The 220,371-nt window shown below is 37.8% G+C and overlaps 1 protein-coding gene across 3 annotated transcripts; it reads left to right on the top strand.

The window, feature by feature from the left end:
- The first annotated feature begins 33,768 nt into the window (after window positions 1-33,768).
- On the top strand, window positions 33,769-204,367 carry ASXL2 (ASXL transcriptional regulator 2). Of its 3 annotated transcripts, none has more exons than XM_043982493.1 (13): window positions 33,769-34,122; window positions 101,767-101,849; window positions 104,233-104,235; window positions 131,318-131,426; window positions 135,695-135,845; window positions 168,992-169,107; window positions 176,258-176,408; window positions 177,559-177,699; window positions 178,520-178,692; window positions 194,932-195,028; window positions 196,606-196,711; window positions 198,154-198,871; window positions 199,266-204,367. In XM_043982493.1, exons 1-13 carry the CDS (start codon window positions 34,066-34,068, stop codon window positions 201,723-201,725), a joined length of 4,365 nt encoding a protein of 1,454 aa, XP_043838428.1. In that variant the 5' UTR covers window positions 33,769-34,065; the 3' UTR covers window positions 201,726-204,367. The 3 variants fall into 3 exon arrangements, with proteins under 3 accessions (XP_043838428.1, XP_043838429.1, XP_043838427.1); XM_043982494.1 differs by having other exon boundaries at window positions 177,556-177,699; window positions 178,520-178,683; XM_043982492.1 differs by having other exon boundaries at window positions 177,556-177,699.
- Window positions 204,368-220,371: the final 16,004 nt, after the last annotated feature.

The raw sequence follows: 220,371 nt of genomic DNA, 5'->3' as shown, positions 1-220,371 counted from the left end.
CACAAAATTTAGTAGAAGGGTTGGAATAGGGGGCAGCTAGTTGGCGCAGTAGATAAAGCACTGGCCCTGGATTCACGAGGACCTGAGTTCAAAGCCAGCCTCAGACACTTGACACTAGCTGTGTGACCATGGGCAAGTCACTTAACCCTCATTGCCCCACCAAAAAAAAAAGGTTTGGAATAAGATATTTACAAAGCAAAGGGTATAGGATTACATCCAAGATTAACCCATTCAGCAAAACGGAATATAATTCTAGAGGTTAAAATATATATATATATATTTGGGGCAGCTAGGTGGCATAGTGGATAGAGCATCGGTCCTGGATTCAGGAGGACCTGAGTTCAAATTTGGCCTCAGACACTTGACACTTAATAGCTGTGTGACCCTGGGCAAATCATTTAACCCCAATTGTCCCACAGAAAGAAAGAAAGAAAGAAAGAAAGAAAGAAAGAAAGAAAGAAAGAAAGAAAGAAAGGAAGGAAGGAAGGAAGGAAGGAAGGAAGGAAGGAAGGAAGGAAGGAAGGAAGGAAGGAAGGAAGGAAGGAAGGAAGGAAGAAAGAAAGAAAGGAAGGAAGAAAGAAAGGAAGGAAGGAAGGAAGGAAGGAAGAAAGAAAGAAAGAAAGAAAGAAAGAAAGAAAGAAAGAAAGAAAGAAAGAAAGAAAGAAAGAAAGTAAGAAAGAAAGAAAGAAAGAAAGAAAGAAAGAAATGTATATTTAAAGACATAGAAGACTTTCAAACATTCCTAAAGAAAATATCAGAGCTACATTTTAAAAATTGACATTCAAGCACAAAACTCAAATAAGGCATAAAAAAGTAAATGAGGGACGCAGCTAGGTGGCACAGTAGATAAAGCACCAGCCCTGGATTCAGAATGACCTGAGTTCAAATCTGGCTTCAGACACTTGACACTTACTAGCTGTGTGACCCTGGGCAAGTCACTTCACCCTCACTGCCCCGCAAAAAAACCCCAACAAAACAAACAAAAAAAAACTTAAAAAAAAAACATAAATGAGGGAGAAATCAAAAGGTTAGTTACTCTATTTATATTCTTATATGGGGAAAGTATACATATAACCCCTAAGAACTTTATCATTACTAAGTCTCTTAGAGAAAATCTAATTAGAGAGAGAGCCTGGCTGTGATTCTATTTTGTTGAGATGATCACAAAAGAAGAATGACAGAATAGGAAAGAAAAATGAACAGGGAGATGGGAGAAGGGAGAGGAAGAATGGTACATATTACATCACATAAATGGAGCACACAAGAAGGGGTTTATACAATGGAGTGGGTAATAGGGAGGAGTGGGCACCACAAGAACCACACTTTCATCTGAGCTGGTTCAAGGAAGAAAGAATATACATCTACACAGTTGGGTAAAGAAATTCATCTTACTCAACAAGAAAGTATTAAGGGAAGCAGTTAAGAGAAAGGGGGTGTGGGGGCATGGATAAGAAGGAGGATAGGTTAAGGGAGGGTCAGAAGCAAAACAGAACTCCTTGAGAAGGACGCAAGGTAAGAAAGAACATAAGTATAAGAAAACAGGATGGAAGTAAATATACAGCAACCATAACTATGAATATAAATGGGAAGAACTCATCCCCAAAATGGAAAAGAATATTAAAATGGATTAAAAAGTAGAATTTGATAATATGTTGTTTACAAGAAACATACATACAGAATAATACATATGGAGTTAAAATAAGGAGCTGTACTAGAATTTATTTTGCTTCAGTTGAAGTAGATATAGAAAGGACCAAATAGTACTATAAAAGAATGAAATTTACTCCATTTTAAAGGACAAGAACAGACTTGTTACTATGGGAGAGTTATTCTTGAGTATGTGCTAAATCAAACAATCACTTTTAATATCAGGAGGAGGAGGAGATATGGTATACAATTGAAAAAAATCTAGTCCTGAATTATTTAAAGCTATTGAAAATTAAAATGGAAATTGACAATAGAAATTACATCAATATCAACTGTAACAATTTCATCCTGAAGTTTAACCAATGTAAATGAGCTTGCAACTCAGCCACTGCAGGGCTGGATTCCTGAAAATCACTACCAAAAGTCTTTCCTTTCTCCTTAGGGCTTCAATGTTACATTGACTAATTTGCAAAGCTTGGACTCTGGAATGATGGTATACCAAGGGAGTTTCCACCCTCATCATACTTTGGAGTATCAATGCTGTTTTGACTGTAAACCCAAATTCTGGAATGGCAAGATGCCAAGGAACTCTCTGGACCTTTTGAACTCACAAGATCGTAGGCTCCATTTCCTTCACTGGTTGCTAACTAAGCTCTTTATAGAGGAGGCTGAAACTGATAGGCCTTTTTGAATGATTTTGTAGCTAATCAAAGAGCCTCCTCTTTATCACATGGTAGCAACTGTACCTAGCTGCAGAATGTCCATATGTGTTCTAGCCTTTTCAAGGCACTATCCTTACATGTCATCATGATTCTCCTGAAGGTAGTTCCTTAATGTCACCCACATGGAGAAATGCCATCTCAGGTAGCCTGGCCATGTGCCTGACCCCACTTCCCCCAAACACTCGATAAGCCATAAAAGAGGAAAATGTATGTTTGACCAAGCTATTTGCCACTGTGATGAAGGAGATGCAGCTTGAATTCTTGTTGAGGAGGATTTCTCTGTGGATAGTGATTTTTCCTAAATGTTCCTATTCATGGATGGCATTGTACGGATTTTATCAAGCATAGAACATTATTAGACTCTCCTAAAAGAGATCTGTAATTGCTTAAATTAGTTGGACCTATTCATCTACAACAGAAAGACCAAGAGGATGAAGAATGTCTGCTGCCTAAGTTTCAGAATGCATAGGATCCACCTTCTGGGTCTTGTCCAGCAGTCTGGATATCAAGGACAGACAGTACAGAGAGGCAGTGACCTGGGACCAGAGTTGGAAGAATGAAGAAGGCTGGATTGCCTTATGGAAATTGTGAAGCTCTTTTGTTGATTTGGACCTTCCCATAAAGCAAAGGTCCATCTTTGCAATTTTACTAATATTGGTATATGGCAGTGAAATATGGAACACCACTGCTTCCAAAGAGCTAAAAATTAGTAGCACAGACAGCGGAATGAAGAGATGTGTGGTGCATGTTTGTATGTTGTAAGAAATAACTACCAAAGAACTCTGAAGAATGTTATGAAATGGTTGGATAGGAAGAAGTAAGCAGATGATGTGATTAGAACAAGGGATGAAAGGTGGATCACTATACTCACAACATCAGGAGAAAGCAATGAAGATCTCCAGAACATTGTGTGGACACTTTGTGGTGAATGTTGGGGAAAATGTAAACATTAGTTGCTCAAGATAAGCAAACACATACGACTTTAGAGCTGATAATGAGATCACAGATGCATTTGTGTATTTGCTTTAAGAAGACACTGCATATGGCGGCAACAACTTGAGTTTGACTTATTCAAACAAACTGTTGATACTGAAAAATTGATAATGGAAAGAGATAAAGATATTGCTCTTGATTATCAACATTTCCTATAAATGTTTAATCAATGTAAAGCAGGTATTACAATTAAGAGCTAAGAGTCCTAAGCCTACATTAGCCAGCAATCTCCTCACCAAAGAAAGAGACATTGATGTCAAAGACAGCAGCAGTTAAGAATGTAAATTCATCTGTAAAACACTACAGAGGAGGAGATGGATGGATGATCATGAATGTTATTGCCTCATAAGACAGCAAAGAACAGTGAAAGTGAAAACAAACTACAAAAAGCTTGGAATGAGATCCAACTGACCCACATCATCCAAATAGCATGCATAGATTAAACTGGCAAAAGAGCAACAAATAGAAAATGGAACAGAAGTGAAAACTTTTCCATAATGATTTCTTTTCAAAATCAGTAACAGGGGCAGCTAGGTGGTGCAGTGGATAAAGCACTGGCCCTGGATTTAGGAGGACCTGAGTTCAAATACGGCCTCTGACACTTAACACTTACTAGCTGTATGACCCTGGGCAAGTCACTTAACCCCCATTGCCCTGCAAAAACAAAACAAAACAAAGCAAAAACAACAAACAAAATCAGTAACAATTAAATCATCACATTAAGACCCTCAAGATTCCATTTCTGATGTGTTTTATGAGGAAGTAGAAATTACTCTAAGAGGAAAACTGTATTGAAGCTTATACAGTCTGAAAGCATTAAGGGATCATATTATGATATTGAAAGAAGCTGAAGATACCAAAAGGATAGGAAAATTTTAAAATTATACCACTGCTCAAGACAACAGACATTTTTAATCTACTGACTTTTTATGTGGGTTATTAGAGGAATCTGAGTATTAATGGATCTCACTGAAGAGATCCTATAATGATCTGGGGTTGATGGAATCAAAACAATGTCATTCTCAAAGAGGAATATGTGGGAAATATCACCATCTATAAGGATTCTCTTTACTATTTAGACACTTAGCAATGATATCTTCCATGGTACTTGTGAGCATCTTTGGCAAGTATAAGTCTTCCTGTTTTATTATGCCTCACTTGATGAAAGTAATCAAAGGGTCTTTGAAGTGAGTTAACTGTATGGTTCCATTTAGCAAGGGATCTTATATGATCTTAATATGTACATGAGAAGTTGTGTTTTGTTCTGTAGCATCAAATGCTTATTTGTATCAACAACCTATACACAGTGGTATCTTTTGTTTATTTTTATACTTTTCAGTCAGTTACATGCCTGTTAAGATTTGGTCTGCTGTGGAGAATCAAATTTGTGAAAACCATCCTATTTCATTCTCATACTGTCATCAAGAATAACCTTAATATGCATGTAGAACATTCATATAAATATTTAATAAAGATGAGAAAGTAGGCATGTAAGTACTCACTACACCAAAATATTTACAACAGCACTTTTGTGGTAGCCAAGAATTAGAAACAAAGTAAATACCCATCAATTCAGGAATGACTAAACTGTGTACACAGATGGAATATTACTGTACTATTACAAATGACAAATATGATAAATACAGAGAAGCATTGAAAGACATACATGAAGTGATGCATGGTGAAGCAAGGAGAGCCAAGAAAACAATATAAACAATGATTATAACAATTTAAAAGGAAAGAACACCTACCACAAAACAATTGAAAATGAGTGTCAAGGGCAGCTAGGTGGCACAGCCCGGGATTCAGGAGGACCTGAGTTCAAATCCAGCCTCAGATACTTGACACTAGCTGAGTGACCCTGGGCAAGTCACTTAACCCTCATTCCTTCCTCCCCCAAAAATAAAATTAATGTCCCAGAATTCCAAAAAACAAGCATTACCCAGAGAAGTTATAAAATCAATCAGTAAAATGTTTATTGATATCTTTTGTTTTCACATTTTCTAAATTATTCCTAGTATTCTTCTCCCTTCCTCCTTCCTGGGAGTCATCCCATATAACAAAAATATTTTTTAAAAGACAGAGAAAGCCAGGAAGAGGTAGGAAAAAAATCAGCAAAAACAATCAATATATCGAAAAAGTCTGAAAACATATAATGTTCCAAACCCATGGATCTCTCACCTGTACAAAGGAGTGGAAGGAAGTGTCTTTTGACCTATCTCCTTGGCTTCCTTTATATCTCAACTAAAATCTCATCTTTTATTGGAAGCCTGCCCCAGAAAATCTGAATTCTAGAGTTTTCCCTCTGTTAATTATTTTCTATTATCTTGTTTGTATATATTTGTTGTCTCCCTCATTATAAAAACTCCTTGAGGGAAAGGATTTTCTTTTGCCTCTTTTTATATCCTCAGTCCTTAGCTCAGTGACTGGCACATAGTAGGCACTTAATAAATGTTTATTGGTTGATTACTAATTGATTTTATAACTTGTCTGGGTAATGCTGGTTCTTTGGAATTCTGATTCCCAAATTATTGTTTTACCAGTTTGAAGAGAATGTTTAATAGCATACTATGAAAATAAAAAGGAAATTCCCTAAGAAATTATTTTTAAAATGCTTACATATACTTGTCCTGCTTGGATCACATTTGGAAAAATGCAGAATATTTTTTCCAATCCTAAACTGCATCCCATGATAGCACAAAATCTTCTTTTAATTTTTTTGTATTATGAACTTAATAAACATTAGAGTGAGAATTCTCATGTACATACAGAGTATTTATATGTGAAACTGCAAATCTTTATTATGTACTTGTTTTTCGTTTGAGATATATGTGTATGTGTGTATAAAATTCAACAAGTAACTTTCAAAATTGTCCTGTGATTCTTTATGACCTTCAGTCTATTCTCTATGATGCATTTTAAAATACTTTAATGATCCTTCCTTCCTTCTTTCCTTCCTTTTTTCCTTTCTTTGTTCCTTCCTTCCTACCTTCTCTATTTTTTCTTTCTTTTTGCTATCCTACCCTTATCACCTCTCTCCCATCACCTCAAATTTCAAAGAAAAGCAAAACTCCTGTAATATATATGCATAGTCAAGAAAAACAAGTGATCACATTGGTATCTGAAAATGTCTTATTTTACATTGTTAGTCCATTGCCTCTCTCTCAGAAAGTTAAGTAGAATCCTTTGTCATTGGTCCTCTGGAATTATGATTGGTCATTGCATTGATCAGACTAAAACTCCCTTTTAATGCAAACATTCTCTACATAATACTGTATGACTGTAGATCTTGGAATACCAGTCTCCAAAGAATCAATGTCACAGGTCTCCCAAAGCAAATGGGATTAGAGAAATCATAGTGCGCGGAAATAGGAGACAGTATATTTCTAATCATGAACTATGGGTTTAAAACACATTTTTTTATTCCAACAACCCATGTATCTTTGGACAAGACCTCATGTGTAAAATTAGAATTAGGTTAGATCAGGGCTTCTTAAACTTTTTCCACTTATGACTCCTTTTCACCTAAGAAATGTTTGCAGGACCCCAGGGTATATAGGTATATATAAAATTACTGTTGCCAAATTTTTTGTAACCTCCACATTCAGTTGTGACCCACAGTTTAGGAAGCTTTAGATTAGATGGCCTGGGAAGACCCCTTTCAACCCTAGATCTATGATTGCACAATTCTACAAAGTGGCATCATAAAAAAAAAATATGATCAGAAAAGGAGTTGGGCCAGTCATATGGCAAGAGAGATGAATACTGAATGGATAGTATGAATGCCACATAGCTCACAGTGTAAAAAGATTGAGAGGGGGTTCTCTATTGAATTGGTATATGGTAGCTTCTCTCCCTCTCACAAAGTCTTTCAACTTGGCACCTATTACTTTAAGTTGGGTTCCTAGAGGTACAACTGCTACTATTATCCAGGTTCTAGAAATAACAATGTGGATGGCACAAATTTAAAATATCATGGTAGTGAGGCACCATGTAGGAAATGTTGTGGCCAAGGAAACAATTCTCTTTCTCTTCTTTGGGGATTGTCCTCACAAAGTTCAGTGAAGGACATGTTGTTAGTGTTGGGTAGGTGGTTCCACAAAGTTCTTTCAAAAAGGGCAGAGACCCTTAGCCTGGAATTTGCAGAAATTTCTACAATTTTATTTCCTTGGCTTAGCCCTAAGAGGATTTCACTTCCCAGGAAGCCAGTCCTGGGATGTATCACTTCTCTTTTGCTAACTATGTGTGTCAGGCAGCAGAGAAAGTTAGTGTTTCCTTCCTTTCCACTGGGCTCTGAGACCTTTTCTTTAGCCTACTTTCCTTGTTTAAGGGCTAGGTTCCTCTAGTGAAAAACTTCACTCTAATTTATTATGATCAAGCAGTACATTTACCAAATCTTTATCTCTCTAGGCTATCCCATAACCAAGCAACAGACATTTGCCTAATAATCACAAAACAGGTTTCTTTGTGTTTTTTATTGGGGGGGAGGCAATCAGAGTTCCCTAGTTTTTTTTTTACATTTATTTATTTTTGCCCCTTTTCCCCTTAACATAAATAAAATAAGAAAAGTATGGCCCTTAAAACAAATAAACATAGTGTGATATTAAAATTGGATATTAGATCATAAATCTACCCTACTTAACCTTTCTCTTAATTTATCTCCCAGACTAGTAAATGGAAGAAGCTTCTGGTTTTCTAGGTAGAGCTTTTATTGTATGGTAGTCACAAGGTGATGTTGATTAGAAGGATAGGAAAGTAGAAATACAATACAAATCGTCTTAAGTCTAGGCTTAGTCTATATTCCGTATAAAACTCACCAAAAGCCGATGGCCACCTTTGGGGCGAGAGACCGAGTCAAGCGCGTGCTGTTAACCGAGAGCCGGGCCGTGTCAAACTCCAGTCCGCGTCTGTCTGTGCAGCACAGCCACGAGACCAGTGGAGCAGGAAAAAAGGCCCCACTTCCGTTCTCTCCTTGCCTTTTAAGCTCACACCCCGGAAGTCGAGTGCTCAGCAGGCAATCTGGCCCACCGCAGGCGGACTGGTGTGCAGGCGGACTGGTGTGCGTAGCTCATGCTGTTGGTCTCCTCCCCAAAAGGGTGGTCCTAAAAAAAACTGGTGTCTCTCCATTATCTAACCGACTGTTAAAACTTTTTACAATAGCCAAGCCAAAAAAAAAATAATTCATGCATTTTCCATGTCTGAAAAAGAGTCTCATTCTGCATATTGTGTTCCTCGCCTTTGTCAGGAGGTGAGTATTGTGTTTTATCATCAGTTCTTTGAAATCATGGTTGGTCATTGCAATATTCAGAGTTCACAAGTCTTTAAAAGTTGCTTTTCTTCATAATGTGGCTGCTGTGTAAATTTTTCTCCTGGTTCACCTCACTTCACTTAACATAAGCTCAGACTAATCTTCCTAAGTTTCTTTGAAACTTTCCCTTTTGTCATTTCTTATTTTTAAAAAATATCCTGCTACTTTGATGGTTATTGTTTCAATTATTTTTTTAGTTAACTCTCTAGGGTTCTCTATAGAGACTATCATATCATTGGTAAAAAGCAATACATTTATTTCTTCTTTGCCTATGCTAATCATCTTGATTTCTTTTTCTTGTCCTATTGCTAACATTTCTAATGCTATGTTATATAGTAATGGGGATAATGGATATCTTTGCTTTGCCCCTCATTTTATTGGAAAGGCCTCTAACATTTCCCCTGTTAAGGGCTAAAATTCTAGCTAAACTGTCTAAAATATCTAATGAGTGGTCGCCAATAAATTATAAGCTTTAGCAAGAGTTAGACTTTTAAGCATTTATTAAGGAGAATAAGAATCTGGTAAAGAGAGAGAGAAAGGCCTAGATTCCTATCTATTAAAGGGAGAGCACATTTCTAGCTCCCTTCTCCACCAGAGTCCAGAGGAAAGACCGTCAGACTGAGCACCAGGCTCTTCCTTCCTCCTCCCACTAGCCCGCGTCACTTCCTGACGCCAAAGAAAAGACTCCTGGTCTTGCCCTCAAAGACCTTCGCTTCATGGGTGGAACTCTTCTACAGTAAGTCTCCAGCAGGTGGCATCATTCCAATCGTTACAGTTCCCTGCTTTGTTTCCTCAAGGAAACGGTACGTTTCCTTGATGAAACAGTCAAAAATAACAGAATATAATAACCTATGCTAACTAACAATATAGAAAAGGGAAAGAGGAAAGTTTTGTCCAGAGGGGTGATTTTTTTTGTCCTCATGAATCGACGCTTTGACATTGGTCTTGCAAAGGGAGGACCTCTGCAGAGAGTACATGTTACAGATGGTGTATATTATAACAGAAAGAGAAAAGAAAAAAACAAAAAACAAAAAACAACAAAAACAAAACAAAACTGTTCATTTAAAGTCTCTGAAAGTCTTTTCTCAGATGTCCTCTAGGTGTAATTGTGGAATGGAAGTCTTTTCAGGGGTTGATGTGTGGATGCTGGTAATCAGCCAGGAAAATTTCCTATAAAATTGAGCTTAACACAACTTTAAAATAGCTTTGTCAATAATCAAATCAAACAATGAAAGTTCTCAAAAACATGTCTAAGGGAATTCAGAATCTTGGTTGTTACACATGAAACATATAATAAAACAAAAATTGAAACATTCTTTAAAATTATAATATTACTATAGTCCCCCCTTATGGAGGGTAATTGAGAAGACAATTGCTGCAATATTAATTTTTAAAAATAATTTTTATCTGTTTCATCACTTTTTTGCATCATCTGCCTAATTATCCTCATGCCATTATGAGAAATTAAAAAATCTAATATAATTGGTAACAGGTGTCAAGGCCAAATTCAACACTGTTATTTATCATGACACCTGAGATAATTATGGGGGTTATCATAAAACAACAGAGAAATGATGGGATATGAGCATTCCCACACTTGAGCAATATATACTGCCCATGCAGTATGCCAGGCTTAAAATAGGTGGATGGAATATATGTCCATGCCACCGAACATATTGGAGGAAACTGAGTCAGACTTAATCAGATGCATGGGATTGAGATGGTCCATGGCATCAGGCATATAGGAGGGAGCATAGAAGCCAAGTGTAGAAGTGAGATGGGTGGGATCAATACTTCCAGCCATCTGTACAATATATTGTGGGGAAAAATAAAATAAAATATTAAACCAAGAGAATCCAACCTCAACATTTGTCAAAAGCCGTTCCCTCGGCTGTACCTTGACTTCATGCATGTCTCCCCTCATGTGACAGTTCAATGTCTGCTCTTGCATGTATTCCTCTTGTGATTGGATGGCATCTTGGCCAACTGGCATCTGATAACTCAGAATAAAGGCAATTAATGTCTTAAATGATAAGTTCCCATAATTCCAAGTCTCATATGGATTTAAAAATTGAGGATAATAAATGATTGCAAAAAATGTGAATACATCTTGACTCAGAACACAATATATAATTACGCAACAATTTCAAATAATACCCCTGTTTTTTTACTTAGTATACAATTACTTTTGTGAAAAATCTGAACATATTTAAATACAAGTTAAAGCACAACAGAATCTCAAAGAAAACTTTTTTTTTTGAAAAAAGAAAACTTTTACAAATGTTCCCCTTTTTTTTTTTTTTTTGGAATATGCTTATCAAAAATAATACTTCTAGAATAAATTTACACTTGCCATGGCAACCAATTTGCCAGGGAAATGCTTTAAAGAGTTTGATCAAATAATCAGTTGAGAAAAAATAACAAAAACAAACAACTCAGAATATGGGAGCACAATACTCCTAGAATTAACATTGTATTATGAAATCAAAACCATCTTGCAATTTTTTCAAAATTAGATAAATGAATAGAAGAAAATACACATGGAACAATAAAAGACAGTGAAATTCAAACTAAGGAAATCTAAATGAACATGAACTTAATATTAATAAGAGTATTATAAAATATAAACTTGATCACATGACTAAAAAGCTTTTACAAATATTCTCCTTGTTTTAAAAACTAAGTATAAAATACAATCTCAAAAGCATGAAAATCTCTATAAAAATAAACCCATACCATTAATTTCAAAATGTAGATGTAATAGCATAGAAATCCTATGTAACCTCTGAACTGACATTAATAATCTGAGTGAATTTAGAACACTTTTGATTCCGATATCTAAAATCCCCAATACTCATATCAATACCTTGCTGCTTACTTCTACATTTCTGTAAAATATATACCCTTCCATGGCAAAAGAAGCAGAGTCTTGAACTATGTTGATGATTGTCATTCTTATTCAGCTTAAGTTTTTCTTCTTTAATCCCTCTATATTGTCTGTCAGTCTTTTCACCATACAAATGCTTTATAAGATTACTAATTAAAGACAAAAGCAGGTTAGCAAAATTATGAACAAAACGAGTATATCTGGAATTTAAAGGGTTTTCTAAGGTTGTCTCAGAAGCACAGCCAGGCTGGGGAAGGGCTGAGCCTGAAGCTGCAAATGTAGTTAGAGAAAGTTGAGCATGCGCATCAGATCTCTGGACTTCCCAGGCAGGGGAAGCTATGGGCTTGGCCATGGGAGGAGTAGAGGGTGGGGTCTGGAGAGGAGGGGAGGGACCAGCGCAATTTGAATCAGACTTGATTTTGAACTCAGGCCTGGATTCCTCTTCCCCCACTTTGCCTCCAGGTGCTAGGGGATTAAAAGCTTCTAGAGGGTGGGTCATTGCCTCCAGGCATGCAAAATTAGAGCAACAATTACTGTTAGAACTGGGAAAAGCTGCTGAAAAAGCATGGTTGGGAGAGGGAGAGATATTTCCTTGTGTGAGTAAGTTGCTGGCTCTTTTAACAAAAAGAAAAAGAAAAATAGAAAATCCACAAAAACAAAGCATTAACATGATCTTATCTCCCATTTGTCTGGTTAAACAGACTAAAATAAAAAATAAGGTAATTAGGGAGTTTAAAAGGTCCATTTGAAAAAATTTAAAGGGAAAACACAGCCAGTACTTAGCAATTTAAAGGGTAGGGGAAATTTCTTACCCAACCAGAAGATCAGAAGAAGACTGAGGTTTAGCTTTCCTCTTCGTGGTCAGCCATCTGTTAAGGGCTAAAATTCTAGCTAAACTGTCTAAAATATCTAATGAGTGGTCGCCAATAAATTATAAGCTTTAGCAAGAGTTAGACTTTTAAGCATTTATTAAGGAGAATAAGAATCTGGTAAAGAGAGAGAGAAAGGCCTAGATTCCTATCTATTAAAGGGAGAACACATTTCTAGCTCCCTTCTCCACCAGAGTCCAGAGGAAAGACCATCAGACTGAGCACCAGGCTCTTCCTTCCTCCTCCCACTAGCCCACGTCACTTCCTGACGCCAAAGAAAAGACTCCTGGTCTTGCCCTCAAAGACCTTCGCTTCATGGGTGGAACTCTTCTACAGTAAGTCTCCAGCAGGTGGCATCATTCCAATCGTTACACCCCATTATATACAATGTTTGTTCTTGGATTTAGATAAAGAATATTTAGTTTATTAAGGAAAGATCTATTTATTCCTATGATTTTTGGAATTTTTTTAAAAATTATTTATTAATTTTTTGGTGAAACAACTGGGGTTAAGTGACTTGCCTAGGTCACACAGATAGTAAGTGTTAAGTGTGTAAGTCCAGATTTGAACTCAGGTCCTCCTGACTCCAGGGTCAATGCTCTATCCACTGCACCACCTAGCTGCCCCTCTGATTTCTGGAATTTTTAACAGAAATGTGTTGTCAAAAGATTTTTCAGTGTCTAGTGACACAATCATATGGTTTTTATCATCTATTTTATTAATATGTTTTATTATATTTGTAGCCTCTCTTATGCTGAGCCAACCCTGTATTCCTGGTATAAATTTGACTTGGTCTTGTTTTATTGTCATTTTAACATGTTTGTAACCTACTCACTAATATCTTACTTATAATATTTATATCAATATTCATTGGGAATAATAGTCTATAGTTTTCTATCTCTACTTTGTTTCTCTCTACTTTAGGCATTAAGACCATATTTATATTATAGAAAGTGTAGGGGGTATAGGTTTTGCCCATGTAGGTTATATGTGTCCCCTTGAGGCATGAATAAATATCTGTAGAGTCTTCTCTGACTATCCCTCTCCAAGGAAGCTTTTTATTCCTGCCAGGGGGAAACTGGAGACTGAGACCACAAGGTTGGCCAGTTTTCTTAATTCAGAAAGGGAGTATAAGGCTAGAATTTTATCTATCTTCTTCCCTAAATACCATTAACCTAGGGGAAATAATTTTTAGTTTCAAGTTGCTCTCCTGATCATTATCTCTTTTTTAAAATACTTTTTAAAAATCTTATTTATTTTTACAATTACATGTAAAAACAATTTTCAACATTCAGTTAAAATATTCTTGATATGCAAATTCTTTCTTTCTCTCCCTCCCTTCCCCCATCCTTGAGAAGGAAAGTAATTTTATATTGATTATACATGTGTGATAATATAAAACATACTTCTGTGTAAGCCATGTTGCAAAAGAAAACAGCCCCCCCCAAATTTAAAAGTATGTTTCAATCTGTATTCAGACTCCATCAATTCTTTCTTGGGAGGTGGATAGAATTTTTTCATCATAAATTCTTTAGAACTATCTTAGATTATTGTATTGCTGAGAATAGCTAAGTCATTCAGAGTTGATCATCATGCAATATTGCTATTACTATGAACAGTGTTCTCTGGTTTTCACTTTTCATCAGTTCATATAAGTCTTCCCAAGTTTTTCTGAAAGCATCCTAATTGTCTTTTCTTATAGCACAATATACCATAGCTGGTTCAGCCATTCCCCAATTGATGGCATCCCCTTAATTTCCAATTCTTTGCCACGAGAAAAGAGCTGCTATAAATATTTTTGTGCATATAGATCTATTTGTCATTTTCTTCTTCTGTCACATGAGCCAATCTGCTGGGTGTGAGAGGGTACCCCAGAGATATTTTCATTTGCATTTTTCTAATCAGTAATGATTTAGAGCATTTTTTCATATGACTATAAATAGCTTTGATTTCTTCTTTTGAAAACTGCCTATTCAAATCCTTTGAACATTTATCAATTGGGGAATGACTCATATTCTTATAAATTTGACTCTGTTCTCTACATATATGAGAAATTAGGCCTATATCAGAGAAACTTGCTGGAAAATATTTTCTCCCAATTTTTGCTTTCCTTCTAATTCTAGCTGTACTGGTTTTGTTTGTGTTCCAAACCAAATCTAAAAGGCTTCATTTCCTTCCCATTAAATGACACTTACACAAAAGACCACAAATAATAAATAAACCCATTTTTCTACAACTCATAGAAACAGAAATCAGTGAAGTTATATAAATGAGAATATACCAGACAATACAGAGAGTGAATGACCTCTCCCATAGGGAGTGAAATATCTCAGCTCAATGAAGAGAGTCCTAGATCTCACACAAGGAGAAATTCTCCCTATGTCATTAGAGTACTAGGCTGGTTAAAATAGAATTACAGGTTACAGAGAATTGCCATCTTTTCTTATTTTTTTCAGACAGTTCACGTAATATTGGAATTGTTTTACTTATAAATCCAATTGATCCTAGGATTTTTTTCCTTTGGAAATTTATCACATATGTGGTTTCTTTTTCTGAGATTGGTTATCTAGATTCTCTATTTCTTGTTTTGTTTGGGCATTTTATATTTGTAGATAATCATCCATTTCATTTACATTGTCAATTTTGTTGGTATACAATTCAGCAAAAATATTTTCTAATGATTCCTTTATTTCATCTTTATTTTTTGTGATTTCTTTCCCCCTCCCTATTTTTGATATTGGCAATTTCCTTTTCCTCTCTCTTTTTTCATCAGACTAGCTAATTGTCACAGGAAAAAGGTGGTAGGAGTCCTTAGGCATTCCTCTGTAAAGAATTACACTCTTGCAGACAGTCCAGGTAGAATTAAAATGACTGAGGAGTAAGTCAAAGACTTTACCCCTGGGGAGGAGATGACTTAGAAACATCTTCCTCCCTAAACAGAAGAAAGGCAAAAACTTTTATAGAGGATAGATGGAGTGACCACCTGAAAATGTTAAGTTCCTTTTCAGGGTGGGGTGGGGAAAGATTCCTGAGAGTCAGGGGGATTTTTTTTTTTTTTTGAATGGTAGTCCTGACCTCTGGGGTTATCTTTGTCTCACACCTAATTGACTTTCCTATTATAGAATTGTATCTACCCTTCTTTTTTTTTTTTAGTGAGGCAATTGGGGTTAAGTGACTTGCCCAGGGTCACACAGCTAGTGTTAAGTGTCTGAGGTCGGATTTGAACTCAGGTACTCCTGACTCCAGGGCCAGTGCTCTATCCACTGCGCAACCTAGCTGCCCCTTACCCTTACTTCTTAAATATGTCCATCCTGATATCTAGTTGGCCAAGCTAAACTTTAATAGTCTCTTGATTCCTTGATATGTCTGTCCTGTTATCTGGTCATCCTAAGCCCCATGTCACTAATGTTGTATCCATTTTATTAATGTAAAAAAGTTTCTCATTTTCTTGATCAATATAAGGATATTTTGCATTCTTTTTCTTATCTTTTTGCTTTTCAGAATTTCTATTTTGGTGTTTAATTTTTTTTCTTCACTGACATGGGTCTTGGGAATTATTGCAGAATTAAGAGACTATTAAAGGGGCAGCTAGGTGGCACAGTGGATAGAGCACCGGCCCTGGATTCAGGAGGACCTGAGTTCAAATGTGGCCTCAGACACTTAACACTTACTAGCTGTGTGACCCTGGGCAAGTCACTTAACCCCAATTGCCTCACCAAAAAAAAAAAAGAGAGAGAGAGACTATTAAAGTTTAATAGACAACTAAAGTTTAATGGCCAACTAGATATCAGGACAGACACACCTAAGAAGTAAAGGGAAATTAAATTCTATAGCAGGAAAGTCAGCTACTATCTGAGATAGGAGACAGAGATAACTCCAGAGGTCAGGACTATTATTCCAAAAGGAAAATTCCCCTGACTCTCAGGAATCTTTCCTACTCCACCCCCCAAAAGAATTTTCCATTGTCTGGTGGTCACCCCATCTATCCTCTATAAAAGCTCTGGCCTTTCTTCTGTTCTTGGAAGAGAAAATGCCTTTAAGCCATCTCCTCCCCTTGAGGCTAAATCTTCAACTTCCCTCTAGGTCACTTTCTCTAGTGCCCAATAAAGGACCATTTTAATTCTAATTGGACTGTGTGGGAGAGTTGTAATTCTTTATAGAGGAATACCTAAGGACCCTCACCACCTATTTCACCTGTGACATTCACTGTTGGTTTTCTGGAAGTTTTCCATAGCTGCACACACAATTCATTGATCTGTTCTTTCTCTTTTTTTATTGATGAATGTGATTATGGGACATTTTTTTCCTTCATGACCAATTTGACTTCATCACCATATTTTTGTTATGTTGTCACCATTTTCTTTGATGAGCATATTTATTGCTTCTGTGATTTGTCCTCTGATCTACAATTTCATTAGGATCAAGTATTTAGTCTATAATCAATTTTAAGTGCTTCTTTAAAGACTCTTTATTAAATATAATTTTATTGTATTGTAGTCAGTAAAGGATGTATAAGATATTTCTGCATTTTGTGAGATTTTATTATATAAGTACATAAGAATTTTTTAAAGGATATGATATTTAGTGAAGAAATATGCATACATTTTCCTGTTCCTATTCAGTAATTGCCAGTGATCTAGCAAGTCTAACTTCCCCAATCTCCATTACAGGTTTTTACTTTTTCTTTCCTTCATTATAATCTTTCCTTCATTTTTTATCAACCAAAGTTGGAATTTGTTTTGCTTATAACTAATTTCTCTTCATTATGCCCTCCCCTTAAGAGTCCATTTCTCTCCCTCTCCCTACCTGTTCTATTGAGTTTGGTGTTTTTCTACACTAAATTCTATGTGTTCATTTTAGTATGTCTGTTTGACCCTCCTTGTCCAACTTAGGTAAAAGTGAGATTCATGTGATACCCACTTCCCCTATTCCTTCCTTCATATTTGTATGGTCTTTTTCTTGTGCATTCTATGCGCTAATAAGTTCCACCCTGTTTCTTCTCTAGTATAATCCTTTTTCTCTCCCTTTTTTTCCTTTAAGAAAATCAAAACAAAACCACACAGTATTTTATAAATTATTAGACTAGCTGTTTCTGGCTAAATTATTGGGAAACTAGGTTGGGGTTTAGGTAAAATATTGCTACTTATAAATTAATGGCCATTGCACCAGTTTTGGGCATTAAGCATTTATTTAATCACATTAAATGTAAGTAAAGAGTTGACCGCATGGCATTTAACTCAAGCCAAAACCCCCCCTCCCCCCAGTGCAGTATTGTCTCTACATTACCTATTTTGTACTAAGAGGAGAGTGTTCACCACATTTATTGTGTGAGCCCAGAATGGTATTGCTCCTGTGGTCTCAGTCCTTTTTCCTCTTCTGATAGAGGTGGCCCTTAATGTAAAAAAGTTTCTCATTTTCTTGATCAATATAAGGATATTTTGCATTCTTTTTCTTATCTTTTTGCTTTTCAGAATTTCTATTTTGGTGTTTAATTTTTTTTTTTTCACTGATATGGGTCTTGGGAATTATTGCAGAATTAAGAGACTATTAAAGGGGCAGCTAGGTGGCGAAGTGGATAGAGCACTGGCCCTGGAGTCAGGAGTACCTGAGTTCAAATGTGGCCTCAGACACTTAACACTTACTAGCTGTGTGACCCTGGGCAAGTCACTTAACCCCAATTGCCTCACTAAAAAAAAAAAAAGTTTAATGGCCAACTAGATATCAGGACAGACGCACCTAAGAAGTAAAGGAAAATTAATTACTGAATAGGAACAGGAAAATGTATGCATATTTCTTCACTAAATATCATATCCTTTAAAAAATTCTTATGTACTTATATAATAAAATCTCACAAAATGCAGAAATATCTTATACATCCTTTACTGACTACAATACAATAAAATTATATTTAATAAAGAGTCTTTAAAGAAGCACTTAAAATTGATTATAGACTAAATACTTGATCCTAATGAAATTGTAGATCAGAGGACAAATCACAGAAGCAATAAATATGCTCATCAAAGAAAATGGTGACAACATAACAAAAATATGGTGATGAAGTCAAATTGGTCATGAAGGAAAAAAATGTCCCATAATCACATTCATCAATAAAAAAAAAGAGAAAGAACAGATCAATGAATTGTGTGTGCTGCCATGGAAAACTTCCAGAAAACCAACAGTGAATGTCACAGGTGAAATAGGTGGTGAGGGTCCTTAGGTATTCCTCTATAAAGAATTACAACTCTCCCACACAGTCCAATTAGAATTAAAATGGTCCTTTATTGGGCACTAGAGAAAGTGACCTAGAGGGAAGTTGAAGATTTAGCCTCAAGGGGAGGAGATGGCTTAAAGGCATTTTCTCTTCCAAGAACAGAAGAAAGGCCAGAGCTTTTATAGAGGATAGATGGGGTGACCACCAGACAATGGAAAATTCTTTTGGGGGGTGGAGTAGGAAAGATTCCTGAGAGTCAGGGGAATTTTCCTTTTGGAATAATAGTCCTGACCTCTGGAGTTATCTCTGTCTCCTATCTCAGATAGTAGCTGACTTTCCTGCTATAGAATTTAATTTCAATTCAGTAAATTCAGTAATCAGTTCCATTGATTAATGTGATTTGAGTGTGGTCCTTATTTAAAATGCCCTCCAGCATGATGGTATCAAGGACTATAGGGAGAAGCCCTCTGAGGGCAATGGTGCAGTCAAATAGGTGTGGTTTTAATCTCCATTTCTATTGATCCACCCAATAGGCTCCTAGTCTGTTCCCAAAAGGGATTAGCTAAAGTTTCTAAGAACTACACTTTCTGAAGTTGGGGGTGAAAAGAAAGCTAAGACTGGGTCCCTGTGTCCCCCTAGAAATCCATTATTAATAATTATTTTCTCACAACACCTAGGTTCTGTTTGTCTTACTTAACTCCCTCAATGACCTTTGAAGACATTAGGATTCTGAAGGAACGCTTTTTTATTTTCCCCCTTTTAGAATGTAAGTACTTTTCATTGTATAGTCCTTTCCATGATCTCTTGCCACTGGTCCCAGATGGCTCTGGAAGAGTGATGCTGGTGACTTTGCACAGCCCTCCCTCACATAAATGTAATTCACTGTAAGTCACCTCCTAATGCCACTTTCCTTTTAGAGAAAGAAGGTAAGAGACTAAAATTCTAGCTATACTGTCTAAAATATCTAACAGGTGGTCGCCAATAAATTATAAACTTTAGCAAGAGTATTTAAGTATTTATTAAAGAGCATTAGGATCTAATGATCAGAGAGAAAAGTAAAAATCTAACTATTTCTAAGAGACCCCATCATCCAACCCGTCATGGCGAAGTCAGGAACCAAAAGGGCCCCACACCTCCTATGAAGCGGGGAGCATACCCCCCACACGCACACACAGCTCCAAACTAATTGGCTGGCAACTTTGATAGACAGCACCCACCAGCACTTCCTGACACCAAGGACCTGAGCGCATGACTTGCCCTTGATGCCTTCTCCTCATGGTGGAGCTTTACTACAGTAACTCCCCAGCAGGTGGTGTCATTCCAATCTTAAGAAGGACAAACAAGAACCTTTTTGGGGGGGTGGGGCAGGGCAATGAGGGTTAAGTGACTTGCCCAGGGTCACACAGCTAGTAAGTGTCAAGTGTCTGAGGCCAGATCTGAACTCAGGTCCTCCTGAATCTAGGGCAGGCACCTTAACCACTGTGCCACCTAGCTGCCCAGAACCTTTCTATATATTCTAATGAATTTAGCTTTCTAGGTTTCTCTCTACTCTTGTGTTTACATTTCAAAGGATCTATTTAGATCCATTCTTTCATCAGGAACAATCAGAATTTCTTGATTTCATTATAGGTATTTCCCCCCTTTTTATACTCATTTTTAAAGGTAAGCTATTCTTCGTTGTATGCCTGTTATAAGCTCTTCCTTCAATAATTGTGGCAGCTGCCAAGTCTTATGTGATCCTGACTGGTTCCCTGGTACTTGAACTTTCCTCTGACTTTTCCAGATTTTGGTTACAACATCCTCCTGGGAGTTTTCCTTTGGGCATTTCTTTCAGGAGGGAATTGGTGGATTAAAAAAATTTAATATTTTATCTTTGTCCTTTTGTTCTAATAATTTTTAGATGGTTTCATTTATGATTTGTTGTATCTGGGTTTTTGTTATCATTTTCAGGTAGTCAATTGATTCTATTTTTAAAATAACTTTTCATTTTTGTATTTTTTTTTCATCATCATATTTTTGCCATATCCTTCCCCTTTCCTTTTCCAAAGAAACATCCTATATTTATTGCCTTTCTTATAAAAAAAATACAGTTCATTAATCCTTTTCCTTTCTATTTTGTCTATATCTTTGTAGGGACATGATTTTCCCCCTGAGGAATGCATTTGTTTTATCCCAGCAATTTTAATATGTTGTTTCATCATTTTAATATTCTTTCATATAATTATTATTTCTATGATTTGTTTTTTGACTCTCATTATTTAGAAATTATTTAGCAAATCTCCATTTGGATCCATGTCTTTGTGCTCCCTAAGTTAACTATCTTTACTGCACTATAGTCTTTTTACTATTTATGCCTTTTAACATTTATTTATACTATCACTGTGCTTTTTTTTTTTTAGTGAGGCAATTGGGGTTAATTGACTTGCCCAGGGTCACACAGCTAGTAAGTATTAAGTGTCTGAGGCCGGATTTGAACTCAGGTACTCCTGACTCCAGGGCCGGTGCTCTATCCACTGCACCATCTAGCTGCCCCTCACTGTGCTTTAATGCATGGTAAATTTTTATCATTTTATAATTTTTATGTGGTACTGAGAAATATACATATTCATTAGGCACCCAATTTAGATACCCTGAGTCTTTTAATTCTCGCTTCTCCAGCAATTTATTCAATTTTGTATTTTCTCTTTTGTTCATCTCTTTGTTAGACAAGTCCAAAACTGAGAGAGGAACATTGAAATCTACTGTTACTAGACACTAATGCACTATTGCATTCATTTTTATCTTCTTTTAATTTGGTTAATTTTTCCTGTATGAATTTAGATGCTAAAGTATTTGGATCACATAGTTTAAGCTTAATATTGACACTGGTGTGCTGTCTATGTTTCTTTTCATCATAACGTATTTTCCTGGTTTATCTGTTTATATTATAAATGTTTGTTTTTGCTTTATCTGGTAGCATGATCTCAACTTCTACTCCCTGCCCCCCCCCCCAGATTCACTTCCAAATGCAAATTCCAGTCAATGAATTAGAATTTCAGCTACTACTGGGCTACTTTTGGCAGATCAGGGCCTCTGCTGCTGTTTTACCAATGCTTAGCCTCCTGCAATTGCTGGCATGGATTCTAGCTCTCAGACTTCTAGTGATTGGTATACCAACCTTCAAAAGCTCAGTAAGTCAAAGCCATCTCCAATATTCCTTCACTTCAAAGCAGGAAAGAATAGACACAACAGACAGAAGCAACATCAGGGCCATATGTTCACAAACTATTTAATGATGGCCTAGGTAGGGAAAGAAAAGTCTGAAGCTTCTGTCCTACAGGGGGTTTACATAAGTTCTTGCCTCCTCACTTGAACCAATAGAAAAAAAATGAGGGATTTTCTTTGGCTGATTAGAGCTTTTTAACTGAACATCATTTCTTTTTTTATTTAATATTTTACTTTTCCCACAATTACATGTAAAAACAATTTTAGCATGTTTTTTCAAAATTTTGATGAACCTTATTTCTGACTCAGCAGCCAATTAAAAGTCTATCTCTTCACCAAGTGGTTAACAGACCAGAACCAGTTACAGACTGTGTCTGCTCATGCTCCAAAGTCCATGTGGAGATTGCATCAGTGAGTGGTTCACTCTGTGCAAGCTCATTAGGTTTGCCCTTGGCTAGGCCCCTACTGCAGATAAAAAAATAACAATAATAAGGGGAAGTTTGGGGTTTCTTTGTTTTTGTTTTTTGTTAAAGACAGTCCCTGAGTCCTTCCCTATTCTCTTTCTTCTCTAACTATCCCGCTTCCTACAGTAACCACTGCTGCACAGTACATACATGAGAACATGTCCTTGTCACCATCTCCCTATTGATCTGAGGGACCTGAAACTTAGGGCAGCTACCATGAATGGGGAACAGAGTGTACATGACTCAAACAAGGAATGCCTTGGGATTGTATTAGCATTTCTACCCAGATGCAGGATACCATCAAACAATGTAGTTAAGCATTGAGTAGCAACAGTGTGGAACTGGTTGTTTCTTCTACACTTAGCCCTTATGGTGTGAGTATAAACAAAGAGAGAGAAGGATTGAGGCAGGATATGTTTTGTTTAACTGGTTTTTTTTTATTTTGTTTTGACATTTTTTGTTTTTGTCATCTACATTTCTTGATGTATTCATCTTCCTCTCTTTGTTATGTATTTCTTATAACAAAAAGAAAAAAAAAGTCAGTCAAAACTATGGAAAAAGTCTGCCATTATACAGTGTTCCACAGCTATAGTACCACACCTGTGCAAGGAAGGGAGTAAAAAGGTAGACCTTTTGATACAGAAAGAAAAGGGATCCATGGTGGTCTCTATTCAAGGGATGTCTTTTTGTTCCTGCTTTTCTTTGTGCTCTATTGTTATACCTCCATCTTTCTTACAAGCTTTTGTCCTGAACTAGCTACCTTCTAGATATCTCCTCCTAGATACCCCATCAGCGTTTCAAATGCAATATGTCCCAAATGAAATTCATTATCTTTTCCCCTAAAATCACCCCTTTTTCTAACTTCCTTATTTTTATTGAGAATATCACAATTCTTCTGGTCACCTAGATTTACAACTTTGGAGTTCATTCAAGACTTGTTCCTAGTTCCTCTCCCCAAATCCAATCAAGTTTTTCAATTCTTGTTGATTTTATTTCCAAAACATTTATTGCATCCATCCTATTCTCTCTACTTATATGGCCACCATCCTTATCAATTCTTTTCTGGACTATTGCTTTCTACTTGGTCTCCCTTCCTTCTATCACTTCTCTCTTCAATCTATCCATATAGCTAACAAACAAACTTTCCCTTTAGAATGTCAGCTCCTAGATGGCAGCAGGGATCATGTTTTTGCCTTTCTTTGTATCCTCTACTCTTAGCACAGAGTAGTAATGTAGCATGTAGTAAGCTCTTTGTATTAACTTAAACTCAACAAGTATTAAATAAATATCTACTTTGTGCCAGACACTGTGCCAGATGTTTGGAATACAAAGAAAGACAAAACTGTCCTTGTATTCTTAGAATTCTATGGGGGTGGGAAGGAACAGCTATACAGTGAAGTGAATACAAAATATATTCAAAACAAATACAAAGTAATTTTATACTGCAGGAGTGGGTACTAACAAATGGGGTGAATTAGGAAAGTCCTCTGGTTGGATGTGGCTCTTGATCCAAACCTTAAAGGGAGACAGGTATTTTAGATAGGTAGTAGGCAACAAGCATTTATTAAGAATTTACCACATGGCGGGGTAGCTAGGTGGTGCAGTAGATAAAGCACTGGCCCTGAATTCAGGAGGACCTGAGTTCAAATCTGGCCTCAGACACTTGACACTTACTAGCTGGGTAACCTTGGGCAAGTCACTTAACCCCCATTGCCCTGCATAAAAAAAAAAAAAGAACTTACCACATGCACATACTGTGCTAAGAGCAAAAAATACAAAGAAAATAAAAAACATGGTCCCTGTCTTCTGGGAGCTGATATTCTAATGAGAGAGGCAACATAGAAATAACAAAGAACATTTAAGGTATTGAGCAGAGCTTCTTAAACTTTTTCCACTTTGACCCCTTTTCACCAGAGAAATTTTTGTTTTGTTTTGTTTTGGTTTTTTGGTTTTTTTTAGTGAGGCAATTGGGGTTAAGTGACTTGCCCAGAGTCACACAGCTGGTAAGTGTTAAGTGTCTGAGGCCGGATTTGAACTCAGGTTCTCCTGACTCCAGGGCTGGTGCTCTATCCACTGCGTCACCGAGCTGCCCCTCACCAGAGAAATTTTTATGGGACCCTGGGTATATAGGTTTATAAAATACATTTACATAACCTTTTACTGTTGCCAAATTTTTCACAACCTCCACATTTAGTTATGTGACTCCATATGGGGTGGAGACCCATAATTTAAGAAGCTTTGATATAGAGAAGACAGTTTCAGAAAGTCACTTGCAGTTGGATTTGAGCAGAATATTGAAAGAAGTCAGGAAAACTAAGAAGTAAGTGGTAAGTGGTAAGTGGTAAGAAGGGAGATAATTCCAGGCATGGGAGTCAGTTGCTAAAGAGATAAGACAGAGTGTGAGGAATTGAGAGTAAACCAGTGTAGCTAGATCTTGAATCTATGGAGGGGAGTCAAATATAAGAAGTCTGAAAAAGTAGGAAGGAGCTGTTTCTTTAAATGCCAAATTGAGAGCTTCATTTTGATCCTGGAGGTAATAGGGATCCACTGGAGCCTATGGAAGGGTAATGGGGTATAGGGGTATGTGGATAACATAGTCAGGCCTATGCAAGTAACTAGGTGGTATAATGGATAGAGTGCTAGGGTCTGAGTCAGGAAGTCCTGAATTCAAATCCATAGGGACACTTACTAATTGCATGACCCTGGGCAAGTCACTTAACCTCTGCCTTCTATAGTTTCCTTAACTGTAAAATGGGGATAACGACGGCACCTAGCTGCCATGGTTGTTGTGAGGATCAAATGAGATAATATTTATAAAGCACTTAGCATGGTACCTAGAAAACAGTAAGCACTTAATAATGCATGTTTCTTTCCTTCCTACCTATGATTTAAGAAGATCACTTTGGCAACTAAGTAGGAGATGGAATAGAGTGGTAAAAGACTCAAGGCTGGGAGATCAATTAAGAAGCTATTTTGATAGTCCAGGTGAGACTGAACTAGGATAGTGGTTGTGTGAATGGAGAGAGTAGGGAATGTTTGGAGAGATGGTGTGAAGGTAGAAATTATAAGATTTGGCAATGGGTTGGAGATGTAGAATGAGTGGAAGTAAAGAGTTTAGGATGACACTAAGGCTGAAAACTTGAGTGACTAGAAAAATCATGGTATCTTCTACAGCAATAGGGAAGTTTAGAACAGGAGTGGGTTGTGGGAATAGGTAGAGTTTTGTTTGAGATGCCTACCTGACAACTAGTGTACGTACCTACTGGATACCCAGTATGAAGTATCTATTAAGACAGCTGGAACTCAAGAAAATGCCTGGTGTTAGATCTAAAGATCTGAGAGTCATCTTCATAGAGATTATAATTTAACCCATGGGATTTGATGAGATCATCGAGTGAAAGACTACAGAGATAAAAGAGGGCTTACTCAGTGCTGTGGGGGAATTATCCATGGTTAGTGGGCATGATGGATGAAAATCTGCGAAGGAGCTGTAAGTTAGGAATGAGAAGAGCTGGGGGCAGCTAGGTAGCACAGTGGTTAAAGCACCGGTCCTGGATTGGGGAGGACCTGAGTTCAAATCTGACCTCAGACACTTGACACTTACTAGCTGTGTGACCCTGGGCAAGTCACTTAACCCCCACTGCCTCACCAAACAGAAAAGAAAAAGAAAAAGGAATGAGAAGAGCTGAGTGAGCAATGTCAGGAAAACAGAGAGGAGAAAGTATCTGGGAGGAGAGGACAGTCAATTGTTATTTACAGCAGAAAGGTCAAGAAGGATATGGATTAAGAAAAGACCATTATAGTTGTCAATTAAGAAATCATTGGTAACTTTGGAAATAGAAATTGCAGTTGAATGATGAGGATGGAAGCCAGACTCCAGAGGGTTTAAGGGAATGAAAAGAGAAGCAGCAGAGATAGCTAGTGTAATTGTTTTTCTTAAGAAATTTTGCTAAGTGTGATGGAGGGGGCTAAAAGGGTTAACAGATAACCTATCAATTGTAGCTAAAAAGGGGTTAACAAATAAACTGAGGCTTAACAGAGAAACTAAGGTTTGTGTTCTTATAGCAACCAAGAGGGTTTGTCCCTATCAACCCTCACTATCAACAGTGTGAGGGAAAATCAATCCTCTTCTCAATAATTCTCAGGAACTCAGCAGCAATGTGACAAAAGATCTTTTATTTCCTTCTCCTGAGGAGGCATCCTAGCATGCAGCTAATGGGTGCAAAGAAAGGGGGCTCGAAGGCCCTGTTTTATATCCCAGTCCCTAATGCAAATGGATTGTAAAAAAATTAATTATTAGCTAATTAATCTAGTCTGAAAAAATTATATAATTGTGCTTATGAAAAATTATAAGTTTATGAACAATTATAGGTTTAGAAAAATTATAATTGGGCCATAAGTCCCATCTGGGTCGCCATTAAAATGTAGAAATATTTTAACTAACTTGCTGGGCCTAATTTGGGGGGACTAATCTATTGATGACTAATCTGGGAACTTTTGACTAACTGGCTATCTGACTGCTATTAATTTAATGTGGGCTGTTTATAAAGTTCCACCACACTGCTCCACTCCCAAAATGATAAGCAAAGGATTATGAAGCCTCTTAACTAAATAATCAAAGCAGAATTTATGAGATACTATTTAAAATTAAGAATACAGGGAAATAAAATGTATAACCTGACTGTATTCAGTTCTTCTCTTTCCACCTGCTGGGCCTGGAACTTTTTTAATACAATAAGGGCCTTAGCTGCCTCTTGCCTTAGGGTATGTTCCACTTTCACTACTCAGCTACTTTCTTCTAACTTTCCTCTTAATCTTCTGGCCTCCTTCCAGCATCTCTAGTCTCCATTCCCTCCTCTTAGCCCCTTTCTGTCTATTTCTCTCCAACCTTGTCAGTTCTCCCTCCTCCTAGTCCTTCAGCTTCCCTTCTTGCTCTGAGCTTTTTCTCCTTCCCCTGTCTCTTAGTGCTCCAGCCTTTCTGCTCTCTTAATCTCATCAGCCCCCTAATCTTGTCTGCAGGCCTCTCTCTTCTGTGTACCAATGGACCTTCTTCTAAGTGGAAAGCCCTTTCTCACTTTCTCTAGCGTCCTCGTAGCAGCCTCCCTGTCTGTCTTCTCCAACCTTTGCTGCCCCTCTAATCTTGTCAGCCCCCTTTCTGTCTAACTTCCAGGTCTATATATATCTTTCTTTTCTCCACTCAAATCTTGGGGCTTTTTGTGCGCCCCCACAGACCCCAAGCTAATCTGCCAGCCAGGGCTGTGGCTGGGGCTGGGGGGATGCTTGAGCATCATGTGCTTCAGCACAGGCTACGCCAGAGCCCGGCCTGCACAAGCCCAGGATTTCTGGGATAGATCTGCTCAGGTCGGAGGGAGCTGAGGGCTTTTTCCCCCCAGCTGTCTGACCTGGCGTCTCATACAGCCCTCGGGGCTTTTTGGCTCAGCTGAAGCAGAGGGGGAGGGGCACCAGCACCTCCCACACAGAAGAGACCCTGAGGGCCTAAGGCTTTCTAATCTCAGCCCAAAGGTAGGGTTCCTCAAATAAAAATAAATTTCCACAGGACCGTCCCCTTTTTCATCATTGGTTTGATTACTCAAGGGTTATAATCTATACGTGAAAACTAGCTAATCGGAACACAGTATTCCCATCCCTCTTCCTTATATGGGCATAACTCAGGAGTGGACCTTATTCTTCCTTATATGAATACAACTCCAGAGCAGACCTTATTGAGAACAGGGCTCCTTGAACCATGTGATTTTGTTAACCTGAGGGGGAGGAGGGTATCTGAGACCTTTGTCCTACAAACAGGTCAGGAGGAGTAGGATTGACTGTTATATCCTCATTGAGAGTAGGCAACTACCCATTTTCTCACATTAATGATTAGAGAGAGAGGAGATATAGTGGGGATAATATGCTGGAGAAAATAGGAAGGGATGAGATTAAGGGTACATTTCAAGAATCAACTGGGAGGAGGGAGAACATTCCAGGCATGAAGGACAACATTTGCAAAGGTGGGGATAAAATGTCACATCATTTGGTGCCCCATGTGACTTCAAGTCCTAGATTCAAATTCTTTTTCCTTTTTTGAAAGTAGTGGGGTAAGATCTTGTTAAGGTAAGTTTGAGGTCTGCCTTTAACTCCCACACCCAGGTTTTGGCTCATTTGGGAGTCCGGGCTGGCTCACCAAAGGGAGCAGGGGTATTTCTCATTGATCTGGGATGGAATTTGGGGTCAAATTGATCATGAGTCATCCCCAAAGAGTTATAAGACTCAGTGACTCAGTTTCCCAAGTTTTATTGCAATACTGTGGGTGACCACAGGGAGAGAACCAGAATAGTGGAAAGGTATCTCTCTCGAATAGTGAAAGAAAAGACAGTTATATTTATAGTATGGATAAATTGATTATCAGTCTCATTATAATATTCTCTACCTTTGGGAGGTACAGGGGAGGGCTTATCCTAATTTGGAGTTCCTGGGGTCCTAAGCCAACCCCCAAGGCAGGTACCTTTTTCAGTGGAGGTGTGTTTTGGGGGTTTACAGGTCATAACGTGAATCTGGGGACAAATTTGGCCTTTTCTGCGCATGTCTCTTTCTGATTCCCATGGCTACTTTCAAAACACCTTCATTTTTCTTTTATTTCTAGTCTGAATTTCTATGGGCTGTCAATTGCTTTATTGTTATTTGACCTGATCCTTTATGGTCCCCTTATGGGTACTGATTTCTGTGGGTAAGAGAACCTAGCATCTTGACTTGTAAGTTATTCATTAACTGGGGTCTGACTCCCTTTTTGAGCTAATATCTGAAAGCTTGGGTCTTAGGTTTTTCTATTAACCCCTTTTCCACCTCCTACATCAATGGGGATACGGGACAATTCTTCAATCCTTCCTTATATGGACATAGCTTAGAAGTGGACCTAATTGACACCAGCTCAGGGTTTATGTGAACCATGTGATTTTGTTTGCTGGAGGGGTAGGGGGGGAAAGGAGACCTCTTTCTTCAAACAGGTCCTGAGGGGTATAATTTGAATGGTGACCATTATATTCTTATTGAGAGGAGACCATTCCCCATTTCCTCACAACCCCCAGGCAAGCATTAACAGAACAAGATTCAGTAACTTCACATAACTATTGGTATGATCTGCTGGGGAAATGATACTTAAACTGCATCAGAATATAAAGATATTATGGGATTGCATTCATATTTCATATCTATTCTGTACAGTCACTCCACTCCAAAACTCAGCATTCTCTGAACTTCATTCTCAGCTGCTTCCATAGCTAATCACTCTTGCCTGCAATGGCCACAGTCACAATTAAATGCTCTGGTAGACACTATATAACCTGTTCTAGTGGATGCTGCCACTATCATGATCACAGACCTCTGCACTTTTGAACTCACAATGTTACCTCCTGGAGATATTCATGTCCAGGTTGCTGCTTGGTTATCTGCTCCTGGAAGGAAACACAAAAGAGGCAGAGGTGGTCCGGAGTCCAAACACCAGCTCCTCTAGTTGTACCCCCTAGCACAAGCTGATGTGTCTGCAAGGTTACCATGAGAGTGGGATAGACAACTGGTCTTCTTGTCTCTATTACTGCTAGACTCCATCTTTCATGCTATTTGCATTACATTATTTTTCTGTAATCTAATTAATTATCTTAATTATTATGGGCCTGGGGTATCTCAGAAGTTTTTTGGGGGAACTCAAGAAATCTCCTTGAGAAGCTAAAACAAAAGACAGACACACCTAAAGACCAGTCTCCACAACCCCTCAGGGAGATAATCCCATTAGGCATGGCTGCTAAATGGAAAAAACAGGAGAACAGGGAATGTATTAGAGCCCCCAGACTGTGACAGGGGCTCAGCTGTGAGGGGCACAAATGATGGGAGGGAAAAACTGTGGAGACAGATATTGGGTAGGAAAAATAGAAGAGTACTTTAATCTGATCGGAGTGTGGCAGGGGCTCGGCTGTGAGGGGGCACAGGAGATCAGTTCTGAGATCAGCTGGTGGATAGAGAGATCAGGGTATCAGACATAGAGTCGTATGACAAGGGGTTGACCCATGGGGAGGGAAGAATATAGTGGAGCAGGACGGGAAGAAGGGGTGAAGGGAGGGGAGGGAGGCTGAGGAGTGGGAGGGGATGAAGTCTCAGAAGAGGAGGGATTATCTCCCTGACGGGTGGGGGAGACCAGTCTTCTTTAGGTGTGTCTGTCCTTTGGTTTAGTTTCTCAAGGAGAAGGTTCCCCGAGTTCCCCCAGAAATCTTCTGACATACACTGGGCCCATAACACTAATACTCCAAATGTTTCAGTGGCACCTCCACTGTTTTTCAAATAAAATGTAAACATCTGATTGTGACAGTCAAACCCCTTGTTGTTGAGTTGCTTTAGTTGTGTCTGACTCTCCCAGACCCTGTTTGGGGTTTTCTTGGCAAAGATACTGGAATGGTTTGCCATTTCCTTTTCTAGCTCATTTACGGATGAGGAACTAAAGCAAATAGGATTAAGTGACTTGTCTAGGATCACATATCTATTAAGTGTCTGAGTCCAGATTTGAACTCAGCTCATCCTGACTCTAGGTAAGGCACTCTATCCAATGTACCACCTAGATGCCTGCCAAACTCCTTACCCCTACTCCACACCTTTTGCAATCTTCTTTTCCAGTTTTATTTCAGGCTGACAGTCTGTATTGCTACTATCCTTGACTACTTACCATTTTCTTTCTTTCTTTCTTTCTTTCTTTCTTTCTTTCTTTCTTTCTTTCTTTCTTTCTTTCTTTCTTTCTTTCTTTCTTTCTTTCTTTCTTTCTCTCTCTCTCTCTCTTTCTTTCTTTCAGTGAGGCAATTGGGGTTAAGTGACTTGCAGAGGGCCACACAGCTAGTAAATGTTAAGTGTCTGAGGCCGGATTTGAACTCAGGTACTCCTGACTCCAGGGCCGGTGCTCTATCTACTGAGCCACCTAGCTGCCCCTACTTACCATTTTCTGATATTGTTTTGCCCTCTCTTCAAGTATCTGAACAGGCCTCACACCTGAAACAGACTTCTCCTAGCTCTGTCTATTGAAATCCCTTTCTTCCTATGAGATTACAGGCCATAGGCACAGTTCCTACATAATGCCTTCTATGATCTCTCTATTCAGAAGTGATCCTGTCCTTCACTCTCCACTCTCTTATGTCATTCTTTTTTACCTTTCCTATGCACACAATCATTTACAGGTAGCCTGGTTTTCTAGTCACTAGTCCTGAACTCAAGTTTCAACTTTTTTATTTGTTAGTTTTGTGATTTTTAGGCAAATCACTAGACCTAACTGAGCCCTGATTTAGAAAACTGGAGTGATAATTGCACTCACTACCTGGTTGTTATGAGCCAAGTGCTTTGTACACCTTAAACAACTATATGACTATCAGTTTACTTTTATTTTCTGATGGTTCAGTGATCTCAAAATCCTTTTAAGCTCTAAATATATAATTCTATGATACTTTGCTTTGGATATATGTGAGAAACAGAGGCTAGAATGTAATCTCCCAACTCTTCAAGTCCTAACTAATGTCTTCTCACCAGTTCTGTATCAAAAAATTTGGTGTTATCAGTGAAGTCCCTTGATAGTGAATACTAACAGAATGTTCCAACACATATCTAGGGTGGTTAATGCTTTACTCCTAATTTCTTTTACTACTATTTTCTTTACAAAGAAATTACTCTGTATCTATTTTGTATTTATATTTAGTTGTCTGTACATATTGTTTTCTCCAATGGGCTATAAACTCCTTGAGGGCAGAGACTGTTTCATTTTTGACTTTGCACATCTAGGACTTTGTCACATAGTAGGTACTTAGTTATAGATAACATCCTGTGTGACTCTTATCCATGCTTTCCTGTAAATATCACAGGGAGAATTCTAAACTTTTTAGTGGGACTCCCTCTGTTTCCTTTATTATTGGGTAGTTACCAGTAGTACATGGAATTATATATTTATTGATGGAAGGGACTTTAGACATCTTTTAGTTTAACACCATCATTTTACAAATGAGGAAACTGAAGTTCATGGAGGTTAAGTGGCTTGCATATAGTTACACAGGTACTTAGTGACCAAAGAACAATTTTAATCCAGATCCTATGAATCCAAAGTCAGTGTTCTTGGCATTGTACTACATTGTTAATTCTTGCTCTCCCTAAAGTGAAAGGTCTTCTGTTTTTCTGGGCGTACATTTCTGAAATTTTCAACTTACAAAGCCGTAAATGAACATAGCTTTTCCGTACATGTATCTCTTTTCCCATTAAACTGCATGAAATTCCTTGTGGGCAAAAATGTATAATTATATTCCCAGTGCCTAGCACACAGCTGGCTTTTTATGTTTGTTGAACTGAATGGGGTAAAACTAGGAGACTGTATCTTAGTTTCAAAGAAATTATACTGGCCCTGAAATATAAAAGTTGAGCAAGTGAGAAGCTAGTCTAACTTAAGTGGAATTATTTATAGTGCTCTGTTAAGTCTGGTTTACCAATCAGGAACGGGTGGGTATCTTTTCAAGCCTGTGCTTTGGAAAGTGTGCTGGATTTACAGTCAGATGTTCTGGATTTGAATTCCACCACCACCATTACCCAGGTCAGAGGCCTGGAGTTTGGAATAGCTGAGTGCAAATCTGGACTCAGACATGCACTAGCTGTGTGACCCTGAGCAAGTCACTTGACCTATTTAGAAAACCCCATGGAGATTAGAGTCCACTGGGTCACAAAGAGTCTGACACGATTGAACAACAAACTAGGCAGGGTCAGAGATTTAAAGCAGAAAAGAACTCTTGTGGTCTAACCCTCTCATTTTACGTGGGAGAAAAGCAAAGGTCAGACAGATCAAACGGTCAATTCAGGGTCACACAGGGAGTCAAAGTCCGGAGGTGAACCTAGGTTTCGTAGGTTTAAATCCATTATCTTTTTTAACTGCTACCTCTGTGACCTTGGGCAAACGATTTCAGCTCTCCGGGCCTCAATTTCTTCATCTGTGTATTGAGGGTGTTGGATTAAATAATTTATTAGGTTCCTTGCTGCTCTAAATCTAGGGTTCTCTGAATGGGTCACTCTCCCGGGACAGGAGCCATTGCTATGAGATACTTTCTCACACTAGCTACCGCTCCTGCCTACCACAAGCTCGTCTACCCCTAAATATTTGCGGATTGACTAACTTCCGCAGACACATTTCCGGTTTCTGCGTGTGCGACGTAGGGTAGGACGCTACTGTCTGTAAGGCCGCGCTGCCAGGCGCATGCTCGAGAGCAGAGGTCGGGGGGTCGGCGAGAGGCGGGGACAGGAAAGGGGTGAGGTCGCTGCCGCCTTTTAGAGCTCTAAACGTGTAGCCCCCGCTCCCTTCCCTTCCCCGCCTCCCGCCTCGGCGCTGGAACCGCGCGTGCGCGTGGGGTCCTTACAGTAGGGGACGGGCCGCGCGGGAGTGGTCACATGACCGCGGCGGCCGTCTGTACAGTAAGAGTCCAATATGGCAGCGGCGGCGGCGGCGGCAGCAGCAGCAACAGCAGTGGCAACGACAGCCAGAGGACCGGCCGCCCCCTAGACCCCGGCGCGCGGCCCCTCTCGCTGCTCCTCCTCCTCTCTCGGCCTGGGCTCTCCTTCGGCTCCACTTCCCCCATTCTTCCTTCTTTCCCGGCACAGCGGGGAAAGCCGCGCAGGCGGGCGGGCGAGCGAGCGAGCTAGCGGTGAGAGGGCGGGCGGCCGGACCCCGGACACGGGAACCTCCCAGCCAATCTAAGCCCCGACATGAGGGAAAAGGGCCGTAGGAAGAAGGGCAGGACCTGGGCGGAGGCCGCCAAGACGGTGAGAGGCGGGGAAGGAAGGACGGGGGAGGCCGGGCGGAGCCCAAGAGGGAGGGACGGGCCGCGGGGGGAGGGCGGCCGCCGGCCAGAAGGACGCTCCGCACCGGCCAAGGGGCCTGGAAAACCGCGCGCGGCCGGGGGCGGCCGTTAGTGCGGGCGCCGGGCGCATCGCCGGGACCCAGGCCTAGGCTCGGGCAGCGAGGCCGGTACCCTCGGCGCGGGCAGACGCGACCCCCTCTTGGTCCTCTGAAGAAGTTGGCGGCCGGCGCCTCCCACTCCGCCCCTTCGCGGGGTGCGCGGCTGGGCATCCTGCGGGAAGCGGGCGGAGAAGCCTGGTGGCTTACGTCCGGCCCCGGGAAACCGGGATGCGGCTACCGGGCACCCGGTTGGGCCAGCGGCACCCAGCCCTGCCATGCCGCGCCTGGGCCCCGGCTTAATTTCTGCTCGAGAAGCCGGCCCCGAGTCGCGGCTCTTTGTTTTGGGCTGTTGTCTGAGCGGAAAGTGCGGGCGGTGTTTAGAAACGAAGTAACAGGTGGGACTTGGGGAGGATTTTTCTGTTTCCGTAGAGACCTGCCGTGATCTGGGCAGCGGTGCATGGTGGGACCTGTAGTTTACTCGGACTGCGCCTCTACTGAAAATGATGGGGGCCCAAAGGTCCGCTTCGGGGATTCCTGAAAGGAGCAGGAGTTGAGTCTGGTTCACATGACATTTAAAATCAAGGCTTTCTTCACCCTAGAGGTGAATTAAGAGTATTGTAAGTCTTATTAGGGAAATACGGATGATCGCCTCCCTCAGTTCAAATAAAAATTCAAGGCGTGTATATGTGGACATGAAACTTTAAGGGAAAGTGAAGTCCATTACATCACCATGGGTGTAACTGTAGATCAGCCCTCAGCATCATTTCAGAATTGGGAAGTGAGAAGGAGAGGTCAAATATACCTTAAATTATAAAAGTCAGCAAACATTGATTAAATAAGCGACTAGGGACATAGAAAATTGAAAAACGGAATCTTGGAAAGATAACACTGCAGCTTAGTTCAGTATCAGCCACCTAGTAGGAGGCTCAATAAATGTATATTAATTGATTAGACATACAAAGGTAACTGAAGAGACCTATGAATGTACTATTTGATGCTCCATTTACAAACTTTGTCTTGTTAAACATATTTCTAGAAGACTGGAAAAATACTTAATAAAAATGAAGACAGTGCTATCTTATAACATTTGTAAATTACTTCCTTTGAAGTTATGATTATGGTGGTACTTTTTCTCCTAAAAGATAGAAAACAAAATTTGTGCAGTTCTTCCACAGAAATGTAAGGTGTTTTCGGCATCTATTTTCTACATCTCTTAAACATTCCCTTAATAACTATACTTTAAAATTTTAAATGACCTTACTTTTACTATATACACACACACACAGTTGCTTGGGGGATTAAAAAAAGATTAATATATTTATATTACAATGACACCTCTTACAATGACACTCTTTAATGGGAAGCGACATTTTAATTTATAAGTTAAAGATGCCTCCTTTGCAATTCTTAGTAGAAATGCATTGTGACTTTGAGATGAAAATGTTAATTTAATTTCTAGGCATAAAGACTGTTGTATTTGAAACATTATTTTTAGACGAGGATGACAAAACAGCTCTGTGACAAAAGGGGAAAACCAAAAGAATAAAAATAGCATTCTCATTCTTAAATTTAAAAATATTTAATCTGGCCATTTAGAAGTACATTTCATACCTAGAGTTAAGCTGTGTACTAAGACTAGCATTATAGAGTGTAGGTCTGAGTCAGATTAGACTTTTAAGGATTTAGTGTTATTAACTCTTGGGACTGTTACCTTAATTTGAATCTTACACATACATAATACCTAACTGATTTAATTCATCAAACATTTGTTAAATACTGTCTCTATCTCCATTGCCTAGCACAGTACCTTGCATGTATTCCTGCTGCAATACTGGAGTGCATTCGGGGCCATATTCTAGGCATAAAGAATGCAAAGATGAAAAAGGCAGTCTCTGCCCTCAAGGAATTTATTTTGGGCAAGTGATTCCACATCTATGCATATAAGTATAATACAAGGCATTTGCTTCATTGATCATTTATCTTTCTCACTTTCAGTCCCTTCCTTATTATCTCCTTTAGACATGATTACTAGTCTTTTTTATTTTTGTTTTTTTTTTTGCTGGGCAGCAAGGGTTGGTTAAGTAACTTGCCCAGGGTCACACAGCTATTAAGTGTCAAGTGTCTGAGGCCAGATTTGAACTCAGGTCCTTCTGAATCCAGGGTGGGTGCTTTATCCACTGCACCACCTAGCTGCCCATGATTACTAGTCTTTTAAAAAAATCATCTCTTCAAAAGGAACTAGAGTTCTCTATCATTTATTCACTTTTAATTTTTTTTATTGGAACCCTTTATTCATAATGGGATTTCTGTATATTAGGTGCCAGAGTACATTATTAAAATCTTATATTGAATGGAACTGAATCATTAGAAGAAACATTAACAAAACCAAACTGGTGTGTAATAAAAACCCTTGGGAGTTCAAGCTGTACATCTAGCCAGGAAGCTTGTGAGAATTTCCTTCAGCTTTGAATCCACCCATTCTGAGTTCTTTCTGTCAATCCTGATGTTATCCACGAGGGCTTGTTTGTTGACTAATAACATGAGAAGAGAAAGCATTCCCCACTTGGCAATTTTGTTCCACTTGAGTTTCTCATGACTGTAGTCTTTTTACTAGTTGCCTCTATTTCCTCACCACCCATTCATTCCTTGGTCCCTTGTAGTTTGTCTTCCACTCCCACTACTCAACTGAAACTACCTTCTCAAAGTCACCACTGACCTCTTAATTCCCAATTCATTGACCTTTTCTCAGTCCTTATTTTGACCCTTCTGCAATATTGGACACTTATTATGCTTAGCCGCATCGATACTTTTCTCCTTTGGCTTCTTGGATACTGTTTTCTTTTGGTTCTTCTCTAGTTCATTGTCCTCTACTCACCCCCTAAGTGTGGGTGTGTTTCAAGTCTCTGTTCTGGTTCCTTTTCTCACTTTATTCTTTCCCCTTGGTGATTCCACCTGTTCAGTTGTCACTTTTCTGCAAGTGACAACTAACTCTCCATATTTTCTAATCTTCAATTTTTCCAGCCTCTATTAGACTGACTGCTGGACAGCTCTCTTCTCTCAGCCTACACCTTTAAATTCATTATGTCCAAACTGAATTCTAGTCTTTCCCTGCAAAAAACCTGCTGCTCACTCCTGATTTCTGTTATTGCTACCACTCTTTGTTGTTCAGGTTCAAAATCTTATCTTCATTCTGGCTTTTCTCATAATTCTGATATTCAGTCATTAGCCAAGTCATTGATTTTATCTTTCAATACATCTAGGATCAGTTTTTAGTCATCTCACTACCATTACTGCCACTACCTAGACAATAATAGTTTCCTAATTGGCCACCCTGTTTCCACTCATTCTCTCACCAATCCCATCCATCCTTCTGGCAGCTGCCAAAAATGATATTGCTGCCTATACTGGAGTAAAATCTTCCAGTGGCTTTTTAATGCCTTTGGGAGTATGGCATTTAAGGCCCTCTATAGGTATGACTCCTACTGTCTTTTCTAGCTTGATCTTATACAATTTCTTTTTATGTACTCCATTCAGCCGAACTAGACTACTAGCTGTTCCCTGAACTTGACATACCATCTCATGCTTCTGTGCATGGTCAGTCTTCTACCTCTGGGATAAATTCTCTGCCTGTTTTTAAAAAAAATCCTCTTCCTTCAAGGCTTAGCTCAAGTACCATCTGCTTAATGAGTCTTCCTTCATCCCTTTCCCATGTCATAGCTAAGTTTTTCCCTCTTTTCAGTTATTCCTAGAACACATCTCTTCTATCACATTCTACTTATATTCAGATTTTTAAGAAGTATGTTACATAGAGAGTGATATAACCTTAGGCCAAAATTTTCTTTTTCAGTACTGGGAGCTAAAAGCCAGAAATTATAGAAACAGAATTGGGAGATTAGGAGTGTTGTCACTCCTGCTTAAAAATATCCATGCGTCCCAATTGTCTACAGAACAAAGTTTAAACTTCATTATGTGGCATTAAAGGCTCTCCAGAATCCACTACTATTGATTTCCACCCTTTTCATATTTTTCCTTTAATAACTTGTAAAACTCTAATATTTTCCCTCCTTTTCTTCCCAAAAGGGTTTTTCTTACATCTCCTGGCCTTTGATCACACATGGCTGAAGTGTCCTCAGTCTTCAATTTTTGAATCCCTGCCCATACTTTATTGTGTTTTTTTGGTGGGCCAATGAGGGTTAAGTGACTTGCCCAGGGTCACACAGCTAGTGTCAAGTGTCAGAGGTTGAATTTGAACTCAGGTCCTCCTGAATCCAGGGCCGGTGCTTTATCCACTGTGCCACCTAGCTGCCCCTGCTTTCCTCTTTGTAATGAAATTTTCATGTCTTAGAATTACTTGTCTCTGAGAGCTGAGGTTGTAGCTTATGTGAACTTATCCTCCCTGGCTCTTAGTACAGTGCTCAGTATATAAGTACTAAATAAATGTGGAGGCAATCATGTAATAGTATGTTATAGAGAAAAGGTATTTCAAAGAAATACTTTGACCAATTTAGAAAGAACATATATAGAGAACTAAACGTTTGTTATTGGACTTTTGAAGGCTCAGGTTCTATGGGGCGGGTCTTTTCTTAGAAAAGACAGAACTTTGAAAAATGATTTGACAATTGAAGATAACTTAAACCATCTCTCTAAAATACAATCATACCCACCCTACCTCCCCAAACCCTAATTAACCGAAGTTTTGGAAATATTGAAACTAGGGATATAAGGATTAGAAGATTTAAGTATAGAGTTTGTGGGTATCCGCATCTTTAGAAGAAGAGAGGTTCAGTGTAAACTTGCTATCTCACACACATATATGCATGGGCATACAAAGTCTTATTATTCATTATCCTTTTCCTTTCTTCCGTGGCTGTTAGTGCTTTGCTGAAAATAGAACTCCAGTGAGAGCAAAGCCACTGCCCACAGAGGTGGTCTGGTCCACTTTTATGTAGCTCCTTCCATCAAATAATCAAATAAAGATTTTGTCTTTTTGTGGCTTCCATCCCTTCCTTCTAATTTTGCCCTTTCTTGCCAAATAGATTGTCTAAATCTTCTGTGTGATAACCGTTCAGATACTTGACACCTATCAATACTCCCGAGTCTTCTCTAGGTGAGAAATCTCCTATCTTCAGTTGATTCCTGTGTAATGTGAACTTAAGGCCCTTTACCATCTTGGTTGCCTTCATTCATATTCCAATTTATTAGTGTCCTTCCTAAAATTGGGATATGGGTCCTTCAGTCTTGTGGTGCCTAGTTTCTTTTTTCTTCCAAAGATCAGTCACTGACAGTGGATCAGCAGTCAACACCTGACAGTTCCTGTAGTACTCAAGGATGTCATTCATTCTGACTAGGTGACTTGTAATGGAACTATCATACTTCCTTAGTATCTCCTTTTTTGAATGGCAGGCCTCTCAGCTACATTTGTTTGGTACTTCCCAGTCCAGAGGGCAACACAAGATCTTGGTACTTTGCTGTATTCTGTCTCAGTTATCCTATCCACCTTGAAGATCTTTGATTTTCTTTTCCCCATTATAGCTTGGACCCCCTCCCTGCTTTTCTTGTCCTTAGATTTCCTTGCCAGCCTTAACATATTGATACGGTTGTTGTTGTTGTTTTTTTTGGGGGGGGGCAATTTATTGGTAGTTTTAATGTCCTTTTACTATTATAGCTCTAGATAGAACATGATTTTTTTGGTTTTTTGTTTTTGTTTTTGTTTTTGCAGGGCAATGAGGGTTAAGTGACTTGCCCAGGGTCACACAGCTAGTAAGTGTCAAGTGTTTGAGGCTGGATTCGAACTCAGATCCTCCTGAATCCAGGGCCGGTGCTTTCCACTGCGCCACCTAGCCGCCTGACCATGCATTTTTAAATTGATACCTTTAAAAATCTAGTTTAGTTGCCATCTTCTGTACATTTTTCTCTTAAAAAAATTAATGTACTTTGTTTTTAACATCCTCTTCATTTCCCAGTATATCTCTACTTCCTCCCTTAGCTATAGAATCATCCCTCATAATAAGGATTTTTTAAAAAAAGCAGTTCAGCAAAAGAAAGCAGTGTTTCAACTGACTCACAGTGTATGTGTAGTTTTCCAATATCTCTGCAAAGACAAGAGGGAGGCATTGTTAATCTCTTCAGGGCCCATTATATTTGTACAAGATTCAGTTTTCATTTTATCTTTTGGTCTTTTCATTTACATTGTCCCTGTGAGTATTGTTTTCCTTGTTCTACTTTCTTTACATTGCTTAATACATAATGTCTTTCTATGCATTCCTGCATGCTTTATATTGTTTATTATGGCACAGTAATTTTCCATTCATTACATGTACCATAGTTTGTTTAGTCAAGTCTAGTTAACAGGTGTCTACTTTGTTTTCAGTTCTTTACTACAAAAAGTGCTACTGTAAATATTTTGGTATGTATGGAACCTTTTAAAAAATCTTTGAATTCCTTGGCTCTACATGTCTTTAAAATCTAAGCTGAATAGTGAAGTTACTGGGCATTGATTGATCTCTTAATACAATTTCCGTTATTTTTCTTCCTTGGAATTATTTCTTTCTGTGCCTTTATAGTCAGTTATTTTTAGGAGCTTCCTATCCTTTCTAGGATGATGTGCCCTGTGGAATTTAGTTTTTAGTTCATAGGATTCTACCTTTCCTTCTAAACCAGTAGACACAAAGAGAATGGAGATTAATGAACAAGTAGGGATGAACGCAGTCTGAGCCTTCATTTTGGGAGCTACGTCTGAAGGAAGATCTTGATACCTTTTCAAGGAAAAAACTAGTTTAACTGGGTGTAGGGGTTAAGATATTTTTCTTATTGCATGTTGTTCAGTCATTTTTCAGTTGTGTCTGACTCTGTGAATCCATGCGAGGTTTTCTTGGCAAAGATAGTGGAAGGCTTGCCATTTTTTTCTCCAGCTCATTTTACAGATGAGGAAACTGAGGCAAACAGTTACATGACTTGCCCAGGGTCACATACCTAGATTTGAACTCAGGAAGGAGGCTTCCTGACTCCAAGTACAGTGCTCTATCCACTGAACCACCTAGCTGCCTTTCCTATTATATAGGTACTATTATTCCCATGTTATAGATGAGGAAACTGAGCCTGAGAGACCTAAGTTCACATGGCAAGCAAGTGTCTGAGGTAGCATTTGAACTCAGGTCTTTCTATTTCTGTCAAGTGCAGCATGCCTGCTAGCTAATGACATCCCTTTTTCTCTGACCTTCAGGACCATTAAAACATTATTTTAAATTTCTCAATATTTAATGCTTCAAGTATTCTCAAATTTTCATAAATATACTCTATTCATTGTTTATATGAAAAGGCCAGGTACACGTAGAGCATATAAAAAAAGTTGTCATAAATTTGACCCATCTAAAGGAAAATTGCTCAGTTATTTTGTTAATGCTTGAATGGATCTAGCACCACTGCAGATTACAATACATCCAGGTCTCATCTATTGATTGTTGCCCATGTCTTCTCATGTTTCTCATGGAGGATCCACTTGTTTTTGTCTTTGTACCTCAAGTACCTAGTCAGTTTCTTATTTCTTTGTATTCTTTACACATGCCCATTTTAATTGCTTTATAGGATTTACATTAATGAAACAAGATTTGAGTTTCTTCCCATTTCTTTGCAATTACACATAATGCAGCTATGAAAATCTTTTGATGGTAGCACTTTTAATATATTCCTATGCTACCATCAAAAGATTTTCATAGCTGCATTATGTGTAATTGCAAAGAAATGAGAAACTGACTAGTTTTTTGAGCATAGTTCTAAATTACTTTCCAAAATCAATTATTCATGAAATATTTATTAAGCGCCTACTATGTGCTAAAGTTCCAGAATGACTAGACTACTTCACAGCTGCATCAGCAATGCATTAATGTACCTGTTTTTCCATATCCTTTCTAGCATTTGTCATTTTCCTTTTTTGTGAAACTAGTGGATGTCAGGTATAACCTCAGAGTTGCTTTAATTTTACATTTTTCAAGTCATCTAGAATATTTTTTAAAATAGCTATTCACAGCTTGGATTTCTCCTAATAACTACTTTGTCCATATCGTTTGACCATTTATCAATGGGGCTTATATTTTCATAAATTTAAAACAATTCTCAATATATTTTAGAAATGAGATCTTTAATCAATTTGTTGTAAAGATTTTTGCCCCATTTACCTCCTCTTTTAATTTTAATTGCATTGGTTTTGTTTCTGTAAAAACTTTCAATGTTTATATAATTAAAATTGTTCAATTTACCTAGTTTTCTACTCACCCATTCTTTAGGGATTAAGTTATTTAGTCTCCAGTGAATTTTAATCTTTTTTTTTCTAGTAACCCGTTACAATTTTTATTACATTATCGTTTGTAAAAGATGCTTTTAGTATTTCTGCCTTTCTGCTCCAATATATGGTTGGTTTTCATGAAGTTGCCACGCAAGACTCTAAAATTCTGTTCAAGTGCTTCACTTTTTAATGTTTGGATTAAGTTTATCTAGGCCTAACAGATAAATTGAGGCCCCTCATTATAATTTTATAATCTGTTTTTTCCCTGTAACTCGTTTTGCCTTTTCTTTAAGTATTTAGATACTATACCATTTGGTGCATATATCTAGTATTGATAGTAATTTGGTCTATGATATCTTTCAGAAAAATGTAGTAGTTTCCCTGTTTATCTCTTAATTAAATCAGTTTTTGTCATATTTTTATCTTTGATCATGATTGTTATACCTGCCTTTTAAAGCTTCAGCTGAAGCATAATAAATTATACTTAAGCCCTTTGTGTGTATCTTTCTCTTCAAGTGTGTTTCTTGTAAACAGTATATTTTGGGGTCTAGTTTCTAATCCATTCTCATGTCCTCTTCTGTTTTATAGGTGAGTTCATCCCATTCACATTCATAGTTATGCTTAATTTCTTCCATCCTTTTCTCTTATAAATCAGTTCTGCTATACTGCTTGTTTTGAAAACATGTTTTTGTTCCAATGGGTTTAATATATTAGAGAATATTTTGAGCAAAATGTAAATTTTTAGTTTGCTTATCTGTAATTTCTTCTGCAAAAAATAGTGAGAGAACACAGAAAATTATATCACTACTGTCACACTAACTTGTAAGCTGCAACTTTTTTGGTATTCATTTTCACAAGTAAACTTCAGGTCTTTTTCAAAGTAAGGCACCACATCTGATGCTGTGGGTGGAGGAGGGCCAGTCCACCTGTTCCCTATACCCCTCCCTCCACCATGGTCAGAAGTTACTGTCCACTTAGTCACTGCCCTCTATTCTCCTGGGGCACAGGTCTAGCAGCCCAAGGTGGAGGACATTGCCACTATCTATTGTAGTATTTATGTTTTTTAAAACCATTTAACATGTATAAAAATGCAGTTTTTATTAGGTTCCTATTTTTATTAAAGCCACTGAAGTTTTTAGTGTGTTGTGCCCCTAACTCCATTTTTCACATAAGCCCTGTGGTTTTTATTACTTGATATCTTAGTGTTTTTTAGGAATGCATATGTTGTGGTATAACAGAACTGACTGTACTCTTCCTTCTCATTTTCTCTATAAAGAAGAGGGTGGTAAGAAAGGAGTGAGTTTAGCATCAGTATTCTTCTAGATTTTGTATAATTTTCTATTCTTCCCTTAATTTACCCTTTTGATTTTTCCCTCACCTAGAGCTAAATTTTAGCTTCTTGTACTTTTTTTTCCTCTTAAATCCATCTTCAAAAATCTGTCCATCTTATTTCCCTCTTTTCCCTTCTTTCCTTTCCTTCATGTTTCCCTGATGAGCTGAAATGTATTTCTGTACCAAACTTAATGTGTTTTCATGCATATATATTCATTTCTTCTTTGATCATTTCAGGTGAGACTGAGGCTTAAGAGTTATCCCCTTACCCCCAACCTTTTCTTCCTTGTTTGTATAGACAAAAAGTGCTACTTATTTCTTTGATTTTGGGGGAGGGGGAGGCTGAAAGTCTAGTAGTCATTTTGTTCCACCAACAGTGTATTAAGTAAGCCTTTCCTTTCACATCTCCTCCAACATTTGTTATTTCCCTTTTTGTTATCTTTGCCAATGCCAATCTGATGGATGTGAGGTTGGAGTTGCTTTTATTTGAATATCTCGTATTAGTAATTTGTTGGGGTTTTTTTCATATTGTTGATATCTTGGATTTCTCCTCTTAAGAAATACCCGTTTATTTGTTTTTACCATTTTTTGCAATTGTTCTTGTTAAATCTGTGGATCAATCCCCTATATATCTTGATACCAGACCGTTACCAGCTAAATTTGCTGTACCGCCTCCTTTGCTTTGTTTCTTTTTTTTTTTTTAATTTAACGAGTTCCTCATTATTTATTTATTTATTTATTCATTTATTTGCAGGGCAATGGGGGTTAAGTGACTTGCCCAGGGTCACACAGCTAGTAAGTGTCAAGTATCTGAGGCCGGATTTGGACTCAGGTACTCCTGAATCAAGGGTTGGTGCTTTATCCACTGCACCACCTAGCTTCCCCTGCTTTGTTTCTTCTAACTCCACTGACTCTGTTTTTGCAAACCTTTCACAATTTTAAGTCATCAAGATTGTCTTTTATCCTGTTAGGTCAAGAATAATTGTTAGGTCCAGAATAATTCGTCCTTACCTTCAGTTGTGAAAGGTATCCCCTTTTCTGCTTCTCTCATATGTTTATGATAAAACCTTTTAAATTAGGTCCATTTGTTTCCCCAAAAGAGAAAAAGACCTATTTGTACAAAAAATATTTATAGCAGCTCTTTTTGTGGTGGCTAAGAATTGGAAATCAAAGGGATGCCCATCTTGGGGAATGGCTAAACAAGTTGTGGTATATGATGGTGATGGAACATTATTGTGATATAAGAAATAACAAGCAGGATGGAAAGACTTGTATGAACTGATGTATAATCGAAGTGAGCAGAACCAAGACAACGTGCACAGAGACAGCTATTGTTTGATGCAGAACTGTGAATGACAACTATTCTCAACAATACAGTGATCCAAGACAATCCCAAAGGACTATTGATGAAATATATTATCCACCTCCAAAGAAAGAACTGATATTAATGGAACACAGACTGAAGCATGCTATTTTTCACTTTTTTTCATTTTTTCCCCTTTATTCAAGTTTTCTTGTACAAAATGACTCATATGGTAATGTTTTATACAATTGTACATGTATAATCCATATCTGATTGCTTATTGTCTCGGGGAGGGGGGAGGGGGTGGGAAGGAAGGAGGGATAAAAATTGGAACTCAAAACTATAAATAAAAATGTTTACTTTAAAAAAATAAATTAGGTTCATTTAGACTTTATTGTGATATATCATATAAGATGCAATATCTGTAAACCTTATTTTCTTTAAATTGTTTTCTATCTTTACCAACAGTTTTATCATATCCATATGGAATGATTAATTTTTCAGTATTTACTACTTACCAGAAGGATTCTACAAGTTTGTAATTGCAGCAGCAATGAATGAATGTTTCTGTTTTGCCACAGTCCTGTGACATTTTTTCATATTTTGGGGGTGATGTGGTATTTCAAAAAAAAGTTTAAACTTAAATCAATTTGATTAACATTTAAAAAAATGATTATTAGCAATTTGTTTTCTCTTTTGAAGACTGCATACATCCTTTGACCGTTTACTGTTTGGGGAGTGGGAATTAACATTGTGAAATTTTAATGGCCCCTTACATATTTTATTTTGCCTGGACCTGTGTGTGATTTTATCACAGTAGAGAGCTCTGAAATGACAGTGTTTCTTTTCCTAATGTAGATCAATCAGTAACCATTTGTGAAGTGCTCTGTTCCAGGAACTGTGCTAGGTGTTGAACATACAAGGGAATTGAAGCAGTTCCTGCCTTCTGTCTCAGGGGAGATAATTTATATACAAAATAAATAAAAGGTAAATTTGGAATGTGCCTGTATGCACATAAACTAGTAGGTGTGGGAATCAGGAAAGGCTCCCTATAGAACAGGAGCTCTTAATCTTTTTTTGTGTCATGGACCAAACTTTGGCAGTCTGGTGAAGTCTTGGGACCCATTTTCAGTTTGTTTTTAAATTCATAAAAATAAAATACATAAGATTGGTAATAATAGCTAGCATTTATATAATTCTTTAAAGTTTGCAGAGCACTTTATAGATATCTTATTTGATCCTGATAACAATCCTGGGAAGGAGATGCTATTTTTATCTTCCTTTTACAGATGAGAAAACTGAGTTAGAGGGTAAATTCCACTTATATTGTTCTCAAAGCCAGTTTTGGTGGCCCAGTGGATAGAATGCTGGGCCTGGACTCAGAAATTCCTGAGACACTTAGCAGTGTGACACTGGGCAGATCACTTAATTTCTGTCTTTGTTTCTGCTTTTATAAAATGGGAAATTATATATATCTAAATTCTTGGATCCCAGATTAAGAACCCCTGATGTAGGAGATATTGCTTGAGCAAAATTTTTAAGGAAACAAGGGATTTTAGTACTAGTAACAGTGTTACAACTTGTTCTCAGAGAACAGTTTGAGTCACTGAGCGGTAAAGAGGTACTTTGGTAGAGTCTGCACCCAGACAACTTGAATTGGGTTATCTTGACTTCGGCTCCATGTCTTTTTTCATTATTACCTCCTCCCTCCCCCATTGCTTCTCCTATATGTACTATAGAGACCATGTTTTTATTATTTATTTTTGCCACAGATATTTTTCCCAATCTTTTTCCCTTTCCTTTTTATTTCTTTTAAGTTGTACACTTAAAAAAAATTTATTCTAGTTCTGCACATCTCTCATCCACTGTAATACTTTCCATTTTTTGAATCGAAAGTTTCAATTGAGCTACACATTGAGCTAAATTGAACTAAATATTGCATTTCATTTTCTTCCAACCTTTCCAGGATTAAAAAGAAAATGTTTAAGCCCCTGAATCAGCAGGGGCTGTGGTGTAAATTGTGGGTCAGAGTTCCTTCTCTGTCACATTGACAACTAGTTTTCCCAAGTACAGTTGTGAAATAATAAGTCCTTTACCCAGTTTTTATTTTCAAGAGCTTTATCCAACACTAATACTTAAGCATACATTTGATTGGTCGGCTGGTATATCCATTCAGTTCCAGTGATTTGTTTCTCTAATTTTTGTTCAATAAAAGAGAATTTTGATGATGATGATTGGTAGTATGTTTCATGGAGTAGGAATTTGACACCCCCACCCCAGTTAACGTTTTTTCTTTCATTATGTCCTTTGTATTCTTGTGAACTCTGTCCCTGATTACAAATTCTTTCCCTAGTCATAGCTATTGAAAGCTACACTAGTATAATTAGTACCTTCTAAATTTTCTTATGCTGTTATCTTTTGAGTTTGCTATACATTTTAAACTTATTGTAGTATGTGGTGCAGGTTGTTGGTCCTGGCACCATTTTTACAGGATGATGCCATGCTTCTGTACCTTCCCTTGTTTCCATCTGTGTCTTTAAATAATTTTGTTTTGCTTCAAAATTGCCCTATTGCTTTATTAGTCTTTTTTTTTTTTTTTGATGTGGCAATTGGGGCTAAGTGACTTGCTCAGGGTCACACAGCCAGTAGGTGTCAAGTGTCTGAGGTTGGATTTGAACTCAGGTCCTCCTAACTCCAGGGCTAGTGCTCTATCCACTGTGCCACCTAGCTGCCTCTGCCCTATTGCTTGCTGGGGGATATTCTATCCCCCCATATCTTCCCAACCAATATTTGAGTTCCTTTGATTAAATTTCAAGCCTCAAAAATGTTTTGTGACCACATTAATTTGAGGAAGACCAAATACTTTACATCATTCCTGCAGTCATCTTATGTAATTGTACAAAAGTCTGCTAATGGAGAGTGATTTTAACTTTATATAATACATGTTTCATATTTGTAATATTTTCATACTCTATTGTAAACTTCCCAAACGACAAGACTTGTGTCATATGTATCTTTCTAAACCCTCACTATAACTTGCATAATATTGTTTACTAGATAAATGATTGTGGGTAAATGAATATAATAGTTCACATTTATAAAATCTTAATATTTACAAAGTGTACATTATAACATTTGACCTTTCAACAAATTTCTTTCTAATGTATGAATATTGGTAAGTGGGCTTGAGATAGTGCATACTGCTTACTCCGTTTCTTGAGAAATCTTTTTTTTTTTTTGCCATTTTGCTGATGAAATTCTTTCCTCTTTAGTTTTCCTTTTTTATATCTTGCTTTCCTTTGTTCTGCCTTGGCTGAAGGCACACATTCAATTCAAGGAAAATTAAACCCAGTCTAAACTTTAGTTAAATATGCTGTTGGTTCTTAAATATAGATATGGTATTGCTTCTTTTTTTAAAGTATATTTTTAAAAATTCAGCATGCATTTTCTTTCTTCACCCTTTGCATGAAAAACAAAAACATAATAATAGCTAGCATTGATATAGCACTTTAAAGTTTACGAAGTACTTTACAGATATTACCTTATCTTCTCCTCACCCACAGCTCTGGGAGGTAGGTGCTATTACTATTCTCATGTTACAGTTAAAGGTTAAGTGACTTGTCCAAGGTCACTCAAATAGTAAATGTTGGAGGTCAGATTTGAGCTCAGGTACTCTTGACTCCAGGTCCAGTGTTTAATAACTACTGTGCCACCTAGTAGCATAGAGTATGATAAATATGCACTGGCCCCATCCAAAAATCTGTTTCACTCTTTTCTTAAATTCATTACTTATTTTGTAGTGAATCACATAGTTCAGCATTTGTCCTTTGAACTCATGATTTCATTGATCAGAGGTTGTTTTTTTTTCCTGAACTTTTTTTTTTTTGGTGGGGCAGTGAGGGTTAAGTGACTTGCCCAAGGTCACACAGCTAGTAAGTGTCAAGTATCTGAGGCCATATTTGAACTCAGGTCCTCCTGAATCCAGGGTAGGTGTACCACCTACCTGCCCGATCAGAGGTTTTTTAAAAAAGTTTATTTTTACATTGATGTTATTGTACAAATTATTAAGTTCATACCCTTTCCAGGTTTCTCTGAATTTCTATTTTATAGTACAATAGATAAAGTGATTTGTTCAGTCATTTCCTAACTGATGTACACTCCCTTAGATTTCTATAAGCATTTTTGCACAGATGGGTCCTTTTTCTCTTTCTTTAATGTCATTCTTGTATGGACCTAGTAGTGGACTTGTTGGGTCATGCAAATTTAGTGACTTTTGGGGCATAATTCCAAATTGCTTATCAGGATGACTGTACCAATTCACAGTATCACCAACAGTGCATTGAAATGTCGGTTTTTCTGCAACCTCTCCAACACATCTCTTTCCTTTTTTGTCATCTTTTTCAATCTGATTGGTATAAGATACAATTTCATTTGCTTTAATTTGCATTATCTAATAGTGAATTGGACCATTTAAAAAATTTGGCTGTTGATTAGCTTGGATTCCTTTGATCATTTATCAACTGGGGAATGGCTTTTATTTATATACGTTTGAATAAAAATTCCTTCTATATCTTGTAAATGAAACTTTTTGTTTTGTTGTGGTTTTTTTGCAGGGCAATGAAGGTTAAGTGACTTGCCTGGGGTCACACAGCTAGTGTCAAGTGTCTGAGGTCAGATTTGAACTCAGGTACTCCTGAATCCAGGGCCTGTGCTTTATCCACTGCGCCACCTAGCTGCCCAAATGAAACTCTTAATAAAGAAATTCGCAAAGATTTTTTTCCAGGTTAACTGCTTCCCTGCTAATTTTAGCAGCATTCATTTTTTAAAAAAATAATTATTTTTATGTAATCAAAATTGTTCATTTTATCTTTTGCACTTCTTTTTAGATTTAAATTTATTTTCAATTAACAAAAATTTGTTTTCTCTCCCTCACTTTGCTTCCCTCATCACAACAAAAAAAGAAAAACAAAATCCTGTAATAAATATGCAAAGTCTAAACAAATTCCCTCATTGGCCATGTTCCAAAAAATGTGTCAGTATGCATTCTAACTCCATCATCTCTTTGTCAGGAGGTGAGTAGTAGCATGACTGCTCATGAGTCCTCTTGAAATCAGAGCTTTCAAGTCATTCAAAGTTTTATTTGTCTTTTCAGTGTTGTTTTTATTCTGTAAATTTTTTCACTTAACTCCTCATCAATCAATTCATACAAATCTCACCAGAGCTTTCTCTGGAAACCATCCATATCATCATTTCTTCCACCATAATTGTAATTCATTACATTTGTGTACCATAATTCATTCAGCTATTGCCCAGTTGGACACTCCCATAATTTCTACTTCTTTGCCACTGCAAAAACTGTTGCTATAAATATTTATGCACATATGGGTCATTTTCCTCTTTTGATGTCTTGGGATGTATAGACTTAGTGGTATTTTGAATTTTAAAAAATTTCTTTGAATTAAGTTTTATTGATGCCTTTTGTTTTTACATCACAGTTATTGCTGGAGATCTGTAGTGTTTTTTTGAGATAAATTAATTTTTATGAGAATCTTTCCCACATTCCATTGGTATCTCTTTTTTTGTTTTTATTATTACTTTGATTTTTGAGAACTGATACTGGGTTGTTTTTTTTTTTTTTTAGGCGTCCTCTGATACAATTGCATTGGCAAAGGACAAATTAATCAATTAATAGATATTTGTTGAGTGACTACATATGCTAGGCTCTGCTAAGCCCTGGGGATACAAAAAGAAACAAAAGATAGTGCCCACCTTCAGGGAGCTTACAAACTAATTGGGGAGACAACATGCAAACAAATATATACAAACAAGTTATACACAAGATAAATAGGAAAGTGTTAACAGGGAAGGCATGGAATTTAAAGGGTTTGAGGAAAGCTTCCTGTAGAAAGTAAAATCTTATTTGGGATTTAAGGGAAGCCAGTGGGGTCACTGGTAGCTAGAGAGAATTCCTGTAGTTAAGAGATAGTATCTGGTTTTGTGGGACAGCCAGGAGGCCAGTGTTAATGGTTCAAAGAGTGCATTTCTGAGGGTAAGATATAAAACTGGAGAGGCAGGAGGTAAATAATGAAAGACTATGAATGCCAAACATTTTGTATTTGTTCTTGGAGGTAATGGGAAGCCACTGGAGTTTATTGAGTAGGGAGTGCCACGATCAGACTTCTGTTTTAGGAAAATGACTAGTGACTGAATGTAGGATGGATTTGGAGTGGGGAGAGACTTGAGGCAGGCAGTCCCATTAGACATACATTTCTAGGCATCAGAAGACATACCATAAAGCATGTAATTATAGTGTCCATTAAAATCTTGATCTACCTTTATAGAAACAGCCTTTTCATTTAATTTGTTTTGTTTTGTTTTTGCGTGGGGCAATGAGGGTCAAGTGACTTGCCCAGGGTCACACAGCTAGTAAGTGTCATGTGTGTGAGGCTGGATTTGAACTCAGGTCCTCCTGAATCCAAGGCCAGGGCTTTATCCACTGCTCCACCTAGCTGTGCCCCCCTTTTCATTTAATTTGACTCCTGACATTTAACTCTTTAGAGTGAGCTGGCCTTAGAATTCATGGTGTGATATAATGGGGATAAGTTAGAAGTGTTCCCAGTAAGATCAGGGGTGAAACAAGGATGCCCATTATCACCACTATTTAATATTGTTCTAGAAATGTTAGCTTTTAAGAATTGGAAATGAAAAGAATGTCCATCAATTGGAATGGCTAAACAAGCTGTGGTATATAATTGTTATGGAATATTATTGTGCTATAAGGAATGACAAGCAGGACAATTTCAGAAAGGCCTTGGAAAGACTTATATGAACTGATAGTAAAGTAAGCTGAACCAGAAGAATGTTGTACACAGTGACAACAATATTGTTTGATGAACTGTGAAAGACTTAACTAATCTCATCTATACAATGATCCAAGACAATCCCAAAGGACTAATGATGAAGCATACTATCCAGCTCCAAAGAAAGAACTGATATTGATTGAACGCAAACTGAAACATTATTTTTCACTTTTATTTTCCCCCTTTTATTCAAGTTTTCTTATGCAAAATGACTAATGGTAATGTTTTACATAATTGTACATGTATAACCTGTATCTGATTGCTTACTGTCTCAGGGAGGGCAGGAAGGGATAGAATTTGGAACTTAAAACTTTAAATAAAAATGTTTATTATTTTAAAAAAATGTTGGGGCAGCTAGGCAGCTCAGTGAATAAAGCACTGGCCCTGGATTCAGGAGTACCTGAGTTCAAATCCAGCCTCAGACACTTGACACTTACTAGCTGTGTGTGACCTTGGGCAAGTCACTTAACCCCCATTGCCCCACAAAAACAAAACAAAACCAAAAAAAAAAAACCAACCCCAAAACATTAGCTTTAGCAATAAGAGAAGAAAAAGAAATTGAAGGAATTAGAATAGACAATAGGCAACAAAACTATCACTATTTGCAGATGATGGTATACTTGGAGAATCCTAGGAGAATCAACTAAAAACTACTTGAAACAATTAACAACTTTCATAAAGTTGCAGGATATAAAATAAACCCACATAAATCATCAGCATTTCTATAATCAACAAAGCCCAGCAGCAAAACATGGAAAAAGAATTTCCATTTAAGATAATTGTAGACAATATAAAATTTTGGGGAGTCTCTCTACCAAGACAAACTTAGGAACACAATTTAAAAACACTTTTCATATAAAGAAAGTCAGAATTAGGGCAGCTAGGTGGCACAGTGGATAAAGCACCAGCCCTGGATTCAGGAGGACCTGAGTTCAAATCCAGCCTCAGACACTTGACACTAGCTGTGTGACCCTGGGCAAGTCACTTAACCCTCATTGCCCTGGAGGGAGAAAAGTCACAACTAAATAATTGGAAAAATATCACTTACTCATTGATAAGTCAAGCTAATATAATAAAAATGACAGTTCTACCCAAATTAGTTCGGTGCCATGCCAATCAAAGTACCAAAAAATTTATTTTTTAGAGCTAGAAAAAATAACAAATTTCATCTGGAAGAACAGAAGGTCAAGAATATCAAGGGGATTAATGAAAAAAAGAGGAAAGTTGCCTAGCTGTACTAGATCTAAAACTATATTATAAAGCATCAGTCATCAAAATGATTTGGTACTAGCTAAGAAATAGAGTAGTGGATCAGTGGAATTAGTGAGGTACATAAGACACAGTAGTAAATGATTAATAGTAAACTGTTGTTGTTTGTCCTTTGTTCTTGAAGAGAACCATTACATCTGGGTGATGTCATGACTTGCACTGAATTGGATTTAAGTGAGGGAGGGCTGTGCAAGGTCACCAACCTGACTCTCTCCTCCAGAGCCATCTGGGTCCAGTGGCAAGATACACATCAGGATGACTGGAGATGACCCTGGATGTTTGAGGCAATTGGGGTTAAGTGACTTGCCCATGGTCACACAGTTAGTGTCCAGGATAAAAACTCATTGTTTGATTAAAAACTGCTGGGAAAACTGGAAAATGGTATGGCAGAAACTAGGCATAGGCTAATATCTCATACCTTACACTAAAAGTAAAAATGGGTACCTGATTTAGACATAAAGGGAAATTTTTTTTTTTTTTAGTGAGGCAATTGGGGTTAAGTGATTTGCCCAGGGTCACACAGCTAGTAAGTGTTACGTGTCTAAGGCCTGATTTGAACTCAGGTACTCCTGACTCCAGGGCTGGTGCTCTATCCACTGTGCCACCTAGCTGCCCCTAAGGGAAAAATTTATGACCAAACAAGAGGTAGAGAACATTATAAAATGCAAAATGGATCATTTTGATTATATTAAATTAAAAAGGTTTTGCACAAATAAAACCAACACAACCAGGATTAAAGGAAAGCAGAAAGCCGGGAAACATTTTTTACAGCTGGTGTTTCTGATAAAGGCCTCATTTCCCAAATACATAGAGAACTAAGTCAAATTTATAAGAATTCAAGTCATTCCCCAACTGATAAATGGACAAAGGATAAGGACAGGCAGTTTTCAGATGAAGAAATTAAAGCTAACTATAGTCACATGAAAAAATGCTCTGCATTACTATTGATTAAAGAAATGCAAATCAAAATAACCATGAGGTACCACTTCACACCTAGCAGATTGGCTGATATGACAGAAAAGGAAAACGGTGACTGTTGGAGGTGTGGGAAAATTGGAATACTAATGCATTGTTGGTAGAGTTGTGAACTGATCCAACCATTCTTGCTAACAGTTGGGAACTATGTCCAAAGGGCTATAAGACTCTGCCTACTCTTTGATCCAGCAATACCACTATTAGATCTGTATCCTAAAGAGATCATAAGGGAAAAGGACTCCTATGTACAAAAATATTTATAGAAGCTCTTTATGATGGCAAAGAATTGGGAATTGAGGGGATGCCCATCGATTGGTATATGAATGTAATGAAATTGGTATATGAATGTAATGAAATAGTATTGTGCTGTAAGAAATGTTGAGTAGGCAGATTTCACAAAACCCTGGAACAACTTACATGAACTGACACTAAGTGAAGTGAGCAGAACCAGGAGAACATTGTACACAGTAACAGCCACATTGTGTGATGATCAACTATGATAGACTTAGCTCTTAGTAATACAATGATGCAAGACAGTTCCAGAAGACTCATGATGGAAAATGCTCTTCACATCCAAAGAAAGTACTATAGAGTCTGAATGCAGGTAGAGGCATACTATTTTTGCTTTTGTTTTTTCTTTCTCTTTTCTTCTTTTGTCCTGATTTTTCTTTTACTAATGTAGAAATTTGTTTAACGTGATTGTTCATGTATAACGTATGTCAGATTGCTGTCTTGGTGGGGGGATTGATAAAAATGAATGTTGAAGGGGCAGCTAGGTAGCACAGTGGATAGAGCACTGGCCCTGAAGTCAGGAGTACCTGAGTTCAAATCCGGCCTCAGACACTTAACACTTACTAGCTGTGTGACCCTGGGCAAGTCACTTAACCCCAGTTGCCTCACTTAAAAAACAAACAAACAAAAAAAAATGAATGTTGAAAACCATCTTCACGTGTAATTGGAAAAATACTATTAATTTAAAATATTTCATAGTGTTGGTATGAGCCTTATGTGAAAATATTATAACAGAATACTTGCATGGATATTGCTAAGTAAAGCTATAACATAAAGACAGATATTCCATAAAGTGTTAATTTGTATATAGTAACACTCAATTGTATCTTCAATTCAACAAGTATTTATTAAGGGCCTACCATGCCCCAGTTGCTGGGGATAAAAATAGTCACTGACCTCAGTCAGAAAAGCATTTCTTGTGTCTCCTGTGTCCAGACCCTGTTCTAAGTGTGGGGGATATAAGGACAAAAATGAAATTGTTTCTTGTCCTCAAGGAGCTTCTTATGTTCACTCATGGGAGACGCAGTGTACCTGTGTATGTATACACAAGTGTATGTATCAACTTAATATGAGCCTTTAGGAGAGGGATCCAGATAGGCCTCCTCATGTTAAAGGTAAGAATTGAACTGAGTTGAATTCTTCTCTCATTTGCTTTGTCTCACTGAAAGGGGTGATAGAATATAGAGACAGAGAAGTAATACAAAGTACTGTTTAGAGGTGTTCACTAACAATGAGGGGATCAGAAAAAGTCTCTTGTAAGAGTTGGTATCTGAGCTGAGCCTCACAGGAAGCCAGGGACTCTAAAAATCAGAGGGGAAGAGGGAGTTCATTTTGAACCTGAGACACAGAGATGGGAAATGGAATGTTGGAGAATGGGGAACCGAAGTAGTACTGGAATGTAGTGACTGGAATGTAGACTGTATGAGGGGGAGTAAATATATGGATTGGTAGGTTGCAATCTGATGGTGAAAGCTTTAAATGCCATTCAGAGGGTTTTGAATTTTATCTTTGAATCAACAGGGAGTTTACTGGTATCATTGGACAGGGAGTGGCATGGTCAGAACTGTGCTTTAGGAATATCAGTTTCACTGGCAAAGGAAGGATGATTTTAGAGGAGGAGACTGGAGAAGCAGTGGGATAAATTAGGAGTCTATTTCAGTGATTCAAGTGAGAGGTAATGAGTGCCTGAACCTAGATGTTGGCTATGTGAATGGTGAGAAAGGGATTGAAATGCAATAGGTATTAAAAAGGGTAGAATTGACAAGACTTACAAGTTGATTGGATAATGGGAGGGAAGAGTTCAGATGACTTAGTTTATGAACCTAGGTGGCTAAAAGAATCATGACAATACCCTAAATAAAAATAGGTGGTGGTGGGGAATGTTGAGTTCTTTTTTTTTTTGAAAAAATTTTTAAGATTCTGGCAAGACATCTAGATCAAGTGGTAGAGGACCAGAGCTCAGAAAAGAGAAGAGCTGTTGGCACATGTGGGCTCAGTTTCTGACACATAGTAGATATTTAATAAATTCTTGATATATAGATTGTTCATTGTTAAAATAATTATCATGCTAATTGATTGTAGTGGATTTTTAAAAAATACTTTTAGAAATACACAATATTTTATTTATTGGTTTTCTATACATTTTTCATTTATGTTATACACTTCAAAATGTACATGTTGTCTTCCCCACTAGACTGTAAACTTTAGAGCAGGAACTGTGGGGGTTTTTTCTTCATAGCCTCAGTGTGCACATAGTAGGTACTTAATAAATCCTTGTTGATTGATTTTCTGTTTTTAGGTAGCAAATTTTGCAGAAGTATGGTATGCATTACCTTTTTCATTCATCCATTCATTCATTTATTTGTTTGTTTATTTGGGGGGGGGCTGGGCAGTGAGGGTTAAGTTACTTGCCCAAGGTCACACAGCTAGGAAGTGTCAAGTGTGGGAGGCTGGATTTGAATTTAGGTCCTCCTGAATCCAGGGCCGATGCTTTATCCACTGCACCACCTCACTGCCCCTGCATTTATTGTTTTAAAACTCAATGGATTGAATAAACTAACATTTATGAAAAATGTCTTTTTTAAAATAATGTGTATACTAGGGCCCTGCCAACAATTATGTAATTATTTTAGTGTTTTTTTTTTTTTTAAGTGAGGCAGTTGGGGTTAAGTGACTTGCCCAGGGTCACACAGCCAGTAAGTGTTAAGTGTCAGAGGCCGGATTTGAACTCAGGTACTCCTGATTCCAGGGCCGGTGCTCTATCCACTGCGACACCTAGCTGCCTCTATTTTAGTGTTTTTAAAAAGTAATAAACATTTATTAAGTGCCTACTGTGTGCCAGGCACTGGGCTAAATGATGGCTAAAAGAGAGGCTAAAGACAGTTACTTCACTTAGGGAGCTCACAATCTAATGGAGGAAGATAACAAGCACTAGCTTCTATACTGGATAAATAGGAAATAATTGAGAGAAGGAAGCCACTAGAATTAAGAAAGGTTAAGAAAGACTTCCGGGGGCAGCTAGATGGCGCAGTGGATAACCACCGGCCCTGCCTGGAGTCAGGAGTACCTGAGTTCAAATCCGGCCTCAGACACTTAACACTTACTGGCTGTGTGACCCTGGGCAAGTCACTTAACCCCAACTGCCTCACTAACAAAACAAAACAAAACAAAACAAAACCAAAAAGAAAGAGACTTCCTATAGAAGATAGAATTTTAGTTGGGACTTGAAGGGGGGGAGCCAAGGAAGGCTGTGGGTGGAGATGAGGAGGGAGAACATTCCAATCATGGGGCAATGAGAAAAAATGCCACAAGCTTTCAGTCTTGTTTGTGGAGTAGCCAGGAGGCCAGAGTCACTGGATCAAAGAGTACTTGTCCAGGAGTAAGGTGTAAGAAGAGGAGAATAATAGAAGGGGGCTAGGTTATAAAGGTCGTTGAATGCCAAACAGAATTTTGTATTTGATCTTGGAGAAAGATGGAGAAACATGGGAGCCCCTGGAGTTTATTGAGAGAGTACTGTTTTTGGTTTGTTTTTTGTTTTTTTTTTAGTGAGGCAGTTGGGGTTAAGTGACTTGCCCAGGGTCACACAGCTAGTAGGTGTTAAGTGTCTGAGGCCAGATTTGAACTCAGGTACTCCTGAATCCAGGGCCGGTACTCTATCCACTGCACCACCTTGCTGCCCCGAGAGTACTGTTTTCTTCACAGAATATTGTTTTAGCTTTGAGATACATTCTTTTTGCCCAACTTTTTTTCTTCTCTAAATGTCATTTTCATCTATATGCCTACCTATTCATTCTTATAAAATGTTTGAGAGTGATGAAGGTCTCAAGTGTGTTCTCAATGGGAGTAGTGAACTGGTTGGCTTTTGTAGAGTACTTTTTTTCTTTTTTTGGGGGGGGGGCAGTGAAGGTTAAGTGACTTGCCCAGGGTCACACAGCTAGTAAGTGTCAAGTGTCTGAGATCAGATTTGAGCTCAGGTCCTCCTGAATCTGGGACCACTGTTTGATTAATTTTTAAAAACATTTATATTGGTGGAGTAAAATGCAGCCTACCCTAACAAAAGTATCTCTACCAAATGTTAGAATCAAATGGAAATTCTTGATAGATATAGTGCAAGGGGCTAAAATTCTAGCTATACTCTCTAAAATATCTAATGAGTGGTCATCAATAAATTATAAGCTTTAGCAAGAGTTAGACTTTTAAGCACTTATTAAGAAGAATAAGAATTTGGTAAAGAGAAAAAGAAAGGCCTAGATTCATCTATCTATTAAAAGGAGAGAGCATTCCTAGCTCCACTCTCTGCCAGAGTCCATACGAAAGAGAGGGAGCCAGCGGGCCAGCCTACCCCCTCTTCCTCCCACAAGCAAACTTCACTTCCTGACGCCAAAGAAAAGACGCATGATCCTGCCCTCAGAGGTCCACTCCTCATGTTGGAGCTTTCCTACAGCAAGTCTCCAGCAGGTGGCGTCATTCCAATCGTTACAATAGCAAAAAATAACTTTGATCCTCCTGATGATCAATATCAAGTGATTTATAAAACAGGAAAGTAGGGTGTTAGTATTTGCTGCTGTCTTGGAGGATGTTCAGTGAAGTGTCTGAATGGAAGAGCAGAGTCTCTGTATATTTCATTTCAGGAAGTGCCTAGTATTTGCTGGGCTATGTTTTAGGTATCAGGGAAACAGAAAAAAAGCATTCCTTGCCCTCAAGGAGCTTGGGGGGGGGGGAGAGAAGATGATGACAGACAGACATGTTTACAGAGGTAACTAGATACAAAGTAATTTTGGTGAGGTGGATCCTTAACAACTGGGGAAATAAGCCTGGTTTTGGAGGAAAGAGATTGAGTGACCCTTTGGACATGTTGAGTTTGTGATCTCTATGGGACATCCACTAAAGTTGTCCAGCAGGCAGTTAATGTAGAGTTGGAGCTCAGCAAAGTGCAGAAAGCAGTTGGTTTAGAATTCTGTGTAGATGAATTCAAAGCGATAATGGTTGAACTCATAGGAGGTAATGATTCCATTGAGAAAACATGTAAGTAGAAAAGAAGACTCTGAAATGAGCGAGCCCTAGGTTATATCCATACACAGGTTGTGGGACACATCCCTGCAGAGGGAGAGAGATAGATGGATTGGGGACAGGTATAAGGATAACCAAGGGAGATATGTTTATGAAAATTCAAGGTGGGGTTTGGCCAGGGGTATCAGATACTGGAAAAAAGTTCTGTAGGGATAAAATGGAACAATGGCTAATTGGTTTTATTTTGTTGTTGTTTTTATTTTTTAATTTCTTATTCATTCATTTATTTATTTATTTATTTCTCTCTTCTGTTCTCTTCTCTTAATTGGTTTTAGCAGTGAACAGATTATTGGTGATGCTTGCACCAGCAGTTTTAGTTAAATGGTGGGGTCAAAAGGCCATTTGCATGGGCTTGAGGAGTGGGAGATGAGACAAAGCAACAAGTGTAAGCTTTTCTAGGCCTTGGCTGTGAAAAGGAGGCTATAGAATAATACTTGAGGACCTGGAAGGGATCAAGTGAAGTTATTATTATTATTTTAAAAAAAGAATTTTTGGAGATAGCATGAAAGGATCAAGTGCATAAGGAATTATTGAAAGTTAGGAAGAGAAGGGAACTTATAGGTGCAAACTTCTAAAAGAACTGTGTACCTTCTAAATCAGAATAATGGCTATATTTTAAACACTAAATGTTTTCACCTTAAAAGCTAGGACAGGTAATAGCAATATTCAGTGTTTATGGATCATCTTGTAATGTGGTTAAATAAAATTACCTTAATTGGCCAGATAACATTTAAGATAATGTATCATTGGATATGTCAGTCCAACATGTAGAATGACTTGGATTTTTCTGTAAAAGAGTTTCAAGTTACATTAACTTTTATTAGGTCATTTCCCCTAATAGTTGCAGCCTTAGGCCATTTCCCATTATTTATCCATGGCAGACAAATCTGAAGTAAGAGAATGCTATAACCAGCCAGAAGTAAAACAAACATGAAAAGCAGTAAGGCAGAGTATTCAGAATGCTATAAAACAAAACTGAATTTTACTAGAATCTCAAATATTGATTTGTTTTTTGCTCTAAGATTTAGGCCAAGAAGGAAAAACAATCATTATGGTAACTACCATCATCTGTTTTCTCCATAGGAAAAATCTGAATTTGTCATTTGACTTTTACAAAACTCTCAATTAAAAAACAACAACACTCCCAAGCCAAATCTCAGTTTAAAGTTGTGAATAACAACTCAGGTTATTATATTTTTAATTGCATTCCTTCTGGGACTAGATTCTGGCCTCAGTCAGTCAGATTTATTTCTGGGCCCTAGAAATTAGTCCCCAACATTATTTCCTAGAATTTTGGTTAGGTTTGTTTTCTTTATAGCTCCTGTTACATGGAGGGCCCCAACCGTGATGAGAAAAGGAACATAATAACGATGATGATGATGATGACTTTGTCTTTTGAAAGGCATTCTGCACATAGTGAATATTATTACCCTTTTAATGAAAAGTAGAGAAAAGGTTTTCAAAGGAACTCACATAGCCCTGTAAACAAAACCCTGAGGTTCTTTTCAAACTTAAGAATTTGTTTTAAATTTTTGTACAGCAGTTATTCAGAATACAACTGGCTCTCTGTTTGCTGCTTCAATGCCATTTTCATCATGTTCATATTTAAAATGGCTTTGTACATCCATGATGAAAATAGCTTTTAGGGAAGATTAGTTTGTGCAGCCAGCATGCAGGAGTGGGTTGGAGGAGGAGATAGTCCCAAAGGCAAGGCTGTTGGAATAATTTGGTCATGATGTGCTGAGGGACTAGATGATGGTTCCAGTAGCCACAGAATAGGAACAGGTAAGTAAAAGAGAATTACTAGTTTGTCATTTTTTGCTGGTCATTTGTGATTAAGAATTTAGGAGAAGGCTGGAATTAGTAAATTTTTTGTAACAGATATTCATAGCCAAGCACTACAATTTCCTGCATTGGCTTTGTTCAAAAATTTTTGTTGCTATTTTGAGACTTAGATTTTTAAGAATTTAAAATCATGTTATACATGGTTTTAAACTCATTGCTAAGGTATATTGCATTAATTTATTTACTTTCTTTTTTGCCTTATTATAGCATAAAATTATAGCATATTCCACATCACTGTAGTCATGGCATTGGGCAATCTGGCTTTATGCACCATTTACTGGAATTATGACTGTTATTTGTCTATAATGTTTGCTCTTGGTTTCAGATAAATATTCAGGTTTTAAGGGGAAAATTTTAAAATTTGATTTTTAGTGTTTTTAACAAATGAATTTTATATTTTATTAGATTTCTAAATCTGCTGACATAATTTTAACTTATTTTTTGTTTTTCACATGGTTTAATGCACATTTTCCCATTATTAAATCATTCTTGAATTTCTGTCAGAAATCCTTGATCATCATCTGCATTTTTTTTTTTAAGTGAGGCAATTGGGGTTAAGTGACTTACCCAGGGTCACACAGCTAGTAAGTGTTCAGTGTCTGAGGCCGGATTTTAACTCAGGTACTCCTGAATCCAGGGCTGGTGCTTTATCCACTACGCCACCTAGCCGCCCCTATCTGCATTTTTATTAGCTATGTTGCTGTACTTGTTATTTTTTGCTGTTGCTTTGGTATTAATTGGTGATATTGGATTATAGTTTTCTTTTTCTAGGTTATCTTTGTAATTTGGAGACTCAAATTCACATTTACCTTAGCATTATAGAAAACTTTTGATATTTTTAAAAATTTCATATCTTAGAGTTCATGTAAATTAGGAGAGATGCTGTGTTTGGAAGACTTTGTCTTTTTTAGAAGAAAGCATATGGATAAAAGAGAAAAAATAACAGTTTATTATTAAGAAAATACATTCTGAGGAAATCCAGGAACTACAGGGGAAACAGTGAAAAATATTTATATGAAGATTATGAGGGGTAGAGGCAGAAATAATATTTTTATTGAAACATACTGCAAATAATTTTGACAGAAAAAAAATGTTTAGGAAATAGATCATAAACAAAGTAGTAAAGAGAGATAATTTAGTACTGATGGAGGACTTCAGTCATTCAGATATTTGCTGGAGTGTTCTTTTCCCAAATCTCAGTATTTGATGATTTCTTGACTTGATGATAATTTCATCCATCGAAAGGTAGAGGAACCCAAAAGAGAAAGTTCTGTTCCGGACCTGACTTAACAACAAAGAAGAATTTTGTGTTGGAAACACAACAATTTAGGTTTTAAAAAGCTACATGGAAAATAAAAGGGACAGGGAACAAGGGATGAATATAAAACTTTCAGATTCCTTTAATAAAATTGTCCTGGGCAGCTAGGTGGCACAGTGAATAAAGCACTGGCCTTAGATTCAGGAGGACCTGAGTTCAAATCCTGCCTCAGACACTTGACACTTACTAGCTGTGTGACTCTGGGCAAGTCACTTAACCCCCATTGCCCTGCAAAAAAAGGAAAGAAAGCAAATTGTCCAGAGTGCTAATTGTCAGTATAAATTGAAGCTGCAACCCCCCCCTCCAAACAAAACAATACAAAACAAAAAAAACCCAACCAAACAAAAAACAAAGGATTTATAAAAAGCTCTAATAGGGGAAAAAAGGCTCAAAGAAGGTGGCTGTTGAACAGAGGCTTTCTATAACCACAGATGAGAGAAGGAAGAACTCTTCAACTTTTTTTTTTCTTTTGGTTTGTTTGTTTCCATTGCTAGGGAGAAGGAGGACCCTTTCACTGGCAAGCACTGAATAAAAATGGGTAATAAGAAGCTGAGATCCAAGATAAATGAGCATAAAATAAGAGTCTTTAAAAGAACTATCAGTTATTTATTACTGAACTAACTGTCCAGTTTTTTTGAAAAGCTTTGGATCGTAGAAGTGCAGACTAGAGAAGGACATATGTCCTGGTTTTCAAAAAGGAATGTAAGTACATGGAGCAGTTCTTTAATGTTCTTCTGGACTTTGTCTGAATTGGTCTCTATTTAGTCGTCAGGTCGACAAGAATTTATCTAGCAATGACTGTGTGCCAGGCATAGTACTAATGGGGGAGATGATATGCAAACAGTTACATACAAACAAGCTATATAAAGCATAAATTGGAGTTAACCTCGAAGGGAAGCCCAGATCAGAAAGCTGCCTTGTAGCCAGTGGGATTTTAGCTGAGACTTGAAGGAAACCAGGGAAACTAGAAGGTGGAATTGAGGAGAGAGAAAATTCCTGAAGGGCAGTTGGAGAAAATGCCTAGAGTAGGGAAATGGAGAATCTTGTTTGAGGCACAGCAAGGATGCTAATGTCATTGGACCTAAGAGCATGGGAAGGGATTAAGTCATAAGAAGACTAGAGAGGTGGAAGTAGCCAGGTTATGAAAGAATGAAAAGTCAAAACATAGAATTCTGTATTTGATCCTAGCCATGGTAGGAAGCCATTGGAGTTGATTTAATTGGAGAGGGACATAGTCAGATCTGCTTTTAAGGAAAATTGTTTGATAGCTGAAAGGAGAATGTACTGGACTGGGGAAAGATTTCAGGCAGGGAGAACAACCCAAAGGCTGTTGCAGTAGTTATGTTGTGAGGTGGTGAGGGCCCGCACCAGGATAGTGGCAGTGGCAGAGGATAGGAGGAGTCAAATATGGAGAGATGTTGTAAAGAGAGAGTTGACAGGATCTGGCACCTGATTTGGTATAGGGAGTGAAAGTGAGAAGGTAAGAATTATACCTAGTTTGTGAACTTGGGTGACTGGGAGAATGATAGGGCCAGTAATAGGGAATTTAGGAAGAGGGGAGGGTTTGGGGGAAAAGGTAAGGATTCAGTTTTGGACACGTTGAGTTTAAGGCATATAAATGATATCTATATCCAGTTTGAGATGCCCAGTAGGGTGCTGAGACTGGAGATAAGAGCACTTACAGCTAGATAAAGCCGAAGACAGGTTCTCTCCCCCCCCCCATGCCATTATTTAGTGTTTTTTTTGTTTTGTTTTGTTTTGTTTTGTTTTTTGGTGAGGCAAGTTAAGTGACTTGCCCAGGGTCACATAGCTAGTAAGTGTCAAGTGTATGAGGCTGGCTTTGAACTCAGGTCCTCCTGAATCCAGGGCCAGCGCTCCATCCACTGTTTTTAAAAATTGTTATATTTCTGTAAATTCTCTTACATTTTCAAATTTATTATCCTGCTTTGCTTTGTAATTATACTGTCCTCTATCCCATCCCCTTGAGATTATCCACTGCTATCAAGTATTTTACATTTAGTTAGCAATGAGTGGGTTGTTTTGTTGTTGTTTCTTTTTTGTTTTTTTAAAAGTAGGAATTGTTTTGAGTAATTTTTGTTTTTGTTTTTTTGTTAAGGGTCTTGAAATCCTGGCTAGGTGATGCATTGGATAGAGCACTATACCTGGAGTCAGGAAGACTCATCTTCCTTAGAATTTGGCCTCAGACTCTTACTAGCTGTGTGACTCTGGGCAAGTCATATCACCCTGTTTGCCTCAGTTTTCTCACCTGTAAAGTGAACTGGAGGAAGAAATGGCAAACAACTCCAGTATTTTTGCCAAGAAAACCTAAAATGGGGTCACGAAGAGTAAGACACAACTAATCAAACAATAACAATTTGAAGTCCTGGCGTGTTTGTGTGTGTGTGTGTGGTGTGTGTGGTGTGTGTGTGTGTGTGTGTGTGTGTGTGTGTGTGCTCACGCGAGTGTGCACAGTAAGGGTTAAGTGACTTGCCCAGGGTCACACAGCTAGTAAGTGTCAAGTGTCTGAGGTCCAATTTGAACTCAGGTTCTCTTGAATCCAGGGCCAGTGCTTTATCTACTGTGCCACCTAGCTGCTCCATGGCTTCTTTTAAAGTGTCTTTTTAAAAAAAATCTCTTTAAAAGACCATATGATTATCTTCAAATAGTATACTTAGTTTTGTTCTAGATAATTTATAACTCATGTTTTTATATTTTGATGTCAAATTTCAGTTTTTCTCATTTTTGATATTTCTGAAAAAAATTTATTGATACTTTATATCTCATGATGCCAATCTTTTTGCAGTTTTTAGGAGTCTTGTCATTGTAGCATATTGAAGTTTGATAGAAATGTGTCTAGAAGAGTTGAATTTTGAACTTCATTTAATTTGTTAGGGCCCAGTGGATTCTTTCTATGTAAACTTTTATTTTATTTTATTTTTTTACATATAAGGTATTTTATTTTTTCCGTTACATGTAAAGATAGTTCTCAACTTTTGTTTATACAAGCTTTACAATTTCAGATTTTTCTCCCTCCCATCCCTCCCTCCCCCCTCCCCTAGACAGCAGGTAATCTGATATAGGTTATATCTATATATCTATATACATATACATATGGATATATATCTATACACATAATAACATTAATCCTATTTCTGCATTAATCCTGTTATAAGAGAAGAAATCAGAGCAGTAATGCAAAACCTCAAAATAGAAAAAAAAAACAATAGCACCCAAAACAAAAGAAATAGTATGGTTCAATCAGCATCTATACTCCACAGTTCTTTTTTTTTCTTTTTTCTTGGATTTGGAGATCCTCTTCTATCATGTGTTCCCTGGAACTCTTCTGTACCATTGCATTGGTGAGAAGAATATAGTCCATCACAGTAGGTCAACACTCAATGTTGATGATACTGTGTACAATGTTCTTCTGGTTCTGCTCATCTCACTCATCATCAGCTCACCCAAGACCCTCCAGGTTTCTCTGAACTCCTCCTGCTCATCATTTCTTACAGCACAATAGTATTCCATTGTATTCATATACCACAGCTTGTCCAGCCATTCCCCAATTGATGGGCACCCCCTCAACTTCCAATTCCTTGCTACCACGTAAAGAGCAGCTATAAATATTTTTGTACATGTGGGTTCCTTTCCCCCTTCCATGATTTCTTTGGGGAAAAGACCTAAAAGTGGAATTGCTGGGTCAAAGGGTATGCACAGCTTTATCGCCCTTTTGGCATAATTCCAAATTGCTCTCCAGAATGGTTGGATCAGTTCACAGCTCCACCAACAATGAATTCGTGTTCCAATTTTCCCACAGCTTCTCCAACATTTATTATCTTCCTTTTTTGTCATTTTAGCCAATCTGATGGATGTCAGGTGGTACCTCAGAGTTGTTTTAATTTGCATCTCTAATCATTAGAGATTTAGAGCATTTTTTCATATGGGAATAGATAGCTTTGGTTTCTTCATCAGAAAACTGCCTGTTCATATCCTTTGACCATTTCTCAATTGGGGAATGACTTGGATTCTTATAAATTTGATTTAGTTCTCTATATATTTTAGAGATGAGGCCTTTATCAGAAGTACTGGCCTCAAAAATTATTTCCCAGCTTTCTGCCTCCCTTCTAATTTTGGATGCATTGCTTCTGTTTGTACAGAAATTTTTTAATTTAATATAACCAAAATCATCCATTTTGCATTTTATAATATACTCTATCTTTTGTTTGGTCAAAAACTGTTTTCCTTTCCAAAGATCTGATAGGTAGACTATTCCTTTCTCTCCTAATTTACCTATGGTATCACCTCTTATGTCTGAATCATGTATCCATTTTGACCTTATTTTAGTATAAGGTGTAAGATGTTGGTCTATGTCTAATTTCTGCCACACTATCTTCCAGTTTTCCCAGCAGTTTTTGTCAAATACTGAGTTCCTATCCCAGAAGCAGGAGTCTTTGGGTTTATCAAACACTACATTACTAGTGTCATTTACTACTGCATTTCCTGAACCTAGCCTATTCCATTGATCTACCACTCTATTTTTTAGCCAGTACCAGATAGTTTTGATGACTGCTGCTTTATAGTAGAGCTCCAGGTTTGGTACCACTAACCCACCTTCCTGTGAATTTTTTTTTCATTATTTCCCTGGATATTCTTGATTTTTTTTGTTTTTCCAGATGAATTTTGTTATTATTTTTTCTAGCTGTATAAAATAATTTTTAGGTAGTCTGATTGGTATGGCACTGAATAAGTAAATTAATTTAGGCAGTATTGTCATTTTCACTATATTAGCTCTGCCTATCCATGATCAATTGATATCTTTCCAATTATTTAGATCTGATTTGATTTGTGTGAAGAGTGTTTGGTAGTTGTGTTCGTAGAGTTTGTCTCAGCAAGTAGACTCCCAAGTATTTTATATTATCTACCGTAAATGGAATTTCTCTTTCTATCTCTTGCTGCTGGACTTTGTTGGTCATGTATAGAAATGCTGATGATTTATGTGGATTTATTTTATATCCTGCTACTTTGCTAAAGTTGTTAATTGTTTCAAGTAATTTTTGAGTTGATTCTCTGGGATTCTTTAAGTATACCATCATATCATCTGCAAAGAGTGATAGTTTTGTTTCCTCCTTGCCTATTCTAATTCCTTTAATTCTGTAAACTTTTATTTTTAATAATTCTGGAAAGCATTTTTGTGTGATTAGGTATAAAACTACCCTATTAGTCATTTTGTATAAGAAAACTTGGATAAAAGAAAAAAGAAAGTGAAAAATAGTATGTTTCAGTGTTCAATGAATATCAGTTCTTCCTTTTGAGATGGATAGTATGTTTCATCCTTTGGGATTGTCTTGAATCATTGTATTGTTCAGAAGTTATCATTCATAGTTCTTCATCAAACAATATTGCGTCTCTGTGCACAATGTTCTCTTGGTTCTGCTCACCTCACTATCCCATTCTTGAATGATTTGGGGGGGGGGAGTGGGGCAGTGAGGGTTAAGTGACTTGTTCAGGGTCACACAGCTAGTAAGTGTCAAGTGTCTGAGGTCAAATTTGAACTCAGGTCCTCCTGAATCCAGAGCCAGTGTTTTATCCACTGCACCACCTAACTGCCCTCTTGAATGATTTCTTAGAATATAATTAATTCTCAGATTTCTTCAATCTAAATTTTTTTTATATGAAACTGAAACTGCTACATTTAAATTTATCTCCTAATTCTATCACAAAAATGAGCATGGTTTTAACTGTTAAACCCCCCCCCTTGCCCCCCTTACTTTTCTACTCTTCCCTGTTGTTATAGTTTTCTTGTTTTAATTAAAATATATATATTTTTAAATCATAAAAGTATTTTATTATTTTCCAGTGACATGTAAAGATAGTTTTCAACATTTGTTATCATAAGATTTTTAGTTCCAAATTTTTCTCCCCCCTCCCCAAGAAAGAAAACAATCTGATACAGGTTAGATATATACAATCACATTAAACATATTTCTGCATTAGTCATGTTGTGAAAGAAAAACAAAAGGGAAAAATCTCAAAAAAGAAAAAAACAAAAGAAGAAAAACAGTGTGATTCAATCTGCATTCAGAATCCGCAGTTCTTTTTTCTGGATGTGGAGAACATTTTCCATCAGGAGTTCTTTGGAATTGTTTTGGATTCTTGTATTGCTGGGAAGAGCTAAGAATTAAGTATATTGCAGTTGATCATCACACAATGTTGCTGTTACTGTGTACAATGTTCTGTGGTTTGCTCTTTAGTTGTAATGTCTGATGTTTGCTTCTGTTGACATTTTCGAGTTACTATTTTCTGTATTATTTTCCCCCATTTTTCCTTTTGATCTTTTTTCCACTCTCTTTTCATTTTACCTTCAGGCCTACATGATTCTTGAAAACTATTACAAGGCTTCTGTTTTTTCATGCTTTTTATGCCAGTGTTAATTCTTTTTTAAATGTTAATTATCTAATTATCTTCCGGTATGTTATGTTGTTTTTTGTTTTGTTAGTTTTTCTTAATGCTTTTTTCTTTTTGACATTCTAGTCACTTGCCAGTGTTTTCTGTGCATGCACATGTATATACCCACAGTTAAACAAGACAAATCAATAGATTGACCATACCCAGAAATATTTCATAGCACTGATATCTTTCAGTGTTTCTTTACATTGTTGTGGTTACCATATGTATTGTTTTTATTATTCTGTTTATTTCACTCCACCAACGTTCATACAAGTCTTTCCAGGTTTCTTTGAATTCTAAATATTTGTCATTATGATTCAATAATATTTTATCATATTCATATGTCATATTTTTTTCATAAAATATTTTATTATTTTCCATTTTCCTGTAGAGATAGTTTTTGACATTTGTTATTATAAGATTTCTAATTTCAAAGTTTTCTCCCTCCCCCTTCCCCATGACAGCAAGCAATCTTATATAGGTTACATATGTACAATCATATTTAACATTTCTGCATTAGTCATGCTGTGTAAGAAGAATCAGAGCAAAAAAGGAAAAATCTCAAAAAAGAAAAACAAACAAAAAAAATAGAAATAGTATGGTTCAATCTGCATTTAGATTCCATAGTTCTTTTTTTCTGGATTTGGAAAGCATTTTCCATCATGCGTCCCCTGGAATTATCTTGGACCATTGTATTGCTGAGAAGAGTCAAGTCTATCACAGTTGCTCAACACACAATGTTGTTGATACTGTGTACAATGTTCTCCTGGTTCTGCTCTTCTCACTTAGCATCAGTTCATGTTAGTCCTTCCAGGTTTCTCTGAAATCCTCCTGCTCATCATTTCTTACAGCATAATAGTATTCCATACATTCATATACCACAACTTGTTCAGCCATTCCTTGCCACCACAAAAAGAGCAGCTATAAATATTTTTGTACATGTGGGCCCTTTTCCTTTTTTTATGATCTCTTTGGGAAAAATACCTAATAATGGTATTGTTAGGTTAAAGTGTATGCACAGCTTTATAGCCCTTTGGGCATATATGCCATAGTTCTAAAAGCTATTTTCATTTATTTACCCATTTTTCTTACAGTCCTTTGGTACTAGAAAGAAAGCTGTCATAAATATTTTCACACATGTGGGAATTTCCCCTCTGTCCTTGACCATCTTGGCCATCATTGCCTATGGAGTGGTATTGCTGCATTAAAAAGTTATGTACGGTTTATTGAACTTTAAAAGTATAATTTCATATTCTTTTCTAGAATAGTTGAATCACCACCTCTTCATCAATAGTATATTAGTTATACCTGTTTTTTCACAACTACTTCAATATTGGCTATTTCCACTTTTTTTTTGCTATTTATTTGCCTATCTTTTTTTTTTTTTTTTGGTGGGGCAATGAGGGTCAGGTGACTTGCCCAAAGGTCACACAGTTAGTAAGTGTCAAGTGTCTGAGGCTGGATTTGAACTCAGGACCTCATGAATCCAGGGCCGGTCCTTTATCCACTGCGCCACCTAGCTGCCCCCACCTATCTTTTATTATTAGTGATTTCAGGGCATTCTTGCATATAGCTGTTGATAAATTACATTTATTTGTTTTAAAACTTCCTGTTTATAGTTTTTGCAAAATCCTTTGGAAATAGGTTTTTTTCCCCCCCAAGTATATTTCTTCTGGTACTTAAAAGTACCATTAAACTGTTTCAGTTCTGTACTGTTCACTTCTTTAAAACTTAATTTTTTTTACTTTTGATAATTTAAGCATTGTTGAGTATATTTGTAAAAATCTTTGATATTTATTTTGTTTTTCAAGGAGATTGTATGGAGCTTGATTGGTTCTCTTGACTTTTTTTTTTTTTTGGCAAGGCAGTTGGGATTAAGTGACTTGCGCAGGGTCACACAGCTAGCAAGTGTTAAGTGTCTGAGGCTGGATTTGAACTCAGGCCCTCCTGACTCCAGGGCCGGTGCTCCATCCACTGCACCACCTAGCTGCCCCTATCTTGACACTTTTCACACCCAACTTTTCATTATTTTCTTTCTAGATTTTTTTCAAGTATGTCTTGCACCTAGTATTTCTCCAAGCAAATGGGTGTTCTAAAACTTGGCTTTTTCCCCTCCCAGGAATTGCTCAAAATGGTGGTTTTTTTTTTGTTTTGTTTTGTTTTGTTTTAAGTGAGGCAATTGGGGTTAAGTGACTTGCCCAGGGTCACACAGCTAGTAAGTGTTAAGTGTCTGAGGCCGGATTTGAACTCAGGTACTCCTGACTTCAGGGCCAGTGCTCTATCCACTGCGCCACCTAGCTGCCCCTGTTTTATATTTTTTAATATGACATTTCCCCCCCAGAAAGACAGTGTGACTGTGGTCTATGTTTAATTTATGGATCACAATGTAATGAACAGGCAGATTTCAGAGAAACCTGGAAGGACTTGCATGATCTGATGATGAGTGAGATGAGCAGAACCAGGAGAACATTGTACACAGTATCAACAAACAACATTGTGAGTTGATACACTGTGATAGACTTGATTCTTCTCAGCAATACAATGGTCCAAGATAGTTCCAAAGGACTTACGATGGAAAATGCTCTCCAAATCCAGAAACAAAACAAAACAAAACCAAAAAACTGTTGAATCTGGATGCAGATCAAACCATACTATTTCTATTGTTTTTGTTGTTGTTGTTTTTCCTTTTTGAGGTTAATGCCATTGTACATATATAACCTATTCAGATTACTTGCTGTCTTGGGGAGGGGGGAGGGGGGAGGGGAGGGAGGCAGAAAAATTTGAAACTAGAAATATTATAAAAATGATGTTGAAAACTATCTCTAAATGTAACTGGAAAATAATAAAATATTTATATGGAAAATTATGGATCACATTCCTGGCTTCTTCTGTTAGCGATGGTCATTATAAAGAAAACCCAAATTTTTGAGATTATAATTGATGTTTTTTGGATCAGTAATGTTTTGATTCCTGGACATTTGACAATTTTTTCTATTAGAATTTTGAAGTCTGGTAGTAATATTCTTGATTGAGTTGAATTTTGAGTTCTGTCTTGAGTTCTACTTATTCTCTTTGTCTGCAGTATATCACTTGTTTTCTTAATTATTTGTGAGAATCATTTCAATCTGAAAAACGGGAAATGGATCAGAGTAAAGACACTGATTATATATATTTTTTAATAAAGAATTTTTTTCCAGTTACATATAAAGATAGTTCTCAACTTTTGTTTATACCAACTTTCCAATTTCAGATTTTTTTTCCCTCCCTCCCCTCCCTCTTCCCTCCCCTAGACAGCAGGTAATCTGATATAGTTTATATATAACATTAAACATATTTCTGCATTAGTCATATTATAAGAGAGAAATCAGAGGAATGAAGAAAAACCTCAAAATAGAAAAACAACAGCACCACAAACAGAAGAAATAGTATGGTTCAATCAGCATCTATACTCCACAGTTCTTTTGTTTTTTTCCTGGATTTGGAGATCCTCTTCCATCATGAGTCCCCTAGAACTCTTCTGTACCATTGCATTGGTGAGAAGAATATAGTCCATCACAGTAGATCAACACACAATGTTGATGATACCGTGTACAGTGTTCTTCTGGTTCTGCTCATCTCACTCATCATCAGCCCATGCAAGACCCTCCAGGTTTCTCTGAACTCCTCCTGCTCATTGTTTCTTACAGCACAATAGAATTCCATTACATTCATATACCAAAACTTGTTCAGCCATTTCCCAATTGATGGGCATCCCCTCAGCTTCCAATTCCTTGCCACCACGTAAAAAGCAGCTATAAATATTTTTGTACATGTGGGTCCTTTTCCCTTTTCCATGATCTCTTTGGGAAAAAGACCCAAAAGTGGTATTGCTGGGTCAAAGGGTATGCACAGCTTAGCCCTTTGGGCATAATTCCAAATTGCTCTCCAGAATGGTTGGATCAGTTCACAGCTCCATCAACAATGCATCAGTGTTCCAATTTTTCCACAGCTTCTCCAACATTTATTATTTTCCTTTTTTGTCATTTTAGCCAATCTGATGGATGTCAGGTGGTACCTCAGAGTTTTAATTTGCATCTCTCTAATCATTAGTGATTTAGAGCATTTTTTCATATGGGAATATATAGCTTTGATTTCTTCATCAGAAAACTGCCTGTTCATATCCTTTGATCATTTCTCAATTGGGGAATGACTTGGATCCTTATAAATTTGATTTAGTTCCCTATATATTTTAGAGATGAGGCCTTTATCAGAAGTACTGGCCTCAAAAATTGTTTCCCAGCTTTCTGCCTCCCTTCTAATTTTGGATGCGTTGCTTCTGTTTGTATAAAAATTTTTAAATTTTATGTAATCAAAATCATCCATTTTGTATTTTATAACATTCTCTTGTTTGGTCATAAACTGTTCTCCTTTCCAAAGATCTGAAGGGTAGACTATTCCTTTCTTTCCTAGTTTACCTATGGTATCACCTCTTATATCTAAATCATGTATCCATTTTTGACCTTGTTTTAGTATAAGGTGTAAGATGTTGGTCTATGTCTAATTTCTGCCATACTATCTTCCAGTTTTCCCAGCAGTTTTTGTCAAATACTGAGTTCCTATCCCAGAAGCTGGAGTCTTTGGGTTTATCAAACACTACATTACCAGTGCCATTTTCTACTGTGTTTCCTGTGCCTAGCCTATTCCATTGATCCTCCATTCAATTTCTTAGCCAGTACCAGATAGTTTTGATGACTGCTGCTTTATTAGTAAAGCTTCAGGTTTGGTACAGCTAACCTACCTTCCTGTGCATTTTTTTTTTTCATTATTTCCCCGGATATTCTTGACTTTTTGTTTTTCCAGATGAATTTTGTTATTATTTTTTTCTAGCTCTATAAAATAATTTTTAGGTAGTCTGATTGGTATGGCACTGATTATATTTCTTAAAATCTTATTGATGCAAATGGTTAACACAATAAGGAGACTTAAAGAGCCCAAAAGCCACCTCATTCAGCTTAATATCCTTTCCAATTGGAATGACATGGCAGCCAAGAATAGTAATTTAGAGTTCAAATTCATTTATAAAATGTCTTGAACAAGTATGATACAGTAGAAAGAGTGCTGGATTTGGTTCCAAATCCTGGCTTTGTAATTTAACACCTTTGTGGGCTTGGACCAGTCATTTAACCTCTATGAGCCTTGTTTTTCTATGTAATGTAGAACTATTGCACCAGGTAACTTCAAAGGTCCTTTTCACCTCTGTATTGATTCTTTTGTAACTGCTCCATTCTAATTCTGTCTGATGACTCCTTAGACTGAAGAGTTGCTTGTTTTTCTTCTCTTCACACCCACTAAACTCCTTCCTCCCAAGGCTCTTCCTTTCTCTTTTTACTTTCTCACTGGGTGATCTTAGCAGTACCTAATAGGTTGTAGATGTCCAAGCCCTCCCTTTGTGCCAGACTTTGCTGTTATGTTGAGGGTGCTGCCATCTACACAAATTATCAACCGTAATGTTATTTTTAACTCTTCATAGTCAATCCCTTGTCAAATTTTGTCATGTCTACCTTCAAAACATCTCTTCTCCTTTCCACTTAATAGTCACAAACCTATTTCAGGCCTCTTGCCTACTCAGCTGCACTAATCTAAGTCGTCTCAAGTCTATTCCCCAATCCTCTTCATCCAGCTACCAAGGTGATTATTTTAAAGTATAGATCTGACCACGTCACCGTCCTTTCATTCATTGATCTTTAGTGGTTCTGTATTGCCTCCACGAACAAATAGAAGTTCTGCTTAGCCTTAATTAAGCTCTTACTAATTTGATCCCTTCCTACATTTATAGTCATTTTATATTTAACTCCTGTCCATGTATTCCACAAAATCCAGCTGTACTGGCCTCCTTGGTAGGTATTCCTCCTGTGCTACCCTCCTGTCTGGAATGCTGTACCTTCTAATCTGTGACTGTTTCTCTGACTTTTTTATTAATGACTCAGGTCAGAGCCCACCTTCATCAGAGGCCTTTCAGGGTCCTTCCTTCCTTTCCCTATCTGACTACCTTTCATCTACTTTGTATTTAACTTACTTATCCCTAGTTCTTTGGTATTGTTTCTCCATTAGAATGTTAGCACCTTGAAGGCAACGATCATTTTTTTTTCTTTGCATTTCTTTGTCTCCTTGTACTTGGCAGGATACGTTGCACAGGTAAATGCTTAATAAATATTTGCTGACTGACTTTAATACTCTGAATCCAGATCATTTTGAGAGCAGCATTTATAGATGAAAGTGGATGGAGAACAAATAGCTGAGAAATTGAACAGTTCTGGTGATGCTTCCACAATGATCTATTCTCATTTGTAATTATGATGGAACCACCACATTTGGACTCTTTAACATCTCAGTCCCTAATGTGTGGGGCAATGTAATGGCAATGGAGAGTGGAAGAGGTTATTTATTTATTTATTTATTTATTTTGGTAGTTTATTTCCAGTTACAAATTCTCTCCCTCTGTCCATTGAGAAAAAACAACACCACCAGAAGCCCACCACAGATATATGTAGTTATGCATATAACTTGCTTTAGTTATGTCCAAAAAAGGAAAAGAGGAAAAAATAGGCTTCAATTTGTACTCTTGGGTTTATTAGCTCTTTTTGGCAGTGGAAGAATAGTGGTAGGTCATTTTGCTTTGGAATACTGGTTGGTTATTCTGATCAGAGTTAAATCTCTTAAAGTTGGTTAACTTTATAATATTGCTATTTAAATTGTTCTCCTGCTTCTGCTCACTTCAGTTTGCATCAGTTTATATTAATGTTCCTTGGTTATTCTGAAATTATCCTTGACATTTCTTATAGCACAAATAGTATTCCATTACATTCATATATCATAATTAATTTAGCCATTGTCCAATTAATTGGGTATTCCTTCTGTTTTCATTTCTTTCCCATGAGAGAAAGAGCTGCTATAAATATTTGTACATTTGCATCCTTTTCCTTTTCCTTTGATTTCTTTGGGGTCATAGACCTAGTAGCTGTATTTCTTGGTTAAAGAGTATGCACATTTTAATAGCTTTTTGGGTATAGTTCAAATTTCTTTCAGAGTAGTTGGACTAGTTGTATATTAGTATCCCTCCCCCCCCTCCATGCCCATCAGCATTTATTTTTGATCCCAGTAATTTGATGTTCTTTTTCTTAAATAAATTAGCTAATGGTTTACCTATTTAAGTCTCAAAAAAAGCTTTATTCAATGGTTTTTCTTTCAGTTTGGTTAATCTCTTTGATTACCAGGTTTCTAATTTGTTGGTTTTCTAGTTCTTTTAGCTTTAATTTATTGATTTGTACTTTCTTTTCTTTTCTTTTCTTTTTTCTTTTTCTTTATTTGCCCAGGGTCACACAGCTAGTAAGTGTCAAGTGTCTGAGGCCGGATTCAGGTCCTCCTGAAACCAGGGCTGATGCTTTATCCACTGTGCCACCTAGCTGCTGGCCCGTCTCCCCCCCCCCCCCCTCTTTTCTTGATAAAAGTTTAGGGAAATACATTTCCCCCAACTACTGCATCCCACAGCTTTTGGTATGTTTTTATTGTTGTCTTTATCTTTAATGAAATTGATTGTTTCTGTCATGGGGGAAATAGGTATTGGGTGTCCTTAGGTATTTCTCTTTAAAGAATTATACCCTCTTGCACACAATCTAATTAGAATAAAATAGTCTTTCATTTGGGTGCTAGAGAGAGTGACCAAGAAGGAAGTCAAAGACTTCCCTGGAGGGGAGAAAATGGCTTAGAGACCACATGAATCTCTGAGGTGCATTTCTCTTGAAGAATGGCAAAAGCTTTTATAGAGGACCATGGGGCTAAGGATGGGGAGACCACATGACTGGAAAATTCCCTTTGGGGGAGGGAAAAGCTTGAATGAGAGGTGGTGGTCCTGACTTCTGGAGTTATCTCTGTCCCCTGGTGCTTTATCAGGCAGCAGCCATGCCTAATGGGTTTAGCTCCCTTCTTAAGGTGTGTCTGTCCTTTAGCTTCTCAGGGAGAGTTACCCCAGACTCATATCAGTTTCTGTAATTTATTCTTTGACCCACAGATTCATTATGATTAGGTTATTTAACTTCCAGTGTTTAATATTTGTTTCAAAGGTCCTTTATTGAATATCATTTTTAATTTTATTATGATGAGTAAAAACAGCATATAGCAGTTCTTTTCTGATTTGTCAATGCCCTAATAGGTGGTCAGTTTTCTTTTGAAGAGTCTGTGTCTATCTGGCTAATAGGTATACTCCTTTCTATTCTCATTTAGTATTTTCCAAATTTCCAAGTCTTTGTCAAAATTTTCTAAAATTCTATTTAGGTTCTTAACTTCTTTGCTGTTTATTTTTTGTCATTTTTTTATTTATCTGGGTCTTAGATGGGGTAAATGAGCTTCCCCCACTGTTGTGGTTTTACCATCTGTTTCTTCTTGTAACTCATTTAACCTTTCCTTTAAGAATTTAGATGCTGTGTGAGAGGAAAAGGATCCCTACTCCATAATTTTCCAGAACTCAGCAGCAAAGTGTCAGAAGCTCTTTTATTTCATTCTCGAGAGAAAGGGCACCATGAGCAGTGATTCAGTGTGCAGCAGGCTAGTGCAAAGAATGGGAGCTCCCCAGGTCCTTTTATCCTGTTCCCCTAACACATGTTAAGTCTCTCCCTAGTTCACCATTGGCTGGTTATTGGAGAGTTACAATCTGGTCCCGAAATCTAGCTAATCAAAAGACACATTTAGAAAACCTACTTTAATAATTATTCAGTGTCTTAATATCCAATCAATTTAGAGTATTTCTCAATCCATTGGTTTTGTATATGCTCCTTCCATCTAAGTCCTTCACTGGGATTGTCTCTTGTCACCGAGTCCTGATGTTATCTCTGGGAAGTTACACTACACTTTACCCAAGCTCCAGTCTCTAAACTTAAACCCCTTCCTTTTTTTTAAATTTTTTTGGTGAGGCAGTTGGGGTTAAATGACTTGCCCAGGGTCACACCTAGTAAGTGTCAAGGGTCTGAGGTCAGATTTAAACTCAGGTCCTCCTGAATTCAGGGCTGGTGCTCTATCCACTGTGCCACCTAGCTGCCCCCTAAACCCCTTCCTTTTTGAGAGGAGTCCAGAGCCTGTTCCTTTAGAGCAAAGCTTCTTAAACTTTGGGTCACAACCCCATATAGGGTTGAGGAACTGAATGTGGGGGTGGTGAAAAATTTGGCAACAGTAAAAGATTATATATAACCTCTATAGCCAGTGTCTCAAAAATTTCTCCAGTGAAAAGGGGTTGAGTTCCAGAGGCAAGACAGAGGTCAAGGACTGGTGATGACCTTGGCCTTTCTAAATTAAGGTCTTCCCATGTCTCAGTTTGTTTGAGGCTATGCTCATTCAGGGACTAAGGGCTAGGTAAAAATTGAGACAAAAGATTGCTTAGTTTGCCATCACAAAGTTACCAGTATGGGAGGGAAAGCACCTTACAATTTCTGATTGGAACAGAATCAATTGGTATTTATAGTCAAAGCCAACAAAACCTAAACAATGAGCCACAGAGGCTTGGGTTGGGGATATTATTGGCTATTCTATGAAAGCCAGAGTGATTTAGGTTTAAAGGGTAGTCAAGGGGGCAGCTAGGTGGTGTAGTGGATAAAGCACTGGCCCTGGATTCAGGAGAACCTGAACACACTTAGATCGGTGTAAATCGGATGGGAATTCCTGCTTAGCGAGGGGCTGTCATATATGGCTTCCTAAGTATCTTGCTGTTCTAATATTTTGTAATTCTGAAAGTTAAATGTAATATCTGTTTCAGTTCCCTTTTAGGCTTTAAGATTTTATAACTTTATTTGTATCCATTTTAAAATACCAGTTAGAAATAGTTGACCTAATACAACTTTCTTCTCCTCCTCCTCTGCAGGGCATTGGGGTTAAGTGACTTGCCCAGGGTCACACAGCCAGTAAGTGTTAAGCGTTTGAGGTCAGATTTGAACTCAGGTACTCCTGAATCCAGGGCCGGTGCTTTATCCACTGCACTACCTAGTTGATCCTAGTACTACTTTTTTAACAGATTAAGCAGCCAGTGCTTCTATTTCAAATCTAAGTGCATATTCAGGCCTACTTTTTTTTTTTTGTGAGGCAATTGGGGTTAAGTGACTTGCCCAGGGTCACACAGCTAGTAAGTGTCAAGTGTCTGAGGCTGGATTTGAACTCAGGTATTCCTGAATCCAGGGCCGGTGCTTTATCCACTGAGCCACCTAGCTGCCCCTCAGGCCTACTTTTGAGAAGCTTGAAACCCCTTGTAAAAAACCTGTTTTTAACACTCTAACAGAAGCAAAATACTGGGCCTGGAGTCAAGAAGACCTGAGTTCAGATCCAGCCTCAGACATATACTAGCTGTGTGACCCTGAGCAAGTCACTTCACCCTATTTGCCGTAGTTTCCTTATCTGTCAAATGAGTTGGAGAAGGAATTGGCCACTTACTCCAGTATCTTTGTCAGGAAAACTCCCAATAATTCTATTGTGCTGTAAGAAACGATGAGCGGGCAGATTTCGGAGAAACCTGGAAGGACTTGCACGAACTGATGCTGAGTGAGATGAGCAGAACCAGGAGAACATTGTACACAGCATCATCAACATTATGTGTTGTTCAACCGTTATAGACTTGATTCTTCCCAGCAATACAATGGTCCAAGATAGTTCCAAAGGACTCATGGAAAATGCTCTCCAAATCCAGAACAAAAACAACTGTGGAATATGGATGCACATTGAACCTTACTAGTTCTTTTGTTTTTGGTGCTGTTTTTTTTTTGAGGTTTTTCCTTTTTGGTCTGATTCTTCTCTTATAACATGACTAATGCAGAAATATGTTTAATGCGATTGTACATATATAACCTATATCAGATTACTTGCTGTCTTGGGGGGGAGGGGAGAGAGGGAGAAAAATTTGAAACTAGAAATTCTATAAAAACAAATGTTGAAAACTATCTCTACATGTAACTGGAAAATAATAAAATACTTCTACAGTTTAAAAAAAGAAAGAAAACTCCAAATAGACTCATGAAAGACTTAGACACAACTGAAATGACCAAGCAACAACAGAAGCAGTTATTTTCAGTTTTATTATTTAAAAAAGGTTAGGGCTAATCCCAGGGAATTAAATATATTTTTTAAATTTAATGATCCAAGGATATTCTGTGCTTCTGAAACATCTAAATCCGGGTCCATATTAAATACATTTGAAAGAATAAAAGGATTAAAACCATTTATATAATTTAAGGGAAAATTAATTTGGATGTAAATATCTTTTTAGGAAAATCATCAATTTTCCCAAGATTTCTGAAAATGGGACACATTTATAGAATAGAAAATTAGAACAAATGTATCTAAACTTCAGTGGAAGTTTCCTGAAATTTTCTAAAACCTCAAGATCGCACTTAGAAGAAAGGATTCCCATCCCCAAACACCTTTTTTTTTTTTTTTTTTTTTTTTGCTGGGCAATGAGGGTTAAGTGACTTGCCCAGGATCGCACAGCTAGCAAGTGTCAAGTGTCTGAAGTCGGATTTGAACTCAGGTCCTCCTGAATCCAGGGCCGGTGCTTTATCCACTGCACCACCTAGCTGCCCACACACATACCCTTAATTAGGATTTTATATTTATTATCATTGTTTAGATTCCCAATTCTGTTTGGAACCAAGGAGTAATGACCTATAAGAGCATTTGTACAATATGAAACAAGAAAAAGTATATGTGTTTTGTAAAAATTCAGTAAAAATTGTATTTAGAGCTACTGTATGCAAATACGTCTCTAAAGTGCTGGGTATTGGGTAAGGACTCTTTGAGGGCAGGTTGGCTGCTTGCATTCAATTGCATAAAATTCCATAAGGATATATTTTTGGTTTTTGAGTTGTTTTTTCCCCTTCTCTCTATCATGCACAGTCTGGCAAAGTAAAAGTACAAAAGTACAAAAGCTTGGGGAAAGGGCAGAAATAGGTGGGCAAGGGCAGAAATTTATGGGGAAGGTATGTTTCAGTTTGTTAAGGGGAATTAGGGATATTTTGGAATAAATCTCTAATCTTCTTTTGGGGTGTCTGTAGTTTCTTTTATTTATTTTGAAATAAGTTTTATTTATGTCTTTTGCTTTTACATGTCATTTCCGGATTCCCTCTGTCAACATCAAACCTTTCCTTGTAACCTAGGTAGTTAATCTAGTGCAGCTTCCTCTAACAAAGTTTGTAATGTTTGTCTTAGTCTTCTACCCTTGTAAAGAGAAGAGTAGGCCTATTTCTTTACTATCCAGGATCGAGAGTAAAATTTGCAATTCTTTGTTTTAGTGTGCCTTAAAAAAAAGCCTCATTCTAATCATTGTTTGATTGTATGAGTTTGTTTGCATGTTATTGCCCCTCTAGACAGTCAGCTCCTTGAGAGTAGATTATCTTTGTATCCCCAGTGTTTAACACAGTGCTTGACATAGAGTGGGCGCTTAATAAATATTTATTCACTGTCTTGTAATTCAAGACTTATTAAATAGCTAATTCAGGGGTTCTTATTTTGGATTTCATGGACCTTTAAGGATTCTGTGGGTATATTTTTTTAGGGGGCTTGTCAACTCAGATGAAGAAAAATCACATCTTTATTTCAGTGTAATTGGTTTCCTCTCAATTTCGTTATGCTTTTAAAAACATTCTGAAGATCATCATAGATCTATGATGCAAAAAAGTTTTAAATGGTCTCCCTGCTTCAAGATCCTTCCCACTCCAATCCAGCCTTCATTTAGCTGCCAAAGTGATATTCCTAAAGCACAGGGCTGTCATATGACCCATTTAGTCATTAACCTCTCAAGCACTCTCATCTTCCAGAGTCAAATATAAAATCCTTTGCTTGATATTCAAAACATTTGACAACCTGGCTCCTTCCTACCTTTTCCTTCTTTTTACACTTAACTTTCCTCCACACACTCTGTAATTCAGCTGACTGTTCCTGGTACATGGCACTTTAGGTCTTTCCATTTGCTATCCTTCACAGGCTAGGAGGTTGTCCCTCCTCCCCTCTACTTTTTAGCCTCTCTGGCTTCCTTCAAGACTTTGCTCAAAACTCCCATTCTGAAGAGGCAAGAGGCCTTTTCAGGTTCCTGATCTTCCTTTCCCCCCACACTCAGAAATTACCTGCTTTGTATCCTGTAGCTCTTTTATGAACCTAATGATTTATGATGATATTATATTCATATATCACACTTTGGACGTTCTCTCTGTAATCAGTTCTTTGATACTATCCTTTAAGATGATATGTGCGAAGCAGTTAATTTGTTCAGTCATGTCTGACTCTTCATGCTCCCATTTGGGGTTTTCTTGGCAAAAATACTGGAGTGGTTTTCCATTTCCTTCTCCAGCTTATTTGACAGATGAGGAAACTGAGGCCAACAAGATTACTTGCTCGGTCACACAGCTGGTAAGTGTCTGAAGCCAGATTTGAGCTCAGGAAGATAAGTCTTCTTGACTCCAGGCCTGGTACTATATCCATTGCACCAGCTAGCTACCCCCTAAGGCCGTTCCACAAATCATGTTCCTCTGAAATTCTCAGAAGCAGTCAATCACTAATAAATCATGAAGTTGACTAGGGAGAAGTTTGACTATTAACAATATTTTTATTTATTTGAGCCCAGCTGTTAAGGTAAATTTAATTTCTGAATGGATTTTCAAGTGCAGAAATTCATATATTTATTCCATTCTCTCCATGTGGAATAAAAATTTATTAATTTGTTAGATTTCCATATTATAATAATATAAGAAATGGAATATTTGACTGTGGCAGTGGGTGGGGATATAGAACCAAGGAAAGCTAGAAGTGTTCATATAATTAGACTTAATACTGACAGCTGAAGCTAGGAATTCAGAAATGTGAGCTGTATTTGCAAGCAACCACTTTTTGGGGGGTGGGGTGATTGGACTGAAATTTGGTTTACTTAGTCATGATTTAAATTTCTAGTTTGGAATACTCAGCTTAGTAAAATTATTTTCTTATGAAAGTATTTAAAATGAAAACTTAATATGTTTCATAGCTTGTTTGGTTTCATGGTTTCCTATGGCCAGAAGTTTATTTAGTGTACTGGTTTGAGCTTTTTACTTCGACTATTAGTTCTCAGTAAATAGCTTGTTATCCATCTGATACTCTGTACTTTTCCCATTTGGTAAATTGCCCAAATCTGTCCCTTTGCTGGTACAGCCTTTAAGAACCCAGGGTTTTCTGTATCCCAAGATGGCCTATTGGAATAAGACCTTAGTGGAAGGCCCAAACATGATATTACTTTTTTTTTTTTTCGGTAGGGCAATGAGGGTTAAGTAACGTGGCCCAGGGTCACACAGCTAGTAAGTGTCAAGTGTCCGAGGCCGGATTTGAACTCAGGGCCTCCTGAATCCAGGGCTGGTGCCTTATCCACTGTGCCACCCAGCTGGCTGACGTAGCCCATTAACAAGGGTAACTGTACAAAAAGGACACCATCTGAAATGTATAATTAGGAAAGAAGATGGGCTGGTCACTTTTCCAGGACTAAGAGGAAACAGAAGTAAAAGCCAAAGCCTCTTTTGTCCTGACCCATGCAAGTTTAGATGATGGCCTCTGGTACATCCTACGGAGGATTTATGGGAAGAGATGGACAAGAATTACAGGATAAGATGTGAATAGTCTTGGTCATTGTGATAGATTTCAAGTTGTAGGGCACATAGAGACCATAACTTCAACCTGCTTGCTTTAGAAATAAACAAACTGAGCCACATAGATATTAAGCAGTTTGTCCATGGTCACAAAGCTATTAAGTGTTTGAGACATATTTGAACTCAGATCTTCCTGACTCCAAGTTCAACACTATCCACCCCAAAATGAAACGTCTTTTATTGGAGTAAGCAATTGATAAAATTGCTTTATTTACCTAAATTAATTGGAGTTAATGGGTATTAAAACATGCCACCTTCCCCCTTCTACTTCACCAATGTGCCTCTATTCGAGTCCTGTCTTTTGTCAAACTCCTGTGTCATTTATTGATTAGACACTTATTTTGGTACTTTATTACCAGTATAGAAAAGTTTATGGTTAAATGTTTTCTGTATCTGGGTTTTCTCCCAGATATTTCTCATCCTGGTAACCCTCATAGTATTTCTCATAGTGCTTTATGCATAGGAGGTACATATTTGGTTATTTAAATGTTTCAAGAAGGTAATTGTAGTTATTACAATTCATTCAATTCAACAACCATTTATTAAGGGTGTGTTTGAGCTATACTGAATCGTTTAGGTGTTTTGCTGACTGCTTCCCCAGTTATGTTTTCTCCTTTTCTTTGGAGGATGTAGAAACACGAGACATGGAAGTATAGACCCTACCCCACAAGCACCTAGTTTTGGAGAATATACTAACAAGTGAAACTGATCCAATTAATAGTTTGTGATTTATACTGCTGACTTGTATAGGGGGGAAAAATCTAGACCGGAGAAACAGCATTTCCTGGAATGGTAGTTTGTGATGAGTTTTTTATTTTGTGGAAAATGATTGAGTTGAGGGGAAAGTGGAAAGGTTGCCTGATTTAAAGTAGGTCTAATTTACTCTAGCTGTGGGAGATTGAATTTAGTAGGGTAAGGTAAACTTATAGAAAACTCTAAAAGCCAAATAGAGATATGTAGCTTTTGACCAAGTAAGAGAAGGAAATGACGAAAGCATATTTTAGAAACATTAATCTAGATTGCCATCACCTAATCCTTTCCTTTGATTATTAGAAGTGTGTTTCTACTGAATAAATTTGTCTCCGGGATATAAAAAGTGACTTTTGAGAATCTAGCAAAACCTTAAAAAATAGGAGATAGAGTTATAAAGGACATAAGGAATCATCTATTCCAGTCCTCAGGGTTTTTTTGTTTTCTTTTGTTTTGGTTTTTTTTGCAGGGCAATGAGGGTTAAGTGACTTGCCCAGGGTCACACAGCTAGTAAGTGTCAAGTGTCTGAGGCTAGATTTGAATCCAGGGCCAGTGCTTTATCCGCTCCCCATCCTCATTTTACAGATTAGAAAACAGAACCACAGAAGGAATGGAAGGAAAGTGGGTGTGAGAAATGGGTAGTTGTCTCCTCTCCATGTGGATATAACAGTCAGACATACTCCTCCTGACCTGTTTGTTGGACAAAGGTCTCAGATCCCCTCCTCCCCCTCAGGTTAGCAAGGTCACATGGTTCAAGGAGCCCTGGTCTCAATAAGGTCCACTCCAGAGTTGTGTCCATATAAGGAAGAGGGGTGGGAATACTGCGTTTAGATTAGCTAGTTTTTGCCCGTAGGTTGTAACCCCACCAGTGATGAAAAGGGGGAGGGTCCATTCGAGTTAGGGATTAGGGTATAAAACAGGGCCTGTGAACCCCCTTTCTGGGCACCCACTAGCTGCACACTAGGGTGCCTCCTTTTCATGAGAAGAAAATAAAGCCTTTGTCACTTCACTGCTGAGTTCCTGAGACTTATTGAGAAGAGGATGGATTTTTCCCTCACAGTGGGCAAGCTCACCCTGTAGTAGAGCTGTTGCTTGAACTCAGGTTGGCTGGCTCTTCAAAATCAGTGTTTGATTTGCTTTTCTCCCCCACCATATCACAGTAAATGGAAAGGAAAATATTTTTAAAAAAAATTAATGATTAATGATCAAATAAAGAAAACAAGTGCAGATGGGATATGGAAAATTAATTTTATAGTAGGGATTATATTTGAGTTACATGGTTGAGAAAAGGAGATGGACATTTAAAATTACAGCTATAAACCCTCGACTTTGTTTTAAAAAAAATACTGGATTTTAGCTTTCTAACGCGTCTTTCCTTTCTTATGATGTACCTGTTGACCTCTTTTGTCAAATGGTATCCTTTAAGATATTCATTCAAATTTTTTTTAAACTATGGTAATGGCAATGTGTTATTAACTTGCAGGGAGATTTACAAAGATAAATAGGTTAGGCTAGACCCTGACCCTGTAGATAAATTATTACTGATTTTGTTCAGTTTTGGACATGAAGTTTAAGGATATTGACAAGCTCGAGTTATCCCAAAACAGGGGAGCCAGGATAGTGAGTTCACCCTGAGTCCTTAATATGAGGATGGTGAAGGAACTTGAGGTATTTAGCTTGGTGAAGAGAAAACTTGGGGAGTCATAGTAATTGTATTCAAGTATTTGAAAGGCCATCATTTGGAGAGAAGGAAACCTTTTCTGTTCTTGACTTAGCCACCAGCATGTTGTAGGAGAAAAGTTTTCAGTTAGTTGCAAACATTTATTAAGTGCTTACTCTCAGGCACTGTGCTAAAATCTGGGGATTTTAAATTTATTTGTATTCTTGAAGAGCTTCCATTCTAATGGAGAGATAATATACAGGGGATGTAGAGAAAACTGGAGTTCATGTCTTCACTAAGATACTTAGTAGTAGTAGTAGCTGTATGACTATGGGCAAGTCACTTCTCTGATTTGGTTTTTCTATTTGCAAAATGTGAATGCTATAGAGTCAAATGAAAATAAGGTAAAGAAAGAAAGGCACTGTGATGTTCTATAAAGGCCCACTAACTTCCTGGATCTTTAATCCACTTACATCATAGTGGTATATACTTCCCGGATTCCTGCATTTTTTGCTGCTACCTCCTTGTGAGATTGAACACAAATATGGCATGGACTCTGAGATATTGCTGCCCATCTTTGTGTTGAGTTGGAAAATTCAAAAGAATTGGTGAAATGGATTTAGAGGGCTAGAGTTAGAATCTCAGATCTGCTACTTTATTAACCTGTGTGACCTTGGGTAAATTACTTAACCTTTCTAGGTCTTCGCTTCCTCATCTCTATACCATGACCGGGTTGGACTAGATGACCTCTAACTCTAAAACTATGACCCTGTATTTCTTCTTCCCATGTGTCTTAAGTTAATACATAGCTTGTCATCTCCAAGACTGTTTCTTTCATACCCTGTGAGTTAGCATATTCCTTATTTCTGACTGTCCCTTTGCTTCTTGAATCATGGGAGCAGCTATCTCTGTGTTCATACCATTCTCTAGATCCTTGTTGCCGTCATCTGCGAACCTCTTGGCTATTTTCCTTCCTCCCAAATAAGTAAGTTTAGTATCTGGTTCAATATCTGTTTTTCTCCCCACACTTATCCTTTTGCACATCTTTTTGCCTTCTACTTTTTCCTCATCCTTCTCAATTCCTATGACCTTTGTCTTCAGTATACTTCAACCCTTTCCATGTGTAGTGTAGGAATACTTTAGACACTCTGCTAATAGAAATTGCCCCAGATACTGGAATTACTAGTTATGACTCTGCCTGACCTTTAAAATTTTAATCACAAGGCCAGGGTACAAATCTCTTGTCATGGACAAAGCAGTGAGATCATTGTGTCCTGAAACAGTATATGCTGTTTTTGAAAGTTGCATCATTATTAAAGATGAGGGCCTCAAATGAGATCTGCAGTACCCACTTTTAATCATAGTTTATGAAAACAGCTTGTAAAAGCACATTTCTCTCCAAGTACAAAGCTGTAAACTGGAGGAGGGTTGCATGATTGATCAAGGATCTGTTGTCAGATCATATGATCATTGTATCAGAAGTGAAAATAAAACTGAGATCATTCAAAATAATAGTTAAGTTCCAATGAACGTAAAGTATATGTATGTTGTATAATTTTTTTTTATTTTTACAAGATGGGGATATTGCTTGCCTGACATGCTTTATGGAAAGATTTTGAGACTCAAATGAGATAAATCTGAAACTGATTTGAAATAAAGTAGAACTGGGGGCAGCTTAGGTGGCACAGTGGATAAAGTACCAGCCCTGGCATCAGGAGGACCCGAGTTCAAATCTAGCCTCAGACACTTGACACTTAACTAGCTGTGTGACCCTGGGCAAGTCACTTAACCCTCATTGCCCCACCCCCTCAAAATAAACTGAAATAAAGTAGAACTTAAGATGCCCACAAATGTGATATATAGATTGGGGGGGGGTGCAATGAGAGTTAAGTGACTTGCCCAAGGTCACACAGCTAGTAAGTGTCAAGTGTCTGAGGCAAGATTTGAACTCAGGTCCTCCTGAATTCAGGGCTTGATGCTTTATCCACTGTGCCACCTAGCTGCCCCAGAGATAGAGATTTAAAATAAAACATTTGCTAGCTATAATAACCCACAAATATTTAGTAAATTGTGGTTATGATGTTAGAATGTTTTCTGTTAGAATGTGCTTAGAATGGCTTTTTAGGGATAATTTTGGATTGCCCAGGTCTATGAGGATTTAGTACCATACAGTTGAAATTTGCAATCTTTTTTTGTCTGGTTAAAATTTTCTGTAGTGCACACAGATATTAATCACCGCACTGACTTTTGAAATGCCTGAAATTAATGTGGTCATTTAGAAAAACTAATCAGAGCATTCTACCCTTGATTAGCATTCCATAACACTTTTCAGGTTCTGGATTTTTAAAAGGAGCCTTTTAAATCCTTTTTCCAGAATTCTTGAGATCCACGGCCTGAATTTGTGCCTTTGTGTGCTTTCTAGTGAATTGATAAATACAACAAGAATTAAGGTGCAGGTGTTAATTAGGCAAGTGTAGAGCCCTGGAAGTGGGGATTGACCGATATTTTTGTGGACACTCTAGGAAAATAATTTATAGATCCTTCAGTAGACAGTTTGAAAACCCTCAAAAGCAAGTAGTAATAGTGTGATATTGAAAGCTTTAAATGTTTATTAACAGTGATTAATATTGCCATAGACTCTTCACAAAACAAATCTTTTGTTTTCACACTGACCCACTTGTACACTTGGGTATACAAATATTGCCCTCTTGTGGTTAAACCAATACGAAGGCAGAAGCCAGTAGTCTGGAAATCTATGGCTGGTTAAGATGTGGTTAATTTTATATGGCTCCATATTTTGCCCCAGTACATGAAGTTTGTCATTAGATTTGTTTCTCTTTTGGTTACTGTGTGTCTTTGTGTTTCCCAGTGTGTATATTGTCTGTCCTATGAATCTGTTTTCTGTACTGTGTATGTAGTGGTTTGGTGTTCCATGAGTTTGTTGCTGTTTTGTCCTGATCCTTTTCTGCAAATGTCTTTTTCTCTCACTCTGGATTGTCTATCTTCCCACATTCCCTGAGAGTTAAACCCGTTAATTCATTTTGACTCTTCTACTTGTAGATCTAGTTTATCTGTGATATTAAACTCTAAGTTCCTTGAGCTCTGGAACCACCTTATTAGTTTATTCTCCAGTGGTCAATAAATGGCCACATAAGTGTAGGTTGAATTGAATTTAGCCCCATATTTTTTTGTTTGTTTTTGGTTGGTTGGTTGGTTTTTGGCTTTTTTTGCGGGGCAATGAGGGTTAAGTGACTTGCCCAGGGTCATAGAGCTAGTAAGTGTCAAGTGTCTGAGGCCAGATTTGAACTCAGGTCCTCCTGAATCCAGGGCTGGTGCTTTATCCACTGCACCACCTAGCTGCCCCCCCCCCCCCATTTTTTACTATACTAAAATAAAGTTAATATTTCAGCTGAACTCTCCTTGACAGTACAGTCAATAAATATTTATTAAATCACCCACTGTTTGCCAGGCACTGTGTTAAATGTGGAGGATGCAAAAAAGAGACAAAAGACAGCCCCTGCCCCCAAGGAGCTCACTATCAAATAGGGGAGACAACAGATATACAAATATACAAAGCAAGCTATATACAGGATAAATAGGAAGTAATTAAGGTGGGGGGAAGAGGGGTTGGAGAACACTTCCTGCAGAAGGTGAGATTTCATATAGGATCTAAAGGAAGCTAGGGAGGTTAGTAGTTGAGGGGAGGAAGGAGAACATTGCAGACATGGGGCATAGCCAGAGAGAGTGTCCAGAGTGGCAGGATGGAATGTCTTGTTTGTGAAATGGCCAGGAGACTGTGTCACTGGATCTAAGAGTACAAGGCAGGGAGTAAGGTGTGAGGAGACTGGAAATGTAGGCGGGAGCTCGGTTATGAAGGACTCTGATCAGATCATTTTGCATTTTCTCTTGCAGGCGATTTGGAGGTTATTGAGGGGGGAAGGACATGGTTGGGCCTGTGCTTTAGGAAAATCATTTTGGTGGCTGAATGGAAGATGTAATGGAATAGGGAGAGACCCACCAGCAGCTATGGCGGCAGTCCTTGCAGGAGGTGTTTTTGCAGTAGCAGGGTGGGAGAAGAAAGGCTCCTCAGAGAAGATGTGTGAAGGAGAATGGAGTATCACTGGCATTGAAATAGATAATTTTGCAATATAGGCCCAAGAACTTGGGCAGTCGCCATGATTTGGGTCCTTGGCGCTGACAAGTTACCATCTTTGAGCTTTAGCCTTTTTACCCATGGGATCCAATATGAAGTCTTCTGTTTGGCATTGGAAGCTCTTATGACCTGACCCCATCCTGCCTTTCTAGTCTTCCTCCCCCAACTTAGAGTTTCTTTGGTCAGCACAGAGTAGGTGCTTCATAAAATCTTCCCCTTCCCCCAGCTTCTCAAACAGGGACTCTTGCTGTCCCTCACGCTTTCAGTGAGTGCTCTGCACCCTCACCTTTACCTCTTAGTTTTCTTTTTTCTTTTGGCAAGGCAGTGAGGGTTAATTGACTTGCCCAGGGTCACACAGCTTAGTAAGTGTCAAGTGTCAGGCTAGATTTGAACTCAGGTCCTCCTGAATCCAGGGCCAGTGCTTTATCCACTGTGCCACCTAGCTGCCCCTACCTCTTAGTTTTCTTATCTTACTTTAAGATTGTACTCAAAGCCCACCTTCTGCAGACAATATTTCCCTGTCCTTTCAGTGTTGTGTGAGGCTTTTAGTACATAGCAGGTGCATAATAAATTTTAATTAATTAATTTTATTTATTTATTCATTCATTCATTTATTTATTATTTTTTTTGCGGGGCAGTGGGGGTTGTGACTTGCCCAGGGTCACACAGCTAGTAAGTGTCAAGTGTCTGAGGCCGGATTTGAACTCAGGAACTCCTGAATCCAGGGCCGGTGCTTTATCCACTGTGCCACCTAGCTGCCCCTGCATAATAAATTTTAATGACTTCCCTTTTCAGACTTTCATGTACTCTGTATAAGTCTTTTATGTGCCTACTTATTTACATGTTGTCTCCTCCATTAAAGTGTGAACTCCCTGAGAGCAGGGACTTTTTTTTTTTCTGGTGCTTTTACAGTATTCCAGGAGTTTATTTCAGCGCCTGGACTTACTGGAAATGGGGGGAAAGATACAAGGTTATTGTGAGGAAAGCACTTTGTAAGTCTAAAATGCTGTATGTTTGCATGAATAAATGAATGAATAAGCATTTACTATATCCAAGTACTGTGTTAAGCATAGGGCATATGAATAGAAAAATAGAGATTAGGGCGGTCTCTCAGGGAAATTATATTCACGTTGTGGGAGACAACACATAAATGAAAATTCGTCTGTAGGTCAGATGGAGGCCTAGTGGTGCTCTGTCTTATCAGAAGGAACTGGGCTCATAGATCCTCATATCTTACAATCCTAGTGAGCTGGTATGGATCCTGGGCCAAAGGAGAAGGAGGAGGGTATCTTTGGTTGTTGGCAAATCTTGTTGGGGTAGGGTTCTCACAGGGGGGTAGTTGGTCCTCTACAGATGAGATAATTATAATTTTTAATTTTCTTTTAACTTTTTAACTACTCGCAGACTATTGTGGCAGATAATTTGAGATATAAACTTAAATTTAATTTTTGGTATAATGCTACCCAGTTAGTCCAAGATAATTTTAAAAGTAACTAGTTTGGGGGCAGCTAGATGGTGTAGTGGATAGAACACCGGCCCTGGATTCAGGAGTACCTGAGTTCAAATCTGGCCTCAGACACTTAATACTTAGTAGCTGTGTGACCCTGGGCAAGTCGCTTAACCCCAATTGCCTCACTAAACAAACAAACAAACAAACAAACAAAAGTAACTAGTTTGTAGGGGGCGGCTAGGTGGCACAGTGGATAAAGCACCAGCCCTGGATTCAGGAGTACCTTGGTTCAGATCCGGCCTCAGACATTTGACACTTACTAGCTGTGTGACCCTGGGCAAGTCACTTAAACCCCATTGCCCCCCCCCCCCCCCCAAAAAGTAACTAGTTTGTAATAAGTTTTTAATTCTAGAAATGCTGAGTTCATATTCCTAAAATTTTTCTTCTTAATATTCTTGCCCGTATATTTTGTTCATTATTAATTTTAAACAAGAAAATAATTTATCATTTTATGCAGTTTCACAAAGAAATGTATGGCATTTTGGGGAGGCTAGGTGGCGCAGTGGGTAGAGCACCGGCCCTGGAGTCAGGAGGACCTGAGTTCAAATCCGGCCTCAGACACTTAATACTTAGTAGCTGTGTGACCCTGGGCAAGTCGCTTAACCCCAATTGCCTCACTAAACAAACAAACAAACAAACAAACAAAAGTAACTAGTTTGTAGGGGGCGGCTAGGTGGCACAGTGGATAAAGCACCAGCCCTGGATTCAGGAGTACCTTGGTTCAGATCCGGCCTCAGACATTTGACACTTACTAGCTGTGTGACCCTGGGCAAGTCACTTAAACCCCATTGCCCCCCTCCCCCCCCCAAAAAGTAACTAGTTTGTAATAAGTTTTTAATTCTAGAAATGCTGAGTTCATATTCCTAAAATTTTTCTTCTTAATATTCTTGCCCGTATATTTTGTTCATTATTAATTTTAAACAAGAAAATAATTTATCATTTTATGCAGTTTCACAAAGAAATGTATGGCATTTTGGGGAGGCTAGGTGGCGCAGTGGGTAGAGCACCGGCCCTGGAGTCAGGAGGACCTGAGTTCAAATCCGGCCTCAGAGACTTAACACTTACTAGCTGTGTGACCCTGGGCAAGTCACTTAACCCCAGTTGCCTCACCAAAAAAGAAAAGAAAAGAAAGAAATGTATGGCATTTTGAGAATTACATTAAATCTATAAATTAATTTCAAAAGTATTGTTATTTTTACTCTGCTGAAAAGATCAAACTATGAACATTAAGTATTCAGTTTTTAAAATTTTAGTTATGAGAATTTTGTGGTTGTATTTATAAGGGTTACAACTGTCAAATATTTTTTGGCCGTATGCGGGGAATTTAGATTGAATTTCATCTAAAAATGAGGATGGTTTTTGTTACTTGATCTTGTATCCTGCTGAATATGTTATCTTAAATGTTTTTGTTGAACCCATTGGATTTTCTAGTTGTCTTGTGAGGCAATGAGGGTTAAGTGACTTGCCCAGGGTCACACAGCTATTAAGTGTCAAGTGTCTGAGGCTAGATTTGAACTCAGATCCTCCTGAATCCAGGGACAGTGCTTTATCTACTGTGCTACCTAGCTGCCCCTGCATTGTTATCTATAAATATATTTTGTATTTTGATTTCCCCTGTTAATCCTCCAATATAATTTTGCTCTCATTGTAATGGCTAATGTTTCTAATATGTGAGAGATATTGAACCCATTTTCTCAAATTTTTTATAATGTTGCTATGTTCAGATTGTTTATTCGTTTGGGATTTGTCTTACTATAAGGAGGTCAGTGGGGAGGAGGAAGATACAGAAAAGGACACTGAGAAGGAACTATCAAGTAGTAGATAAAACTAAGAAAACGTGTTAGGGAAGAGAAGAGAATTCTCTAAAATGGGAAGGATGGTAGTTAGAAAAGTTCATGAGAACTCAGAAAAGAGAATGATTGAGAAAAGGCCATTGGGTTTGGGATTATTAGATTAAATACTTTAAATATTTTAAAATGTTTCTTTGTTGTATGCATATTTTTTTTTGTTAGGACTTTATGCAGTTTGAATTTCTTACCTAAAAATTTTCTAGCTTCTAGGGATCCTGTTTCTTGAGTATAAGTTACCAGCAGATGGTGCTCTTGCTGGTTATTATATCCGGGGCTGTCATCTACCTGATGTCAATGTTGAAACTCCACAAACCTTTAACTTAGGTACATTCTAGTCTTTTATATCTTTATAAATCCACTGTTGATGACAAATACTTAACCCTAGAACTTGTAGTTATAATTTTTAATTACTATGGGGAGCAAAAATCTTTTCTGGAGTTAGGATGTGCTCCCTCCTCCAAGTTGACACATTTTAGCATTTAGAAACTCTGTTTCCTTAATATTTACCCTGAATTGGGAGAGAGATATTTAATTGTGGCATTCTCTAAAACTGCATGAATACATGCAGTTTTGTTTCTGTGCTGCCAGCCAGCAGATCCACTTAGTAGCCTATTTCTGTAAGGATGGTACTTAGCCCTCGTTTAGCCAAAACTAGTTGTCTAGGCCATAGCTGTGGAAGCAGAGTCTCCTTTCTTTGTTGTCTTCCTATTCTGTGAGCTTTTTCCTTTGTCAAAATGGGGAGGCAATGGTATTTGTGGAGACTTGGGCCCTAATTATGTTTTGGTTTGGTTCCTTTCCATGGTAACACCTGTGATTTAGGGATAACTTTTCTAAACCTGATTATTTGGCGATTTCAACACTTTCTGAATAAAGAAATAGTTCAGTACAAGACTGGCATTCTCCTATTTTGGAGAGGCGTTTTAAAGTTTATTCTTTTTCCCCTTTTGTCAAGAAAACCTTTCCAATGCATCATTTGAAAATACTGCACACAGAATGCAAGCTGATGTCTTCATAGTGGAAAATACATTTTTCTTATTGACAAAAAAAAAAAAATCTAGATTCATGTGTGCAGAAAAACGTGAATTATCTATTTTTGCTTTCTCAACAGCCAAAATATTTTGACGGCTTTGGTTAGATTTTTTTGCCCTTCTCTATCCTTTTAAATATGAGTTGGACCTTGTATGGTGGTGTTCACTTTTGTCCATTAAACCAGGGACAGATTCTCAATCTAGGAGAAGCAGGCTGATGGCTTTTCCAGTTGTTGGTTAGTGATAAGTTATGGAGGTGGAAATGTGTAGTATGTTTCAGCAGTAGTAAAAAGCAGTGATAGAAGTACTTATGAATGAGACACTTGAGGAGAAGGAAAAATTTCATGGAAGCCCTGATTGGTAGCTGCATTTATGTAGTTTTTGTTTTTTTGTTTCTTTATCTGACAGGGTTCTAAGCAAAAGATGCACTGGGGGCAGAAACAACAATTAGATTATGGTAAATATGAGTTTATTCACTCTTAGAAAGGATGGTGCCTGTAAAAATGTTTCAGGTTTGAGTCTTAGGACATTATAGAAAAGGAATAGCTATGAATGATTTGTTGAGTACCGATTGTTTTTGAGGTTGGAGTCTTTGTATATTGGGCACCACTGGCACCATTGACACTTATGAGGATATTCAGGGGGGCGCAGCGATGAGGGTTAAGTGACTTGCCCCCAGGGTCACACAGCTAGTAAATGTTAAGTGTCTGAGGCTGGATTTGAACTTAGGTCTTCCTGAATCCAGGGCTGGTGCTCTATCCACTGCACCACTTGGCTGCACCCCTGCTATTCAATCTTAATACCTAGTATTATAGTTTTTCAGCTATTCCCTGAGTGGTGGGCACCTGCCTTATTTTATTTCCAGGTCTTTGCTACAACAAAAAATGCTGCTTTAGATATTTTTAGTTCACTTCTGGGTTTTTAAAGGCCTCCTTTACCTCCCTCCCCCCCATTATTAAGTTAGTAATATGTGTTTGAGGCTACAAGAAATGGTGTTTTATTTTTGTAATACTGTAGCAATGGGCTAAATGATAAGACTAGAGAAAGAACATTAGAGGTCAGCATGATAAATGAGTAAATATTGGACCTAGATTTGGTATTTTTAGAGGTAATTTGTAGATTGTCCTTTTTTTTGAGGAGTTTAACTTGGGAGTAGAGAAATATTTGGTGATATTTGAATCTCTAAAGAGAGGTAAACATGAAATTTTTTTTTAGAACACAGTGATGTGTTAAATAAACTCAAGTGATAATTGCTTATTGATCTAAAGACAGCAAGGGATATTGAGGATGATTTGTTGATTGACAATATCAAAAACTTACCTCCACTTTCCCACCTCCAGTTCATATATCAACCTCTTAGGATAGAGTTATGATTGTCCCTTTTTCTAGAGACACTGCTCTTTTAAGTTTATAAGCAGTCCCTTACCTACTAAATGTTACGTCTTTTTCTTTGACCTGACTTTCCTGGGCTTTGTTGTTGTTGACCACTTACCTCCTTTGACAGAATTTTAAAAAAAAAGAGAAGGGATTGATTTCTTTTGATCTACTTCTTATTCATTTCTTTCCAACACCAGTTATGAATCATAGAATCTTAAAGACTGAGCCCAATGTTTTCATTTAAAAAATAAATTTTATTATTACCTTTTTATTTCTCAGTTATTTTACTTCTCCTCCCCTTCTCCTTTCCTCACCTCCTCAGTCTCTTCTCTCTTCTTCTCCCAGAAAAACATCTTTTATAAAAAAGAGGGAAAAAAGTAATTCAGCAAAACCAACACATAAAAGTCTCATATACAGTGTCCCACACCCCATGCCTCTCCACCTCTACAAAGAACCCCATCCATCATAGGTCCAGAGAAGGTAAAAGTGTTGATTGCTCAAGTTTGTTTGGAAAGCTGATTGATATGGTAAAACCAAGACTGTTAGGATCTAAGTCTATAGTTAATATCTATGGGTGACTCTTTTTAAAATTTTATTTTTAATTTTTTTCAATTTTTATTTCATAAAATATTTCCCAATTACATGTAAAAAAATTTTAACATTCATTTTAAAAAATATTGAGTTCTAAATTCTCTTCCTTCCTCTTCCCTTTCCTTGAGAAGGCAAGTAATTTGATATCAATTGTACATGTACATGTAAAAAATGTAAAGTCATGCAATAAATGCAACACATATGTTAACCATGTTGAAAAAGAAAATGGACAAAAAACCCAAGAAAAATAAAGTAAGGTAAAAAGTATGCGTCAATGTGCATCCAGGATTCATCATTTTTCTCTGGAGGTGGATACCAGTTTTCATCATGGGTCCTTGGGAATTGTCTTGGATCATTGTCTTGATCAGAATAGCTAAGTCTTTCACAGTTGATCAACCTTATATAATATTTCTATTACTGTGTAAAATGTTCTGATTCTGCTCATTTCACTTTGCATGTGTTCATATAAGTCTTTCCAGGTTTTTCTGAAAATACTCTCCCTGTTCTTTCTTATAGCACAACAGCATTCCATCACAATCATATACCAGAACTTATTCAGTCATTCCCCAATTTATGGGCATCCCCTCAATGTCCATTTCTTTGCTACCACAAAAAGAGCAGCTTTAAATGCTTCTTTTTTTTTCTTCTTTTTTCCATTTATTTATAATTTAATTTTTTCCAATTACATGTAAAAACAATCTTAATGTCTATTTTTTTGTTTTGTTTTGTTTTTGTTTTTTCTTAAACAAATAGGTCCTTTCTTCCTTTTCTTTGATCTTTTAGGGATACAGACCTAGTAGTAGTAGTATTGTTGGGTCAAAGGATACGCACAGTTTTATAGTCCTTTGGGTGTAGTTCCAAATTGTTTAGATTAGTTGGACCAGTTTATAATTCCACCAACAGTGCCAAGTTTTCCACATCATTTGTGTGGAATTTGTCATTTTCCTTTTCTGTCATGTTGGCTAGTCTGATAGGTGTGAGGTGCTATCGTTGACTTTTCACTATAACAGTCCAATTATGAAACTACAGACCTTCTCTGCCACCCCCCATCCCAAGAAATCACACTCAAATTCTATTCTTGACACAATGCCTGCTGTTAGATGTTCTCTTGAATATTCTTTCTACCACATGGTGTTCTTTGAACAGCCGTATTGTGTTGTGGCATGTTTGCCAGTGAACCATGTTTTTTTCCTACATTCTTGAATAACTAAAATCAGATGCCTTTAAATTTATCGTCATAGTATTTGCCATAAGATGTCCTTTTGGATCACCAAGGAAAAATGGTTTTAGGGGTTCTAAAATGTCCATTAGACTAGGGGTCCTGAAAGTCCTTTGCCTTTTGATGAAGGTTATGGGCTCTCTTTCTTTCTTTCTTTCTTTCTTTCTTTCTTTCTTTCTTTCTTTCTTTCTTTCTTTCTTTCTTTCTTTCTTTCTTTCTTTCTTTCTTTCTTTCTTTCTTTCTTTCTTTCAACCTTGTATATCTAGTCTACTGTGCATGAAGCACACACAAAACTGATCAGAATTTCCAGTATGGGTGATTGTGGTGGTGACAAGGTTTTAGGTTTGTTTAGTGCTTTATGATTTTATACAGGTGGTTCACAGAAACCATGTTTTCTATTTGGATTTCAAAATGGGTGAGTACCATGTAATGGTACCTGCTTATTTTGGTAATGATGTTACTTTCATGGCTGTTATACAAACACCCTGTAACCTGTCTAAAATAAAAGCAGTGATTTTACCAAATGAATGATTTTTTTTTTCTTTGAAGATTGTTTATAGGCTATGATGGCTACTCGAAAAAAAGTTGTTTCTGTCTAGAAGTAAGACTAGTGCATTCATTCCATATGTATTATCCAGGTAAAACTTTGAAGGTGTTAATACTACTAACCAGACAAGATCAAAATACAGTATGGAAATAATGAACATAATAATAATAGTTATAGGATCATAGAATCAGAACTAGAAAGGACCTGGAGATCTGGTGTATTACTCTAATTTTACAAATCCTGAAGCTGGGGGGCCCAGAGAGGTTAAGCTGTTTTCTCAAGGTCGCCTCCAGGCAGTATGTAGCAGTTTGAATTTAAACCCATCTTTTCTGTTGCCAAATTGTCATCCCATGGCAACAATTCTATGTCCTTTATATGGCCCAGACATGCCATTTCATTATATAGAAGCTATTCATCAATTGCCATCAAAACCTTTTCCTATCAGAATATCAGAGATTGCAGATGTTTTCATCCTGTGATTGTTTTAAAAAATAGATACTAATTTTAGACATTACTTTATTTCCAAATATATTCTTCAGCCACTTTTGCTCCCCACCAATCCAACCCAGGTACCAGAATAAAAGAGGAGAAAAAGCAACTCAACAAAGTTCTGAAATCAGCCAGGTCTGACACTGTATGCACTGTACTATGCCCATAGTTCCTTGCCTCTGGGAGGAAGGTGCATATTCTGACCTTTTTCTGGGATAAGCTTGGTCATTATAATGACATAGCATGTGTTTTCATTTCTGTATTAACCATTAAGAGGTGAATCAATTTTTGCAGGTTATGTAGAACCCATTTTATATTTACTTCAGTTAATTTTTTTTTTTAAGTCATGTGCCCTGTACTATGCTTTAGGGTGCGCATGCATGTGAGTGTGTGTGTGTGTGTGTGTGTGTGTGTGTGTGTGTGTGTTTGCATACAGGCATACATGTCATGATCTCCACCTTCAGCCATCCTGAAGGCACTGAAGGAAGGACTTTTATTGGCTCTGCCACTCCAAAATTTGATTTGAAGCATTATTTTAAAGTTGTTTGGAGAAGGATGTGGGGAGAGTTCAACTGGGACCCAGCTTGTATGCTGATATTTTGATTTGTGTGGCCCCCCTCACACACATACACCTTGCTATTCCAGTTTATTCCCAGATATTCCTTTTCAATTATGAAAATCCAGCATGAAGATTATTAATGCTTAAATTCTATTAATCACATTTCTCTGGTTGAATTTTATAAAAATAATGTTCTGCAAGAATGCATATATTGTCATAATTCTAATGCTTCTGTTGCAAGTTTAGAGTGGTTTTTTTTTTTGTTTTTGTTTTTGATTTTCAGGGGGGTCAGGCAGTGAGGGTTAATGACTTGTTTAGGGTCACACAGCTAGTAAATGTCAAGTGTCTGAGGCTGGATTTGAACTCAGGGCCTCCTGAATCCAGGGCCAGTGCTTTTATCCACTGTGCCACCTAGCTGCCCCCACAAGTTTAGAGTTTTAAAAGAAGAAATTGGAGACAGGAGTCACTGAAGCCAATGGCAGCATCTTTGTAGTAGAATCTCCCTTCTTTTTTCGCTCATTGATGGTGGTGGTGCATAAAGAAACCAAGATATACTGGTGATAAGACTGAGTACAATGGTTTTGTGCTTCCTTTTATCACAGAAGATATCAGCAGTGGACTTGTAACAATAGCCCTATTTTCTAGGAGATCTGAAAATAGATTGAATCTAGCCTCATCAGTTCTGGTATTTTGGAAACAGTTCAACATATTAGCAAGTCTGTGAAGGTGAGCCAGAAGAAAGAAGCCCCAAAGAAGAGTCATCAATGGTTTGGTGTTGTCTTTGACATCAGACTATTAATGACTTTTTGCACCTCACCATTATACTTTGCAGTCTGCTTTTGCATTCATTATCTCAATGATGTTCTAGTTTTTATTGTTCTTTACTTCTTCAAATGATTTTTAAAATTTATTCATCTATTTGTATGTTTTGTCCTGAGTGTAAGATTCTTGAGGTTAGAGGCTGTTCTTATGCCCCCATAAGTACCTTGAACACGCTAGGTATTTAATAAATGTGTACTGAATGAAATTGAACTGAACTTGGAAAGTCATCTTCAGTTGGAGTGACCCAATAACTTATGCTTGGTCCTAGAATGGTTAAGTGATTTGGATCAAAACATGGATAATTTTATTTAAATATAATTTCTTCTTTTTGTAATGCTATAATATATTTTATGCATTTTAAAACATTCTGAGAAGGGATCCACAGGCTTTACAAGATTGTTGGGGCAGGGTGGGGGGGTGGGGGAGAGGGTGTCCATGACAAACATAAAAGGTTAAGAACCTGGGCTCTAGAGATTGCTTTCTCTATTTTTTTCCCTAATTTTGATAACTAAATTTTATCATAGTGGTGAGGAAGTAAAAGAGGACATTATATTGTGATATATATTATCCATGTTAATATAGAATTATCCATGTTAATATAGAATCCATATTATCCATGTTAATATAGAATTATTCATTTTTATTGAATTAACTGATTTCACTGGTGCTTTTTAAAAGGATTCTTGGCTTTTTAATAGGTTAGAAAGGTATATTTGTCAAGGCTTGGTTGTGTTTCTTTTCTCTTTCTTTTTTTTTTTCCTTCGGTGTGGGACAATGAAGGCTAAGTGACTTTCCCCCTGGGTCACACAGCTAGTAAGTGTCAGGTGTGTGTGGCAGATTTGAACTCAGGTCCTCCTGAATCCAGGGCTGGTGCTTTATCCACTGCACCACCTAGCTGCCCCATGGTTGTGTTTCTAACCAGAGAGAAACTGTAATTGGATAGCATACTGATTTTCAATTCAATAGGCATTTGTTATGTGCCAGGCACCATAATCAGTACATTTTTTTTCCATTTTCTTAGCTTGGAATTCATTGGTTTTTGTTTTTGTTTTTAAATTCATATGAACAGTTGGGTTTCTAGTTTTGCTTTCTATACCATATTTTGTTGTGTTTGATATTGGATGAGGGACGATACTAAAAAATCATGTCTCATCCTTTTTATTTATTTTTCTTTTTAGTCCAACAAACATACTTGTTCGTTCAAAATTCCTCTGTTTTTATTGAATAGATAACATAGTTAAATTAAGAAACAAGCAATTCATTTTTATGTGTTTTTTCTCTCTCCAGGTCCTGGAGAAATATCCCAATACACCCATGAGCCATAAAGAAATTCTTCAAGTTATACAGAGGGAGGGATTAAAAGAAATCAGGTGAGTTATTTAGATGATGCCTCAAAGTAAATAACAGTGTTCTCTAAGCATGGCCTATGTATGATCAGTTCAGTGCTTCCTCACTCATCTTGCTCTTACAGATACCTCAGTAACTGAAGAAAACCATTTTATTGAAGTATAGTAATGGTTATTCATGGTAACTGAACAATCAACAACATATTCTATAATGTTAACCATTTTCTGTTCAGTATGGCAGGGAAGTTTGATGTGTTTTTAAAAAATTTCCATTATGTGTGAAAACATCTTCATTTTCATTTATTTGGAAAATACATGAGAAACAACACATTGGTGATAGGAAAATTAAATGTTAATGTATACCGCAGAGTTTACTTCTCTCCTGTAAGCCACCTTTTTCTTTTCTTTTTTTTTTTTTGCGGGGCAGTGGGGGTTAAGTGACTTGCCCAGGGTCACACAGCTAGTAAGTGTCAAGTGTCCAAGGCTGGATTTGAACTCAGGTACTCCTGAATCCAGGGCCAGTGCTTTATCCTCTGCGCCATTTAGCTGCCCCCATAAGTAATATTCATTTAACTTTTTTTTTTTTTTTTTTTGCGTGGCAATGGGGGTTAAGTGATTTGCCCAGGATCATACAGCTAGTAAGTGGCAACTGTCTGAGGCCAGATTTGAACTCGGGTACTCCTGAATCCAGGGCCAGTGCTTTATCCACTGCGCCACCTAGCTGCCTAGCTTCCTTTTCTATATAATCATTTTGTCAGGCCTGCTTCTAAAGAAATAACATTTACCTTGGTTTTCATTTTCTCTCAGTTTAAAAGTAATAAAAACAAACAAAAGTGCTGATGAACTTTCCTTTACAAAGCATATGAATTGCAGGAAAATGGTGTTTAAATTTTCATAGAATTGAAACTTAAAGACTCTTGTAACAAGTTTTTTGGTTTTTTTAAGCAGTGATCCTTAATTTATTTGTTCTATAAACCTGAATTTTCATAGATAAGAAAAGCTTCTTGCAGAATTTGCTATAATGAAAAAATTTTAGATTTGGACGAATAAATGGGGCAAGAGAACAAATCTTCCTGAATGAAACCATTTTCCTTCCTTTTTTTTTTTTTTTTTTTTTTTTTTTTTGTGGCAATGAGAGTTAAAAGTGACTTGCCCTGGGGCAGCTAGGTGGTGCAGTGGATAGAGCACTGGCTCTGGAGTCAGGAGTACCTGGGTTCAAATCCGGCCTCAGACACTTAACACTTACTAGCTGTGTGACCCTGGGCAAGTCACTTAACCCCAATTGCCTCACTTTAAAAAAAAAGTGACTTGCCCAGGGTCACACAGCTAGTGTCAAGTGTGTGAGGCCGTATTTGAACTCAGGTCCTCCTGAATCCAGGGCCAGTGCTTTATCCGCTGCCCCCTATTTTCCTCCTTTAATAGGGTTGTTTTCTTTAGAGATTAGAAAGAAGCAATAGAGGTGATTGATCTTGATGTCGATGAAGCTTTTGCTTCAATTCTCTATGTGTAATTTAACATATGATGGTGCATATGCTAGAAAGGAGAATGCTGTTGGTGTGGTCAAGTCAGATTTCATTGAAGCTCTGTGACTTCAGCTTGTTACACTGGTTTTCCAAACAAACAGGAAAGGAGAAGAGAAATAAAAGGAATATAGGAAATGTGACACATATAAAGAAACTCGAGAAATAAGGTACAATACAGTAATTTTGAAATGTTGAAAATAGTAACATTTTCCACTTACTGACATTAGTTTCATTAATAGCCTATTCCTGGTTTAGTCTTTGCTATTTTTCATAGCTATTCTTTTGGTTGAACGGTCATCTTCAGAGAATAATTATGATTTGTTTTACTGTTGCCAGGGATCTAACAAATGGTACTGCTGAAAAGCAAAGAATTAAAGGAAGGCTGGGATTTCTAGTTTAGGTGCCTGAGCTACCTTCTGTAGGGAGGTGAAACTATTCCCTGTCCCCTTTCTCTACCAAAGGTAGATGTTCTTTGTTCTAGAAGAGAGATAGTAAAAAATTGATAATGGGGGATAGAAACACCCAAGATAAGTAGGGGGAAGAAATCCAAGATACAAGTAGGGTTACAGTAGGAGAAGTTTCCCCTTGAAGACTTCAGATACCCAGGTTTACACAAATCATACTGCAAGGTAATAAAAGAATTGATGGTTGTTATTGCTGAGCTACTCTTAGTGACTTTTTTTTGGGGGGGGGGTGTTTTTTTTTGCGGGGCAATGGGGTTAAGTGACTTGCCCAGGGTCACACAAGTGGCAAGTGTCTGAGGCCGGATTTGAACTCAGGTACTCCTGAATCTAGGGCTGGTGCTTTATCCACTGTGCCACCTAGCCGCCCCCTTTTAGTGACTTTTGAAAGAATTTGGAAAATGGGAGGAGAATGGCTCACAGAAGGTTAAGTGTTGTCCACTTTCCTGGCTAGGGAGCTAGGGAGAAAGAAATCTGTAAATAAGTAAATTTAATTTTGATACCTGCTGATTTAACATTTTTAGTTAATGATCAATGGCATAGATAGGCAGAACCAGTAACAATAAGTAGAAGATTCTAAGAGGCAAATTTAGACATTTAAAGAAAAAAATCCTATCAATTAAAGCTGTCTGAAAGTGTAGTGTACTGTCTTTAGATAGTGAATCTCTCATAACAGATATCTTCAAGCAGTTAACTACTTTTAGGTTTTCTTTAGGTGTAGGTTGAACTAAGTGGTCCCCAAAGTCTCTTTCAACACTGAGGTTCTGTGATTTTCAGTGATGACCTCCAGATCTAGTAGTGAGATATTTTGGAATGATTCACATGAAATACATTAGTAGGTACATTATAAATTCATGATATCAAACCTCTACTAGGCCCTTTTAGTTCTTCCTAATTGATTCCCAATTTCATTCCCACAGAAGCTATTCCAAATCCTCTTCTAGCCTTTACAAATTTCCTTTTTTCCCTTCTCTCAGCTGATGAGGGTCTTACCCCTTACTTTACTGGGGGGAAAAAGAAAACATTCAATGTGAACTCTTCCCCCACCCCCTTTCTCTTCATCTCAGAACACCTTGACACCATCTTCTACTCTCTCCTCCTTCCTTCTAGTGCTGCAGTTCTTGTCATTGTCAAGTCCAGCTCATACACTGTATACTTGATCTTTGACCTTACTGTCTTCCCCAGTAAATTGTCGCTTCTGCCATCTCCTCCCCACCTCATATCTTCAGCCTCTCCCTGTCATCTGCTTCCTACCTTAGTATCTTCAAATATGCCCATCTTTACCCAGCTTTAAAATGTTCCACTAGACATTACCATCCCCTCATATTATTGTCCTATTTCTCTCCTTCCTTTCTCAGCCAAATTTATTGAAAAAGCTGTCTGCATTCGTTGCTTTCACTTCCTCTCCTCTCACAGAGCTTTGTAGGCTGCCTTTTTGACCTTATCGCTCAACTAAAATTATTATTTTGAAAGTTACCAGAGATCTCTTCATTTCTAAATCTGAAGGTTTTTTTCTCAGTCCTAAATCTTCTCAATCTTTTTGCTTTCATCTGAAAATGCTGACAGCTATTTCCTTTTGAGTACTCTCCCATGTCTTTATTTCCAGCTCTTGTCTCTCCCTTGAGTTTCAATCCCACAGTCACCATCTTGCCCACTGGACAGTTCACACCTAGTATGAAATAATCCCTCATCCCTTGCCTGAATTACAACAGCCTTCTTGTTGGTTTCTGTGACTAAAATATTCTCTCTGTACTTCAGTACATACTCCACATGGTTTTCCTTAAGCATAGATCTAATCGTGTCACACTCCTACTCAGACTCTAAAGTCAAACTGTGATCTCCTCTGTTTAGCTCTTAAAGCCGCCATTTCATATTATTTTTCCCTCCTGTGCTCTGTGATCCAGCCAAACTGGACTTGTCTCGTCTTCACACAGTGCCTCATTTCCTATCTCCGTACCTTCTGCATTAGTCATTTCACATGCCTTGGATTTACTTTTTCTTTAGCAACTCAAATACTGTTTTCTGCCTGAAACTTTTCCTGATCCCCCAACTCCCAAGTGATTACTCTCCCTTCCCTGTCTGTGTGTATGTATGTGCACACATTGAAATATAGACTCCTTGTGAGTATGGATTAACTAATTCTTTGTAATTAGCTAATTTGTAATTCTCCTGTACTTAGTGCAGTGCATGTCACATAGCATGTGCTTAATAAATACTTATTGATTGGTAGTATGATCATTAAACTTTGGGATGACATGGGACTAGGTTTTCTCCCTTCCTCTTGGCATTTGTTCCTTTCTCTCTATCCCTTTTCATGGTTTTGGCTATCATTTGATTAAGAAAGTTGTTTTACTTTGATTAACTCAAGTTTATGTTATAGTGATACCTGAATGAGCTGTTTAATAAAACAGTTGCAGCCAGATTTTGCCAGTTTTGTTTCTTTTTTAAAGTTAAGAAAATTAATGTATTGTAAAAAGTAGTTTAGCATAACTTGAAACTGATAGAACCAGAAGTCAAGACATAGAAGTATTCAGAGAATGTTCAATTTAACCTAATGATAACCTAATGGGATTTAATAAAGGATATCACCTACCCTTCTCCCCTTCAGAAAAAGTTCTTTTCCCCATCGCTTGATTGACATAGAAACATAGCAAAACCTCAGAAATTCTGAATCTTTTTTCAAAATTTTCTTTAAAAAGTTCTAAATCTTAATAAAATATCTTTGACAGATTCATCATAATTCAGTAAACTTTTTTTGGATTGGTCCTGTGATTTCCTCAGTGTGGGAAGCTCCTGGTGAGGAATTTCTCCGCCAATACAAGTTGGCACCATCTCTATAATCTACAGTCTTAAAGAATTAGGTGCTGGGATGTTAAGTCAATTGCCCGGGATCACACAACCAGTATTTAGTAGAAGCAGTTCTTGAACCCAGATCTTCCTGACTGGGAGTCCAGGTTTCTACCATTCCATTCAACAAACATTAAGCATTTATTACATGAGAAATGCTAACACAGTCATTTCCCCCTCATCCCGTGTTAAACAAATGTTCCTTTTTGACCTTCCCTCCTGCCAAATGGCAAGAACATTCACTATGGAGACTGTGTCTTACAGTATATTAACAATATTGTAGCACTTACCATTCTGTATTGAGATATGTTTATTTTTTTTTTTCTCCAGGGCCATCATTGATTTTTCTATTCAGAATTCAGTTTTCTTTTAAGGATGTGTTCATTTTAATTTTTGAAGTTGTCATGTATATTGTTCCTGTTTATTTTTTCCATGTTAGTTAATATAAAATTTTCCCCCATCTTTTTAAATTTACTTCATTTATTTTTCCTTTTTAAAAGCTTAGACATTTTTATTAATATTCCAGTTTTATGTTCTGTTTGTTTCCAAGTATATGCTTTCCCTTTACCCACCCAAAAAGCCTTGTTCAGTAGCAAAGAACAAAAAAGAAAGATTTTTAAAAAAAATGGTTTGGCAAAACTAAGTTATCAACTGAGTCTGACAGTATAGTCAGCCAGTAAACATGCATTATGCATCTATTTTGTGCCAGGCGTGTGTTACAGGCTGGAGATGCAAATAGAAAACAGAAAGGTGACCTCCATACTCAAGGTGGTGTTAAAGGCTAATAGGGGAAGACAGCATGCAGGAGGAAGTTGAACAAGAGGATACAGGAGAGGGAGGAAATATCTAGTAAGGGGGTGTGATGGAGAAGTCCAGAGGGTGCAGGCAGGTAGGGAATGATGAGATGACTGAGCTGGCATCTTGTCTTAGATGGAGGTGTTGGAGCATATCGCTCCTGTCCTCCAGTCAGAGGGGCAGAGGCCACTGATAAAGTGACTGTATCTTGCACATCTATATAGGAATGAAGGTTTATTTTCTCATCTCTTTTAATTTCAAGCTTGGCCATCATAATTTCATAATTAGGCTGTGTTTAGGGGTTTTTGTTTTGGTGGGGCAATGAGGGTTAAGTGACTTGCCCAGGGTTACACAGCTAGTAAGTGTCAAGTGTCTGAGGCCAGATTTGAACTCAGGTCCTCCTGAATCCAGGGCCAGTGCTCTATCCACTGTGCCCCCCTGTTTTTTTCTTTTAAACACATTGTTGCTGACAGTGTGTATTGCTTTCCTTGTTTTGTTTACTCAGCATTAGTTCTTATAGGTCTTATGCTTCTCTGTGTTCTTCATATTCTTTGTTTCTTATAGTAACAGTACATTATCTTCCTGTGTCACAGTTTATTTACCCAGTTTCCCAGTTGATAGGCATCTACTTTGTTTCCAGCTCTTAGCCACAATAAAAACAGTAATAGCAGCGGCAGCAGCAGCAATAATTTATATAGTGCTTTAAGGTTTTAAAAGTGCTTTACGGGGGCAGCTAGGTGGCGCAGTGGATAGAGCACTGGTCCTGGATTCAGGAGGACCTGAGTTCAAATCCAGCCTCAGACACTTGACACATACTAGCTGTGTGACCCTGGGCAAGTCACTTAACCCTCATTACTTTAGCAAAAAAAAGTGCTTTACAATATTTTCATTTTATCCTCCCAGTAGCTCTGGGAGATGGGTGCTATTATTATTCCCATTTGACAGGTGTGGAAACTGAGGCAGACAGTGTTCAAGTGATTGCCTAGGCCATACAGCTAGTGTCTATGACTGCATCTGAACTCATATCTTCCTCAGTCCAGATCCAGTGTGGTATCTACTGTGCTATCTTAGTTGCCTCTAGACAAAGTGCCCTTGGGGGAAATGAGATAAATGTTTATTATATGTACCTGGCACTCTGCTAAGCACTTCTAAAGATATACGCTCAGTTGAAATATTTTGATCCATACAGGACCTACCTATTGACATTCTTGTGACACACACACACACATATACATGTACACCCCTACCTGTGAGATTTTTGCATCAAAGTATATGGATGTCTTAATCACTTTCTTTGGATAATTCCAAATTGCTTTCCAAAATGGTTGGACAAATTCATAGCTCTAGCAGTAAGACATTAATGTTCCTATCTTCCTTTTTTTGTATTTTAAATTTATTTTCCTTTTTTATTATTTTCTTTATTATAATTGTCTTATTGATGACTATTAATAATAAAAACAAATATACAGACATTATTTATGAAAATATAAACTTCCATTACATAGTATTCTTAAAATATGTGTTAGACTTTAACATGGCAGTAATGAAATTGTTCTTTTTCTGGACTTTTTGTGTTCTGTGTGTCTTTCCATAGCTCCTTTATTCAGCAGCGTCTTTATCAGTTTCAAGCTATTACTACAATGAGGGTTGTGGCTTGCCCAGGGTCATACAGCTAGCTAGTAAGTGTCAAGTGTCGGAAGCTGGATTTGAACTCAGGTCCTCTTGAATCCAGGGCCAGTGCTTTATCTACTGTTCCACCTAGCTGCCCCATAGCTATTACTTTAAAAAAACCCAAAAAACTATTTATTGATGCTTTTGGTATTTACATTGCATTCATTCCACCCCTACCCGTGAATTGTTTTGTTAATGATAAGAAAGAAATTAAGCATAAAAAACATTCAAAATTGAGACTCTCATAGGCCATAACAGTTTGCCCTAGTTGTCTCTTACTTCTCTGCTCTGAAGGAAGAGGCATGTCTTATTGTACCTTCTCCATGCCCTTCATTAGATTTTTAAAAATATACTTTATTAATGTCATTTTATTGTCTCTTGTCTTTACATCAAAATCTTCACCCATCTTCCCAAATTTAATTGTCTCTGGTGACAAAAAGAGCATCATTGCCTGACACTGTATGTCTGTTGTGGTTGTCTTTCACCTTTCAAGGATATATTTAAGACCTCCCTTGGTTTTTCTTCTCTAGAGTTTAATTTCCTTTGGGTGAGTTTTATTGTAGTTATGTATGTCTAGTTCTACTTATCTAACTCTGCATCAGTCTTTACAAATCTTCCCATGTTTTTCTGAGTTCCTCCTACTTGTAATTTCTTATAGACAGATAGGTAGCACAGCGGATAGATTGCCAGGCCTGGAGTCAGGTAGACTCATCTTCCTGAGTTAAAATTTGGCCTTAGATACTTACAAGCTGTGTGACCCTGGGCAAGCCACTTGACCCTGTTTGCTTCAGTTTCTTCATCAATAAAATGAGGTAGTGAAGAAATACCAAAACACTCTAGTATGTTTGCCAAGAAAACCCCAAATGGGGTCACGCAGCATCTGACATGACTAAAAACAACTGAACAACTATATCAGTTTCTTACTGCACGTAATATTACATTACATTGATACAACATAGTTTTTTCAGCCATTCCCCAATAAATAGCCAATTAGTTTGTTTCCAGTTCTTTGATACCACAAAGATTGCTGCTATTCATAATATGGTATACGTTGTTTCTTTATTTCTCTTTGACTTCCTTAAGGTATATGCCCAAGAATGACATTTCTGGGTCAAAGGTTATGGATAATGTAGCTGCTTGTCTTGAAATCCACAATGATTGGAATACTTTGTGACTCTACATAAACACACCCCATGAATAAATGAATGAATGTCTATCTGTCTGCCTGTTTTCTTACACTAACTCCAACACTGACTTTTCTTGTCTTTCCTCCCAAGTTTCTGTTTCTTATTCATATATCGTTATTAAACTGTGATGTCCAGAACTGAACACAATGCCCCAGATGGGTCTGATGAGAGCAGAGTACAGGGTGATTATCACCACCCTGCTTTTGAAAGCTCTTTTAATGTAGTGCCAGATTTCATTAGCTTTTTTGGGAAGCTACATAATACTGCTGATTTATATTGAATGTATGCTTCACTAAAATTCCTAGATATTTTCTACACTCAAAAATCTTCAGTGATGCTTTAATGCCCATAGAAGTAGCTCAGTACTCCTTAGCCTGGCATGCTTGTTCTATATAATCCAATGTGTAATCAAAGAAGATTCTTAGCTTTACGAATTTAGATTTCCAGAATAAAAGTGACATTATTAACAGAAATAGGGAAATCAAGGAACAACAACCTTGGAGGGGTGTAACATTTGGAATTTAAAAAGGAGAGACTGAGGCCATTATTTGAGCAAGATAAGATTTATTATCAGCATGGTGCCTGCCAATAAATGGGTTAATGTCTTCCCTCCATTAATGTCAGAGACCCTAAGCAACAGGATAGTTCACTTATATAGGTTTGGGGGAGTACAGAACAAAGAACAACAAGGTAGATGACATCATGCAATTGAGGGCACCATGATTTGTTACCAAGCTGAGACACAGGGAACAACATGATTGGTGGCAAGTTTGATAATCATGGCTAGCAATGAGTGACCTCCTTGTCTCATGAGACTAAAAAGTGCTCATTGTCTGAGTCCAGGTGCAAGATAACAGGCTAGACATTTGGACAGAAACCAGACATATTTTTAGGATGGCTTGATGGAGTAAAGCTATCAAACCCAAACTCCCTTGTGTTCACATGCATTCTCCAAGCTCAGTTAAATTCCTTGAGGCAAGAAGAGCTGAATTTTTAAACTTAACCCATTGCAAGCCAGTTGAACTCTGCAGTTAAATCACAATTATAACACAAAAGCAGTCACAGGACAAAATCTATTACTTGTAAGTAGCTTCAATGAGAAAATGATACTACAAGATCAATTTAAATTTTCTCAGGGGGAAGAGATAGGCATAAGAGAAAAGAGTTGTTTTAGACCTTTTAAATTTCATTTTATATACTTAGAGTTTTTTTTTTTAATTGTGAATACTAAAGAACCAAGGATGATAGTCCATATCTTATCAAAATCCAGTTTGCAGCAGTTTTATCATGCCGTTGCAGAAGTAAATGTAATGTGGCAAGTAGTTGGGAAACCGTTATTTCATCAGAATCCATGCAAATTACATGAACACTGAGAATTGAATTATTTGATAAAATGTATTCAGCTCTTGCTGTTCTCATTGATTATATAGTACACCAAGCCTAGTCTGGTTTTGTGGTTTTAGCTCCATTGCTCTGTAGTTGATATTGAAAGCCGGTGGTAAGAGTGTAGAGCCCCACCACACTTTGCAAAATCAGTCCTCACCTCAAGGTTGGGGTCCTTCTGGCAGAGCTTCACCCTTCTGCTACCCTTAGAAATCACTCAGCTGTGGTTCAATCACTGTGCTGCTCTGTTTTTCTGTAGCCAGACTATTCTCTGCCTAGTTGGGAAGGATACAAAGAGACTAAAAATTTGGCAAGATGGCAGTTCAGTAAGACTGCCTGGGCACAAATGAAAAACTAAAAAAGGCTTGGGAGCTGTTGTGCTAGTTCGTAACCCCCGAAAATTGGCCATTGGTGCCTCCATTTAATGAGTAACTAGATCTAGCAGAGCTTATTTTTATGTAAGATACAGTCGATCTGCCTTAAGGATTATCTCAGTCAGTTCAGTATTTATTAAGGATCTGGTTTTTTCTCCAGGCACTTCACTAGACAGTGGGGCTATAAATGTCATGAGTGAAATGATCCCTACTTGCAAGAGCTTATATTCTAAAGGAAGAGACAACAAGGAAATGTTTAAGTATACATGAAAAAATACCAATAAATACCTGATAAACAGGAGTTTATATTTGATTCTAGAATTTATTGAGTAGGGGAGTGATTTGTGTTTAAGGAAGGTCACTATGGCAACACAATGAAAGATACTCTAGAGTGCAGTGAGGGACACCAATTCAAAGGCTTTTAATCTGAGTGAGATGTGATGTGGGCCTTGAACTGAGGGTGGTAGTTTTGTGAGTGGAGAGACAGGGTCTGATGTGAAAGGTATTGGGGATGTAGAAATGTTAAAATTTGTCAATTGATTAGATATGTAGCATGAGGGAAAGTGAGAGGGAGGGTCTAGGTTATAAGTCTGGACCTGAGAGAGCAGTCATACCTTTTCTAGAAATAGGAATTTTTGCAGAATTTTTTGGGATGCGGAGAAAATGAGTTGTTTTAGGTATTATGAGTTTCAGATGATTCCTGATCTCAAGTAAGAAATGGGCTAGATGTATCGGTCTGTGAATCATCAGCTATAGATGGTACTTAAATTTGTAGGTAAAGAAGAGAAATAGTTTATTGAGAGAAAAGGGGAGAGCAAAGATTTATACAGTTGGGGTATCACCAAATTATGACCCAGCAAGGTCTGAGGAGTGGGTAGACCAGTAGGAGAACCAAGAGAGCTTGATGTCATGAAAGGTTAGAGACTTGGAACAAGTATCCAGGGAGACCTGAGTTCGAATGTGGCATTTGATACTTATTAGCTATGTGGCCTTTGGCAAGTCACTTAACCTCTGTTTATCTTAGTTTCTTCAACTATAAAGTGGGAAGAACAACAATAATAATAGTACCTACCTCCCAGGGTTGTTATGAGGATTAAATAAGATACTTTATATTAACGAATGCTTGTTTTCTTCTCCCCAACGTACTTCATGAGACTTAATCTCCTTGGAACCAGGCAGCTCAAATACTGATTTCTTTTACCTAGAGAGAAAGCAGGGGGCAGCTAGGTGGTGCAGTGGATAAGGCACTGGCCCGGGATTCAGGAGGACCTGAGTTCAAATTTTACTTCAGACAATTGACACTTACTAGCTGTATGACTCTGGGCAAGTCACTTAACCCTCATTGCCCCACAAAAAAAAAAGAGAGAGAGAGAGAGAAAGCAACATCCAAAGATGAAAAGCCCAAGAACAATAGAGATAAGTTGAGAAGGATGAGAAATGGAAAAAAAAAAAAAGATGCATCAGATTTGGCAGGTTGATTGTTTTTTGTAACTCTGGAGAGATCAGTTTCATTTCAGTGATAAGGTTGAAAGCTAGATTGCAGAGGATTGAGGAAGGAGTGAGAAGAAAGAAAGAGGAGGCAGCGAATGTAGACAGTTTTGTTTTTTTTTTTAGTGAGGCAATTGGGGTTAAGTGACTTGCCCAGGGTCACACAGCTAGTAAGTGTTAAGTGTCTGAGGCCGGATTTGAACTCAGGTACTCCTGACTTCAGGGCCGGTGCTCTATCCACTGTGCCACCTAGCTGCCCCATGTAGACAGTTTTTTAAGTTTGGCTAAGAAAGAGAGCAGATATATAGGATGTTACCTTAAGGGGGTGGTGAAGTCTAGTGAAGGTTCTTTTGTGGGGTGGGGTGGGGTGGGGCTAGGGGAGAATTACATTAGCATGTGTTCGATGTGTTTATCTTTATAAAAAAAGATTTTTAAAATTTATTCTGAATTTAACATGTATCAAAAAAGAGGACACTTTCATATCTAAAGCTGAAAACAGGATTATACATGAAACTGTGAACCTTACTTAGAACTTTTTAAAAAGTATCTTATAAATTCATCTGTTACTTTCAAAGTTGCACTGCTTATCTGTCAAAAATATAAAGTAGAATTCTTTATTAAAACAACTAAGCATGAATATTAAAGGATAGATTGCTGAAGGAGATATAGAGAAGTAAAGAAACAAACCATTATGGTTGTTGCCTTTTCTACTAATATTTGTTATAAATCATTGCTTAATTGAATACTCATATAGGACACTAATGTGTACAGTGTCCTTTTAAAATTCTGAATTCCAGGGGCAACTAGGTGATGCAATGGATAAAAGCACCAGCCCTGGATTCAGGAGGACCTGAGTTCAAATCCAGTCTCGGACACTTGACATTTACTAGCTGTGTGACCCTGGGCAAGTCACTTAATCCTCATTGCCCCACCAAAAACCCAAACAAACAACCAACCCCCCCCCCCCCCCAAATTTCTGAATATCATATCTTTGCATCAAAAGGGCTTTCTTGCTACTCAATATGTAATCTTGATGCTTTTCCAACTGATCAGCTAATAAAGCCCTTGTTTGCTCTTTCAGCAGCTAGTGTGGCTTTAATGCTTCCTAATGATTTTATTTATATATATATAATATATTTTCTTTGCTTGCCATCCATTTTTTGGTTTCAAAATTCTCTATACCTAACTAGCCAAGTCTTGGTTTGCAAGAGGAATAATATCTTTTCAAGGGGAAAAATGATATAATTTCCTTAGGTATCCTTGGTTTCTAATTTAACATCTGTAGGCAGAAGCATGGAGAGACACTGGTTGGTTGGCACCATTTATGAGTGTGTGGTTTTTTTAAATGGGATTTTTTTTTTTAGTGCGATTTTTTTTTAAAAATTGGAAAATTTCTCAGCAGGGGTTTATCCTCAAAATGCAAGTAGGTATTCATTGCGCATATGTAAAGGTGATGATTTTGGAAAAATAGCTATAATATAATTAATACCTGTCATTACTGATTGAAAGGCCTTAGTTTTTCATCATTGTTTGGCCTTAAAAAAGAGTTGATTGTCTTCAAGGGAAAAACCATTGCTGATTGTTTTAAAATAGCTCCCAAAGATGATTATTGTTCCCTGTATCCATCTTCATTCTGGAACTGCAATAGGAAATATTCTTAACAATCGGCTCCCAATAATAGGTGGTATTTGAATTGGATTTAATCTTTTTTTAAGTGGTTCATAGAAAGTTATTGTTTATTGCTAAATTCTATGATGTTTTATGTATGATCTGTGTTATTTTTCAAAAAAGATTATTTTCTCTCATTTTTAAAAGTACTATCTTTAGATCAGTGAGGTAAGTGAGGGTAATGCTAACTCAGGATGGTGGGTGTTACTGGGAGGGAACAGAAGTTTGTTTTTTGTTTGATTAATGTTTTCCAAAAAATTAAAGGACTGCTCTTTTTTTTCTCTCCCCCTTTTCTCGGTCTGCAATCCAATTCCAGAAGGTAAGAATTACTTTTTTCTAAAGCAATATTATGTTATCAAATTAACTGAACTTAACTCACAGATTCATTCAGTTTTTAAATTTAAAAACTACAAAAAGCTCTAGAAAACTAAATGTCTAAATATTAAATGTTTTTAGAATGAAATTTGTAGATTAAATAAAAAAAACTAAACTGCATGGGAATGCTTAGTGTCCTACTGAAATAATTCTAGAATTATGTAAAATATGGGCACGTATATTGCCGTATTGCTATGTGTTTGAGTCTGTATTTATACCCAATTCCATTTGGAATTTTAGTACAATTAAGCAAAGAAATGTTTTTGCATAATGTTGAGATAATTGCTTTGTTCTTTACCTGTGGCAAATTCAGATACTATGGCCTTGATTGAATCATAGTCTCCTTTTGTATCAGTGTTTATGGTTTCCAAGTTCCTCTTCTAAGTTACTTATGGGTAAAGGCTCTGACTAACTGAATTATGGTGATTTCAGCTGCTTTCTCCAGTCTTGCAGCTGCTTCTGAAGTGAAGAAAAAAGGTCGATTCAGGAATTAAAAAGACAAAAGTTAATTTTTAAGAAAAGATTTTAAAAAAATTAATATATTAAGAGTGAAATTTAAAATCCTAACTCACTTTGGTTTTCTGTCACACCTGTATAACAGGACCCAAGGACACACACACATATCCCAATTAAGATTTTGTTCACAAATTGTAATGTGGTCATCAAGATGTATTAGAGTCAGGATGTGAGTGTGAAGGGCGTAGTGGCTCCTTCAGGTATTATTTCTCTTCTCAGAAAGGCAATAAGGGGAATTTAAACATTAAAGCATTTTGAATGACATTTGCATGCTTGATTTCACCAGAGATTCCTTAGGGAATAAAAGTAGTTTCTGAGAAGGGGAGAAATAATTTCCTTGTACTCTGTAGATTGTGAAGGATGACTGGTGATAACTCCCTCCCCACCTCCAGTTTTCTTAGGGAATCCAATGTTGACTACTAATGAACAACTAAACATTAACTGACTCTACCCCCTGAGTCAATGAGAAATAGCAAATAAAGCAACAACGAAAAAAAATAAGGAAGTAATAGCAAGTATTTTACTTATTTTGATGTTAGACTTTTCAGCACCAGTCAATCATGAAGGTGAATTTAACTTTCAGAATATTTTATCTCTACACATCCTCTGTTTTCTGAAATAATCTTGTCCAGCTTATACTTTTTGCTCATGAGAAAAATGAGAAATAGTCCAAGATCATGTAGCTAATTAGTAACAGACCCAGGGCACCTTCAGTTCTTGCCACCCTACTACATAATCTGAACAAAATAGCTCTGAACACCATGTTGTAGAAACTGAGGACTGTGAGCTCAGAATCATGGTATTGATGTATTGTATTTAACATATTATAGCTCAATAAATGTTCACAAATAATGAAAATTAACTAAAGTGAATGTACTTCTTCATTTGTAGTGACCAGACAGAATTTTGCCAGCTTATCCCCAGCTTTCTGGCCAACTGTGCCCACAACATATATTAGTCTATTGTTTAGTTATCACATATTGCCTTTATCTCAAGTAGGCCTCCTCCTTAGCTTAGTTGGTTGAGTTAAATCATACTGGCTTTGTTTTAGCTATATCAGTGTTTCCCTTTAAGTTCCTTGCTACAGCCCCTTCTTTGCCAAGTTTGTATACAGAGATTCTTAGAAATTTTGGCAATCACTTCTCTGTAGCCTATCATTAAATCACAGATTTTCAGAGTTGAAAGTTCGTTAACTTTCTAGATCAAGGGTTCTTGAGATCAATGAACTTGTTTTAAAAAATATTGAGGTAACTACATTTGAATATAATGAATTTCCTTTGCAGTCCTATTTATTTTATGCATTTAAAAGTATTATCCTGAGAAGGGGTCCAAAGGTGTTACTAGACAGTCCATGACACCCCCCCCCCCCCGCCACCCCCCCCCCCCCACCACCACCCCGGGCAAAAGGTTAAGAACTAACCTGCACCCAAAACGAATTTCCATTTTAACATTTTTGACAAGTGGTTGTCCAGAGTTTGTAAATCTCCAGTGAGGAAAGGGTCTTTACCTATCATCTCTTGGGGGTAGTTTTTTTCTTACGGACAGCTCCAGTAGTAAGGAAGGATTTTTGTTTGTTTTGTTTTACACTGATCCAAAATTTGCTTCTTTGCCCCTCCACCTTTATTACTTTTAGCTTGCCCTCTTGAAGCAAAACAGAACAAATCTTAATTCTTTTTCACCTGGCTGTTAACCCCAATTTCTTTAACCTGCATCCCTATGGTATGAACTCAGTATCCTTCCTAACCTTATTGTGCTTCTCTGGATACTCTTTCCCCTTATCAGTGTGCTTCATAAAATGTGGCCTAGACCTGAACATGGTATTCCAGGTATGTTCTGACTAGAACAAAGGACAGAGAGCTTATCACTTTTTCATTATCTAATGCTCTGCCTCTCAGTATCATGTAAGATAATTTTAGCTTTTTTGGTTGCGATATCCCATTGGTGACTGCATTCTTTTAGTACCTTAAAATACTCAGGTTTTGTACAGATTTGTTCTCTAGGTATGTCACTCCTATCCTGTACTTGTGAAATTAATTTTCAAACCCAAGTGTAAGACTTTATAGTTATTAATTCTCAATTTCATCTTAACCAGTCTGGCCCTATGTTTTAGCTTCTCAGAATCTTTTTTTATCCTGACTGACATCTCTAGTGGGTTAACAGTTCCTCCTAGTTTTGTGTCATCTCCAAATTTCATATGAATATAATTGATGCCTTTATTCAAATAATTGATAAGAGTATTAAACAGCCCAGGATCAAGCAAGGATCTTTTTACTGAAGACCTTTTAAGCTGACACTGAATAGTTAATGACTTTTTTTTTAAAGAATTTGGCTGGCTGTTCAGTTATTTTGTAATCCATCTAATTGAATTATTGTCTAGTCCATAACTCTTTCTTTTCCATAAGAATGGCTTGAAAAACTTTATTATAAAAAGAATCTTTTAGTGTCTCAGTAAACTATACGTATAGTACTCTGTAGGTCTTCCTGTTTTGTAATGCTATTCAAAAAGGGAAATAGATTTATCTGGCACAGCTTGTCCTTGATGAAATGATACTAGCACTTACCTTTTTGATCAGGATGCTGTCTTTGTGTCTAGATGTTCACTATAATCGTTCCTTAATAATATGTTCTTAGGGTTTTGCCAACAAAATCAAACTCAGTAGAGTCTAGTTTGTAGACTCCTTTATCTCTATTTCTCTCTTTTAAAAATTTGTATATTTGCTTTTCTGTAATCATTTTCAATCACTTTCCATAGTGTTTCAGACACGACTGATACTGACTCAGCAGTCATATCTTTCAGTTCTTCCAAGAATGAGTTGATCTGGGCTGAGTAACTTGGACTTCCAATGGCACCTAGATGTTCTTTCCTCTTTTTTTAAAAAAACAAACCAAAATAATTTTTTCCCCAGATAACAAAAATTCTTACCCTCCCACCCTAACCCTCCTACCCCCAATTAAGAACAAAGGAGAAACAAAATCCATTACAAACATGTATTAAAATTAAATTTTAATAATTAAATGATAATTAAAACACATTTCCACCAATTTTTTTGGTCTCATCCTGAACCTCTCTAACAAGGGGTGGGTGGTATGTTTCATCATTTGTCTTCTAGAATTTTGGTTGTCATTGCTCTGATCAGAATGGCTGATTCTTTCAAAGTAATTTGCCTTTAACATCTTATCATTGTATAAATTATTTTCTTGGCTCTCTTCACTTCACTTTCCATCAGTTCATAAAAGTGTTCCCAGGTTTCTCTGAAACCCTTTACTTCATTGTTATAGCCAATAGTATTCCACCACATTTATATACCATAACTTATTCTTCTGTTCTTCAGTTTATGGGCATTTCCTCATATTCTCATTCTTTGCTACCTCAAAGAGATAGTTTTTTGCTTAGTCAATCCCTCCCTTAATTTACCTTCTGTCTAATTCCTCTTCCCCCCAATTCTTCTTTGTTTCCTATTTGAGTACATGTATTTCTGTACCTAACTCTCTATATTTGTATTCTTTCTTTTCTTTCTTTCTCTTCTTTCTTTCTCTTCCTTCCTTCTTTTTTTGGCGAGGCAGTTGGAGTTAAGTGACTTGCCCAAGTTCACACAGCTAGTAAGTGTCAAGTGTCTGAGGTCGGATTTGAACTCAGGTCCTCCTGACTCCAGGGCCAATGCTCTATCCACTGTGCCACCTAGCTGCCCTGTATTCTTTCTTTTAACCAGTTCGGATGAGTGGAATTGAAGTGTCAGCTGCTCCTCCCTACATGCTCCTCCTTGTTTGTTTAGATGTCTGTTTGTGCACCCTGATTATGTGAGACAATTTTCCCTAATATTTTTCTTCCCCTCTTATTTCATTCTCTTAAGATAATTAAGACATAATAGAATCATCCCCAGACTTTGTCTATTCTGATCTTTTCATCAGGAATGCTTGGAAGTTCTCTATCTCATTAAAGATTAATTTTTTTCTTCTGTAACATATTCAGTTTCACTGGGTAAGTTATTCTTGGCTGAAAGCCCATATCCTTTGACTTCTACAATATTATATTTCAAATTCTCTGCTCCTTTATATTGATGGCTGCTAGATCATGTGTGATTCTGACTGTGTCTCCTCAGTACTAGGATTCTTCTTTTTTGACTTTTGCAGCATTTTTTTCTTTGCCTGGAAGCTCTGAACTTTGGCTATGATGCTCCTGGGAGTTTTCATTTTGAGGTTCCTTCCAGAAACTGTCTGGCAGATATTTTTTTGATTTGCCTTGTGCTTCTAAGAGATATAGCAGTTTTAAGATTTCTTGAGAAATTATGTCTAGGCTCTGGTTTTTTTTTGTTTTTTTTTTTTGCAGGGCAATGGGGGTTAAAGTGACTTGCCCAGGGTCACACAGCTATTAAGTGTCAAGTGTCTGGGCCGGTGCTTTATCCACTGCGCCACCTAGCTGCTGCATGGTTCTTTTTAAAAGTTATGGTATTGGGGCAGCTAGGTGGTACAGTGGATAGAGCACTGGCCCTGGAGTCAGGAGGACCTGAGTTCAAATTCGGCCTCAGACACTTGACATTTACTAGCTGTGTAACCTTGGGCAAGTCACTTAACCCCCACTGCCCTGCTAATAAATAAATAAAAACAGGGGCAGCTAGATGGCGCAGTGGATAAAGCACCGGCCCTGGATTCAGGAGTACCTGAGTTCAAATCCGGCCTCAGACACTTAACACTTACTAGCTGTGTGACCCTGGGCAAGTCACTTAACCCCAATTGCCTTACTAAAAAAAAAAAAAAAAACCCAAATAAATAAATAAATAAATAAAAACAAAAATTAAGTTATGGTGTTCAGGATAGTACATTGATCCTTGATTCTCTCCTTCCTCCCCCTCCCCAATCTGTTTTCAAGGTTCTTTCTTTATTTTTTATGAGATTACCATACATTTTCTTCTGTAGTTTCAGTTTTTTACTTTGTTTTCATATTTCTTTTTGCCTCATGAAGTTTTATTGACTTCTCTCATCCATTCATGTTTTCAGAGAATTTGTTCCTTGGGCAAAGTTTTGTGACTCTTTTGCCAAGCTATTAATTGCTTTTCCAATATTTTCTTCTATAGCTCTCATTTATTTTTCATTTTTTCTTCAGGTATTCTCACTTTAAAAAAATATTTTTTAAAACTCTCCTTTTAAAATCTTGCATCTCTTCTGGAAGTTCTCTGAGTTTGTGCTCAAGCTGTATTTTATTCTGAGGCTTTGCTAGTAGAAGTTTTGAAGTCACTTTCTTCCAGGGTTTGTGTCTTGAGCTTCCCTGCCAACACAATAGTTTTTTTATGGTGGGATTTTTAAAAATTTGATTTTTTCTTCTAGTTTTCTTGACTTCAGATTTGATGTTAATATTGATTGTCAACTTCCAAGCCTGGGTTTGGAAGATGAGAAAATAGCAGCAATTGTGTGTAGACCATATTTCTTAGGAATTTGGCTATAAGAAGAGATACAGGGACAGTGAGGTGGCGCAGTGGATAGAGCATGGGCCCTGGAGTCAGGAGGACCTGAGTTCAAATCCAGCCTCAGACACTTGACACTTACTAGCTGTGTGACCCTGGGCAAGTAACTTAACCCCAATTGCCTCACCCAAAAAAAAAGAGAGAGAGATACATAATTTTTAAAAATTAAATTTAGGAAAAGAGATAGAGAATTTAACAAAAAATTAAGACTTGGCGAAGCTTGGGCCTGTTTGAAGGTGAGAAGGAAATAGTCATTTGATAAAGCATGATGGAAGATCAGACAGAACATAATGTCAGGGGCAAACTGAATTGAATGGGATCTAGAACAAAGTGCAAGAATTTTAATTGCTTTGAGATGAAGAGGATGTGATTAGTTAAAGAATTCAAGGGGAAGACTAAAAATAATGAGTTTTGTCATGTTACATTAATAACATGGTAATGTCGAAAGCAGACATTTTTGTTTTTAACTTGAATAAGATTTATTTAAGGATACAAAAAGATAGAAAAAAGTTAGCTATCCCAAGATGATTCTTTGCTATCATTAAGCCTTTTTTTTTTTTTTTAATTTTGGGCGGGGGGGGGGGGGGCAATGAGGGTTAAGTGACTTGCCCAGGGTCACACAGCTAGTAAGTATCAGGTGTCTGAGGCTGGATTTAATTCAGGTCCTCCTGAATCCAGGGTTGTTGCTTTATCCACTGCTGCCGTACCCTTTCCTTCCCCCCCCCCCCCCCCCCTTTAAAGGAAAGTTCCCTTGCTTGAAGTTTGTGGAATCTTGAGATAGATTCAGGAATAGTGTTTCTTTGCATGCGTTTTATTGTGTGATAGTCCAATAAATTTGAGTATTTCACCACTGCTAACCTAGTTCAGATTCTGATTGTGTGTTCTGTTTGACATTTAAAACTTCATTATGTAGTTACGTTTCCACCCCCTGTCTAACTTATCAGACTTATCATGTGTTCTCCACTTCCAGTGATCCAGTATCTCTTGATATTCTATGAAAGACACTTCATCTGTGGACTGCACCTTTTCACTGGCTGTGGTCTCCACCACCCACCGTACCTGGAATGCTCTCTCCTTATCTCTGCCTCCTAGTTTCTTTGGCTTCCTGTAAATCTTAGCTAAAAGTCCCTTCTTCTACAGGAAGCCTTTCCCAATCATTACTCTCTGTTGATTATTTCCAGCTTGTGTCCTGCATTGGACTGTTAGCTTTTTGAGAACAGGGACTTTATTTTACTTTTCTCCAACACTTAGCACAATGCCTGGCTTAATAGGTGCTTAATAAATATTATTGACTAGCTGACATGATGGGCTGTTTTGTAAGAACCTCCCAAATAGTTTTTCTGTTCCCACCCTCTGCCCATTTCCAGTATGTGCTTTATAGTACCCCAAACTGAAGATAAGTCATCCATCTGATTGTGTTATTCCTTTGCCAGAAAATTTTCATTTATTACTAACAATTTACAAAATATAGTACAAATTTCTCAGCTGGCATTCAAGGGTATTTATAACCTAGCCTTATTTCATACTATGTCTCTTCAAATTTTCCAGTGGTTTAGCTAAAATGAATTGCCACCTTTCTTCCTGCCCTCTCTGACCTTACATCATCCTCCATCCCTAAAATGAATTTCTGCCTTGCTCCTGGCATCTTCTGAAACCCATTCTTTCTTTAGGACCTTATTCAGCAGTCAGTCTCCTTCATGAAATGTTCTCTCAAGTAATTTCTCTTTCCTCAGATTTCCCATTTCTGTTTCTGTATTTATTTGAATTTATCTGATTGTTATTTGTTTATATCTTGACCCCTTCTAGATTTTAAGTCGGTGCTATGACAGATACTTTCTTTGTGTCCTAACACCTTGTGCCTTATTGATTTTTTTTTTTAGAGTGCTGGATTTATTTCATTTTTTCAAAATAATAAACATTTTTATTTATAGTTTTGAGGTTCCAATTTTTGTCCCTCCTCCCTGAGGCAGCAAGCAATCAGATATAGTTTATACATGTACTGTTATGTAAACCATTACTATATTAGTCATTTTGTGTATGAAAACTTGAATAAAAGAAAAAAATGAAAGAAAGTGAAAAATAGCATACTTTTTGTGTTCCATCCATATCAGTTCTTTCTTTGGAGGTGTGGATTTTAACAGCATTAGTTTGTATTTGTAGTTTCAGCACAGGTAACTGGCCTCCTCACTCCTTCACACCTGTGTAAGTTTTTCTAAAACTTGCAAGATTGCTGATAAGTTGATCAAATTGAATTTACATGGCCTGCTATCTTGTTCTTTCCAGAAAATATGTCTGAAATTGGGCTGTCACCAGGTGGATAGTGAGATGTGTTCAAGTAGTGCAGTCTCTGCATGAGTTACTAAGCAGTGAGAGATAAAATATCTATTCTGTTAATGTGACTTTTCTTTTTCTTTTTTTTTTTTGGGGGGGGGTGAGGCAGTTGGGGTCAAGTGACTTGCCCAGGGTCACACAGCTAGTAAGTGTCAAGTGTCTGAGTTCAGATTTGAACTCAGATTCTCCTGACTCCAGGGCTGGTGGTTTATCCACTGCGCCACCTAGCTGCCCCTAATGTGACTTTTCTCCAAAATATACTTGTATTAAAATAATGTAAATACAGGGGCAGCTAGGTGGCGCAGTGGATAGAGTACCGGCCCTGGATTCAGGAGGACCTGAGTTCAAATTCGGCCTCAGACCCTTGACACTTACTAGGCTGTGTGACCCTGGGCAAGTCACTTGACCCCAATTGCCTCACCCCCCCAAAAAAATAATAATAATGTAAATACAGATTTCACTTCATCTTCATAAGAAATTGGTAGGAAATGTGGAGGTACTTTCTCTTATGTTGCCTCCTTAAATATTGACAATTTCTTTACTGCTATCCATCTCACAAATAGCTTCTTTTAGTTAAAGCTATAAATCATATATATTTCTTATTGTTGAGAAAATGGGACATGGCTTCTGGGACATGACGACTCCTTTCCCTTGGTCTGCTTAAGACTTTTCCTTCTCACCTTCTATTCTCGATATGGTTACCTGGGTAACAAAATTACTGTCTCATTGAAGCTGGTACTTTTCCCCTCTTGTGCCTCTCTAGTTATTTTTTAACTCCTCTTTTTAAATGATGTTTCATCTACATAAGCTAAGTTTTCTTTAGAACTCTCAATTTGGCTTTCTACAGAATATTAATAGCTAGCATTGGTATAATTGGCTTTAAGGTTTGCAAAGAACTTTTCATATTTAACACTGGTTTGCCCTCCCCCCTCTTGGACAGCCACTTTTTACCTCTCCCATATATTATCTTTTTTTTTCTTCCAGTTTTGTTTTTTAAATAAAGTGCTTAGGTTCTTTCCTTCCCCTTTTTCTCTTCTTTTTGCCCATCCTTCACATCAATTTCCATGTTCAACAATTAGATCTCCTTGCTATATCTGTTCAATAAAGTTCTCGATTTTTTTTTTACTTCTTTGGTCACCATGGGCAATTCGCTTAATTTTTCTGGTCTTAGTTTCCTCATTTGTAAAATACAAAGGGTTGAGCTAGAATCTCTTGTTTGTGCTATGCCTGTTACTTCTCTACTTCTATGTTCCTTATCTCTTTTGATTATACTTTCCAAAAAATAACATGATTATGTCCAGTGTCTAATATGTGTTTATGCTCTTATGGTAGTTTTACTAGAAGTCTCATAATGTAGACTTACACCACCATGAGGCCTTGTTGTTTGGTTACTGCTTGAGGTTTTTTTGTTTTCCCTTGATATCCCTTCTATAATATTGTACTTTTCTTTTCTCTTTGATCTCTGATTGTTCTGCCTTTCCATCCTTAGCTGCCTCTAAAAAAGAATTTTCCAAAACCAAGTTCTGAGATCTCTATTATTCTCTTTCCTTACCTTTTCCTTTTAAAAGCTTATGTACTCTTATGATTTTGCATATGATTTTTATAATGATGCTGCCAGTCAGATATGTCTAGTCTATATAATTTCAATCCATTTGGTAAGATAAGACCGACACATAACTGAGAACCAAATTGTGTCATAAAGCTATAAGTGCTTTAAGTATTCAAAACATTAGGAGATGAATGAGCACTTAATTTCCCTCTTCATTGGGATGTTTTCCCTTTTTGTCTTAAGATTTCAATTTTAAAGATTTCTTATCTTTCCCATGATGGCTTTTTTGTTTTGTTTTGTTTTTGTTTTTGTTTTTTTTTTTTTGGTCGGGGGGGGGGGACTTGGACTTTCTTTTAAACCAGAGGTTCTTAACTTTTTTTTGTCTCAGACTCTTGGCTGATGAAGCCTAGGGGCCTTTTTTTCAGAATAATTTTATTTAGCTGTCTATTTTTTTTTGCAAGTTTATAACAAAAGAAAATGCCATATTTCAGTTAGAAGTTAGTGAAAATAAAGATATAATTTTGGGGTTAGGTCCATCCAAGTACACAGACCACCCCTCCCTCGAAGGGGGTCTATGGACTAAAAGCTTATGCTTTAAATATTTGATAACTGCTTTCTCAAAATCACAGGTGCATGTCAGACTATACCCAGTTTTCTTTTCTATCACAAACTATAGATAGGATGGGCATTGTCCTCCCAAGGTTCTCAGAATTGTCATTCTAGCATCCAATTCCCTTGATATTCAGAATTAGACCCCGTTGGAAATTTTCCCTAATACTTTCCTTCCTTTTGAAAGATTAAATTTTTATTAAGGCAAATCAAGAAATTATTAGCTGCTTTGTTTTGGTAGAGAGAGAGATCCAGAAGAAGTAATTACCTTTACCAGTCAGTTAGTAAGCATTTATTAAGTGCCTACTATGTGCTGAACACTGCTAAATGCTAGGGTTACAAAGGCAAAAGACAATCCCTGACCATAAGGAGCTCACAGTCTAATGGGGGAGAGAACATGCATGCAAATAGACTAAATTGGAGAGAATCAACAGAAAGAAGGCATTAGAATTTAATGGGGTTCAGGAAGGGCTTTCTGTATGTAGAAGGTGAAAATTTTGATCTGTTTCTCAAACTTGTATTTCTTTTTTGTGTTGTCTATAACATGCTCTGATGATCAGTTTGTTTGAAGGTTCCCTTATAGACTTCTGGCTCTCTTCCTCTACATCTGTGGGGTGGTGCCTTCTACTTCTTGGGTAGATTCTTGTTGAATTTCTTGGTCATTATTTTATGATGTGAACATCAAGGTTTTGTTGGGGCAGGAATATGTTAGCTGAGTTTCCTCTTCAGGGATTCATCTTCTCAAATGATTTTCTTTAGCTGTAAAGTATACCACAGTAAAGTATTTCCATTCTCCTCCAGTTGGATACTTTCATTCTTCATTGTTTCAGCAAAAAATTGTCTTCTCTATGCCAGTTCAGATCCCTTTATTTCCTATTGAATCCCTCCCTCTGAAATTCTTTCCAGAGCAAGCCATTTTTTCTAATAATTTAGTATGCAAAAGTCCTCAAATCTCTTCCCCTCTTTCTTCTAGGAAGGACACTAACCTATCCTTAAAACTGAGATAGCAATTACTTGGCTATGGCAGAAATAAATACAAAATTATTGTAAAAGTCATTGTAAGCTTTTACTGTTTCCCTTTTTCTTTTTCATAATAAGGTATATGTTATTCTAGCTATGTGGTACAGTAGGTAGTGTACAGTCTGGAGTCAGGAAGACCAGAATTCAAATATAGCCTCAGACACTAGCTGTTTGACCCTGGACAAGTCATTTAAACTCTGTCTCAGTTTCCTCAAATATAAAAAGGGAATGATAATAGTACCTAAGCTCATAAGGTTGTTGTGAGCATCAAATGAGAAAATATTTGTAAAAGGCTTAGAACAGGATCTGGCACATTGTAGGTGCTTAATAAATGCATCTCCTCCAATGCTGGGGGAGTTGTAAACTCATCCCAACCATTCTGTAGAACAATTTAGAACTATGACCCAGTGAGTTAGAAAATTGTGCATACCCTTTGATCCAGCAATACCACTGCTTGGTCTTTATCCCAAAGAGATTTTTTTAAAAAGAGAGACCTATTTATACAAAAGTATTTATGGCAGCTAGGTGGTGCAGTGGATAGAGTTGTCAGTCCTGGAGTCAAGAAGACTCACCTTGTGAGTACACATATTTCCTATTAATCATGTTGTGAAAGAAGAAACAGAAGAAAAGGGAACAGCCATAAAGAACAACAACAGAGTAAAAATATTATGCTTCGATCTGTATTCAGACTCCATAATTCTTTCTCTGGATGTGAAGGGCATTTTCCGCCCTGAGTCTTGGAACACAAGTTTTATAGCAAAATAATATTCCATTACATTCATATACCACAACTTGTTTGCCCTTTCTCCACTTGATGGGCATCCTCTCAATTTCCAATTTTTTGTACATATTAGGTCCTTTTCCCTTTTATTTCTTTGGGATACAGACCTGGTAGTGGTATTGCTGGATCAAAGAGTTTACACAGTTTGATTGCCTTTGGATGTATTTCCAAATTGTTCTCCAGAATGGTTGGATCAGTTCACAACTCCACCAACAACACATTAGTGTCCCAGTTTTCCCACATTTCAACATTTATCATTTCCCTTTTCTGTCACATTAGCCAATCTGATAGGGCACATTCAGTATTGTTGTTCAGTTGTTTCAGTTTTGTCTGACTGTGACCACATTTAGAGTTTTCTTGGCAAAGATACTGTAATGATTTGCCATTTCCTTCTCTAACTAATTTTACAGATGAATAACTGAGGCAAAGTGGCTTAAGTGACTTGGCCAGGGTCACACAACCAGTTAGTATCTGAGGACAGGTTTGGATTCAGGAAGATGAGTTTTCTTCAACACAGGCCCAGTGCTCTATCCACTTCTCCACTAGCTGCCCTTCAGTATTACTAAACATTACTTTCTTTTTTTTTTAGTGAGGCAATTGGGGTTAAGTGACTTGCCGAGGGTCACACAGCTAAGTAAGTGTTAAGCGTCTGAGGCCCGATTTGAACTCAGGTACTCCTGACTCCAGGGCTGGTGCTCTATCCACTGTGCCACCTAGCTGCCCCACTAAACATTACTTTTAAAAGGCATTTATCAAACCATAAGGGAAACAAGTGCCAACCATTAGTGTTGAATCTTTTTTTATTGCCTTTATTAGAATATTCTTTTGAAAAGCACCCTGCTTCTTTTAAAAGTTGAGATGCTGGGGGGCAGCTAGATAGTGCAGTGGATAAAACACCAGCCTTGGATTCAGGAGGACCTGAGTTCAAATCCAGCCTCAGACACTTGACACTTAACTAGCTGTGTGACCCTGGGCAAGTCACTTAACCCCAATTGCCTCACTAAAGTTGAGATGCTTTTGAACAGATTAGAAATAGAGCTTGTGGCTAAAATTTTTTCTGAGTTGCTTTGTTCATCTGCCATTAGTTTCCCTTTTCTAGTAAGTATTTTCTCCTAATCTTTCAGAAGAAAAGCTTTAATAAATAGTAGTAGTAGATGATATTCTTATATTGGGAATAAAATTGACATGTTTTTCTTTGCTGTTGGAACAACTGGCTACTTTGGACTAAAGGCTTCTCATTAATTTTTTTCCTTGCTCTCTTCTCTGCAGTACAGATGGCAAAATTTCAAGAGAAATGGTTGTGGGCAGGCACCCAGGGTTGGGGTTCAAAGTGTTGTGAACTTGGATTGGAAAACTTGGCTTTGAGTCTTGCCTCTGTCCTTTATTTGGCACGTGATCTTTCTAAGTCTTTGAGTTTCTTAGAACCTCTGTTTTCAGTAAAATGGGACCACTAATAATTAAAATACTTCACAGTGTTGTAAAAAATCAAATGAAGATATATCTTCCCAGTGTTTTGTAATTGAACTCCTGTATATTAATGTAATCCATTGTTATTGTTGTTTATATGTTATCTGTTTGCAGGGGTTTCTCTGCCAAAACCTAAATATGGAATTAAAGAATTTTAGAACTGGAAGGGACCTTATAGGTTATTTAATTCAATCTTCTAAGGAGGAAATTGAAGCCAATAAAGTTTAGTCACTTGCTACTAAAGGTAACTCAGTAACATATCAGAACAAGATTTCAACACTGGTCATCACACTGTAAATCCTACATTCTTTTCATTATGGTATGAAAATTTAGGATTCTTCTTCCATGCCATTGTATAGATCTTCAGAATTTGAAAATGGCCGTTTTCTTTTTCTCTTGATATTCCCTCAGTAGCCAGATCACACCTAGAATCAGGTGCAAACTGCTTTAATGAGTTCCTTAGCACTAATTTTGGAGAGTGGGAAGGAGACCCCTTATATCTCAGCTATAAGAAAACATTCTTCAAAAGGAGATTTAAGTAGAAAATTTGATAGCCATAGAAAATGGTTTTATAGTAGCCGTAATAGAGTTAGGTGGCAAAAATGTTTAGCTTGTTTGTGGGTATAGGTTACATTTCCTTTATTTAAATGTTTTGGGGACATTTAAATTTGTCAGCAAATAAATATTTTTTAAATATTTACTTCTCTAAGTGCTTGGTTTATAAGAATGGCAAAATATAGTTCTTGCCTTTGAGGAGCTCACAGAGTAATGGAAGAGACAACCTGCAGACAATTAGGTACAGACAAGTTAGGTACAGGTCAAGTTGGAGATAATCAACAAAGGAATGATTTCCTGTAGAAAAGTGGGATTTTAGCCAAGACTTGAGAGAAGCCAACAGGGTGGAGATGAGGGAAAGCATTCAAGGCATGTGGGTGAGTGAGGAGTTGAGGATAATACCTTGTTTCCTCTGTCTCTGTCTGTCTCTTTCTCTCTATATAGAATATATATATTCTCTGGGTGATGGGGAAGATAGTTATAAGCCTGAATAAAAAGATGAGAAGGTTTGTTGGATATGTTGAGTTTAAGGTATCTATGGGACATCCAGTTTGAGATCTGGAGATCTGAGTTGAGGTGAGCATGGGGGTTAATCATAAGTATAACTGAGAATCATCAGCATAGAGGGGATCATTGAGTCCATGGGATTGTATGAGAATAAAAACTGATCAACTGTGTCAAAGGCTGAAGAAAGGTTAAAGAAAAAGTGAGATTTGGCAAATAAGAGGTCATTGGTAATGTTGGTGGAAGCAGTTTTGTTGAGTGATGGAATTAGAAACCAAACCATATATAATTAAGAAGAGAGTGAGAGAGGAAAGGAAGTGAAAGTATCTATTGTAGAATGCTTTCTCAAGCAATTTAGCCACAAAAGGGAGGGAGAGATCGAGGATTTTTTTTTTGAGGATTGGGGAGACATGAGCCCATTTGTAGGCAGCAGGGAGAGAGTGCGGATAAGTGGAGATGACAGAAGGAGCAATATACTGACGGCATAGAATGTGAAAACTTGTACATTTTTTTGTACTTGTACTCTACAGCATAGAATGTGATTACTTGTACATTTTTTAAAAAAAACATTTATTTGTGTTGAGTAAAGAAGATTTGCAAACAAATTAGGACTTTTCTTTATTTAAAAAAAAAACAAAAACCTAATAGTTTTCTTAGTTTGTCTTTGGATGCTGTGTAGGCATCAGAACTCTTAGGAAATGGGAAAAGGCCTTTTTCACATAATGCCCATATCTATACAGCTATGAAAACTGACTTCCTTCCTGAATCTGTTATATTAATAATTATTCTAGATTATTGGATTTTAAAAGATTCTAAATGGCTTTAGACTTATTCCTTTGAATGAATATTGACCAATTAAAAATAAATTGTGAAAGTATGCTTGGAGTGGAATCTAATCTTTACCTCTTCCTTTTCTCCCATTCCCTCAGTGGAACATCTCCCCTTGCATGTCTGAATGCAATGCTGCACACCAACTCGAGAGGGGAAGAAGGGATTTTCTACAAGGTTCCCGGTAGAATGGGAGTATATACCCTGAAGGTAAGCTGGACTTGAACTTTAAAGGTTGAAGAAAACTGTTCTCTCTGGAGGAGTTTCTATGTAAGGTAACAGGAGTTCAGCTCTTATCAGACTTGCAGATGTCAGCCTGGAAGATGCTTGAGAGGTGGAACACATCACTGTGTTTTAGCCTTCCTTCTCAGTACCTTTGCCTCAAAAGTCAATGAGGTTAATTGATGCCAGGAAGCTGGTTACAAAATGCCCAGTGACATGAAATCGAGTTGATTGACTGGAGCACTAAATAAATGCTAGTAGGAAATAAAAGTATATCAGAAGTAACATTTGCATATGTATAGCCTCATTAACACCAATATCAATCAGCATAGGTTTGGGGAAGGTCCCATTTTATTTTGAACAGAGCCAGTTGTCCAAGACACAATAAAATAGCAAATTAAAGTATATAAACCTTAATACAATTAGTTATACATAATTTTTCCTGACTATATTGCTCTAGCAGGTAATTGAAAACAGTGGCTACTATGTTGCTTTTGAATTGTTGGTTTTTTTTTAAACAGACTTATATAAAATTGTGTGGGTTACATGATTTTTCTGTCCACTTGACCTTTTAGCAACAGCAGTTCCTTTCCAGCCATGAAGAGTTCTCTCACTGAAGAGATTTGTGGGCAGCTATGGGGAAGCTTCTTGTGTCACATTAACTTGCTAACAAAGACTGTAAGCCCTTTGAGTGCTACAAATGTCTATTAAGCAACTACTGGATGCTAGGCAATTTACTAGTCACTAGGGATATAAATAAAAAAAGAGTAAGACCATTTCTGACTTTAAGGAGTTTACTTCTGTTGAAATTCTGCTTGTCATTTAAACTTTGTATCTGTACCAAAGAGTAGCACAGGTGCTTTGCACATATTAAATATTTAATGAATGTTTGTTGAATAATAGAACTGGCTTGTCCTTCTGTGCAGCTCCCCATACTGCAGACCAGGGATCTAGAGACAATAAATGGTGATTTGCTGCTAGATCTTTAACAATCCTATCTCCCTACCCCACCCTCCCAAGGAATTAGACTCCAGGCATTCCATTAGTGTTCTGATTTTTACCATTGGCAATTCTTTTTTTTTTCTTTTTTTTTTAAAAGCATGTTGGTGATCACAAAAGCAGAAAAATGAAATAAGGAAAAGTTTGGAGACTCTTTCACCAAAGCCTTGCTGGTCTCTCATCAAGACTTAGCTGGTTCAACTTTCATTTCTTCATAGCATTGTACTTTCCCTGGTCTTCACAAAATAATTAGTGATTCTATGATAATAGTTAAATGTTTTACCTTAACTCAATTAATTTAAAAATAAGAAAGTGCTTCTCATCGAGAGTTTGCTATCCTGATGAAATAAGTCCCCTCCTTCCTCCCAGAAAGAAAAAACAAACTAAAAGAAAATTTAAAAAAAAAATTTTTAGGGCTTAAATTTTTTTTACTTGGTTCTCTTCAACCCAGAATCAAGTTTTTCTTTAAAGATAAAAGAATTATTGTCATTTATCTCTTTCACTCTTGTTCTTCTCTCTATCCTTCTCCCCTGCTTCCCAAAGCAGCTCAGGGGAAAGAAAGGTAATGGTATTAAAGCCTACTGTTAGCTTGCAAAACAAATATTAGCCAACTTTGCCTTTCAGTTTTCTTAATTCTTGAAAAGAGCATGCCAATCACTACTTTTTACATGAGGTATTAATGTAATCTTTATCCAGTCCTGGTACTCTGTCTTGTATCTCAGAAATTTGCCCACCTTTCAACAATCACTTTGGTTGGATCAGTCCTTAACTAAAATCCTGGAGATCAAAGCTGTGAGGACAGTCATTCCCAGGTTTGGTTCTGACCTCTGGAAAACTGTGACAGCATCCCTTTGTCTTCTGTAGCCCTTCTGCTCCTGGAGAGAATGCCCTCCCTAGTGCAGATAACACCAATAGCAGGTTGTGTCCTTTGGCATATACTCTATGGTATCATTTCCCCCTCCCCCAAGGACTTGTCCTTTTGGACACACAGATTACATTTCCTTCTGGTACTAGAATACTTGCACAGAAAGAGATCAATCCCAGCAGCTGCACCTTTTCACAGTTATTCTCCTTGTCAAGTCTATATGACATTACCTGGCCTGTTCCATCTATGATAAGCACTATTTGTATGTAGCTTTCCTCCAGAAAGTCTCAGATGCATCCTTTTGGTGACTGCTGGACTCAACCTCATGCCCCTCATCCTGGTGACCCATTTACTACATAATTGTCTGAATGCCTAATGATTTTTTCTTTCTTTGAGGAAATGCTAGTTTGTTTTTCTGACTTGTACTTGACCAGTGTTCTATGTTCCCTTACTTCTCTCCACTAGGAATACATAAGGTTAGTTCCCTAGAATATATTTTTTCCTTGTATGCTCCTTAAGGGATCCAGAAACTGGAGAGATCCCCATATAGGTATCGCTAACATAGCTTGCATTTAAGCTTCCCAGCAGCTCAGACTCCTGCAGTTTCCCAGGGTTATCTTAACGATTCTCTTAAAAAAAAAAAAAAACCTGTATCTGCTTGATGCAGTCACTACCAGGAGCAGCCAGATTGATAATAATAGCTGAAAATTTATGAGAAAGGTGTGTTGTTTTATTTTGATGGAAAAACTTAACTGAAATAGTATGCTGTAATCTGTATCTTCTTGCACTATATATAGTTCATAACTTTGTCCATTTTATGACAATTACTCAGATTGTAGTATCTTAAAGGGCCAGAATGATAAATTGATGGCAAAGGTCACATCTCTGTGTGTGGTTCTTTATTTAGGACATGATTGAACAGTTTTTTCCTTTAGTCAAAATTGTGAGCAAGAAAAAAAAAATTATTTCACTTTTTTAGTTAGCTGTGCCCAAAGGGGTTATTTTTAGAAGGATGTATGGAGGGGATGAGTCACAAATTTTTGAAGCATGAAAGGGATAGGTGTACATTTGTGAAGATTATATCAAGTTATGTTATGCTGGATGGCCACAAGGCTACAAGATGAAAATAGGATAATCAGGGAATAGAGATTTTCCTTACTAAAGCAGTGGGGATCATTTTATATATAGGAAGTGACCTTAATAAGTAGCCATTTAAAAGATTTCTTCCAGGGGGCAGCTAGATGGCGCAGTGGTAAAGCGCCGGCCCTGGAGTCAGGAGTACCTGAGTTCAAATCCGGCCTCAGACATTTGACACTTACTAGCTGTGTGACCCAGGGCAAGTCACTTAACCCTCATTGCCCTACCAGAAAACCAAAACAACAAAGAAAAAGATTTCTCCCCCCGAAATGGAATATCATCACAACTCTGGCAGTATCCTATTTAAATGCCTTAGAGCTTTTTATAACATAAACCTGGTGACAAACTGTCTGTTGTCTGAGGACCAGCTAGCTAAGTTTGCAAAGGCTTATCTCTAGTTTGTCATTAGAATGATGAGTTTTACCTCACAAACTTATATGCCAAGTTGTTAAGATTTGGACTGTTTTGGTAGAAGGGGGTGTCAGTCAAGGTGGAGCAAGTGCCCAGACCTGTGAAATCAAGGAGCCCTTTGAAGTGTTGAATGAAGTAAGGCTTATGATTCTGATGTTCTTTGTATCTAATGAAAATGTGGCTTTTTAACTTTGGGGGGGGGGGCATTGTGGTTTAAGTGACTTGCCCAGGGTCACACAACTAGTTAAGTGTCAAGCATCTGAGGCCGGATTTGAACTCATATCTTCCTGAATCCAGGGTCTGTGCTTTATCCACTGTTCCACCTAGCTGCCACTGTGGCTTTTTTAACTGAAGCCATTTTTTTTTTCTTACTAGGATAGACTGTTTTTATGTATCATCACAGTTTTATAGTTATATGCATAAGAATGCAAAAGCTTAGCTTTGGTTGAATCATTGTGTTTTGGGAGTTGTATTATTAGCAATCAGAAGATTTAATTTTATACCTGTTGTTGCAACTGAGAACTTAAACCAGTGTTCTAAATTAACCTAAATTCCTAATTGTTCCCTTTCTTATAAAGAGTACCAGTGATTTCATTTGTATAGAGAACTTTCCCAGGAGAGAAAACTCCATCGACCAATGCAGGTCAGCACCTTCTCTGCATTTAGGTTCTTCAGAGAGTTGTATAGAGCGATGAGGTGTTGAGTGACTTGCCCAGGCTAATAATACACAGTGTATAGCAAATCCAGATCTTCCTAGCTTGGAACCAGCCGATCTTCTGATTGATTCTGTAATGTAAAGAAAGTGTTTAGTAGTCACTAAACCTAATTGACTTTTCATTTTCAGAAAGATGTTCCAGATGGCGTAAAAGAGTTATCAGAAGGTTCTGAAGAGAGCAGCGATGGTCAGTCAGACTCCCCAAGTTCTGAGAACAGCAGCAGTAGCAGTGACGGTGGGAGCAACAAGGAGGGCAGGAAGAGCAGGTGGAAGAGGAAAGGTAAACCCATCCTTGTTCAGCTAAGCCTTGAAGGCCCTGGAGTAGCTCTGGAGAAATGGTATCTTTTAACCCTGCCTCCAGGGGAATTCAGTTCTCTCCATTTTACTTTTATGGAAGGAGCAATATAGAACAAAACTTTTTTCACTTTTTGGACTTCTCTGATATATCAGTTCTTGGCAGATTATTCTCTGCTCCTTATATTTTCCTGTCTCAATAATAGGGTGTAGCATAATCTGTCCCATTACTGCTTTTCTTTTGAATTCTTCAGAGCTTCCATTTTCACCCTCTTTGCCAAGGTTAGTCTGCTTGTTCATTTTTTTAGTCATTTCTCGCATAATTTTTGGCCTGCTGTTTTAAGCCTTATATGTTATCTGCCTTGGGGCTGAGCCAGAAGACTTTTTCAGTGCCACCTCTTGGTGCCTGTAGTTTGGCTTTTCTGTAATATTCTTTCATTAGAGTCGAATTTCCATTTTACAAGGTGCCCCTCCTCCGTAGCTGCTTGGTAAACATTTCTTTTTCTTTTTCTTTTTCTTTTTTCCCCTGGGGCAATGGGGGTTAAGTGACTTGCCCAGGGCCACACAGCTAGTAAGTGTTAAGTGTCTGAGGCTGGATTTGAACTCAGGTCCTCCTGAATCCAGGGCCAGTGCTTTAACCACTGCCATCTAGCTGCCCCGGTAAACATTTCTTAAAAGGGGCAAATCTTATTTTTTTCCCTGATCATTTTAGATATCTTCCTGAATATAATGGAACAATTACTGAAGTGTTAATTGTATTAGGGCTAACACAGCTATTCCATACAGAGAGCACACTTTTCAGATCTCTCCCGACTTAAACCTTCATCTTTAGATCTAAGTGAAAGTCTGACTTTGGACATGGGAGGCAAAAATACTAAGTCTCAGAGAGGTCAAGAACACTGACTTTAAATTGATTACTCCTTTTACGACATTATGCTGCCTTTCAAATTTTGGGTTATTCTGTAAAAATATTCATCTTAGTTTCACAGATGTTATGAAAAAGAGCACTAGACTTGCAGTCAGAATGCCTAAATGAAAATGCTAATTCTTTTACTTTGTAGCCTCTCAGAGCCCCAGTTTTCTCATTAAAAACAAGGCAAAGCAGTACTTGCCTCACTGTTTTGAGAATCAAATGAGATGGTATACACAATAACAGTTTCTATTGGTTTAGTGATTCCTGCTTTACATTTATGCATTGCATAAGCTAATATAGTTAGGTCTTTGTGATTTGTACATTGTAGTCCGCTATCAGTGTTAAAGTTGTGAAGCCATGTTTTCCTCTCTGAAGGATTTCCTATTCTGATTATTGATTCAATGGAAGACAAAGCTTGCAAAACAACATGTAATTAAGCAGAACAGCAGTCATAAACTTGGTAAAAGGAATTGCAGGAGATTTGCTGCTATTGACCATCTTAGTCATGCCCTTCTTATTTATTTAGCAGTCTTCCCTTTGATTCAGTAATGCCATTCTTACTTGCAATCTCTTTCCCTTTCTCCTTTCTATCTGGCTGCTTATCTTCTAGCATTCTCTGAGATAGTGACCTTAGTCCTCTTATCTTTTCCCTATATCTTCTCCCTTCCTGCTTTCAATTTCTCACTTGGGGTTTCATTATCATCTTTATGTAAATGATTCCCAACTTTTTAATATTCAACTCTGACCTCTCCCAGGAGAAAGAAGAATCTTGAGGGTAATAAATAGAAGGAATTTTTCCTTAGCCTTGGATTCTGGAAGGCCCTATTTCAAATCCTGCAATTGTTTGACCTTGAACAAGGCACTTAATCACTTAATGAGGATCATAATGCCACCTACCTCATAGGAGTTGGTGTGAAGCCCAAATGAGATATTATACATAAGGCAACTTGCAAACCCTAAAGCACTAAATTCAAATCACGTTCTGAAGATCTGTCTTCTGCTTGCTTGCCTTACCACTGCCTCACCTTTAATTTTTTGAAAATTAAACTTATTTTCCTCCTCAGACCTGCCCCAGTGTTAACTTCCATGTTTTTCCATTAGTAACACCAGTTTTTCTGATTGCTCTTACAATCTCTCTCAGTCACTTAGGTATGAACTATAAATAGGATCGTGACCTCTTCCTTTCTGACTGTTTCAGGGGGCTCTGGCCTCTCCTATGTGTATTTTTCTTATTATCCAACAAGATTGGGAGCTTCTGCAAGGCAGAGACTGCCTTATTTCATCTTTGTATCCACAGCATTTATCATTGCATGAGTTGTTTATTAAATGTCTGCATCGAAATAGAAGTTTGCCTATTTGCATTTTGGATTATCTCTGTTCCTTTATGAGCTAATAAACACTTGACTGAATTCCTAGAACATCAAGGCACATTTGTATTCAAATGTAAACATAAAAATGCATTCTAAAGTTGGATACAAATGGTTTTAAGATTATCTGTGATTTGACATTACATAGAACCCTGCTTCCCTGTTAATGTAGATAATTGGAGGCTGGCTAGAGCTCCCTCCAAGACCAGAGTTCTAAAATTCTTTGTGTCATAGACTCCTTTGGCAGTTTGAAGCTTGTGGATCCTTTCAATATTTTAAAATGCACAAGGTTGCAAAGGTTAGTGAATAGTATAATTGTTTTTGTATCCAAATTCACAGATACTCTGAATTCTATGCATGCTCTGTGTTAAGGACACTTGGTCTAAGGTTTGCATAGTTTAATATACGTAATTAATATAGTTTAACAGACTTAAAAACAGTGTATAGTGCCTTCCATAGGGAATCAGGGAGAGTATGGTGGATTCGTTTACTTGGTGGATGGGGATTTTATTTTATATATACAATTAATATATTTATATATTTTAATTTTATTGTTATTTTTATAAATTTATATAAATAAATAAATCTGTGTATATATTTAAAATCCCCATCTACCTAGTAAGGGTGTGTGTGTGTGTGTGTGAGAGAGAATCTGATTTGTACCCTATAGTGAAAAAGTACAAATTAGATAAGAGAAGACTTCTTTTGCCCTCCCTTAAACTTCAGATTCGAAGCCCATGGTATAAATTATTTCAGGATAATTTGAGGAGGTGGAGGACTAATGAGGAATTTAGAAAGGTTTTTCCCCAGGAGGCCTTAAAAGGAAATTAAGGATTTTAAGAGGCCAGAGTGAGGAGGGGAGTTCATTCCAAGCAAAGAAAAGGCACCTAAGTAGGAGATGTAATACCACATTCTAGGAACATCAAGCTATTTAGACTGGAGTATATGTGAAGAGGGATTGTATGACATAAGCCTTGAGAGATCAGCTAGAACCAGATTGTGTAGTCTTTTAAATGCCAAGCTGAGGAGTTGGCATTTTGTCATAAAGGCCAAATGGTGTGAAAAATACTCATTTTTGTACTGACAGAATTTTAAGAAGCATATAACTTTGGTCAGTGGAGTATTTCAAGTTGTTCCTTAATGCGTATACAAGTTATTGAAATTTTTTTTAATAAAATAACTTTTTCTTGATACTTTAAAAAATGTTTTCATTTCCATATTACAGTGTAAGCTCCTCCAGAACTCTTACAACTAGCCAACATTTCAAGTCTGATATATTCAGTGTTCCACATTTTTATTCCCCTAAACCTATGCAAAGAAGAGGAAGGTTCCTTGGGACCAATTGGGAAATAGCTAAATGAATTGCAGCACATGAATATAATAGAATATTACAGTTCAATAAGAAGAGATGAATTTGATGAACACAGAGATGCATGGTAAGACATGAAATGATGCAAAGTGAAGTAAGTATAGCTAGGAAAACAATTTCCACAATTATTTACAATAAGCTAAATGCAGAATCAGTTAACCAGTAAACATATATTAAATATCTACTATGTGCCAGGCACTGTGCTAAGTTCTGGGGATACAAAAAGAGGCAAAAGATAGTCCCTGCCCTCAAAGAGCTTGCAATCTATTGGGGAGACAACATGCAAACAAATATATACAAAGCAAGCTATAGACAGGATAAATAGGAAATAATTAACTGAGGGAAAGAACTAGAATTAAGGAGGATTGGGAAAGGCTTCCTGTAGAAGTTGGGGTTTTAGTTGGGGTTTAAAGGAAGCCTGGAAGGCCAGTAGGCAGAGGGGAGGAAGGAAAGCATTCTGGGAATGGGGGGCTGCCAGAGAAAATGCCCAGAGCTGAGAGATGGAATGTCTTGTAAGGGAGTAAGGTGTAAGAAGATTGGAAAGGTAGGAAGGGGCTAGATTTTGAAGGTCTTTGAATGTCTATAACATTTTGTATTTGCTCCTGGAGACAATAAGAAGCCACTGGAATTTATTGAGTAGGGGTGATGGTGGTGACATGTTCAAATCTGCACTTTAGTGGCTGAATAGAGGATAAACTACGGTTGGGAAAGCTTGAGGCAGGTAGACCCACCCGCAGGCTATTACAGTAATCCAGGCATGAGATAATAATGGTCTGTATTAGTGGCAGCGCTAGAGGAGAGAGGAGGTAGTGAGATTGGCTGGCTTTGGAAACAGCTTGGAAATGGGGGATTGAGAGATTGTAGGTATATACGTACATAACCCACTCTAAAGTGGGACTAAAAGCATAGCAAGACCTCTAATTCAGACTACATAGGAATGCCTGTCTGTAGGAATTTTTTCCCCCCAGAAATCCCTCTTTATATGTGTCCACATACCTCTTACATTTCAAAAATCTGTAGTGAGATTTAGGGCAGAAATTAAATGTGTTTATTTTGTCTATTTTTGTGTTTACTTGTGTATGTAGGTGTCTCCCCTTATGTAACATGAGCTCCCTAAAGGCAGAGGTGTTTCTTTTTTGTCTTTGTATCCCCAGGGCTTAAGAGGCTGTTAGGTATAAAGAAAAGAGGGCCAACCTTGAAGTTAGGTAAACCTGTGCTCCTGACCTCCCTCTTGTACATTCTGGCTGTGTCACTGTAGGGAGGTCACTTAACCTTGAAGCAACTCTGGAATATCATAAATTGCAGAGAAAATATCATCTGCATTGATACAGAGGGAGTGAAATCAGAGATCCCATCCCTATACCTAGAACTTAACATGGGGCCTGCTATATATGGTAGGTTGCTTAATAAGTGATCAGTGAACACAGGTGGGGAAGCAAACGTACGTACACACATGTGTGTTACATGTTTATGTATGAACATAGGTAATCAAGAATTCCTGCCCTACAAAAACAATTCAAAGATCCACATATAATGAAAGTAATTGATATTTTGTGGTTTTTTAGGGTGAGAAGTATAAAATGCTTGTTTCAGTTTTTTTTAACAAAAACATAGAAAATTATATTAAAGCACTTTCATAATATGACCAATTAAAAAGCAAAGAGACAAGAGCTTTATGGAAATAAGATGTTCTCTTAAAACCATGCAATGAGTTTATATGGGGAGAGTTAGGGCAAATTATCACCATATTTCGTTTCTCTGAATAGAGATTAGCTGGTTAACCACTGTTCACAGTTCTTCAACTTTACTCTTATCTTCAGATCTTCCCTATTGAATGAGATAACTAAAACAGCACATTACTTGGGGGTGCTCTGGGCTTTACTTGCTTGTGGCCAGACCCAAGTTATCCTGGCAGTTGAATAAATTAAGCTTAGATTGGATTCTGCCTGTGGTCTACATAGTCACCCTTTAAAAGGCTTATTTACCACTTGAAAGATGTTAACTTGACATCTGAATATGTTACCTTAAGTGTCCTTCTTTAATGTTGTGAGCTACTAGGTTTAGAATATGTCAGACTTCGTCATCTCACAAGGGAACATGAGATTTCTAAACTTTTTATTTTAATTAAAATTATTTGACATTGATGTGAGGTTAACAATTCCTAATATTATTTGGTGTATAATTGTAATTGAGGAGATGGGTGTTGGACTTGTGACTTCATTAGTATGAGGGACCCCTGAATGAGGAAGCTTTTTCTTTTAGTGCCTTTTGGCATCTTCTCTGCAATTTGTGCTATTGGAGAGTAGCCTAGAGCACTGAGAGAGACACAGAGGTAGGACTTCAGCCCAGCTTTTCTTGGCTTTGAGGCCAGCTTTCTATCAGCTATGCTTTATTGTCTGGAGTATAATTTCTAATTATAATTTTGTTATAAATTATTATGAAGAGTAATATCAAGTGAGGTACAAAATAGGGGGATGAGCGACAAGTTGTTCAGTAAAGATTAATAATGGAAGAGGTATTACACAAAAATTGCTAGGTCTTCTAGATGTTCTTGATTGTGGATAATGTGTGTGTGTGTGTGTGTGTGTGTATATATATATAAAATTTTTTTTTTTGGTGAGGCAATTGGGGTTAAGTGACTTTCCCAAGGTCACACAGCTAGTTTAGTGTCAAGTGTCTGAGGCTGGATTTGAACTCAGGTTCTCCTGAACTCAGGGCTGGTGCTCTATCCACTGCGCCACCTAGCTGCCCTTGTGGATAATATTTTACTGACTACATCAAGCCCAGGAACAGTGCAGTGGTTCCTAAATGATGTGCCTGGTCTAATTAGCAACACAGCAAAAACTAAGTGGGTAAAGAATGTTTATTTATCAGACTTTGATATATAGTTCAAAGTATAATCCATAGTGGTGGTCTAGAATCAGTATATATATCTTGGACCAAAATGTGCATGGACAATAAGCTAGATTCAGAATTTAATAGGAAGAGGATAGAGTCCTTTATTGCCCTTGGGAAGTGATGCTTTGTTTTTAATGATCCCAAGTTTCTCCCTGAATCACAGGCAATCTTTTCATTTATTTATTTAGCATTATTTTTAATTTATTTTGTTTACTTTCCCAATTACATGCAACATTTTTTAAATAATCATTTTTTTTAAGAAAATTGAGTTCTAAATCCTTTCCCTGACTCCCACCCTTCCCCTGTCATTGAGAAGTCAAGCAATTTGATTTTGAGTCTACATGTGACATCATGCAAAATGTTTCCATATTATCCATGTTTCAAAATAAAAGAATAAAAACAAAGTAAAAAACCGTTTCAGTCTGTTTTAGAGAGTTCATCACTTCTGTCTCTGGAGGTAGATGGTCCTTTGGAATTGCCTTGGACCATTGTCTTGATCATAGTCTTTCACAATTGGTAATCATTACAGTATAGGTGTTGATCTGTACAATGATCTTCTGGTTCTGCTTGCTTCACTTTGCATGCAATCATATACGTCTTGCTGGATTTATCTTTTTTTTTTTTTTTTTTTTTGTGGGGCAGTGAGGGTTAAGTGACTTGCCCAGGGTCACACAGGTAGTAAGTATTAAGTGTCTGAGGCCAGATTTGAACCTCAGAACTCAGGTACTCCTGAATCCGGGGCCGGTGCTCTATCCACTGCACCTTCTAGCTGCCCCTGGATTTATCTTAAAATATCCTGCTCATGATTTCTTATGGCACAATAACTTTTCATCACAATCATATACCACAATTTACTCAGCCATTACCTAGTTGTTTGGCATCCCCTCAATGTCCATTTCTTTGCCACCACAAAGAGCTAATATAAATGCTTTTCTTTTTCAAAAATAAATAGGTCATTTTTGGGATACAGAACTAGCAGTGGTATTGTTAGGTCAAAGGTTATACACAATTTTTGTCAAATGTTGAATTTTTACCCCAAATTCTTGGATCTTTGGGTTTGTCAACACTAAATTACTATGTTCATTTACTACTGTGTTGGGTAACTAATCTATTCAACTGATATACTAATTACTTTGTTTTTTAGCCAGATTGTTTTGATTAGCACTTTGTAATATAGTTTGAAATCTGGAACTGCTAGGTCATCTTCCTTTAAATTTTATTTCATTAATTCACCTGGTATTCTTGACCTTTTGTTCTTCGAATTTTGTTATTATTTTTTCTAGCTCTGTTCAATAATTCTTGGGTAGTTTGATTGCTGTGGCACTAAATAAGTAAATCAACTTAGGTAGAATTATCCTTTTTATTATACTGACACAGTCTACGCATGAGCAATTAATATTTCTCCAACTGTTTAACTCTGTCTTTTATGTGAAAAGTGTTTTCTAATTGTGTTCATGCAGTCTCTGGGTTTGTCTTGGCAGATAGACTCCCAAGTAGTTTATATTGTCTGAAGTTAATTTAATTTTATTTTTTTGAAGTTATTTTAAGTGGAATTTTTCTTTCTCCCTGCTGTTGGTATTATACAGAAATTCTGGTGTGGCTTTATTTTATATCTTGTAACTTATTTGATGTTTATTGTTTCAACTAGTTTTTTAGTTGATTCTTTAGGGAGGGCAATCTTTTTTTAAAAATAATTTTTTTATCAATATTTTTTTAATGTCATGTTTTCCTCTGCATCCCCTTCCTCCCACAGAACAACCTTTTATGAGGGGAAAAGGTCAGGGAAATTAGGCACCTCAGAAAAACCTGGTTTTGTATGCAGAGTTCAGCATCTACATAGTCTCTCACATCTGCAAAGAAGAAGAGGGAGATAGACTCTCATATCTCTTTCTTGGTGCCAAGCTTAGGTCATTATAACTTTGCAGTATTCAGTTTTGATTATTCTGGGTTTTTCCCCCACTTCCCTTGTTGTTATTGTATATGTTATTTACTTTTTTAAAAACTAACTTCATGTTACATCTGTCTGCATAAATCCTTCTCTGTAGTATTCATATTCAGTATTTCTTGAGCACCATTAAATATTTTAGTACATTTATGTACTGTGATTTGTTTGGTCAGGACCTATATGATGCATACCTACTCTGTTTCAGGTTTTTTGATACAAAGTTAATGGTTCTATAAATATTCTGGTCTCCTGCTCCTCTGTGGTCCCCTCCCCCCCCCATATCATATCATATCATATCATATCATATCATATCATATCATATCATATCATATCATCATATCATATCATATATCCTTCCTTGGCATCTAAGCCTTTTGATGAAACCTGAGTCAGAAGTATAATCATTTGAGTCAGCTTTATTTGCACTCTTCCAAATTGCTTTCCAGAATGGCTGTACTAATTCACAGCTTTACCAACAGTTCATTAGTTGAGTTGTTGTTTTTCCAGAACCCCTCCACCATTGTCTATTCCCATCTTTTGCCATGTGTGGAAGACCCATATTTATAACAGTAGTGTGCTTTTGATTATAAATGACTGAAAATTTGAAAAATTATACTTTCTGAAGAATTAAATTTGCAAATCACATTTAAATTTGGAAGTCACCAGGGAGGAGAGTTGGGGCATCCATCGTGGCTAACATGTTACCAATTAACAATTGAAGAAGAAAGGCATCCTAAAGGATTTTCATTATGAAGATTTGTAATTATCATCAAAGATAGGCTGGTCAGAAATGTGGCTAGACTTGAGTAATATTTGTTTGGGGATCCAGTAATTTGTTTGAATCCATAGTCACAGCATTTCTTAAGTACCTACTATTTGTCAGTTACTGTGCTAGTTTCTGAGGATACAAAGATATGTTTTACTTTTACATTCCTTCCCCATATGTAGCTTGCATTGTATAGGGGGAGACAAACATGCATACATAATTATCTTCAGGGCACAGACTCATATTTGTCACTATAACAGTGCTTTATTGTGCATGCAAATGTGAATTTAGAATTTGTTGGGGTTGATTGGCTGGTGTGTGTACACCAAAAGTAAGCACAGAACATTTAAGAATAATAGTGCTTTTTGAGAACTATAGAAATAAGTCAGTGCTCTGCTGAAGTAAATATTGCATCAGATGCCAACTGTAATGCAGGTAACGAAATTGAGTTTTAAGCGTGGCCCACAACCTCATTAATCTCATTTATCATTAGTCTCATTAATCTTCAGTCACAGCATATACATCTGATGTTAGGAGTCATTTGGAAGATATATGTGCCAGAGAAGAGCAAGAGAGATTTCGTACTCTTTCATCTTTTTTAATACTGAAACTGGAAATAGCTTATGTATGTATTGTGTGCATGTGAAGGCATTTGTTGTTCTATATAATTCTGAGAAATCTCTTGGCCACAAGTAAGAGAAGTGATGATATGTGGTATGCGGATGAGTTTGGGCCAAATTTTGGTAGGATTAACTTCCTTTTGAGGAATCTCAAGTGGCCTGCAAGTATCAGTGGAGGCTGAGCAAACTTGCTATGTACTCCTTTTTTCTCAAGGGCTTTGACTTTCAATCTGAGGTGACTTTATTTCATGCCCATAGTAAAACAGGAAGCACATTCAGATAGCATCAAAACCCACTTCCTTATATGTACAAAAATAAAGACCTCTGACAGTAGCAAACCTGATGCTTTTCTTTTAAAATGGGTAGAAACACAGTCTTCATGGGTTTTCCTTTCAACCAATTAGAAGAGACAAGGCCTTTGAAAACTAAAACTCAGCCATAAAATTAATTTATTAATTTAGCCTAACACTGGGGGAAAAAAAAAACCTCAGAAGTCTGCAGCATTAATTGCTCATTTTCAGAGCAGGAAACAATGTTCAGAGAGGAGCTATATGAAATTTCAAGCCAAGGTAAGGTACAATGAATGATTCAAACAGGTCATTTGCTTCTGCCTATGGAGTTGAACCCAACAATGGTGACTTTGGTCTGGGCACTTGTTCAAGTAGCAAAGTTATATGACCTTTGTTGTGTAATGAAGCTTAAATATTGCAAAATGAAATAGCTGTGAGAATATTTCCTCGTTTAATGTACTACAAGTTTTCTCAGTTTTTAGATGATTTCAAAGATGCAGCTGATCATCTTAAATAGCCTTATTTCTTCCGGGTATTTAATTGTGACCCCTGCTAGACCAAATCTGAAATAAATTGTTTTGATTCCCTTCAATCTTAAGTTTTACTTGAGCTTATTATTGATTAGATAATAATAATTAGAATGTTAGACTCTAGGCTTGGAAGAAAATGTTATGTCTAAAGTTAAGTGAAATACCACAGACAGTATCTTTTAGGGGAAGGAACAAAAAATTGCTGAAATAGTGATGCCTTGATTAAAAAGTCTTCTGGAAACAAAACTCTTTAATAAAGTTGGCCTGTTTTTGGAAGTTAAAGTTCTTCGCAGTACTGGAGTAGTTGGAGAGTAGTCAAATATGAGCCAGGGACTCAGCCGACTAAATCAAGGGTTACATAACTCTAGGGTTTGAATATGCCATTCATCTGGGAATGAGGAAAGGGACAACCATGTTTGACTTTGAGTGACTACAGTCACTATTTAGGAACTTTTCAAGAAATTCCAGAGTACCTATCTCCTTCTATGGACTGAGGTGGTCAGAGAACCTCATCCTGCCTTCTTCTGGATAGGAAGAAGTTAAGAAGGGATTGTTGTAAAGATTGGTGATGAAGGAATTTGTGTTCTGAAATGTGACCCCATGCCTGCTGTATTCATTCTACTTAGAGTGATTAGATTTCTCCTAAAAAATGTAATTTTGGAATTCTTTCTTTTTCTTAATATGAGTAACATTATATATAGCGTATTAAACTGACTTTAGAAATATAATTCAACTTTGATCAGATTTGGTTTATAAATAAATATTGAAATTCTGCTATGATTATTTTCAATAGTACTGTCTTTTTATTTCTTATAAGTCCTTAAGCAATGTACAAGAGGATTTAGGGAAACTGAGGACACCTTTAAGCAAAACCTTTCAGAGTAAAGTATCATTAGAATGACATAGTCTGTTGAGAAGATCTTAATCCTAAACTTAATGCTTTTTATGACATTTTTGTTACTCTAACATCTAGAACATTATCTTCTGTAAGGGGCTAAAATTCTAGGTATGGTGTCTAAAATCTACTAAAATTTAATGAGTGGTCGCCTTAAATTAGAAGCTTTAGCATGAGTTTAGACTTAAGCATTTATTAAAATATATTAGGGGTTAATAAAGAGAAACACATGGATAAAAAATTAGATCTGCCTGCTCTCTCCCTAATCTTCCCCTGCTCCCAAGCAGAAATCTCCAACCCAAAAGAGACCTCTCCTCATGGGCTTCTTCCTGAAGCCTCCTTTGAAACAGGAAACAGGGCCATCCATACACACAGCTCCAAGCTAATTGGCTGGTAACACTGATTGACACAACAGGTGGTTCTATAGATGTAAGTTCTGCATGCTGGCAACTTCCAGATGCTAAAGTCACATGGTTTCTTTATCACATGCTTTTTCCTCTTGGCGGAGCTTCCCTGCAATATCTCTCCAGCAGGGGGTATCATTCCAATTCTCACACTTCTCTTTAAAATACCTGTTAAAGAAGTAATGATTTTGGGGCAGCTAGATGGCGCAGTGGATGGAGCACTGGCGCTGGATTCAGGAGTACCTGAGTTCAAATCCGGCCTCAGACACTTAACACTTACTAGCAGTGTGACCCAAGTCACTTAACCCCAATTGCCTCACCCAAAAAAAAAAAAAAAGAAGTAATGATTTTAATATTTTTTTAACTTTGGATATTGAACAAATATTAAGGAGCTATTTTGTGCAGAGCACTATGCTTAATAATAATAATAATAATTAGCGTTTATATAGCACTTACTATGTGTCAGGCACAGCTTTTGTGCCTAGGCAACACACAAAAATGAAATAAAGATGCAGTCTCTGCCCTGATGAAACTTATAGTTCTGTATCAATCATTTGAACACGGTGTTGATGTTACAAACTCAGCCAAGTCTATTGCAGTAATCTATTTTTAAGATAAAAAATTGTGATATAGCAAAAATGGAAACAATATATTCTGAATTAATACCCAAAGCATTGTAGAAACTTAGGTGATGTCACATGCCCAAACATATCTTAGTCATAAACTTAACTATGTTTTCTTTGCATGGTTGCTTATAATTATCTGTTAGAGCCACAGATTTATTTTTTATTTATAAGTTATTGAGATATTTAAAATACTGACAGTTTTATCAGGTTATAGAAAGTTTCTTTGGTATATATGAGAAAAGATTTTATTCCTAATTATTTAAAGTCTATTTCCACGATGATTTTCAATTCATACTTAAAATAGATTTAATCCATACTGGAGGGCTATTTAAAAATATATAGCTTTGGGCAACATTATTTTGTCTACTAAAAACCATTACAATACTATCTCTAACATAAATGCATTAAGTCCTTACTGTGTGCCAAAATTCTGCTAAATGTAGGAGATACAAATACAAAAGTATACAACATTATGTTCTCTCCCAAAGTTTATTCTCTAATTAGTGGAGCCAAAACACATTTGGGAGGGTTCATCTGCTGGGATTGAAATCTTCATGGTGCAGCAGTGAGACAGATAAATGGTAAGCCTTGAGAGTGCATTGGTAGAGCAGATGATAAGGCCTAGTCTGATAGTTCTCTGTTTTATCAAAAGGATTTTAGTTTGTGATTCTCATCACTTTAAACTGTTGAGCTAGCCATGTCTGCTCTGTAAGCCACGGGGGAGGGGCCTCATCTACTACTATTGGGAAGCAAGGAGTAGGCTTGAAGGGTGCAAGTAGAATGGGAATTCTAGGTTCTGTAAGGCGAGGGATGGGAGAGGAAAACATTCCTTTTTGGCACCCCAGTGGTATCTCTGTGTCTTGGGATAGGTGAGGAGATATGTCAACCAACTCAGATCATATTATTTTCTGAAGTTCACATGATTATTTTAAAGCTCAAATGAATTTGGTCTTAATAAATTTGACTAGAGCAAAGGGTTCATGAAACAGAACATAAAGGCAGGAAAAGAAAAGGGTAAAAATGTGGATGAGAGAAAACAAAAGCCACTTGGTTCGTAGAGTGGCAAAGAAGAGAGCAAAACTCATTAGTGAGAGACCAGATTCTCAGATATTCCAAATAGGTTATGGAACAGAGAAGTGGAAGAATGGAAAAAGTATCATCAAGGGTATGCTGTTATCTGCACCCAGGATGGGTTCCGTATCACATTCTCATCTGGCCTGGAAAAGAAAGTGGTTAAAAATAATAAGATAACAAATAAAACTAAACTCAATGGATTTATTTTGAGGATGGGTGGAAGGTGAGTCAGTGAACTAGATCAGATTAATATAGGTAAAATGAGCGACAGAGAACACGTGTTGATTTTAAAGATATGAATGAGAAAGAGAACAGTAGTAAAAATAACATTTACATTGTGCTTTAAAATTTACAAAACTCTTTACAAATCTTTTTTCCCCCTCCACAACAACCCTGGGAGGTAGGAGCTATTGTTATCTATGTTTTATAAATGGGGAAGCTGGCAGAAATTAAGTGACTTGCCCAGGACCACACAGGAAGTTTCTGAGGCTAGATTTTAATTCAGATATTGCTGACTTTCAAGTCTAGCCTTCTGTCCATTGCATACAACTAACTGCCTCATAATATGTAATATCATATAAAATAATTTAATGAAAAAGTATAACCAGCAATTATAACTCAAGTGTAAATATGTTAAATTCCAATAAAAGAAAAGGCACATTTAAGGAAACACAATTTGCTATCTAGAAGAAACATTTTAAAAGAGTGAAAGTGGTCTTGAAAAAATCAATAAATTTAGGTAAGGCAACAATAAAAATTCATACCATCACAAAAGGAAATAGGGAAATTTCATGATGTTATAGGAATTATACAGGAAAATGCGAGACATTCTAAATTGAGAAATATGTGATTTGCTAAATTTTAAAGAGCTACAAATTATTTCTGAAATAGAATAAGGATCCTGATCCTTTAGATTTCTTAATTACAATTAGTTTAGGGACTGAAACTGGATTATAGGGGATCGAGAGAGAAAATAGAGCCAGTTATACTTTGATCAAGTTCAATTATTATATTCCACCAGAAATGAAATGCATCCAAGTTATGTGGTGAATAGAGCTCTGGGTCTAGTCAGGAAGGAAGTCCTGAGCTCAAATATAACCTCAAATATAGTAGTTAGTTTTTGAATACAAACCCAGAATTCAAAATGCATTGAGTTTTCCTGTACATTTCATTTCTCATTTTGTGTCATCTTTGAAAAAGAATTTGTGTTTTGTGAACAGAATGTGTCTTTCAGACTTAGAAGACTGCCATGTTCTTTGATTGCAATGTTCTTATAACTTTATCAGTATAGTTGGGAATTTACTTTTAGCTTAGCTTCATAAGCAGAAATCTATTTAGAAGAGACTTCAAGTTATGGAAATGATTTTGGGATATGACAATCAACATTTCTAATACACTTTAACACTTCTGTTATTTCCATTTTACATAATAGTACTTGTTTTAAAAGATCACTTTGATTCTCTGTGACCTTTAAGAAATGGCTTCATTCATTACCATTTCCCAGGGGCTGGTGCAACTTCAAAAGAAAATAAGAAAGTTTTTCAGTTGTTGTGGCAATATGCAAGAGCAGTCGTGTTCAGAGAAGCTGCACTTCCATCTACTAGAGTAACTTGAGAGTGCATTGCAGGGCATGGGTCAGGCTCATTTTCTGGAGAATATTTCCTTGTGCTTGATTCTAGTTACATAATCATTATGTTGGCCTTTTGCATTTTTATGCCAACAACATTTGGCTGCAACTTATGAAGCATTTATAATATATACTCCCTAATTTTTTCTTGGACATCATGTAAATCTCACTTTTTAATAGACCCAATGTAGTAATAGCATAACTGCACCCTCTCTTCTCTCAGACATTTTTGATGAGCAACATTAAGGATATAGTCAAATAATGCTGAAACAGTTTTTGTTGTCTTCATAAGTCATTTCATTGAACACTTTGTTAATTAATGAGCAATCTTATAAACTGATGATTTTTATTATGCAGGTAGTTTACAGATCAGGCCATAGTTTGAAATCATCACCTTAAAGACTGTGTTATAGTTAACAATTAGTTCAATAAAATAAGATCATAGCATTTGGACACATTTTATAATTGGCACCCTTAATTGTCAAAAAAATTTTTTTTTCAAATAAAACATGTCTTACAAAATATCATTTTGACTTTCTGTTTTAATGGATACAGAAGCAGCATGGTATAACAGATATAGTGCTGGGTTTGGAGTAAAGAAAATCTGGATTCAAATTTTGCCTGCTGACACTAGATGTGTGTGACTGGGAGAGATCACTTAATTTCACTGTGCCTCAGGCAAAACCTTTGGACTTTTCCTAGAGCTTTATCTACTAAGTCAATAGGTTGTCCTCTGCTTTGATGAAGGAAGTTCCCATACCTAGAATTCTCCATTTGATCAAGATGTTCTTTCATTTTTTTATCCATTAACTTTCAAAAATTAGTCAAGATCAGAAGTATTTCCTGTAATCATGGATCGATGCTGTTTTCTAGTCAGTATCTTTTAAGGGAAGAGGATGTAGATTTGAAAGGATGTTTTTTGTTATAAGAATACAAAGATTGATATGGCCATCCAGGTAGTAGGATTCATCACTTTGAATCTTTTTTTTTTTTTTTAGACCCAATCCAAATATTTAGTTGCATTTAATAAAAGGATGGCAAATCATCTTTTTTAAATGTATTTATGTAACAAAAGCAATTCAACAAAACCAACTGACACATTTACCTCATCTGACAGTGTATACAACATTTTTTTACCCATTATATTCAGTCTTTCTACAGAAAAGAATGTTGTATTTCCCTGTGTTCATCAGTTATCTGAGACCAAGATTGGTCATTATAATTAATCAGTTTGGCTGCCTTAGTGTTTGTTGGTTCACATTATTTTAATCTCTATGTCCTTATTCTACATGTTTCGGCATCAGTTAATAAGTTTTCCCATGTTTCCTGAATTATAAATCTGTTTCTAATACTCAGTTTGGCTACCACAATTTATTCAATCGTTCGTCAATTGTTGGGGGCTATTATCTTTCTGATATCTTCTTATTTTAAAAAGTGTTTCCATGAATATTTTAGTATATGTGAAATCTATTTTTTACTACTTGCATTATGTATTCAGAAGTGGGGATCACTGGGCCAAAGGATAGGAACAGCCTTAACAGTTTCTCATGTAATTCTGACCATTTTCCAGAATGATTGGACAGTTCATAACTTCATTAACAATATCAAGTCATTGTTCATGAACAGTACCACTGCTAGGTTTATGTCCCAAAGACATCCCAAAAAAGAGAGGAAAGACCCATTAGTACAAAATATTTATAGAAGCTCTTTTTGTGGTGACTAAGAATTGGAAGTCAAAGGAATGCCTATGAATTGGGGAATGGCTGAACAAGCTGTTGTATATGGATTGTCATGGAATACTATTGTGCTATAAGAAATGACAAGCAGGATGATATCAGAAAGTCCTGGAAAGACTTGTATGAACTGGTGTATAGTGAAATGAGCAAATCCAGAAGAACATTGTTTACAGTGACAGCAATATTGTTCCATGAAGAACTGTGAAAGACATAACTATACTCAGCAATACAATGATCCAAGACAATCCCAAAGGACTATGATAAGCAATCCATTTCTAAAGAAAGCACTGATGTTGATTGAACACAGACTGAAGCATGCTTTTTTGTCACTTTCTTCATTTTTTCCCTTTATTTGAGTTTTCTTGTACTGAATGACTAATATGTTAATGTTTTACATAATTGCACATGTATAACCTCTATTTGATTGCTTAAAGGAATTTGGGCAAGTTGTTATAGGAAAAGGGAAATTAAACTTACTTTTGAAAACTGGTCCAGATAATACAAGCCAAAGTAATGCTGAGCTTTTGCAACTTAGATGTAGCCTTTTGCCATGACATTTAGAGGTCTCTAATTCAAGGCTTTAACAGGCTGCAAAGTAGTGATCTCTTGGGTGAGGAGAAGTTTTTGTTTTTGTTTTTGTTTTTTTTTGCGGGGCAATTGGGGTTAAGTGACTTGCCCAGGATCACACAGCTAGCAAGTGTTAAGTGTCTGAGACTGGATTTGAACTCAGGTCCTCCTGAATCCAGGGCTGGTGCTCTATCCACTCCACCCACCTAGCTGCCTCCAGGAGAAGCTTTAACACATCCCTCTTTCTCTTGTTCTTTGATTCTGCTTCTGTTTTCCAATTCTTGTCCACCTTCCTACAGTCATTAAGCCAGTATCTTAATTTGCTCTGGTGCTTTAGCCATTAGCTAAAGTGCTACATTTTGCCTCCTGTTCCCAGTCTTTTGGTTAGATACAAAACCCATTTTTCTTCTGTTTATTCTTGAGCTCCCTAATTCTCCTTTCCTCAGAGCCTTCCCTCTTTTACTATCCCAAGGAAGTTGTCTCTCACTGGAATTTTTCCTGGAAACTTTATTCACATTGATTGTAGTGCAGGAATTTGTGACCAGTTTGCTAAACTTGCGATAAGAGCTCTTGATGAATGCCATTTTCTTTCATTATTGTTTATATCAGTATCCAAACTTTCACTCTAATTCCTGAAACTTAATTAGTTCAGTGTTTTGTATCTTCCTGTGAGAATTTTCAGACATTAAAAAAATAATCCTATGCATTCATAGGAAGTGTCCTGTATACTGGAAATGCTCATGCCTTGTTCTGCCCCAAAGGCACTTGTCCTGCCTTGCCTATCCTTACTCTCAGCTATGAATATTCAGTGCCAGCCATGTCCAACAGCTAATTCAGAAATACTTGTTGGGTGACTAAATGCTTACTTGCAGCTGGGCATGCATAGAACAACCATATCCTCTCCTCCCCCCCCCCCCCCCCCCCGCAAAAAAAAAATTTGACATCAGCTATTCCTTATGTTGATATATTTCTCTTTTGACCTATCTTCCTGTTGGACAGGGCAAGATTATTTTGGTTTTATTGTAGCTGAGCATGTATATGAAAGAAGGAAACATTCAAACCTTATCTTCTAGCTCCTTTTGAACTATAGCTTTCCCATTAGAATAATAACATGTGTAAGAGCAGGTAGGTGATGCAGTGGATAGAGCCATGGGCTTGAAATCAGGAAGACTTATTTTCATGAGTTCGAATCTGGTCTCAATACACTTACTAGCTCTGTGACCCTAGCCAAGTCACTTAACCCTGTTGACCTCAGTTTCCTCATCTATAAAATGAGCTGAAGAAGGAAATGGCCAATACCTCCAGTATCTTTGCCAAGAAAACCCTAAATGGGATCAGTAGTGATTTAGAGCATATTTTCATATGATTACTTTGATTTCTTATCTGAAAACTGCCACTTCATATCCTTTGGCCATTTATCAATTGAGGAATGTCTTGTATTATAAATTAGACTCTTTTTTACATATTTGAGAAATGAGGCCTTTATCAGTGAAACTTGCTGTAAAAATTTTCCCCATTTTCCTGTATTCTTCTAATCTTGACTGAATTGGTTTTATTTCTGGAAAACCTTTTTAACTTGATGTAATAAAATTATCCATTTTACCTTCCATAATCTTTTCTATGTCTTATTCGGACATAAACTCTCCTTTATCCATAAATCTGACAGACAAAATGCTCCCCTATTTTGCTTATGATATAACCCTCTGTGTCTAAATTATGAACCCATTTTGACTTTTGGACCCATTTTGACTTCATCTCAGTACATGGTTTGAGATGTTGGTCTGTACCTAGTTTTTGCCAAACTGCTTTCTAGTTTTCCCAGCCATTTTTGTCAAATAGTGACTTCTTGTTCCAATATCTTGGATCTTTGGGTTTGTCAAACACTGGATTACTGGGGTAATTTATTTCTGTGTATTGTCTCTCTAATCCATTCCACTGATCTACCACTCTATTTCTTAGGCAATAAAAGATTGTTTTAATGATTACCACTTTGTAATATGATACTGCTAAGTCACCTTCCTTCACATTTTTCCATTGATTCCATTGATATTTTTGATACTTTTTTTGATACTTTTCCCCCCTAGCTCTATAAAATAATTCTTGGGTAGTTTTATGGTATGGCACTGAATAAGTAAATTAGGTAGAATTTTCATTTTTATTATATTGGCTTGGACTACTATGAGCAATTTATATATTTCCATTTTTCAACTGTCTTTAATTGTGTGAAAAGTGTTTTTTGTAAGTGTGTTCATATATTTCCTGGGTTTGTCATGGCAGGTAGACTGCCAAGTAGTCTATATATTGTCTGCAGTTATTCGAAATGGAATTTCTCTTATCTCTTGCTGCTGAACTTTTTTGGTAATATATAGAAATGCTGCTGATTTATGTGGCTTTCCTTTCTATCTTGTAACTATGCTCAAGTTGTTAATTATTTCAGCTAGTTTTTTAGTTTAAACTCTAGGATTCTCTAAGTATAGCATCTTATCTGCAGAGTGATAGTTTCAAAACCTTATTGTTTGTTCTAATTCCTTGCATTTCTTTTTCTTTTCTTATTGATATAGCTAGCATTTCTAATACAATATTGAACAATAATGGTGATAATGGGAATCTTTGCTTCACCTCTGATCTTACAGGAAAGGCTTCTAACTTATCCCCATTACAGATAATGTTTGCTGATGTGTTTAGATAGTATTTATCATTTTAAGAAAGGCCCCATTGATTCCTATTCTTTCTAGTGTTCTTAATAGGTATGAGTTTTATATTTTGTCAAAAGCATTTTCTGCATCTATTGGGATAATCACTTGATTTTTCTCGTTTTTGTTATTTATATGATCAATTAAACTGATATTTTTTCCCAATATTGAAACCAGCCCTATATTCCTGGTATAAGTTCTACCTGGTCTTAGTGCATGATCTTTGTGATATATTGCTGAAATCTCCTTACCAGTATTTTATTTAAATTTTTTGCATTAATATTAGGGAAATTGGGCTATACTCTTTCTGTTTTTTTCTTTTCCTGGGTTAGGTATCAACATATTTTTGTCATAAAAGCAACTTGGTAGGACTCCTTCTTTGCCTCTTTCTTCAGATAGTTTAATTGTTCTTTAAATGTTTGGTAGAATTTACTTGTGAATTCATCTAGTCCTAGGCATTTTTTTCTCAGGGACCTCAATGATATCTTATTCAATTTCTTTTTCTAAAATAGGATTGTTCAAGTATTTTATTTCCTTTTTTATTAATCTGGGTAATTTTAATTTTTGTCAATATTCATCTAATTCACTTAGATTGTCCTAAAATTTCTCGATCTACATCTTGCCACTGGACCCACATGGCTCCTTATGGGTGAGTAAGGCTGGTAACTTTGCACAGCCCTGCCTCACTTAAATCCAATTCACTTTCAAGTCATGACATCACCTTCCTGATGGTCAGTGGTCTTCTTTAAGAATGAAGGGCAGGGGGGCGGCTAGGTGGCGCAGTGGATAAAGCACCGGCCCTGGATTCAGGAGTTCCTGAGTTCAAATCCGGCCTCAGACACTTGACACTTACTAGCTGTGTGACCCTGGGCAAGTCACTTAAGCCCCATTGCCCTGCCAAAAAAAAAAAAAAAAAAAAGAATGAAGGGCAGGGGCAGCTAGGTGGCACAGTGGATAAAGCACCAGCCCTGGATTCAGGAGTACCTGAGTTCAAATCCGGCCTCAGACACTTGACACTTACTAGCTGTGCGACCTTGGGAAAGTCACAACCCCCATTGCCCTGCAAAAAATAACAATAATAATAAGAGAGAGAAGAACGAAGGGCAAACAGTAACGATCCACTTAAGTGTTTAGATTGAATGGCATCACTAATATCTGACAATCATTCCTCATCTAGTCCACAGAGATATGGTTAGAATCTTTGTCTAGATGAACAGTTAGATCAATCCTAAGATGACAAAACACCCACAGTCTGTGTCAGGCCTGGTCTTAAAACCTATCTCCTTTGGTAAAACATGAATGAGCCAGTGCTTTACTGCCCTCCCTTTTAAGCACCTGTGCTCAACTCCAAACCACAATAAGTTATTTATTGAAGGAGGACTTCAGTGGTACTTTCATCTTAATAACAGTAGTTTCCATTTGTTTTTATTTATAAAACACATTTTTTTCCCTACATTATAGAGTAGCAATGCCATAAAAGCCAGGGAGGTTTGTGGGGATTATTATTCTCATTTTATAGGTAACCTTTCTGAGGCATTAATTCATTATGTGGCTTTCCCTAAGTAATATAAGTCGGTGACAAGATGGGAACCTTCATATCTCTTCATGATTTTCCCTTAGTACCCCATTTTCTTGTGCTCAAACTAGTTTCCTAGAGTCCCCTAATTTGGCCTTTCCACCATAACAGTGCTATATGTTCTCTGCCTTCATTTTAAAGAACTTTTTCTTTCCCCATATCCTCAACAAAACCCACTCTTGGTGTACCCACTTTATCTCTGTTGGGTAACATCTGACCTAATAGGGTTACATAGCTAGTAAGTGTCTGAGACCAGATTTGAACTCAGGAAGGTAAAATCATCCTAACTATAGGCCTGGTGTTCTATCCACTGAGCCATTTAGCTGCCCCAAATTTTATCTGCATTGATAATAAAACATGAAAAAATAGTTCTCTTAGGAATTATTTTCTTGTTTTTGTGTTTATTTTGATATTTTATTTCTCTTACCTTCTGCTTTTGACCCTTCCAGCTTGCTGACCTTACAATGTGAAGGTGTAAAAGCAGATAAAAAAGGTGATCAGTTTCCATAAGTAATAAACTGTTTCACAGAGGAGGTTTAAATTGCTGAGTAAAGGGAATTTTGTGGGACAGGGTGGAAGTGCAGTATTTGCCTATTGACTTTAGTGATTGCTGTTACCCCTGAATAGAACACTGGACATTGGTTTGAATTATGGATCTTCCACTTACTATCCTTGTGACCACGGGCATATCATTTATCCTTCCTGAATCTCATCTTCCTTACATCTAAAATTGAGATGATAATACTTGTTTCACATTCCTCACAGGCACTTTTATAAACTATAAAAGCTTTGCATAGTGATGAGCAGTGTGGGTGTTTTTTCAGGTGGTTGTGTAATTATCTCAGATAACTAAGTTCAGTATATTGGTGTTGGGGGAGATTATATTGTGAAAGTATAGAACTCTTAGAGTATCTTGAGCATCAGCTACCTCTACTTGGATTACAAATGTTTTTGTTCAAGAATATAATAGGGCCCTGCTGGTAAAAGGAATATATTACAATAAGAAACTTAAGGGAAACTTAAAGAAAAGTAGCCTTACCTACAAGGTGCTTCAGCAAGGTATATCTTCTTTTTATGTTTGGTCTTATATTGAATTATCATATTGTTATATTCATTATTCATTTATCCCTGCATTTTTTATTAAATGTGGTAGACCTCAGAAGCCATTCAGTATGGGAGCATCCAAATGATCACAGAAAAAAAGTTGAGTTAATAGTCTAAAAACTGTAAAAATACCACTTACTCCCTCCTACACACATACTTCTATCCAGAAAAGATTATTCAACTTTTCCTCTCTTTGGGGGGAAAAAAAAAGTTATTTCTCACCTGTGCCCACTGTCTAAGTATATTCCTTTCAGCTGCCCTAATACTGAGAAAGTTCATATGAGTTAGCAGTATCATCTTCCCATGTAGGAATGTAAACAGTTTAACCTTTTAACATCCCTCATGATTTCTTTTTCCTGTTTACCTTTTTATACTTCTCTAGGGTCTTGTATTTGAAAGTCAAATTTTCTATTTAGTTCAGATCTTTTCATCACAAATGCCTGAAAGTCCTCTTTTTCATTGGTCTCATTTCTTCCCCTGAAAGATTATACTTAAATCCTGTAAAAGGGTGCTACGTATATATTTTTTGTCCTTATCATTGTTTGAGTATATTTCTAGGAAGCAAAATGGGTTTTACATTTTGTTATTTCCATCACAACAATTTTAATATTATAGCAAACATGCTATAATAATTTTAATAGCTAACATTTTAAAAATCTTTATAAAAAAGACAACTGTCTATGATCAAAGGTGGAAGGAACTTTTGAGATCATCTTACCTAACCCCTTCATTTTACAGTTGAGGAAACCGAAGCCCAGAGAGGTTAAGTGACTTGCCCAAGGTCACCATACGTAACAAGTGGGAGGACTAGGATTTGAACCTAGGTCCTCTGATTCCAAAAGCTGTTAAAATATTTCCCTTCATTCTTTATTGAAGCAATCAGTTTTGTTGTTTTTGTTCAGTGGTATCCTACTCTTTGTGGCTCCACTTAGGGTTTTCTTGGCAAAGATTCTGGAATGGTTTGCCATTTCCTTCTCCTACTCTTTTTACAGATGAGGAAACTGAGGCAAACCGGGTGAAGTGACTTGCCTGAAGTCACATAGCTAGTAAGTTTCTGGGTCCAGATTTGAACTCAGGTCTTTCTGATTCCAGGTCCAGGGCTCTATTGCACAAGACACCTAGCTGCCCTCAACCAGTCAGCAAGCATTTAATAAATACACTCTGTGCTAGGCATTCTACTAAGCCCTGAGACACAAACGCAGTCCTTGAGCTCAAGGAGCTCACAGTCTTGTGAAGTAGTAGTGCTTTATTTGCAGAAACGGAGGACTGATTGTGTAGTGTTGGATATACCAGGGCTTCCTAAACTTTTTCCACTCATGACGACCCCTTTATACCCAAGAAATTTTTACGTGACCCTGGATATATAGGTATATAAGATAGATATACATAACCTTTTACTGTTGCCAAATTTTTTGCAACCTCCAATTTAAAAAACTTTGGTCAAATTTTTAATTAAAAAAAAAACCCCACAGTGTTTTTGTCTAGTCTTTGGCATCTGCTGCTTGGAAACTTGTCCCTTTTATGCCTATAGTTGTTAAAACTCAACCTGATGTTTAATGGTCATAAGCGGCAAAAAACCAGAGGTCCTCAAGGTGGTGATGTTTCCTCATGAAATAAACAGTGTGCTCATTAAAATGAGATGCAGTACTCCTTAAAAATAATAAATTATGTAGTGAATTGGAGCTGACAGAGTTCAAAGTACATATAGTGATGCTGAAATAATAGATTTTTTTCATGCTGCTGAAAAGTCCATCTACTCTTCATCCTTCATCCTCCCTTGCTCTTATGTGAGTCCTCTGCTCAGGGCAAGAAAGACAACCTTAGTAGGATACATCAGGCTTAATATGAAAACTTCTACCAATGCAGACTGACTGGCCATTCTGTAGCTTGACTTCTTAGAGAGTTTTCTAGAAGATTAAGAACTTAAGCATCTTTTTAATGTTTGTTTCATTAATTATTTTTTGTCAAAAGACATTACTATTATGCCTCCTTGGAAGCACGTTTGTATATCAGTGCATATTTCATATATTTGTCTAAATTTTTAATATAATTATATGAATCTATCTATTAATATGTATTTTGTATTTTAGTGCAGGTAAGGCACAGTGGCAAGGCATTGTTCTTCTATGTTAGTAAAATGTAATAAACCAAAAATTTTAATATTTATATGAATATGTACATTTGATTGAAGTTAGCTATAATTTTAAAACTTTTGTTTTGATGATATGGTTAGGCATTTTTTTGGGGGGAAATGCTATCCTTGAAATAAACATTGAGTTATTGAAATGGTTATATCATCATATTATATATACCTGTATGTGTATATGCCAGTATCAAGAAGTACTTGACGTCAGTCTGAGAGTGTGAGAAAACTAAATTTAAGCTATTTCTCTTATTCTTTAAAATAAGGGGAAATGGTAATCCAGTGGCAGCAATGCAGTCTGTTATCATTACCATTTCAAGGAATCTGTTTTCTTTCCTGCTTGTAAACGCTGTTCTTTTTTTTTTTGCCTAATAGAAACTCTTTAATTCATCTTTGTTCATTATCATGTGTTTTGTATTAGGGTAGTCATGAACCGTGACAGAGTAATAATTCCTTCCACTCTAAAATGAATTAAATTGTAGAACTAGCAGGTATTTTGGCAGTCATCTAATCCCTCTCATTTTGTTGATGAGAAAACCAAAGCACGGTGACTTGGTCAGCACTACAAAGGTCGCAGAGCTGGAACTTTGACTAAGGTCTAAAAAGGCCTTCTGTCTTGCTGCTTCTTTTAGTCCTTCTTAAGGGAAGAGTGTCAGACTTCAAATTCTTAATCACATATGGACATTTTGAACATATAGTCCATCTTGCTTTCCTAGTCTGTTACAATTGAGTTACTTTCATTTTCCATTGCAACACCATCAGATGCCCTAAGGCAATTGCATTGGGTACATGGGGGGGGGTGATTTGGCTTGAGCTTTATTATAATCATTGTTTTGGGGCCTGATTCCTCCTATTTTTTTCTTCAGCATAGTTTTTATTATAAATTTAATAAGACTCTTAGCAGAAACTGTCAAATGCAATAAGGAATGAATTCATAAATAAATTTATAAATTATGAAATATTTGCTGTTTGCCAAAGTAACAAATCCCTATTTGCATTTTATAGGGGTGTGTGTGAAATCCTTGGAATCTTCCTTCTTTCTTTCCTTCCTCCCTCTCTTCCTCTAGTTTCATTTAAGTAAGTGAGATAGAATGATTTCGATTTAGAAACAAAAGATGCGTGTTCAGATACTACCTCCGTGCCTTACTTTTACTACCTGTTTCACTTTGGGCAAGTCATTTAACTTCTTCATGTCCCAGTATTGTTGTTGCTGCTGTATGCTTATCTATAAAATGAAGGATTGGACTTGATAACCTGTGAACTCCCTTCCAGTTCTGAATATCTGAGTCTTTGATCCATGACAGTAAGTGACTGTAAGTAAGCCACATCACCTCTTGGCTTCCTTTGCAAAATGGGTTTGGACTAGATTTCTGACAGCCATCCTGAATCTTCTTTTCTTGAAACTGAGATGGACTAATGAAACATTAAATCTTATCTTGGGCACCTAAAAAGACAGTGCTCTAGGGGCAGCTAGGTGGCGCAGTGGATAGAGCACCGGCCCTGGAGTCAGGAGTACCTGAGTTCAAATCCAGCCTCAGAACATTGACACAGTAGCTGTGTGACCCTGGGCAAGTCACTTAACCCCAATTGCCTCACCAAAAAAAAAAGACAATGCTCTAGAATAATTTTAAGGCTACAGGGAGGAGTTGTTAAATAAAGATTTAATTTTAAGGCAAAGCAAAAGGTCCCTTTCTTTTACTATGCTGAAATGGGCACCAAGGCCCCCATGAGTGACCTCGTCTTGATGATTACCCTCCTTCATCTTCTTCCCCAGCTCCACTGGTTCTTCTTTCCATTCTTTCCTTGTTTGGTGGAGTGGAAAGAATGCTGGAGGCAGAGGTAGAAGAGCTCCTGCAGCTTCCTCATCCCTAAAATGGGTGTTTGGACCAGATGATGCCTGTCTCTTGACGTTTCTAAAAATTTATGCTCTTGTATGTGTTATGAGTAAATGTAGTGATCTCCTCCATCATCTCCTGAACAGCTTTCACTTTATGTTGCACCTGTTCTCACGGCTCCTCCACTTCTCTTACTTCACCATCAGATTTCTCAAATAAACAAAAGAGCCTCTAGTTCCACACCATGTTTCCTCCTTACCTGCCCTTCGTCTCCCACCACCACCACTACTTTTGAAATAGTTCCCTCAAAGAGAGAGCCATGCCATCTTTTAAGTAGATTCAAGGACCTTTTCTGTCTTTTTCTCCTTGACCTCTAACATTTAACATGGGTGAGAACCTTTTCCTTCCCCTTCTTCAAACTTAATGGTTTTTGTTTCTGTAACATTACCGAGCTGATTGAGTTGGTTTGGGCAAGTAGGAAAAAGGAGATGGGTAAAGGTGATGTGATCAGGTAAGAGCATCCTAAAATTCGAGAACTTGGAGGATAAGCATTGCCTTGTAATAAATAAAGTCCAAGCTGTGGCCATTCTGGTTTCTCATAAATATAAATCAGCAGAGTTAGGGAGGAGAAAAACCAGAAAATTAAGAATTATCACCCTCGATATTGAACACATTGGGAAGGATGGCATAGGATGAAATGGAGAGGATAAATGGCCCTATAACTTATAGACTGAAAGTTCCTAGGAACAGTAGGTTGATCCATGCTTCATAGTGTAGCCTAGGGACAAAACTCTGTATTTGGATTCAAGACCTGAGTTCTACACTCGATGCTGCTGCCTACTACCTCTTCGATCCTGAACAAGTTAGAACTTGGAACATTCTCTTCTAGTTCTAAATTGATTTCTTTTTTTTTTTTTTTAGTTGTATTATCTAATGTTATCTTGAGCCAGACTATGCTGCGACTATTTTCCTAGAGTATATTTCTGCAGTTTTATAAATCTGTAGTTTGTAAGGCAAACTACTTCATGCTTTCTAACTTCAGCTGAGCTTTCACTCCTGCTCAGCAGTGTTTTTATTCATTCCTGATTAACAACAGTGGCTGTCCCAAACTACTCCCACATTCCTCAAGTCCCCAGTCTCGGACCTTGCCCTTTCTACTAAACTTCCTCTGATAATGACTTTTGTCTGGCCATCTGGAGGGGTGCTCTCCTTTTATCATCAATCCAGGAAACATTTTATTCGTCCTCTTCGGTTTATTTTATTTGAACAAACTTTTGTTGAAGTGTGAGCTGTTGGAGACAGTACAAGGATTAAATGAGATGTGATTCCTGCCCTCATGGAACTTTCGGTTCTCTTTGGGATGGAAGGATATGACACTATTAAAAGATTTGCTAGGTACATAACTATGCAGGTGAAAGAGGCAGCTACATACATTAGAAAGAGTGAAGTTCAGGGGGCAGCTAGGTGGCATAGTCAATAAAGCACCGGCCCTGAATTCAGGAGTACCTGAGTTCAAATCTGGCCTCAGACACTTGACACTTACTAGCTGTGTGACCCTGGGCAAGTCACTTAACCCCCATTACCCCCCCAAAAAAACCCACCAGGAAAAAAAAAAAGAAAGAGTGAAGTTCAGATTTTAAAATCTTTGTTATGCTTTCTTTGGCCTTGGGCAATCAGCCAGTCATAGATGAGGCATTATTTCTTGTGGATACAAAGACAAAAGATAAACAGGACAATAGTCCCTACCCTTGAGAGCCTCAGTTTCCTTCTAGGTAAAATATCCTATTGGGTTAGCAGCTAAAAGACACTACAAGGTGTTGATTCTATCACTATAAAATGATTCTATCATACTAGACACTGAGGGGTGGTAAAATGAAGTTTAAATAAAATAGATTCTCTGCCCGTAGGGAAAATATGCTGCAAATAATGCAAATGTATATAAGGTAGGTGGGAGTAAACAAAGAGCTTTGTTAGTGCCAGCACTTAGGTCTTTAGTAACTTGGAAAACTAAGGAAGACTTCCTGGAGAAGGGGGCATCTGAGTGGAGCTTTACACAGTGGATAAAAATTTAGTAGGCCCTAGGGAGAGAAGATGGGATTACAAGCATGTGGTATATCATAAGTAAAGGATGGAAATGGGATGGTAGGGATCACCTGAATTTATTAGTTAAATTTCCATGTAATATAGAATATTACAGGTGGCTAGAAAGAGTACATGACAAAATTGAAAAGGTAGGATGGCACTAGGATGTGGGAAGCTTTGAATTCCAAGCTAATAAGTTTGAACTTTAATAGGGAGTCATTGAAAGGTGCTAAATAGATGACCAAATTTACAGAAAGGTGAGTCTGACAGGGTTTGCAGGTGGTCACAGAGAAGAGGGCAAAGAAAGTAGAAGCTGAAAGATCAGTTAGAATAACCCTGAAGTACTCCCTGCACGTGGTGCTAATGAATTCCTATAGGGCCTGTTAGATTTGAAAGAGGCATACAAAATATTTGGGGGGGGAGGGTGGTTATGGAGCCAGATTGTGAATTGCTTCAAATGCCAAACATAGGTGTGTGTTTTGTTGTAGTGGTAAAGGGAAGCCACTGGAGCTTCTTGAGCAGGTAAGTTCTTGAACTGTGCTTTAGGAATATCAGTTTAACTGCTCTGTGCAATGTGGATTGGAGGCATCATGATGAGACTAGAGGAGAATTGAGAGATGATAAGGGCCCAAATGAGTTAGTGGCTAAGTAAGTGTAGGGAAGGGAACTTGTGTAAAATGCAGAGAAAATAGAATTTAAAACATCTGACAACTGACTAGATATATTTTGAGGTATGAAGAGTTGAAGCGATATCTGAGGTTGTGATCCTGGATGACTTGAAGGATGGTAGTAACCTTGACAAAAACAGGAAAGTTTGGGAGATGGTGAGTTTGAGACAGGAAGAATGAATTATTTTTTGAATGTGTCAACTCTAAGATACCTAGAGGACATCCTTTTAAAAAATATTCGGGTAAAACAATTAGGTGTTTAAAAAAAATTTTTTTTTTGGCAAAATAGTGAAAACAGAAATCTCATTCCTATTATCTTTTTATTGAATCGTTGTTAATACCTCCCTGAGTAAGTTTGCTGGATATTGTGATTTCCTCTTTCAAGGAAAGTATTTTAAGTGTTAATGGCGGGGCAGCTAGGTGGCGCAGTGGATAAAGCACTGGCCCTGGATTCAGGAGTACCTGAGTTCAAAATCCGGTTTCAGACACTTGACACTTAGTAGCTGTGTGACCCTTAAGTCACTTAACCCCCATTGCCCCATCAAAAAAAAAAAAGTATTAGTTACATGGAGTGTTCCATTGAATTAATTTCTTTATTTTAATTTACTTTATTTCATCTCATCTTGTATTTGTTATGAGGAAAATCACTTTTTTTTCCTACCTTAAAAAGAATTTTCTCAATTCTACTCAGGGGCTGCAGTTCATATTGACAACCCAAAGAAAAAAAGATAATGCCCAATTGGGGTGGTCCTCTTTGCATGACAGATCCCACTATGCCTCTGTGTCGAATTTTGATGTTGAAAAATTGGATATCATACCATGTATAGATCTTCATTTTGAGTGTTTAGACCAAGCCTTTTAGCCAACTTTTTTAGTATATTCTAATCCATTTGCTTTGAAACTTTGGACACTTAACAAAAAGGGAGGGGGGAAATGGAAGGAAGTAAAAATGCCCATTACTGGTAGCAATTTTATAGCCATGGAAGTTTGATCATAATGCTTTCTGTGCCCTGGGACCTCAAAGATTGTTCTAACAGAGTACAAACTCTGGTAGACACCACAAAGGTAGAAGGATGATGAATATAAACTCAACTTGTTGTGTAACTGTTGTTCCAGAACTAGCCTAGCTAAATTCAAGGAGGCTCATTTGTTACCAGATGATTGACTACCAGGTTTTGAGTTTCTCAACTAAAATAGCTCATGAATACCACCTGCTAAATTGTGGAAGTGCTGTAATTTACATCGGCTGAGCATGTGCCCACCATGGTGATATAATGAAATATTTTTACTCCTTGCAGTGTTACAAAGCACTGAGGACTTCTGAGGGATCAAAGAAAGTGTTCTTTTCCTTTGGAGACTCAATTTAACAAAGCATTCCTTAAGCTCCTGCTATATAGAGATCATTGTGTTCAGCACCGAGAGAATGAGAAGCAGAAAGTTTGAATGCTGTGGGGTTTATAAAGTATAGAGAAAAGTACAGTCCTTCACCTTAAGAACTGACTGATATCTTTCTCCTGTCACTAACTTCAGGTATTAATAAAAAACATGCACACACACCAGTTGTTGTACCTTTTTTCATCAGATAAATGAGTGAAAAGCATTTATTAAATACTTAGTATGCCAGGCACTGTGCTAAGTGCTGAGGATTTATATACAAAAGTGAGACAGTTGCTTTTTGGCAAGAGATTATGTTCTTATATTCTCAACTCTTTGTACATATACATGCGCGTATGGACACACATACTATACATATATGTATGTACATGTATGTCTCTCTGTGTGTATGCATGTAAACATACACCATGTTAATGTTTGGTTACTCATGTTGGAGCAAGAGGTAAAAATTGGAGTGGGAGAGGAAATGAGTTGGGGCAATGAGGTAGGAAATAGGAAATATCCAGGGTAAAGATGAAGACAAGGCTTTAGGAAGTGCAAAGTCAAGTGGTGTATTTCTTCCTGTGCATGGACTCTGGTGGTCAAATAGGGAGGATTGAACAGCAGTGGCAACAGCAGCAAGAACAACAGTACAAAAAGTGGTCAGGGGAAGCTGAGGCAGTGTGGGCCTGAGTAGTCCAGAGCTCAGTGACTTAGCTGATCAGAGGCAGGGTCTTTGGTGATCTGCTTGGAACGATGAACTGCCTAGAAAGACAAATGGTCTTAGTGTAAAGAACTGAATTACTTACATTTAGTAATATGAACATCTATGAATTACAGGCAAGAATAATTTTCTTTTCCATTCTTATCAATGTTGTCATAGGCAAAGTAGTATCTTTTCTCCTTTTCTCATTTTCCTTCACATTAAGTATTTTCTCATAGAAATATAGAAAAAGAGGTGTTGGAATAGGGTGCTTTCAAGCAGCCTTATTCAATAGGAAGAACATCCATAGCTGGGAAATAAATTAGCACTGTCTACTTCTTATTTCCCAGTATACTCTCTTTGTTCTTCATCCCATTCCCAAGACTTTTCAGTTCTGTTTTCCTTTGATGGCCATATCAATGATAATTCAAAACTAAATCAAACGACTTTGCCCTCTAGAATTCTAGAATTGTCATAAGCATGCTTTTACCTTCCAGAAATATTTTACAGTTACCCAGGACACAGGCCCAGAAAAGCTCCATATGGTTAGAAGTTTACCTGTAATAGGAAGCTGTGACCACTTCTTTTTCATCCTGCATTACTGTCATTAAACTAGAGATCATTCAGTTTTGGGGACCAGTCCTGTGATTTCGTTTATTGCAACCACAATCTTAAATGGTAGAGAAGTGAGAAAAAATTCTCTTAATGGAAGTATCTTAAAAGTCTCATTTAATTTTAAAGATGAAAAAAACCTCATAATCCTTTCCAACTCTTTTATTTTATAGATGAAGAAAATGAGCTACAAAGTAGTTAAAGTGACTTACCCAAGGTTATAGCTAGTTAGTGGCAGACCAGAATCCAGATCTCCCAATCCACTACTCTTTTTAAAATTCCATACATTGCCATCACTCTTTTTAAAATTCACTTTAATTTTATTTTTTTAGATTGCCATAACTCTTTATCACAGCACCAAAACAACTCTAGGCTTATCTTAATAAGCTATGGTTAATGTGGTGACACTAGATTAGCATTCAATTTTTTAGAATTTTAGTGAATTCATCTATAAAATTAAAGAATGCAAATGAAGGAATTTATTGGAATTCAGCACTTAGTATTTTCAATATGTGAATCAGCGTGCTTAAGTCCTTTTCTAGAAAGGATTGCTTGCTTGTTTTAGAACTTCCTCAGGGGAAAACACATGGGCCCGTGTGTTTTGTACCCATGAAACACAAAGGCCTGATGCCTCTTGCTGATTTGTGGAAATTGGGACTTGGTATCTCCCTTGACATTATTTTTGGTTTTCATTTTTCTTTATTTTTTTCCCTAGTATCGTCTAGACTGTCACAGCCATCTTCCCCCCAGTCAAGCTGTCCATCTCCCTCCATCTCAGCTGGTAAAGTCATCTCTCCATCCCAGAAGCACAGCAAGAAGGCACTGAAACAGGTAATCAGGCTAGCGTGTGCTCATCAGAAGTGTAGATTCACATTCAAAACCATGTGTCTGTTTTCATTCACCCTGGGAAATGGTTATTTAGAAACTTCAATCTGGCAAGGGTTGTGGGGTGGGGGTTAATACACTTGGAAAATTTCAAATGACCTCCAAAAGCATTAAGATGAAAGCACATTCAAAGAAAGATGAAGAACTACTATATGCAAGTAGATAAATAATGTACTATCTCCAAACAAAAATCAATAACCATGTATATCACAGGTGCTTGGAATGATTTCTGCCAGGGATAAAGTACAGTTGACTTTCTATTTTCCCCAGAGCCTCCATTGATCATTACAGTTTAGTTTGGTTTTTAAAACAAAAGACAAAAATCCTGTTTACCTTTGCAGAGTTTATGAAGGCGTTCAAGAAATTAAAATTATTTCTAATCTTTTTACATATCAAAGTTCCTCCATCTTAGTCTGTATCCATTTTCATTGCTAATGTTAGTACTTTCAAAATTTTTTTTCTATCTCCCGGGTTTCTTTTAGTGATAAGATTTTACTTTCAGATTATTGGCTTTCTCCCTCTTAATAAATCTGTCTTTTAGGAATTGCAATACAGGTAATTTGTGGATTTTTCAAGTCACAGAGGAAAAGAAGTTGATTGGAATTTTTGTTTAAGAGAACTTTGCAGCTATTCTGACTTTATGCTTAGGCTGTTTCTAAGTGACCATAGCAGAATGCAGTTGCATTGAAACATTTGATTTACTCTCTGGGGTTGTTCTGTATCACTCAGTGAGCAGTAAGCTTCTTGTCAGTCTTTGAACCTTAGAATATTTTTCAGCCTGTTAAAAAAGAAATGAGAAAAGCTGGGGTGGACAGATGCTAAGACTATTTCAATGCAAATATTTATTGAATGCCTATTGTGTGCAGTGCACTAGATACAGAGATGAAAGAAGATAGTCTCTCTCCATACAGAGCAACTTCTGCACTCCATGATTCTTTTTCATTACCCTGCCTCACCTTTTTCTTATCCCAAAGTCTTCTTTTCCAGGTAAATCTAAATGAGATCTGAGCCTGACTTTCAGGCCTACTTTTCTCAGCAGGCAACTAAGAACAGGGAGATCAGGTTCTCTGGCCTTTACATCCTCTATGACAGGAGAACAACCAAGGGGTAGGTTTGATGTAAGATCAGAAGCCTGTTCTGGAGTGAGAGTTTGGAAGCCTGAGCTAGCCTGTTATGTGTATCTTCAGCCTAATGCATTTTGGGGAGTAAAATGGAAATTTTACAATTTAAAAAAGTCAGTGTATAGAGTCTTCGTTCCCCTTTTGACTAAATGGAGGTAAGGTGTTCCTACTTTCTTTGAGCTTCTACACATTTAAGCTTGAAGTTTGTTCTTTAGGCAGCAATTATGAAAGTTTATAGAGACCTTTTGGGCGGGGTTTTTTTGCCCTTTTTTGGATTATAGTACATACAGAATTCTGCAGAGTACAAGAAAAGTAAGCCGAGTTCTGGAACAACCACAGGGACCAGACCAGGGTGAATGTAAGTCAACCAGCTACCATCAGTCACCTTGTAAAATCTGTTTAGGAAAGGACTTCAGTGGTCTTCTGGTCCAACTTATACCTGACTGAGAGTCCCTTCCATTGCTATAGAAGGGCTTGACCCCTTCAAGTCCTTAAAGTACTCTAGTGAGGGGAGCTCAGCAACCATATGAACAACTGTTTGATAAGGAGAAATGCAAGTAAAGCAACTCTGAGGTTTTACCTGATACCCCCAGATAATGCAAGACAGAAATATTAATGTTAAATAATGTTAAAGGCCTTGGCTTTGGGAAGAAAGACACAGGCACTCTGATCTTCCCCCAGCAGAACTGTGAATTGTTGTAAACATTCTCTAAAACAACTAGACATAGATAAAAACTGTCACTAAACATTTCATACTCTTTGACCCAGCAGTCCCAACGCTGAGTTTGTGTCAAAGAGGTTGCAAAGAGGAAAGCTCCATATATTCATACCTCCAAAATCTTCATAGTAGCATTTTTTATGACAGCAAAATTAGCTCTTACACTCAGAGAAAGGGAGGCATATAGAGATAAGTGAGGGAAATTTATAGCTGCTGGAGTTGAAATGAAAAAGCAGAACCAAAAGCACCATATGCATACACCATACAAAAATATAAATAAAGAGACCATGAAAAGGCAGTAAAACTGAGATTAAATGGAATTACTAATCTTGGTCCTGGAAAAAAAATAATGAAAGATTGGAGGTCAGGGAATACACCCATGTAATTTTACATGCTCTGTCATATATGTTAAGTGTATTAAAGCTATATTAAATAGTTTGGCTTTATCATTTTGTTTGTTTCAAGGGAGGAAAATAGGAACAAATAGAGATAGAAAGGGCAACAAAAGCTATTATTCTAATCCCCTGATTTTACAGATGAGGAAACTGGAACTTTGAGAGATAAGTGACTTGCTCAGGGTTATACAGGGGGTAGGTGGGAAAAGGAGGATTTGAATCCAATTCCTCTAACAGCAGAGGTGACCAGAGCTCTTCCACTGAACTCTGGTGGAAGTAGGAGAGGTATTTGAATATATTATGGCCAGGATTTCAGGAAATGAAGTTCGCATAAAAACCAAGAAACATCAATAAAGTAAAATCTGGGTAAACCTTAGCTACAGAATTCTTCTGATTTTTCCATTGACTAACTCTGCCTAGAAGGTAATGAAATCAGTCTGTCATAGCCTATTGTGATTCCTTTTTCCTTTTCTAGATGTTCATTTAAATCCTGATAATACATGTTTTAACATTTTGCTAGGAGGGGCAGCTAGGTGGCACAGTGGATAAAGCACCAGCCATGGATTCAGAAGAACCTGAGTTCAAATTAGGCCTCAGATACTTTATACTTACTAGCTGTGTGACCCTGGGCAAGTCACTTAACCCCAATTGCCTCACCAAAAACAACAACAACACTTTGCTAGGAATTGAATTTACCTTACTTAGCTTGTGAGTTTTAATATCAGCTCTTTTAATTTTTTTTTGGTGGGAGGAAAGTCCAGATATTTTTACTTTTTTAGCCCTGCTGTATTTCTTCTATTCTCCACTGTTTTTCTCCTTAAATTTTCTCTCTCTAATGAAATTGACAAAGCTTCAATATGAAATAATGAAGCTCTATTATATATAGATTGGTATGTGGGTTTTGTTTTTTTATTTTTTAATATAGTAATACCAGCATTGATCTTCCTTTCTCAGTCCCATTCTGAACCTCCTTATGCCCATTTATTTGTTTTTTTGGGTTTTTTTGGTAAGGCAGTTGGGGTTAAGTGACTTGCCTAGGGTCACACAGCCAATAAGTGTAAAGTGTCCAAGGAGGGATTTGAACTCAGGTCCTCCTGAATCCAGGGCCAGTGTTCTATCCACTGCACCACCTAGCTGCCCCCCGCCACCTAGCTGCCCCCCATTTATTTGTGATTATGTGTTTTATTGATTCTCTTTTCTTTGCTTTTTCTGGTATCACTATCTCTGTCTCTTCTATTCTTCCCCCAACTCAGTTCTCCCTATCCCCTAAAAATAAAAGGCTTCCTTTGGGAGAAAAATGCTTACACAAGAGTGTGTCTTTGTGTCTTTGTACGTGTGTGTGTGTGTGTGTGTGAGAGAGAGAGAGAGAGAGAGAGAGATCATGTGTATGTACATAGTTAAACAAAATATCCACATATCGGCTGTGTCTGAAAAGGAATATTTCATGCTGCACCTATAGTTCATTATATCTTTGCCAAGAGGTAGGAAGCATGTTTTGTCATCAGTCTTCTGGAGTCATAATTGGTTATTGCTAGATCAGAATTCTTAAGTCTTTCAAAGTTGTTTTCCTTTATAAAATTGTAGTCATATAATTTCATCTCCTGGTTCTATTCACTTCTCATTGTATCACTTCATAGAAGCCCTCCCACATTTCTCTGAATCAATTTTCATGTTTCTTGTGGCACAATGATATTCCATTACATTCACATATGATAATTTCTTCAATTATTCCCCTACTTTGTTTTCAGTTTTTTGCTGCAACAAGAAATGCTGCTTTAAGTATTTTTTTTTACATATGGCTCCTTTCCCTTGTTCTTTGATCTCTTTGGATGACATTCTTTGATTCTCCAAAAATTTTTAAGATTCAAAAGTTGTTAAAATTGGAAGAGGTGTTAGAGCCCATCTAGTTCAATTCCTTCATTTTACTTTTTTTTTTTTTTTTTTTTTTTTTGTGAGGTTATTGGGGTTAAGTGGCTTGTCCAGGGTCACACAGCTACTAAGTGTCAAGTGTCTGAGGCCGAATTTGAACTCAGGTACTCCTGAATCCAGGGCTGGTGCTTTATCCACTGTGCCACCTAGATGCCCACCCCCCTCATTTTACAATTAAAAAACAAACAAACACCTGTTGCCTATAGAGGTTCCATGTCCAGGTGATAGAGCTGTAACTGATACTGAGGTCACTGACTGCTCTTCTGTGCCCTTTCAGCTTTTGCTGGTAATGACTCAGAAATCTCATTTGCCAGTATTTTCAATATTTGAAGCAGAACTCATCTGGACCAGGTTACTTGAACTCAAGGGCTACTAATCTCTCTCTTGGAATTTCCCTATTTATAGTGGGTTTTAGTTCCTTTACCATTGCTCCATCCATCCTGAGCAGTTGTTGTATTCTTTCTTTGAGGTACCTCTTCTCACCAACATCTAGTCCACCTCTATTGCACATAGGCGCCCCCCCCCCCAACTACCCTTTCATTATTCTTTTGGGGGGGGGGGCTTGGGCAATGAGGGTTAAGTGACTTGTCTGAGGTCACACAGCTAGTAAGTGTCAAGTGTCTGAGGCCGGATTTGAACTCAGGTCCTCCTGACTCGAGGGCCAGTGCTCTATCCACTGCGCCACCTAGCTGCCCGCCCCCCTTTCATTATTCTTAGCACTTCCTTCCTACTCCATGTTATTCTTCCTTTAGCTGTCTCAATGCTATTTTTAGGAGACTCTTCTGTGTTTCTATATTCATCTGTTACCCACCTTTTCTTCCATTTCTCTATGTGTATGTGTCTTGTTTTTTTAAAGAAATCTAAGTTGATGACTTCACATTCAGCCAGTCAGAAAGCATTTTTTAAGGATACCTTATGTGCCAGGCTCTGTGCTAAGTGATGAGGATTCACAGAAAGACAAAAACAGTCCCTGCTGTCAAGGAGCTCACAATCTAATGAATCTTGTTTAGGTAGCTCCTCCTTTTCCTTCTCTTTAGAATTGTCTATCTCTGTATTTTCATTCTTGATTGTTTCCCATCCTTCCTGTGCCTCTTTCCCTGTAGAATGTAAATCCAGAGGATTCTTACCCAATATCTAAGATGCACATCAGACCATATTCAGCTTACATACTCTAGGACATGACAGGTTTGCCAGAGCTCCTGAGAGATTATGTGACTTGAAATCATACAGCTGTTATGTGTCAGAGGTGTTGCTTGAATTCAGCTCTTCTTGACTTTGAGGCCAGTGCACTATCTGCTACACTTTGGCTACTTCTCTGTTTCCTTTTATCTTCATACAAATGCTCTCTCTTCACTATGCATTCCCTTCCCAGGTCTTTTGACTCCATTTCCATTGTTCTTTTTACTGCATTTGGCTGAATTTTTATGCCATTTTTGTAGACTAGCTGCAATATGCGTCAGTGATAGTCTAAATTTGGGATAGATGTTTGAATGACAGGACCCATACACAGAGCAGTCATTACTGTATTGACATCAATTTAGAAAGCTGTTTTTAATGGGATGGATCTTTTACTTGGTGCCATTTAATTTTCATTAATATCTTTGATAAAGGTGTAGATAGCCCATTTATCAAAGTCAAATAGTTTGCTTGTGGCACAAAACTGGGAGTGATAGCTAACTTATTGGAGATAGAGGACAAGATCCAAAAAATATTTTGACCAGCTAGAATATAGGCTAAATTGAGTAAGGTGGGATTTCTGGATATCTCTACTGCTCTTCTTTCTATGTAATAGCTACTCTTTGTAGTAGGAATTCTGAATCTGAACTCCTTAAACTTTTGTGGGTTTTTTTGGTTTTGTTTGTTTGTTTGTTTTGTTTTGTTTTTGAGGGCAATGAGGGTTAAGTGACTTGCCCAGGGTCACACAACTAGTTAAGTGTCAAGTGTCTGAGGCTGGATTTGAACTCGGGTCCTCCTGAATCCAAGGCCAGTGCTTTATCCACAGCGCCACCTAGCTGCCCCCTCCTTAAACTTTTAAAAATGTTTTTATGGCTATATTTCAATATAATTGACTTTCCTTTGTAAATATTGTATATTTCATGCATTTAAAAATTATTCTGAGAAAAAGATTCTTTAGGCTTCACCACACTCAAAGAAATCTCTGATAATCAGGTTAAGAATCCTTCATAATATTTTGCACATGCATATATGTGTGAGATGTCTGTATTTACATAGAAATATAGATATAGTGGTTTAGACAAATACTGTACTATGGCTTTACCAGCCTTTGGACAAGCCCAGCATAACTTTTAAGTTATGATTTAGAAATACAAATCCCATGGTCAGAACTTCTCTTTTTATGTTTGTGTTCACTTCCCAAATTTTCCTTTCTCTCCTCACATCTTCAATCCCTTTGATGGTGTTTATTTTCAAACTATTTGGTCACATCTCAGGTATTCATTGTTTTTTGCTATATCTTCAAATTAGAGACTTTTCTATATATGTTTGCCTATACACTTCATAAACAGTGTCCAAATAGTTTTCTCTCTAAAGCAGATTGGAAGTTCAAATTCTTAATGTTTTAATTCCAGCTTTGCTATTCATACAAGTAAATTTGGGATAGGAAACTTATCTGAATGCACCTTTCTTTTATGTTGTATGTTCATATTTCTGACCACCAAAGATGTTAACATTGATGAAGGACTTGACATTTCAGGGATAAAATGAGATTTTTGTATATGAAAGTGTGTTGAAACTAGATCACTATAGGTGTATAACTTGTTTATTTCACGATCCATAGACATTTATGCTAAAATACTTATTTGTTGATTGAGAAGTAGTTTCTTAACTTTTAAACATTTATGTATTGTGTTCTATTTGCCCTTTGTCTCTGGAAACTATAATTCTCTTTCTAATCAGTGATGTTCTCTTTATAGGCTTTAAAGCAGCAGCAGCAAAAGAAACAGCAGCAGCAGCAGCAGCAGCAGCAACAGCAACAATGTCGAACAAACATGCCCATCTCCTCTAATCAGCACCTTCTGCTGAAGACTGTCAAAGCAGCCAGTGACCCTGTGCCCACTAAACCTGGTAAACAGAGGAACATTATCCTTAGGGACAGTCTTTGTACCTTTTCTTCATATTATAGTGCCATTTTTCAGTGTTCTGAGCCAAATTTTTCTTATTTACGTTGATTGATACTTGGGGGGGGGCAAAAAGTCATGAAGGGTTTTCAATATTTAATAACTCCTTTATTTTTTGTTTTTAATTTATAATATCATAGTATCACATACACTATATATAGGAAATAAATGTGTGTGTGCATGTGCCACGCGTGTGTGCGCGCACACACAAAATGCATGCATACTTGAAATAAAGAAAAAATTATTTTCAAAAAGTTATTAAAACATCAGACCCCTTCATGGCTTTTGGCCCATCTTATATAATAAATCCTTTACTCTCTTCCATTCTTATTCCCTTCTCAGTCTTTCTGCCTGGTCTCTTCCCCCACCCCCAACACATGTACTATAACCTCTATAGAAATTCAAACAACAAGAAAATTATATGCAGAAAACCTTAAAAAAAAAACAACCAAAATTTAAGGAGATGTCAAAGGAATTTTCACAGAATGATTCATTTAATGCTGATCTAATAATCCACTGGAGACATCTATTTAGTAGGCCTACGACGCCACTATCTTCACAAGGACTGTTCATTTTAGTTTTATGTACATTTATTTTTGAAGTTAGACTCAGGCCTGATTGAAATTAAGCTCCTTTTATCTTGTACTCTTTGATTTAGTTCAGTTTTTATTTTAGCTGACAGTAAATAATAATTTTTCTTGGAACAAATTCTGCTATTGCATTCTGACAGGGAAGTATCTCCAAATCTTCTGATCCCCCCCCTCCCCACCCCCCCTAAAAAAAAAGGAAAACAAAAACAAAAAACCCTGGCTGTGTGTACACATTTTGTTTTCCCCTATAAAGTCCAGTTTGCCACTGATCATTAGGCTTAATTATATGGGTTAACCAGGCTTGCTTCTGATGTTTTAGGAATTTTAACTGTAATATGGCAGGAAAGCGTGCAGATGTAAACAGTGGCGTCATAGCAGTTGCAGAGTGTGGAGTGCCTAAATCACAATGTCTTCTTCTTAAACAATATTTCTTTACTAATTTATTGAAATATGGTCAGTGATTTCCCCTAGCTCTGTATTATTTAAGTATCTTTCTTTTTCTAGCAGTGTGGGAAGGAAAGCAGTCAGATGCACAGTCGAGCAGTCCCCAGAATTCAAATTCTAGTTCCTCTTCTTCCGTTAAAGTTGAAAACCCCCTGCCAGGTTTGGGGAAGAAACCATTCCAGAGATCCGACAGGCTACATACAAGTGAGTTCTTTCATACTATAGGCTTTCTTGATGCTGATACTATAACTAAAGGCTGAGTGGAATGTATCCAACAGAACTTTTAGTTATCACATTTAATGATCTTATCTACTAGTTTATCACACAAGCTTCTCAAAAGACAAGATATATACTTTATCACTCTCTTTTTTCTCTAAGCCTCATTCATAATGCCTACCCAAAAAATGTGACTGTTTTGGTGTTCATTTTTTTTAAATTTGCAAGACCATAATGGATTTTATCAATCACTGTAATCTTTACTGAATCCTCTTATTTAGCTTCCAAAGTTCCAATTCCATAACCAAGTAATTACAGGGAACAATTCTCATAGAAAAAGTCTTCCAAGTCTCCATATTCTCCCCAAATGACCTTTAGGAAACTAAATAAGAGTAAGAAAAAGTAAACTCTTTGTAATATACCAGAAAGTCCACTTGTAGGGGCTTCTGCTCTTTAGGAGATGATTACATTCATTGTAAGGGATGTGATAGAAACAAAAAGGATGCTGGCTTTAGAGTTGGATGGTCTGTTAAATCCACTCACTGCTCTGTCTCACCAGCTCTGTGAGCATGAGCAAGTTACTTAACCTTTTAAGGGCTCATCCGTTACTAAAGAGATAAAACTCATCATACCTACCTACTAGAGTAATTATGAAGAAGGGGCTTTGTGAATAACATTGTATATGAGTTTTAACCAGAGCAGGAGATTCCAGGTCCCTTAAGGCTAATAAGAAAATGAGAAAGGGCCAGAACAAACTGTTCTTTATTTACAGATTTATTGCTTATATTCTTTGTAACATTTTTTTCAGGACAACTGAAAAGGACTAAATGTGCTGAAATTGATGTTGAAACACCTGATTCTATCCTGGTTAACACCAATCTGAGGGCTCTAATCAACAAGCACACATTTTCAGTCCTTCCTGGGGACTGCCAGCAGCGACTTTTGCTTTTGCTTCCAGAGGTAGACCGGCAGGTGAGTGAAGTGAGCTTAAAACTTCTCTTCTTTTCTGTTGCCTCTCACCACATACTCCTTCAAAATCTTGATGGAATTCTTTCTGTAACTTTAAATGTAGCTCTGTCTTGTGAGACAGTGAGGTGTAGTCAGACTGGAAGTCCCAGGAACTGAGTTCAGTTCCCAGCTCTCACTGCTCATTTGAACTTGGCTGAGTCACTGAAATTTTGAATCTGAACTTCTTTATAAAATGACAGTATTGCTTCTACCTTTAAGTCTACTGGCAGGGTGTACCCTATACTCTTATGACAAGTACAGATAAATGATATTAGGAGAGAACAATTAAGATTAGACCCCATCAAACCTCAGTCTTGGATCACACCAGTATTCGTCACCTTTTACTCCTATACATGTGCTACTGAACAGAGGTGGAGAAAATCACACAACCATTCTGACCACATCCACTAAAGATTTATGTTACACAATCTCAGCTGGACCCTCACTGCTGCTGGGCAAATGCTCTTTTATCAATTCACTATCCCTCTATCCATGGCAGGTCTTCCAAACTTTTTTGTCCCTTTGCCAAGTTCCACTGTCTCTCCCTCCTCCTACTCTCTCAGCTGAGAACCTTGCCTTATATTTTACAGGAAAAAAAAAATTGAGGCCATTTGCTGTGAACTCCTTTTCCCTTCCTCATTATCTATCACTCAGGTGCCTTCTGCCGCTCTTTCCTTTCCTCCCTGTCTGACATGAAGTGGCCTTATTCCTCACAAGGCTAACCCTGCTACTTGTTCATGTGATCTCATTCCACTCCATCTCTTCCAGCAGATTTCTCCCACTGTCATTCATACTCTTTCACTTGTTTTTCAGTCTCTCCCAGTCTGTTGGCTCATTTCCTACTGCCTATAAACATACCCATGTCTCCCCATCCTGAAAAAACTCACTTGATCCTTTCATCCCTGATAACTATCATCCTAAATCTCTTCTGCCTTTTGTAGTTATCTTCCTTAAAAGGGCTGTCTGTAATAGATGCATCCACTTTCTCTTGGTTTTCCTCCTACCTATCTGACTGTTCCTTCTCAGTCTCCTTTGCTGAATCTTCTTCCAGATCATACCCTCTGTCTGTAGGTGTCCCTGAGTCCTCTCCTTCTGTAGTACTTCACTTGGTGATCTCTTCAGCTTCCATTAATTTCACTAAATATTTCCCTATTGCATGTTTTAAAAAATTGTTTTTAACAATTATTTTTTTAACATTTTGCGTTCTAAATTCTCTCCTTCCCCTCACCCCTCCTTGAAGAGGTAAACAATTTAATATAGATTATACAAGTCATGCAAAAGATTTCCATATTAACCATTTTGCAAAAGAAAACACAGACCAAAAAACAAAGATAATAAAGAAAGTGAAAAAACCCACAAAAACCCTGTGCTTCAATCTGTATTTCATTAGTTCTTGCTGGAGGTGGATAGCATTTTTCTTCTTCTTCTTCTTTTATTTTTTTATTTAGCATTTTTCATCATGAGACCTTTGTAATTGAGTATTGTGTTGCTGAGAAGAGCTAAGTCATTCACAGTTGATTATCTTACAGTATTGCTGTTACTGTGTACAATGTTCTCCTGATTCTGCTCATTTCACTTGGCATCAGTTTATATAGGTCTTCCTGGGTTTCTGTGAAAGCATTTTACTTGTTGTTTCTTATAGCACAGTAGTATTCCATCACAATCATCTATTACAACTTGTTCAGCCATTTCCCAATTGATGAGCTGTCCCCTCAATTTCTATTTCTTTGGAACAAAAAGAACTACTTTTGTTCCACAAAAAGAAATGCTATAAATATTATTGTTATGTATAGGTACTTTCCCCTTTTTTTGATCTCCTTGTGTTTTACAGATTTAGCAGTGGTATTAGTGGGTCTGAGAGTATGTACTGTTTTATAGCCCTGCGGGCATAGTTTCAAATTGCTCTTTGAAATGGTGGGATTAGTTTACACCTCCACCAACAGTGCATAGTATGCCAGTTTTTCCACATCCTCTCTAGTATTTGTCATTTTCTTTTTCTGTCATATTAGCACCTGATAGGTGTGAAGTGCTATCTCAGAGGTGTTTAATGATTTGTCTTCCTCTAATCAGTAGTGATTTAGGTAGTGTTTGGTAGTTGTGTTCATAGAGTTCCTGGGTTTGTCTTGGCAGGTAGACTCCCAAGTATTTTATATTATCTACTGTTACTTTAAATGGAATTTCTTTTTCTATCTCTTGCTGCTAGACTTTGTTCGTCATGTATAGAAATGCTGATGATTTATGTGGATTTATTTTATATCCTGCTATTTTGCTAAAGTTGTTAATTGTTTCAAGTAATTTTTGAGTTGATTCTCTAGGATTCCTTAAGTATACCATCATATCATCTGCAAAGAGTGATAGTTTTGTTTCCTCCTTGCCTATTCTAATTCCTTTAATTCCTTTCTCTTCTCTGATTGCTAAAGCTAACATTTCTAGGACAATATTAAATAATAGGGGTGATAATGGACATCCCTGTTTCACCCCTGATCTTATTGGGAAGGCCTCTAATTTATGTCCATTGCATATAATACTTGCTGATGGCTTTAGGTAGATACTGTTTATTATTTTAAGGAAAGCTCCCCCATTCCTAAACTCTCCAGTGTTTTTATTAGGAATGGGTGTTGTATTTTGTCAAAAGCTTTCTCTGCATCTATTGAGATAATCATATGATTTTGGTTGGTTTTCTTATTGATGTGGTTGATTATATTAATAGTTTTCCTAATGTTGAACCAGCCCTGCATTCCTGGTATAAATCCCACCTGGTCATAGTGTATTATCCTCGTGATCACTTGCTGTAATCTCCTTGCTAATATCTTATTTAAGATTTTAGCATCAATATTCATTAGGGAAATTGGTCTATAATTTTCTTTCTCTGTTTTTGCTTTGCCTGGTTTTGGTATCACCACCATATTTGTGTCATAAAACGAATTTGGTAGAACTCTTTCTTCAGCTATTTTTCCAAATAATTTGTATAATATTGGAATTAATTGTTCTTTAAATGTTTGGTAAAATTCACCCGTAAACCCATCTGGCCCTGGGGATTTTTTCTTAGGGAGTTCATTAATGACTTGTTCAATTTCTTTTTCCAATATGGGTTTATTTAAGGATTTTATTTCTTCTTCAGTTAACCTGGGCAGTTTGTATTTTTTGTAAATGTTTATCCATTTCATTTAGATTGTCAAATTTATTGGCATACAGTTGGGCAAAATAATTCCTAATTATTGATTTAATTTCCACTTCATTGGTGGTAACATCCCCTTTTTCGTTTTTGATACTGGTAGTTTGGTTTTCTTTCTTTTTTTAAATCAAATTAACCAATATTTTATCTATTTTATTGGTTTTTTTTCATAAAACCAGCTCTTAGTTTTATTGATTAATTCTATAGTTTTTTTGCTTTCAATCTTATTGATTTCTCCTTTGATTTTCAGGATCTCTAATTTAGCATCTAATTGGGGATTTCTAATTTGTTCTTTTTCTAGCTTTTTAAGTTGCATGCCCAATTCATTAATCTCCTCTTTCTCTTTTTTATTCACGTAAGCATTTAGAGCTATGAATTTTCCCCTAAGCACTGCTTTGGCTGCATCCCATAGATTTTGGTATGTTGTCTCATTATTGTCATTTTCTTGGATATAGTTATTGATTGTTTCTATGATTTGTTGTTTGGCCCATTCATTCTTTAGAATGAAATTATTTAGTTTCCAATTGATTTTCATTCTACTTTTCCCTGGCTCTTTCTTACATGTAATTTTTATTGCATCATGATCTGAAAAGGATGCATTTACTATTTCTGCCTTTCTACATTTAACTATGATGTTTTTGTGCCCTAATACATGGTCAATTTTTGAAAATGTGCCATGTACTGTTGAGAAAAGGGTATATTCCTTTCTATCCCCATTCAATTTTCTCCAGACATCTATCATGTCTAACTTTTCTAGTAATCTATTCACCTCTTTCACTTCTTTCTTATTTATTTTTTGACTAGATTTATCTAATTCTGAGTGGGGGAGATTCAGATCCCCCATTAGTATAGTATCACTGTCTAATTCCTCTTGTAACTCATTTAACTTCTCCTTTAAGAACTTGGTTGCTATACCACTTGGCGCATACATATTCAATATTGATATTACTTCATTATCTATATAGTACCTTTAAGCAAGATGTAATTTCCTTCCTTATCTCTTTTAATGAAATCTATTTTTGCCTGAGATAAGGATTGCTACCCCTGCTTTTTTTACTTTAGCTGAAGCATAATATATTCTATTCCAGCCTTTTACCTTTACTCTGTGTGTATCTCTCTGCTTCAAATGTGTCTCTTGTAAACAGCATATTGTAGGGTTCTGTTTTTTAATCCACTCTGCAATTCGCTTCCGTTTTATAGCAGAGTTCATCCCATTCACATTCACAGTTACTATTACTGACTGTCTATTCCCCTCCATTCTATTTACCCCCTTTGTACTTTTCCCCCCTTCTTTCACCCTATTCTTCCTCACCGACGTTTTACTTCTTACCCCTGCCTCCCCCATCTGCCCTCCCTTTTTATCACCCCCCTCTCTTTTCTTTACCCTTTTCTCCCTTGCTTTTGTCCTCCCTTCTATCAGTCCCCCCCTTTCCCTTCCCCTTTTGCTTCCCTAAAGAATGAGTTAAGTTTCTTTATCCCAATGAACGTATATGTTATTCCCTCTTTGAATCAAATCTAATGAGAATAGGGTTGAAACAATGTTCACCCCTCCTTTCTTTCCCTCTATTGTAATAGGTTTTTTTTTCACCTCTTCATATGATATAATTCACCCCATTTCACTTTCCCTTTCCTCTCCTCCCCATAGACTCCCTTTTTAACCCCTTAAAATTTTTTTTGGTATCATCATATCAAAGACAATTTATATTTATACCCTCTGTGTAAAGTCCTTCTCTCTGCCCAAATACATTTACAGTTCTTAAGAGTTATGAGTTTTATCTTCCCATGTAGGGATATAAACAGTTTAACCTAATAGGGTAACCTTTTTTTTTTTTTTTCTCCCCCTCTGTTTACCTTTTTAAACTTCTCTTGAGTCTTGTATGTTGAGATCAAATTTTCTATTCAGTTCTGGTCTTTTCACCAGGAAAGATTGAAAGTCCCCAATGTCATTAAATGTCCATCTTTTCCCCTGAAAGAAAATGCACGTTTTTACTGGGTAATAGATTCTTGGCTGCAATCCAAGCTCCTTTGCCTTCCGGAATATCATATTCCAAGCCTTGTGGTCCTTTAATGTTGAAGCTGCCAGGTCCTGAGCAATCCTGACTGTCGCTCCATGATATTTAAATTGCTTCTTTCTGGCTGCTTGGAGTATTTTCTCCTTCACCTGATAATTCTGGAATTTGGCTACAATATTCCTTGGAGTTTTCCTTTTGGGGTCTCTTTCAGGAGGTGATCGGTGGATTCTTTCAATGATGATTTTATCCTCTGATTCTATGATATCAGGGCAGTTCTCCTTAATAATTTCCTGGAATATGGTGTCTAGATTCTTTTTCTAAGGTCATGGCTTTCAGGCAGTTCAACGATTCTCAAGTTGTCTCTCCTCGATCTGTTTTCCAGATCAGTTGCCTTTCCAGTGAGGTATTTCACATTTTCTTCTATTTTTTCATTCTTTTGATTCTGCTTGACTGATTCCTGGTGTCTCATGGATTCCTTATCTTCCAACTGTCCAATTTTAATTTTTAAAGCATTGTTTTCTTCAGTAAGATTATGCACCTTTTTTTTCCATTTGGCCAGATGAATTTTTTAAGGCGTTGTTTTCTTCAATGAGATTATGCACCTTTTTTTCCATTTGGCCAACTGAATTTTTTAAGGCATTGTTTTCTTCAGTGAAATTATGCACTTTTTTTTCCATTTGGCCAGTCAATCTTTGTGCTTCCTTTTCCAAGCTGCTGATTCTTTTTTCATAGTTTTCTTGTTTTGCTTTCGTTTCTCTCCCCATTTTTTCTTCTACCTCTCTCAATTGATTTTTAAAATCCTTTTTGAGCTCTTCCAGGAAGGCTTTTTGTTCCTGAGACCAATTCACCTTTCCTCCTGTGGCTTCGCATATAGGCAATTTGAGGGTATTGTCCTCATCTGAGTTTGCGTTGGCTTCTTCCCTATTGATACAGAAGCTCTCAATGGAGAGGGCTCTTTTTTGCTTCTTACTCATTATTGCAGCTTATTTATTTATTTTTTAAGTTGAGGTCTGCTCTTGGGGCACCAGAGTCCCTGTTTTGGGCTTCTTGTGCAGGGGTATAGGTGCTGTGTGACTGGCTTTTTACTCTGAGGCCTTTATGGTGTGTGGAGATCCCCCGCCCTGCACTTCCTGTCTGATTGTGCTTGGCCAGCCAGGCGCCCGCTCCTGGTGTCCGTTCCCGCCTAACCCGTTCGTCGCCCTCCCGGCCAGTGCAGGTAGGTTTTTCCACTGTCCTTCTTGGCTACCAGATTTTTGAACCAGGTTCCAGGGGGCTCAGTTGTTCAGCTGTGGCCCGCAGCTCCTGCTTACTTGCCCTGACCCCCTCGGCACTGGGTTGCTGCCCTGCCCTGGGCCTCCCTTTTGCCCGAGTCAGACCGACCTTTTCCTGAAGTCTTCTAAATTATCTCTAGTTGGAAGACTGTATCTCTCTGTCCCTTTGCAGGTTCTGTAGTTTCAGAATCCATCCAGAGGCTTGATTTAATGTTCTTTTTGAGGGAACAGAAGGAGAGATCAGGCAGTTTGCTGCTTCCTCTCTGCCATCTTGGCTCCGCCCCTGTGTTTTGATCTTACCTTTTGCTACAGTATTTCTGGTCATGTCCTTTTTTTGTTGTTTGCTCATTTTTCCACTGTATTTCTTGACTTGGAACTTTCTATTAATGCTATAACAGGCATAGGGGTTAAGGAAGTGGGCCTCTGTCTCACTATAGGCTTTTTCACAGAATCTGGTCCTGCCTCAACTTAGCAAATTGATTCAGTCTCCTGTAAACTCTTTCTGTCCAGTTGCCAGGTCCCCTCACCATCTCTGGCTTGAGAGATCCCAAAGCTGCTACTGCTTCTGTCACCACTGTATAGAATCAGCTTTGGTGTTCCATCCATGTGGGCTCCATCTCCGGCCCAGCCTCCTCTCCCTTTGCCAACGATCTCTTTTCCAAGTTCTTAAGTTGTCTTGAGTTGGAAGAATGTTTCACTCTAACCTTCTGTTGGCTCTGCCACTCTATAATTCAGTTTGAGCCATTTTTTAAAAGTTGTTTGAAGGGGAGTATTGGAATAGCCCAGCTTTCTCTACTCTGACACCTTGGCTCTGCCCCCAAAAAAGTCCTAATGATTCTCAGATTTATTTGCTTCCACCTCTTTGCTGACATCCAGTCTTGCATCTACAACTGCTTTTCAGATATCTCAGTGGTTGGCAATTAGACACCTTAAATTAATTATGTCCAAAATAGAACTCATTTTCTTTTCTCCTAAACCTCTCTCTACCCCCATCTTCCCAGCCTTTCAGGCTTGCATCCTGAAATCATCCTAGACTTCTTATTATCATTGCATGAGCATACTGCATGTTCGATTGCCCCCCTTCTCCCCAGTTCTGTTGTCAAGGCTTGTCAATTTCATACCTTTATAACATTTCTCAAATACGATCTCTTCCCTGACTGTAGTGCAGGCCCTAATTACCTCACACCTGGATTATTGTAATAACCTGTTGGTGGGTCTGCCCACTTAGTCTCTCCCCACTCTAGTCCATCCTCCATTCAGCTACTAAAGTGATTTTTCTGTTGATATGAGCTTTGTAGGAAGCTAGGAATCTTAAGAAGTACAGGTATGAAGGAAGTACATTTCAAGCATGGAACACATCTGTTCAAAAAGCCAAGGAATGGGAGATGATAGAATAGACCTTGATTAAAAACATATATAACCTATATCAGATTGCTTTCTGTCTTGGGGAGGGGGGAAGGGAAGGGAGGGTAGGAGAAAAATTTGGAACTAAAAATCCTATGAAAATGAATGTTGAAAACTCTTTGCATGTAACTGGAAAATAATAAAATATTATTATGATTTAAGAAAAAGAAAAATAACAATGTAATCAGAAAATAGTTGGGTTTTGTTAGAAAATGAGGTGTATAAGAGAAAGTGTATCTGTAAGGTGTGCTGGAATTCAGTTATGAGAGGCTTCAGTGCCAAAGAGTTTGTATTTTCTTCTAGAAGCAAAAGAAAGCCACCGAAACTTCTTTATTGGGGGGGGCGGGCTGCCATGGTCAGACCTTTAATTAAGGTCTATCAGTTTGGAAGCTCTATGGAAAATTGATTAGAGAGGAGATAGACTAGATACAGGGAGACTAATTAAAAGACTGATATGCCCATCTTGAGGAGTGTCAGTGACCTGAACTAGGGTGATGATTATGTGAGTGGACAGAAAGGAACAAATGTGAGATGCTATGGTTGTAAAATAGTCAACATTTGGTAGTTGATTAGATATGGAGATGGGATATTGTAAAGACTGAGAAAGACCTTGAAGTGACTGGAGGGTGATGGTACTGTAAATAGAAATTGAGAAGTTAATTAAAGGGGTAAGTTGGGGCTAGAGCCAGGGTGAAAATTGGGAAGGGGACATCTTTGTTTGTATATGGAAAGATAGTTAATCTTGTTTCAAAAATGTCAAGTTTGAGAGCTCAGGAGAAAGAAGATACAACATATGTATATTTGGGAGTGTGGGGACCAATTTTTAATTGGGGAGTGTTAGCTAAGCGGCTCGCCGCAATATCAGGGCAAGGAAGGAGACCGGCAGCCTCCCTCAATACAGAACAGGATTTATTTTAACAAAAATGAACTTAAAAAAAAAAAACAGAATCAGTAGGATCAAGGGAAAGGAAATAAAATGGGGAAAGGGAAATTATCCAACCTGAAAAAATACCACCACCCAGGAATCAGCTGAGAATACATAGCCCTGCTCCTGTCGTGTTCCAGCTAGAATGGCCAATTCTCCTCCCCCTTCCCAGCAAACCCCAGCAGCCCCCAACCAATTAGCTGGCTGCTCTGACGGTCACATGACTGCCCTCACTAGGCTTCCAGTCATTTTAATTTTGCCAGGCTCATGTAGGCATCGGCGAGTGGTGATGATGTGAGATGCCAGCACCATGGCGACGGCTACAACCAGTGGGTGAAGCACCGTGCCTTTTGCGGAACCCCAGAGGCCAAAATTCTAGCCAAAAGATGGGGTCATAAAAACCTCAAATAACAATTCTTTACAGGAGTCATCTACATCAAAATAATAATTGAACCCTTGGGAGCTGATAAGATATCTAAGAAATAAAGTATATGAAGATATGAAGAGAAGAGAGCCCAGGCCAGATTCTTGGGGGAAGACCCAAAGTTGGTTGGCAGGATATGCATCTTCTCCCCACCCCCCTACCTTCGCAGGATTTATCATCCTTTTTCCGGCTCCTTTGCAGGGTGATATCTTAGTGTTGTCAGACCAAAATTAGCAAAAGTGGCAAAGAATTGATCCTTATTCTGTTGCATCTCAGTCCCAGAGGCTGCACTGAGTGCACAGTCATCTGTAAACAAAAATTATGTATCAATCAACTCTCCCTCTACTTTGGCCTGTGGCTTGTAGGCTTTTCAGGTTAAATAATTTACCATCCCTGTGGAAGCTAAGTTTTGTAATAATTGGAATGACGCCATCTGTTGGAGACTTACTGCAGGAAAGTGCCACCATGAGGAGAAGACCTCTGAGGGGAAGGCCATGCGGCTTTTCTTTGGCATCAGGAAGTGACGTTTGCTGGTGGGAGGAAGAAGGGGCAAGGCTGGTGCTCTCCTTTTGTCAGGACTCTGGTTGAGAGTGGAGCTAAAGATGCACTCTCCCTTTGATAGATAGGTGAATCTAGGTCTTTCTCTCTTCACCAAATTCTTATTCTCCTTAGTAAATGCTTAAAAGTCTAACTCTTGCTAAAGCTTATAATTTATTGGCGACCACTCATTAGATATTTTAGACAGACTAGCTAGAATTTTAGCCCCTTACAGAAGGCTACCACAAAGGGACCCAAACCCTCAATCTGATGCTGTTTTCGTCTGCATTGAGGGTGTCTGACAGCATTGTAGAAAACATGATGAAGAGCATGGGAGCAAGCACATAACCTTGCTTCACAGCATTGGTCACTGGGAAAGCATGAGAGCATTGTCCTTTATTCAGAACATGTTCAGGCATGATGTCATGAAACTGGTATACAATGCTGATGAACTTATCCAGGCAACCCAATTTTACTATGGTCTTCCACAGGCCCTCACTACTGACCATATCAATAACTTGGCCAGATTAACAAATGAAAAAATTTTGAGTGCAGTGCTCTCTCCAGGGCTATCCACATAGATGATGAGGTTGATGTATATATTGCCAGAGCTAACTCAAGAGTTTGGGAGACTTGTAAAGAAAGTGTGGGAGAAAAGAGGTATCAGACTGCATACCAAACTGAAGGTCTACAGAGCTGTCTGTCATGCTAACTACAATGTTGTATGTCTGTGAATCCTGGACAGTTTATCAGCATCATGGCAGAAAACTGAACTGCTTCCACTTGAACTATCTTGAGCAGATTTTGAAAATTACCTGGCCAAGATACAGTATTGGACAGTGAGGTTCTCTTTTTTTTTTTTTAATTCTCATCCATTTATTTGTTTATTTATTTTATCTATCTATCTATCTATCTATCTATCTATCTATCTATCTATCTATCTATCTATCTATCTATCTATCTATCTATCTATCTTTGTGGAGCAGTGAGGGTTAAGTGACTTGCCCGGGGTCACACAGCTAGTAAGTATCAAGTGTCTGAGGCCAGATTTGAACTCAGGTCCTCCTGAATCCAGGGCCAGTGTTTTTATCCACTGCCCCTGTGAGATTCTCTTTAGAGCTGAACTACCAAGCATTCAAAGTCTTTTGCAGAGGGTATACTTCCCATGGGCTGAACACATAGTTCTAATCCCAAATGCACAGTTACAAAAAGACACTTTTATGGAGAACTTTCACAAGGTACGTCCTCACGTGGTGGTCAGAAAAAGTGATATAAGGTGTCTCTTAAGAACTTTAATATTAACTATGAGACATGGGAAACACTGGCACAGGACTGTCTAGCATATCAACATCAAAGAAGACTCTGTTCTCTTTGAGCAGTGCAGAATTATTTAAGCACAAAGGAAATGTGAGCTGTATAAATCCAGAGTCACTGCCATCCAGATATTCTAATGGACCACTTGTGGCTGATCTGTGGTAAGGCCTTCTAAACTTGTATTGGATTGATCAGCCATACCATACCCTGACTCCAACACTATAATCCCTTTGGTCCTCTTCAAAGGCTAAGGCCAGGAGGGGCAGCTAGGTGGTACAGTGGATAAAGCACCAGCCCTGAATTCAGGAGGACCTGAGTTCAAATGCAGCCTCAGACACTTGACACTTACTGGCTGTGTGACCCTAGACAAGTCACTTAACTCTCATTGCCCTAGGTTCTCCCCTCCAAAAAAGAAAGAAAGAAAGAAATGGATTTTTATGGGGCAGCTAGGTGGTGCAGTGGATAGAGCACTGGCCCTGGATTTAGGAGGACCTGAGTTCAAATTTGACCTCAGACACTTGACACTTACTAGCTGTGTGACCCTGGGCAAGTCACTTAACCATCATTGTCCTGCCAAAAAAATAAAAATAAAAAGACCAAGGCCAAACAAGAACAACAACACAAGACTGACTTACTGACTTAGCTTCCGCAGGTATAATTAGGGTCATTTGACAGCGCTCCAGGGTTAATAGGGAAGCAGTGTTCATAAGTTTCAAGAAAAAGTGAATTCTTATGTGGCAAGTTTGTGCTTTTGCATTATTCTTTGTTTTGGTTTGCTTGCTCTCACATAGGACCTTCCACTTGTTCACTGCTTTGGATCTCTGATCTTTGCATTATTCAAAAAAGCATTAAGTGCTACTACATGCTAAACACTATTCTTGCTTCTGGGTTTACAGTGATTTTTAAAAGCAAGAAAGCAATCCCTGCTCTTAACTAAGAAGCTTAAACTCTATTGGAGAAGAGAACATGTATATTTGTAAGCATATCCAGAACATGTTTGCATGCACACATGTAAATATATGAATACATATGTATATGTAAATATACACACCTATCGGAAGGTAGGGGTGTGTGTGGGTAAGTAGGGAAGGAGAGCACTAAAAATCAGTGGGGTTAGGAAAGGTTTTATGTAGAATATGATGCTTTCAGCTACATCTTGAGGGAAATGAGAAATTATATGAGGCAGAAAGAGTGCATTATAGGCATGGAGGCTGCCTGTGTAAAGGTACAAAGAGTTTATATTGAGCAACAGGGAGACATTGCACATTGAGTGGTCAAGTTGTCACCCAAAGAAAATCATTTTGTCAGCTGTGTTGATGGTAGTATAGATGAGGGAAAGCATTAGGGAGGAAGAACTCAGACAAGGTGGCAGTGATTTTGCCCTGGATCAGCCCACTTTGGGAGTACTGAAAGGTTGCAGAACAGCCTGAACTGTCCCTGATATCCTGGAATAATAACACTATGAGAAAACTGCAGTAGGACTAGCCCAGGCATTCCTTCCAGAAGAGTGTAGAGCAAATAATCTTACCATTAAAAGCTATTGTGGGGGGGGGAAAGCACTACACCACCTAGCTGCCTCCAAGAATGACTCTTAAAACATCTATAAGCAAACCTCAAAGAAAGGCACAACTTAGACACAAATTCAGCTAGTTTTCCTGGAAGAAATGACCCCACCCCACCCCACCCCCAAATAATTTAAAGAGTTGTTTAAAATGTTTTATTAAGTGAAAAAGCACTATAGGGAAAAATTGGAAAAGAAATGAGAGGCATGAAAAAAAAATTGAGAAGAATTTAAGAGTTTGACAGAAGTAAAAACCTTGCCCAAACAACAATGTCCCTTAAAATTAAAAAGGACCCAAAAGAAGCTCCATGGAACAACAAATATCAAAACAAAATCAAAGGACTGAAAAAAACAAAAGAAGAAAATATAAGCTATCCCATAGCAAAAACAACTGACCTAGAAAATAAATAAAGGAGGCACCTCATTGGCACAGTGGATCAAACAACTGGACCTGGAGTCAGGAAATCCCAAGTTCAAATCTCAACTATTTACTAGCTGTGTAACCCTGGGTAAGTTATTTAACCTCTGCTTCAGTTTCCTTATCTATTAAATGAATATAATAATATCACCTAACTCCTAGGTTGTTGTGAGGATAAAATGAGATATCTGTAAAGTTCTGCAAAGTTCTATATAAATGTTAGCCATAATGATGAGAAAAAAATGTAAGAATCATTGGAATGTCTAAAAGCTATAACTAATGAAAGAGCCTAGGTATCATATTTCAAGAAATCATTGAAAACTTCCCAGATTTCTTAGAACTGGAAGACAGTGGAAATTTGAAGCATTCACAGATTACCTTCTAAAAGAAATTCCAAAATGAAAACTCATAGGAGCGTCATAATCAAAATCTAGAGCTTTCAGATCGAAGAAAAATTAGTACAAGTAGGCAGAAAAAATGAATTCAGGAACTGAAGAGCCATAGTCGGGTTCACACATGATTTGGCAGTCACTTCTGTAAAGAAACAGAGCTAGTAATGCAGTATTCCAGAAAGGCAGTCAAGAACCCAACAAAATTTGAGTACCATCTTACGGGGGTGGAATACCTTTAATGAAGCCAGGGTATTTTCAATCATTCCTTATTTTTAAAAAACCCAGTGTACAGGGCAGCTAGGTGGCGCAGTGGATAGAGCACCAGCCCTGGTTTCAGGAGGACCTGAGTTCAAATCTAGCCTCAGACCCTTGACATTTACTAGCTGTGTGACCCTGGGCAAGTCATTTAGCCCCAATTGCCTCACCAAAACAAAACCAAAAAACAGTGTTGCATAGAATCTTTGAAGTAAAGTAGAAAAAGGTAAGCAGGAACAAACAATCCTAAGAGACTAAACAAGGACTAACTTTATATTCTATCATGAGAAGATGATACATGTGTTTCCTCTGATTCGTGTCATCAGAGGTTTTAGAGAGAATCTAATCAGAAAGCTTGGTTGTGATTCTCTTATGTCTTGATGATCTAAGAAGGGTAGAAAGGGAGAGGAAGATGAGAATAAGAAGAGGAAAAGGAGAGGAAAGTTGCAGGATATTATCTCACATACACACACGTTAAAATCTGTACAAACAAGGATAATGGAGTGAAGGGAGCTAACACTTGAAATTTACTCTAACCTGAACTGATCAAAAGCGGGAAGAATACATATACACATGGTTGGGTACAGATATACATTTTATTCAACAGGGAACTAAGAGGGAAAAAGAATAAGTGATGAGGGGGAATTAGACGGAGAGTAGGTTAAAGGAGGAATTAGTCCTAAATAAAAGAAACTCTGGGGATAAACAAAAATATTGATTCCTTTGGTTTGTGGTAGCAAAGAATTGGAAACTGAAAGTTTGCCTATCTGTTGGAGAATGGCCAACAAAGTTTCAGCCCAAAAAAAAAAAGTGTGACAAAATACTGTTGTGCTATAAGAATTGATGAAGAGGATGGCTTCAGAGAAACCTGGGGAGACTTTTTTGTATAAAGTGATAGGTGAACAGGGCAAGAGCAAATTAAACAATTTTCGAAAGACTTTGATTAATGTAATGACCAACCACAATTCCCGAGGAATCAAGATGTAACATACTACTCAATTCCTTACAGGGAGGTGAAAAACTCAGTGTAGGGGCAGCTAGGTGGCACAGTGGTTAAAGCACTGGCCCTCAATTCAGGAGGATCTGAGTTCAAATCCGGCCTCAGACACTTGACACTTACTGTGTGACCCTGGGCAAGTCACTTAACCCTCATCACTCTGAAAAAAAAAAAAAGGAAAAACTCAATGCAGAAGATGTGTGTGTGTGTGTGTGTGTGTGTGTGTGTGTGTGTGTGTGTGCGCGCGCGCGCTCACACAAGCAAAATTCAGAAGTTTTTGTTTATCTGACTACATATGTAACAGGAGTTTTGTTTTTCTTTTTCAAGTGAAAGTTAGAAGGATAAAAGGCAGGTTATTGCTCATTAATAAGAAACCATTTTTAAAAATTAATAATTAATAATTTTTAAAATGATAATTAGACCCATGGGAATTGATATGGTTGTCTAGAGAGTATATGAGAATGAAGAAGAGCGAACCCAGGACATAGTCTTGGGGTACACCCACAGTATAAAGGATGTGTTATAAATGATAACTGCAAAAGAAACTAAAAATTGGTCAGACAGGTAGGGGAAGTAATATCATGAATATCCATAGAGGAGGAAGTGTCCCAAAGGAGAAAGTTGTCAACAATGTCCCATGCTGTGGAGGTTGAGAAGAATGAAAAGACTATTAGATTTGGTTGTTAAGAGGTCATTGGTTTCTTTGGAGAGAGCACTTTCAGTTGAGTGATCAGGTTGGAAGCCAGATTGCAGGTAATTGTAAAAGGAGTGAAAGGAAGTTAAATTGGGGCAACAAGCATAAAAGTGGCTTTTTCTAGGAGTTTGACTATGAAGAAATAAGTGGAATCAAGATAATAACATGAGACTTGGGTATGTTTGTAGGCAATAGAGAATTACCAAGAGACACACACATACGGATATAAAATTATTCCCCCCAATAATTGAAATGGCATTCTGCTGGAGAAGATTGAAAAGGTATTCCCTCTAGCAGTACAGATGGCCGCCTATATATTACCAGTTTTTCCTTTTCAACTCTTATCCATGTCATCCTGTAAATCTTTAATAGAAGTTGCATTCAGTACTCCATGAGCCTTTCTGTAAATCTCTTGACATGTGGGTACCAAGAGAGCATGAAGAATATGCATCAGTTTTGCTTAATCTCATTTATATAACTAACTTTTTTCTTCAGAAATTTTCTCCAAATTTTGTTTCGTAATGTTGCAGCTCACTCATACTTACTATGTAGCCCTCCATTTCCCTTTGGGTGACCAGCAACTTATGGTATTCTATGACTCACAACTGTATAACATTATTAGAAGGATCTTAGTATTAAAAAGATGGTTCTTTGCCCAGAGAAACTTGAGAGCTAACTTTTCTTCTTTGGATCTGGGACCAACTCTGTCTCTTATCCATTAACTACATTATCATATTCTGGACAGTTGAAGTTGTTCATCCAACTCATCCCAAATACACTTATAAGTACTTTAAAATGTTATTTGAATTAAATGCAATTGCTCTTGGTCTTAGGTTGGTGCAGATGGTTTGATGAAGCTGAATGGTTCAGCCCTTAACAATGAATTTTTCACCTCAGCTGCTCAAGGCTGGAAGGAAAGATTATCAGAAGGTGAGTTTCTTCCATTACTTTGTTCTGCAAGAATTTAATCTAAAGAGATAGACATGATTAAGCCAGTACTAGGACAGAGAGGAGCTTCTTCATATTCCAATTTTGGCACTCTAGACAGAGGGAGAATTGGTTCTGAGTTGGGGGTGGATGGCCTGACATATCTCTAAAGGTAAGGGTACTATGCACAATCCCCTCCATAATCATCTTTTGGAGTTGGTAGAGGCCTAAGAGGCATCAGAACTTAGATGAGTGTAATGACCAACCTCAGTAGCAGAGGACTGATGATATAATATGCCTCCCTCCTCTCAGTAAAGAAGTAGTGGACTGTGGATGTGGAATGAGCCTTACCTTGTTATACAAAACTCAAATGTATTCATTCTCCTTAAGTCTATTTCTTTGTTATGAGGGAGGTTTCTATTGGGTTGGGGGGAAAGGATTGCAAGTAACACTATTGTTTTTAAAAAGTAGATGGGGGTTCAAATGCCACCTCAAACAGTTTCTGCCTATGTAATTGTAAGCAAATCACTTAATCTCTAAGGCTCAGTTTCTTCCTCTATAAAATAGGGATGATCATTGCGAGGAATCTGCTTTGCCCAACTTTAAAGTTCCATACAAATGCAGATGATTTTTATAATTGTGTTTTAAATAGGCATAAATAACAAGCTGATATTTAAAAGATTGACTTCTATTTTGCCAGGAATTTTTCTTCTTTTGTTAATCCTGTGGTATCCATAATCACCATCTGTCGTGTTAGTTTTCTCTGATCCCACATACAGTTTAATTTTCTTCATACAAACACACTTGCATAATTCAAAGTCAGGCACAATGAAGACAAAGGGTGATTAGGATTCAGCTCCCCACAGAGCTGTGCTCCCTTTCTTTTCCTACAGCTGTGTGTTAAAGTTTCCTTTCCTCCTTCCCTTGTCGTCTCTCCTAGCCTTGAAGGTTCCTTGAGATGCTGGTTATGTGGACAGTTCTTTATTCCTAGGGATGCTAAAGGCTGGAAAGAGGGAAGGAATGGAAACTTCGGGTGCCAGCACTAGTTGTTCATGACCTGCCTGCAGTGACCACTTAACCCCCATGTTTTGCAGATGAGGTGGGGAAGCCTAAGTGCTCAAGAGACTTGAAAGGAAGAAAGGACGGGGCCCAATGAGCATGAGCTTTGGAGTTCTACCACCTAATAGTCTTTGGGTTGTGAAAGAGGAAAAAAAAGAAAAAAGGCTTAACTAGGCAAGGGCGATGAGGACAATGTGGAGGAAGGAGGTGAAGGAGATGTGCCATGGGGAATGAGGAAGAAATTAGGGAAGCAGATTTTGAAGAACTGAACACAAACTCCAAAACTTTACAATTCTTTCCAAGGTTAACAGACAAATGGAACAATTTATCTTGTCTCTGAGCTTAGCCAGAGCACTACCTTTGATGACAGTTTGAGAAATTTCTGTCTTCCTTGAGTTAAAAAACAGGAATTCAACAGGTGCTTGTTGGGCTCCTGCTGTATGACAGGCCTTGAACTGAGTGAGAACTGGGAGTCACAAATAATTTTATTTCTGTTTTTTTTCCTTTTTTGTACATTATAGGTGAGTTCACACCTGAAATGCAGGTGAGAATAAGACAAGAAATTGAGAAGGAGAAAAAAGTAGAGCCATGGAAGGAACAATTCTTTGAGAGCTATTATGGGCAGAGGTAAGAAAAAGCATGATTTTGGTTGTTGTTTGTTGGTAGCTAGAGTCTTTTCACTTTTCACAGAAGTACAAAAAGAGAAGGCACTCTAACCACAGATCCTTAGGAAAATTGGAATTTGGTGTCAGTCCATCATAGTTGAAGCCCTTCTCCCAAAGTTCGTTCACTTATCTGCTTCTTCAGTATCCTATGTAAAAGTTTCTCATTAAATAGCAAAACCTTAGTCTTCCAGGTTGGAGGTTACCTCAATGGAGTCTTGAAAATTGCTTTAAGGTCTGCAAAATAAATTTCTATAATTCCAAGGAGATTGTAAGGAGGCAGTTCTTTTCAATTGAGTTCAACCTTATGTGTGTAAAAGGAGATGTGTTACTGGTTCCATACCTCGCCTTTATCCTCTCTGCTATTGTTCTATAAAATATAATTGTTCTAACATCTTCATTATCTGTTTTACTAATTGCCAGGCACTTTTGATGCATGTAGGGTCTTACTTTCAAATTCATTGCAGACATGGCAGCAAAGTAGCAATCATACAGACTACTGACCAGAATGTAAAAGTGAAATAGCCTTGTATATAAGCAAGAATCGTAACGGTAGAATTGCGAAGGGAATTTTCCCTCTGTTCTTACATTATCACAGTTGTTGATTTGGGTCCCATTTTTTTACACAAGGACTACTCTTTATGATTTCTCCCTGGTCCATCTTAGTGATACAGGACTAACTATTCCAAGTCTCTTTGGGGTTGCTTTTTCCACTAGTTTAGATTTCCAGAACAGCAATAACAGCCTCTTGTTATCCAGTAAAATAGATATAAACCCCCCGAGTTTACCTGAGCCCAGTATTTGTCTTTGTAGTCTCAACACCTAGCATATTACCTTGCTTAAAGTAGGTACATAATAAATAAATCTTTGTTGAATGAAACCCTGCGCAAGGGCAGAAATATCTATGGAATACACACTAATTCCAGGAACCTGCAGATACCTGAGACACTTGCAAAGTGACTCATAGTCCTTGAAAAAGGCTCAGCAGCAAGCTTCCAATTGTCTCCTTGGTGGAAAGGGGTGCCTAGGAATTGGGGGATGGGGGCAGGCAGGCAGGATGCCATCCCAGACTGGCTGTGAACTTTTCTCTAAGGGAAGAATAGGGTAAGTCTGTCTAGTCTGGCATCTTCCCTACCCTCTCCCCTTCCCCCCCCCCTCCCCCAAGCCCCCAAACACTTTCTCTTGTCTCTGTCTGTCTTTCTCTTTTAGGCCTCCCCAGGTCTTCTTAGGATATAAGTTAAATATGTCCCATGGTCACCATATGACCATAGAAATGAACACTTAGCATTTGAGCATTGCCATTATTAGCCAGAGCAGCATTTGGTTCCCTTTATCAATTATGACTGACTATAGTATCCCCACTGACATAGACTTGATATCCCAATAATATCTTTTGTCTTTCTTTAGTTCTGGGTTGAGCCTTGAGGATTCTAGAAAGCTGACTAGTGCTACCAGTGACCCCAAAATGAAGAAACCCCCAACTGAACAACCCAAACCCACACCACCTTCCGATGAGCCTCCCATCAAAACAGTGGCGGCAGCCCCTGAAGCAGAGTCTAAACCCGTGCAGCTGCTTTCCCCAGTAAAGAAAGAATCAGGAGAGAGCACAGAAGAAGTGTCACCCAAACCCTCCCAAGCCTCAGAGCCTTTAGTTTCCTCAACTAGCAGTGTCACTGAACAAAACACAACAGGTCCTATCACAGCCCCAGAGGATGAGGAGCCCTCAGGCCAAAGGAAGCCAGTAACCTCTGCTGAGCCAAAGCCTGAAAATGAAAGTCATCTCACTGCAGCTACTCCCATCATCAAGGAAGACCAAGGCACAGCTATTTTGACTCCAAGCAAACCAAAGAGCCCCGGAATTGGAAAACCAACTACAAGACCAGTCACAGAAGAAGGTCCTCAGGAGAACACTGTGAAAGACGCCCCTCCCTCAGAGCACAGTGATCAGAACCCAGAAGGTCTCAAGAGGAAATCTTCACTCACCCAAGAAGAGACCCCCATGAGCTGGGAGAAAAGGCCTCGTGTCCTTGAGAACCACCAGCACCAGCAGTCGCTTCAAGCCTCTCAGCAGCCCTTTCCCATCAGAGGGGAAAGGGTCCAAGTTCGAAAAGTGCCACCACTCAAGGTAAGGAGGGCAAGGAAATGGTGGGTGAAGAGGGGCGATTATTGGAGCCTGGACCCCCACTCAGACTTATTAAAGAGCTCTTGTTTTAATGTTATTCCAAGCATTTATCCCTCAGATGGGGGTGAACATTTCATTACCATTTCACAATTTAACAGGAACTCATTAACAGCCACCTAAGAGCAAAATTTGTAGCATAGAAGAACTATTTGAAAGTGGCCCAGAATGTGCCGGCTAGAGGAAGTTGAGGCTCTGGGGGTAGATGTATAAACACTGAGGAAAGGGGAACTCTGGCAAGATGGAATGAACTCTGCTCATGGCTCTCGAGTGGTGATAAGCTTTGGTTATGTAATGTCAGTGGAAGCTAAGTCATGTTTCCCTTGTTTTCCCCCCTCAGATCCCGGTCTCCAGAATCTCCCACGTGCCATTTCCTACAGGACAGGTCTCTCCCAGGGTTCGTTTTCCAGCCTCTATCACTAGTCCCAACCGAAAAGGAGCCAGAACCCTTGCAGACATCAAAGCAAAAGCCCAGCTGGCCAAAGCCCAGAGGGCAGCTGCCGCCGCCGCCGCTGCCGCTGCTGCCGCTGCCTCTGTTGGGGGGACCATCCCAGGTCCTGGCCCCGGAGGGGGAGGAGAAGGAACCACAGAAAGAGGAGGGGATCCAGGATCAGGTGGAGCCAGTGAAACTGGAAAAGGGAACACACTGGAACTGGCAGGAACTGGAAGCAGGGGAGGTACGAGAGAGCTTTTACCCGATGGTTCAGAGACTCAATCCCAAATTGAGACCAAGGCCCCAGGCCCGGCCTCACCTCACAGTGGCGCTAGAGCACAACTACAGCAAGCCCCCTCCTTACCATCCAGATCTGCAGTCAGTGGAGCATGTCCAAGTAGCCCCTCACCAGCCCTCACTAACCCACCCCCCCCAACTTTAGAGAAGCAGAAGAGTGAAAATCCAGGCTTCTCTTTGGGGACAGACAGAATGGTTCCCTGTAGCCCTTCACAGACTCCCGGAAACTTCAGACAAGAGCAAGCACCTTCTCCTTCAGCAGGCTCAGCCCTGACCTCAGGGAGCTCACCTGCTCAGGTTACAGCAGAATGCACAGTCGAGCCTAGAGCTAGTTCGAGGAAGGACATAATAAGCAGTGCAGCTGTAGTAGAGACAAGTCCTCACGCTCCCGTGGAGGGGGCACCTTCCTCTTTGACAACTTCACCAACAGCAGCCACTTTAGAACAGCCTGCGCCACCCCAGACCAGTGTTACTGCAGCACCTACTGTATCAGCTCCATCTTCTAGCACTTTGCCGACCTCTAGCCTTAAAGCCCAAGGAGCTTCCTCAAATACAAGTGGTCCCACTGCACGGCCAAGCTCTAGTATTCCTGCTAATAACCCTTTGGTCACCCAGCTGCTCCAAGGGAAAGACGTTCCCTTGGAGCAGATACTGCCTAAGCCTCTCACCAAAGTAGAAATGAAAACTGTTCCATTGGTTACAAAGGAGGAGAAAGGGACAGGAGCACCCAGGGACACCAGCATCACGGGAACTAGTGCCAGAGGGGAAGGTAGTGAGAGACAGTCTCATCTGTCTGCACCTCAGCTGGAGAAACTCCATCAGAGTAAGCAGTTACCCCAGGTCCCAAGGACCCTCCACCTCTTCTCAGGAAAGGACCTGAGGGACTCCAACATTGATCAGTATCCTTGCCAAGAAGGACTCAATAAGGCAACCCAAGAGCAGCTCCTCCAGACACTCATTAAAAGGGTTCAGAGGCAGAACCTGCTGTCAGTCTTGCAGCCCACCCAGTTCAGCCTCACTCACTCAGGTTTCCAGTTAGAGGACATCTCTACCAGCCAGAGATTTATGCTGGGATTTGCAGGCAGAAGGACATCCAAGCCTGCCATGTCAGGCCACTACTTACTCAACATTTCCACCTACGGCCGGGGTTCAGAAAGCTTTAAGAGAGCCCAGTCCATGAATTCTGAGGATCGTTTTTGTCTGCACAGCCCTCCTGAGGCCTTTAAAATGGAACACCAGGATTACAAGGGGGCTGTGGCAGATGGCAGCAGCAGTAAGGAGGAAGAGGAGACTGATGAAGAAAGTACTGATGATGAAGAACAACAGATTCTTGTGAAGGAGGAGCCCTTAGCTTCCCAGGTTCCTGGCAAGTGCGAAGGAGGCGCAGGAACCTATGGCAAAGATACCCTATCGACCTATGACACTCTAACCAACAAGAATAGGAAAGCTGAAGCGCCAGTGATGGGTCATGCCACGGTCAGCAAGGAGAACTTCCACGTCTTTCCTACAGGTCAGGTTTTTGACGGAAACACCCTGGCCAGAGATTTCATTCAGGCAGCACAGGAGCGAATGGCCCATGCAATGAGGGGAAAGGTGATAAATAGTAGCCCTGAGCTATATGGTACTCTTCCTCTCCCCACAGAGAGCCCTACCCATCAGCCCCTGCTCCTTCCACCACTGCAAACCCCAAAGCTTTATGGAAGCCCACCACGCCAGCTTGGGCCAAGCTATAGAGGCATGATCAATGTCTCTACTTCTTCTGACGTGGACCACGGCTCTGCTGTGTCAGCAATACCTGACTGTAATCAGGTGTCTAGCAACATGGGGGATGTCATGTCCTTCTCTGTGACAGTCACCACCATCCCTGCCAGCCAGGCAATGAACCCCAACAGCCATGGACAGACCCTCCCTGTGCAGGCCTTCCCTGAAGAAAACAGTGTGGAGGACTCGCCTTCCAAATGCTATTGCAGGTTGAAAGCCATGATCATGTGCAAAGGCTGTGGCGCCTTCTGCCATGATGATTGCATTGGCCCTTCCAAACTGTGTGTCTCCTGCCTTGTGGTCCGGTGAGAGACGGTGGAAGAGCAAAAAATGAGAGCAATCCTAGGGAGGAAGAAGTGGATAAACAAGGATACAGGGAGGCACAAGTGTGTACAGGTCCTTCTTTGGGAATCACAGGAAGAAATAACTCATTTCAATTGTCTTACTCAAGAGATAAATGTTACTTAATCAGGAATACAGAATACAGTTTTTACCTTTTAATGGAAGAGCACCTTGTTGTACAGTAAGTCTAAGTCAAACAAGACTTTGTGAATTGTGACAAGTTTGCACTTATAAAATCATGTAAATATGTCACATTATTTTGTTTAAAAATTATTTTTCCAAGTGTTTAGGAGATAATGTATTACCGTGGACTCATGTTTTGGTTCCAGTTCACATGACTCAGAAAAGTTTGTTACCCTGGAAGAAGAGAGCCACTTCCCTCCCAACCTCTCCCTTGTGGGTCAGGCTAAGAAAGGAAGGTAGAGGGAAGGGCCAATGGTAATAGCTCTCCATCCTAATGAAGGCCTTGAAATTTTCATTGGAGAAATTACTTGGCCTTCTTGAAGGATTTGGGCACAGGGCACATACTTAATCCCTTTGCCTAAGAGAGAGCCTTGTTCAGTTTGGACATTGCTAAGGCACTCGTTTCACGAAGAGCATTGCAAACCTTTTTTTCCACCAGCTCTGACCTGCTCCTCTGCTTCTAGTCTCCCAGAAGCTGTGTGGCATCTGAGCACTATGCCTGTGGATACTTGCCATTCTCCTAATCCCACCCACGTGCCCTGAGACAGGGTAGTCTAGGAAGGGTGCAGCACCTTGGGCCTGGCTGCCTGCTAGCTTTGGGTAGGGCAGTGATTCCAGCAATAACAATGAGCACTTAGTTACTCCTGGGAGCTCTTGAGTAGGTCAGCAGCAGACATTTAATAAAGGCGGGGGGGGGGGGGGCAGTAGTAGAACTTGGGGTATATTTCCTTTCAGGTATGTTTGAAATTGTGGGGGCACGGAAGAGCAAAAACTTGCTCAGTTTTAACACTAGCCTTGAAATAGTCTCATCTTTCTTTCCTCAACCAGACACTCAGTTCTGAGCAGACAGTCCTTAGATAGGATAAGTGACTAATGCCATAGTCGAAGCTTCTGTTTTGGCCTGACAGGACACTGTGGGGCATGTACTAGGCTAATAATTTATATATTTTTAAATTTATATATGTATATATATATATATTTTTTTTAAGACACAAGTCAGGCACTTTTCATATTTTTGAAAATACCAAACCCTTAGTTTGTCTGTGTCTGCTCTGGAAAGCCTAAGAGTAATGATGTCTACGCATGAGCAAGGGAGAAACAGTAGATTCACCTGGGAGTACAAAACTAGAACAGAGGTCTGCACCCTGGCTAAATAGGACTGGAAGTTAGCATTGGCTTAGTGGGCCTAGCACCGCAACCAGAATTTAGTAAATTTGGGGTGATCTTGACTTGCAAAAATTGTCATGTTGAATACAAGGCCTAATATCAAGTGTGTAAAATAGAATTATCAATGCAGCTGACAAATACAACTAGTTACATTCAGACTTAATATTCAGGGCATGGCATTTCTGAAGTCCAAAACATTTTAGAACTTAAAAATTGAATTACATTCCAGAATAGGAGGTAGCAGGAGATACCTATTTAGTATTACTTGATCCTTTCCCATTTGACTCTCTCCACCCCCATCCCTTTCCCTGCCCCCTTGTCTTTGTTCTTTTAAACTACACAATCTTGACCCCCACCCCCATTCCAAATTTTGTATAAGATTTCCATCCCCATTAGTAGTCTCTTTGTTCCCCTGCTGTGGCCTGATGCAGTCATAGGACTGTGTCTGAAATTTATGCTCCAGCTGGCATGATATTCTTCCATTGTTGGTGCCTATGCACATCCAGTCCAGAAGAAGGAGGACTGCAAGAATCCCAGAGTTGGCAGCAGCTGCTCCAATTAAGGCACACAGCAGGAGGTCAGACTCCGGGTTTGTTCTGTTCTCTTTCTACCTGCAGGTAGAAATGCTCTTAGCAAGTTAAAGAGGTTGTAAGTAGAGAAGAATTTGGCGTGCTGGTGGGTAACTTCATTCTGTCTCTCTACTTTCTTCCCTATGCAGGTAGTGTAGTGGGGCTCATCAGCATATATGGGTCAGGGAAAGTTCTGGCTGCTCCTTAAATCTAGGGATCGACAAATGAGTTAGGAAGGGAAACTTAAGGCGCATCACAAGGCCAGTCTGTATTGTCTCTTAATTCATGACTGCAGTTTTAAAAAAAACCCACAAAACTTAAACTTTGTAAGTCTTCACCAGATGCTCTAACATGTAGGTTAATTAAAGCAAGCTCTCAATTTTCAAAATTTGTTAACAGCAAAAAAACAAGAAATAGATGTTTATTTCCCCCACAATGCAGTGTTTGAGTGCATTCCTGCCCTGTCTTCTCAGACTGTCACAACTTATAAAAAGGATTAAGTCCATTTTTCTGTTGTTGATGATCATGTGTGAACTATAAGGAAACCAGAGGGTGTAGGTCACATCCAATTTCACATTCTCTGCTGGAAAATAGCAATGTTGTTCAAGTTGAAAGTCATGTCTTGTATATTAAAGAACCTCCCCCCCCCCCAAAAAAAAAAACAACCTCCCAAAACCAAAACATAACAAACTTTTCAACTTGGTATTAGTCATGAAAAATGAAGCAGTTGGAGATGAAAACCTATTAGAACATTGTCAGTAGGTTTTCCCAAATCTTCTGAGGGTTCTGATTTTGGTTTTAGTTTTAGGGTTGGGTTTTTGTTTGGTTTTTTCCCCCTATCTTCCTTCCTACTCAACTTGAAGTATTTTCAAGAAAGTGCTAAGCATTCTTATAGAATAGAGTTAAATTGCACTACTCCCATTGACTTTCGTTGGGTGTTGCATCCCTGGTGGGCATGCTTCAAATACACCCCTCTCTATCCTTCAGATGCCTTCTGGTACAGGTTCCTCTGCAGGGAAATAGCATTAATAATACAATATCTCCAGGTCTTAATTATGTGTGTTCTGAATTGTTTGTTATAAAATGTTCTTTACATTTGAAATTGTTCTCGTTATGAAAACCACACCATTTAGTCAATAAGAATAGAATACCAAATAAACAGATGCCCCAGGTTCACTGTCCTCTTCCCCTCCATCCACATGCTCAAGTTATTAATGCTCTTTGCTATCAGATTGAACATCCTTAGTAAGGGCTGGTAATATTTTCTGCAAGCTGAGAGATGTTGTGGAACTTATCTCTGAAATTTAAATAGCCACCCAGGGAAATACCAAATCTGCCAGGTAAGGGTTTTAATCAACACATTGTTAATCACCTGGCATTAGCCATTAATAATAACAAGTTAATAATATTAAGTGTATAACTGGATATTATTGCCTCTTACCACCTTCAGGACCATGAAAGAGCTCTCTGGTTAGGGTCTCATCGAATGTGGTTACCAAAATGGAGAGGGGTATTAAGTGACTCATGTTAACTGTGTTTTGAAGGCTCCACTAACAAAGTAGCGTCAGAATTTTGCCTGTGTCTGGCCCTCCTATATAAGGTGAACCCTAACCGGTTTTCCCATAACAGCAAAATGGAAAAGGTCCTGATTCTTCCCCATCACATAGCTCTACAAAGCACTTGGGCTAAAACTTGGCCCAGGGGGCAGGCTTCAGCTTGGGCTATTGAATAGTCCAGAAAGACTTTGGGACACACAATAGGCAGGGATTTTTCCTACCTAAACCTGTTGAAGGGAAGCAACAGGGATATTTGCTAAGATTGAAGTAATACCTTCAAAGATTCTTGGTTACTTTATTTTTATTAATCCTATACATTTGATACAAATATTGAAGATCAGTTTAAAAAAAGCTTTCCAATAATATATTTTAAGTAATATATATTTTAATATCTGTAAAAATAAATTGACAGCAGAAGACTTGTGAATTTCTGATACAGGGTATGTTGGGGCCGGGGCCTCTGCAGAGACCCCACTCTCCAAGGAAGTGACTGAAGGCACTCGGATTGTTTCCATATGATGCAATAAGTAAAGGGGGTAGTTCTGGGGGTTGTTTTTTATTTCAAAATAAATTTGACATTGTTTACCACAAACTATTTTTTTCTCCTGGCTAAAGGTTTGTACAAACTGGTTTAGTACATGCTAAACGTTAGTGTCTTTTGCCTTTTTAAAGGAATTGTTAACATTGGAATTGAGGGTATGTACAGAGAAGTTGGTGTCGACACCATTCATATTTTTTCACAAATAATATAGAAAATCATTTTACATAAGAATTTTAAGTATTTGCAATAAATATATGTATATAGACTGTATGTACTTCATATATTCTCTTATTTTTCATTTTATTATTGAGTAAAAGATGGTAAAAATTAAAATAAAAACCTTTGAGCTGGTGAATTTTGAGGTCTGACCTGTATCTGAGAATGAATTGGATGAGTGTTTCTCTTGCTTAACACTATTACTGAGACAATTGTAGGGGAACAATTGTAGGGAAAAATGGGTGGGATTAATAAAGAATCAGCATAGGTTTTCTTTCTAAAATTTGGCACCGTTGTTTTTCAGTCTCTTGTTCTGCTTTTCTAATTTCTTTTCATTCTATGTTGGGCATATAGAACTGTTTGTGGGCCCTCAAAAGATGAAGAAAAGGTGAGGCCTCTTTGTAGAACAATTATTTTTTTTTTTAGTTCAAAAGAAAGAATGATGAAAACTTTGTAAGGAAGGAAATAGTGCTTTCTTCCACACTTGTTCGTGACCACTTAACAAAGGAGTTCCCATTCCCCCACCTTATACCCTACATATAAGGAAGTGTTCTCTAGTGAAGAGTATGGTTTTCCCCCTCTCTTTTTCAATACTTACAGGTAAGTTTCCATTAGTAGTATCTTGTCAAATAGCCTCTCAGGACTCAGGAAAGGTCTGAGTTGAAGTAAGAGAGTCTTGCTGAGGAAAAGACACAGGGGCTACTGCCCATGGATATATGCTGTACTACATTCAGCACTTGAACTTACTATGAGTTACGTGGCGAATTTTCTAATCGCAGTTTTTTTAAAAGGAATTTATATGGAATAAGTTTGGAACCCAATATTTGATAGGATTAGAAGGAAAGAGCAGTAGTTTGTTCCCAGAATAAGAGCTAACATTTATATAGGTTTTCAAACCACTTTACATGTGTTTTATGAGAGCCTTCTGGAGATCCTTAAGGGCTAGGAAGGGTTACTGATAAAGTTACTCCCACTAAGAGATCATACTTTGAGATTGTAACGTAAATATTGGCATAGGCCCAGACTCTTCTTAGCTGCCATGGAGCACTTTGAGGTTAAGCCACCCAAAGCCAGCCTGCCACCATATACTGCTTTGCCTTTGACCATAGAGTATGGGGTGACTAAATACATCTAGGTGTGCAGTCCACTTCTGAAAATTTAAAATGAGTTTTTTGTCTATATGTGTAATTTCTTAAGGATTCGATGGAAAATTGGACTTCTCATTTTGTTTCCTTAATAAACTGTCCCATAATCCCATGGCCATTATCCTTTCTTTTCCACAAAATGATAGTCTTTAGAACCTAGTCATTTAGGTCCATAGTTATACCCTAAAAAATCTGACAATTTCATTCCTTGAAAACAGGAACAGGATCAGGATCAGGTAAAGAAATGAAGAGTGCCTAACAATAGAGCAGGGGAATACTAAAAGCTCATACTAAATCTATTTGCTAAATGGTAGCACATCTCTAAAGGAACTGATTGAATATCAAAACTGTCCTCAGAATCTTTGTGTAAAATAAGTAAGGAATAAAATATGAACATTTGAGTTCAAATAAAATGAATAGGTCAGACAAAACATTGATTCATTCACTTCCATTTTATACTCTTTGGGTAGTACAGGTCACATTCAATCAGCAGTTTTTTATCTTTTTATTCCTAGTGCCTTGATAACTGGCTTGAACATAATAGGTTCTTAATCTGTCATTATTTATTTATTTTGTTTAATCATCAGGTGGAGTACCTTGCATTCATGGGAAGGCAAAGTGTTGACATAATGATATTGCATTCTGTAGCCTAATGGGAATTTTGAAGAATGACTGGGTTACTTTGATGGTTGTGACCTCATCAATGAGAGTACTCCTACCACTGGTTCTAATTGCAACTCATTCGTGCCCTTTTTAGTTGAGCCCTATCCTTTGTGGAGAATTTCACCTGTTTTCTAAAGGACTTCTTTTAACTACCAACAGTATTCATCATCTATAGGTAACCAACTTTTGGTGTGGACCTTGTACAGAACATCCTACAAGATGCCAGTAAACGCCTTTGGTGAGCATCTGTCTCCCTGCTTTATTTTTCATTAGATAATGATATTCAAAAGATGGTTGAATCAAGTTATCACTGACTACATCTATCAGGGAATCTATTTTTGTACATGGGGAGCCTTTAAGGTTAAAACTTATCTTGCTCTACTGAGTCAAATACTTTTTGTGTACAATCAGTAATAAATCAGGATCTTGTCTCTACCTTTCAGACAATTGTACGACTGAAGACATGATCTGATATAAAATGATGTTTAAGAATCTAAGTTTTCATTGAGTATCTCCTCAATATGTGCATAGACCACCATTAGATTTATTTTAGAATGGGCAGCTAGGTGGTGCAGTGGATAAAGCACTGGCCCTGGATTCAGGAGGACCTGAGTTCAAATCCAGCCTCAGACATTTGACACATACTAGCTGTGTGACCTTGGGCAGGTCACTTAACCCTCATTGCCGCCTCCCCCCCCCAATCAAAAAAAAGAAAGTTTATTTTAGAATGAGGAAGTCACATGGCTCAGTAGTTGCTGAAGTCTTCTAAGCAACTATTGTGGGTGGGGGCAGGGGGACATGGGAAGCAGTAATCATACTGAAATATGAGAGGGTTTTAGTCAAAGACTTAGGTGAAATGTAAAATAGGACAGTACCTGGCAGCATGTTAAACAACACTTAGGGACTAGAGAGATTGTGGTTTGGGGAGCTGCACAAATACTAATAAAAACTTTGGGATTTGTCAAAAGATCTAGAATTGTTTATAGGTCTAGAAATCTTATAGGTAATATGCAAATAAGGTAATTTGGTCTAAATTTATGGTCTAAAGGTTCCAAGGGACTGCTCTTTCTTAGGTTCAATGGACCTTTTCTTTTCAGTGATGAAAAGATTTGCCTTTGCAGTTGTACTCTTCCTTTCCCATCATATGCCTTTGTGGGTAGAAGTGTTTTTACAATTCTCTCAGCTATTAGGATCTATTTAGACCTGGTAGAACTTGCTCTTTCCCCCACCTTCCCATTCATTGTAACGAAAAGTCACGCATTTGAACAAAATATGGCTTAATTTAAAAAAAAAAAATTCTAACTCTTGGTGTTTTAGTAACTGATTCTGATCATTTGTTTTGATTTTTGTGTAAACAGGCCTAAGCAGGACTCCATAGGTTGTGTTTTAGCAATGCTTGTGCTTTTCATGCTATTCCTAACAGTAATCAATCTACTACTTAGAATTGTGGCTCTATATCTCAGGTTCTGTTCTGTTTTGGTTTTGCTTATACAATTAAGAGATTTATGCTTACTCCCAATAAAGGGGGGAAACAGGGAAAGATGGATATCCCCCTCTTTAGTAAGACTTGAGTGTTCTTATATTTGAAACATTTTATCAGATAGGAATTTACTTCCAAATCTGGACTGTTGACTCAACCTCATACCTTCTTATATTTCTAACATGGAATAGTGGAGAGAAGTCATCAAGCAATGATCAAGTGATTTCAGGACAGGACAGAGTGTTGGGTAGACTCTAGGGACCCCCCCTCCCCAGTTGGAAGTCAAATAATTTTCAGAAAATGACAAAAAAAAGACTACCTGAATCATTTATTCTTCCAGAACATAGAAAATGCCTTGGGGAGAGGGAAGATACATTTCATATTTATTTGTTAAATTGAAAATTGGAAAAAAATCATCTATAATGTGTAATATACAAAGACAGGATTGTCACTGTTACTAGCACATTTAGTTTGTTGAATCACTTTACCAGATCAGAATTGGATGCCTAATACAATGGGAGTCAATTGATCTGACCAGGATGTTGGATTTTGGCTATAGATCGTGCTTCTGACCTCACTAATACCACTCTAAACAACTGCCTACACTATCATTAGTTCACCTGAACATACTCAATACCATTCACCTTACTTAGCAACAAATAACAGAGCCACAGAAATGAGACCTAACTAATTCAGTTGTTGTTTTTTTTATAAAGTAATTTGTGACCATGAGGCAGAAAGGGGTCATCCACAGTTCATTCAATCAGAAGATCTAGTTTAAAGCAAGGAAAAGATGTTGGATAAGAGAGAGAGAGAGAGAGTGTGTGTGTGTGTGTGTGTGTGTGTGTGTGTGTGTGTGTGTGTGTGTGTGTGCGCGCGTGTGTATTCATAAATAGCCACACCTGCAAGCTGTGGCTTAACCAGCCTCTGCCTTCATTTCATCCAGTGGTTATGCTGTGAATGAAGTTTAATATTTCTGGTATCAGCTCTTTTTTTTTTTTTTAAAGAAAAATTTAAATACAAGTTGCATGTCATCATAGTCAATAGAGAGTATAAGACTTGTTAAACAGTCAGGACACTTAGCCTAAATCAGCCATTCTTTTGATTTTAGGTGTCCAGGTATCTCTTACCTGTCAGCACCACTGATGAGCCCCAGGGCTCTACCAATGTATACTTCTTTAGCACAAGCCTTAAAATGAATGAAATAATGGATTTAGGCTCCCTTTTATGGCTTTGGAGATAAGGGCTAAAAGAAAGCACTCCTTAAGGGTTGGTCTGTGTTAATATCGCTACAGAGCAAGATTTTTGTCAGGTATTCACAGAGCTCCAAATGTTTGGAGAGGAGATTGCATCGAAGTTCCACTATGATCTTTTCATCTGGCCGTGCCATGCTATATCAGGCTCCAGCTTACCACCTTCACCAGCACTGAGAGACCAGAGGAACGAGAGCAATTACCATATGTGTCCTTGTCACTTTAAAATCTTACATGCCAGTTGGCCTTAGCACTTTGAAAAACAAAATCTGCCTTGTCATTTCCTGTCACTACCATACATACTCCTCTTACTACCTTACACTCATTCCTGTTATTGTTCATGTAAAACTACCTGCTTCAGAATTGAATGTAAAATAGTATTTCTGCACATGAGCAGAATGTGTATTTTATCTTAATGTTTCATTTTATGTTAAATAAAAGCGTGTAATTTTACTATGGTGACTGTGCCTTGCATCTTTCCAAAATAGCCAAGGAGGTATACTTGCCTCATAGCCCTCATAGTCAAGATTATGGAATAGGTCTCTATTCTATTCCTCCTTTCTTGAGAAATAATGCCCTCTTTCCAGTAGGAGTCAGATTCAGAACATAAACATTAATTTGGGAATTGATGCAGAAAGGAGGGAGAGTCCATTTGGAATTCTAGGGGCAACTTGAGAGAATTACCTGATTAAGCAGGAGTGTCTCAAGAATAGGGCATTTCCACATAGATAAGTGAGTGTAGGAAGAATGAAACTCAAGGCAGGACCCAGAGATTGAAACACATGACTACTAGTTTACCAGTCCAGACTTCAAATCCATGTATTACAAGACTGACCATCAAAAATTGAACCTTTCAAACCCTTTTTATGTCTGTCTTTGCTTCCTCCATTACTATGTTTAAGACCTCTCTTCGAATAGGTTTTCTTTTAGTGGTGATTGACACAAAGAAAGCCTGACTGAGCAAGACAGCTGGAAATGAGAGATTATGTCTACATCCAGCCCAACCCATCCAACTTTTAAAGGGAAAGAAAACACTTCTCTTTCTCCTGCCCCCAAACTGTAGTTCATACAAGGAAAAAAAAAAGTGTCACATTGCCAGCATACTGTACTTAATAAACCTGGAACCCTGTGTTCTAGGCTCCTCATGGCTGTGACATGCTATATTGCTTTTGAGAGTGTGGTCTCTGCAATGCTTTAACCCCACTCTGCCATACTTCATGGAGTGGAAATTTGCAAATTCGCCCAGCCCTAATGGTCTAGACAGGAAAGAGTTGATGATTTTGGATGGTGGAGGAGTCTAGCCATGCTGAGCCTGCTCCAGTACTGTCTGGGCCAGAAGGAATGGGTATACATTCTGGCAAGAAGAAATGAGAGGAGAGGTTTGCTTTTAGCCTGGCTAAATGTCACCATCTCAAATCAAGCAATGTATCAAATAGCATAAAAGAATGACAATACACAGCAACAAGAGAATACAAAACAAAGACCCAATACAATCAAATATAGAGTATAATACATTGACTCAAAAACTCCTGATAAAGGGAGACTTAAGCAACTATCATGAGACCTCTTTAACTCAGAAAAACTGAACGACTTTAAGAAACCCCCAAATGATTCAAAAGTGTAGTAAAAAAATGGTGGTGAGAACAGAAAGGACAAACAAGTAGAGTGTATAGAGCCAATGATAGAGAACCTCTTCAAAGCAATAGATTCTCTGAAAAAGAATGGCCAACTCTGAACTCAGAAATGCAGATGTGGAAGAAAAATGGACATAGTAGAAGAAAAAAAAACAGTACACATGTCTTTTCTGAAAGGCAAGGAAATTAAGCTAAAATTGCAATGATCTAAGAATCCTGGGTTTTCCAGAAGAGCACAATCAAACAACACTTTGATACTATGCTTGAGAAAATCAGGAAAGTTGGACCAAAGTACTGGAAATCATGAATGTATAAATTCATAGAAGCCACAACCCACTGATAAAAACTCCAAGATTAACTCATCTAAAGAGTGTGGTCAAGTTTCACAATTTCAGTTTAGTTTAAACTACAAATTTAAACTAGGAATCCCAATGTGAAAGACAGTTTGAATCACCGAAGAATGCTCCTAATTTAAGAAATCAAAGGAAAATTGAACCATGATGTCCAAGAAAGATGATTGGAAGACACAAAATATCCTGTAATGTTGAGCTTAAGTATCCCTGAAAAGAGATTTTGAAACAGGGGCCTCATAACAGGTATAGTCAGTAAGCCATGACTAACAATAATTGTATGCAATTTTAACGTGCCTCATTCAGAAATGGCTAAAACTAATAAGACATAAAAGAAAAAAATTATACAAGTGAATAGATTGTTGGGGAAATTACATTTGAAATACTAAGGGAGAGGGAAGGAAACAAGCATTAAGTGCCTACTATGTGATAGCCATCACGCTAGGCAATTTCTGAGTGGGAATATTAAAGCATGTATATATAAATATTTCTTAAGCTTATAATATTTACAAAAATTTATTCTCTACTTGGGTAAGAAGCTATCATAAGTATAAGAAGACAGAAATATTAAACATCCTTTGCAAACAAACCATAACACAGAAGATAAAGGAAACAAGCAAAAGATCTAAAAAGGGACTAAGTAATTCCTAAATAATGAATGGGTGAGAGAATAAATCAGAAACAATAAATTACTCTTCTAAAGAAAACAATGAAAATTATCAAAGTTGATGTAATTCAACTAAAATAGTCCTCAGGGGAAAGTGTGTCTCTGAAATGAACAAAATTGAAATAGATTCATGAATTAACCGTTCAGGAGAAGAGTTTGTGAACTCTAACGTAAAGTGAAGTAAGCAGAACCGAAAAAAGAAACTACAAAAGTTTATACAGTGACTATAACAGTGTATGAAAGAAAATAAAAATAATGCTGTGTAATTGAAGATCAAGCTTAGCCCTTAAGAGGCTAAGAATAAGAATACATTTGCCTACCATCTTTACAGAAGTGGAGGTTTATGTGTGCTGTACCCTTCAGTTCTACTGGATTTGATTAAATTGTCGATTAGTTTTGCTGCACTTTCTCCCTCCCCTCTTATAAACAATGGATCTCCGATATGAGCAGGAGAGGGATGGATACACTATGAAATGTGTTGTAGAAACAAAAGATACCTACAAATTTTTTTAATGCGTTCAATTAAGTAGAAATTTAACAACCTCAAAGTCTAACAATCATTGAAGAAAAAAATTGAAAATAAAAAAAAACCTATTAGACAAATAAGAGAGAATAACAACAGAAAGATATCCTCAAAGTCAGAAAGACCCTCTTTAATGATGTTTGGCATGAGCTATGCCTACCAATTGATTTGTATTTTAAGCTGTCTCCCAAAATGGAGAGATTACAGAAACCCACAATTTAATACATCACTTGTCTGAGAGGCTAAAGAAATATTATGACCTAGCTACAAGTTCATATCAAAATAAAGGAATGGAAGAGTGGCATCATTCATCATTAGAAGGAGTACCCAGAGTCAATGAGGTCACAAATCTATTTGCACATTTGAGTCACTACATAAAATATATATTCTGCTATACTTTTATCAAGTTTTTATTAATTTCATATCTAAACTTGAATTGGTATGAAGCAGAGAATTATAGAACATTGATGAATTCATGAACATTGATGCAAAAATTTCAGCGAAGATTTTAGGGAAGAGACTATAGAAACAGATGTCAAGATATATCAATTATAACCAAACAGGATCATATCAGGGAAGATAAAACAATAAGAAAAAAATCAACCGAATTAAATAAGAACTGTACAAATATATCAATAGATAACAGACTTTTTTTAAAAAAAAGATGTTTTTATGTTTTTTTTTTAAATCTAAAAGGATAGTTATTGAAAGAGAAGTAGTATGAGTTAAATTATATACCTGAAATGCAGAGCTGCCATTTTCTTTTTTTTTTTTTTGACATTTCTGTATGAGGTATTTTATTTTTTCTGTTATATGTAAAGATAGTTCTCAACTTTTGTTTATACATGCTTTACAATTTCAGATTTTTCTCCCTCCCTCCCCTCCTCCCCCCTCCCCTAGACAGCAGGTAATCTGATATAGGTTATATCTATATATCTCTATACATATACATATAGATATATATATACACACACATATATATACACATAATAACATTAATCCTATTTCTGCATTAATCCTGTTACAAGAGAAAGAATCAGAGCAGTGATGCAAAACCTCAAAATAGAAAAAAAAAAAACAGCACCCAAAACAAAAGAAATAATATGGTTCAATCAGCATCTATACTCCACAGTTCTTTCTTTCTTTTTTTTTCTTGGATTTGGAGATCCTCTTCTATCATGAGTTCCCTGGAACTCTTCTGTACCATTGCATTGGTGAGAAGAATATAGTCCATCACAGTAGGTCAACACTCATTGTTGATACTGTGTACAATGTTCTTCTGGTTCTGCTCATCTCACTCATCATCAGCTCACCCAAGACCCTCCAGGTTTCTCTGAACTCCTCCTGCTCATCATTTCTTACAGCACAATAGTATTCCATTGTATTCATATACCATAACTTGTCCAGCCATTCCCCAATTGATGGGCACCCCCTCAACTTCCAATTCCTTGCTACCACGTAAAGAGCAGCTATAAATATTTTTGTACATGTGGGTCCCTTTCCCCCTTTCATGATTTCTTTGGGCAAAAGACCTAAAAGTGGGATTGCTGGGTCAAAGGGTATGCACAGCTTTATTGCCCTTTGGGCATAATTCCAAATTGCTCTCCAGAATGGTTGGATCAGCTCACAGCTCCACCAACAATGCATTAGTGTTCCAATTTTCCCACAGCCTCTCCAACATTTATTATCTTCCTTTTTTGTCATTTTAGCCAATCTGATAGGTGTCAGGTGGTACCTCAGAGTTGTTTTAATTTGCATCTCTCTAATCATTAGAGATTTAGAGCATTTTTTCATATGGGAATAGATAGCTTTGGTTTCTTCATCAGAAAACTGCCTGTTCATATCCTTTGACCATTTCTCAATTGGGGAATGACTTGGATTCTTATAAATTTGATTTAATTCCCTATATATTTTAGAGATTAGGCCTTTATCAGAAGCACTGGCCTCAAAAATTGTTTCCCCAGAGCTGCCATTTTCAATGGAAAAGTAATGGTCACTTTCAGGGGTAAAGCAAAGATGCCCCCTCTTCCTGCTATAATTTGATAATACTAGAAACACAGTAGTGAGGCAGTAAGCAATAAGCTATAGGTTATACATGTGCAATTATGTAAAACCTCACCATATCAGCACTTGACTCCATTCTTCAGGATGTATGGCTCTAGATCAGTAACCACACTACTGTGGTTATCAGTGATGTTAAAAATCTTTTTTTTAAAGAGTTCTTTTATATATTCTTGCCACCTCTTTTCAAGCTCTTCTACTTCTAAGTCCCTACCATTTTTGTCTTTTATCATGCCCATTTTTGCATGAGATGTTCCCTTAATGTCTCTAATTTTCTTGAAGAGATCTCATTTTCTCCATTCTGTTGTTTTCTTCTATTTCTTTGCATAGCTCATTTAAGAAAACCTTATCTCTCTGGAATTTTGCATTCAATTGGATATAGCTTTCTCTTTACCTTTCACTTTCCGTCTTTCCCCAGCTATTTGTAAAGCCTCAATCGAACAGCCATTTTGCTTTCTTGCTCTTTTTCTTTGGAAGATTTTTTTTGTTGCTGCTTCCTGTACAATATTGCAAACCTCTGTCCATATTTCTTCAGGCACTCTACCAGATCCAATCCCTTAATTCTATTCATCATCTCCACTCCATATTCATTAGGGATGTTTTTTAGCGCATACCTATATGCCCTGGTGGCTGAATTTTACAATAGGAAGCTCCTGATCTGAGTCACACTCAGCTCCTGGTCTTGTTTTCACTGACTGTGTAGAGCTCTACCTATGGCTGCAAAGTATATAATCAAACTGATTTCAATATTGGGTTATTGAAAAAGAGTGAGTTATCTTGACAAAATTCTATTAGTCTCATCCCTGCTTCATTTTGTACTCCAAGGCCAAACTTGCCTGATATTTCAGTTATCTTTTGATTTCCTACTTTAGCATTCCAATCCCCTGTGTTGTGTGACATCTTGTGTGTGTGTGTGTGTGTGTGTGTGTGTTATTTCTAGATGTTGTAGGTCTTCATAGGACTGATCAACTTTGGCCTCTTCCAACATCAGCAGTTGGAGCATAGGCTTGTATTACTGTGATGCGAAATGGTTTGCCTCAGATTGTAATTTTTTAGATTATACCCCAGTACTGCTTTTCTCACCTTTTAATGATTATGAGGGCTACTCCATTTCTTCTAAGGGATTCTTGCCTATATTATTATATGCAGTGATCACCTAAATTAAATTCACCAACACCCAAGATCTTGAAGTTTAGTCTTTCAGTCTCCTATTTGACCACATCCAGCTTGTCTTGGTTCATAGATCTTACCTTCTGGGTTCCTATGCTGTGTTGAGTTTTACAGCATCAGGTTTTCCTTTTGTCACAAGGTACATCTGCAACTGGGCTTCCTTTCAGCTTTGGCCCAGCTGCTTTATTAGTACTGGAACTACTTGTAATTGTCCTCCTCTCTTCCCCAGTAGGGTATTGGATACCTTCTGACCTGAGGGGCTCACCTTCAACGTCATCTCTTTTGTCAATTTAGTACTGTCCGGGGGCAGCTAGGTGGCGCAGTGGATAGAGCACCGGCCCGGAGTCAGGAGTACCTGAATTCAAATCCGGCCTCAGACACTTAACACTTACTAGCTGTGTGACCCTGGGCAAGTCACTTAACCCCAATTGCCTCACTTAAAAAAAAAATTAGTATTGTCCATGGAGTTTTCTTGGCAAAGCTACTGGAGTGGTTTGCTATTTTCTTCTCCAGTGGATCCCCTTTTGTCAGAACTCACCACTGTGACCTATCTTGGGTAAACCTGCATGGTACAGCTCACCCTTTCATTGAGCTAGCTTCACAAGCTACATAATGAGGCTGTGATCCAGGAGGGACTCAAGAGGACAAAATAGAGTTTACACCAATGGATCAAGATGGGGAAAGGAGAGAAAAACTAGTTCAGGGATGATGGCCTAGGAGAGAATTGGAAGGTTGAGGGATTGGAAGTCATGATGTGGCTGAAGAGCAGGGTTTGATATTGAAAAGCAGAGGGTCGGGGCAACTAGGTGGCACAGTGGATAAAGCACTGGCCCTGGATTCAGGAGGACCTGAGTTCAAGTCCTGACTCAGACACTTGACACTTGCTAGTTGTGTGACCCTGGGCAAATCACTTAACCCTCATTGCGCCCCCCCCCCCATACACACACACACACACACACACACACACGAAAGCAGAGGGAGAGATGGCTTGTCAATAAATTGTGATCAAGTAAGGAAATCTCAGAGTTTGTGAACATGGAAGTGGTACATTTGTGGGTGATGGCAAGATCAAGGGTCTGATCAACTTTGTGTATGGCTGAGGTAGGGTGGAGGAGTAGGTCATGGGACATGAGTAAATTGAACTGAGAGGTTAGGACGTTAGGAGGAATAGCATAAATCTGTTAATGTCCCCTATATAAGTGCTGGAGTTAAGGAAGAGACACTGAATTCATGGAGGAGAGGAGTATCCTTGAGCTCAGTAGACAACAGCTACTAGAATTTGATTTGGGTGCTAGATGTGGATTGAGTGAACTTCAAAGAAAGAGAGATTACTCAGTGATAATGGTAGGGGAGAGCCTAGACTTGACATTGAGGAACATTCCAATTCCTCCATCTTGATCAGTGAGTCAGGGGAATGATTGAAGGTGCAGCTGGAGCTGAAAAAGGTTCCTAGGGAGGTTGTGTCATCAGAAGGGAGCCAGGTCTCAGTGAGAGCTAGAAGATTAGCATAGGAAAGGAAAGGGTTCATAATTGTGATAATATTTATACAATGGTTAATAAATAATAAAATTGATATAATGCTTACTATGTGCCAGGTGTTGTGCTAAGCACTTTACAATTATTGTTTCATGTGACACGACAATTCTAAGAGTTAGGTGCTATTGTTATCCCCATTTTACAGATGAGGAAACTGAGACAGCCAAAAGTTAAGTGACTTGCCCAGGGTTACACAGCTAATAAGTGTCCAAGGCTAGATTTGAATTTGGGTGTTCCTGATTCCAGGTCTGGCACTATCCACTGTGCAACCTAAAGCAACTTTGTTGCCTATGGAACAAGAAATCCAGAGGACCCAGTAGAAGGGAAGTGTTGTAGTTTTGGTGTGGAACTTTGGGGTTAGGAGAGTTAAGGGGAATGGAAATCAGGAATCAGGAAATGGAGTTTAAATGATGACCTACAGGGGTTGAAAATCACTAGGATGAAAAAAAAATCACTAGGATGGGGAGTGTTAGTCATTAAAGGAAAATTTTAGATTGATTTTCAATGTCCCTAGAGACATAGCTTCTGGGTGGAGTCTTTTCAGAGCATTAAGTAGTTTAGACAGAGCAAATACTTAGAGCAGAAGGAATGATTTGGAGACTAGCTTGGAGTCTTTTTTTTTTTTTTGGCAGGGCAATGAGGGTTAAGTGACTTACCCAGGGTCACACAGTTAGTAAGTGTCAAGTGCCTGAGGCCACATTTGAACTCAGGTCCTCCTGAATCCAGGGCTAATGCTTTAACCACTGCACCACCTAGCTGCTCCCTAGCCTGGAGTCTTAATGGAATGGCACCTCTTCCCCTCACAATAGCAACAGGAGACTGGCATGGTTCTCTTCCAAGAGAAGCTGGAAATCAGGCAGGTGTGCTAAGACAGAGCCTTGGAGGCTATAGGTATTTCTGGTCACACTGGAAGGCTTCCATCTTGTTTGTCATAACAGAGACTTGTTTTTCTGGTGATCTTCCTTTCCTATTGTTTGTGGGCTTCTGGCTGAATTTTTATGTGATTCTAAGTGGTACAGATGAAGTCACTGTAGTTTCTCTTTTGAATTTCTTGATTCAGTCTGGTGCTATTTTTTAGGTTTTAGTTGGATGTATATGGGAGCTGGGTTGCCTAACCTCTTGTTCCAGCAGGCATTTTAGCCAGAAGTTCCTAAAGAACCAAAATTTACCAGCCTATCCCGATCATGGAAGGCAGTTAGGATTACCAGCTTTCAGTTCATTTTTCCTCTTTTTTCAAAGAATTCCAGTACCTTAGTTTATAGTCTTCTTCTCTAGCCCCAACCCTGCCCTTCCACTTGGGGACTTGACCTCAAATACCCAAGGTTCCCAATTCACCAACCCCATCAACTCCTGTCACCTGAAACTACCCTCAGCCACACAGAAGACTGGTCTGAAGCCAGATTGCAATGGGTTAAGAAATGAAAAGGTGGAGGTGATGAGCATAGATGTTTGTGTCTAGGAGTTTTTCAGTGAAAGGAGAGAGTTATAGAATAATAATTTGAGAAGATGATTGGGTCAATTGAAAGGATGTTTCTTGTTTATTTGGTTTTTGTTTTGTTTTTTACCAAACCTATGATTTCGTTGGGATGGAGAAATTGAAGTGAGGGAATGCCCCCTACCAATCCAAATAGGTACTTCTCATGTAACTTAGTCCTGAAGAGCTCTCTGGTCAGGGTCAAGGTCACAATCTAGTATGCATCAGAAGTGGCACTTGAACCCAGGTGTTATCACAGATGTAGAGATGAAAGGTCATCTAGTTCTTCACTATTTATATATTATTTTCCCTCAGTGGAATGAAAACAAGTCTCACAGTAGGTGCTCAACAAATGCTTTTTTGAATTGAATTTAATTGGGTATATGTTTCCTTTAATTTGGTCATTTTCATAACTCAACACCCTT

This window comes from Dromiciops gliroides, chromosome 2, assembly GCF_019393635.1.
Source record: "Dromiciops gliroides isolate mDroGli1 chromosome 2, mDroGli1.pri, whole genome shotgun sequence".
Lineage (NCBI taxonomy): Eukaryota > Metazoa > Chordata > Mammalia > Microbiotheria > Microbiotheriidae > Dromiciops > Dromiciops gliroides.
The sequence above is the reverse complement of the archived record's forward strand: the minus strand, read 5'-3'. Positions and strand labels throughout refer to the sequence as shown.

Coding starts and splice junctions, on each gene's coding strand:
- ASXL2 (XM_043982492.1), top strand. CDS start 34,066: ATGAGGGAAAAGGGCCGTAGGAAGAAGGGCAGGACCTGGGCGGAGGCC. Junction 34,123..101,766: donor GGGCGGAGGCCGCCAAGACG/GTGAGAGGCGGG, acceptor TTCTCTCTCCAG/GTCCTGGAGAAATATCCCAA. Junction 196,712..198,153: donor GAGAGCTATTATGGGCAGAG/GTAAGAAAAAGC, acceptor GTCTTTCTTTAG/TTCTGGGTTGAGCCTTGAGG.